At 42.0% G+C, this 286,675-nt stretch overlaps 12 protein-coding genes across 24 annotated transcripts; 2 read left to right on the forward strand and 10 right to left on the reverse strand.

Annotated features, from left to right (window-relative positions):
* Positions 1-773: 773 nt before the first annotated feature.
* Positions 774-58,346, reverse strand: stab2 (stabilin 2). 2 transcript variants are annotated; one of them, XM_061912083.1, is made up of 69 exons: positions 58,192-58,346; positions 57,932-58,056; positions 57,707-57,822; positions 55,890-55,975; positions 51,869-51,935; positions 51,694-51,789; positions 51,496-51,618; positions 51,221-51,417; positions 51,029-51,156; positions 50,825-50,958; positions 48,398-48,477; positions 48,176-48,325; positions 47,965-48,108; positions 47,838-47,900; positions 47,629-47,745; positions 45,495-45,548; positions 45,335-45,415; positions 45,028-45,180; positions 44,880-44,942; positions 44,696-44,797; positions 44,491-44,577; positions 40,778-40,889; positions 40,524-40,704; positions 40,365-40,458; positions 37,600-37,758; positions 36,116-36,211; positions 35,953-36,045; positions 35,831-35,878; positions 35,631-35,764; positions 33,698-33,800; positions 33,488-33,565; positions 33,342-33,431; positions 33,159-33,266; positions 32,895-33,026; positions 29,106-29,237; positions 28,976-29,038; positions 28,803-28,901; positions 28,551-28,746; positions 28,377-28,472; positions 28,204-28,258; positions 19,751-19,824; positions 19,536-19,661; positions 19,344-19,417; positions 19,198-19,269; positions 18,337-18,456; positions 18,220-18,264; positions 18,064-18,156; positions 17,837-17,992; positions 15,747-15,875; positions 15,613-15,672; positions 15,375-15,551; positions 12,048-12,137; positions 11,836-11,982; positions 11,713-11,772; positions 11,522-11,642; positions 11,307-11,456; positions 7,929-8,033; positions 7,760-7,867; positions 7,504-7,697; positions 7,303-7,444; positions 7,106-7,239; positions 3,407-3,572; positions 3,228-3,334; positions 3,044-3,163; positions 2,833-2,979; positions 2,653-2,763; positions 2,451-2,582; positions 1,174-1,275; positions 774-1,111 (listed from the first exon to the last, which is right to left on the reverse strand). In XM_061912083.1, exons 1-69 carry the CDS (start codon positions 58,282-58,284, stop codon positions 1,055-1,057), a joined length of 7,647 nt encoding a protein of 2,548 aa, XP_061768067.1. In that variant the 5' UTR covers positions 58,285-58,346; the 3' UTR covers positions 774-1,054. The 2 variants fall into 2 exon arrangements, with proteins under 2 accessions (XP_061768067.1, XP_061768066.1); XM_061912082.1 differs by having other exon boundaries at positions 11,522-11,645.
* A 7,197-nt stretch (positions 58,347-65,543) lies between these two features.
* Positions 65,544-76,573, reverse strand: wnt16 (wingless-type MMTV integration site family, member 16). Its single transcript, XM_061912093.1, has 4 exons — positions 76,437-76,573; positions 66,625-66,851; positions 66,259-66,548; positions 65,544-66,188 (listed from the first exon to the last, which is right to left on the reverse strand). Exons 1-4 carry the CDS (start codon positions 76,532-76,534, stop codon positions 65,727-65,729), a joined length of 1,077 nt encoding a protein of 358 aa, XP_061768077.1. The 5' UTR covers positions 76,535-76,573; the 3' UTR covers positions 65,544-65,726.
* A 68-nt stretch (positions 76,574-76,641) lies between these two features.
* cped1 (cadherin-like and PC-esterase domain containing 1) lies at positions 76,642-104,152 on the reverse strand. 4 transcript variants are annotated; one of them, XM_061912086.1, is made up of 22 exons: positions 103,690-104,148; positions 102,384-102,549; positions 101,642-101,736; positions 101,483-101,543; positions 89,260-89,335; positions 89,063-89,195; positions 88,864-88,994; positions 88,732-88,804; positions 85,338-85,466; positions 85,171-85,275; positions 85,016-85,107; positions 84,905-84,942; positions 84,648-84,834; positions 84,416-84,584; positions 81,666-81,765; positions 81,467-81,603; positions 81,181-81,401; positions 81,015-81,116; positions 80,865-80,952; positions 80,644-80,790; positions 80,407-80,572; positions 76,642-76,784 (listed from the first exon to the last, which is right to left on the reverse strand). In XM_061912086.1, exons 1-22 carry the CDS (start codon positions 103,858-103,860, stop codon positions 76,777-76,779), a joined length of 2,595 nt encoding a protein of 864 aa, XP_061768070.1. In that variant the 5' UTR covers positions 103,861-104,148; the 3' UTR covers positions 76,642-76,776. The 4 variants fall into 4 exon arrangements, with proteins under 4 accessions (XP_061768070.1, XP_061768072.1, XP_061768068.1 ...); XM_061912088.1 differs by having other exon boundaries at positions 76,647-76,787; positions 80,644-80,787; positions 103,690-104,152; XM_061912084.1 differs by having other exon boundaries at positions 76,647-76,787.
* Positions 104,153-104,282: 130 nt separating this feature from the next.
* Positions 104,283-111,938, reverse strand: ing3 (inhibitor of growth family, member 3). Of its 4 annotated transcripts, none has more exons than XM_061912091.1 (12): positions 111,778-111,938; positions 111,562-111,633; positions 109,170-109,270; positions 109,043-109,108; positions 106,463-106,559; positions 106,311-106,382; positions 106,122-106,238; positions 105,883-106,049; positions 104,965-105,170; positions 104,632-104,824; positions 104,532-104,570; positions 104,283-104,466 (listed from the first exon to the last, which is right to left on the reverse strand). In XM_061912091.1, the coding sequence occupies exons 1-12, from the start codon at positions 111,803-111,805 to the stop codon at positions 104,350-104,352; spliced, it is 1,275 nt and encodes a 424-aa protein (XP_061768075.1). In that variant the 5' UTR covers positions 111,806-111,938; the 3' UTR covers positions 104,283-104,349. The 4 variants fall into 4 exon arrangements, with proteins under 4 accessions (XP_061768075.1, XP_061768074.1, XP_061768073.1 ...); XM_061912090.1 differs by having other exon boundaries at positions 104,632-104,821; positions 104,965-105,194; XM_061912089.1 differs by having other exon boundaries at positions 104,965-105,194.
* A 3,305-nt stretch (positions 111,939-115,243) lies between these two features.
* Positions 115,244-142,126, forward strand: tspan12 (tetraspanin 12). Its single transcript, XM_061912094.1, has 7 exons — positions 115,244-115,735; positions 134,700-134,782; positions 134,887-135,022; positions 136,857-136,922; positions 138,981-139,088; positions 139,173-139,316; positions 141,455-142,126. The coding sequence occupies exons 1-7, from the start codon at positions 115,670-115,672 to the stop codon at positions 141,668-141,670; spliced, it is 819 nt and encodes a 272-aa protein (XP_061768078.1). The 5' UTR covers positions 115,244-115,669; the 3' UTR covers positions 141,671-142,126.
* Positions 142,127-147,440: 5,314 nt separating this feature from the next.
* kcnd2 (potassium voltage-gated channel, Shal-related subfamily, member 2) lies at positions 147,441-171,079 on the reverse strand. The gene is made up of 6 exons (XM_061912544.1): positions 169,977-171,079; positions 160,815-160,977; positions 160,655-160,744; positions 156,021-156,110; positions 155,757-155,950; positions 147,441-147,594 (listed from the first exon to the last, which is right to left on the reverse strand). The coding sequence occupies exons 1-6, from the start codon at positions 171,077-171,079 to the stop codon at positions 147,441-147,443; spliced, it is 1,794 nt and encodes a 597-aa protein (XP_061768528.1).
* A 10,829-nt stretch (positions 171,080-181,908) lies between these two features.
* On the reverse strand, positions 181,909-209,060 carry flncb (filamin C, gamma b (actin binding protein 280)). 4 transcript variants are annotated; one of them, XM_061912095.1, is made up of 49 exons: positions 208,536-209,060; positions 205,214-205,462; positions 205,048-205,145; positions 204,781-204,931; positions 204,584-204,702; positions 204,209-204,286; positions 203,895-204,057; positions 203,618-203,818; positions 201,481-201,591; positions 200,904-201,041; positions 200,695-200,821; positions 200,448-200,584; positions 200,176-200,369; positions 199,992-200,105; positions 199,784-199,927; positions 199,588-199,711; positions 199,356-199,516; positions 199,192-199,282; positions 198,932-199,101; positions 198,744-198,861; positions 198,406-198,668; positions 197,737-198,334; positions 197,485-197,658; positions 197,224-197,386; positions 193,091-193,251; positions 192,841-193,008; positions 192,604-192,727; positions 192,380-192,536; positions 191,951-192,067; positions 189,999-190,188; positions 189,893-189,916; positions 189,461-189,708; positions 189,071-189,170; positions 188,854-188,994; positions 188,656-188,784; positions 188,410-188,583; positions 188,181-188,342; positions 187,824-188,027; positions 187,603-187,755; positions 187,413-187,535; positions 187,088-187,327; positions 185,046-185,315; positions 183,732-183,869; positions 183,548-183,663; positions 183,334-183,466; positions 183,021-183,197; positions 182,741-182,959; positions 182,469-182,675; positions 181,909-182,399 (listed from the first exon to the last, which is right to left on the reverse strand). In XM_061912095.1, the coding sequence occupies exons 1-49, from the start codon at positions 208,897-208,899 to the stop codon at positions 182,212-182,214; spliced, it is 8,313 nt and encodes a 2,770-aa protein (XP_061768079.1). In that variant the 5' UTR covers positions 208,900-209,060; the 3' UTR covers positions 181,909-182,211. The 4 variants fall into 4 exon arrangements, with proteins under 4 accessions (XP_061768079.1, XP_061768080.1, XP_061768081.1 ...); XM_061912096.1 differs by lacking the exon at positions 201,481-201,591; XM_061912097.1 differs by lacking the exon at positions 191,951-192,067.
* A 4,515-nt stretch (positions 209,061-213,575) lies between these two features.
* Positions 213,576-235,332, reverse strand: eps8a (EGFR pathway substrate 8a, signaling adaptor). The gene is given in 23 exon segments (XM_061912099.1): positions 213,576-215,265; positions 216,922-217,054; positions 217,125-217,314; positions 217,386-217,608; positions 217,686-217,709; positions 217,887-217,922; positions 217,999-218,139; positions 218,226-218,337; positions 218,491-218,778; positions 218,837-218,985; positions 219,069-219,143; positions 219,218-219,306; positions 219,376-219,502; positions 219,569-219,642; positions 219,706-219,797; positions 219,867-219,949; positions 220,014-220,163; positions 220,226-220,387; positions 220,503-220,570; positions 220,688-220,738; positions 220,869-220,921; positions 230,246-230,322; positions 234,659-235,332. Coding segments are annotated over 22 exon segments (2,490 nt in total). The 5' UTR covers positions 230,305-230,322; positions 234,659-235,332; the 3' UTR covers positions 213,576-215,154.
* A 156-nt stretch (positions 235,333-235,488) lies between these two features.
* Positions 235,489-247,835, reverse strand: dusp16 (dual specificity phosphatase 16). Its single transcript, XM_061912103.1, has 7 exons — positions 247,644-247,835; positions 242,048-242,581; positions 241,824-241,962; positions 237,020-237,183; positions 236,799-236,958; positions 236,609-236,732; positions 235,489-236,537 (listed from the first exon to the last, which is right to left on the reverse strand). The coding sequence occupies exons 2-7, from the start codon at positions 242,273-242,275 to the stop codon at positions 235,610-235,612; spliced, it is 1,743 nt and encodes a 580-aa protein (XP_061768087.1). The 5' UTR covers positions 242,276-242,581; positions 247,644-247,835; the 3' UTR covers positions 235,489-235,609.
* A 6,249-nt stretch (positions 247,836-254,084) lies between these two features.
* On the forward strand, positions 254,085-257,937 carry crebl2 (cAMP responsive element binding protein-like 2). 2 transcript variants are annotated; one of them, XM_061912106.1, is made up of 4 exons: positions 254,085-254,227; positions 254,286-254,391; positions 254,823-255,020; positions 257,612-257,937. In XM_061912106.1, exons 2-4 carry the CDS (start codon positions 254,377-254,379, stop codon positions 257,762-257,764), a joined length of 366 nt encoding a protein of 121 aa, XP_061768090.1. In that variant the 5' UTR covers positions 254,085-254,227; positions 254,286-254,376; the 3' UTR covers positions 257,765-257,937. The 2 variants fall into 2 exon arrangements, with proteins under 2 accessions (XP_061768090.1, XP_061768089.1); XM_061912105.1 differs by having other exon boundaries at positions 254,129-254,391.
* Positions 257,633-264,714, reverse strand: gpr19 (G protein-coupled receptor 19). The gene is made up of 2 exons (XM_061912104.1): positions 264,444-264,714; positions 257,633-259,236 (listed from the first exon to the last, which is right to left on the reverse strand). The coding sequence occupies exon 2, from the start codon at positions 259,224-259,226 to the stop codon at positions 257,985-257,987; it is 1,242 nt and encodes a 413-aa protein (XP_061768088.1). The 5' UTR covers positions 259,227-259,236; positions 264,444-264,714; the 3' UTR covers positions 257,633-257,984.
* A 136-nt stretch (positions 264,715-264,850) lies between these two features.
* tbk1 (TANK-binding kinase 1) lies at positions 264,851-282,474 on the reverse strand. Of its 2 annotated transcripts, none has more exons than XM_061912101.1 (21): positions 282,344-282,474; positions 281,830-281,920; positions 281,617-281,757; positions 279,532-279,661; positions 279,271-279,452; positions 278,894-279,054; positions 277,126-277,236; positions 276,885-277,064; positions 272,098-272,294; positions 271,968-272,026; positions 271,810-271,901; positions 271,638-271,739; positions 271,421-271,499; positions 271,219-271,340; positions 271,076-271,152; positions 270,978-271,017; positions 270,793-270,894; positions 270,623-270,719; positions 270,456-270,556; positions 265,104-265,175; positions 264,851-265,013 (listed from the first exon to the last, which is right to left on the reverse strand). In XM_061912101.1, the coding sequence occupies exons 2-21, from the start codon at positions 281,914-281,916 to the stop codon at positions 264,974-264,976; spliced, it is 2,172 nt and encodes a 723-aa protein (XP_061768085.1). In that variant the 5' UTR covers positions 281,917-281,920; positions 282,344-282,474; the 3' UTR covers positions 264,851-264,973. The 2 variants fall into 2 exon arrangements, with proteins under 2 accessions (XP_061768085.1, XP_061768086.1); XM_061912102.1 differs by lacking the exon at positions 282,344-282,474 and adding an exon at positions 281,996-282,317.
* Positions 282,475-286,675: the final 4,201 nt, after the last annotated feature.

Here is a 286,675-nt window from a genome sequence, read left to right on the forward strand (position 1 = left end):
TTCCATTTACTTTCCTTCATGAATCTAAACTTTATCGCTGATTTTTTTATTGTAATATTTTCAGAATGTGTATGTTCTATTTTTGGCCAAAGAAAACACTCTTTATCTTTTAGTTTTAATGCCATGATTTTAGTAGCCCGGCCTACGTGTGCACGGACTTTCCTCCACGCGGCCCCTGAGCTAAAATGAGTTGGACACCACTGTTCTAGTATGTAAGGCAGGGGTCCCCTAACTACGCCCTGCAGGCCACAATCAGCCTACCAATGTCCACAACTTGGCTTACGGGACATCCCAAGATTTTATTTATTACTGTCCTGTCCAGCCACTCGAGCAATCACATTGATGTAGTTGCCCATGTCTGCTGTACGGATTTACTTTCCTAAAAAAGTGTGAGACTTTTATTGTTGCATTATGTGTATTTTTTTCAATGTTTGGATATATTTAGTGTTTGGCAGAGAGAGTAGAAGGAAAAAAATAAGGGAAAAATTGTGACAAAAAAAAAAAAATTCATATGTGTGGGGAAAAATCACAAGACTACTTCATCTCTACAGAACTGTTTCATGAGGGGTTCCCTCAATCATCAGGAGATTTGAGGGAACCCCTCATGAAACAGTTATGTAGAGATGGAAAGAAAAATATTCATATGTATATATGTATGTGTGGGGAAAAATCACAAGACTACTTCATCTCTACAGAACTGTTTCATGAGGGGTTCCCTCAAATCTCCTGATTGAAGGAACCCCTCATGAAACAGTTCTGTAGAGATGAAGTAGTCTTGTGATTTTTCCCCACACATACATATTGCGCTCTACCATAGTATCGAGCACTATTATCTGGATAATCCAATAAAATATATATATATATATATATATACAAATCGATTTGTGGCCCCTGAGTCCAAAAAATTGGGGATCTTTGATGTAAGGGGTGCTGTTGGGTCCTAAAAAAAATCCACCAATAAAATAGCTTGATGCTGATTTAAAAGAAAATCATGTAGATTGTTTTTCTTTCACAAAGTTCAGTTTGACATCTTGAAACATTTCATCTTCACACCTCAGCTAACCTGCAGCATGTCTTCTAGGTGTTTGGACTTGGCAGGCGCCTGGGCTTCCTACAATGCAAACGTCAAATGAGCTCATCTCGGGGTTCGAAAGTAACAAAAGTTTCACTCACTGTGACGTCAGACAGGGCAACTTCTGGAGCGTCTTCATAAACTGGGTTGGAGATACTGCGAGTGGCAGGTTCTTCCTCTTCCCCTTCCTCTTCCTCGTTTTCCTGGCAGAAAGAACCGAAGGTCAGTGGACATCATTTTTTTGGTATGGAAAACTAAAGGGCCCTCATTTATAAAATAGCGCATGGAATTAAATGTCGAATGTGCATAAGCAAAAACCTTAGAACGTATGTTAGGCAAAAAAAAATTTTAATGAATAAAAGCACAAGGAGTGAATTGTGCTCCCCCCGGGGTCCTCCCACAAATGGTCACATTAATTAGCTAAATACAATGATGAGCTTAAGTTATCATGTGTTGGACTGTCAATGATGGAAGCCCGAGATGGCAACTCCAAAGAAGAAAGCGATATTTTCAGATTGATTGTTTGTAAATAGTGTTTTTGGTGGGCTAATTAACATACTTTCTGAAACCAATTTGAATATCAATATTTGACCCTAGTGTGTGAATGTGAGTATAAATGTTGTCTGTCTATCTGTGTTGGCCCTGCGATGAGGTGGCGACTTGTCCAGGGTGTACACCGCCTTCCGCCCGATTGTAGCTGAGATAGGCACCAGCGACCCCAAAAGGGATTTAGCGGTAGAAAATGGATGGATGGAATATTTGACCAATTATAGTGTCAGCTCTACCGTGACTGAGAAATGTTGCAAAGATGATAAAAAACATGTTTGCTGTTTAGCCTCCTGTTTGCCAAGTCTGCATCCAAATAATTATCTATCATTTATATGTCTGTATTTGTCAAATAATGCAAAACAGACATTCTGTTGCAAAACACGAGTAGTCATTATAAGCAATATTTGAAGCTATTGTTCGCAATTGGCCCGCCTACAAGATCATTTCTGTATACAATAGTATTGGCACCATTTATGTTTTAATGGCATACTTGAGGGTTGCAGGTTCGATTCCCGCTTGTGCCATCCTAGTCACTGCCGTTGTGTCCTTGGGCAAGACACTTTACCCACCTGCTCCCAGTGCCACCCACACTGGTTTAAATATAACTTAGATATTGGGTGTCACTATGTAAAGCGCTTTGAGTCACTTGAGAAAAGCGCTACATGAATATAATTCACTTCACTTTGTACAGTTTATCTTGTGAAAATATTTAAGTGGTAATAATAATATAAGGCCTGCTGATGCAACCTATCTGGCACAGCAACCTTTATAGCTGAGACCCAATGCAGGACACCTAAACACACACACACACACACAAGCACACACACACCTTGAAGTAACGGAACTGGAACAATTTATCGGAGCGTCTGTAGAAATGAAAGCCCACGAAAACGACGCCAAACACCAGAATGACGAGCAGCACGGCTCCAAATCCCATCCCAGCCTTGTGCGCCGCACCAATCTGCAGAACCAAAGCAGAACAGCTCAGTCCAGATCGATTATGTCGTTGACTTGGTTGAGTTGTCGCTCACTGCTCGGTGAGGTGGCGGGGCCAGAAGAGGTTCCTGCAGAATGTGTATGACGCCGTTTGCGGCGACTATGTCGGCGGCGCAAACAAATCGGTCGTTGACGTAACGAGATGACTGAGGACGACAACATGATCATGAAAAGGACGTCAGCCATCCACAAAAACGAGGACCATAACATCTTACCAGAGCTGAAGGATCAAAAATGTCAGACAGTCCAAAAACCTTCAGGGTGCCGACACGCGTCTTCAGCTGAGTTCCGTTGGTAAGCTGAGCAAGCGCCAGAGCCTGACCTTCCGACAGGTGGAACTCCAAGTCGCGCTGGGACAACGTCTGCGGATGGGGGCCGTGAGGACACACAAGTGGGTTCAGAGGACACTGGGGGTCTGGGACTAACCTGGTTGTCCATCAGGCCATCATTGTTGGGAACAAAGAGCGTCGACTGGACAGCCGGGTTCTGAAGACGCCTGACAAATTCTTTCCCGGCTTCAGACGCCTGAGACACGTTGAGGACTTGCTGCACAAGTGAGGACGTGTTACTCAATGCTGAGGACGTGACTAGAAAATGCCGTATAACTCACAGTGAGGAAGTTGGACAAGGAAGGCGTGGTCATGAGGACCTGCAGCAGGTTTCCTGTGCAGCTGAAGCCGTCCCCAACGTAACCGGACTTGCACTCGCAGTTCACGTCTTAGAAAATAAACACCCAAAACGTTTTGGAGAGTCCAGAACTTCTTGATCCAGCTCGTCCTACTCACTCACCCTTCATCCGGAAGCAGAAGGCATCCCATGTCTCGCTCAGGTTTTTGCGGATGCCGTAGTCCACGATGCCGATGTGTCCAAAGCCACAGTTGGGGTTGGCGTACGTGGTTGGGTACGCCACCTGCGCCTGGTCCAACCAGCCGGCGGCACACATGTTCAAGCCGCCCTGTGGACGGGATGTCTTACAATCAGGACCACTGATGGCGTGGCAATCATTATTAGGCAGTAGAGATGCGCGGTTTGCGGTCTCATCCGCAGATAAACCGCAGGTCGGGCGGTTGACATGACGAAAAAATAGATTTTAATTAGATTAGGGCGGGTGGCAGTTGAACCATCCGGAAATATTTGATATACATGGTTTTGTGGTCGGTATCCTTTGCCGTTCAAAGAGCCATTTAAGACCCGTGTCATATATCGAAGAAGACAATAGGAGACGCTAATATTCTCTAGAATGACTGCTGGCAGATAACAAATATTAGGGCGTGCTATGAGGCCATTAACTTTGACACCTACTACAACATGTACGATCTGCTTGTCAGTCCAGCATCATGTTGTGTGTGACTTCCGCAGCAATAATAAGTATTAGGGCGTGCTATGAGGCCATTGACTTTGACGCCTTCTACAGCATGTGCGATCTGCTTGTCAGTCCAGCATCATGTTGTGTGTGACTTCCGCAGCAATAATAAGTATTAGGGCGTGCTATGAGGCCATTGACTTTGACGCCTTCTACAGCATGTGCGATCTGCTTGTCAGTCCAGCATCATGTTGTGTGTGGCTTCCGCAGCAACACGCACACGACTGCAAGGCATACTGGGTGACACAGAGTACACTAATGGTTGTGATATAAACAATTGTAACACTCTAAGTAATATGCGTCCCACTGTGAAGCCACACTAATTAAGAACGACAAACACATTTCGGGAGAAAATCCTCACAGTAACACAACATAAACGCAACACAACAAATACCCAGAATCCTTCGTATTCATGACAACACCGAACTATTTTATACACCCCGCTAGCACAACATGTTTCAGGACCAACAATCTGTTCTACATGTTGTTGAAAGTGTCAAAGGCAATGGCTTCACAGCACGCCCATATTCTTGTCATCAGGATGAACGCTATTGGATAGTCTCGAGAACGTTAGCGACTCCAATTGTCTTCATTACACTGTGAAACAGGTTTAAATATCTCTGTGAGTGGTAAAGGCGGCCGAACTCTGATGTATTTCAGCGGGCGGGTAAGCTCCTGATAAAATGTTGGTTCGGGTGGATGACAACTTTGGTGATGCGGTTGCGGATGATATAATTGCCTATCCGCGCATCTCTAGTAGGCAGTGATGTGCGGTGAGGTTCGAGGTAAGTGAGGTCCTTTGGAAAGTTTTTTTTTTTTACATTGAATTTCATATGTTTTCATCAGTGTTTACACGGGCTGCAGGGGTAACGTCTATGTACTTTTATGAAAATCACAAAATCAGTATTAAGTCATCTGACAGCTATGAAATTATAAAATTATATTGCTGAATAGACAACATGTCTGAGAATTGTGTTTTTGACCATTTACTGTATATATGTTGACAAGCATACGTAAAACAGAGCTGCAGCACGATCACCTCCTTTCCCACATCTTTTTCTGCACAATTGCCAGTCTAAACGAACATTTCAGACATGCTAAATATTAGAGATGTCCGATATTGGCCTTTTTTCCGTTATCCGGTATTCCAATATTGTCCAACTCTTAATTACCGATACGTACAGTCGTGGAATCAACACATTATTATGCCTAATTTGCTGCGATGCCCCGCTGGATGCCTTGAACAATGTAACAAAGTTTACCAAAATAAATCAACACAAGTTATGGGGAAAAAAATGCCAACATGGCATTGCCATATTTGTTATTGAATTCACAAAATGCATGATTTTTTTAACATGCCTCAAAACGGAAGCTTGGAATTTGGGACATGCTCTCCCTGAGAGAGCATGAGGAGGTTGAGGTGGGCGGGGTTGGGGGGGGGCGGGGTTGAGGTGGAGGTAGGGTGTAGCGGGGGGTGGTGTATATTGTAGCATACTGGAAGAGTTAGTGCTGCAAGGGTTTCTGGGTATTTGTTCTGTTGTGTTTATGTTGTGTTACGGTGCGGATGTTCTCCCGAAACATGTTTGTCATTCTTGTTTGGTGTGGGTTCAGAGTGTGGCGCATATTTGTAACAGTGTTAAAGTTGTTTATACGGCCACCCTCAGTGTGACATGTACGGCTGTTGACTAAGTATGCGATGCATGTACTTGTGTGTGTGAAAAGTCACAGATATTAAGTGACTGGGCCAGCACGCAAAGGCAGTGCCTTCAAGGTTTATTGGCGCTCCGTACTCCTCCCCACTTCCGTGTACACACCGGCATTTTAAAGTGTCATAAATTTTACGTTTTGAAACAGGTACTGATCATTTTGAAACCGATACCGATCATTTCCGATATTACATTTTAAAGCATTTATCGGCCAATAATACCGGCAGTACGATATTATCAGACATCTCTACTAAATATAATCGCCAAACACCTCCCACAGAACAATTTTAGTCTTGATAAATCACATTGTGTATGCTAATTCATTATAGTTGCATTTTCTCCATCCGGTATTGTGGACGTTCTGTGGATCAACACATATTCTGCATATTCATGAAGACAGACATGCCATGGCTTGCGCTCCTTATTTTGCTCACTTAAGAGACGCCTACTCTACACACAAGTATAGTAGATTAGCTTTGCGTGTGCTATCGAGTTCGCACGTTTTAGTACACGCAACCCTTTCGTATATCAGGCCCTAAGAGTACTACAACGCCTCTCAGTAGGGTTCCTCTTTATTCATAGTCCGATTAACAAGAATAATAATGCCACACCTACATTAAAGTCATAGTGTAAAAAACGTTTTGAACGTTATATTAGCGACAAACAGAAATAGCCTGAGCGCTAAGTTCTGACTTGTTTGCACACTAAATCTGAGAGGCAATATTCCCTTACATACTAAATGAAAAAACTAGTACTCGGCAATGACTCGACTGGTTTCGATATATCCAGTCAGTGCAAACTGCACTAAATCCGGTAAGTTTGCATATGCACTAAGCAGACATGAAGGTCGATAGCGACAGCCTTTTACAGTATAAGCTTCCTGCACTCTATTATCAGGAAACATGCCGATTTAGAAAATTTTACTGAAGAAAATGTAAGTAAATTATAATAATCATAGAGAAAATATACGTATTACACCAGGGGTTCCCAAACTTTTTGACTCAGGGGGACGCATTGGGTAAAAAAATTTGGCCGGGGGCCGGGCTATATATATATATATATATATATATATATATATATATACATATATATATGATATATATATATATACATATATATATATATATATATGTATATATATATATATATATACATATATATCTTTTTTTTTTTAAACTTGTCCCGCAGGCCGGATTTTGGACGCTGGAGGGCCGTAGTTTGGGCACCCCTATATTACACAGGTTAATGAGCATAAAAGTCATATTTATTTTTTATCAATTATTATTAATTTACAAATCTTTCATCGAAACAAGTGAGGCTTTGACTCTCCTTCCTACCCTCTTATTGAGACAAACCAGTGACATTTTCAACATGAAGCATTGTCTGACTTCCAAACACATTTGTGGTGCCTTTACGGACCTGCTGAGCGTAGGACAGCTGCGTGTAAGAAGCCAAGACTCCTCCCGTGGCAGCGCACACTGACCGAGCTGATGTGTAGTTCAGCTTGTATTGACCGTCTTCTGAACGCAGGTGGTACACGCCGAGTGTCGCGTCTGCACAAACAACACATGAGATGCACGGTGAGGAAGGGACAGCCAGCTGTGACGTGCACACACCTTCAAAATGCAGATCGGTGCACTGCGCGTCCTGGTGACATTGTCCGTTTTCTTGAAGACAACGGCTGATCGGAAGCTGTTTGACCTCACAGGTGACGCCGTCTCCGATGTAGCCCTCTTTGCACGTGCACTTCCTCTTAGCCTACAAAACAAAAACATCAGAATTTTTCCGAGCAATTAAACAAAACACCAAGACTGTACCGGCGAGGTCATGACGCATGTGGCGTGTTCATGGCAGCCGCCGTTGTCCCCGGCAACGCAGGGGTCAATAGGTTGACAGGAAAAGCCGTCCCCAGAGTGAGTTTTAGAACACGTGCAGGTCACCAGCTCGCCTCGCTGAGAACACTTGGCCTCCTTCGCACAGCCGCCATTCCACACGTAACACATGTCCATCACTGCAGACGCACTGTCTCGTTAAACACGCCCACCGCGTCACCAGGCGGACTCGGCGTCCTACCTGTGCAGGTGTAGCCGTCTCCCTCATAAAATGGCCGACACACGCACGTGTTGTTCTCCTGGCAGACGGCCTTGGCGGAACAAGACGGAGAACACTGGAAGACCTCAGCTGGAGGACATCAAACGTCAGCACAGAGACGGGCTCTATGTGGTCAAAACAAACAAGTCACCTTGTGGTGTCTCGCAGCGCTCGCCGGTCCAGCCCGCCTCACAAAAACAAGAACCGGTCCCTCTTTTGCCGTCGTCACACGTTCCGTGTTCTAAGCAGTTGCAGGCTGAGGAGTGGGAACCAAAACCGTGAGGACAAAGTCTGTGAATATTTTCATCCATCCAAGTCATTGTATGGATGGAAACTAGACTGTTCAGGTTGTCCCGGAGACATTTCAGCTCTCTTCTCCAAGCAGGCCTCATTAGTTCATGCTCACAGACTCTGTAGTCTGAGAGGATGGTGCTGGATCTAGTGTATTTATCCTCTAATTTAAAGGGGAACATTATCACCAAACCTATGCAAGCATCAATATATACTTTGATGTTGCAGAAAAAAGACCATGTATATTTTAACCGATTTCCGAACTCTAAATGGGGGAATTTTGGCAAATTAAACACCTTTCTGTTTATCGGTCTTTTAGCGATGATGTCACCGAGGTAACACACCCGCCATTTTCATTTTCAAAACATTACAAACACCGGCTCTCAGCAGTTATTTTCCGTTTTTTCGACTATTTTTTGGAACCTACGACACATCATGCCTCGTCGGTGTGTTGTCGGAGGGTGTAACAACACTAACAGGGAGGGATTCAAGTTGCACCACTGGCAAGAAATCTGCCGCCAGACCCCCATTGAATTTGCCAGAGTTTCTGCACATTTTACCGGAGGTGCTAAGACAGACATGGCACAGAGATGTATGGATAACCTGCAGATGCATTTGCAACGATTAAGTAATTGAAATCACAAAGGTGAGTTTTGTTGATGTTGTTGACTTATGTGCTACTCAGACATTTTTGGTCATGGCATGACTGCCAGCTAATCGATGCTAACATGCTACGCTAATCGATGCTAACATGCTATTTACGCTAGCTGTATGTACATTTGAAACTAGATACCCACATTTAATGCGAAACAAACACTTACCAATCGACAGATTTAAGTTGCTCAGTGTCATAAGATGCGAAAGTCCTGATCGTTTGGTCTGCACATTTTACCGGCGATGCTAATAAGGCAGCCATGCTACGGGCCACTTCATTAGGTACACCCATGCTATGGCCGAATAGCGTCAATAGCTATTCGCTCAATAGCTTCAATTTCTTTTTCAATTTCGTTTTCGCTATCTGCCTCCATACTCCGACCAACTGTTTCAATACATGCGTAATCTGTTGAATCGCTTAAACCGCTGAAATCCGAGTCTGAATCGAGCTAATGTCGCTATATCTTGCTGTGGTAACCGCCATGTTGTTTGTATTGGCAGCCCTGTATGACGTCACAGGGAAATGGACAGTCGCATAGCAAATAGCGAAAATCAAGAACTTTAAAGCTTTTTTAGGGGTATTCCGGGAGGTGTAAAATTAAAAAAAAAACTTCGAAAAATAAAACAAGCCACTGAGAACTGATTTTTATTGTTTGTAACCCTTTTGAAATTGTGATAATGTTCCCCTTTAAATACATTCCCCAACAAGGATGGTTTCAATATACTGTGGTGCAAAATGGCCATAGTAACCACCTTAAAAGATAAATACACTAAAAACAGCACCATCCTCTCAGACGACTGCTGCCCTGCCTTGTCTGTTAGCATGAACTTATTAAATCTATTCGGATGAGAGACAAAAGGTCTTCTAAGACAATCCCGGCAGTCCGGTTGTGATCGATTAAACATCTGAGAAGATGTAAGGCAGGGGTCACCAACACGGTCCCGTAAGGACCAAATGAGTCGCCTGCTGGCCTGTTCTAAAAATAGCTCAAATAGCAGCACCTACCAGTGAGCTGCCTCTATTTTTTTATTTTGTTTATTTACTAGCAAGCTGGTCTCACTTTGCTCGACATTTCTAATTCTAAGAGAGACAAAACTCAAATAGATTTTGAAAATCCAAGAAATTATTTTAAAGACATGGTCTTCACTTATTTAAAATTAAATCATTTATTTTTTTTACTTTGCTTCTTATAACTTTCAGAAAGACAATTTTAGAAAAAAAAATACAACCTTAAAAATGATTTTAGGATTTTAAACACATGCCCCTTAGCTCGGTTGGTAGAGTGGCCGTGCCAGCAACTTGAGGGTTGCAGGTTCGATTCCCGCTTGTGCCATCCTAGTTACTGCCGTTGTGTCTTTGGGCAAGACACTTTACCCACCTGCTCCCAGTGCCACCCACACTGGTTTAAATGTAACTTAGATATTGGGTTTCACTATGTAAAGTGCTTTGAGTCACTTGAGAAAAAGCGTTATATAAATATAATTCACAATTGACACATTACCTTTTAAATTCCTTCCTCTTCTTAAATCAAAGTCCAAGTATTTTTTTTTTATTATTGTAAAGAATAATAAATACATTTTAATTTAATTCTTCATCTTAGCTTCTGTTTTTTCGACAAAGAATATTTGTGAAATATTTCTTCAAATTTATGATTAAAATTCAAAATAACTATTCCGGCAAATCTAGAAAATCTGTAGAATCAAATTTAAATCTTATTTCAAAGTCTTTTGAATTTATTTTAAAATTTTTGTACTAGAAAATCTAGAAGAAATAATGATTTGTCTTTGTTAGAAATATAACCTGGTCCAATTTGTTATATATTATCATCATCATCATTTCATCATCATTTATTTTTATTCCTTTCATGAAAATGCATATTTACAAGCCACATACAATTGACACTTTCATTTTTTTTTGTTTCTTATACATTTCCATGATCAGAAAGGAGCAGATGGAAGAATAATATTCTTATATTTATCTTCCCCTGTTTTAACACAAATTACAGTATTTTAGATTACTTTATAACTGTTCCCTCCACAAACACCCAAACTCCAACATATAACAAAGTGCAGATTGGATTTTAACCAATTTAAAACATGTCATCAACATTCTAAAATTAATCTTAATAAGGAAAAACTACTAATGATGTTCCATAAATTCTATTTTTATTTTTTTCCAAAAAGATTCGAATTAGCTAGTTTTTCTATTCATTTTTTTTGGTTGAATTTTGAGTCGAAATTGAAGATAGACTATGTTTCAAAATTTTATTTTCATTTTTTTCATGTTTTCTCCTCTTTCAAACCGTTCAATTAAGTGTTTTTTCATCATTTATTCTCTACAAAAAAAACCTTCCGTAAAAGGAAAAAAAATGTACGACGGAATGACGGACTGAAATACCCATTTTTTCATAAATATATAGATTTATTTATTAAAGGTAAATTGAGCAGATTGGTTATTTCTGGCAATTTATTTAAGTGTGTATCAAACTGGTAGCCCTTGGCATTAATCAGTACGCAAGAAGTAGCTCTTGGTTTCAAAAAGGTTGGTGACCCCTGATGTAAGGTGATGTAAAAAGAGAATCACCTCTACAATTGGCGCCGTGAAACCCGTCGGCACAAAGCTCGCAAGCCACGCCCCTGAAGCCCGTCACGCAAGTACAAGTGCCGTTGCCGAGATGGCCGTCATCGCAGTCACCACGGTTACTGCAAGGGGAACCGACACCGCCCGGGCACGCTGGAAAGGAAGATGGCAGACTATGTTCATCCCTGTGTGATGACATCATCGCGGGCGGGTCTCACCTTGACAGTCTCGCCCGTAGTAACCACGGCAACACTTTGGCTTCCACAAGTTGATCGTGCACACGCTGCGGCAGCCCGAGTTCCTGCTGAAAAACACGGCGGGCAGGTCGCACTTCTCCACCTTCTGAAGGCAACATGGCGTTACGGAGCGGCGGTACTGTGTTGCTGTGGAACCGAGCGACAACACTCACCTTCTGCGTGGATCCACCCGGACACTGATTGGCCTTCATTTTGCACATACCACAAGTCATCTAGGAAAGGTCAAAAGTCAGCGTTGGTGTTTGCAGCGTGACCTTAACAGGAAGAAAACTCACTTCAAGGTCAAAGGTCGTCTGCTCATCACACCGCCCCCCAAGGCTGGGCGGGGTCAGCAGGCAGTCGATCCCGTAAGCGATGCCGCCGTTAAACACAAGATGTCTTTGGACGATCCGGCACTTTCCGTCGTTGACGAAGATCTGTCCCTGGTGGAGAACAGGTCACGTGAAAGCCGCTCTCCTTCCTCCACTCTCCTCTTCGTCACACTTACAATCTCGTCCGGGCCGCCGCAATTAAACGAGAGAGACGAGCCCTGCAGCGTCCGAGCAGAGTCCAAATGGATCAGGCCTTCAGCGTAAACCTGATCAGAGACGACACGTGAGGTTGGTAGTCGGCTAACAGCGGTGGACTTGGTACAATCAGTGTAGTGTGGCCACTAGAGATGTGCGGTTTGCGGTCTCATCCGCAAAGTCCGCGGATAAACCGCGGGTCGGGCGGTTGACATGACGAAAAAGTATTGATATATATTTTTTTTTGTCCTGTCCAGCTTCTCAGGCAAATCATGTTGTTGATGTAGATGTCCATATCAGCTGTTCAGATTTACTTTACAAAAGAGAAGTGTAGGATAATTCTCTTGTTGCCTTATTTGAATTTGACTTTATTAAATGTATTTATATTATCATTTGGTGCAGCCGGGCCGCAGCAGGAGGGGATGGAAAGAGAAAAAAAGGAAGACAGAGGGGGAAATTGTGGGGATAAGAGGCGGATTAGACAGAGAGACAAAAACAACAACAGCAAACACAACAATAACAACAAAAACAACAACAACAATAGAACAACACCAGCACATACATAATATGTACAAATATGATCTTAAAAGTGACAGCAAATAAGCAGTTAGTGAAATAAATAATATAGTAATGACAATGAGCATTTTTACACTAAAACTGGAGCAATACAAATACCAATAGAAAAAGTGCTATTGAGCATGAACAAAACCAATAGTTTACCTCAATTATCAACAATAAAGTTGTTCAAATGCAACAATACGTATACATAATGATAGCTAGAAAGATTATAAAAAAATGAATAAACAAATGAAAAAAAAAAAGAAGGAAAACTGAAAGATGAAAGGGAAGAGAGAGAGGCAACTTATATTAATCTTGTAGATTGTTATAGTAACAATGGTTTAAGCTCTGTCAATATGCCTTGTGTTACCCAGTTTACCCTAGGGCAACAACGTTGATATACGTTTGATGAAACATGATTATGTGCATATGTGTATGTACTTTTATATGAACAGAATGTGTATATGAATGTTTGTACAGTAAATCTATATGTACAATATATGTATGTTTGTTTGTACAGTGAATGTATATGTACAGTATATGTATGTTTGTTTGTACAGTGAATGTATATGTACAGTATATGTATGTTTGTACCGTGAATGTGCGCGAAAAAGTAGATTTTAATTAGATTCGGGCGGGTGGCGGTTGAACCATCCGGAAATATTTGATATACATGGTCCTGGGATCGGTATCCTTTGCCATTCAAAGAGCCATTTAAGACCCGTGTCATAAAGCGAAAAAGACAATAAGAGACGCTAATATTCTCTTGAATGACTGCCGGCAGTCACCCAGTTAATAAGTATTAGTGCGTTCTATGAAGCCATTGACTTTGTCGCCTACTACAACATGTGCGATCCACTTGTCAGTCCAGCATCATGTTGTGTGTGGCTTCCGCAGCAACACGCACACGACTGCAAGGCATACCGGGTGACGCAGAGTACACTGATGGTTGTGATATAAACAATTTTAACACTCTTAGTAATATGCGCCACGCTGTGAAGCCACACCAATTAAGAACGACAAACACATTTCGGGAGAACATGCTCACAGTAACACAACATAAACACAACACAACAAATACCCAGAATCCTTTGTATTCATGACACTTAATGTCTATTTTATACACCCCGCTAGCAGCAACCCCCCCCGTGCATCGGTAAGGTGGACGGGGTTGGTAGCGCGGGGGTGTAAAATATATCCAGCATTTGTCACGGATACAAAAGACTGGGTATTTGTTGGGTTGCGTTTATGTTGTGTTACTGTGAGGATGTTCTCCTGAAATGTGTTTGTCAATCCTGTATTGTGTGGCTTCATAGCGTGCCGCATATTAGTAAGTGTTAAAGTTGTTTATATCACAACCATCAGTGTACTCTGTATCACCCAGTATGCCTTTCAATCTCATACGTGTAATTGCGGAAGCTGCACACAACATGTTGTTGGACCAACAATCGGTTCATACATGTTGTTGAAGGTGTCAAAGGCAATGGATTCAAAGCACGCCCATATTCTTGTCATCAGGATGAACGCTATTGGATAGTCGCGAGAACGTTAGCGGCTCTAATTGTCTTCAATACTCTGTGGAACAGTTTTAACCTTCCTCTTGTGTTAGCTTTCTGTTACCGTCTCTTATGTTAACGGGTCGGTTTTGACCCATGTCTTAAATCAGCTGTAAAATACACTAAAAACAATTATCTATCATCCAATTTGTTTCTCATCTCTTGGTTACCTCGTTAGGCTTCCTTATCCTTGAAAATATTGGTTTTAATATTTTTGGTTTGGGCCATTGGGCCTTTTTTTGTCAGTATACCCCTCGATTTCAATTTTTAAAAATGATAAAACGAACCTCAAAAGAATCATATACATAAAAAAAAGGTTGTTGTGTTACCTAACTATTACTAAGGGGTATTGGAACACATCTCTTAAATAAATGTGTCTTATTTATTTTTTCATTTTAAGAATTTTAACTATAGTAACATCTATGGTGTTACGGGTCAATTTCGACCCATATATATTTACTTCAAGAAAAACGCTAAAAAGTATTTTTTTCAGCAACAGAAATCCAACATCAAACAAACAACAACCAATCAAGCGAATGAAACCAAGAGAAATAGATTACTAGTTCCAAAACTAATAAAAAACAAAATCAGAGTGGCAAAAAGTGACACTTTTAGTGTCCGTCTTTTGTTTGTTTTTGTACAGGATAACAAGGTAAAATGAGAATCCACTAAAGCTCACATGATTGGGAGAGGAGCTGGCTGTCAGTGTTCAGTTTTGGCTCTTATCATTGCTTTATCATCTTATTTTTATAACTGGGTCGAAACCGACCCTAACAACACCAAGGGCATAATTTCTACCAGAGCATTTTATAATTTAGTGAAAAAAATTTAAATGTTTTATTTTGTTGACAAAGAGGTTCCTGACAAAGTCAAAAAGCTTTGATGCAAAAAAATAAATGTATGTGGTGTTTTTATGCATTTAAAAACTAAAACGAGTCGGTGCCGACCCTAACACAAGACGAAGGTTAAATAGCTCTGTGAGTGGTAAAGGCGGCCGACCAATGATGTATTTCAGCGGGCGGGTACAGTCCTGATAAAATGTTGTGGATGACGACTTTGGTGATGCAATTGCGGATGATATAATTGCCTATCCGCGCATCTCTACTGGCCACCTCGGGTCCTTCAAGATATCAGGGTCATACTTGTCCTATCGCACGGCCGTTACATTAGCATGCAGACAAGTTGACATTTCACCTTGTGGTTCTGGACAACATGATACTTGAGGTACTCCTTCAGGTGCATGCGGTTGTTTGGGTGAAACAGGAAGTCCTTCTGCTCCTGTGGCAAGGTGGCCATGGCAGCATTTGAGGGCATGAACAGCGTCACTGGCTGGTACCTCCCCTCATGCACCATGTCCATCACACCCGTGGCCTGAAAAACCACAACATCAGCTCACAGGATTGGGTTGTCTGACGCAGATGTTGGTTCAGACCTGCAGAAGCTTGGAGAAAGTCCCGAAACCGTTACGATCGGCCACGTTTGTCAAGTTCAGCTGCAATGAGAACGACACTTTTGAACGCCTGGAATCTCTCGAGAAGAACCACACGACTTGATGATTCTGCTCACGGTCGGTTCTGACTCCATCTTGGCGTCCAAATGGGGCGGGAACAGAATCCTGTCAATCTCGTGGAAGATTCCGTTGACGCTGAGTGCGTCGCTGTACGTGACGTTGGCCTGGTTGACGAAAATGCTGCCCTGAAATTATGTCATGAAGAAGGTTGTTATTTTATCATGTCATATATCGGAATCAGAATGATAATCAGAAATATTTGATTAATCCCAAAGGGGAAATTTTTAATTTTCAGCACAATCTCATTCAAGATCAGACAAACATTACAGGGAAACAGAACAGGATCACTGGCGGGTCTGCCAACTTCCAGCGCCCCTTACAAAAAAAGGTGAGATACAGTTAAACCGTGGGGACCAAGGGAAAAACAACTCATAGCCATAGCACCCATCCCTCTTACAAACCCCGTTTCCATATGAGTTGGTAAATTGTGTTAGATGTAAATATAAATGCAATACAATGATTTGCAAATACTTTTCAACCCATATTCAGTTGAATGCACTACAAAGACAAGATACTTGATGTTCAAACTCTTCAACTTTATTTTTTTTTGCAAATAATAACTAACTTACAATTTCATGGCTGCAACACGTGCCAAAGTAGTTGGGAAAGGGCATGTTCACCACTGTGTTACATCACCTTTTCTTTGAACAACACTCAATAAACGTTTGGGAACTGAGGAAACTAATTGTTGTAGCTTTGAAAGTGGAATTCTTTCTCATTCTTGTTTTATGTAGAGCTTTAGTCGTTCAATAGTCCGGGGTCTCTGCTGTTGTATTTTACGCTTCATAATGCGCCACACATTTCCCGATGGGAGACAGGTCTGGACTGCAGGCGGGCCAGAAAAGTACACGCACTCTTTTACTACGAAGCCACGCTGTTGTAACACATGGCTTGGCATTGTCTTGCTGAAATAAGCAGGGGCGTCCATGATAACGTTGCTTGGATGACAACATATGTTGCTCCAAAACCTATATGGACCTTTCAGCATTAATGGTGCCTTCACAGACGTGTAAGTTACCCATGCCTTGGGCACTAATACACCCCCATACCATCACAGATGCGGGCTTTCGAACTTTGCGCCTATAACAATCCGGATGGTTTTTTTCCTCTTTGTTCTGGAGGACACCATGTCCTCTGTTTCCAAATATAATTTGAAATGTGGACTCGTCAGACCACAGAACACTTTTCCACTTTGCATCAGTCCATCTTAGATGATCTCGAGCCCAGCAAAGCCGGCGGTGTTTCTGGGTATTGTTAATAAATGGGTTTTGCTTTGCATAGTAGAGTTTTAACTTGCACTTACAGATGTAGCGACCAACTGTAGTTACTGACAGTGGTTTTCTGAAGTGTTCCTGAGCCCATGTGGTGATATCCTGTACACACTGATTTCGGTTTTTGATGCAGTACCACCTGAGTGATCAAAGGTCCTTAATATCATCGCTTACGTGCAGTGATTTCTCATGATTCTCTGAACCTTTTGATGATTTTACGGACCGTAGATGGTAAAATCCCTAAATTCCTTGCAATAGCTTGTTGAGAAATGTTGTTCTAAAACTGTTCGACAATTTGCTTACAAAGTGGTGACCCTCGCCCCATTCTTGTTTATGAATTACTTAGCATTTCATGGAAGCTGCTTTTATACCCAATCATGGCACCCACCTGTTACCAATCAGCCTGCATTCCTGTGGGATGTTCCAAATAAGTGTTTGATGAGCATTCCTCAACTTTATCAGTATTTATTGCCACCTTTCCCAAATTCTTTGTCACGTGTTGCTGGCATCAAATTCTAAAGTTAACGATTATTTGCAAACAAAAAAATGTTTATCAGTTTCAACATCAAATATGTTGTCTTTGTAGCATATTCAACTGAATATGGCTTGAAAATGATTTGCAAATCATTGTATTCTGTTTATATTTACATCTAACACAATTTCCCAACTCAAATGTGTGTAAGAGGGAAACATCAAAGGACTCAAAGGACAATAAAGACATTAAAAGATCAGAGCTGATGCAACCAGACATTTCTACATACAGCTATGACTAAAAAGTCAAAGAAACAGAAAAAAATGGGCTATATGTAAGTCACCTGGGAGGAGCTTGTTGCCAGGACAAGTCCGGACAAGGTGGTGAGGTTCCGAGGCGTCTGCAGGTCAGCGGGCAGCAAGGTGTGACACATGACGATGTGACCGCGCAGGACGGCACTCAAGTCTTCTTTGTGCTTGTCCAACATCAAACGTTTCATCTGCCAGGACGCCGCACGTCAGCTCAATGCTAACGTGCTAACTTGTCACAAGTTCCCAGAACATTCCTTACCCTGCCTGGCCCATTTTTGTCCGCTATGTAGGCGGAGGTGCTCGGAGCAAATACGGTGAACGGGCCGCGACCTTTTAGCGATACTTCTACCAACTGCAAGCAGAGTCGAGCGGTCACATGAACGTTAGCTGACGCGGCGGAGACACGGTCACTCACCATCAGGCCCAGGTAAAAATCTTGCAGATGTCTGCTCAGAATTTCCTGCAGAGAGTCGCCACATAAAGGAAGAAGGGGCTTTTAATTTGAAATTGAGGCCACGGGGTGACTGCTCACCTTGCCGACGGTGCCTTTGCAGGTCAAACCATCGCCGATGAAGTTATTGGCACACGTGCACACGCGGACCCCGGGGCCTGTCATGTTACAGCTGGCGTACTGGTGACAGCCGCCCTTTTTCTGCAAACACAAGCGTGCCAAATATTGTCACCACTTTCCCACATCATACTTGCCAACCTTGAGACCTCCAAATTCAGGAGATGGGTGTGGTCGGGGATGTTGGGGGTGGGGTTTGGTGGTAGGGGGGGTGTGTATTGTAGTGTCCCGGAAGAGTTTGTGCGGCAAGGGGTTCTGGGTATTTGTTCTGTTGTGTTTATGTTGTGTTACGGTGCGGATGTTCTCCCGAAATGTGTTTGTCATTTTTGTTTGGTGTGGGTTCACAGTGTGGCCCATATTTGTAACAGTGTTAAAGTTGTTTATACGGCCACCCTCAGTGTGACCTGTATAGCTGTTGACCAAGTATGCGTTGCATTCACTTATGAGTGTGTGAAAGCCGCATATATTATGTGACTGGGCTGGCACTCTGTTTGTATAGAGGAAAAGCGGACGATTGATTGATTGATACTTTTATTAGTAGAGTGCACAGTTCAGTACATATTCCGTACAATTGAACACTAAATGGTGACACCCGAATAAGTTTTTCAACTTGTTTTAGTCTGGGTCCACGTTAATCAATTCATGGTACAGGTTGTAGAGGACGCTAAAGGCAGTGCCTTTAGGGCACGCCCCCAATATTGTTGTCCGGGTGGAAATTGGGAAAAATTCGGGAGAATGGTTGCCCCGGGAGATTTTCGGGAGGAGCACTGAAATTGAGGAGTCTCGCGGGAATATCGGGAGGGTTGGCAAGTATGTCCCACGTACCTTTTGACACAAGTTGACCGCCGTGCAGCTGCGTCCGTCTCCCGCGTAGCCGTCCATGCAGCGGCAAGACGTCTGACGGGTTGACCACAGCCACAGTAAAAACACGCAAACATGAACACGCAACGCCGAATAAAAAGACACTTTACTTTGTTTGGGCCCGTGTGCACGCAATCAGCGTTGGCATGGCAACCGCCGTTTTCTTCCAGGCACGGATTTATCCCTGCAAATCACACAACTTTGTTTTTTAGACATCTAACGACACAGCAGCTCTGTGTTGCTCCGAAAAAGACAATTGAATGAATGAATGAATGAATGGAGTGGTTATTTTGTTCACTGACCTATACAAACCAGTCCATCGCCAGCGTAGCCTTGGTTACACGCACACGTACGTTGGCCGGGTCGAGTTCGTTTACAAACCGCAAACAAACTGCAGCCACCGTTATCTTGCACACACGCATCTTTTGCTACACACACACAAACGCACACATTTTTGTCAGTAAAGTATAAACATATAAAATAAATTAATTATTCAGCAGTCGTTTGTAGTGTTTACCTTGACAGAAAGTTCCATTTCCCTGAAAGCCGGCGGCACACACACATTCTGATCCGGACGGTCGGAGCACACAACTATCAGAGTGTGAGATTGTGTGTTACAGACTTAGTTACAGTATAATGTGTTTTAAAGGGGAACATTATCACCAGACCTATGTAAGCGTCAATATATACCTTGATATTGCAGAAAAAAAGACCATATATTTTTTTAACCGCTTTCCGAACTCTAAATGGGTGAATTTTGGCAAATTAAACGCCTTTCTGTTTATCCCTCTCCGAGCGACGACGTCAGAACGTGACGTCACATCGGTACTCAACGCCATTTTTCCCTACACATCAGACGCATCGAGTTAAATCAGCTCTGTTATTTTCCGTTTTTTCGACTGGTACCTTGGAGACATCATGCCTCGTCGGTGTGTTGTCGGAGGGTGTAACAACACGATCAGGGACGGATTCAAGTTGATTTACGTAGAATGTGCATCGATTAGCACGGCATGCTAATCGATGCTAACATGCTATTTAGGCTAGCTGTGTGTACATATTGCAGCATTATGCCTCATTTGTAGCTATTTTTACATCTAGCCTTTCCCTCCATCCACATTTAATGCCAAACAAACACTTAACAATCGACAGATTTAAGTTGCTCCAGTGTCAAGAGATGCAAAAGTCCCCCGTTTGTTTTTTTACCGGCGATACTACGACAGAGATGGCAGAGAGATGGCAAAAATGTCTGGATATCCTGCGACACTCAAAGCAGATGCATTTCCAACGATAAAGTCAACTAAATCACAAAGGTGAGTGTTGTTGACTTATGTGCTAATCAGACATATTTGGTCGCGGCATGACTACCAGCTAATCGATGGTAACATGCTATTTAGGCTACCTGTATGTACATTTGAAACTATATTTACATCCAGCGTTTCCTTCTACCCACATTTAATGCGAAACAAACACTTACCAATCGACGGATTTAAGTTGATCCAGTGTCAATGCGAAAGTCCTAATCGGTTGGTCTGCACATTTTACCGGCGATGCTAACGCAAAGATGGCCGTATAGCATCAATAGCTATTCGTTCAATAGCTTCAGTTTCTTCTTCAATTTCGTTTTCGCTATCTGCCTCCATACTCCAACCATCTGTTCCAATCAATGAGTAATCTGTTGAATCGCTTGAGCCGCTGAAATCCGAGTCTGAATCCGAGCTAATTTCGCTATATCTTGCTGTGCTATTCGCCATTGTTTGTATTAAAATCGCTATGTGACGTCACAGGGAAATGGACAGTGGCTTAAGCAAATAGCGAAAATCAAGCACTTTAAAGCTTTTTTTAGGGATATTCCGGGACGGGTAAAATTTAGAAAAAATTTTTGAAAAATAAAATAAGCCACTGGGAACTGATTTTTATTGTTTTTTTGAGATAATGTTCCCCTTTAAAGATATCTTACTGACAGGATGCAGTGTGTCTCCCATAACAATGTGACCTCAGACTGTTAAGGTAACGTGTGGAGTTCCCTAGGGTTCGGTCCTTGGCCCTGCACTTTTCAGCATCTACATGCTGTCGCTAGGTGACATCATACGCAAATAAGGTGTTAGCTTTCACTGTTATGCTGATGACACCCAACTCTACATGCCCCTAAAGCTGCTGATGACACCCAACTCTACATGCCCCTAAAGCTGCTGATGACACCCAACTCTACATGCCCCTAAAGCTGCTGATGACACCCAACTCTACATGCCCCTAAAGCTGACCAACACACCGGATTGTAGTCAGCTGGAGGCGTGTCTTAATGAAATCAAACAATGGATTTCCGCCAACTTTTTGCAACTCGACGCCAAAAAAACGGAAATGCTGATTATCGGTCCTGCTAGACACCAAACTCTATTTAATAATACAACTTTAACGTTTGACAACCAAACAATTAAACAAGGCGACTCGGTAAAGAATCTGGGTATTATCTTCGACCCAACTCTCTCGTTAGAGTCATACATTAAAAGCGTTACTAAAACGGCCTTCTTTCATCGCCGTAAAACCGCTAAAATTCGCTCCATTCTGTCCACTAAAGACGCTGAGATCATTATCCATGCGTTTGTTACGTCTCGTCTCGATTACTGTAACGTATTATTTTGGGGTCTCCCCATGTCTAGCATTAAAAGATTACAGTTGGTACAAAATGCGGCTGCTAGACTTTTGACAAGAACAAGAAAGTTTGATCACATTACGCCTGTACTTTATATACCTTTATATACATATATACATACATATATACTGTATATACCTTTATATACATATATACATACATATATACCTATACTGTATATACCTTTATATATATATATACATACATATATACCTATACTGTATATACCTTTATATACATATATACATACATATATACCTATACTGTATATACCTTTATATACATATATACATACATATATACCTATACTGTATATACCTTTATATACATACATATATACCTATACTGTATATACCTTTATATACATATATACATACATATATACCTATACTGGCTCACCTGAACTGGCTTCCTGTGCACTTAAGATGTGACTTTAAGGTTTTACTACTTACGTATAAAATACTACACGGTCTAGTTCCAGCCTATCTTGTACCGTATGTCCCAGCAATAAATATGCGTTCAAACGACTCTGGCTTATTAGTGATTCCCGAAGCCCAAAAAAAGTCTGCGGGATATAGAGCGTTTTCCGTTCGGGCTCCAGTACTCTGGAATGCCCTCCCGGTAACAGTTCGAGATGCCACCTCAGTAGAAGCATTTAAGTCTCATCTTAACTCATTTGTATACTCTACCCTTTAAATAGACCCCCTTTTTAGACCAGTTGATCTGCCGTTTCTTTTCTTTTTCTCCTATGTCCCCCCTTCCCTAATGGAGGGGTCCGGTCCGGTGGCCATGGATGAAGAACTGGCTGTCCAGAGTCGGGACACAGGATGGAGCGCTCGCCTGTGTATCGGTTGGGGACATCTCTGCGCTGCTGATCCGCGTCCGCTTGGGATGGTTTCCTGCTGGCTCCACTTTGGACGGGACTCTTGCTACTATATTGGATTCACTTTGGTCTGGATTCTCACGGTTGTGTTGGATCCATTATGGATTGGACTTTCACAATATCATCCACTCGACATCCATTGCTTTTGGTCCCCTGGGGCCGGGGGTTGCCCACATATGCAGTCCTCTCCAAGGTTTCTCATAGTCATCATTGTCGACGTCCCACTGGGGTGAATTTTTCCTTGCCCTTATGTGGGCTCTACCGAGGATGTCGTTGTGGTTTGTGCAGCCCTTTGAGACACTTGTGATTTAGGGCTATATAAATAAACATTGATTGATTGATTGATTACAGTGTGTGTTACTCTGTATTTGTGTGTTACAGTTTGTGTGACACAATGTGCTACAGTTTTTGTTAGTTTGCTACAATGTGTGTTAAAGAGAAAGTTACAGTGTGTCTGCGTTTGAATGTGTGACAGTGTGTGTTTCAGAGTGTCTTCATGTGTGTGTTACAGCGTGTCATTGTGTGTGTGAGACACAGTGTTACAGAGTACGTTACAGTGATGTGTCACAGTGTGACGTGTGTGTTACAGTGTTGAAGTGCATTACAGTGTGTGTGACATTGTGTTACACTGTCTTTGACAGTATGGGCTCCTGCGAGGATGTCGTTGTGGTTTGTGTTGTGGTTTGTCCAGCCCTTTGAGACACTAGTGATTTAGGGCTATATAAATAATCATTGATTGATTGATTGATTGATTGATTGATGTGTTAGAACAGTGGGTCCAAACCGTTTTTCCAACATGTTTTAAGAAAAAAATCTTGCAAGTGCAAAAATTCTGAATCATAGAGGTTGTGCACACACAACATATCTTTGGGTGAACGTCCAGCCCGTTTTCCAGGCACGTTTCTTTCCACTCCACCACACCACGTTGTGGTGAAGAAGGAGCTGAGCCGGAAGGGAAAACTCTCAATTTACCGGTCGATCTATGTTCCCATCCTTCCCTATGGTCATGAGCTTTGGGTCATGACCGAAAGGATAAGATCACGGGTACAAGCGGCCCAAATGGGTTTCCTCCGCCGTGTGGCGGGTCTCTCCCTTAGAGATAGGGTGAGAAGCTCTGTCATCCGGGAGGAACTCAAAGTAAAGCTGCTGCTCCTCCACATGGAGAGGAGCCAGATGAGGTGGTTCGGGCATCTGGTCAGGATGCCACCCGAACGCCTCCCTAGGGATGTGTTTAGGGCACATCCGACCGGTAGGAGGCCACGGGGAAGACCCAGGACACGTTGGGAAGACTATGTCTCCCGGCTGGCCTGGGAACGCCTCAGGATCCCCCGGGAAGAGCCGGACAAAGTGGCTGGGGAGAGGGAAGTCTGGGCTTCCCTGCTTAGGCTGTCACCCCCGCGACCCGACCTTGGATAAGTGGAATAAGATGGATGGATGGATGGAAGGTTTCTTTCCACCAGAATGTCCTCTGTTTTCAGGTCATTTCTGTCGTGCTGTGCATGTCGGTTTACACTGTTTTCATCTGTGCAATGTTTCCTTGTTTGCAAGTTTTCTGCCGCTTTTCCATGCAACAACACTGTCCTTATGTGTTTGGGCAATGCTTACTAAAGATGACTAAAGTGTTCTTACACTTCCACTTTCAACTATTTAGATGTATTCAGTGTTTGTTGTGTAATTCTATTATAGTGCCAAAAAGTTGTGAGCGAAAAGATCATGCAAGTGCAAACATTTTTTTGCTCGCACGGTCACATCGAGGAACCGCCTGTGGGCTTAGACCCCTGTTCTTCGAACATAGTGACTCCCCGGGAGCCCGTGTACTACTATTGGTACCCGTACTACAGTTTGAGAATAACTGTTAGAGAGCATACAGGCTTGTGTGTTACATTGTGTTACAGTATGTGTTAGAGAAGGGGTGTCAAATTCATTCTAGATGGGGGGCCACATGGAGAAAAATCCACTCCCAATTGGGAGTAGATTACGGCACGATAACTTAAAGGCCTACTGAAATTAGATTTTCTTATTTAAACAGGGATAGCAGGTCCATTCTATGTGTCATACTTGATCATTTTGCGATATTGCCATATTTTTGCTGATAGGATTTAGTAGAGAACATCCACGATAAAGTTCGCAACTTTTGGTCGCTAATAAAAAAGCCTTGCCTGTACCGGAAGTAGCAGACGATATGCGCGTGGCGTCACTGGTTGTGGAGCTCCTCACATCCTCACATTGTTTACAGTCATGGCCACCAGCAGTGAGAGCAATTCGGACCGAGAAAGCGACTATTTCCCCATTAATTTGAGCAAGGATGAAAGATTCGTGGATGAGGAAAGTGAGAGTGAAGGTCTAGGAAAAAAAAAAACTAGACGGCAGAGCGATTCAGATGTTATTAGACAAATTTACCAGGGTAATTCTCGAAAATCTCTTATCTGCTTATTGTGTTACTAGTGTTTTAGCGTTTTAATGAAAGTCGGAGGGGTCTGGCCACAGGTGTGGTGACCGCCAGTGTCTCTGAGGGAAGCCACGTTTGTCGACGAGGCGAAGCGAAGGCAGCCGTCGGGGCCGGGCTGGGATAATTTTTTTCCCCCTCCTGCTCGGTGGAAGCACGAGGAACGACGCAAGCTCTCCGCTCATGTTTACGGTAAGAGCCGACTTATTACCACCATTTTCTCACCGAAACCTGCCGGTTGACGTGTGGTAGGGAACCATGTTTGCTTGACCGCTCTGTTCCGTAGTAAAGCTTCACCGTCATCTTTCAAGAATGTAAACAAGGAAACACCGGCTGTGTTTGTGTTGCTAAAGGCGGCCGCAATACACCGCTTCCCACCTACATCTTTCTTCTTTGACATCTCCATTATTAATTGAACAAATTGCAAAAGATTCAGCAACACAGATGTCCGGAATACTGTCTAATTATGCGATTAAAGCAGACTACTTATAGCTGGGACCAGGGCTGGAACAAAATGTCTGCAACAATCCGTGACGTCACGCGCACGCGTCATCATACCGCACCGTTTTCAACAGGATACTCCGCGGGGAATTTAAAACTGCAATTTAGTAAACTAAAGCGGCCGTATTGGCATGTGTTGCAATGTTAATATTTCATCATTGATATATAAACTATCAGACTGCGTGGTCGCTAGTAGTGGGTTTCAGTAGGCCTTTAAAAGTAAAGACAAGTTCAGCTTGTCTTTGTTTAAAAATATAACAAGCTCATTTTAAAATTGTACAAATCATAATGTTGTTGTTTTTTTTTTTTTTACAAGTGCCTGTTTCGGTTAATAGTATACATACTTTATTTCTCGTTATTTATATTTTCTGAATAAATTATGTGATAATGTCAGTCAACTCATTGGTGTTAATTTTCAATCTATCAAGACAAAAAAATTATATCATGTATATTATTTATGTAGTTTGATCATTTTCTCAACATGAGTATTAGTAGCATCATCGACAAAGATACAAATAATTGCTAATGCGAACTCATCCCTTAGGCTGGATAAAACCTGTTTGGAATGATGACGTGTGTTTGTGACGTTATTGGTTGGAGGGGACATATCAGCCCAGCACCACTTGCGGCTAAAAGTCGTCTCTTTTCATCGCATAATTACACAGTAATTTGGACATCTGTGTTGCTGGATCTTTTGCAATTTGTTCAATTAATAATGGAGACTATAAAGAACAATGCTGTTGGTGGAAAGCGGTGGATTGCAGCTGCCTTTAGCACCGAAACACAGCCGGTGTTTCTTTGTTTGTTGTGACGTTTTAACACAGAGCGGTCAAACGAACATGTTTCTCTACGTCAAACAGCATGTTTTTGGATGGGAAAATTGTGACATATATCTTACCGGAGACGTCAGTGGATTATGCCTCCTCCTGTAGTAGCTGTCAAAAAAGGCTGCTGTGAGCTTGGCTCCTGGGCTTTTCTCTGAGACACTGGCGTGTTCACTGCAGCCTTTGAGGTATGTCTTTACAATCTCACTAAAACACTATTAAAACAATAAGCCAAATTATCCTAGTAAATGTGTCTAATTACATCTGAAACGCTCACACTGCTGCCGCTTTTTATTTTTTTATTTTATTTTTCTAGTCCTTCACTATCAATATCCTCATCCACGAATCTTTCATCCTCGCTCAAATTAATGGGGCAATTGTCGCTTTCTCGGTCCGAATTGCTCTTACTGCTGGTGGCTCACATTATAAACAATGGGAGGATGTGAGGAGCCCTCACACCGGTGATGTCATGCGCACATACTTCTGGTAACGGCAAGGCTTTTTATTAGCGACCAAAAGTGGCGAACTTTATCGTGGATGTTCTCTACTAAATCCTTTCAGCAAAAATATGGCAATATCGCGAAATGATCAAGTATGACACATAGAATGGACCTGCTATCCCCGTTTAACCTTCGTCTTGTGTTAGGGTCGGCACCGACCCGTTTTAGTTTTTAAATGCATAAAAACACCACATACATTTCTTTTTTTGCATCAAAGCTTTTTGACTTGGTCAGGAACCTCTTTGTCAACAAAATAAAACATTTAAATTTTTTTCACTAAATTATAAAATGCTCTGGTAGAAATTACGCCCTTGGGGTTGTTAGGGTCGGTTTCGACCCGGTTATAAAAATAAGATGATAAAGCAATGATAAGAGCCAAAACTGAACACACTGACAGCCAGCTCCTCTCCCAATCATGTGAGCTTTAGTGGATTCTCATTTTACCTTGTTATCCTGTACAAAAACAAACAAAAGACGGACACTAAAAGTGTCACTTTTTGCCACTCTGATTTTGTTTTTTTATCAGTTTTGGAACTAGTAATCTATTTCTCTTGGTTTCATTCGCTTGATTGGTTGTTTGTTTGATGTTGGATTTCTGTTGCTGAAAAAAATACTTTTTAGCCTTTTTCTTGAAGTAAATATATATGGGTCGAAATTGACCCGTAACACCATAGATGTTACTATAGTTAAAATTCTTAAAATGAAAAAATAAACAAAACACATTTATTTAAGAGATGTGTTCTAATACCCCTTAGTAATAGTTAGGTAACACAACAACCTTTTTTTATTCATATGAGGTTCGTTTTACCATTTTTAAAAATTGAAATCGAGGGGTATACTGACAAAATGAGGCCCAATGGCCCAAACCAAAAATATTAAAACCAATATTTTCAAGGATAAGGAAGCCTAACAAGGTAGAGATGAGAAACAAATTGGATGATAGATAATTGTTTTTAGTGTATTTTACAGCTGATTTAAAACATGGGTCAAAACCGACCCGTTAACATAAGAGATGGTAACAGAAAGCTAACACAAGAGGAAGGTTAAATAAGAAAATCTCATTAAAGTGTTTGTGACAGTGTCTTAGTGTTACAGAGTATATTAGAGTGTGTGTCGTTACATGAGGTCCTTCCTTGTCCTTTTTTAACACGAGAATGTGGACTCACTTGGCACTGGTGTGACACAAGACGGAACCACAAAGCTCTTCTGTGGACAAAATCTCTGAAATCATAAAACATGTTGGATTTTTTTTTTTTTTTTTTTTTACAAACATCAAGTTTTTACTTTGAAAACAGTATCATTACTTATTGCAACTTCATTTTGCAAATTGATTTCCTACCTTCGGCACAGAGAACACCCCGCCAGCCGGGGTCGCACTCACACGTCCCATCGCCCTTAGGCCCGTCGTTACAGCGGCCATTTAGACAGCGGCAGACTGCGGAAGAAAACACGTTGTCGTCACATTGTTGTCGTATGCGGTGGTTTGCGTCGTCTCCGTCCGTGTCAGAGTCACCCTGGTCGCAGTGGATGCCGTATATCCCGCTTTGGCACATCTCACAAGCCGTTCCCAAAAAGCCTTCGTTGCAGCGACACAGTCCGGTTCCGTTGATTCCGTCCGAACAAACGCCATTACCCAAGCAGGGTTGACCTTTGACTCCAGGACAGGCCTCGCAGTGCGGGCCGTAAAATCCTTCGCAACACGCGTGCTCCTGAAACACCGCAAGTCAGCAACTGCTTGCAGAACCCAACTTGAGGCAGGACTTACGATTTGCGTTTTTAAGCACGTGGCACGACAACCGATGGTGAGCAGTCGCTCGCCCTCGAAGGAGCGTGCGAACATGCACTTCTTCCTCTTGGACTTTGTCTGCAACACAACATGTTGGCAAACTTCAAAGTCCGCTTGGTGCCGTGACAAAAGTCCAAACATCCGAGGCTCACGTCTGGAGTGCTGTCAGACGGACAAACGTCCCCGCGTGGGAAGAGACAGTCCACACAGGAACCCTACACAGAACACACCAGAACATCTCAGGCCTTCATAAGACAAATGTTGTCAAAGTGACGGCTTTACCTTCACTTTGAGCTGTTGGATTTCGTCGCAGCGGTTCCGCTCGACTGTCAGAACCGCCGAGAGGATGTGAACGACTCCTTTAGTCCCGCTCAGGATGTTTGATGTGTTGATGGGAGCCTCGTTGACAAACAGCTGCAGGAAGTACATTTATTTGTCCTTCACATTAAAGGCCTACTGAAAGCCACTACTAGCGACCACGCAGTCTGATAGTTTATACATCAATGATGAAATATTAACATTGCAACACATGTCAATACAGCCTTTTTAGTTTACTAAATTGCAATTTTAAATTTCCCGGGAGTTTCTTCTTGAAAACGTTGTGTAATGATGACGTGTACGCAAGACGTCACAGGTTTTTAGGAAGTATGAGCGCTACGCACACACACACAGCTAAAAGTCGTCTGCTTCAACCGCATAATAACACAGTTTTTTGGAGATGTGTGTTGCTGAATCTTTTGCAATTTGTTGAATTAATATTGGAGAAGTCAAAGTAGAAAGATGGAGTTGGGAAGCTTTAGCCTTTAGTCACACAAACACACGGTGATTCCTTGTTTAAAATTCCTGGAGGTGAAACTTTACTATGGATCAAGCAAACATGGATCCCGATGGAATGTCAACCCGCAGGTTTCGGTGAGAAAATTGTGGTTAAAAAGTCGCTTCTTACCGGAGAAAAGCTGAGCTTGTGCCGTCCATGCAGCTGCCGTCGACTCCCCTGAGACACTGGCGTCAACACACCCGTGGACACACCCCTCCGACTATCAGGTACTGTTTAACTCACTAAAACACTAGCAACACAATAGAAAGATAAGGGATTTCCCAGAATTATCCTAGTAAATGTGTCTAAAAACATCGAAATCCGTCCCAATGCAATCGCGTTTTTTTTTTCTAGTCTGGCGCTATCAATATCCTCAAACAAAAATCTTTCATCCTCGATCAAATTAGTGGGGAAATTGTCGTTTTCTCGGTCCGAATAGCACTTTTTGTTGGAGGCTCCCATTAAAATCAATGTGAATATGTGAGGAGCCATCAACATGTGACGTCATCGTCTGCAACTTCCGGTAGAGGCAGGGCTTTTCTCTTAGCACCGAAAGTTGCGAACTTTATCGTGGATGTTCTCTACTAAATCCTTTCAGCAAAAATATGGCAATATTGCGAAATGATCAAGTATGACACATAAAATGGACCTGCTATCCCCTTTTAAATAAAAAAATATCATTTCAGTAGGCTTTTAAGACAGCACAGCAAGAAAGAACATTTGAAATGAAAAACAAAATAAAATGACCGTACTTCCTTGAATTGCCGCAGGGCATATAGTATGCGCCTGCCTTGAATTACTGCTGGGTCAAACTCGCTTCCCGAAATAATTAGCACATGCTTAGTATTACCGCCGGGTCAAACTCGTGACGTCACGAGTGACACTTCCCCTGTCATCATTTTCAAAATGGAGGAGGCTGATTTCAATTTGGGAATTTGAAATCGCATAAAGGGAAGAAGATTAAGAGCTATTCAGTAGGATTTAAGGTCCAAGCTATTGAATACCGGTATGCTAAAAAGAACTGTAAGCAGCTAAATACACAAACAGTTAAAACAGTTGACACTTTTAAATACCTGGGCGTAACTTTGGACAATAAACTTACCTTTGATCAGCACACCACGGACATTCAAAAAAGAAGTCAACAAAGTCTGTCAGCCATCGGAAAACTTAAAAGACTATACGTTGCACCTCATATCCTGTTATTACTCTGCCAAAGCATTGGTCAACCCATCCTTCTGTACTGTTCCACATATTTTTTCACCATGCTTTCTGTAACCAAACTTGCGACCAAACTCACATGCATTACAAACATAGCAGCTAAAATCATCGGCCTACCCACACACAACATTTCAGATTTAAACCACAGGTCCATCATTCGACTGGCAAACACAATAGTCCAGGATATTAGTCACCCACTACACAAATACATAATCCCACTACCATCAGGGCGCAGGTACAGAACCATCAAATTCCGGAGGCTCCGCCTCAGGAAAAGCCTTATCCCTGCAGCTATAGCCGCCCTTAACAGCAGGCCCGGCCGACCCGTCTGATAAAGCCTGTAAATGTGTTGGTCATGTATGATGTATTTTTGTTATTTTTGTTTTGTGATGTGTAATGTCTGTATGTTTAAATGTACGGCAGTGAAAATTAATTTCCCCAACGGGGACCAATAAACCTGAATCTAAATATAAAATCTATGTTTTATTGATATACCTGTGGAGCCGACGGTCTGACAGACAGGCAGGGGACACTGGAGCCCAGCCCAAGCTGGCGGCGAGGAGACGGTGAGCGAGCGGAGAGGAGGAGCGGAAGAGCGACCTGGACTGAGTTTTTTTTTTAAAAACAAAGTCAAACTGCTCGAGCCATGTCCTTTCTTGGTGGTCCTGGGAACCCACAAGACGACGGCTTAAGACCGTCACAATACCGTAGCTGCGTCTGTCGAATATGAGTAATTAATTGACTCCCACCTCCTGGTGGTAGAGGGCACTAGTAATCTTTTTTGCGACTATTCGGCTGCAGAAGAAGTGAAATGAGTGAAGTGATATGTGCTGGAGGAGGTAATAAAGGAAGATCTCCATCGAGACGGAGAGACTTTCAAAACTGAAGAAAGATAAGGAAGACTTCTATAAACAAGTTATCGATGATTTTGATCAGAAGGAGCTGGCAGGTGAAAAGAAACTTTCAAAATAAAAGCCTGCCAGATTGTTCTCTACTAGGGCTGCGAATATTTTGGTGTCCCACGACTCGATTCAATATCGATTCTTGGGGACGCGATTCGATTCGATTTTTTCGATTCAACGCGATTCTCGATTCAAAAACGGTATTTTTCCGATTCAAAACGATTCTGTATTCATTCAATACATAGGATTTCAGCAGGATCTACCCCAGTCTGCTAACATGCTAGCAGAGTAGTAGATTATTATTTTTAAAAAGATTTTATAATTGTAAAGGACAATGTTTTATCAACTGATTGCAATAATGTAAATGTGTTTTAACTATTAAACGAACCAAAAATATGATTTATTTTATCTTTGTGAAAATATTGGACACAGTGTGTTGTCAAGCTTGTGTAAGCCACTGTGACACTATTTTTATTTTTTTTTATTTTTATAAATGTCTAATTTTAATGTAGTTGAGGGATTTTTAATCACTGCTATGCTGAAATTATAACTAATATTGATACTGTTGTTGATAATATTCATTTTCGTTTGACTACTTTTGGTTTGTTCTGTGTGGTGTTTGTGTCTCCTCTCAATTGCTCTGTTTATTATAGTTCTGAGTGTTGCTGGGTCAGGTTTGGTTTTGGAATTGGGTTGCATTGTTATGGTATTGCTGTGTATTGTTTTGTTGGATTGATAAAAAAAATAAAAAATAAAATAAAAAAATCGAATAAAAAAAAAAAAAAGAGAATCGATTCTGAATCGCACAACTCCAGAATAGCGGTTCGTATTCGAATCGATTTTTTCCCATCCCGCTATTTTCTACTCTGCATCTGAGTCCCATTTTTGACCAAGCTTGACACTGGCTACTTAAGCAGCATCAGTGCTTTTGTAAAATATAGACGGTTTTGAACCACAAAGGATGTTCTGAAGATCAAAAAATTAATAATGAACAAATTTAACGTTAACAGACCTCGCTAATACAATCTCCCAAGTTAGTTGGCAAGTCATTTGACTTCAGTGGGATGTGTGAAAGGCTAAGCAGTAGCTCTGTGACACATGGCTAGCGTTGCCATGGCGATAGGTAAGACTGACCTTTCCGTCTCGAGGGAAGAAGCCCAGCTGGAAGCGGAATCCAAGCATGGTTTGTTTGTAGCCGCCAACCTGCAGGTCGGTCTTCAGCAGACGGTCCGACGCCACCAAGTGGTAACGAGTCATATTGATGTCCTGTAGACAGCGTTAGAAATAATAAACAATTTAATGGTTAAAGTGTTAAAATAAATAATACACAACACATAATTCAGAAGCATGCTTCTCGAGAACTTGGTCAAGTTTTTCATGAACAGGACTTTTACGTACCAGTGCCATGGCAGCCATTTTGCCAAGGTACTCTTTGATGGCGGCGTCGGTAGGGGCGAAGATTGTGAACTCTCCGGCCTGCTCTATCTCGTCTATCAGATTGTATTCCTGCACAGAAAAACGACAACACAACTTGAGTTGAACCCACAGCGTATCAAAGACCAAAGGCTGTCAAGTTCGTACGATTAGATAGGACGTGAAGAGCGAAAGTTCCAATCGCTGTCGTAACGTCGCCAGAAGGCCTTCGCTCAGCTTCCTGTCTGGAAGCAGAACCTGCAAGAAAAATGTCATTAAGCTGACGTTCAGTTCAGACGGAACATTAACAATACCTTGTTAAGCACGTGAATGATCCCATTGGTCGCAGCCAGGTCAGGTGTGGTGATGACAGCTCCGCCCACAGACGTCATCTGACGAAAAAAGCGTTACTTGATCAGACGAACAATCATTTCCTAAATCATCACTTCTTTCAAAGAATTCTGGTCGCACGACCAACTACATTTTTGTCGGGAAATTCGTAAACGTTAACACTTGCGACTCACCTCCTGGCTCGTTGAAACAGGAAGTGGTGTGTTGAGAAGCGTGGTGATGGAGGAAATGCTGCTGAGGCTGTTAAGTGGATGAACGCCGGCAATCATGTGATGTCTGCGAGCGACAAGTCAATCAAGTCACTAACAGAGAGGAAACCCTATGACAGTGGTTCTCAAATGAGGGGACGCGTACCCCTGGGGGTACTTGAAGGTATGCCAAGGGGTACGTGGGATTAAAAAAAACAAAATTATAAATAGCAAAAATTCAAAAATCCTTTATAAATATATTTATTGAATAATACTTCATTAAACAGTGAAAAGAAATGCAACAATGCAATATTCAGTGTTGACAGCAGTGTTAATTTTGACAGCAAAATTTGATTTAGTTTTAGTCACAGTCTTTTGACTAAAAGGTAATTTAGTTTTAGTCATAATTTTGTTATTTAAATTGTTTCAGTTTTAGTCTAGTTTTAGTTGACGAAATATCATAAGATTATAGTTGACGAAAACTACAGTAGATTTAGCCGACTAATATGTAAACTTTCCCTTCAATTTCTGAAAGTCAAAGCAAAACAGCCGGAAAATCACCGATACAAGTCGTATTTTGATGAAAATCATGTCTCAAATGTAGTATTTCAGGAGTAAGCCGTGTAATAAACGAGATAACGTGGAGTGAGTTGTATGTTGTGGAAAATGCTGACCTGGGTGTGGATTTCGGGCTGATTGGACTGTAAATGTCGCTTCAAGTTTGTTGTGTTTGTCCCTGTAATCCTCGCACTGCATTTCTTACACTGCCTCTTGTTATCTTTGACGTCAAATGTAAAATGTCCCCATATGTCCTCTCTCCTCTTCCTCCCCGGCGTTGCCATGTTGTCTTCTGCAGCACATTCCCGGGTCAGTCTCAAACGCAAACTACCTCTACGTAACTTCCTTACCACGTCGCTCTGATTGGTTCTCTTCCCAACTCCTCCCGCCTCTTCTTAACAAAATGAGTTCCGATTGGATCTCGTCTCTGTCAGACATTTTTATCTCGTTTTTATTGGTCAACGAAAATGTCAATACACCTCGTCATCGTCTTAATCCACGTAAATTATTTTTTATTTAGTTATTGTCTCGTTTTAGTCAGAAAAAAAAGGTCGTTGACGATAACTATGACGAAAATTTTTCGTCAACAAAATTATCACTGGTTGACAGCTAGAGTTTTTGTGTACATAAATATTGATGTTAAAGATTGATTTTTTTGTGAAGAAATGTTTAGAATTAAATTCATGAATCCAGATGGATCTCTATTACAATCCCCAAAGAGGGCACTTTAAATTGATGATTACTTCTATGTGTAGAAATCTTTATCAGGGACCGATGTCCCTTTGGGACTGAGGACCCCATGGAATTTCTAAGGTTTTATTATTCTTCTTCTTCTTTATTATTATTCCGCCGCCTCTTTGAGCTGTAATTTGACCCCCTTAACATGCTTCAAAACTGACCAAATTCGACACACACATCAGGACTGAAGAAAATTGCGATCTAATCAAAAAACCAAACCCTTAAACTCAAAATTGCGCTCTCGCGCCCCCTAGGAAAAAAACACAGAATAAACTGTCTCTAACTTCCAGTTGGAATGTCGTAGAAACATGAAACCTCAATGTCGGTCTCAGTTAGACCTATATTTCATACACTGACACTCCCCGGCTAAAATCAACAGGAAGTTTGCAATTCCCCCTTCAATGCAAAAGTTGGCTAAAAAAATGAGCAATATTTTGCACTGTTATATAATTTAATAAATCAGAGACTGATGACAGTGCTATATTTTACCTCTTTATCTCTTTTTTTCAACCAAAAATGCTTTGCTCTGATAAGGGGGTACTTAAATTAAAACTATTTTCACAGGGGGTACATCACTGAAAAAGGTTGAGAACCACTGAGCTAATAGACTCATCGAACAGACCTGATGAGACTTGGCAGGTTTCCCTTCGCCATCCAGAACTTTTTGTCCTCGGGAGACATTTTGGCAACCGCATCGGACGAAGGCAACAAGAGGGTAATGTTGTTCTCCGAGAGCGAAGGACTTAGACCCGCCTCCTGGCATAAAGAAAGACGTGTCAGGCTGAGTCTATCCTCAGCTTGGGAGGATTTCAAGTCACTCACGTTGATCAACTTGGAGAAGTCGGAAGCTTCCGGGAGCATCGTCAGTTCCTGGAAACAGCCGGAGATCAACAATGGGTGCAAAGGTCAAACACGCAAATCATGCTATCGTTGTAATCTGTCACCTGCTGAATGCTGCCGTAACACAAGCGACCGTTACCCGCGTAGCCCTCATCACACACGCATGTCCACTCGGATGAACTCAGCTGGCAGCTGGCCTGAGGACAAAGGCCACCTAGGTCACGTGGCACCTCTAACAAAATCAACATTGGCCCTGAGTGGACTCACCAGGAAGTGACAACCGCCGCTCTGGGTGACACACTGATTGACAACTTCACACTCACGACCGTTTCCTTGGTAACCGCCGTTGCATTTGCAGTTGTTCTGACAAATCACACCATTTAAAGGGGAACATTATTACAATTTCAGAAGGGTTGAAACCAATAAAAATCAGTTCCCAGTGGTTAATTTTATTTTTCGAAGTTTTTTTCAAAATTTTACTCATCATGGAATATCCCGAAAAAAGGCTTTAAAGTGCCTGATTTTCGCTATCTGTAAATCCACCGTCCATTTTCCTGTGACGTCACTGCGTGACGCCAATACAAACAAACATGGCGGATAGAACAGAAAGATAAAGCGACATTAGCTCGGATTCAGACTCGGATTTCAGCGGCTTAAGCGATTCAACAGATTACGCGTGTATTGAAACGGATGGTTGGAGTGTGGAGGCGGATAGCGAAAACAAAATGGAAGAAGAAACTGAAGCTATTGAGCGAACAGCTATTGAAGCTATTCGCTCAATAGCAATAGCTATAGCTATTGAAGCTTTTCGGCGATCGCCTTCTAACCAACGATTGCATCCTTTGACCACTGGAGCAACTTAAATCCGACGATTGGTATGTGTTTGTTTGGCATTAAATGTGGGTGGAGGGAAAGGCTGGATTCAAATATAGCTACAAATGTACATACAGCTAGCCTAAATAGCATGTTAGCATCGATTAGCTGGCAGTCATGCCGTGACCAAATATGTCTGATTAACACATAAGTCAATAACATCAACAAAACTCACTTCTGTGATTTCGTTGATTTTATCGTTGGAAATGCATCTGCTTTGAGTGTCGCAGGATATCCACACATCTCTGTCGTAGCATCGCTATTGTCGGTAAAATGTGCAGAACAAACAAGGGACTTTGGCATCTTTTGACACTGGTGCAACTTTTGTCGATTGGTATGTGTTTGTTTGGCATTAAATGTAGGTGGAGGGAAAGGCTGGATGCAAATATAGCTACAAACAAGGCATTACGATGCAATATGTACATACAGCTAGCCTAAATAGCATGTTAGCATCAATTAGCATGCCGTGCTAATCGATGCACACTCCACGTAAGACAACTTGAAACCGTCCCTGATCGTGTTACACCCTCCGACAACATACCGACGAGGCATGATGTCTACAAGGTACGGAAAACAGTCAAAAAAACGGAAAATAACAGAGCTGATTTGACTTGTGTGTGTAATGTGTTTGAGAAAATGGCGGATTGCTTCCCGTTGTAACGTCACGGGTGAAAGGTCATCGCTCCACAGCGAACAATTGAAAGGCGTTTAAATCGCCAAATTGACCCTTTTAGAGTTTTAGAGTTCGGAAATCGGTTAAAAAAACATATGGTCTTTTTTCTGCACCATCAAGGTATATATTGACGCTTACATAGGTCTGCTGATAATGTTCCCTTGATTTTTCCTGAACGACAACCATGATGCGTCGCCAAGGTTACCTGTCCAGGTCCCACATAGACGCAGGTGGCGTTGGGGTGACAGCCACCGTGGTCATCAGCATAACAGTTGTTGATTGGCTGACACTCGTCTTCATCTTCCTGCCATCCGGACAGACACTGGCAGGAGCGTGTGGCCGGGCCCGTCTTTACACACCTGGCCTGCAGGGGTCACAACAGCTGAGTACAACACAACAAAAAACAGGAATTTGTGTTTTTAACGAGAACCGTTAAATATGGTAAATGGGTTGTACTTGTATAGTGCTTTTCTAGCTTTTTTAAAGGCCTACTGAAATGAGATGTTCTTATTTAAACGGGGATAGCAGCTCCATTCTATGTGTCATACTTGATCATTTCGCGATATTGCCATATTTTTGCTGAAAGGATTTAGTAGAGAACATCGGCGATAAAGTTTGCAACTTTTGGTCGCTAATAAAAAAGCCTTGCCTTTACCGGAAGTAACAGACGATGACGTCACAAGTGTGAGGGCTCCTCACGTCCTCACATTGTTTTTAATGGGAGCCTCCAGCAGCAAGAGCTAATCGGACCGAGAAAACGACAATTTCCCCATTAATTTGAGCGAGGATGAAAGATTCGTGAATGATGTTATTGATAGCGAAGGACTAGAAAAAAAAAAAAAGGCGATTGCATTGGGACAGATTCAGATGTTTTTAAACACATTTACTAGGATAATTCTGGGAAATCCCTTATCTTTCTATTATGTTGCTAGTGTTTTAGTGAGATTAAATAGTACCTGATAGTCGGAGGGGTGTGTCCACGTGTGTCTTGAGGCCAGTGTCTGAGGGAAGTCACGGCAGATACAAGGACGGCGCAAACTCCACAGATCACCGGTAAGAGGCAACTTTTTACCACAATTTTCTCACCGAAACCTGCCAGTTGACAAGTGGTCGGGAACCATGTTTGCTTGACCGCTCTGATCCATAGTAAAGTTTCACCTTCGGGAATTTTAAACAAGGAATCACCGTGTGTTTGTGTGGCTTAAGCCTAAAGCTTCCCAACTCCATCTTTCTACTTTGACTTCTCCATTATCAATTGAAAAAAATTGCAAAAGATTCAGCAACACAGATGTCCAGAATACTGTCTAATTGGGCGATGAAAAGAGACGACTTTTAGCCGCAAATGGTGCTGCGCTAATATTTCCTGACAGTCCGTGACGTCATCATTCCGCGACGTTTTCAACAAGAAACTCCTCGGGAAATTTAAAATTGCAATTTAGTAAACTAAAAAGGCCGTATTGTCATGTGTTGCAATGTTAATATTTCATCATTGATATATAAACTATCAGACTGCGTGGTGGGTAGTAGTGGCTTTCAGTAGGCCTTTGAAGTTCTACTGAAATGAGATGTTCTTATTTAAACGGGGATAGCAGGTCCATTCTATGTGTCATACTTCATCATTTCGCGATATTGCCATATTTTTGCTGAATTGATGTAGTAGAGAACATCCACGATAAAGTTCGCAACTTTTGGTCGCGAACAGAAAAGCCCTGCCTTTACCGGAAGTAGCAGACGATGACGTCACATGTTGATGGCTCCTCACATATTCACATTGTTTTTAATGGGAGCCTCCAACAAAAACAGCTATTCGGACCGAGTAAACGACAATTTCCCCATTAATTTGAGCGAGGATGAAAGATTCGTGTTTGAGGATATTGATAGCGACGGACTAGAAAATTAAAAAAAATAAAAATAAAGTACAAAAAAAAAGACGGGATTGCATTGGGACGGATTAAGATGTTATTAGACACATTTACTAGGATAATTCTGGGAAATCCCTTATCTTTCTATTGTGTTGCTAGTGTTTTAGTGAGTTTAATAGTACCTGATAGTCGGAGGTGTGTGTCCACGGGTGTGTTGATGCCACACAGTGTCTCAGGGAAGTCGACGGCCGCTTTATGCACGGCACAAGCTCAGCTGATCTCCGGTAATAAGCGACTCTTTACCACAATTTTCTCACCGAAACCTGCTGGTTGACATTCGGTCGGGATCCATGTTCGCTTGACCGCTCTGATCCATAGTAAAGTTTCACCTCCGGGAATTTTAAACAAGGAATCACCGTGTGTTTGTGTGGCTAAAGGCTAAAGCTTCCCAACTCCATCTTTCTACTGTGACTTCTCCATTATTAATTGAACAAATTGCAAAATATTCAGCAACACAGATGTCCAAAATACTGTTTAATTGCGCGATGAAAAGAGACAACTTTTAGCCGCAAGTGGTGCTGCGCTAATAGCTCCTGACAGTCCGTGACGTCACGCGTACACGTCATCATTCCGCGAAGTTTTCAACAAGAAACTCCGCGGGAAATTTAAAATTGCAATTTAGTAAACTAAAGCGGCCGTATTGGCATGTGTTGCAATGTTAATATTTCATCATTGATATATAAACTATCAGACTGCGTGGTCGCTAGTAGTGGCTTTCAGTAGGCCTTTAAGGAACTCAAAGCGCTTTGACACTATTTCCACATTCACCCATTCACACACTAATGGCGGGAGCTGACATGCAAGGCTTTAACCACGAGCCATCAGGAGCAAGGGTGAAGTGTCTTGCTCATGGACACAACGGACACAACAAGGGTGAAATGTCTTGCTCATGGACACAAGGGTGAAGTGTCTTGCTCATGGACACAACGGACGTGACAAGGATGGTAGAAGGTGGGGATTGAACCAGGAACCCCCTGGTTGCTGGCCCAGCCACTCTTCCACCCACGCCACGCCGTCCCCAACAATACAAATCAAACCCCCGTCTTACATTCTCACTACAACCGCCTCGCAGTGGTGGAGCACACGGATCCGATTCCACACAAGTGATTCCATCGCCTTGGTATCCAGGTCGACAAACACACCTAAGACACAAAAGATAAGTGCTGTTGCATTGTGGGTAACGGAGAAAACTACTGGGCTCACTTACTTTGGGGTGCCCTGGCTGAAGTCGCAGTCGGCGTGGGCGTGGCAGAATTGGACCAGAGCTCCGCACGGCGCCGTCCTGCGTTCGCAGAAGCGACCCGTGAAACCCGAATGGCACGAGTCCGGCTTGCAGCGTCCGTCGGAGTCGGGTCGATTGTCGCACAGCCCGTGGATGCAAGGACACGCTGCGCAAACACACCTGAGCTGGCATCACTCCGACAACGAGCAAGAAGGATGCTGCTGAGGAACTCCACTCACTGGAGTCACAATCGGGTCCAAATTTGTTCAAGGCCGCGCAAAACTGACAACGAGAGCCTCTGAGGTTTGGCGGACAGCTGCATGTACCGTTTCCCTCCATGCCGTCGAAGCACTGAAACAATCATGTCCACGTTACTCACCTCACTTGGCAGCAGCCTTCTTTCTCAGTGCTGCTCAACAGGGCAGGTGAAAAATCAAGTTACCATGGTGACGAAAACAAACAAGGAAGTGCAGCCAGGAAACTTAAGGCAAAGGTTAGCAGAACATAATAACAAAAATAACATGACCCGGGCAGCGGATCATAACACCCACCCCTTCGCTTTAGTTTTATTTTTCTATTTGTCGCACTTTTTATTACTATGATTTTTTATTTAGCAATTTTTTTTAACTTTTTATTCAACCCCTTTTACCGTACTGCTTTTTGCACTATTTTGTTCAGCTCATTCATTGTTTATGTTCTTAGTTTGTTTCTGTTTCGGTTGCTCTATGCTTTTTTTTTTAACCTGTAAAGCATCCATCCATCCATTTCCTACCGCTTATTCCCTTTCGGGGTCGCGGGGGGCGCTGGCGCCTATCTCAGCTACAATCGGGCGGAAGGCGGGGTACACCCTGGACAAGTCGCCACCTCATCACAGGGCCAACACAGATAGACAGACAACATTCACACACTAGGGACCATTTAGTGTTGCCAATCAACCTATCCCCAGGTGCATGTCTTTGGAGGTGGGAGGGGCCTATCCCCAGGTGCATGTCTTTGGAGGTGGGAGGGGCCTATCCCCAGGTGCATGTCTTTGGAGGTGGGAGGGGCCTATCCCCAGGTGCATGTCTTTGGAGGTGGGAGGAAGCCGGAGTACCCGGAGGGAACCCACGCATTCACGGGGAGAACATGCAAACTCCACACAGAAAGATCCCGAGCCTGGATTTGAACCCAGGACTGCAGGACCTTCGTATTGTGAGGCAGACGCACTAACCCCTCTTCCACCGTGAAGCCCACCTGTAAAGCCCTTTGGTTCAATTTAAAAGTTGTTGTAAACGTGCTATATAAATAAAATTGACATGACTTGACTTGATTGCCAATCAGGGATGCCTTATATGCTTATTTTGTTTTATACCTTAACGCACCATTGCGTTCCCCGTGCTTCCTGTGTATGGTTACTTTTTGTGCACTTTCCTGCTGTACTATTCCTGTTGCATCTTCCCTAACAAAAGGGTTTTCATCTGAACTTTGCCTGGGGTCCAAAACAAAAAGAATAACCCCAAAAGGTGACAGAAAAATGTGGTATCCCCAGTACCAGCAGTGTTAGACGCCGACCTTTTACTGGCAGTTTTTCATTAACTAGATCAGTATTTTTCAACCACTGTGCCGCGGCACATTAGTGTACTGTGAGATATTGTTTGGTGTGCCGGGGGGAGATTATGTAATTTCACCTAATTGGGTTAAAAATATTTTTTGCAAACCAGTAATTATGATCCGCAAATGTGCCGTTGTTGAGTGTCTGTGCTGTCTTGAGCTTGGCAGAGTAACCATGTAATACTCTTCCATATCAGTAGGTGGCATCCGGTAGCTAATTTCTTCTTAGATGTCGGGGACGACGACAATGGTTTGCATGTAAAAAGGTATCTAATGCTTAAACCAAAAATAAACAAATGGCGAGTGCTGCTAAGGAAAGGCATAGAAGCTTAGGGATGGCTATGCAAAACTAAAACGGAACTGGCTGCAAAGTAAACAAAAAACAGAAAGCTGGAGGACAGCAAAAGACTGACAGTGTGGGGAGCAGACGGCGTCCACAAAGTACATCCATACATGACATGACAATCAACAACAAAATAGGAGCGCAAGACAAGAACTAAAACACTACACACAGGAAAACACCATAAAACTCAGCGTGATGTGACAAGTCGTGACCGTACTTTGAGACAAGAGCTATAGCGATGCATGCCCGGTTAGGGTTTAAAGCATGGGTGTCAAACTCTGGCCCGCGGGCAACATCAAATTAACATTAGAGCTGGCCCGCCGGTATTATACAGCATTCACCGCTAATACTCATACTTGCCAACCCTTCCGAATTTCACTATCCATCCCGGAAAACATTCTCCCGATTTCCACCCGGACAACAATATTGGGGGCGTGCCTTAAAGGCACTGCCTTTAGCGCCCTCTACAACCCGTCGTCACTTCCGCATTTCTTCCATACAAACAGCGTGCCGGCCCAGTCACATAATATATGCGGCTTCTACACACAGGTATGTGAATGCAATGCATACTTGGTCAACAGCCATACAGGTCACACTGAGGGAGACCGTATAAACAACTTTAACACTGTTACAAATATGCGCCAGACTGTGAACCCACACCAAAAAAGAATGACAAACACATTTCGGGAGAACATCCGCACCGTAACACAACATAAACACAACAGAACAGGTACCCAGAATCCCTTGCAGCAATAACTCTTCCGGGACGCTACAATATAAACCCCCCGCTACCAACAACCCCCCGCCCCCCAATTTATTTTCAAATTTATTAGCCTGAGGAAAAAGTTAATGTTGATTTTTACCTCAGAAGGCTGCAAATAGAAAAGAGGCATTTATTTTTTTATGAAAATTAAATAAATAAATAAATAAATGGGTTGTACTTGTATAGCGCTTTTTTACCTTTAAGGTACTCAAAGCGCTTTGACACTACTTCCACATTCACACACACATTCACACACTGATGGAGGGAGCTGCCATGCAAGGCGCCAACCAGCACCCATCAGGAGCAAGGGTGAAGTGTCTTGCTCAGGACACAACGGACGTGACGAAGTTGGTACTAGGTGGGGATTGAACCAGGGACCCTCGGGTTGCGCACGGCCACTCTCCCACTGCGCCACGCCGTATTGTATTTAATATGACTTTAATGTTTTTTTCGTTTGTTTTTTGAAGGTTGATTTTGCACTATTAAGTTATATAAGCGTTGCTTGTTCCATATTCAGTGTTAAAGCAAATCAGTGTAGCAAACTGAGAAATAATTATTGATATTTTATTATTATTATTATTATTTGAAACTGGATTTTGCATGTCACTATAAAGTTATGTAAGCCTTGCTTGTCCACCCCCCTCGCCCACATCTGAGGTCCTCTCCAAGGTTTCTCATAGTCAGCATTGTCACTGGCGTCCCACTGGATGTGAATTCTCCCTGCCCACTGGGTGTGAGTTTTCCTTGCCCTTTTGTGGGTTCTTCCGAGGATGTTGTAGTCGTAATGGTTTGTGCAGTCCTTTGAGACATTTGTGATTTGGGGCTATATAAATAAACATTGATTGATTGATTGATTGATTGAATATTCAATGCAAAAGTTGTCCGGGTTCCTTTTAAAAGGTTAATTTGTTGAACCTTGGCCCGCGGCTTTGTTCACTTTAAAATGTTGGCCCACTCTGTGTTTGAGTTCGACACCACTGGTTTGAAGTCACATCAAACAATTGCGAGAACGACTTTTTATTGTCAATATCTGCTGCTGAGTTTCATTTTTTAATGTTTTCTGCTGGTGGTCCGCCTCAGAATTTTTTCAATGAAAAAAATGTGCCTCGGCTCAGAAAAGATTGAAAAACGCTGAAGTAGCTTAAAACGCATTACAGGGAAATACTTGTGTGTTCTTGTCTTAAAGAGATTGTGAACAATGGGACAAAGTGCAGTTTTCCTTCAAGTACCTAATAATATCTTCAAAAATGTCTCACCTGACCATGTCCTGAACATGGCACCTGGTGTCCTCCGGGACACGGCTTGCAGTCCGGACCGAAGAAGCCTTTACAGCAGACGGGAGTCTGAAACAGGTTGTGTTATTCCACATACGTTCCTGCATCGTTTGTCCTCCTGTGACTACAGCAGACGGATCGTTGCTGCTACTGTGAAGACGCCACCCTAATACGAAGCTCTGTATACCGTGACAGTGACATTGCAGCGTGGCGAGCATCCGGTCACCGGGAAACCCAACGGCGAGCCATCAAAGGAGAGAGTGTAAATACAGCCGAAGACAGAGTAGCCCTGAACGAGCGCGGAGAAAAAACAAAGATGAAGAAGAAGAGCGCTACTATTAGCGGCGTGAAAGCAGGGTGAGACGTCTCACCGTGTAGACGCCGCCTGGCGAGCACTGTGACAGTTTGACTTTGGAGCAGCTCACACATTTGCCCTGAAACGACGCCGCAGAGAAAAAGGAAATATCTAACAGGAGCTTTCACAGAAGCACACAACAGAAAAGTCTTGTTGCAAGTCACCATGGTGATCTTGGTCTCCGTGACGTCACACCTTTGAGGCAGCAGGGGCTGGATGGATGCCGGCGTTAGAACCGTGTCAATCACGTACAGACGACCATTCTTCGCCTCCACATCGGCTTCCAACACGGCCGCTGTGTTCACCAACACCTGACCCTGACAATTCATCAACGCAACTCAGTCCATACGTCGATAATCAGCCATCAACAATCAGCAAGAAGTGATGCTTCCATTGAAAATGTCAAAATCAGTTGACAGTTGGATTTTTTCCCATAAGTGATCAATAATCAATACAAGCAACCAAACTCACGTTTTGGGTGACGTTGATGCTCAGCACCTGATTGGCCATCGTGACAAGTCGCGGGCCGGACACGGCGTTGAAGACATCCAACTTGCGGGACAAACACGAGTCATTGTTCATGCACGTGGTCAATTATCAAAGAGTGCAAGATTGTCAGGTGGAGTCTTACCTGCGTGGACGCCACAAAGTGATTCCTTAGAAGCTCCAACCGCTTTGTAGCGCCCTGAGAGTGAAGCAAAGATCCCTGCAGATGTCATTCTCCAAGAGTCAAAGACATTTTACCACAGCAGAACCTGTTTATGTCAAAACCCCTCAGAGTCGGTAACATAAGTGCTTGTTTACTTAACCGGAAATCAAATTAAATTGTCTACAATATTCAAGGCCTACTGAAATGAGATATTCTTATTCAAACGGGGATAGCAGGTCCATTCTATGTGTCATATTTGATCATTTCACGATATTCCCATATTTTTGCTGAAAGGATTTAGTAGAGAACATCGACGATACATTTCGCAACTTTTGGTCGCTAATAAAAAAGCCTTGCCTGTACCGGAAGTAGCAGACGATGACATCACCGGTGTGAGAGCTCCTCACATCCTCACATTGTTTATAATGTGAACCTCCAGCATCAAATCAAATCAAATCAAATCAAATCAACTTTATCTATGAAGCACATTTAAAATTTACCACAAGGCTGGGCAAAGTGCTGTACAATAGACAGGTAAAAGATAATACGAGGACCGAGCAAACAACACAACACAAACAGAATATGATAGAAAATAAATAAATAAAACATAAAAACAGGTTGACAGCAGGTTTATAATGGGCTGCCATTGCAGGATGGATATCACTTAGTGTTAAAGGCCAAGGAATAAAAGTATGTTTTTAAGAGAAATTTAAAAACAGGAAGAGAGGAGGCTTGTCTAGATTAGATTGGATTAGATAGTACTTTATTCATTCCGTCAGGAGAGTTCCTTCAGGAAAATTACAATTTTCAGCACAATCCCATTCAAGATCAGACAAACATTACAGGGAGACAGAACAGGATCGCTGACGGGTCTGCCGGCTTCCAGCGCCCCTTACAAAAAAGATGACATACAGGTAAACAAGGGGAGTCTAACACTCAGAGGTAGGTCGTTCCAGAGCTTGGGAGCAGCAGCGGCGAAAGCTGTCACCTCTAAGCTTCAGCCTTGTGTCAGGGACCGTCAGTAGCAGCTGATCACATGATCTTAGGGATCGAATGGGGCAGTAAGGCTGAAGGAGGTCGGAGAGATATGTTGGCACAAGGTTGTTTAGACCAGGGGTGCCCATTACGTCGATCGCGAGCTACCAGTCGACCGCGGGGGGTGTGTCAGTCCATCTCCAGCCAGGCTTTTAAAAAAAATAGACCTAAAAATGAGTGATCATCAATCTTCACCAAGACGTCACTTAAATGACATTCACGGTACCGGAGGGTCTTGTGAGATGACGCTGGCTGCTGCAAGATCATTATTATGAAAATATGACCGAGAGGAAGGCGAGAAACACTTTTTATTTCAACAGACTCTCGCGCCGTACCTTCCGTCAAAACTCTAAAGGCCGACTGCACATTTCCTATCTTCATAATAAAAGCCCTGCTTCATGCTGCCTGCGCTAACTAAATACAGAGTCTCGGAAAACTGGCGGGGGGGGGGGATCCTTTTTTTTTTTTTTTTTTTCTTTGTCATGAAAAAAGGAGGTTTTTGTGGTTGGTGCACTAATTTTAAGTGTATATTGTGTTTTTTATGTTGATTTAATAATGTTTTTTTTTTTATATATATATATATATATATATATATATATTTTTTTTTTTTAAATAAAAATGAATAAAAAATTCTTCTGCGGCCCGGTACCAGGCCGTGGCCCGATGGTTGGGGACCATTTATCATTTATCACTGTCTTAAGTTGTACATTAGCAAGAATGGAAAATAATTCCACCTGAAAAGCTTCAAAAATGTGTCTCCTCAGTTCCCAAACATTAACTGAGTGTTGTTAAAAGGAAAGGCCATGTAACACAGTGGTAAAAAATGCCCCTGTGCCAGCTTTTTGCAATGTGTTGCTGCCTTTAAATTCTAAGTTAATGATTATTTGCAAAAAAAAAATGGAATTTTCCCAGTTCGAACATTAAATATCTTGTCTTTGCAGTCTATTTAATTGAATATAAGTTGAAAATGATTAGCAAATAATTGCATTCTGTTTTTATTTACAAATTATACAACGTGCCAACTTCACTGGTTTAGGGTTTTGTAGATCTTAAAACAGGTCAAATGACGCCATCAGCTCACCGCAACGCTGCGCAGGTATTCCAGGTGACCATCCAACATGTCTTCAAAGGCCGAGCTGACAGGGGCAAAGACCGTCACCTGACCTGGGGCGTCCAGGATGGAAGCCAGGTCGACGGTCTGAGGTCACAAAGACAAAAAAAAACAGATGAACCCAACACTGACATTGCATCCTGCCTTGGTGTTGCATAAAACCTTGGATTCGGACTTACCTCCAGTAAAGAACTGAATGTCCCAAACTTGCCGTAGTCGGACACAATCTTGATTAAGTTCTCCTAAAGACACACAAACACAGGTTTCCGTCTCCAACTTGGACTGTGTTGACAGGAAGTGACTCACCTTAACATCGCTCTCCACTGTCGGAGCGACACTGTCCATCAGCTTGTTGAGGATGTGGATTATACCATTGGAGGCGACTAGGTCCGACTGGAGGACCACACCCCTCTTCCTGCTGCCATGGATTCGGATGGTAGTCTGCGAGTCCTGTAGAAGAAGGACGGTGAGAGACTTCCTGGCAAGTTCTTCCACTCACGGCTTGCTCAAGTCCCACCCTGTCAGATGTGTCGCTTTCCGCCGACTTCCCCGTCAGCGTATAGAAGACGTCGTTTTTTTGAAGCGTGTCAGACGTCATCACCCCGGCAACCAGGTGCATCTTACACAGGTACTTGGCTTTGGAGGAGTTGACAGTCAAAGCCCGCAGCTGCACACAACACGTACTTAAACACAAAGTCGACGTTGCCGCAAACAAAAAGGACTAAAGAGAAATCCTCACCGACATTCCTCTGAAACCTCTATTGATTGGAACGAAAAGCGTGAAAGGACCCAAGTTCTGCAGGGGCCATGACACAGAACCTGGTCAGAAGCATCAGCGTGAAACGTTAGACTTTGTCGCCAGGATGCTGTCCAACAGTGAGGATGTTCTGTTGTCACGTTAAAGGCCGACTGAAATGAGATTCGCTTACTTAAACGGGGATAACAGGTCCATTCTATGTGTCATACTTCCTCATTTCGCGATATTGCCATATTTTTGCTGAAAGGATTTCGTAGAGAACATCCACGATAAAGTTTGCAACTTTTGGTCGCTAATAGAAAAGCCCTGCCTGTACCGGAAGTAGCAGACGATGTGCGTGTGACGTCACGGGTTGTGGAGCTCCTCACATCCTCACATTGTTTATAATGGGAGCCACCAGCAGTAAGAGCAATTCGGACCGAGAAAGCGACAATTTCCCCATTAATTTGAACGAGGATGAAAGATTCGTGAATTAGGATATTGATAGTGAAGGACAAGGAAAAAAAAAGAAAAAGCGACGGCTCCGGGCGGCGGCAGTGTGAGCGTTTCAGATGTAATTGGACACATTTACTAAGATAATTCTGGAAGATTCCTTATCTGCTTATTGTTTTAATAAAGATTTAGTGAGATTTTAAAGATTGTAAAGACATACCTCGAGGTCGGATGGCTGCGGTGAACACGCAGTGTCTCAGAGAGAAGTCGAGGAGCCAAGCTCACAGCTGCCTTTTTTTGACATGACAGCTGCTGCTGTATGACGAATAATCCATTGATGTCTCCGGTAAGATATACATCACAATTTCCCCATCCAAAAACATGCTGGTTGACGTAGAGAAAACATTTTTGTTTGACCGCTCCACTTCACAACAAACAAAGAAACACCGGCTGTGTCTCGTTGCTAAAGACAGCTGCAATCCACCGCTTTCCACCCACAGCATTCTTCTTTATAGTCTCCATTATTAATTGAACAAATTGCAAAAGATCCAGCAACACAGATGTCCAGAATACTGTGTAATTATGCGATTAAAGCAGACGACTTTTAGCCGTGTGTGGTGCAGCTGCTAATATCTCCTGACAGTCCGTGATGTCACGCGTACGCGTCATCATTCCGCAACGTTTTCAACAAGAAACTCGCGGGAAATTTAAAATTGCAATTTAGTAAACTAAAGCGGCCGTATTGTCATGTGTTGCAATGTTAATATTTCATCATTGATATATAAACTATCAGACTGCGTGGTTACAAACCCACATGCCAATACGGCCTTTTAGTTTACTAAATTGCAATTTTAAATTTCGCGCGAAGTATCCTGTTGAAAACGTCGTGGTATGATGACGCGTATGATTACGCGTGCGCGTGACATCACGGATTGTTGCAGACATTTTGTTCCAGCCCTGGTCCCAGCTATAAGTCGTCTGCTTTAATCGCATAATTACACAGTATTCTGGACATCTGTGTTGCTGAATCTTTTGCAATTTGTTCAATTAATAATGGAGAAGTCAAAGAAGAAAGATGTAGGTGGGAAGCGGTGTATTGCGGCCGCCTTTAGCAACACAAACACAGCCGGTGTTTCCTTGTTTACATTCCCGAAAGATGACGGCGAAGCTTTACTATGGAACAGAGCGGTCAAGTGAACATGGTTCCCTACCACATGTCAACCGGCAGGTTTTGGTGAGAAAATGGTGGTAATAAGTCGGCTCTTGAGCGGAGAGCTTGCGTCGTTCCTCCTGCACCTGTCAAAGAGACAGCTGCGGACTCTCTTGCCTCCTCCGACCGGCCGCCCCCGAACGTGAGATGCTTCCACCGTGGAGGAGGGAAGAAAAAAAAACGCAGCCCGGCCCCAAGGGCTGCCTTCGCTTCGCCTCGTCGAGAAACGTGGCTTCCCTCAGAGACACCGGCGGTCACCACACCTGTGGCAACAGCCCTCCGACTTTCACTAAAACGCTAAAACACTAGTAACACAATAAGCAGATAAGGGATTTTCCAGAATTATCCTAGTAAATTTGTCTAATAACATCTGAATTGCACTGCCGGCTAGTTTTTTTTTTTTTTTTCCTAGTCCTTGACTCACGAATGTTTCATCCTCGCTCAAATGAATGGGGAAATCGTCGCTTTCTCGGTCCGAATCGCTCTCGCTGCTGGTGGCCATGATTGTAAACAATGTGCGGATGTGAGGAGCTCCACAACTCGTGACATCACGCGCACATCGTCTGCTACTTCCGGTACAGGCAAGGCTTTTTTTTAGCGACCAAAAGTTGCAAACTTTATCATGGATGTTCTCTACTAGATCCTTTCATCAAAAAATGGCTATGTCGCGAAATGATGAAGTATGACACACAGAATGGAGCTGCTATCCCCGTTTAAATAAGAAAGTCTCATTTCAGTAGGCCTTTAAGATCATGTCATCATCGTACCAAAGAGTGTGATGGCGTTGGTCAGCTGACCACTCCACTGGCCGCCCGGTTCCGTGTTGAGCTCGTAGAGACGTTGCATTATGTTACCGTAGCAGACTTTGCCATCGCCATGGTAACCTTGGAGACAAGTGCACCTGAAAGAAAGTTGCTCAGCATCCGGACCAACGCCAAATGAGTTAACTGTGAACCAAAAAGGCGACTGACTGGACTCGTCCTGGTTTCACCGTGGTGCAGTTGGCGTTCTTGTGGCATGAATCGGGCGTGCACGAATCCGCCAGGTGACAACCGCCATCCGCCGACTTGTCAAAGCCGGGAAGACACTCGCAGTGAGACTAAAACAAACATTCCATTTAAGAAGTCACTTCCTGTTCTTGATCATGTCCCACTTTTTCGCACCTTGCCCGGTCCATCATAGACACAGATGCTGGACACAGCCGAGCAGCCGCCCTGATTGGTCTGACACGGGTCCACAGCCATGCAGACCCGCCCGTCCCCGCTGTAACCTTGGTTACAAGCACAGATGTGCTGGTTTGGCCCAGAGTGGATACAGGTGGCGTGCACGTGACACACTTTCTTCACACATGGGTTTATGGCTGATGGAAAGACAGTCAAATGTATTTCCTTGCATTCTGTCGTCGTATCTGATGGGAGTTTTTGTACCACAGACTCACATGAACACTCGTCGCCGGACTTCCGGTATCCGAGGAGACACTGACAGACCAGGCGACCCGTCAGAGCTTCTTCCATGCAACGCGACTTAGGCGGGCACTGAAGGGAAGCACACGCTGGAAGCTCTGCAGGAACCAGGCAACAAGGAGTGACAGGGCGAAGGAGATGACAGGAGACAGAAAAGACAGGAGAAAACTCACCTTGATCGCACTTTGGGCCCGTGTAACCGGAGAAACAGGTGCATGTGCCGTCACCTTTGAGGCCGCCATCACACAAGCCGTGAACACACGAACAGACTGGACACATAACATCGCATTACAAGTCGCAACCGGAAACATACCAGAAGATCTTTAACATGTTCACCAGGTGGCTTACCTCCGCTACAGGTGGGACCGTATCGACCCACTTCACAGTCCTCACACGCCATACCTGCAAATCCCACCTGGCAGAATGACACACCCAAAAGGACAAGGGATCAACATGCAATCCACATGGAAGCTATATGTAGTCAACATGGAGGCTATGTGGTATCAACATGGAATCAACATAGTATCAATCAACATGGAATCAACTTTGGATCTGTGGAGAGACGGAGCCGAGGAGCCGACAGCGAGATAGGACAAACGCCGCTCATATCCGAGATGGCGGCCAGGAGGCGGGGCATGCGGCGGAGAGAAGAGGCGGGACGCACTCAGAACGACGCTGCAGCCAACCAAGTCAGGTGCGTAAGCGACACACCTGTGTTCAATCTCTGCATCTGCTGTTGCAGTACAAAAGGGGCGAACGAGGAACGATCGGGGCAGAAGTAGGCGAGGAAACCATGGCAACCGAAGACCACGAGCACGACGAGCGAGACCCAGACGAAGATGAGGCCCCGCAACAGAATCAGACAGCGGACACCGAAAGGTGTGCTGCAACCAGCAGGAAGAGCCCGCGTGCCAGAAAGTGGCGTGACCGAATGGCAAGAAGATGACAGGTTTATTGAAATAATAAATCAGAGTCAAACCTGCTACGATGCGTCTTGTATGGAGTGTCACAGCAACCCACACGGTGACGGCAGGAAGTTCGTCACAGGATCAATATTAAATAAGCATGGAATTAATATGAAATCAACCTAGGTCAACATGTAATCAATAAAATGGAATCAACACAGTTATAATATGAAATCAAACAATTTGTGACGCGTTGGTCACATGTTGATGCGGGTTTCGTTCTTCCAAGGATGCAGACGGGCTTTGGACACAGTGTGCAAGTAGGAAATTATTTATTTTAGAATAAAACAGACTTGGACGAAACCAAAAGAGCTAGCATGGGAGCTAGGAAACAACAAAGAGCCTTAGCATGGAAGCTCAGATAAACAGAATCTAGAACAAACGTCGTCACTTGATGCGTATGGCAAATTAGGAAGCAAGACAGACTGACGGGAGAAGGCAGACTTAAATAATGACCGTAATCACAAAACAGGTGCGCGTCAGGAGCAAGCGGCAGGTGAAAATAATGAGTTAGTATGGAAACCAACAGAAAACCCAAACAGACTCAAAAATCTAAATCATAAAATGATCCGGGCAGCGGATGATAACACAATTAGTCTACACATGGGATCTACATGGTACAACAAGGAATCCATATTGAATCAGCATGGAATCTTCATGTAATCAATATGTATTCCGCATTGATTCAATATGAAAGCAATATGTCGTCATCGTGCATTCAGCATGGAATCACTATAAATCAACATGGGAATCAGCATGAAATCAACATGGATTCAGCATGGAGGATACAAAATCCATTTGGAAAAAGCCTGTTATCCACATGGAATCTGCATGGATCCAACATGGAATGCGAATGGAATCAACAAAATGAGATCAACAATTAGTCTACATATGGGCTCTACATGGTATGACATGAAATCAATATTGAGTGAGCGCTTAATCTGCACGTAATCAACACGGATTCAGCATGGATGATATGGAATCAAAATGGACTCAGCGTGATATCGACATGGAATCTGCATGGATCCAACATGGAATGCCAATGGATTGAACATAGTAGTAATATGAGGTCAACAATTAGTCTAAATAAGGGACTTACATGGCATAACATGGAATCAATATTGAATCAGCATGGGATCGGCATGCAATCAACATGAATTCTGCATTAATTCAACATGAAATCAATGTGTCGTCATCATGCATTTAGCATGGAATCACTATAAATCAACATGGGAATCAGCATGAAATCAACATGGATTCAACATGGTGTCTATGTGGTATCAACGTGGAAACAACTTAGTATCAATATGGAATCAATATGGGATCAACATGGAATCTACATGAAATCTACATGGAAACAACATAGGACAAATATTGAATAAGCACGGAATCGATATGAAATCAAGCTAGGTCAACATGTAATCAATATGGAATCAGCATGGAATGCCAATGGAATCAACATTGTAATAATATGAGACCAACAATTAGTCTACACATGGGATCTAAATGGTATAACATGGAATCAATATTGAATCAGCGTAGAATCTGCAGGTAATCAACGTGGATTCAGCAGGGATTCAACATGAAAGCAATGTGTCGTCATCATGCATTCGGCATGGAATCACTATAAATCAACATGGGAATCAGCATGAAACCGACATGAATTCAACCTGGAGTCTATGTGGAATCAATATGGGATCAACATGGATTCTACATGTAATCAACATAGGATCAATATTGAATAAGCATGGAATCAATATGAAATCAACCTAGGTCAATATGTAATCAATATGAAATCAGCATGGAATCAACATAGTAATAATATGAACTCAACAGTGAGTCTACACATAGGATCTACATCAGTGGTTCTTAACCTTGTTGGAGATACCCAACCCCCCCATGTCCATAAAGCCGATAGGGAGAAGTTTTTATTTACACGATGAGTCGGGTGTGTCTTAGTACCATCGAACCCCTGAGGCCGACTCACCGAACCCCTAGGGTTCGATCGAACCCAGGTTAAGAACCACTGATCTACATGGTACAACAAGGAATCAATATTGAATCAGCATGGAATCAACATGGATTCTGCATTGATTCAACATGAAATCATGCATTTAGCATGGAATCACTATAAATCAACATGGGAATCAGCATGAAACCAACATGGATTCAATCTGGAGTCTATTTGGAATCAATATGGGATCGACATGGATTCGACATGGAATCAACATAGGATCAATATTGAATAAGCATGGAATCAATATGAAATCAACATAGGTCAACATGTAATAGATATGGAATCAGCATTGAATCCGCAGTGGAATTTCTGACCTGTATACCTTATTTTGTGTCTGTTTCAGTCCAAAAAGAAAGTCTATGTAAAAACCTCTGAACCACTGCTAAGCATATGTGGGGGAAAGTTCAGTTTGTGGTCACGCTAACTTTCTAAGAAATGTTATGACTGTTTGTTATGACTAAGGGATCCACGGTTGTTTTGGAGCCAGCAGTTGCAAAACAACAAGACCTTGACACTTGAGGAAAACATATAAAAAGCCAGTGGACCTATATTTGATATGATTTGCATGATTTTGTTTGATTCGGGATCCTTCGAAGGATGCTGTCTGCAATTCAATCCAACTTGTACTTTTGAATATGAGTAAATAAACCTTTTGTACTAAAACCACTTTGTTTGCAGTTTAAACTCTGGGCCTTTCCACCACAAATCAAAATGGAATCAACATATTAATAATAAGACATCAACAATTAGTCTACACATGGGATCTACATGGTATAACATCAATATTGAATCAGCATGGAATCTGCATGCATTCAACATGAAATTAATGTGTTGTCATCGTGCATTCAGCATGGAGTCACTATAAACCAACAAGGAATCGCTATAAATAACATGGGAATAAGCATGGAATCAACATGGAGGATATGGAATCAGCAAGGTATCGACATGGAATCTCCATGGATCCAACATTGAATGCCAATGGAATCAACATGGAGGATATGGAATCAGCATTGAATCAACATGGTGTCAATATGGAATCACCACTAAATCAACATCGAACAATCAATGATTATTTATATAGCCCTAAATCACTAGTGTCTCAAAGGGCTGCACAAACCACTACGACATCCCCGGTAGGCCCACATAAGGGCAAGGAAAACTCACACCCAGTGGGACGTCGGTGACAATGATGACTATGAGAACCTTGGAGAGGACCCGCATATGTGGGCAACCCCCCCAACATGGAATCTATATGGACTCAACATGGAATTGACATGTTTTAAGCATGGAAATAACATGGATTCAACGTGGAGTGGACATGAAGTCATCTGCATGGAGTCGACATGGATCCAGCTTCTAGTTAATATGGAGTCAAGAGATGTGTTACCTGACAGCTGCAGGTTCCGTTTCCTCCAAGTCCATCAGAACAAGATCCTCTGTTGCTGCAAGGTCGTTCTGCCTCTTCTGGACATTCTGACACACAAATAGGAAGTTGTGAGAAAACATGTGCGTCCTCCATTTCCACTTCCTGGTGTCAACATCACGTCACCCCCCCCAAACCACCAACAGTGGGCTCTAGGCCTGGTTCAGTAACACGGTGATGTCAGCACATTTTTGGAACTGCTGACACAGGCATGGAAGCCAGAAGGAAGTCGCACCTCTAACCGGACTGCTTCCTTTCATCACATGAGCTTTTAAACATGTAAAATATCAAGTAGTACAATAAGTCGAAGTACAAACCCTGTTTCTATATGAGTTGGGAAATTGTGTTAGATGTAAATATAAACAGAATACAATGATTTGCAAATCCTTTTCAAGCCATATTTAGTTGAATATGCTACAAAGACAACATATTTCATGTTCAAACTCATAAACTTTTTTTTGTTGTAGCAAATAATCATTAACTTTAGAATTTGATGCCAGCAACACTTGACAAAGGAGTTGGGAAAGGTGGCAATAAATACTGAGGAATGCTCATCAAACACTTATTTGGAACTTCCCACAGGTGTGCAGGCTAATTGGTAACAGGTGGGTGCCATGATTGGCTATAAAAGCAGCTTCCATGAAATGCTAAGTAATTCACAAACAAGGATGGGGTGAGGGTCACCACTTTGTAAGCAAATTGTCGAACAGTTTTAGAACAACATTTCTCTACGACCTATTGCAAGGAATTTAGGGATTTTACCAACTACGGTCCGTAAAATCATCAAAAATTCAGAGGATCTGGAGAAATCACTGCACGTAAGCGATGGTATTACGGACTTTTGATCCCTCAGGCGGTACTGCATCAAAAAACGACATCAGTGTGTAAAGGATATCACCACATGGGCTCAGGAACACTTCATAAAACCACTGTCAGTAACTACAGTTGGTCGCGACATCTGTAAGTGCAAGTTAAAACTCTACTATGCAAAGCCCAACCCATTTATCAACAATATCCGCCGGTTTGGAAAGGTAAGGTGTTCTGTGGTCCACATTTCAAATTATATTTGGAAACAGAGGACATGGTGTCCTCCAGAACAAAGAGGAAAATAACCATTCGGATTGTTATAGGCGCTAAGTTCAAAAGCCAGCATGTGTGATGGTATGGAGGTGTATTAGTGCCCAAGGCATGGGTAACTTACACATCTGTGAAGACACCATTAATGCTGAAAGGTACATACAGGTTTTGGAACAACATATGTTGTCATCCAAGCAACGTTATCATGGACGCCCCTGCTTATTTCAGCAAGAAAAGTGTTACAACAGCGTGGCTTCGTCAAAAAAGAGTGCGGGTACTTTCCTGGCCCGCCTGCAGTCCAGACCTGTCTCCCATTTAAAATGTGTGGTGCATTATGAAGCGTAAAATACGACAGCGGAGACCCCGGACTGTTGAAGGACTGAAGCTCTACATAAAACAAGAATGGGAAAGAATTCCACTTTCAAAGCTTCAACAATTAGTTTTCTCAGTTCCCAAACGTTTATTTTGTGTTTTTAAAAGAAAAGGTGATGTAACACAGTGGTGAACATGCCCTTTCCCAACTACTTTGGCACGTGTTGCAGCCATGAAATTCCAAGTTAATTATTATGAGTTTGAACATCAATTATCTTGTCTTTTTGGTGCATTCAATTGAATATGGGTTGAAAAGGATATATTTCTATTTACATCTAACACAATTTCCCAACTCCTATGGAAACGGGGTTTGTAGTAATAATAGTATTTACCAGCACAGTCAGGTCCCCAGTATCCTGGACAGCACATTTGAAGCTCTGCTTCCTTGTAGCACTCAAAGGAACAACCAGTGATTGACAGCTTTAAGGTGGCGCTACGGATGTAATACCTGCACACACACACACACACACACACACACACACACACAACAAAGTGGTTGTCTCAGAATTGAAGCAATTTAGTTTAAAAAAAAATTTTTTTTAAATCATGTGACTCACTGGCAGTCCTGTGTCGTGGCCCCAGGTGTCCTCTTGTAGCCGGAAGAACACGACAAGATGGCGGTCAGGCTGCATGAGTGACACGACGTGCGCGTCCGTAACACCGTTGAGTTGGAACACCAGTTCTAAAACACAGACTTTTACTTTGAAAGGCTACTGGACAGATCAGAGGAAAGTCCCTCGACAGAATGTCAATCGATGAGCACGTCAACATTCAGCACCTTACAGTGAATGAACCAGAAGGACACGTGACCTCTGACCTGTTTCGATGTCACTTCACTCCTCATCATCATCATCGTCGTCGTCGTCAAAACGGCGGTCCACAAAGTGACGACTGGCTGTGACGTCTGCATGGCGACGTCCTTGCTGTCTCATGTCCCCCTTGAGTGTGTGTCTCGTCTTTTTATGCTCAACCACCAGGACCCCCGCCCCCCCCCCCAGTCCCACACCCCTTGTTACCCATGCCCACCGCCAGGACCCCCTAACCTCCTGTCCCTCAAGCTTCCTGACAAGAAAAAGTGCTGACTTGCATGTTTTGTATCTTCTTCTTCATCTTGAAAATGCTCATTTACCCACAAAGTATTCCCGCACTCACACACACACACACGGAACAAATTTGTGTGTGTGTGTGTGTGTGTGTGTGTGTGTGTGCGTGTGTGTAAGCAGATAATAGCAGGACATCCTTGATTATCTTGTTTGTCTTTCCTGCAACTTTCTGCTGTGTCATCAAACAGGCTCACAGTCTTCCTGTTGATGATGAAGCATATACGATTTTGTATTTTATTTTTTACAATCTTTTTTTCATTGATTTAAAATGTTTGTTATTTTGTTTTAAAAATAAAACGATAGTGAATCCGAGTGTATTTAATAGACATCAATAAACAGGGCCGTCATGCAGGGGGCGTAGGGCGACAACAATTCAAAAGGCCCACAGCCAGCGAGGGCCCACACCTCTATGACAAAATTATGACGTACAAAGCAAATTAAAGGGGAACATTATCACAATTTCAAAAGGGTTGAAAACAATAAAAATCAGTTCCCAGTGGTTTGTTGTATTTTTTTTCAAAATTTTACCGGTCGCGGAATTTTCCTAAATAAAGCTTTAAAGTGCCTTATTTTCACTATCTTCGAAACCACTATCCATTTCCCTGTGACGTCATACAGTGCTGCCAATGTAAACAAACAATGGGAATACCACAGCAACATATAGCGACATTAGCTCGGATTCAAACTCGGATTTCAGCGACTTAAGCGATTCAACAGATTACGCATGTATTGAAACAGATGGTCGGAGTATGGAGGCAGATAGCGAAAACAAAATTGAAGAAGAAATTGAAGCTATTGAGCGAATAGCTATTGACGCTATTCGGCCATAGCGTGGGTGTACCTAATGAAGTGGCCCATAGCATGGCTGCCTTATTAGCATCGCCGGTAAAATGTGCAGACCAAACGATCAGGACTTTCGCATCTTGTGACACTGGAGCAACTTAAATCCGTCGATTGGTAAGTGTTTGTTTCGCATTAAATGTGGGTATCTAGTTTCAAATGTACATACAGCTAGCGTAAATAGCATGTTAGCATCGATTAGTGTAGCATGTTAGCATGGATTAGTTGGCAGTCATGCCACGACCAAATATGTCTGATTAGCACATAAGTCAACAACATCAACAAAACTCACCTTTGTGGTTTCGTTGACTTAATGGTTGCAAATGCATCTGCAGGTTATCCATACATCTCTGTGCCATGTCTGCTTTAGCACCGCCGGTCAAATGTGAAGACACTCTGGCACATTCAATGGGGGTCTGGCGGCAGATTTCTTGCCAGTGGTGCAACTTGAATCCCTCCCTGTTAGTGTTGTTACACCCTCCGACAACACACCCACCAGGCATGATGTCTCCAAGGTTCCAGAAAATAGTCGAAAAAACAGAAAATAACAGAGCTGAGACCTGGTGTTTGTAATGTGAAAATGAAAATGGCAGGTGTGTTACCTCGGTGACGTCATGTTCTGACGTCATCGGTAAAAGACCGATAAACAGAAAGGCGTTTAATTTGCCAAAATTCACCCATTTAGAGTTCGGAAATCGGTGAAAAAAATACATGGTCTTTTTTCTGCACCATCAAGGTATATATTGACGCTTACATAGTTTGGTGATAATGTTCCCCTTTAATATATATTCATACAAATGATTTAGAACCAAAACAAAGCCAGAAGTCATATAATATTCTAATTCTAATCATTTCAATAACCCCCTTTGCTCCACAGCAACGTTCCCTCTAAGGCAGGCGTCTCAAACCTTATTTTGCAGCCCGCACTTTGACATGACAATTTAATGTTGGTGCAGCCCGCGAGTTTAATGTGAACGGCGCTTGACAGAGTCTCAATTGCCAACGTTCCCAATTTTCCCGGGAGACCCCTGAATATCAGGGGATCCATTCTGTCAAAATCCCTGTCAATTTTTACCCATTCAACAATTTTCAGGGGGTGCCATAATGGCACTGCCTTTAGCGCCCTCTACTTCCTGTACAGACAGCGTGCAAGCCTAGTGATACGTTGCATCTGGCTGAGTTATTTACACGTGTGCTGTAGCAAGACATATTTGATCAACAGCTACACAGGTCACACTGAGGGTGGCCGTAAAAAAAAAAACTTTAAGACTGATACAAATATGTGCCTGACTGTGAACCCACACCAAACAAGAATGACAAACACATTTCGGGAGAACATCCGCACCGTAACACAACAGAACCAATACCCAGAATCCCATGCAGCCCTAACACATCAACCTCCCTACTTGCGTCGGTTGAGGTGGTGTATATCAGTGGTTCTCAACCTTTTTTCAGTGATGTACCCCCTGTGAACATTTTTTTAATTCAAGTATACCTTAATCAGGGCAAAACATTTTTGGTTGAAAAAAAGAGATAAAGAAGTAAAATACAGCACTATGTCATCAGTTTCTGATTTATTAAATTGTATAACAGTGCAAAATATTGCTCATTTGTAGTGGTCTTTCTTGAACTATTTGGAAAAAGATATACAAACAACTAAAAAATAAACAAGTGATTCAATTATAAATAAAGATTTCTCCACATAGAAGTAATCATCAACTTAAAGTGCCCTCTTTGGGGATTGTAATAGAGATCCATCTGGATTCATCAACTTAATTCTAAACATTTCTTCACAAAAAAAGAAATCTTTAACATCAATATTTATGGAACATGTCCACAAAATAATCTAGCTATCAACACTGAATATTGCATTGTTGTTGTTTTTTTATGAACTTACATTCATATTTTGTTGAAGTACAAACGTATTATTCAATAAATATATTTATAAAGGATTTTTGAATTGTTGTTATTTTAGAATATTTAAAAAACAAATATCAAGTACCCCTTGGCATACCTTCAAGTACCCCCAGGGGTACGCGTACCCCCATGTGAGAACCACTGATGTATATTGTAGTACGGGAGAGTTAGGGCTGCAAGGTGTTCTGGGTATTTGTTCTCTTGTGTTTAAGTTGTGTTAAGGTGCGGATGTTCTCCCAAAATGTGTTTGTCATTCTTGTTTGGTGTGGGTTCACAGTGTGGCGCATATTTCTAACAGTGTTAAAGTTGTTTATACGGCCACCCTCAGTGTGACCTGTATGGCTGTTGACCAAGTACGTCTTGCAACCACTTGGGTTTTTCTGCACAAGTGTAAAACAGCATGTGACAGAGGCGTCACGTTGGTTGTGTGATGTAGAGCAGTAGCTCTCTTTATGAGGGCACGCGATCCCCTAGGGTACTTGACGGTGAGAGTTATTAAAAATATTCTGAAAAATAGCAGAAATTCATAAATCCTTTATAAATATATTTATCGAATAATACTTCAACAAAATATGAATGTAAGTTCATAAACTGAAAAAAATAACACAACAATACAACATTCAGTGAGGACAGCTAGAATTTTTATGGACATGTTCCATAAATATTGATGTTAAAGATTTATTTTTTTTGTGAAGAAATGATTAGAATTAAGTTCCTGAATCCAGATGGATCTCTATTACAATCCCCAAAGAGGGCACTTTAAGTTGATGATTACTTCTATGTGGAGAAATCTTTATTTATAATTGAATCACTTGTTTATTTTTCAACAAGTTTTTTAGTTCTTTTTTTACATCTTTTTTTCCAAATAGTTTAAGAAAGACCACTACAAATGAGCAATATTTTGCACTGTTATGGCTGTCCATTTTTCAAAATAGGTAAAGTGAGAAGGAATATAAAATACAAATGTATTACAGTTTTAGGAGTTAAATGGTGGAAGACGCTCAGTGATGAGCTGAAGACATGCACTTCTTTGGTAAGGTTGAAGAAAACATTGCAACGGTTAAATAATTGAAAATGATAAAATATAATAACAATTACTTTCATCCCATTGATTCTTTTTTTTTTTTTTTAACGATGTTCCAGGCAATGTAATCTTCAGTGAAGGTATAGGACAGGCAAATATAAGCTTTGGCTTCAGACTATTCCTTTTTTGGTCATTCTTTTTCTTTTCTTTCGTGTGTAAATGTGCAATATTGTATACATATAACATGTACTGTAAAACTGATCACACAAAATGGTTGATTGATTTGATTGATTATATGACCGAAATAAACTTATTTCATTCATTCATTCATTATACAATTTAATAAATCAGAAACTGATGACATAGTGCTGTATTTTACTTCTTTATCCCTTTTTTTCAACCAAAAATGCTTTGCTGTGATTAGGGGGTACTTGAATTAAAAAGATGTTGACAGGGGGTACATCACTGAAAAAAGGTTGAGAACCACAGGTTTAGAGGACGTTTAAGGCAGTGCAATCACGGCAGCCTTAATAATGTCGGCCAGGTGAAAATGGGGACAAATTGGGGAGAATGGTTGCACCGGTAGATTGTCGGGAGGTGCACTGACATTCAGGAGTGTCTCGGGGGGGGGGGGTTCTCATTGTATTCCATTGGGTTGACTTTTTTCCTGCCCTGATGTGGGATCTGAGATGTCGTTGTGACTTGTGCAGCCCTTTGAGACACTTGTGATTAAAGGTTATATAAATAAACTTTGATTGATATGTTAAACATTTGTATAACTCTATTTAAACTTTAATGAAGATTAGATGAGGCTATGTTTTAGAACAGGGGTCGGGAACCTTTTTGGCTGAGAGAGCCATGAAAGCCAAATATTTTAAAATGTATTTCCGTGAGAGCCATATCATATTTTTTAACACTGAATACAACTAAATGCGTGCATTTTAAGTAAGACCAACATTTTTGAAGTATAATAAGTCTCTTATTCTTTTTAATAACATGGTTATTCTGAAGCTAGTAATAAACTTTGAGTCATACATTAAAAGCGTTACTAAAACGGCCTTCTTTCATCTCCGTAATATCGCTAAAATTTGCTCCATTCTGTCCACTAAAGACGCTGAGATCATTATCCATGCGTTTGTTACGTCTCGCCTCGACTACTGTAACGTATTATTTTGGGGTCTCCCCATGTCTAGCATTAAAAGATTACAGTTGGTACAAAATGCGGCTGCTAGACTTTTGACAAGAACAAGAAAGTTTGATCATATTACGCCTGTACTGTATATACCTTTATATACATATATACATACATATATACATATACTGTATATACCTTTATATACATATATACATACATATATACTGTATATACCTTTATATACATATATACATACATATATACTGTATATACCTTTATATACATATATACATACATATATACTGTATATACCTTTATATACATATATACATACATATATACCTATACTGTATATACCTTTATATACATATATACATACATATATACCTATACTGTATATACCTTTATATACATATATACCTATACTGTATATACCTTTATATACATATATACATACATATATACCTATACTGTATATACCTTTATATACATATATACATACATATATACCTATACTGTATATACCTTTATATACATATATACATACATATATACCTATACTGTATATACCTTTATATACATATATACATACATATATACCTATACTGTATATACCTTTATATACATACATATATACCTATACTGTATATACCTTTATATACATATATACATACATATATACCTATACTGTATATACCTTTATATACATATATACATACATATATACCTATACTGATGGTATCCTTACATCACACTCAAATTTATAAGCGCAGGCCTAAATTTGCCACATGCCTTTGGTAAACGCCGGAGTGAGAAGAGTTTTTAAATTAATTACCGCCCTGGCGCTAATTCAAGGAAATACGGTATATTATATAAAAATATAATGTAACATAACATTTAGGCAGCACGGTGGAAGAGGGTTTTGTGCATGTGCCTCACAATATGAAGGTCCTGAATAATCCTGAGTTCAATCCCGGGCTCGAGATCTTTCTGTGTGGAGTTTGCATGTTCTCCCCGTGACTGCGTGGGTTCCCTCCTCCCACCTCCAAAGACATGCACCTGGGGATAGGTTGATTGGCAACACTAAATGGTCCCTAGTGTGTGAATGTTGTCTGTCTATCTGTGTTGGCCCTGTGATGAGGTTGCGACTTGTCCAGGGTGTACGCCGCCTTCCGCCCGAATGCAGCTGAGATAACAGGGACAAGCAGTAGAAAATGGATTGATGGATGTATAATATATCAGTGTATATAATATACTGTGTATATAAAATGTAAATATTACATATACCGTATTTCCTTGAATTGCCGCAGGACATATAGTATGCGCCTGCCTTGAATTACTGCCGGGTCAAACTCGCTTGGCAAAATAATTAGCGCATGCTTAGTATTACCGCCTGGTCAACCTCGTGACGTCACGAGTGACACTTCCCCTGTCATCATTTTCAAAATGGAGGAGGCTGATTTCAATACCGGTAATTTAAAATAGCATAAAGGGAAGAAGATTAAGAGCTATTCAGTAGGATTTAAGGTCTGAGCTTACATCACACTCAAATTTTTACTGCATGCCTTTGGTAAGTGCCGGAATGAGAAGAGGTTTTAAATTAATTAGCGCATGCTTACTTTAACCGCATGCCTTTGGTAAGCGCAGGAGTGAGAAGAGGTTTTAAATGACTTAGCGCCCCGGCAGCAATTCAAGGCATAGCTCGGGTGGTAGAGCGGCCATGCCAGCAACTTGAGGGTTGCAGGTTCGATTCCCGCTTCCAACATCCTAGTCACTGCCGTTGTGTCCTTGGGCAAGACACTTTACCCACCTGCTCCCAGTGCCACCCACACTGGTTTAAATGTAACTTAGATATTGGGTTTCACTATGTAAAGCGCTTTGAGTCACTAGAGAAAAGCGCTATATAAATATAATTCACTTCAAAGAAATATGGTATATTTTATATTGCTACTACAGTACATGTTTAGTCTACATTATACCTGCCTTATCCTTTCCATCCTTACACTTTCCATCCTTTGTAACTGAGCTACTGTGTGGAATGATTTCCCTTGTGGATCATTAAAGTTTGTCTAAGTCTAAGTCAATAAAACGTACAAAAGGGCAAAGCTTTCCCCCCCCATGTGGCTGAAAATGGTACTGCACAAAAATAGTTGTTATTCATTAAAGCAAAATGATTTATTTTCTAAACTTCTCCATCGGCTTTTTCAATTTTTTTGGGTTGAAGATTTAGCACCCACGTGTCCGAGGGGCGAGCGAAAGAAGTCAGTTGCGGTATCCGTATTGTCCGCGTAGCGCCAACGCAGCAGGTGACCACCAGGGGGCAGCACCGGCGCTCACTTACAGGTGTGCGTGTCGCTCATGCTCTCGCAGCGCCTGCAGCGCACGTAGCAGCACCACACAAACTTGCACGCGCATCGGTGCACGTGACGCTCCACGTGCGTGTTGTAGCCACGCCCACAGCACAGCAGCTTGCAGCCGTCGGGCCCGCTGGAGGTGCGGTTGCAGCGCCGCCCCCTGGTGCCGAACACGCCCCAGCGGCGGTTCTCCAGGCAGTAGTTGGGCGACTTGTTGATAAAGACCAGCTGGTGTTTGTCCACCGGGGGGCGCCGTGGCGGCTCCTTTCTTTTGCTCTTCCTCCTGCCGCCCGTCCAGAGCTGGACGCTGTGCTCGTAGCGCTCCTTCAGGTAGACGCCCACCTGGCCGAACGGCGCCATGGTTCTCCAGCACGTCTTGACGGCGCACGAGCCCGACACGCCGTGACAGCGACAGTCGGTGGACATCGTCATGACGACAGCCTGCGGGGCGAACAAGAACACGATGAGCCAAAGACTAACCGTGGAAAAAGACGAAGAAGGGGCAGCGAACCTGGCGCCCCGCCTCGCTGTTGTGCACGTTCATGTTGAGGAGGGCGTGGCCTCTGGCGTCGGTCGACGTGTTTTTGGCGGCATGATCGATGAACCTGCGGCTAAGCCAGGTCCCGTACTGGACGTGGTCCGAGCAGCCTCCCCAGTGCCAACCCTCGGCGGGAGAACTCGCCCCCTTCAGGCGGGCGTCGCAGCCACACTCGCTCACGTTGCCGTGGCTACAAAAGCGCGTGACGGCGTGGACCAGCCCGGCCGCCATCACCGCGTAAAGGAAGGCTGTTTCCTTGGTTCCTTTGAGAGAGAGGAAGAAGCTTGAACTGCTTTCCTTCAAAATAAAAGTCAGAAATCGATAGAAGACGTTTCTCACCGCTTGTCAGCTCGTGGCCAAAGACGGACGGGTGTTGGCGGGTGGAACAGTTCCAGCGCTCGTGTCGGAACTGGTTCTGACACTCGCTGATGGCCAGCCGGGCAGCGTCCCGAATGCTGGGGATCAGAAAAGTCCTTTTTCGGCACACCTCCCTCTGCTGGGCAGTCAGCGGAAGTTCAGAGCAGCCTGCCTCCTCGCCTTGACCCGCAGAACTCAAACCCAACAACCTGGCGAGAAACAAAATTCATTTTAGACAAGCAGCATTTCTGAAAGTTCGAGTAGGTTAGATTCCTACTCGTCAAACAGCACTGTACTCGGAGGTGTGAAGTAACGACTACATTTACTCACAATTACTAAAGTAACTTGCAGAAGATACATTCTACCTGTCAGACTGGTTTTAAATGCAATATACTTTTTGCTCGTCCTTGAGTATTTTTGTCAAAAAACTCTACTTTTACTCTGAGTTTTACTTAAGGTTGTTTTTTTTTCATATAATCACATGTATCATAATGTGGTCATATGACATATATGACATATACACACATACATATTTATACATACAGTATACAGAAATATATGTACACATACATACATACATACATACATACATATATATACACACATATACATACATACATGCATATACATACACACATACATATATATATATATATATATATGTATATATACACACACACATACATACGTATACATGTGTACACACATTTACATACATATATATAAATATACACATATATGTAAATATATATATATAAATACATATACATATACACACATACATATTTATACATACAGTATACTTAAATATATGTACATATACATACATATATATACACACATATACATACATATATATACACACATATACATACATACATGTATATATACACACACATACATACGTATACATGTGTACACACGTTTACATACATATATATAAATATACACATATATGTAAATATATATATATAAATACATATACATATACACACACACATATATATATAAATATATATATATATATATGCATATATACTGTATAAATACACAAACATATATATATGTATATATACACACACACACACATATATATATATATATATATATATATATATATATATATATATATATATATATATATATATATATATATATATATATATATATATATATATATATATATATATATATATATATATATACACACGTGTATGTACAGTGGGGCAAAAAAGTATTTAGTCAGCCAGCAATTGTGCAAGTTCTCCCACTTCAAATGATGACAGAGGTCTGTCATTTTCATCATAGGTACACTTCAACTGTGAGAGACAGAATGTGGAAAAAAATCCAGGAATTCACTTTGTAAAATTTTAAAGAATTTGTTTGTAAATGATGGTGGAAAATAAGTATTTGGTCAACCATTCAAAGCTCTCACTGATGGAAGGAGGTTTTGGCTCCAAATCTCAGGATACATGGCCCCATTCATTCTTTCCTTAACACGGATCAATCGTCCTGTCCCCTTAGCAGAAAAACAGCCCCAAAGCATGATGTTTCAACCCCCATGCTTCACAGTAGGTATGGTGTTCTTGGGATGCAACTCGGTATTCTTCTTCCTCCAAACACGACGAGTTGAGTTTATACCAAAAAGTTCTATTTTGGTTTCATCTGACCACATGACATTCTCCCAATCCTCTGCTGTATCATCCATGTATCCATTTTGGTATAAACTCAACTGGTCGTGTTTGGAGGAAGAAGAATACTGAGTTGCATCCCAAGAACACCACACCTACTGTGAAGCATGGGGGTGGAAACATCATGCTTTGGGGCTGTTTTTCTGCTAAGGGGACAGGACGATTGATCCGTGTTAAGGAAAGAATGAATGGGGCCATGTATCCTGAGATTTGGAGCCAAAACCTCCTTCCATCAGTGAGAGCTTTGAATGGTTGACCAAATACTTATTTTCCACCATCATTTACAAATAGGTTCTTTAAAATTCCTACAAAGTGAATTCCTGGATTTTTTCCCACATTCTGTCTCTCACAGTTGAAGTGTACCTATGATGAAAATGACAGACCTCTGTCATCATTTGAAGTGGGAGAACTTGCACAATCGCTGGCTGACTAAATACTTTGTTGCCCCACTGTATGTACACACACACACACACACACACACACACACACACACACACACACACACACACACACACACACACACACACACACACACACACACACACACGTGGGTAAACGGAGTCTGGCAGGACGGCACTCAAACTACACACTGTAAAAAAAAGGGACATGCATTTCAAACGAAGCAGCACAACTCTTTAACGTTTACTTACAAATTAGGAAAAACTATTAAACTTCCAACTATACAAAATGCAGATGGAACAACATGATTTAATTCTCAAAAGTCAAAGTAGTACAAAAAACGGAACACAAGGCGAAGGCACAACGTGCTGATCGCACTTGGAGCTAACATTTAGCATAGACAATGGACAACAAATCTTACGTGGACAAGGCATGAAGCAAAACAATCTTATGTGGACAAGGCATGAAGCAAAACAATCTTACGTGGACAAGGCATGAAGCAAAACAATCTTACGTGGACAAGGCATGAAGCAAACAATCTTACGTGGACAAGGCATGAAGCAAAACAATCTTACGTGGACAAGGCATGAAGCAAAACAATCTTATGTGGACAAGGCATGAAGCAAAACAATCTTATGTGGACAAGGCATGAAGCAAAACAATCTTATGTGGACAAGGCATGAAGCAAAACAATCTTACGTGGACAAGGCATGAAGCAAAACAATCTTACGTGGACAAGGCTTGAAGCAAAAAAAAACTTACGTGGACAAGGCATGAAGCAAACAATCTTATGTGGACAAGGCATGAAGCAAAACAATCTTATGTGGACAAGGCATGAAGCAAAACAATCTTACGTGGACAAGGCATGAAGCAAAACAATCTTACGTGGACAAGGCTTGAAGCAAAAAAAAACTTACGTGGACAAGGCATGAAGCAAAACAATCTTATGTGGACAAGGCATGAAGCAAAACAATCTTACGTGGACAAGGCATGAAGCAAAACAATCTTACGTGGACAAGGCATGAAGCAAAACAATCTTACGTGGACGAGGCATGAAGCAAAACAATCTTACGTGGACAAGGCATGAAGCAAAACAATCTTACGTGGACAAGGCATGAAGCAAAACAATCTTACGTGGACAAGGCATGAAGCAAACAATCTTATGTGGACAAGGCATGAAGCAAAACAATCTTACGTGGACAAGGCATGAAGCAAAACAATCTTACGTGGACAAGGCATGAAGCAAAACAATCTTACGTGGACGAGGCATGAAGCAAAACAATCTTACGTGGACAAGGCATGAAGCAAAACAATCTTACGTGGACAAGGCATGAAGCAAAACAATCTTATGTGGACAAGGCATAAAGCAAAACAATCTTACGTGGACAAGGCATGAAGCAAACAATCTTACGTGGACAAGGCATGAAGCAAAACAATCTTATGTGGACAAGGCATGAAGCAAAACAATCTTATGTGGACAAGGCATGAAGCAAAACAATCTTACGTGGACAAGGCATGAAGCAAAACAATCTTACGTGGACAAGGCATGAAGCAAAACAATCTTACGTGGACAAGGCATGAAGCAAAACAATCTTACGTGGACAAGGCATGAAGCAAAACAATCTTACGTGGACAAGGCATGAAGCAAAACAATCTTACGTGGACAAGGCATGAAGCAAAACAATCTTACGTGGACAAGGCATGAAGCAAACAATCTTACGTGGACAAGGCATGAAGCAAAACAATCTTACGTGGACAAGGCATGAAGCAAAACAATCTTATGTGGACAAGGCATGAAGCAAAACAATCTTACGTGGACAAGGCATGAAGCAAAACAATCTTACGTGGACAAGGCATGAAGCAAAACAATCTTACGTGGACAAGGCATGAAGCAAAACAATCTTACGTGGACAAGGCATGAAGCAAAACAATCTTACGTGGACAAGGCATGAAGCAAAACAATCTTACGTGGACAAGGCATGAAGCAAAACAATCTTACGTGGACAAGGCATGAAGCAAAACAATCTTACGTGGACAAGGCATGAAGCAAAACAATCTTACGTGGACAAGGCATGAAGCAAAACAATCTTACGTGGACAAGGCATGAAGCAAAACAATCTTACGTGGACAAGGCATGAAGCAAACAATCTTACGTGGACAAGGCATGAAGCAAAACAATCTTACGTGGACAAGGCATGAAGCAAAACAATCTTATGTGGACAAGGCATGAAGCAAAACAATCTTACGTGGACAAGGCATGAAGCAAAACAATCTTACGTGGACAAGGCATGAAGCAAAACAATCTTACGTGGACAAGGCATGAAGCAAAACAATCTTACGTGGACAAGGCATGAAGCAAAATAATCTTACGTGGACAAGGCATGAAGCAAAACAATCTTACGTGGACAAGGCATGAAGCAAAACAATCTTACGTGGACAAGGCATGAAGCAAAACAATCTTACGTGGACAAGGCATGAAGCAAAACAATCTTACGTGGACAAGGCATGAAGCAAAACAATCTTACGTGGACAAGGCATGAAGCAAAACAATCTTACGTGGACAAGGCATGAAGCAAAACAATCTTATGTGGACAAGGCATGAAGCAAAACAATCTTACGTGGACAAGGCATGAAGCAAAACAATCTTATGTGGACAAGGCATGAAGCAAAACAATCTTACGTGGACAAGGCATGAAGCAAAACAATCTTATGTGGACAAGGCATGAAGCAAAACAATCTTACGTGGACAAGGCATGAAGCAAAACAATCTTATGTGGACAAGGCATGAAGCAAAACAATCTTACGTGGACAAGGCATGAATCAAAACAATGACGCCAGACCGAGTGTGGCGAGCAACGTGGATAAAAAGCTCTCTGATTAGTGCTCGGCAGCAAGTGAACATGCCGAACACTAATCAGAGGCAGATGGAAATAATAAGTAAACATTGTAACTTACAAGGGAACACAAAAACAGGAACTAAAGGAGGCCAAAACTAACAAAAACATGATCCGGACCACGGATCATGACAGTTATAACGTCATAAATGACTGTAAAATGTGCATATTTTGTCCTACATGCTGTGTGCCGGCTACGTCATTTAACTTTGTCCTTCACATCATTTTATCTAGTCCCTCAATTCATTTTTAAGTTGCCCGCCACTTCATTTTAGGCTTGGAATTGGGGGTTAAATCACTATAAATGATTCGCAGGCGCGGCACCGCTGCTCCCCACTGCTCCCCTCACTTCCCAGGGGGTGATCAAGGGGATGGCTCAAATGCAGAGGACACATTTCACCACACCTAGTGTGTGTGTGTGTGTGTGTGTGTGTGTGACAATCATTGGTACTTGACTTGAAGAGGCCTCATGACATGCTGGTACTTGACTTCATTTTAAACGGCCCACCACGCCATTATTTGCAGTCCACTGCATGAATTGAAATAACACACCACATCCTTTAGTTTGGCCCGTCATGTTATTTAATGTGGCCTGCAAAAGACTGTAAGTAATAAAGCACTTTCTGGCTAAAGGTATTTAATCCGTCAATTTTGACAGAAACAATTATTGCATGCGTAGTCTGCACTTTATTATAATCTGATCAAGCAACAAGATGGTACCAACATTTAATTTTTTTCGGTTATCAAAAATAATTGCAGTACTCAAATAGCTGCTTGTTTAAAATCAAGTTATCCATCAATTTCTTGGAAAAAAATGTAATTATTCAAAATAATTGTCTACGGAAAACGCGGCCATTGTATGTTAATTTTCATATTCATATTGACTATCACCCTTAATTGCAGGATGGCCCTCAATTAAAAACAGTTTAAACACCACTGCTAGTATCTGTGTTTCTTACAGGCACACACACACACACACACACACACACACACACACACACACACACACACACACACACACACACACACACACACACACACACACACACACACACACACACACACGCACACACACGCACACACACACGCACACGCACACGCACACGCACACAGAAACTACGGTTGTAGTGAAAATACCGTTAAAAAATGTCTACTAAATCAATAAAAAGTTCCTCACCAGTTACTCAGTATGTGCATGCAGTTTTTCCCCTTTTATTCCAAAAAATTATTATTTTGAGGGCTACTTGACGGCACTCTTTCTGGAATACACTTCTGTGCTGTCTCCCCACCTGTGACTGTAGTCGGTCACACTGTGAGTTAAATGACACCCTCTGTCCACACTAACACTGTTTTTTTTAAATAGTTTCATACATGCTTCTTATAACTTTCAGAAAGACAATTTTAGAGAAAAAATACAACCTTAAAAATTATTTTTGGATTTTTAAACACACACCTTTTTACCTTTTAAATTCCTTCCTCTTTTTTCCTGACAATTTAAATCAATGTTCAAGTATTTTTTTTTTTTTATTGTAAAAAAATAATAAACACATTCTAATTTAATTTTTCAATTTAGCTTCTGTTTTTTCGACGAAGAATATTTGTGCAATATTTCTTCAAACTTATTATGATTAAAATAAAAAAAATATTCTGCCAAATTCAGAAAATCTTTAGAATTAAATTTAAATCTTATTTCAAAATCTTTTGAATTTCTTTTCAAATTTTTGTTCTGGAAAATCTAGAAGAAATAATGATTTGTCTTTGTTAGAAATATAGCTTGGTCCAATTTGTTATATATTCTAACAAAGAGCAAATTGGATTTTAACATATTTAAAACATGTCACCAAAATTCTAAAATTAATCTTAATCAGGAAAAATTACTAAGGATTTTCCATAAATTTGTTAGGTTTTTTTTTCAGAAAGATTCGGATTAGTTAGTTTTTCTTTTCTTTTTTTCGGTTGAATTTTGAATTTTAAAGAGTCGAAATTGAAGATAAACTATGTTTCAAATTTAATTTTCATTTTTTTCCCTGTTTTCTCCTCTTTTAAACCGTTCAATTAAGTGTTTTGTCTTCATTTATTCTCTCAAAAAAACCTTCGGTAAAAGGAAAAAAAATGTACGACGGAATGACAGACAGAAATACCCATTTATATATATATTAGATTTATTTATTAAAGGTAAATTGAGCAAATTGGCTATTTCTGGCAATTTATTTAAGTGTGTATCAAACTGGTAGCCCTTGGCATTAATCAGTACCCAAGAAGTAGCTCTTGGTTTCACAAAGGTTGCTGACCCCTGATTTAAAATATCCAAAAGTCAAACCCACCACCCTCAAATACTAATACGTGTCATTAAATAAAAAATCAACATCACAGCCGCCATCTGCCACAAAATAAACAGTCAGAGTTACTCCAAATAAAATGGTAAAAAGTCTGTATTTATATAGCGCTTTACTTTATACGTGACATTCACCCATTCACACCCCCATGGAGGAAGCTGCCATGCAAGGCGCTAACCACGACAAGTCAGGAGCAAGGGTGAAGTGCCTTGCACAAGGACACAAAGGCCGGGACGAGGACGGCGGAAGCTGGAATCGAACCTTGAACCCTAAAGTGGCTGAAACGGTCTGCGTAGCGCAGATGGTATAGCCAAAAAAGAGTGAAAATAATCTACCGAGTGAGAGAAATGGCAGTAAAAATAAGAATGAGGCAAATTCCTTTTTCCTCTTTGGCTATCAATATGATCACAGAATTGGGGGTAAAACAGACCGACAAAAAGATCACAGAATTGGGGGTAAAACAGACCGACAAAAAGATCACAGAATTGGGGGTAAAACAGACCGACAAAAAGATCACAGAATTGGGGGTAAAACAGACCAACAAAAAGGACATTTCTAGAAGCTGAAAAACGTAATCTTTTCTTCCATGGATGAAACATTTTATTAATAACTACAATTTTAATTGTATTGTCTGGCTTAGCTTTACCATTGCAGCATACTTCGAATTAGTCACAATTATCCTAAAAGTATCAAAACTTTTTATAGTAAGTTAAGACTATTAAAAAAATGTTGTATTTTCTATATTTCACTGTTAATGATTTGAAGTCATAAAAAATTATTACTAAACGTACTAAATAATATAATGACTAAAATTATTATTGTAAGTTATTTGTCATTATTAGGAGGTATTAATAAGAATTAGAATTACTGCATGATCGGAAGTTATTAGAGTGGAAAAACATACTAACTTCTAATCACAATTCTTATCATCTTGATAACACTTTCCATATTAAAAACAAATGAAGACTTATACTAACGTCTAATAATTATAACCGTTTATTAAAATTCCATTTACCACATTACTAGCATTATTCGAATAATGATTGTAAGTTATAATTATTAGAAATAATGGTTGTAAATATGAAAACATATTAACACATAACTTCTAATGATTATAACTTCTAAATAATAATTAATATATGATATATATATATATATATATATATATATATATATATATATATATATGTATATTAGGGCTGCAACTCTTTGGGTGTCCCACGATTCAATTCAATATCGATTCTTAGGGTCGCGATTTGATTATATATCGATTTTTTTTTTCCGATTCAACGCGATTCTTGATTCAAAAACGATATTTTTCCGATTCAAAACAATTCTGTATTCATTCAATCATAGGATTCCAGCAGGATCTACCAGTCTGCTGACATGCTAGCAGAGTAGTAGGTTTTTTTTCAAAGACAATGTTTTATCAACTGATTGCAATAATGTAAATTTGTTTGAACTATTAAACGAACCAAAAATCAGACTTATTTTATCTTTGTGAAAACATTGGACACAGTGTGTTGTCCAGCTTATGAGATGCCATGCAAGTGTAAGCCACTGTGACACTATTGTTCTGTTTTATTATTTATAAATGTCTAATGATAATGTCAATGAGGGATTTCTAATCACTGCTATGCTGAAATGATAACTAATATTGATACTGTTGTTAATAATATTCATTTTTGTTTCACTACTTTTGTTTTGTTCTGTGTGGTGTTTGTGTCTCCTTTCAACTCCTCTGTTTATTGCAGTGTTGCTGGGTCAGGTTTGGTTTTGGAATCGTATTGCATTGTTATGGTATTGCTGTGTATTGTTTTGTTGGGTTGATTAAAAAATAATAATAATAATAAAATTGATTTTTTTTTAAATGACATTCGATTCTGAATCACACAAGGTGAGAATCGCAATTCGTATTCGAATCGATTTTCCCCGACGCCCCTAATATATTAGATTAGATTAGATAGTACTATTTTATTCCTTCAGGAAAATTTTAATTTTCAGCCCAATCCCATTCAAGATCACACAAACGTTGCAGGGAGACAGAACAGGATCGCTGACGGGTCTGCCGGCTTCCAGCGCCCCTCACAAAAAAGGTGAGATACAGGTAAACAAGTGGGTGGAATGGGGGGGAAAATTTAAGATTCAAATAAACTAAAACATAATTAAAAATATATATATAATTCTAATAATCATAATAATACTTAAGTAATATTCTATTTATTAGAAATAAATAGAATAGTAAGTTATTAGTTTTCCGCATTTAAAAAGTATTATTGTAATAATTAGAACTAATCAAGAAATGAGAAATAAATCTGATTATTATTTAATTATAGTCCAATTTCTAGAACAATAAATGCGCCAATTGACAACGGAAGTGATGTCAGTTTTCACACATAATTCAGTGTGATTATTATTAATTGAGGTATATTCATCTGATGCGCGGGAAAGTGCTCGTGCACGCGGGTACTCACATCCAGCTGGCACCGCAGCTCGGCGGCCACACGCACGCGCACAGCAGCAGCAGCAGCACGGTCAGCGTGCACGCGCCTCGGACCCGGCTCGTCTCCATGTCGGCCGCGCGGTATCTTCATGCCCGTGCGCGTGCCAGTGGCTGCATGGCGGCTTCCCGCGCTCTGGAGCGCCGCCGCCGTCGCTTGTGACCCGAAGACAAATCCCGGGCGAGACTGCAAGCGGCGGCAGAAGGTCCAGTCCAGGAGAGTCCTCATTGGGCCGGCCAGGTGTCCAGAGACCATGACGTCATCGGCCAGCGCTGTGACGCGGGTGGGAGTCACGTGACCTGGCTGAAAGTGTTCACGCAACTGCTGAAGATGAGAGAGAATTCTACTGGAGCTTCTTATAGAAATGCTGTGTTGATGTACAAGCACACATAGAACACAAGTTCACTCAATAATAAAATACAAATAATGCTTCATTTGTTCATCCATCACATCAACATACTGTACCGTACATGGATATAAACATATAGAAATTATATATATACAACATTAGTTCATCCATCACATCAACATACTGTACCGTACATGGATATAAACATATAGAAATTATGTATACAACATGTAATAAAAAACATGTGGGCAACCTGCTAGAAAACAACATACATAAAACAAATGTACATATCAAAAAATATGGAAGCAGAATTGTCTCACATCAACCTATATATATCAATAATATTTATTCAAATTATTTACTTATTTATATATCAAATTTGTATTTGTATATTTATTAATATATGTATAGGTATTATCATAATATTGATATATACAAGTTGATGTGAGACAATTCTATTTCCATAAGAAAACAACATATTATACATGAATATACAAGATGATGTAGAAAACTGCAGCTGAACAGTATATATATACATATATATATATATATATATATATATATATATATATATACATACATGAATTTACCATGAATTGATTAACGTGGACCCCGACTTAAACTAGTTGGAAAAACTTATTGGGGTTCAGTAGAAGCATTTAAGTCTCACCTTAAAACTCATTTGTATACTCTAGCCTTTAAATAGACCTCCTTTTTAGACCAGTTGATCTGCCGTTTCTTTTCTTTTTCTTCTATGTCCCACCCTCCCTTGTGGAGGGGGTCCGGTCCAATCCGGTGGCCATGTACTGCTCGCCTGTGTATCGGCTGGGGACATCTCTGCGCTGCTGATCCGCCTCCGCTTGGGATGGTTTCCTGCTGGCTCCGCTGTGAACGGGACTCTCGCTGCTGTGTCTTGGATCCTCTTTGGACTGGACTCTCGCGGCTGTGTTGTATCCATTGTGGATTGAACTTTCACAGTATCATGTTAGACCCGCTCGACATCCATTGCTTTCCTCCTCTCCAAGGTTCTCATAGTCATCATTGTCACCAATGTCCCACTGGGTGTGAGTTTTCCTTGTCCTTATGTGGGCCTACCGAGGATGTCGTAGTGGTTTGTGCAGCCCTTTGAGACACTAGTGATTTAGGGCTATATAAGTAAACATTGATTGATATATATATATATATATATATATATATATATATATATATATATATATATATATATATATGTATATACTGTATATATGTATATACATATGTGCTTATATACGTATATATATACACATACACTGTATATGTTTACATACATATACGCACAAACACACATATATATATATATATACACATACACATACACACCTACATATATACATGTTTATGTGTGTGTGTGTGTGTGTATATATATATATATATTCCTGAAAAGCAGCATCGTCTGCAGTGGATGTTTATTTTTGTCCTATTTCTTTTGTATGTGTTACAAAAGTCTAAGAGAAAAGTCTACTGTTTTATAGCAGTGGTTCTCAACCTTTTTCAGTGTTGTACCCCCTGTGAACATTTTTTTTAATTCAAGTACCTAATCAGAGCAAAGCATTTTTGGTTGAAAAAAAGAGACAAAGAAGTAAAATACAGCACTATGTCATCAGTTTCTGATTTATTAAATTGTATAACAGTGCAAAATATTGCTCATTTGTAGTGGTCTTTCTTGAACTATTTGGGAAAAAAAGATATAAAAATAACTAAAAGCTTGTTGAAAAATAAACAAGTGATTCAATTATAAATAAAGATTTCTACCCATAGAAGTAATCATCAACTTAAAGTGCCCTCTTTGGGGATTGTAATAGAGATCCACCTGGATTCATGAACTTCATTTTAAACATTTCTTCACAAAAAAAGAAATCTTTAACATCAATATTTATGGAACATGTCCCCAAAAAAATCTAGCTGTCAACACTGAATATTGCATTGTTGTATTTCTTTTCACAGTTTATGAACTTACATTCATATTTTGTTGAAGTATTATTCGCGCCCCCCGGGAATAAGCGGTAAAAAATGGATGGATGGATATATTTATAAAGGGATTTTTGAATTGTTGCTATTTTTAGAATATTTTAAAAAAAATCTCACGTACCCCTTGGCATACCTTCAAGTACCCCCAGGGGTACACGTACCCCCATTTGAGAACCACTGTTTTATACGATGCAAAATGTCTGCAGAGGACGTTGCTTCTCAGAAGGTTCTTAGCTTGAGTACATTTTATGTAGCTTCTTGACCTATTTGAATTTTAGGTCAATAATCCTGGTCGGAGCCCTCAATTCTAGCTGCACATTGTTGATTAATCTAGGTCCCAGTTGTAGATGTTTCTTGGACCAACTATCTGGTTGTAGCTCCATGCCAAGATTTTTCTAGAGCCATGAATCTAGCTATTTCTAGGTCCATGTTTTAGAATCCACGTTCTATATGTTTCTAGAGCCATGAATCTACATGTTTCTAGGCTCATGTTGTAGTGTTTCAAGATCCATGTGTCGGGTGATTATAGGTCCATGGTCTAGCTGTTTCTGCAGCCACGAATATATATGTTTTTAGGTTCATGTCCTTGATAAGTCTAGATTTATGTTATAAATGGCCTAGGCCCAAGTTTGTAGGCATATGTCCTAGGTGAGTGTAGATCCATGTCATTGTTGTTTTTGAGGCCATGGTTAGAGGTCAATTGTCCACAGGTTTACCTAGGTCAAAGTCCTTGATGATCGAGGTCCATGTTCTGGATGTGACTATGTCTATGATTGAAGATCCATGCTCTCGTTAATTTCAGATCCATGTTATTGATGTTCGAGGTCCGTGATTATCAATCCGTGTTGTAGGTACAGCTAGGTCCAGGTGTAGATGAATGTAAATCCATGTGCCAGATGTTCCTAGGTTCTTGATTGCAGAGAGATAATTGTAGATCCATGTTCTTGTTCATCTAGGTCTATGACTGTAGGTCATGTATAGGTTAATGTCTTGATGAATCCATCTTCTAGTGTTTCTAGATTATTGAAGGTCCATGTTGTAGTTGGGATGTTTTCCTGCTGGCTCTGCTTTGAACGGGACTCTCGCTGCTGTGTTGGATCCGCTTTGGACTGGACTCTCGCGACTGTGTTGGATCCATTATGGATTGAACTTTCACAGTATCATGTTAGACCCGCTCGACATCCATTGCTTTCCTCCTCTCCAAGGTTCTCATAGTCATCATTGTCACCGACGTCCCACTGGGTGTGAGTTTTCCTTGCCCTTATGTGGGCCTACCGAGGATGTCGTGGTGGTTTGTGCAGCCCTTTGAGACACTAGTGATTTAGGGCTATATAAGTAAACATTGATTGATAGTTATTTTAGGCCTATGATTGTAGGTCAATTTCCTAGATTATTGTAGATGCATGTACTAGTAATTCCAGGCCTATGACTGTGGGTTCATCTTCTTGTTATTTGTGGTCCACGATAGTAGGTCCATGTTAAAGGTGGTTGTAGGTCCTTTATTTTACCTAGCTCCATAATATTGAGGTCCATGGGTTCTAGGGCCATCTGATAACTGTCTTAGATGTTGTGGGTCAGTTTACGTACTCGGACACAGGCGACTCAGCAGGATGTTGGCATACACCTGGTTGACAGCTCCAATTACATGATAGGACGAGGTATTGGTCTTCGCTCTTGGGGGAGGGTTTGCAGTGTTTAATTGGCTTCCAGGTTGGGTTGTGCGGTGGGGCGACTCGGCACAGAACTTGTCCACCTGGCGACCATGAGGAGACAAGCGTTGGTGTGAGACGGTTAGAGTGACGTCGGAGCAAAGTTGCCGTTTACCTGATGGAAGTGGCACGCACAACGTCCCGGCAGGAAGTCTTGGTAGCGAGCCATCGTGATGGCCAATGTGTCGATCACCTCAAAGCCGTGATGCTTTGCAGCAGTGATAATATTCTGGTTCTCTCTGGGAAGCTTTTGGATCTCCTTCTGAAAGATCAGCGACCGCCAAGAATAAGTCCTCGCAAGTTGTCACGGTGACAAGGGCAAGAAATGCAACAAACCGGACTGCGAAATCGGATCCCGTCCACAGGAAGATGGAAGCCCATACCCAAAGACTTGACCACCACTTGGACTCCACTGAGAGACTCGCTGAGAAGAATTGGGACAGCTCAGTGACGCTACTTTTGAAGGACATCATTTGAACAGCTCACCTATCCAGAACCTCACGAACCATCCACAGGTGCTTGCTGTTGAGCCACTGAACTCCTCCCACCACCAACACGGTCATCTCAGAGTTCATCAGAGGTCCTGACCTTTACCGAGCACATGCGGCACGTCAAAAAGGCATCAGACGGGAAGAGGACAGCGTCTCCCCACCTGTGCAGAAGCTGGGTCAGCGCCTGCTTGAAGGTGGGCCTTAGCTCGTGGTCCAACCAGAACTGAGGATAATACGAGTAGCTGACCCACGTCCGACCGTGGTTCAGGTTCTTGTAGACCAGCATGTCGTGGGCTTTGTCCCAGTCCACCAAGCTGGAGTTGAGCCGCTCCATCAGGAAGTACATCATGCCCCGATTGGTCGAGTCCCCCAAGAACAACACCTGAGGGGGGGCGGAGTAAGCAGGAAGGAAGGAAGCATTCGAAGGTCATCATCTCAAAACCTCACCTTTCTACCTGTCATACACTCCTGCAGCAGGGGGCGCTTCACCACTCCATGATAGCAACTGTCGGGTTGCCAGGCAACCTTCCGCCAATCACAAGTCCTGTTGTCAGAACAACTGAGGCACGGAACCAACCAGCGACCTGACACATGGATATTTTTTTCATACGTCCACGTCATCAGCAAGTTAAGGTTGCCCACACACCTGGGGAATGTCCGGAAGTGCAGGCAGGAAGTGGATCGGTTGGTCTGGAAAACGGTTCCAGACCACAGGGGCGATTCGGAAGAACCACGAGACCACAATCCTAAAAACGACCCAAAGGACATGTTGTCAATTTGAATCCACTTGGGTTTTTTTGTTTGGTTTTTTTGCAGCGCTAAGCTAAGGTAAGTTAAGGCAAAACTTGAAGTTAAGTGAAGTGAATTATATTTATATAGCGCTTTTTCTCTAGTGACTCAAAGCGCTTTACATAGTGAAACCCAATATCTAAGTTACATTTAAAGCAGTGTGGGTGGCACTGGGAGTAGGTGGGTCAAGTGTCTTGCCCAAGGACACAACGGCAGTGACTAGGATGGCACAAGCGGGAATCGAACCTGCAACCCTCAAGTTGCTGAAGCGTTCTTCTCTAGTACGTGGAAGCAGGTGGTGTCAAGGGTCAAATAAACTCGAGCAGCTCAGCAGCGAGGCCCCATGAGAGCCGCCGCGTTTGGTCAAGACTTCAGAGCCGGCCCGCCGCCTCACACACACACCAGAACCACGCACACGCTCTGTGATCCATCCCAGCATACACTCCTCCTCTTCTTCTGCTGCGCCCGCCGCCGCTTTCAACGCGGCGGCGCCACATTCTGCACGCCGACGCCGCAGCTCGCAACAAAGTGACACAAGAAAACTTAACAGGGATTTTCTTGTTCATACCTGAGCTCAGAGAGCGCCTTCAAACGGGACACACACACACACACACACACACACACACACACACACACACACACACACACACACACACACACACACACACACACACACACACACACACACACACACACACACACACACACGCACACACGCACGCACGCACGCACGCACGCACGCACGCACGCACGCACACACACACGCACACAAAACACACAGTGATTGTTTTTCTTTACGGCACTATAGTTATCAATAATAGTAACAAAAAGAGGAAATACATGTACAAACCCCGTTTCCATATGAGTTGGGAAATTGTGTTAAATGTAAATATAAACAGAATACAATGATTTGCAAATCCTTTTCAAGCCATATTCAGTTGAATATGCTACAAAGACAACATATTTCATGTTCAAACTCATAAACAGTTTTTTTTCTGCAAATAATCATTAACTTTAGAATTTGATGCCAGCAACACATGGCAAAGTTGGGAAAGGTGGCAATAAATACTGAAATAGTTGAGGAATGCTCATCAAACACTTATATGGAACATCCCACAGGTGTGCAGGCTAATTGGGAACAGGTGGGTGCCATGATTGGCTATAAAAGCAGCTTCCATGAAATGCTAAGTAATTCACAAACAAGGATGGGGTGAGGGTCACCACTTTGTAAGCAAATTGTCAAACAGTTTTAGAACAACATTTCTCAACGAGCAATTGCAAGGAATTTAGGGATTTTACCATCTACGGTCCGTAAAATCATCAAAAGGTCCAGAAAATGTGGAGAAATCACTGCACGTAAGCGATGATATTACGGACCTTTGATCCCTCAGGCGGTACCGCATCAAAAACCGACATCAGTGTGTAAAGGATATCACCACATGGGCTCAGGAACACTTCATAAAACCACTTTCAGTAACTACAGTTGGTTGCTACATCTGTAAGTGCAAGTTAAAACTCTACTATGCCAAGCCAAACCCATTTATCAACAACACCCAGGAACGCCGCCCGAGCTCATCTAGGATGGACTGATGCAAAGTGGAAAAGTATTCTGTGGTCTGACGAGTCCACATTTCAAATTATATTTGAAAACTGTGGACGTGGTGTCCTCTGGATCAAAGAGGAAAATAACCATCTGGATTGTTAGCGACGCAAAGTTAAAAAAACAGCATCTGTGATGGTATGGGGGTGTATTAGTGCCCAAGGCATGGGTAACTTACACATCTGTGAAGGCACCATTAATGCTGAAAGGTACATACAGGTTTTGGAGCAACATATGTGGTCATCCAAGCCATGTTATCATGGACGCCCCTGCTTATTTCAGCAAGACAATGCCAAGGCACGTGTTACAACAGCGTGGCTTCGTAAAAAAAAAGAGTGCGGGTACTTTCCTGGCCCGCCTGCAGCCCAGACATGTGTCCCATCGAAAATGTGTGGCGCATTATGAAGCGTAAAATACGACTCTTGAACGACTAAAGCTCTCCATAAAACAAGAATGGGAAAGAATTCCACTTTCAAAGCTTCAACAATTAGTTTCCTCAGTTCCCAAACGTTTATTGAGTGTTGTTAAAAGAAAAGGTGATGTAACACAGTGGTGAACATGCCCTTTCCCAACTACTTTGGCACGTGTTGCAGCCATGAAATTCTAAGTTAATTATTATTTGCAAAAAAAAAAAAAAGTTTATGAGTTTGAACATCAAATATGTTGTCTTTGTAGCATATTCAACTGAATATAAATGGGTTGTACTTGTATAGCGCTTTTCTACCTTCAAGGTACTCAAAGCGCTTTGACACTACTTCCACATTCACACACACATTCACACACTGATGGAGGGAGCTGCCATGCAAGGCGCCCACCAGCACCCATCAGGAGCAAGGGTGAAGTGTCTTGCTCAGGACACAACGGACGTGACGAGGTTGGTACTAGGTGGGATTTGAACCAAGGACCCTCGGGTTGCACACGGCCACTCTTCCACTGCGCCACGCCGTCCCCGGGGTTTGTCCTTCCTGTTCCCCCTCTACTTCTTGGGGGGGGGTCCGCTGACTCACTTGAACATAGCCGCAGATCACATGGTCCCCGAACATTGGCAGGCTGGGCCGGCCTTCGCGGTGCACGTGCACGGTGTAGACGGCCACCACGGACGGCGGCGACACGGCGTCGTCCGTCACCAGGATGTTGACGCGGTTGTGTCCCAGGCCGACGGGGAAGGTGAACACTCTGAGGAGGGCGAACTACGTCAATTGCCTCAAATGTAAAGTCAGAGTTGAGCCTCGGTCTCACCTGGAAGCTCGCCGCTCGTCCAAGCGGACGCCACAGTCGGCGCTGGCGGGCTCCGCTCGGACTTTGACCATTAGCGTGTCGAAGGTCACTTCTGTGTGGTACTCCTTCAAATGGGGGCTAAAGAGGGGGCTCAGCGTGAGGGGGGGGTCGGAGTATATCTGTCGGAGGCGGCCGTCCACGCATGAACCTACAAAAAGCACAGGCGGCCAATCACAAGCCGGAACACCAACCTCGCCATCGTCAAGCCGATGCCTTACCTGTGCTCTGATTGACCGACGCATCTGATTGGTCGGCCCTGCAGGACAAAGACGGGCTTGTTAGCGCACGTGGGAAAAGGGCGTCAGGGGCGCGATGTCAAAGAGCCTCACCTGCCAACGACGCTCCCCTGATGGCGAACAACGGCGAGCAGCATGTCGGACAGACGTGAAGCGCCGCGGGACGAAGAAACGCCGGGACACACCTGCACGGTGTCACACGTTAATACGTCCCACTCATCCAAGACAAAGACTTGCATGTTTGCTACCAGCTGGAAGGACCTCGGCGCCATCATGTGACCGTGAAAGCGACGCAGAAGAAGAAAGTCGTCTGCAGACATTCGGACGCCGCTTGTCTCTGTGAAGACGGCGCGCTGACATCGGGACAAACATCCAAAAATCATTCCTAGCTCTTGGCGAGTCACATGACCCTCACCTGCTCGTCGTCCGACTGCGTCTCCAAGGACAACAGGAAGTGAAGCGTGTCCTCCAGGATCACGTCTCTGGTGACCTGTCTGTCAAAGTGACCATCACTCAGAGCCGACAGAGTCAAACCGGCGTCCACCTGGACAAAAAACCGAGCAATCACACGACAAACTGGATGACGCTCTGTATTCCAGCCGCAGTCACATGACCACCATACTTGCCAAGCTTGAGACCTCCGAATATGGGAGATGGGGGGGTTCAGGTGGAGGGGCATGGGCGGGGGTAGCGGGGTATATTGTAGCGTCCCGGAAGAGTTAGTGCTGCAAGGGGTTCTGGGTATTTGTTCTGTTGTGTTTATGTTGTGTTACGGTGCGGATGTTCTCCCGAAATATGTTTGTCTTTCTTGTTAGGTGTGGGTTCACAGTTTGGCGCATATACGTCATTTCCTGTTCATGAGAAAGAACGCAAAGAAAAAGGCTTCGCTTCTGCTACCGGAATTTTTGTTAAGTCTGAAGTTTTTTCCTCTGACTTGCGATTGTAACAGAGGTCATTTATGATCTCAATTGCTTACTGTCTTACTACTGTTTTTGTATTAATGTCATCTTATTTTAATGTCATTTTATCGAATTTATCACATTCACACATTATGTAATGTGACTCTTTATTTTGTCATTTTTATTATTCTAAGTTCAGTACTGTCATTTCCTACATTTTTGACGGTCATTGAATGTCACAGCAGACTTCCAGGCTGAGACACGTGTGTGACGTCAGTCTGTTGTCGTCCACGTGACGCTTTATAAATGTAAAGAAGGCTGATTGGAGACTCACTATGATTGTTTTCACCAGAATAAACCATGATTGAGTGGGAAGAATGACTGGGTGTCGTCTTTTGGGGACAAACACAACGCAAAGGAGTACGACATCGCTACACCTGGCATCTTTTGGGGACAAACACAACGCAAAGGAGTACGACATCGCTACACCTGGCATCTTCGACCTGATTTTGGTTGGTTGAGAAGCACTGATACACTGAAATAAGGCAAGTTGGAAGAGCCGTTAACTTCAAGCCATCGGCGCCTTACCGCAATTCAAAGCGGTTACCTAGCAACCAAAAGCTATGTGAATTATATTTATATAGCGCTTTTCTCTAGTGACTCAAAGTGCTTTACATAGTGAAACCCAGTATCTAAGTTACATTTAAACCAGTGTGGGTGGCACTGGGAGCAGGTGGGTGAAGTGTCTTGCCCAAGGACACAACGGCAGTGACTAGAATGGCGGAGGCGGGAATCGAACCTGCAACCCTCAAGTTACTGGCACGGCCACTCTACCAACCGAGCTATACCGAGTTTACAGCTGTTTTCAAGTGATTCCAACGTCGCAGAGAGATATAAGTTGACAGACTGACACCTCAAATTGATCAGTGAACAACGCAAGGTACGAATTTGTTGAAATAAACAAGTTAAAAGCGCCGCAAGTCGCTAAAGTAAGTGCCGTTTAAGACACGAGAGGCACTGACGTCATCGACCTGCTGCGATGCCAAAAGCTAAAGGGAAGACTGAAATCCCGAAACGTTCGGTGTCAGCCGACACGGGACTCGACTGGGACCAAGATTTGAGACTGGACACAGGACATGATGGGAATCAAGAAGGAATACTGCTAAAAATACTCCGTGAAATGAAAGAAGAAGTGAAAGAAATAAAAAAAGATCTGAAAAAAGCAATAACAGAACAAAATCAAGATGTGAAAAGTCTGCAGCAAATATATAAAAAGTCTGCAAACTCAAATCATCACCAGAAGAAATGAAGTGTCTGATATGTGCCAACAAATGAAGATGGTTGAAGAAGACAAAATACATGCTGTGGAATATCATGGATGAAATGGAGCAGGATAGACGAATGAATGATGTCATCGTGACAGGGCACCCAATTAAAGTCTACTTACACCCACTACTAGCCACCACGCAGTCTGATAGTTTATATATCAATGATGAAATATTAACATTGCAACACATGACAATACAGCCGCTTTAGTTTACTAAATTACAATTTTAAATTTCCCGCAGAGTTTCTTGTTGAAAATGTCGCGGAATGAGAATACATGTGTTTGTGACGTTATTGGTTGAGCGGACATTTTTGGCCCAGCACTACTTAGGCTAAAAGTCGTCTCTTTTTATCGCGTAATTACACAGTATTTTGGACATCTGTGTTGCTGAATCTTTTGCAATTGGTTCAATTAATAATGGAGACGTCAAAGAAGAATGCTGTTGGTGGAAAGCGTTGGATTGCAGCTGCCTTTAGCAACCGAAACACTGCCAGTGTTTCTTTGTTTGTTGTGAAGCTTTAGCAAACATGTTTCTCTTCCACGTCAATCAGCAAGTTTTTGGATGAGAAAATTGTGATATTAAGTTGGCTCTTACCGGAGACTTGTGCGGAGTTAGCGTCCTCCTGCAGCAGCTGTCATCTTGGCTCCTCCATTGGCTTAATTCTCTCAGAGACACTGGCAGTCACCGCACCCCTCCGACTTTCAGGTATGACTTTAGAATCTCACTAAAACACTATTAACACAATAAGCAGATAAAGGATTTTCCAGAATTAATTAAATGTGGGGCGGTATAGCTCGGTTGGTAGAGCGGCCGTGCCAGCAACTTGAGGGTTGCTGATTCGATTCGATTCCCGCTTCCGCCATCCTAGTCACTGCCGTTGTGTCCTTGGGCAAGACACTTTACCCACCTGCTCCCAGTGCCACTGGTTTAAATGTAACTTAGATATTGGGTTTCACTATGTAAAGCGCTTTGAGTAACTAGAGAAAAAGCGCTATATAAATATAATTCACAATTATCCTAGTAAATGTGTCTAATAACATTTAAAAATAACATTGCTCCCACTGCACTCGCCTTTTTTTTCTTTTTTTCTAGTGCTTCACTCTAACTTTCCTCATCCACGAATCTTTCATCCTCTCTCAAATTAATGGGGAAATTGTCGCTTTCTTGGTCCGAATCGCTCTCGCTGCTGGTGGCCATGATTGTAAACAATGTGAGGATGTGAGGAGCTCCACAACCTGTGACATCACGCGCACATCGTCTGCTACTTCCGGTACAGGCAAGGCTTTTCTATTAGCGACCAAAAGTTGCAAACTACATCGTCGATGTTCTCTACTAAATCCTTTCAGCAAAAATATGGCAATGATGAAGTATGACACCTAGAATGGAGCTGCTATCCCCGTTTGAATAAGAACATCTCATTTCAGTCGGCCTTAAAGGCACGCCAACAATATTGTTGCCCAGGTGGAAATCGGGAGATTTTCGGAAGGGGAACTGAAAGTCATGAGTTTCCCGGGCAAATCGAGAGGGTTGACAAGTATGGTGACCACAAACAATGATTTTCAAAATAATAAAAATTGCTTACCTGCGTGATGAGTGGCTTGATGGATCCGCTAAAGAGCAGCGTGAAGGTGAGCAGCTGATAACACAACACACACCTGAAACACAGCACACCTGTCAATCATCCTTCTCCACCTCTCGCCAAAAACACGTTCACCTGTTCAGGTTTTGAGCCTCTTTACTGGCAGACACTGCGGCCTCCAGCACCTGACCTATGACCTCCTTAGCTTGCCCCAAAGCTTCTTGGGAATTCTTTAGAGGAAGTCGCTGCAGCAGGAAGCCCCTGAGCTGTGAGCAGAGGACAGTGTTGACCACCAGGGGGCGGCAGTGTAGCAAGACCCACCTGACACAATTACCTGTGTGGCCTGTGACATCTGACTGTCTGTCACTACGGCAACGTCGTGCAGGAAGGCGGTCAGCGGCCTCACGGAGGTCACTACGACGTAAACATTCACCACGGCAACCAGGCCAGATTCCAGGGTGGACGCGCTGTCGGAACATCGTGTTGAACAGGTGCGTGCGAACACACGTGCTCAAACACACACATGCACACCTGTCAGCTCCGACGGGGCCGTGAGGGGAAGTCCGGTTGTGACTGCAAGCAGGAGGCATGATGGGTAATCCACGGGCTGACAGAGAAAAGAGAAAACTTATGTAGAGACATCATGTAGAGCAGGGGTAGGGAACCTATGGCTCGCGGGCCAGGTGTGGCTCTTTTGATGACTGCATCTGGCTCTCGGATAAATCTGAGCTGAGACTCTTAAAAATAATGTTCAAAATATAAAACATGCTCATGCATTTGAATCCATCCATCCTTTTTTCTACCGCACTTGTTCAAGAAGTTGCAATAAGTGAAAGAAGTGATTTATTTATTATTGGTTAGTTTAGGGTTTGCCCTCCCGGGGGTTCTTCAGACCACCAAACACCGACATGAGAGCCTGTTTCAGTGCTACAATACTTTTTTATTTTTCAATAAGTCTCTCAGTTGCTTTCCAGCAATTGTCTTTTTCCTCTTTCGTTCTCGCTCGCACTCTGGCTCCAGCTCCAACCCCGTCTCTCCTCCTGGCTGCTGCTTATAAATTAGATAAAAAGGACCAGGTGGGCCTTCTATGCACCTGTTGCTGATTTAGAGGCTGGTCCTGGCAACAACCCGCTTCGCTGCAGTCCTGCAGGCCACACCCCCTCCACAGTTAGCTTCAGAATAACAATGTTATTACAAAGAATAAGAGACCTATTATAATCTAGAAATGTTGGTCTTACTTAAAAATGCACGTGTTCTGTTGTGTTCAGTGTTGAAAAAAATATTACACGGCTCTCACGGAAATACATTTTAAAATATTTGGATTCTTGGCTCTCTCAGCCAAAAAGGTTCCCGACCCCTGCTATATAGCCTATAAATATGTAGTTTGCAGTATAAATGTATTTACTGTAGGTGATATATAAATGTAGTGTCTATAAGTATGTGTATGCAATTTAAATGTATTTCATCTATAGTAGTGCAGGGGTAGGGAACCTATGGCTCTAGAGCCAGATGTGGCTCTTTTGATGACTGCATCTGGCTCTCAGATAAATCACGGTAAGTAATAAATAATTCCGCTGGTAATCACAGCGTCAAAAATAACGTTGGAAATATAAAACATTCTCATGCATTTTCATCCATCCATCCGGTTTCTACCGCACCAGTTCAACAAGTCGCATTAATGGTAAGAAGTATTTTATTTATTGTTGGTTAGCTTCAGAATAACAATGTTATTAAAAAGAATAAGATACTTATTATACTCTAAAAGTGTTGGTCTTGCTTAAAAATGCACTCATTGTTGTATTCAGTCTTAAAAATGTTTTATATGACTCTCACGGAAATACTTTTTAAAATATTTGGCTTGTATGGCTCTCTCAGCCAAGAAGGTTCCCGACCCCTGATACAGAGTATGAATGTATATAAGTATATATATGCAACATAAGTATTTAAGCCAGGGGTGTCAAACTCATTTTAGATCGGGGGCCACATGGAGAAAAATCTACTCCCAAGTGATAACTGCACGATAACTTAAAAATAAAGACACCTTCAGACATTTTTCTGTGTTTAAAAATAGAAGAAGCACATTTTGAAAATGTACAAATCATAATGTTGTTGTTTTTTTACACTCACATGTTGCGGTTAATAGTATTCTATCTTTATTTGTCGTTATTTATATTTTCTGAATGAATGATGTGATCATGTTCATCAGTCAACTCAATGGTGTTCATTTTCAATCAATCAAGATAGAAAAATATCAAAATCAAATTACAGTATGCCATGTATGTAGCTAAAGCTAAATATTATTCAAATCTCATCCACCGTAATAAAAACGATCCTAAATTTTTGTTTAGCACGGTAGCATCGCTAACCCAACAAGGGACTCCTTCCAGTAGCTCCACCCACTCAGCTGATGACTTTATGCAATTCTTTAGTAAGAAAATTGAAGTCATTAGAAAGGAGATTAAAGACAATGCGTCCCAGCTACAACGGGGTTCTATTAACACTGACACGATTGTATATACGGCGGATACTGCCCTCCAAAATAGTTTCTCTCGTTTTGAGGAAATAACATTAGAGGAATTGTTACAACGTGTAAATGGAATAAAACAGACAACATGTTTACTTGACCCACTTCCAGGGAAACTGATCAAGGAGCTCTTTGTATTATTAGGTCCATCAGTGCTAAATATTATAAACTTATCACTTTCCTCGGGCACTGTTCCCCTAGCATTCAAAAAAGCAGTTATTCATCCTCTTCTTAAAAGACCTAACCTCGATCCTGACCTCATGGTAAACTACCGACCGGTGTCTCACCTTCCCTTTATTTCAAAAATCCTCAAAAAAATTGTTGCGGAGCAGTTAAATGAACACTTAGCGTCTAACAATCTATGTGAAACCTTTCAATCCGGTTTCAGAGCAAATCACTCGACGGAGACAGCCCTCGCAAAAATGACAAATGATCTATTGCTAACGATGGATTCTGATGCGTCATCTATGTTGCTGCTCCTCGATCTTAGCGCTGCTTTCGATACCGTCGATCATAATATTTTATTAGAACGTATCAAAACACGAATTGGTATGTCAGACTTAGCCCTGTCTTGGTTTAACTCTTATCTTACTGATAGGATGCAGTGTGTCTCCCATAACAGTGTGACCTCGGACTATGTTAAGGTAACGTGTGGAGTTCCCCAGGGTTCGGTCCTTGGCCCTGCACTCTTCAGCATCTACATGCTGCCGCTAGGTGACGTCATACGCAAATACGGTGTTAGCTTTCACTGTTATGCTGATGACACCCAACTCTACATGCCCCTAAAGCTGACCAACATGCCGGATTGTAGTCAGCTGGAGGCGTGTCTTAATGAAATTAAACAATGGATGTCCGCTAACTTTTTGCAACTCAACGCCAAAAAAACGGAAATGCTGATTATCGGTCCTGCTAGACACCGAACTCTATTTAATAATACAACTCTAACATTTGACAACCAAACAATTAAACAAGGCGACACGGTAAAGAATCTGGGTATTATCTTCGACCCAACTCTCTCCTTTGAGGCACACATTAAAAGCGTTACTAAAACGGCCTTCTTTCATCTCCGTAATATCGCTAAAATTCGCTCCATTCTGTCCACTAAAGACGCTGAGATCATTATCCATGCGTTTGTTACGTCTCGCCTCGACTACTGTAACGTATTATTTTCGGGTCTCCCCATGTCTAGCATTAAAAGATTACAGTTGGTACAAAATGCGGCTGCTAGACTTTTGACAAGAACAAGAAAGTTTGATCACATTACGCCTGTACTGTATATACCTTTATATACATATATACATACATATATACCTATACTGTATATACCTTTATATACATATATACATACATATATACCTATACTGTATATACCTTTATATACATATATACATACATATATACCTATACTGTATATACCTTTATATACATATATACATACATATATACCTATACTGGCTCACCTGCACTGGCTTCCTGTGCACTTAAGATGTGACTTTAAGGTTTTACTACTTACGTATAAAATACTACACGGTCTAGCTCCATCCTATCTTGCCGATTGTATTGTACCATATGTCCCGGCAAGAAATCTGCCTTCAAAAGACTCCGGCTTATTAGTGATTCCCAAAGCCCAAAAAAAGTCTGCGGGCTATAGAGCGTTTTCCGTTCGGGCTCCAGTACTCTGGAATGCCCTCCCGGTAACAGTTCGAGATGCCACCTCAGTAGAAGCATTTAAGTCTCATCTTAAAACTAATTTGTATACTCTAGCCTTTAAATAGACTCCCTTTTTAGACCAGTTGATCTGCCGTTTCTTTTCTTTTTCTTCTATGTCCCACTCTCCCTTGTGGAGGGGGTCCGGTCCGATCCGGTGGCCATGTACTGCTTGCCTGTGTATCGGCTGGGGACATCTCTGCGATGCTGATCCGCCTCCGCTTGGGATGGTTTCCTGCTGGCTCCGCTGTGAACGGGACTCTCGCTGCTGTGTTGGATCCGCTTTGGACTGGACTCTTGCGACTGTGTTGGATCCATTGTGGATTGAACTTTCACAGTATCATGTTAGACCCGCTCGACATCCATTGCTTTCCTCCTCTCCAAGGTTCTCATAGTCATTATTGTCACCGACGTCCCACTGGGTGTGAGTTTTCCTTGCCCTTATGTGGGCCTACCGAGGATGTCGTGGTGGTTTGTGCAGCCCTTTGAGACACTAGTGATTTAGGGCTATGTAAGTAAACATTGATTGATTGATTGATAGTTTGATAATTTTCCTGGATTGATGTACTAACATCATGTGGTTTATTTTGTACATATGTACCATCATCTACAGCAGGGGTCGCCAACCTTCACCACTCAAAGAGCCATTTTGACCTGTTTCACAATATAAAGAAAACTATGGGAGCCACAAGACTCTTTTGACATTTAAAATGAAATAAAACAGCGTACAAAGTTTGTTTTTGCTTTGTGCTATGAATTAACAAGGGGTCTCAAACACACGGCCCGCACCTTAATATGAAAATGTAATATTAGTGCGAGTTTTATTTGAATGCCGCTTGTCAACATCACATTTGCCAACCATCTCAATTTTTCCGGGAGACTACCGAGTTTCAGAACAACCTTTCTCTCGACTGTCTGCTGGTTTTCACCCAAACAACAATAATAAGGGCGTGCTATGATGACAATGTGTTTAGCGCCCTCTGCAACCGGAACAAACAGCTTACCAGCCCATTCACATGTAGTATGAGGCTTCTGCAGACACACATACAGGTTACACTGAGGGTTGTGATATAAACAACTTTAGCACTCTTACTAATATGCGCCACACTGTGAAACCACACCAAACAAAATGACAAACACATTTCGGGAGAACATCCGCAATGTAACACAACAGCAAAAAATACCCAGAATCCCATGTATCCCAAGAGACGCATGCGGCTCCGGAGCCGTGGGTTGCCGACCCCTGATCTACAGAGATGCAAATAATTGCTATTGCAACATCCAGTTGAAGAGCTGTTTCTTTCATTCAAAAATTTCAGGTTAATTTGTATAGTTAGCAAACTCATCCCGCGGGCCGGATAAAACCTGTTCGCCGCCCTGATCCGGCCCGCGGGCCGTACGTTTGACACCCCTTATTTAATTTATATAGAGGATGATGTACAGTATGTATATGTGATATATACATGTATTTAAGTTTATATATGCAGTATAATCGTATGGACGTGTGTGTACGGAATGATCATAAATTAACGTATGTATTTACTATAATGTATATGCAGTATAAATGTACAAAATCACAGACAATGTATACTGTGTAAGTATAACTAAATATAAGTACATACAGTATATGCAATACATATATATCTAAGTAAGCAGAGTATAGCTATGCATACATTGCATCCAGCAAAGTATTCACAGCACTTCACTTTTTCCACATTTTGCAAAGTTAAAGTTAAAGTACCAATGATTGTCACACACATACTAGATGTGGCGAAATGTGTTCTCTGCCTTTGACCCATCACCCTTGATCACCCCCTGGGGGGTGAGGGGAGCAGTGGGCAGCAGTGGTGGCCACGCCCGGGAATCATTTATGGTGATTTAACCCCCAATTCCAACCCTTAATGCTGAGTGGAAAGCAGGGAGGTCATGGCTCCCATTTTTATAGTCTTTGGTATGACTCGGCCGGGATTTGAACTCACAACCTACCGATCTCAGGGCGGACACTCTAACCACTAGGCCACTGAGTTACAGCCTTATTTCAAAATGGAATATATTCATTTCTGTCCTCAAAATTCTACACCCAATACCCTATAATGACAATGCGAACATCCAACCAATCATCCATTTTCTACCGTTTGTCCCTTTCGGGGTCGCTGGAGCCTATCTCAGCTGCATTTGGGCGGAAGGCGGGGTACACCCTGGATAACATTCACACTCACATTCAAACACTAGGGCCACTTTTTTTTTTGCAAATGTATTCAACATAATTTAATAATTACTACCCTGTACATAATTATTGACAGCTTTTCTCACTAATTTATTGATGCACCTTCGGCACAAATGACAGCCTCAAGTCTGTCTTTAATACAATGTCCCAAGCTTGGCATAGCTAGTTTTAGGCAGTTGGGCCCATTCCTCTTTGCTGCACCTCTCAAGCTCCATTAGGACGGATGGGAAGTGTCAGTGCGGAGACATTTTCAGAATCCTTCAGAGATCTTCAATCAGATTCAAGTCTGGGCCCAGAGTTCCCTGACTCTTGCAGACATTCCTTTGATATATTGGCCGTGTGCTTAGGGTTGTTGTTGTCCTGCTAAAAGATGAGTGCTCTGGAGCAGGTTCTAATCCAGAATGTCTCTGTACACTGCTGCGTTCATCTTTCCCTCTATCCTGACTCCTCTCAGTTCCTGCGGCTGAAAAACACCCTCCACAGCATGATGCTGCCACCACCATGCTTCTATTTAGGAATGGTATTGGCCTGGTTACCTCCAAACATGATGGCTAAAGTTTAATCTTCGTCTCATCAGACCATGAGAACTTTGTTTCTCAGGTCCGAGAGTCTTTCAAGTGCATTCTGGCAAAATATTTTATGAAAGACTTGCTTCTGCCTGGCCTGTCAACCATACAGGCCTGAATGGTGGAAGCACATATTTTTCTGTACCCTTTCCCAGATTTGCGCCTCGAGACAATCCTGTCTCAGAGGTCTACAGACAATTACTTCAACTTCATTCTTGGTTTGTGCTCTGCCATGCACTGTCAAGGGTGGGATTTTACAGTACATACAGACAGATGTGTGCCTTTCCAAATCATGTTCAAGCGACTGATTTGACCACAGGTGGACTCTAATTAAGCTGTAGCAACATCCCAAGGATGATCAGTTGCAACAGGATGCACCTGAGTTTACTTTTGGCCTTCATGGCAGAGGTTGGGAATACTTATGTACATGTGATTTACTTTGTATTTTATTTTTAATATGTTTAGAAAAAAAAATGTTTTCACTGTCACTAAGGGGTATTGCGTGTAGAATTTTGAGGCCAAAAATGTATGAAATAAGGCTGTAACACAAAAAATGTGGAAAAAGTAAAGAGCTGTAATTACTTTTGGGATGCACTCTAAGTTTGAAGCAGTGGTTCTTAATCTTGTTGGAGGTATCGAACCCCACCAGTTTTAGATGTGCATTCACCGAACCCTTCATTAGTGAAATATATATTTATTCTTTTATTTCAAGTTCAAGACAAAGTTATATGTTTTTGGTAACACTTTAGTGTAGGGAACATATTCTAAGTAACAAAGACTTAATTTTGTCATGATCAGTGGTCTGGATTAGGTTTTTGTTTTATTCTTGTTAAGTTTTTGGACTCTTTTAGTTCCTGTTTGCGCTCCCTTTTTTGTTTGGTTACCATGCTGACTTATGATTTTCACCTGCCTCTGGTGTTCGGACCGCGCACCCGTTTCTAATCAAGACCCTCATTTAAGCCTGTCTTTGCCAGTCAGTCGGCCTGGCTACAATCATTGCTTGTTTTCATGCTATACCACAGTTTCGTGTTGCTCGGTTCACGCCGTGTCCACGCAAGTCTTGTTTATTTCTTGCCAGAGTTTTGTGTTTTTTCCACGCCATAGTTTATGTTTATTTACCTCATGCCCTGCCAAGATTTATTGAGTTAATAAATATGTTCCTGCCTGCAAGCCTTATACGGAATAGTCCATTTGCATCCCGGGAGAACAAACCTCGCAGTAAGCTGCGACCCTTCCGTCATGACAGAATGATCATAAGTCGGCGTGGTAACCAAACAAAACAAGGGAGCGCAAACAGGAACTAAAAGAGTCCAAAAACTAACAAACACAATCCAGACCACAGATCATGACCAATTTAGAGTTATTTGGACACTAGGGGAACATATTCTAAGTAATAAAGACTTCATTTAGAGTTATTTGGTTAGGGTTAGAGGGTTAGGGTTATAATAAGGCCTTAATAATGACTAGTTAAGATCCAAAATGTAACTAATTTGCATGTTAAGAAGCAACTAATTAATGGTGAATATGTTCCCCATACTAAAGTGTTACCTTGTTTTTTTTACAGGTGCACAAAATGAAGCGTGCATGAACATCACCTTGTTCAAGGAACAAAACCAACACAGTGCATAAACTCACAACAAATGACACACCTGCAAATCAGTCATTTTGTTGCCGTATCCGCAATACGCCGATAGGGAGAAGTTTGTATTTACACGATGAGTCGGGTGTGTTTGGACCCACGCCGACCCCTGAGGCCGACTCACCAAACCTCTATGGTTCCATCGAACTCTGGTTAAGAACCACCGGTTTAAAGTATATATGCCGTATAAATGTATACAAGTACATACATGCAGTATACATTTAGACAAGTATGTATATGTATATGTAGTATACATGTATACAAGTGTGTATATATACAAGTAAGTTTGTCTATGTTTTTGTTTTTTACTCTGCATTTGTCTGTTTCCTGTGTTTAGTATTTCCTGTCTTTTAGTTCCTGTCAAGTGCTCTTAATTTGTCAGCTTCCTGTCTTGTTCCCTGAGTGCTGTGTTCCTCCTCAGTGTGTTTAGTATTTCCTGTCCTTAGTTCCTGTCTAGTGCACTTATTTTGTCAGCTTCCTGTCTTGTTCGCTGAGTTCCCCTTCAGCTGCGGCCAATTGGCACCTGGCCACACCTGTTGCCGATCAGCCGGCTCCTATTTGTACCTCCTTTGTCTTGTGTCAGTTGCTGGATCCTTGTATTGTCATTCAGACTTTTATTGTCGTTGCCACATTTCACTCTCGTCGTGCTACCTGTCTTTTTGTTACAGCTACTACCTGTCATGCTACATTTTGTCCTGGTCGTCGTAGCGGTAAGCTGTTTTTGTTAGCCATTATGTATTTCCAGTTTTTCTGTTTGTTACCCTCTAGCTTCCATGCTAAAGTTCTTTTTTGTTTCTTGCTAGCTTCTATGCTAAAGACCCTCAGTTTGTTATGCCGCCCATGTGCGCGCTTTTTGTTTGTACCCTTTTGGTTTTGTTTTTGTCTTAGTATTTAATTAAATCATGCTAACTTACCAAATGCCTGCCTCCTTCTCTGCATCTTGGGGTTCAACACCAAATAACTCTGACATATATAAGTGTAATATATATATATACATATATACAGTACAGGCCAAAAGTTTGGACACGCCATCTTATTCAATGTGTTTTCATGACTATTTACATTGTAGATCGTCGTCGATGAGCTTCAAGAGGTCGTCACCTGAAATGGTTTTCCCTTTACAGGTGTGCTTGAAGCTCATCGAGAGAATGCCAAGAGTGTGCAAAGCAGTAATCAGAGCAAAGGGTCGCTATTTTGGAGAAACTACAATATAAAACATGTTTTCAGTTATTTCACCTTTTTATGTGAAGTACATAAATCCACATTCATTCATAATTTTGATGCCTTCAGTGATAATCTACCATGTAAATAGTCATGAAAATAAAGAAAACGCATAGAATGAGGAGCAGTGGTGTCCAAACTTTTGGCCTATACTATATATATATATATATATATATATACACAAAAAAATCATATTTATCAAGACCTGCTAGTTAGTGTCAATGCAGTGAACGTGCACTCAGCTAATCAGTTAACTGACCCCATGTATGTATATATATATATATATATATATATATATATATAAAAAAGTGTAATATATTTAAATGTATATACCGTATTTCCTTGAATTGCCACCGGGCATATAGTATGTGCCTGCCTTGAATTACTGCCGGGTCAAACTGGCTTCGCAAAATAATTAGCACATGCTTAGTATTACCGCCGGGTCAAACTCGTGACGTCACGAGTGACACTTCCCCTGTCATCATTTTCAAAATGGAGGAGGCTGATTTCAATAATTTGAAATCGCATAAAGGGAAGAAGATTAAGAGCTATTCAGTAGGATTTAAAGTCCAAGCTATTGAAGAACAGTAAGCAGCTATGTTTTATTAATATACCTGTGGAGCCGACGGTCCGACAGACAGGTAGGGCACGCTGCAGCCCGGCCCCAGATGGCAGCGAGGAGACGCCGAGCGAGCGGAGAGGAGGAGCGGACCTGGACTGAGGTTTTATTGAAAAATAAACAAAGTGAAACTGCTCAAGCCATGTCCTTCCTTGGTGGTCCTGGGAACCCATGAGACGACGGCTTGAGACCGTCACAATACCGTAGCTGCTTCTGTCAAATATGAGTCATTAAATGACTCCCGCCTCCTGGTGGTAGAGGGCGCTAGTGATCCTTCTTGCGACTATTCGGCTGCAGAAGAAGTGAAATGAGTGACGTGATTGTGCTGGGACAGATATGATGCGGCGGGAGCTCGACGGACCTTTTAGCACCTATGCTGGCTATGTAAACAACCGGGCTGAAATAAAGCATGTTCCAGTCCAAAATACCCAGTGTATTATTTATACAATAACAACTCATTTTGGCAGCGGTGGCATAAAGAGATCACCCACGGAGCAGAACGGGAGGGGGAGTTGTCCGAGGATAATTCTGTCGTCGCCCTGATAGCAGCGGTCAGATAGTTTTCTAACCTGGACTTTTAATCGAAGCAGGAGGTAATAAAGGAAAATCTTCATTGAGACAGAGAGACTTTTAAAACTGAGGAAAGATAAGGAAGACTTCTATAAACAAGTTATCGATGCTTTTGATGAGAAGGAGCTGGCATGGACTTCATTTATAAGTAAAGGTAAGACCATAATAACGTTTTTTTATTTTTATTAAATGTGCTTTTCATGATGGCATCCTTACATCACACTCACATTTTTACTGCATGCCTTTGGTAAGTGCCGGAGTGAGAAGAGGTTTTAAATTAATTAGCGCCCCGGTGGCAATTCAAGGAAATACGTTAAGTGTAATATATATGTGTGTGTGTGTGTGTGTGTGTGTATTATGAATGTATATACTGCAGGTTTTGTATATGTAGTCAGTGCTGTCGTGTATGGGTGGAAGGGCCCACATCCCGCTACAGGGCCCACATCCCGCTACAGGGCCCACATCCCGCTACAGGGCCCACATCCCGCTACAGGGCCCACATCCCGCTACAGGGCCCACATCCCGCTACAGGGCCCACATCCCGCTACAGGGCCCACATCCCGCTACAGGGCCCACATCCCGCTACAGGGCCCACATCCCGCTACAGGGCCCACATCCCGCTACAGGGCCCACACTGCCACACACGGCCCCCACTACTCCCGTCCAAAGGCAAAACCTAGTAACTCACTTCTAGCTGATTTTGAGAAAACAAAGGAAAACCAATCTATCTTGATGCTGTCTTACAAAGATCTACAAAGTCATCAAAGGTAAAGATGTTTTCTTGAGCTTTCATTTTCTTGCCGATTGAGCCATGGATTGAATCTGCTCTCATGAACGTGTGCCCTTTCTCCAGATATTTGATCACAATCTCGGGTGGGCCCCATTCTGTGTTTGCACATTGGGCAAGAGCCGTGTACAGCGTCCAGTTTTTATTTGGACCTCCACAGTTATCTGCCCAAAAGAGTATGCAAGGTGAAGAGTCAAGAACAAAACATTTAATGAAGGTGCTTGCAACGTCCTGGGCCAATCTTCCAAATATCCCCTCCTGCCTTAATATCACATAGTCGGCCCCCATTCCTGCAAATGTCTCATTAAAGACAATAAGGCGACTGACAAAGAAGCTCCGATTGGTCCCTTGAGATACTAGGTTTTTCTGTTGTATCCACGCGGTTATGTGGTAGTTGCTAGGTCCTGCCGTGCGCGTTACAGCTTACTTACGGAACAAATTACAATATCGCATACACTAATGTAAAGCATATATCCTAGGAACTACAAAATTATTATCAGCTCAGTTTTGACCAAAATTGAGTTAATGGGTTTTGCCTTTGGACGGGAGACTAGAAGGGCACACACTGATATTCTTTCAGTGGGCCCAGAATTCCGAGCAATTGCTCTGTATGCAGTATAAATATACAGAAGTATGAACAGTATATAGATGCTTGTACCAGTATTCATCATAGCCTGTGGATACGGAAACTGCTGTGAAGATGTTCCCTGGCTGTGGTCAGATAAGAAGAAGTGGACGACGGCTGCCAATTAAAACATCAACTTTGATTCCTATGGACTTGAAGGCACCACCAAAGGTAAACAACTTTTTGAGGTGGTCTTCCATGTTTTGTTCAACCTGGACTTAGCAGGATGAAAGAACTTGATTTGAACTCCACTTGGGAGGTCCACTCACCTGTCAGCTGACACAGAGCTGAGGCAGAGAGTGCCTCCACCAGACCGGGCAGAAGATTGACCTGAGACACACACACACACACACACACACACACACACACACACACACACAGATGGGCAACATGTGACAGTCCGCTGGTCTGCGTCCATGTGAACTCACCATCTGGTGTGACCTTAGGTGCGAGAAAGCGACCTTGCTCAGACAACTTCTCTCTGAGGAGCTTGAACACAACAGCAGACTCCACCCACTTTGCCCTGTAACCATGGAAAAATACACAGGAAGTCAATATCTGTTTTAGTTTATAGATATAAAGTTAAAAAAAAAAAAATGTGACTAATGCCTTGGGAACCGATTGAAAGCCTAAAAGTCCTGATCTATCACAAAGTCTTCTAGAACATTCTGGCTGCTGGAAAAGAAAAACAGGAAGGAGCCTGTCAAAACAAAAGCGCTGAACTGAAGGTGGGGACATGTGGAAGCAATTTGGATCCATCCGGAGTGGTCAGACTTCTGTGAGAGGTTTCCATAACGACAGCGCCCCCGCGCGCACGCACACACACACACACACACACACACACACACACACACACACAGGCGCACGCACACACACACACACACACACACACACACACACACACACACACACACACACACACACACACACACACACACACACACTAAAACATTTGGACATTCTTCTGTCAGGGCAAAGATCAGACTCCTCACCCCTCTCTCCATCTGTTTACCTGTTTAGGCTGGGCAGACAGACGTCGCTGTCAATCAACAGAATGCTTTTTTAAACCAGTCACCTCCAAACAACACAACTATGGGAATCGAACCTGCAAACTTTCATTTAAAACATTCCCTGGATCAAAGAAAATGAGACTGATCGATTGATTGGTACCTTGATTGTGCTCCAAAAAGCTGCTGGTCTCAAAGTATGCGGACTTGTGGACCTCATAGTCCAAGTCGTGCAGGACTCTATGGTACAGCTGCACCTCGGTGTCGCTGCGTGGGTGTGACCCCATCACAATCAAGGCCCGGCGCCGCCCGCTGGCCCTGTGGGACATCTGACAAGGACATGACTTTATTTTATAGTTGAAATATATACAGTGGGGCAGAAAAGTATTTAGTCAGCCAGCGATTGTGCAAGTTCTCCCACTTCAAATGATGACAGAGGTCTGTCATTTTCATCATAGGTACACTTCAACTGTGAGAGACAGGATGTGGAAAACAAAATCCAGGAATTCACATTGTAGGAATTTTAAAGAACTTATTTGTAAATGATGGTGGAAAATAAGTATTTGGTCAACCATTCAAAGCTCTCACTGATGGAAGGAGGTTTTGGCTCAAAATCTCAGGATACATGGCCCCATTCATTCTTTCCTTAACACGGATCAATCGTCCTGTCCCCTTAGCAGAAAAACAGCCCCAAAGCATGATGTTTCCACCCCCATGCTTCACAGTAGGTGTGGTGTTCTTGGGATGCAACTCAGTATTCTTCTTCCTCCAAACACCAGCAGTTGAGTTTATAGCAAAAAGTTCTATTTTGGTTTCATCTGACCACATGACATTCTCCCAATCCTCTGCTGTATCATCCATGTATCCATTTTGGTATAAACTCAACTGGTCGTGTTTGGAGGAAGAAGAATACTGAGTTGCATCCCAAGAACACCACACCTACTGTGAAGCATGGGGGTGGAAACATCATGCTTTGGGGCTGTTTTTCTGCTAAGGGGACAGGACGATTAATCCGTGTTAAGGAAAGAATGAATGGGGCCATGTATCCTGAGATTTGGAGCCAAAACCTCCTTCCATCAGTGAGAGATTTGAATGGTTGACCAAATACTTATTTTCCACCATAATTTACAAATAATTTCTTTAAAATTCCTACAATGTGAATTCCTGGATGTTTTTCCCACATTCTGTCTCTCCCAGTTGAAGTGTACCTATGATGAAAATGACAGACCTCTGTCATCATTTGAAGTGGGAGAACTTGCACAATCGCTGGCTGACTAAATACTTTTTCGCCCCACTGTTATAGTGTAGCTTTTAGCATGCAGGTTAGCAAGTAAAAATAGAAGAACAAAGCCCTCCGTATAAACTTCAGCTGTTTTTAAACACTCATCCGTCACATGACCCCCTTGTTGTTGTTAAAGATCAAAAAAAAAAAAAGTGTTCTCAAAGTTCGATTGAAGACAGCAACTCACCTGCAGACCCTCCAGGGCTTTCACCAGCTTCCGGTTGTCCTCCGTCGGCTCTTTGGCGTCTTGCTGCGGGCCGGGGCGCTGTCCAATGAGGCTCTGGTAGAAGAGGCAGCCCGCCGCTCCGAGCAGCACCAGAAGCGGGCCGGAAATGCCTCGACGGCGGCGGCTCAGCATCTTCGCGGGTCAGCTCTCCTCTTTATCACCGGCCTCATCTCTTCTTGCTGCCCGGCCGTCATCGGGACCATCGGGACAGAACCAACAACTCTGCAGGGTCGGCTGGGCTCCTGTTAAGTGGAAGAAGCTCAACTGCGTGGCAGCGAACTTCAGCAGTGGTTCTGATCCAACTTTTTTTCTTAGAACGCCTCCTTTTTTTTTTTTTTCCCCCTTGACGAGAAGTTTGTACGTGCACGCGCCCCTCCCCCCAGCTATTTCTGGAAACCACGCGCGTGAGGAGCGCGTGCACACACGTTAGATAAACGTGGTTGAATTGTCAAGTCAAGGGGGCGGGGCCAAAACCTCAAACTGGCATAAAGCGCGACGGCGATGGCTTCACACAGTTTAATTGGATGAAAATAAAAGACAAATGATCTACGGCATACAAAGAAAAGGTTTATTGTGTTAAAAAGGTGGAAACAACAAGGTTGGACTTTTTTCTTTTGCGGTCTACTTGTGGCGGCTTCCTCTGCGCTTCATGGCGGCCGTGCACTGAGGACAGTACCACTTCCCTTTGGGCGCCTCACTAAGACCCACACAGCCATAGTGGAACCACTCGATGGGACACTAAAAGACACGACAGCGCAAGTTAGCATACGTCGGCACAAGCCAGAAACTTAAATGTGACTTACATCTGTGTTGTCGCAGCCGACCATTTCCCCGTACGACACCTGCAAACAAAAAAACTGTCAGCGTCGCTTGTCGCAGCAGGACAAGATGGCGGCATCGAACCTGGTTACAGATGCAGTAGCGCGGCTCATTGGGGTCATAAGTCCAGTCCACTTGGCTATTGGGCTCGGCCTCAGGCAGCACAGACACCTGCTGGGAAAGTTCCTGGGCCAACGCCGACGAGGACGAACAGGACGACAGCGAGGAGGAGGATGACGATGAAGACGACTGATGGTTGGAAGACTTGACGCTGCTTCTGGAAAACATCACTTAGGATTAACATGGCCGCTTTGCGTCCATCACCACAAGAAAGAAATCTTTAACATCAAAATGCTGTTACGCATTTTGCAAATTGCTCACTTTGGTATCGTGGCTACAACAGTGACGCGCTCTTACTTGGACTTGCGGCCTCGGGAGTCAGAGGTGGTAGCGGCCACGGCGGCGGCAGGGGTGAGCGTCTGCGTGAGCGTGGATGCCAATGCGGAAGACGGGTACGGCGAGGTCTCACGTGACAAGGAAAAGTCTCGACTGAGCTGGAAGTCGTTGTTCTTGATGGCCTCGTAGCTCGCTTTCAGACTGGACGTCCTGCGACCCTCCTTCATCTGGACACGCACACATTTTTCCACCTTTGACCTCAACATTTAGATGTTAGATGCACTACCTAAGCCAGTGGTTCTCAAATGGGGGCACTTGAAGGTATGCCAAGGGGTACGTGGGATTTTAAAAAATATTTTCAAAATAGCAATAATTCTAAAATCCTTTATAAATATATTTATTGAATAATACTTCAACAAAATATGAATGTAAGTTCATAAACTGTGAAAAGAAATGCAACAATGCAATATTTAGTGTTGACAGCTAGATTTTTTGTGGACATGTTCCATAAATATTGATGTTAGATTTCTTTTTTTGTGAAGAAATGTTTAGAATGAAGTTGATGAATCCAGATGGATCTCTATTACAATCCCCAAAGAGGGCTCTTTAAGTTGATGATTACTTCTATGTGGAGAAATCTGCATTTGTAATTGAATCAATTGTTTAATTTTTCAACAAGTTTTTTGTTATTTTTATATCTTTTTTTCCAACTAGTTCAAGAAAAAACACTACAAATGAGCAATATTTTGCACTGTTATACAATTTAGTAAATCAGAAACTGATGACATAGTGCTGTATTTTACTTCTTTATCTCTTTTTTTTCAACCAAAAATGCTTTGCTCTGATTAGGGGGTACTTGAATTCAAAAAAGGTTCCTCTGGGGGTACATCACTGAAAAAAGGTTGAGAACCACTGACCTAAGCATTCACCTGACCTCACCTGAGCAGTGGCCTGTACGGCTTGAGCGGCCGCCATGGTGATGGCACCGGCCCCCGCCCCAGGGCCGGCAGGCAGTGAGCTGAGACTGTAGGAGGTCAAAGGTTGTGAGGAGTTGACGCTGTAAATGTTGTTCGCAGAGGATGACATGCTGTTGCTGCTGCGACAACCTGCACAAGATACAAAGTACAGATGAGCAGCCAATGCAGTGGCCACCTTTTCATTTGCGCACGTGTCATCACCTGGCGTGTTCTCTTTTGAGGCGTCTGAGGTCAGCGTAGAAAGCAGAGCTTCGGACTTGAACTTCTTCTCGGGAACATGTTCTGTCGTGTGGTGTGTTGTGGCGCTGTACTTCCGCTCTGTTGCCATGGAAACAGGTTGTCAATAACCCAAGCCAAAGACTTGGATTATGTTCCAAAAGTAAGACTCACTTTCGACGGTGGCATGTGAGTGGGCATGGTGGTTGTTGACAGGCTGAGATGGACTGTCCATCTCCAAAGATCCTGAAAAACAACAGAACAAGGAGTGACGACAAAAGAAAAGGAAGTGACAAGTATGCAGCATGGCAGTCTCAGTGACTCACGTCTTTCCAGAATCTCTGTGATGCCGGCGTTGTCGGCCTCCAGCTCCATCTTGAACTTGGCCAGTTCTTGGTCTAGTTTGCGCAGGTGCCGGTCCACCTGACAAGACACAAAAGGGGCAAGAGTGACATCTAGTGGTGTCAGACAAAACTACACAACTATTCTACACGTGTTGTAAATAATGTCCCGCTATCATTTCCAGATGTGGGAAACGTGTCAGCACTAAATCGTATTTATTATTTCAGGGTTACGCAGGTATCAGCAAAACTAATTTAATTATTTTTAATGCCACTTAAAACCAATTCAATGCCCATGTCCTACTGCACATAGCTATAACATATAGTCAAAAGCTTTGTTGTGTATATTTGAGGGTCCACCACCCCCTCCATGACAGAGACAGTATCTACTTTATTGCTTTAGGTTGTGGCTTTTATTCAACTTCAAAAATGTGATTTTATTCAACTGTAAAAAATTGCTATCAGACAGAGAATATTTCATTTCTAATATTTGTTTTTAGAGAACATGGAGACTTAAAAATGTACATTCCAATCACAATGCTAAAATATACGAGAAATACAAGTTTATTGCATTTGAAAAGGGTATACTTGCCTAATTATTATTATGCACATTAAAGCAGCAGTGTCAAAACTCATTTTAGCTCAGGGCCGCATGGATAAAAATCTTTTTCCACGTGGGCCGGAGGGGTAAAATCACGCCATAATAACTTAAAAATATAACTACAACAACTCCACATTGTTTTCTTTGGCCCAAAATAGAACAAGGACATCCTGAAAATGTACATATCAAAAATAATCCTCTTGACACTACAAGTTGGTAAAAAAAATTCAGAGGAAAAAAATTGGTGCAGTTTCAAAAACACCACTAGGAACACAATGAAATTAAGACTTAATCTTAGTGTTTCTACAAACTAATTAAACTTTAGGTCACAGCCCATCTATGGTTGAACAAAAACAAAATGAGGCATAAATAAAAACATTCCCAAGTAGTCGGGGTTCAATCCCGGGCTCGGGATCTTTCTGTGTGGAGTTTGCATGTTCTCCCCGTGACTGCGTGGGTTCCCTCCGGGTACTCCGGCTTCCTCCCACCTCCAAAGACATGCACCTGGGGATAGGCCCCTCCCACCTCCAAAGACATGCACCTGGGGATAGGTTGATTGGCAACACTAAATTGGCCCTAGTGTGTGTGAATGTGAGTGTGAATGTTGTCTATCTGTGTTGGCCCTGCGACGAGGTGGCGACTTGTCCAGGGTGTACGCTGCCTTCCGCCCGATTGTAGCTGAGATAGGCGCCAGCGCCCCCCTCGAACCCAAAGGGAATAAGCGGCAGGAAATGGATGGATGGATGGAAATAAAAACGCTTATGTATCAACTACCTCATTTGTCATTTCCATTGATGACTTTCTTTAAATTTGCACAGAAGAGAATCATTTTCACAGAACTAATTCAATTGTGCAGTGTCTCATGCAGCATTTTAAGTGACGTTATCAATTGTATATTTTACCCGTTTGTTTTATATTGGGTCGAGGGGGAGGAGTCGCAGCCCCACTTTACCGTGTACCTCTTGCTTGGTATACTTACTCGTCTTAACCTGCTTGCCTAACAGAATTGCTATTGCAACATCCATTGGACACTTGTGGAACAGCAGTTTCTTTGATTTAAAAATGCAGCTCAATTTTACACTTCGCAAACTCATCTCGTGGGCCAGATTGAACCTGGGCCGCGTGTTTGACATCCCTTCATTAGAGGTTAACTTGCTCTCAAAATTCTATTGACAATAATTCGTAAGCAAATATATCGTCTAGCAAAATGTCTTACTTCCGCAGGCCTACCGTTAACTGGTACCTGTTAAGCTAAAGTTAAAGTACCAATGATTGTCACACACACACACTAGGGGTGGCGAAATTTGTCCTCTGCATTTGATCCATCCCCTTGTAAACCCCCTGGGACGTGAGGGGAGCAGTGGGCAGCAGCGGTGCCGCGGCCGGGAATTATTTCTGGTGATTTAACCCCAAATTCCATTCCTTGATGCTGAGTGCCAAGCAGGGAGGTAATGGCTCCCATTTTATAGTCTTTGGTGTGACTTGGCCGGGGTTTGAACTCGCAACCTACCGTTCTCAGGGTGGACACTAACCACTAGGCCACTGTCTTTAACCGCCCACTTGTGAATAGCTAATACCTTTTGTGAGTTCACTGAATTAAATATTTTTTCAATATTAATAATTAATGCTTAAAAGTAATGATTTCATTACTTTTAATGCTTTTCTATGACCGGTGTGGAAACCCTTTGCCTAATAATATTTAAAGTAACAATTGAATTATTTCACTAAATGTTTGTATTTAATTTGAGCATTACTAGTCCAAAGACATGCACCTGGGGATAGGTTGATTGGCAACACTAAATTGGCCCTAGTGTGAATGTTGTCTGTCAATCTGTGTTGGCCCTGCGAGGAGATGGCGACTTGTCCAGGGTGTACCCCGCCTTCTGCCCAATTGTACCTGAGATAGGCACCAGCGATCCCAAAGGGAATAAGCGGTAGAAAATGGATGGATAGTTGTTACTTACCAGATCATAAATCTGATTGGCCAACTGGACTTTCTCATCTGCGTCTTCCAGAGCTTTGTAATAATCCTACCCAAAAAACAAACATCTGAATATTTGACTTGTCAAGGCCTTCAATGAATCGCCTAACCTTTTTAATGACCTCCATCTGCTCCTCTCGCCACTCTGGCTTGTTCTTCTTGGCGTTGATGAAGAAGTCGACCACTTTCTGCTCCAGTTGGTCTGTAGCGTCTGCAAATGTTACAATTAACATAAATGCCGCAAAACAAATAAACCATACAAGCCAATGGCATTAAATTAAACACATTGGGGTCATAAATAATATCATTATTGAAGCTGAGTGATGACACGTTGATTGTGTTTAAAAACAACTGTACTTTAATTACAGCAGTGATTTTCAACCACTGTGCCGCGGCACACTAAGATATTGTCTGGTGTGCCATGGGAAATTATGAAACTTCCCCTTATTGGTCCAAAAAACATTTTTTGCAAATTTATAATCATAATAATGTGCCATTGTCTAGTGCCTGTGCTGTCTTGAGCTTGGCAGGGTAATCTTGTAATACTCCATATCAGTAGGTGGCAGCAGGTAGTTCATTGCGTTGTCAGAACGCGTCAAGGATGATTTGTCGTGATCCCAATATGCAGAGCACAGCTGGAGACAGCCTGCAGGTAAAAAGGTATGTAGTGCTTAAACCAAAAATCAACAAAAAGGCAAGTCCCGGCGAGGAAAAGGCACTGAAGCATAGGGATGGCTATGTAAAACAAAAGTACAACTGAAGTGGCTACAAAGTCAACAAAAACAGAATGCTGGACAACAGCAAAAACTTACAGCGTGTGGAGCAAAGATGGCGTCCACAAAGTACATCCGTACTTGACATGACAATCAACAATGTCCCCACAAAGAAGGATGGCCTATGCACAACTTAAATAGTTTTGATTGCGAAAACAAAGCAGGTTAGGGAAATAGCACTCAAAAGAAGGCGTAAAGCTGCTACAGGAGAACACCAACAAAACAGGAAATGTCACCAAAATAACAGCGTAAGACAGGAACTAAAGCATGAAACACCGGAAACAACAATAAACTCAAAATAAGGCCAACCTGGTGAAGTTTCATTTTTCAACCGTTTCTGCTGGTGGTGTGCCTTCTTATTTTTATTTATGAAAACAATGTGCCTTGGCTTGAAAAAGGTTGAAAAACACTAGTCTAGTGCCTGTGCTGTCTAGAGCTTGGCAGGGTAATCTTGTAATGCTCCATATCAGTAGGTGGCAGCAGGTAGGTCATTGCGTTGTCGGAACGCGTCAAGGATGATTTGTTGTGATCCCAATATGCAGAGCACAGCTGGAAACAGCCTGCAGGTAAAAAGGTACGTAGCGCTTAAACCACAAATCAACAAAAAGGTAAGTCCCGGCGAGGAAAAGGCACTGAAGCATAGGGGATGGCTATGTAAAACAAAAGCAAAACTGAAGTGGCTACAAAGTCAACAAAAACAGAATGCTGGACGACAGCAAAAACTTACAGCGTGCGGAGCAAAAACTGTGTCCACAAAGTACATCCGTACTTGACATGACAATCAACAATGTCCCCACAAAGAAGGATGGCCTACGCACAACTTAAATAGTTTTGATTGCGAAAACAAAGCAGGTTCGGGAGATAGCACTCAAAAGAAGGCGTGAAGCTGCTACAGGAGAACACCAACAAAACAGGAAATGTCACCAAAATAACACCGCAAGACAGGAACTAAAGCATGTTGTAAGCATTTCACCAATCTTGCGCACTTTGCAAATTATACGTCGTTTCCATTGTGCGCAAGAAATTTGCATATCGCAAGACGAAATTTTGTTTGAAAATAGCGCGCCCGTGCAAATGGATGGTTTGAGGATGGCTGAAGAAGAATTTGCGGAATTCTGCACAGAAAGCTACATCGAACAGAAGAACAGCAGCAAAACAGTCTCCCAACACTGTGTAGATGGCATCAAGGGTTAGGGTTAGTAGCCAGAACTTCCAACACAATAGATATATAGCTGGAAGCAATTTCCGAAATTGCCAAAAATATTGTGCATTATACAAATTTGCGCCCATTGATTTGCAAAATGTGCACCACACATTATTCAAATATATAGCTGAAAGCAACCGCATTTTGCAAATTGCTCCCATTGAAATTGTGCTTACAACAATGACACGCAGAAAACAACAATAAACTCAAAATAAGGCCAGACAACCTGGTGGAGTTTCATTGTTCTAACCTTTTCTGCTGGTGGTGTGCCGCCGTATTTTTTTTATGAAAAAAATGTGCCTTGGCTGAAAAAAGGTTGAAAGACACTGAATTACAGGATGCCTTTAGAGGAGGTGCCATGGGTGCTGATGTTTGAGTGCGATTTCCTGTCAAGTTCGGTTGACTGGTGACACAACGTGCTAGCTTGATAGTACGTAGCAATACATTTATTGGACTAGTTTCGACATGATTATGTTGGGAGTTTAGTAGCAGTGGTGTTGTCCTCGTTGTTCATGCTGCACGTACTTTGGACCTGCAGGTCCATCTCTCGCATTTCCGTGAACCTGTCGCGAAGGTCCATGGGAAGCTGCTCGATCACTGCACACCAAGAAAAAAAAACGGTTATCGTGCTAGCTCGGCTAGGCTACATGTCAGACAGACACGCGCCGGCATATCAAACACATTTAGTGCACAAAATACTTGTTTGGCACCTCGGCCGGCTCCTAACAGTCAGATACTCACTCTCGAGATAATCTTCCAGGTACAACATAGCGTCAAATTTAAGGTTTAACGTGTTTAATGATACAAAAAATGTCTTTCAAGATGGCGCCGTCAGCCGTTGTCCTGCTCAGAAAAAATAGTTGGGAATGTGAGGTCAGAGTAGTGACGCACACGCCAGTCCGCGCGGTGATTGGTCTAAAAGGAAAGAGGCGTGAACTTTTGGTGAGCGTAGCACTGGGGCATCATGGGACTTGTAGTTTAAATGTACAGTAGAGCGGCGCTTCTCAACGTTTTTTCAGTGTTGTACCCCCTGTGAACATTTTTTTAATTCAAGTACCCCCTAATCAGAGCAAAGCATTTTTGGTTGAAAAAAGGAGATAAAGAAGTAAAATACAGCACTATGTAATCAGTTTCTGATTTATTAAATTGTATAACAGTGCAAAAATATTGCTCATTTGTAGTGATCTTTCTTGAACTATTTGGAAAAAAATATATAAAAATAACTAAAAACTTGTTGAAAAATAAACAAGTGATTCAATTATAAATAAAGATTTCTACACATAGAAGTAATCATCAACTTAAAGTGTCCTCTTTGGGGATTGTAATAGAGATCCATCTGGATTCATGAACTTAACTCTAAACATTCCTTTAACATCAAGATTTATGGAACATGTCCACAAAAAATCTAGCTGTCAACACTGAATATTTTTTTCACAGTTTATGAACTTACATTCGTATTTTGTTGAAATATGAATACATTAGAGCAGTGGTTCTCAAATGGAGGTACGCACACCCCTGGGGGTACTTGAAGGTATGCCAAGGGGTACGTGAGATTTTTTTTTAAATATTCTAAAAATAACAACAATTCAAAAATTATTTATAAATATATTTATTGAATAATACTTCAACAAAATAAGCTGTGAAAAAAAATACAACAATGCAATGTTCAGTGTTGACGGCTCGATTTATTTTGTGGACATGTTCCATAAATATTGATGTGAAAGATTTATTTTTTTGTGAAGAAATGTGTAGAATTAAGTTCATGAATCCAGATGGTTCTTTATTACAATCCCCAATAAGTGTCCATGAAAGGGCATTTTATGACTTTTTTAAAATTTGAATATGTGATATGGTATGATTTTATTTTAATGATTTTATTGCATGATTTTTGTATCTCTTTAATTTAGGTAGCCAGGGACTGCAGATGGAAATTAGCTATTTAGCTATAATCTGGTAGAGCAGTGTTTTTCAACCACTGTGCCGCGGCACTTGTGTGCCGTGAGATACAGTCTGGTTTGCTGTGGGAGATTATCTAATTTCACCTATTTGGGTTACAAATATGTTTTGCAAACCAGTAATTATAGTCTGCAAATGATGTGTTGTTGTTGAGTTTCTGTACTGTCTGGAGATCGGCAGACTTACCACGTTATACTCTTCCATATCAGTAGGTGGCAGCCGGTAGCTAATTGCTTTGTAGATGTCGGAGGCAGCGTGCACGTAAAAAGGTGTCTAATGCTTAAACCAAAAATAAACAAAAGGCAAGTGCCCCTAAGAAAAGGCATTGAAGCCTATAGGGAAGGCTATGCAAAACAACACTAAAACTGAACTGGCTACAAAGTAAACAACAACAGATTGCTGGACGATAGCAAAGACTTACTGTGGGGCAAAGACGGCGTCCACAATGTACATCCGATCATGACAATCAACAATGTCCCCACAAAGAAGGATAACAACAACAGAAAAATGTTTGACTGCTAAAACAAAGTAGATGCGGGAAATATCACTCAAAGGAAGACATGAAACTACTACAGGAAAATACCAAAAAAACAGGAAAATCCACCAAAATAGGAGCGCAAGACAAGAACAAAAACACTACACACAGCAAAAAAGTGAAAATAAGTCAGGGTGTGATGTGACAGGTGGTGACAGTACACCTACTTTGAGACAAGAGCTATAGTCATGCATGCTTGGTTATGGTTTGAAGTAACATCCAACAATTGCGACAACGACTTTTTACCGTCAACTGAGTTTTGTTTTTTAAGCATTTCTGCTGGTGGTGTGCCTCCGCATTTTTTCAAAGCAAAAAATGTGCCTTGGCTCAAATAAGGTTGAAAAACCCTGTGGTACGGAACATATCTGTCTTTGAACTTAATGTTTCTGTGCATTGTCCCTTTAAATAAAGACTTAAAAAAAATAAGGGGGGGCACTTTAAGTTGATGATTACTTCTATGTGTAGAAATGTTTATTTATAATTGAATCACTTGTTTATTCTTCAACAAGTTTTTAATTATTTTTAATCTTTTTTCCCAAAAAGTTTGATTTGATTTAAAACTACCAGATCTCATCCAACTCAAGACTGCCCAAATGATTTATAAAGCAAGTCAAGATTTACTTCCAACAGGGTTACAGAGAAGATTTTTACAAAGAGAAGGGAATTATAATTTAAGAGGAGAACTACTTTTTAAGATCCAATATTGTAGAACAACACAGAAAGGAATGAGTATAACAATAGCAGGGGTTAAAATATGGAACTGTTTAAAGGATGAAATAAAACACAGCACCAACATAAACCAGTTTAAAAAGCTTTTTAAATCATTTATCATTAGTAAATATAAGAAAGAAGAGCAAACATTGTTTTAGAAAAACAATAATATATATGTATATAAATACAATTTATGATTTCATAATTATACATATAGGTTATATTAAAATGTATATATTACCACTTTATATGGAATTTAAATAAATTGCGTATATATAATATAATATATATAAGTGTACAAATGTATATGTTTGATTTAAATGTTAAACTGTGTATATGAGACGTGTGCTACATATATGTTGCTTATATATTGTTTAAAAAAAAGTAATATAAGTGAAGCATGTTTTAGATTTTATATATTTTGAACCTTGTTCTTGTTGTGATGGGCTAGGTTTATATAAGCGTTGCTTCAACCTACACCCTTTCGGCTCAATCATTGCTCAAATGAGTGTTTTTGGTTTTTTTTCTTTTCTTGTTGTTGTTCTTTGTTTTATGTGAAGATTGCCGAAATAAAATACATTGATTGATTGATTGATTGAAGTTCAAGAAAGACTATACATGAGCAATATTTTGCACTGTTATACAATTTAATAAATCATAAACTGATGACATAGTGCTGTATTTTACTTGTGTATCTCTTTTTCTCAACTAAAAATGCTTTGCTCTGATTAGTGGGTACTTGAATTAAAACAATTTCCACAGGGGGTACATGACTGAACAAAGGTTGAGAAGCACTGCAGGAGAGAATGTATGAGTTAGTGTTGACGCAGGAAGTCACGTGACGTGTTGACATTCACATTTAGTTGACTAAAGCCCAAACGTTCAACAAAGTAAGACAACAAATAAGAAAATAAAAAGTACTGGACATGTCCTGAGGTCATTGTACGTAATAGAAACAAACTTTGGGTCACTATAGTCCTCCCACCGCCCTCGATCCTCCCTCCGGGCGCAGACTTCCTCCCGAGCCCGCGGGACCGGAGCCGCAGATGACATTTGTTCGGGGTCTCCGGGACCGGAGCCGCAGATGACATTTGTTCGGGGTCTCCGGGACCGGAGCCGCAGATGACATTTGTTCGGGGTCTCCGGGACCGGAGCCGCAGATGACATTTGTTCGGGGTCTCCGGGACCGGAGCCGCAGATGACATTTGTTCGGGGTCTCCGGGACCGGAGCCGCAGATGACATTTGTTCGGGGTCTCCTCCTCTCGACTATTTTAAGCGTCAGTGCGCGTGCGCAGAAGAGGGCAAACAAGTACACACCTGTTCGCTTCCCCGACAAAGGAGGCGCGTAAAGCGGTGTGACTTAAGAGTTGGACTGCGGTACCGGCCCGGCTCAGCATGTCACCATGGTGCACCGAGCAAGATGATCCCGAATGGCGCGACAGGACGCGGTGCGCTGCGTGCGTGTGCTGCTCTACACTCTCAACCTGCTCTTCTGGGTAAAGTCATTTCTCACCTCTTTGCAACTTTCTGTAGCTTCTCAGTCATGAACTGTTTTTTTTACGCATGTTGATGAAATCCATCCATCCATCCATATTCTACCGCTTATTCCCTTTTGGGGTCGCGGGGGGCGCTGGTGCCTATCTCAGCTACAATCTTGTGGAAGGCGGGGTACACCCTGGACAAGTCGCAAAATCATTGCAGGGCCATGTTGAGAATATTTCATAAAAACCCAGAAAAAAACAATATTTGAATTGAGGTATTTTGTGTCATAATACATCCGACATGTAATACTAGTAGATCTTGCAGCTTGTCAATATTAGTTAAAGGCCTACTGAAATGAGATTTTCTTATTTAAACGGGGATAGCAGGTCCAGACCTGTCTCCCATCAAAAATGTGTGGCGCATTATCCATCCATCCATCCATCTTCTTCCGCTTATCCGAGGTCGGGTCGCGGGGGCAGCAGCCTAAGCAGGGAAGCCCAGACTTCCCTCTCCCCAGCCAACTCGTCTAGCTCTTCCCGGGGGATCCCGAGGCGTTCCCAGGCCAGCCGGGAGACATAGTCTTCCCAACGTGTCCTGGGTCTTCCCCGTGGCCTCCTACCGGTTGGACGTGCCCTAAACACCTCCCTAGGGAGGCGTTCGGGTGGCATCCTGACCAGATGCCCGAACCACCTCATCTGGCTCCTCTCCATGTGGAGGAGCAGTGGCTTTACTTTGAGTTCCTCTCGGATGGCAGAGCTTCTCACCCTATCTCTAAGGGAGAGGAAACTCATTTGGGCCGCTTGTACCCGTGATCTTATCCTTTCGGTCATGACCCAAAGCTCATGACCATAGGTGAGGATGGGAACGTAGATCGACCGGTAAATTGAGAGCTTTGCCTTCCGGCTCAGCTCCTTCTTCACCACAACGGATCGATACAACGTCCGCATTACTGAAGACGCCGCACCGATCCGCCTGTCGATCTCACCATCCACTCTTCCCCCACTCGTGAACAAGACTCCTAGGTACTTGAACTCCTCCACTTGGGGCAGGGTCTCCTCCCCGACCCGGAGATGGCACTCCACCCTTTTCCGGGCGAGAACCATGGACTCGGACTTGGAGGTGCTGATTCTCATTCCGGTCGCTTCACACTCGGCTGCGAACCGATCCAGTGAGAGCTGAAGATCCCAGCCAGATGAAGCCATCAGGACCACATCATCTGCAAAAAGCAGAGATCTAATCCCGTGGCCACCAAACCAAATCCCCTCAACGCCTTGACTGCGCCTAGAAATTCTGTCCATAAAAGTTCTGAACAGAATGGGTGACAAAGGACAGCTTTGGAAGAGTCCAACCCTCACTGGAAACGTGTCCGACTTACTGCCAGCAATGCGGACCAAGCTCTGACACTGATCATACAGGGAGTGGACTATGTTCTGACACTGATCGTACAGGGAGTGGACTATGTTCTGACACTGATCATACAGGGAGTGGACTATGTTCTGACACTGATCGTACAGGGAGTGGACTATGTTCTGACACTGATCATACAGGGAGCGGACTATGTTCTGACACTGATCGTACAGGGAGTGGACTATGTTCTGACACTGATCATACAGGGAGTGGACCGCCACAATAAGACAGTCCCATACCCCATACTCTCTGAGCACTCCCCACAGGACTTCCCGAGGGACACGGTCCAATGCCTTCTCCAAGTCCACAAAGCACATGTAGACTGGTTGGGCAAACTCCCATGCACCCTCAAGAACCCTGCCCAGAGTATAGAGCTGGTCCACAGTTCCACCACCAGGACGAAAACCACACTGTTCCTCCTGAATCTGAGGTTGGACTATCCTGCGTAGCCTCCTCTCCAGTACACCTGGATAAACCTTACCGGGAAGGCTGAGGAGCAGCACTGTGGCGCATTATGAAGTGTAAAATACAACAGCGGAGACCCCGGACTGTTGATTTCATTTCATTTTTATTTATCTCATTCATTCATGTGCATTTAGAATGATACATAATTATATCACAATTATACAATTTAAATTCACACAATTCCTGAGAAGGAGCAGGATGAAAAAAATCTTATAATTTCCTGCCCCCTTTGACATAGTACATTATCTTACTTCATGAATATCATTCAAGCCGACACATGTATCCAAATGTGATGAAACAATCAAAAACAAAAAACACAAGAAAAACACAACAAGTGCAAAACTTCATAACGTATAAACCCATCCATCCATCCATTTTCTACCGCTTATTCCCTTTGTGGGGTCGCGGGGGGGCGCTGGCGCCTATCTCAGCTACAATCGGGCGGAAGGCGGGGTACACCCTGGACAAGTCACCACCTCATCACAGGGCCAACACAGATAGACAGACAACATTCACACACTAGGGACCATTTAGTGTTGCCAATCAACCTATCCCAAGGTGCATGTCTTTGGAGGTGGGAGGGGCCTATCCCCAGGTGCATGTCTTTGGAGGTGGGAGGAAGCCGGAGTACCCGGAGGGAACCCACGCAGTCACGGGGAGAACATGCAAACTCCACACAGAAAGATCCCGAGCCTGGATTTGAACCCAGGACTGCAGGACCTTCGTATTGTGAGGCAGACGCACTAACCCCTCTGCCACCGTGCAGCCTAAAGTATAAACCAAACCTAGAAAATAATAGTAATAATATACACCTCTCGGAATGATACACAGCAAATACAAAACCAGACAAAAAATAAGTAAAATAATAAATACAAAACAAAATGTAAACACTTATGGCTACACTTATCCATATGATATTATTGTTCTATATTTATATATATTTTTTCAATTGGAATATATTTTTACAGTTTTTTTATCTCGTTGTAAAGAGAATTCCACAATTTTCCCCCCACCACTGATGTACACATTTGCTTTAAAGTTGTCCTTGAATATTGTTGTTTGAAATGACCTTTTCTTCTATGCTCTGTATTCTCACAAGTGATGACAAAAATGTTTGTAATTTTGCTGGTAATGTTTTACTTCTAGCCTTAAACATGACACACAATGTCTGTAGCTTTACGAGCTCCTGTAGTTTCAATAGTCCAGAGTTAATAAATAATATGTTAGTGTGTTCTAAGTAATCTACTTTATGAATAATCCTTATAGCTCTTTTCTGTAATTGATACAATGCCTTTATGTTCCTCTTCTAAGTGTTCCCCCACACTTCCACACAATATAAGTGCACAATACAATATGCGCATTGCCCTATAATCCAACACATATTTTACCTTGTTTAATATAAAAATACTCTTAGACATCTTTTTTCGTACATGTGCAATATGAGATTTCCATGTCAGACCATCATCCAGTATCACTCCTAAAAATCTAAGTTCAGAAACCCTTTCAATATCAATTCCATCTATTGACAGTTTGATGGTGTCCTCTCTTTTCCTCTTACCAAAAATCATAAACTTTGTATCGACTGAAGCTCTACATAAAACAAGAATGGGAAAGAATTCCACTTTCAAAGCTTCAACAATTAGTTTCCTCAGTTCCCAAACGTTTATTGAGTGTTGTTAAAAGGTGATGTAACACAGTGGTGAACATGCCCTTTCCCAACTACTTTGGCACGTATTGCAGCCATGAAATTCTATGTTAATTATTATTTGCAAAAAAATGAAGTTTATGAGTTTGAAAATCAAATATTTTGTCTTTGTAGCATATTCAATTGATTATGGGTTGAAAATGATTTGCAAATCATTGTATTCTGTTTATATTTACATCTAACACAATTTCCCAACTCATATGGAAACGGGGTTTGTAGATTGTCATTGAAGGCATCAAAACTATGACACCTGTGAAGTGAAAACCCTTTCAGGTGACTACCTCTTGAAGCTCATCGAGAGAATGCCAAGAGTGTGCAAAACAGTAATCAGAGCAAAGGGAGGCTATTTTGAAGAAACTAGAATATTAAACATGTTTTCAGTTATTTTGCCTTTTTTTGTTAAGTACATAACTCCACTTGTGCTCATTCATATTTTTGATGCCTACAGTGACTATCTACAATGAAAATATGAAAACCCATTGAATGAGAAGGTGTGTCCAAACTTTTGGCCTGTACTTTGTGTTCACAAGTTAAAGAATAACAAACAGCCGAGAGACAGTTTCTATCTCAAAATACTCGTAAGTTGGAGTACTTGTAAGTTGAGGTACCACTGTATTTTATATATTTTTTCATCGTGTCTGATGCTTCCTAATGGGGTCAGACATAGCCTGAACATTTTCACAAAGAGGGATTTCTTGGGGCATCCTGATTCGATGCCCGAGCCAACTCTGAGTCCCTCCTAAATGACGGAGCTGCTCACCCTGTCTCTAAAGGAGAGTCCCGCCACCATGCACTGTTAAAAGTAATGTTGGCTTTTCATCAGGACTATTTGAACAAATTGCCCATCACAACTATATGTAAGAAGAGCTGTGACAACTTCAACTATAGAAAAAAGCAGGAGAATTCTTAAACCCATAAAAATAAGTTCAGCTAACTTCACAAAGTAAGTCAAGGTGAGCTTTTCAAGCAACACGCATGCGGCAGCAATGTGACATCACACGCTGTTATTTGATCAAATGAGGTCAACCAACATATTTTTCACTTCTCTTAAAGTTCTACTGAAATGAGATGTTCTTATTTAAACGGGGATAGCAGCTCCATTCTATGTGTCATACTTCATCATTTCGCGATATTGCCATATTTTTGCTGAAAGGATTTAGTAGAGAACATCGGCGATAAAGTTCACAACTTTTGGTGCAGATAAAAAAGCCTTGCCTTTACCGGAAGTAGCAGACGATGACATCACAAGTGTGAGGGCTCCTCACATATTCACAGTGATTTTAATGGGAGGCTCCAACAAAAACAGTTATTCAGACCGAGAAAACGACAATTTCCCCATTAATTTGAGCGAGGATGAAAGATTCGTGTATGATGTTATTGATAGCGAAGGACTAGAAAAAAAAAAAGGCGATTGCATTGGGACGGATTCAGATGTTTTAGTTTACAAGTTTACAAGTTTATTCACAATGCCATATAACAATTACAATAATGGTGAATATCCTCATTTAAAGATGTTGGTACGTGAAAGGGTCCCCCAAATAAGCTAGAAGAAGCTTTTAGCAGGGGGTCCAAAGGACAATATATACATGGAAAGATTAAACATGGTAGCAAGCACAAAAACAAAAACAAAAACAAAACAACAACAACAACGCTATTTGATAAACACAAGATAATAGTACTAAAGCAAGCATACACATACATACATACATACATACATACATACATACATACATGCATACATACATACACACATACATTCATTCAACCATGCAAAAGCCAACAGTAGTCTACCCCACATGAGGCATTAAAGATATGTGGTTAATAAGTAAGTTGTCAGTTTCTTTTTGAAGTTGGAGAATGGATACAGCATCTTGAGGCTCTCATTAAGCTGGTTCCAAATCTTTGGTCCCCTGCATACGACACTGTGAGCGGTACAAGCCAGTAAACCATGTTTACCTGTTATTAGATCTAAGTTAGGAGTGTAGTGGGCATGCTGGGGATGGTAGATAGCAACCAAGCTACAGAGCCTAAGATTCAGCCTGTAAATGACTTGATAGGTTAAGCAAGCATTTTAATAAATATTGCACTCTGTCAGTCTTACGAGATGATATTTATGAAATAGATGACGAGTGGGGGCATTAAACTTGGACCATGACAGGGCCCGTATCATTTTCTTTTGCATGGATTCTAATTAGACACATTCTTAGGGATAATTCTGGGAAATCCCTTATCTTTCTATTGTGTTGCTAGTGTTTTAGTGAGTTAAATAGTACCTGATAGTCGGAGGGGTGTGTCCACGGGTGTGTTGACACCAGTGTCTGAGGGAAGTCACGGCAGATACAAGGACGACGCAAACTCCACAGATCTCCGGTAAGAGGCGACTTTTTACCACAATCTTCTCACCGAAACCTGCCGATTGACAAGTGGTCGGGATCCATGTTGGCTTGACCGCTCTGATCCATAGTAAAGCTTCACCTCCGGGAATTTTAAACAAGGAATCACCGTGTGTTTGTGTGGCTAAAGGCTAAAGCTTCCCAACTCCATCTTTCTACTTTGACTTCTCCATTATTAATTGAACAAGTTGCAAAAGATTCAGCAACACAGATGTCCAGAATACTGTGTAATTGGGCGATGAAAAGAGACGACTTTTAGACGCAAATGGTGCTGCGCTAATATCTCCTGACAGTCCGTGACGTCACGCGTACACGTCATCATTCCGCGACGTTTTCAACAAGAAACTCCGCGGGGAATTTAAAATTGCAATTTATTAAACTAAAGCGGCCGTATTGTCACGTGTTGCAATGTTAATATTTCATCATTGATATATAAACTATCAGACTGCGTGGTCGCTAGTAGTGGGTCTCAGTAGGACTTTAAGTCATGTTTTCCAGAGAACATTACATGATACAGATACAAATTACAAGTAGTCTCAATTGCCTCTATATGGGTGGCATGGCTCAGTGGGTAGAGTAGCAGTCTTCTAGAAGGATAAACAAAGGGTTATTGTGGATGTTTCCTGTTCCTGTAAGCTGGTGGTTAGTGCGATGTCTGTAAATATCGGTGACTGTGATAATGTTGAAATGTTTAAACTGAATATTCGTACATATATACTCGTCAGTTGTAGAAACTTAAAAACTACAGTGTACCAACTTATTTCAAAGATATCTCAACTAATATTTTCAAGTTCATCTTACATCTGACTGAATATCAACTCATGTTTTGAAGTGTAATATACTTGAAACTATAAGTTGACTCAACTTAACTCAGTCAAGCAACAAGTTGACCTGAATGAGTTAAGTTGAGCCCACATTTTTTTTAAAGTGGGCTCACTAGCCAAGAGCAGACTTTATCGCTCAGCTGGCCTGAGAATGTCTCAGGATCCCCCGGGAGAAACTCGACGAAGTAGCCGGAAGAAGGATGTAGGTTCTCAGATCAGCAGAAGAAGAAGATTTATGGATATATTTTTTCCATGCTTCAGCTTGTGTACAAACCCCGTTTCCATATGAGTTGGGAAATGGTGTTAGATGTAAATATAAACAGAATACAATGATTTGCAAATCCTTTTCAAGCCATATTCAGTTGAATATGCTACAAAGACAACATATTTCATGTTCAAACTCATAAACATTTCTTTTTTTTTGCAAATAATCATTAACTTTAGAATTTGATGCCAGCAACACGTGACAAAGAAGTTGGGAAAGGTGGCAATAAATACTGATAAAGTTGAGGAATGCTCATCAAACACTTATTTGGAACATCCCACAGGTGTGCAGGCTAATTGGGAACAGGTGGGTGCCATGATTGGCTATAAAAAAAGCTCCCCCAAAAAATGCTGTCTTTCACAAGAAAAGATGGGGCGAGGTACACCCCTTTGTCCACAACTGCGTGAGCAAATAGTCAAACAGTTTAAGAACAACATTTCTCAAAGTGCAATTGCAAGAAATGTAGGGATTTCAACATCTACGCTCCATAATATCATCAAAAGGTTCAAAGAATCTGGACAAATCACCCCACGTAAGCGGCATGGCCGGAAACCAACATTGAATGACCGTGACCTTCGACCCCTCAGACGGCAATGTATCAAAAACCGACATCAATCTCTAAAGGATATCACCACATGGGTTCAGGAACATTTCAGAAAACTACTGTCACTAAATACAGTTTGTCGCTACATCTGTAAGTGCAAGTTAAAGCTCTACTATGCAAAGCGAAAGCCATTTGTCAACAACATCCAGAAACACCGCCGACTTCTCTGGGCCCGAGATCATCTAAGATGGACTGATGCAAAGTGGAAAAGTGTTCTGTGGTCTGACGAGTCTACATTACAAAATTTTTGGGGAAATATTTGACATCGTGTCATCCGGACCAAAGGGGAAGCAAACCATCCAGACTGTTATCCACGCAAAGTGTAAAAGCCAGCATGTGTGATGGTATGGGGGTGCATTAGTGCCCAAGGCATGGGTAACTTACACATGTGTGATGGTATGGGGGTGTATTAGTGCCCAAGACATGGGTAACTTACACATGTGTGATGGTATGGGGGTGTATTAGTGCCCAAGGCATGGGTAACTTACACATGTGTGATGGTATGGGGGTGTATTAGTGAACAAGACATGGGTAACTTACACATGTGTGATGGTATGGGGGTGTATTAGTGAACAAGACATGGGTAACTTACACATGTGTGATGGTATGGGGGTGTATTAGTGAACAAGACATGGGTAACTTACACATGTGTGATGGTATGGGGGTGTATTAGTGAACAAGACATGGGTAACTTACACATGTGTGATGGTATGGGGGTGTATTAGTGAACAAGACATGGGTAACTTACACATGTGTGATGGTATGGGGGTGTATTAGTGCCCAAGGCATGGGTAACTTACACATGTGTGATGGTATGGGGGTGTATTAGTGAACAAGACATGACTAACTTACACATGTGTGATGGTATGGGGGTGTATTAGTGAACAAGACATGGGTAACTTACACATGTGTGATGGTATGGGGGTGTATTAGTGCCCAAGACATGGGTAACTTACACATGTGTGATGGTATGGGGGTGTATTAGTGGCCAAGGCATGGGTAACTTACACATGTGTGATGGTATGGGGGGGTATTAGTGAACAAGACATGACTAACTTGCACATGTGTGATGGTATGGGGGTGTATTAGTGAACAAGACATGGGTAACTTACACATGTGTGATGGTATGGGGGTGCATTAGTGCCCAAGGCATGGGTAACTTACACATGTGTGATGGTATGGGGGTGTATTAGTGCCCAAGGCATTGGTAACTTACACATGTGTGATGGTATGGGGGTGTATTAGTGAACAAGACATGGGTAACTTACACATGTGTGATGGTATGGGGGTGCATTAGTGCCCAAGACATGGGTAACTTACACATGTGTGATGGTATGGGGGTGTATTAGTGAACAAGACATGGGTAACTTACACATGTGTGATGGTATGGGGGTGCATTAGTGCCCAAGGCATGGGTAACTTACACATGTGTGATGGTATGGGGGTGTATTAGTGCCCAAGGCATTGGTAACTTACACATGTGTGATGGTATGGGGGTGCATTAGTGCCCAAGACATGGGTAACTTACACATGTGTGATGGTATGGGGGTGTATTAGTGCCCAAGACATGGGTAACTTACACATGTGTGATGGTATGGGGGTGTATTAGTGCCCAAGACATGGGTAACTTACACATGTGTGATGGTATGGGGGTGTATTAGTGCCCAAGGCATGGGTAACTTACACATGTGTGATGGTATGGGGGTGCATTAGTGCCCAAGGCATGGGTAACTTACACATGTGTGATGGTATGGGGGTGCATTAGTGCCCAAGACATGGGTAACTTACACATGTGTGATGGTATGGGGGTGCATTAGTGCCCAAGACATGGGTAACTTACACATGTGTGATGGTATGGGGGTGTATTAGTGCCCAAGGCATGGGTAACTTACACATGTGTGATGGTATGGGGGTGCATTAGTGCCCAAGACATGGGTAACTTACACATGTGTGATGGTATGGGGGTGCATTAGTGCCCAAGACATGGGTAACTTACACATGTGTGATGGTATGGGGGTGCATTAGTGCCCAAGACATGGGTAACTTACACATGTGTGATGGTATGGGGGTGCATTAGTGCCCAAGACATGGGTAACTTACACATGTGTGATGGTATGGGGGTGTATTAGTGCCCAAGGCATGGGTAACTTACACATGTGTGATAGTATGGGGGTGTATTAGTGAACAAGACATGGGTAACTTACACATGTGTGATGGTATGGGGGTGTATTAGTGAACAAGACATGGGTAACTTACACATGTGTGATGGTATGGGGGTGTATTAGTGCCCAAGACATGGGTAACTTACACATGTGTGATGGTATGGGGGTGTATTAGTGAACAAGGCATGGGTAACTTATACATGTGTGATGGTATGGGGGTGTATTAGTGCCCAAGGCATGGGTAACTTACACATGTGTGATAGTATGGGGGTGTATTAGTGAACAAGACATGGGTAACTTACACATGTGTGATGGTATGGGGGTGTATTAGTGAACAAGACATGGGTAACTTACACATGTGTGATGGTATGGGGGTGTATTAGTGAACAAGACATGGGTAACTTACACATGTGTGATGGTATGGGGGTGTATTAGTGCCCAAGACATGGGTAACTTACACATGTGTGATGGTATGGGGGTGTATTAGTGAACAAGGCATGGGTAACTTATACATGTGTGATGGTATGGGGGTGTATTAGTGCCCAAGGCATGGGTAACTTACACATGTGTGATAGTATGGGGGTGTATTAGTGAACAAGACATGGGTAACTTACACATGTGTGATGGTATGGGGGTGTATTAGTGAACAAGACATGGGTAACTTACACATGTGTGATGGTATGGGGGTGTATTAGTGAACAAGACATGACTAACTTACACATGTGTGATGGTATGGGGGTGTATTAGTGAACAAGACAGGGGTAACTTACACATGTGTGATGGTATGGGGGTGTATTAGTGAACAAGACATGGGTAACTTACACATGTGTGATGGTATGGGGGTGTATTAGTGAACAAGACATGGGTAACTTACACATGTGTGATGGTATGGGGGTGTATTAGTGCCCAAGACATGGGTAACTTACACATGTGTGATGGTATGGGGGTGTATTAGTGAACAAGGCATGGGTAACTTACAGATGTGTGATGGTATGGGGGTGTATTAGTGCCCAAGGCATGGGTAACTTACACATCTGTGAAGGCACCATTAATGCTGAAAGGTACATACAGGTTTTGGAACAACATATGCTGCCATCTAAGCGCCGTCTTTTTCATGGACGCCCCTGCTTATTTCAGCAAGACAATGCCAAGCCACATTCAGCAAGTGTTACAACAGAGTGGCTTTGTAAAAAAAAGAGTGCGGGTACTTTCCTGGCCCGCCAGCAGTCCAGACCTGTCTCCCATCGGGAAATGTGTGGTGCATTATGAAGCGTAAAATATGACAGCGGAGACCCCGGACTGTTGAAGGACTGAAGCTCTACATAAAACAAGAATGGGAAAGAATTCCACTTTCAAAACTGTAACAATTAGTTTCCTCAGTTCTCAAACGTTAATTGAATGTTGTTAAAAGAAAAGGTGATGTAACACAGTGGTGAACATGCCCTTTCCCAACTACTTTGGCATGTGTTGCAGCCATGAAATTCTAAGTTAGTTATTATTTGCAAAAAAAAATAAAGTTTATGAGTTTGAACATCAAGTATCTTGTCTTTGTAGCATATTCAACTGAATATGGCTTGAAAGGGATTTGCAAATCATTGTATTCTGTTTATATTTACATCTAACACCATTTCCTAACTCATATGGAAACGGGGTTTGTAATTCTCTCTTTAAATGGGGGCTCGTACTCTTCTTAGCAATCCTCACTGTCGTCTACTCCCTTGCCAGTGTGGTCAAGTTCTCGGTATTTAAGCAGGTCATTTGCCGGATGCAGTTGGCAGTCCAGGAAGCGTTCAATGTTCTTTGGTTCAACGCTCTGCTATCTGACTTGCAGTGCATTTAGGAGTTAGTGACGGCAACATATAAGCAATCACAGACAAGGTTCATTTTTTGGTTTTGCTTGTCATGCAATAGAGTCCCAGCATGCGGTCACAGAGTATTCTTCCTCCTCCAAACACGATGATTTGAGTTTATACCAAAATGGATACATGGATGATACAGCAGAGGATTGGGAGAATGTCATGTGGTCAGATGAAACCAAAATAGAACTTTTGGTATAAACTCAACTGGTGGTGTTTGGAGGAAGAAGAATACTGAGTTGCATCCCAAGAACACCACACCTACTGTGAAGCATGGGGGTGGAAACATCATGCTTTGGGGCTGTTTTTCTGCTAAGGGGACAGGACGATTGATCCGTGTTAAGGAAAGAATGAATGGGGCCATGTATCCTGAGATTTGGAGCCAAAACCTCCTTCCATCAGTGAGAGCTTTGAATGGTTGACCAAATACTTATTTTCCACCATCATTTACAAATAAATTCTTTAAAATTCCTACAATGTGAATTCCTGGATTTTTTTTCACATTCTGTCTATCCCAGTTGAAGTGTACCTATGATGAAAATGACAGACCTCTGTCATCATTTGAAGTGGGAGAACTTGCACAATCGCTGGCTGACTAAATACTTTTGGCCCCACTGTATTTAACCCAAGTCCTGTTTCGGCCACACTAAACCATCTTTTAAGGTCCCCCTCCTCGGACAAATTTTTACACGGCTAAATGCGCCGTGTATTTCTTTAATCTCCAGTACTTAGCTTTGTATGGACTCATTGATCGTTTACAAACTGAGTTCGGAGAGGAAGTGACGGCAGAAAGACCGCGCCCACACAGCCAGTGACGTTAGAAAGAACGATTGCAGCTATTTCCGATTCAATACTTCTCAGATGGCAAGAGAAATTTCGAATGCCCTGGTCAGTTGTGATTCTACTTAGCAAAAAACTTTGTCCATTTGTAGAAGGAGAGTCAACGAGAATGCAAGCTCCCGTGAATGCGATAAAAAAGGTAGCATGTGCTTTATATTTCTTGGCCATCGAGAGAAGACTACGGAAAACATTGAATGTATTTGGACTGGCAAAGCAGACTTTATCAGTTATTGTCTGCCATGTATATTGCGGACTCAACTTATAGGTCCAGAGTAGATAAAGTCAGCAAAAACGAATGGACAATGAAGGTGAAAGAAAAAGATTGAGGAGTGGTCTGACCTGATATCTAGATCCCTAGATTGATTGTTGCAAAATGTTCGTTATCACATTGTTTACGTGCCTTTATAAAGATTTGATTAATTTGTGATGGCTCAGGTGTAATTGACAACATTAGGGCCCCACAGTACTCTGGATTCCAATTAATTGAAATAACACAACACTATATATTAGGGCTACCAATCTTTGGGTGTCCCACGATTCAATTCAATATCGATCCTTGGGGTCGCGATTCGATAATATATCGATTTTTTTTTGATTCAACGCGATTCCCGATTCAAAAACGATATTTTTCTGATTCAAAAGGATTCTGTATTCATTCAATACATAGATTTCAGCAGGATCTACCCCAGTCTGCTGACATGCTAGCAGAGTAGTAGATTATTTAAAACAAGCTTTTATAATTGTAAAGGACAATGTTTTATCAACTGATTGCAATAATGTAAATTTATTTTAACTATTAAACGAACCAAAAATCAGACTTATTTTATCTTTGTGAAAACATTGGACACAGTGTGTTGTCCAGCTTATGAGATGCCATGCAAGTGTAAGCCACTGTTCTTTTTTTATTATTTTTATAAATGTCTAATGATAATGTCAATGAGGGATTTTTAATCACTTCTATGCTGAAATTATGACTAATATTGATACTGTTGTTGATAATATTCATTTTCGTTTGACTACTTTTGTTTTGTTCTGTGTGGTGTTTGTGTCTTCTCTCAATTGTTCTGTTTATTGCAGTTCTGAGTGTTGCTGGCTCAGCTTTGGTTTTGGAATTGGATTGCATTGTTATGGTATTGCTGTGTATTGTTTTGTTGGATTGATTTAAAAAAAATAATAAATAAAATTTATTTTTTTTTTAAATGAGAATCGATTCTAAATCGCACAACGTATTTGATTCGGTTCGTATTGGAATCGATTTTTTCCCACACTCCTACTATATATACTGTTCAGATCATTTAATTCCAATTTAAGAACTTGCACACAAAGCAACACCGGGTGCGACTATGACGTGCGCATGCGTTCTAGGTCGCGTTGCGCCGGCAGACAGAGGGGAGCAGGGGGTCTTAAACGGTGGCATTGTTGTGTGTGGACACGGATAAGGTTAGGTGGGATTTACCTTGGATAACCTTATCCGGCTTACTGTAAACGAGGCTTAAAACTAAAGCTTGTTTTTGTGATCACATGACTATTAGGAATGAGTTCTCTTTTCAAATTTTGGCATGGCTGTGAGACCTTATTGTTGTTATGGTTGTAGTTGTGTAAGGACATTAGCCAACAATTAATTTTGGCATGGCTGTGAGACCTTATTGTTGTTATGGTTGTAGTTGTGTAAGGACATTAGCCAACAATTAATTTTGGCATGGCTGTGAGACCTTATTGTTGTTATGGTTGTAGTTGTGTAAGGACATTAGCCAACAATTAATTTTGGCATGGCTGTGAGACCTTATTGTTGTTATGGTTGTAGTTGTGTAAGGACATTAGCCAACAATTAATTTTGGCATGGCTGTGAGACCTTATTGTTGTTATGGTTGTAGTTGTGTAAGGACATTAGCCAACAATTAATTTTGGCATGGCTGTGAGACCTTATTGTTGTTATGGTTGTAGTTGTGTAAGGACATTAGCCAACAATTAATCCATGAGCTTAATTGATGTGAAATAGTGGTCAAAGTACATGAAACCTCTTGTGGGAACAGTTTCATGGCGAATGTATCCTTCCCTCTATTTTACTTCAAAGTTCAGCATCCGACAATCTAGAGCAGTGTTTTTCAACCACTGTGCCGCGGCACACTAGTGTGCCGTGAGATACAGTCTGGTGTGCCGTGGGAGAATGTCTAATTTCACCTATTTGGGTTAAAAATATTTTTTGCAAACCAGTAATTATAGTCTGCAAATGATGTGTTGTTGTTGAGTGTCGGTGCTGTCTAGAACTCGGTAGCTAATTGCTTTGTAGATGTCGGAAACAGCGGGAGGCAGCATGCAGGTAAAAAGATTTCTAATGCTTAAACCAAAAATAAACAAAAGGTGGGTGCTGTCAGGCCAAATTTCTTCCGTCTACAAAAACCTTCCCCCCGGAAGAAATTTGGCGTGACAGCCCCTCTAATGGGTGAAGGACCCCAATGAGGGTGGAAGGACCTTAAAGCAGCCCACACAGCTGCCTGTTTTAAAAGCATTATAATTGGCTGATTGTCATTGGTGAAAAATAACGGTGGGGAAAAAATATTAGCATTCCAGCATGCTAACCTTTCAAGCTATTTTTGCTTTGCTAATTTTGCAGCTGTAACCCTTAATGGTGAGGAAAAAATATTAGCATTTCAGCATGCTAACATTTCAAGGTTTATTTGCTTTGCTAATTTTCCAGCTGTAACCCTTAAAGGTGAGGAAACAATATTAGCATTCCAGCATGCTAACCTTTCAAGCTATTTTTGCTCCGCTAATTTTGCAGCTGTAACCCTTAAGAGTCATATAACTTGGTATTGTCACGCCCTCATTGGGGTCCTTCAGGCATTAGAGGGGCTGTCACACCAAATTTCTTCCGGTGGGAAGGTTTTTGTAGGGGTGAAGAAATTTGGCGTGACAGCCCCTTTAATGGGTGAAGGACCCCGATGAGGGTGGAAGGACCTTAAAGCAGCCCACACAGCTGCCTGTTTTAAAAGCATTATAATTGGCTGATTGTCATTGGTGAAAAATAACGGTGAGGAAAAAATATTAGCATTCCAGCATGCTAACCTTTCAAGCTATTTTTGCTTCGCTAATTTTGCAGCTGTAACCCTTAACGGTGAGGAAAAAAATATTAGCATTCCAGCATGCTAACCTTTCAAGCTATTTTTGCTTCGCTAATTTTGCAGCTGTAACCCTTAAGAGTCATATAACTTGGTATTGTCACGCCCTCATTGGGGTCCTTCAGGCATTAGAGGGGCTGTCACGCCAAATTTCTTCTGGGGGGAAGGTTTTTGTAGGGGGGAAGAAATTTGGTGTGACAGTTCCCCTAAGAAAAGGCATTGAAGCTTAGAGAAAGCTATGCAGAACCAAACTAAAACTGAATGGTCTACAAAAGTAAACAAATACAGAATGCTGGACGACAGCAAAGACTTACTGTGGAGCAAAGACGGCGTCCACAATGTACAACCGAACATGACATGACAAGCAACAATGTCTTCACAAAGAAGGATGAAAACAACTGAAATATTCTTGATTGCTAAAACCAAGTAGATGCGGGAAATGTCGCTTAAAAGAAGACATGAAACTGTTAAAGTGAAATACCAACAAAAAAAAGAGAAAAAGCAACCAAAATAAGAGTGCAAGACAAGAAGTAAAACACTACACACAGGAAAACAGCAAAAGAGTGAAAATAAGTCAAGATGTGATGTGACAGGTGGTGACAGTACACCTACTTTGAGACAAGAGCTATAGTGATGCATGCTTACTTATGCTTTAAGGTCATATCCAACAATTGCGACAACCACATTTTACTGTTAAGTGAGTTTCAATTTTAAATAATTTCTGTTGGTGGTGTGCCTGGGCTCAAACAAGGTTGAAAAACACTGATCTAGAGAAGCAACAACGAACACCTTCTAGCCTTCAGGAATCTTGCTTTACTGGAACAAATGTTCTGATGGGACAGTGACCATCAAAGGGTTAATTTGCTCAATGCAGACCTTTCCTGTTTTGGACCGTCTTGCCTTACTTTGTCCAGAAGTGTCCTGACTCTCCGAAGAATGTCTTTCTCCATTGTTATTGATCATCTAAGGGAGTTCAAAAACCAGTTTTCTCCTTTTCTGGCTCATTATTATTGGTCACTTGGGTTTTCTGACCCAAAATATGTTGATTCTAGAAAGGCAATATGCATAAGATCAAGCCCTCATCTGATTTGAAAGCCGCCAAGTCTTCAAAGACCTTGTCGTCAATGTAATGTGAGAAGGACCGCATAGGATTCCAGTTTCTAGAAATGATGGTGTTATCTTGACAGTCGCGAGGTCTGGGAAGCACAGGTGGGTTTGATTGATTGATTGAAACTTTTATTAGTAGATTACAAAGTTCAGTACATATTCCGTACAATTGACCACTAAATGGTCCATCCATCCGTCCATTTCCAACCGCTTATTCCCTTCTGGGGTGGTGGGGGGCGCTGGCGCCTATCTCAGCTACAATCGGGCGGAAGGCGGTGTACACCCTGGACAAGTCACCACCTCAACACCCGAATAAGTTTTTCAACTTGTTTAAGTCGGGGTCCACGTTAATCAGTGGGAATCAGTGATGTGGAAAAAAAACCCTCATAAAAAATCCAAAAACATCTTACCTGTTTTAGTGATTTATCATCTTGCTGGTCCTGTTTGTCAGAACTTCTGATAAGTATTCGGCCTCTTCTGAGCTTCTTCTACAGCCGAGGAATAAATGATTGATTTTATACATGCATTCCGTGACATCGAAAATACATACTAATTGTTTATCACCCAGCAAAGAAATGTGTTTTGGGGCAGAAATTTGAACGTAAGCCACAAACTGGCAGGCTTGTAAGTTAGGTGCTATTTGCTAAATCAGGGGTCCCCAAATTCTTTGACTCGGGCGCCGCATTGGGTTAAAGGCCTACTGAAATGAGATGTTCTTATTTAAACGGGGATAGCAGCTCCATTCTATGTGTCATACTTCATCATTTCGCGATATTGCCATATTTTTGCTGAAAGGATTTAGTAGAGAACATCCACGATAAAGTTCGCAACTTTTGGTCGCTAATAAAAAAGCCTTGCCTTTACCGGAAGTAGCAGACGATGACATCACCGGTGTGAGGGCTCCTCACATCCTCACATTGTTTACAATGTGAGCCTCCAGCAAGAGCTATTTGGACCGAGAAAACGACAATTTACCCATTAATTTGAGCGAGGATGAACGATTCGTGGATGAGGATATTGATAGCAAAAGACTATAAAAAATAAAAAAATAAAAATTTAAGTAAAAAAAATAAAAAAGCGATTGCATTGTGAGTGATTCAGATGTTTTTAGACACATTTACTAGGTTAATTCTGGGAAATCCCTTATCTTTCTATTGTGTTGCTAGTGTTTTAGTGAGTTAAATAGTACCTGATAGTCGGAGGGGTGTGTTGACGCCAGTGTCTCAGGGAAGTCGACGGCAGCTGCATGGACGGCGCAAGCTCTGCAGATCTTCGGTAATAGGCGACTTTTTATCACAATTTTCTCACTGAAACCTGGCGGTTGACAAGTGGTCGGGATCCATGTTCACTTGACCGCTCTGATCCATAGTAAAGCTTCACCTCCGGGAATTTTAAACAAGGAATCACCGTGTGTTTGTGTGGCTAAAGGCTAAAGCTTCCCACCTCCATCTTTCTACTTTGACTTCTCCAATATTAATTGAACAACTTGCAAAAGATTCAGCAACACAGATGTCCAAAATACTGTGTAATTATGCGATGAAAAGAGACGACTTTTAGCCACAAGTGGTGCTGGACTAAAATGTCACCGACAACCAATGATGTCACAAACACGTCATCATTCCGCGACGTTTTCAACAGGAAACTCCGCGGGGAATTTAAAATTGTAATTTAGTAAACTAAAGAGGCCGTATTGTCATGTGTTGCAAAGTTAATATTTCATCATTGATATATAAACTATCAGACTGTGTGGTCGCTAGTAGTGGGTCTCAGTAGGACTTTAAGATCATTTGGATGATGTTACGTTAAAAAAGGTAAAATGCATTTTTAGACAATATGGTTTGCCTGTGCGACACAGAGAGTAAGAAGCGGTAGAAAATGGATTAGAAAAGACATATTTTAAAAAAGAATAAATGAACAAAAACAAAAATAACACTTTTTTTTTTTTTAACTTGGGAGTTTTCTCGGGCCGGATTTTGGACGCTGGAAGGGCAGATGCGGCCCTTGGGCCGTAGTTTGTGCACCCCTGAGCTAAATGATACTGTCTGTTTATGTTTCCTTACTTTGAACTCTGGCAAAAGATATTTATAACTCATCAACATAACAAACTTGTTTTAACGTGTGTATGTGTGCACTGGCCACTTTCAAATTCTCAGAACTTATTTGTAGCAGAAACTGATCTGTGTGCGTGTGTGTGTGCTCGTGCACATGTGTGTATGTGTGTGTGTTTCTAGCTGATGTCAGCGTGCATTCTGGGAGTGGCGGCGTGGATCCGAGATTCCTTGAACGCTGTCCTGACCCTGACGGCTCACACCAGGTCAGTGTGGAGCAACATCAACAAACAAAACCCGATCATGTCCTAGTGAAACATGTACTCTGTGTGTGTGTGTGTGTGTGTGTGTGTGTGTGTGTGTGTGTCAGGCTGGAGGAGGCGGCCGTGCTGACGTTCTCTCCGCTCGTTCACCCGGTGCTGGTGCTGGTGTGCTGCTTCCTGCTGATGGTCGCCATGTTGGGCGTGTGTGGCACGCTGCGCTGCGACCTGCTGCTGCTGTCATGGGTACTACAATAGAGTACAAATTACTGCCACAACTCCACAAACGCACATGTTTGGTTTTTTTATCTGCGCCCAACAATTCGCAAGTAAAATAATAAATACAATGAAATCTAGGTCTAAGTCAGCCCTACATAGAGGTTTTTGTTTCATGTCTCTACGACATTGCTAACGGAAGTTACAAGCAGTCTGTTTTTTTTTTCCTAGGGGGCGCTAGAGCGCATTGTTGATTTTTGGGGTTTGGTTTTTTTATTAGACAGCAATTTTCGCCAGTTCTGATGAGTGTGTGAAATATGGTGAGTTTTGAAGCATGTTCAGGGGGTCAAATTACAGTTCAAAGAGGAGGCGGAATAATAATAATAATAATAATTAAAGCTGAAAGCAGCGTTGTTCGGGTCCGCCTTTGGCTGCTGCCAAGCCCTGGTCTAAGTCAGACCTACATAGAGGTCTTTGTTTCATGTCTCCACGACATTCCTAACAGAAGTTACAAGCAGTTTTGTCTGGGTTTTTTCCTAGGGGGCGCTGGAGAGCAATTTTGACTTTCGGGGTTTGGTTTTTTATTAGATGGCAATTTTCGCCAGTCCTGATGTGTGTGTAAAATTTGGTGAGTTTTAAAGCATGTTAAGGGGGTCAAATTACAGATCAGCGTTTCTGGATGTTGTTGATAAATGGCTTTCGCTTTGCATAGTAGAGCTTTAACTTGCACTTTGAAGCATTTTAAGGGGGTCAAATTACAGTTTAAAGAGGCAAAAAGGACATTTTTTAGGAAACTTTGCGCAGGGGTTCTTTGAAGGCGCGTAAAATCCAAACCGAAGCAGTAATCAAAAGTTTGTTGGATAGTTTTAATCAAAAGGGTTCAATCTCTCTCCTGTGCGAGTTTGAAGCCGAAACGACAAATGCACTAGGAGGAGTTTACGTTTGAAAAAGGTGACGGGATTTTACAAAACTTTTATTTTGAAGGGGTAATTTTTAACTTCCTGTTGATTTTTGCCGAAGGATGTCAATTATTTAAATGTAGGTCTAAGTGAGACCTACATAGAAGTTTTTGTTTCATGTCTTTCCGGCATTCCTACTGGAAGTTACAAGCAATTTTGTTTGTGTTTTCTTCCCAGGAGCAGTTTTTGCTGTTTTATTCAAAAATTGCGCTAGAGCGAAATTTTGAGTATTGGGATTTGTTTTTTTCATTAGATAGCAATTTTTGCCAGTCCTGATGTGTGTGCCAAGTTTGGTGAGTTTTGAAGCATTTTAAGGGGGTCAAATTTCAGCTCAAAGAGGCAAAAATAGTATTTTTTGCGAAAATTTAGCTTTGAAGGGGTTTTTTCAAAATGTTTGTTGATTTTTGCCCTAGAAGGTAAAATTATGAAATCTAGGTCTAGGTTAGACCTACGTGACGGTTTTTGTTTCATGTCTGTACGACATTCCTAACGGAAGTTACAAGCAGTCTGTTTTTCTTTCCTCCTAGGGGACGCTAGCGCGCAATTTAGATTTTTCTGGTTTGGCTGCCTAATAAGTTGGGAAGGCATGCCAGACCGATGTGTGTGTCAAATTTGGTGAGTTTTGAAGCATGTCAAAGGGGTCAAATTACAGCGAATAGGTGCGGAATAATAATAAAACGCACCAGTTTCAATAGGGTCCTTGGCCCATTGCAAAGGACTCCTGTGGAGTCCTTTGCAATGGGCCTGGTGGACCCTAATAAAGAAAGAATAAAACCTTACAGTTTCAATAGGGTCCTTGGCCCATTGCAAAAGGACTCCCCCCCCCCCCCTCATTCTTACGGCGCCCCCTATACAATGGCGCCCATCTACTGTAGAATTGACACTGCTGAATATTTGTGTTTTAGTACTTTTGCTGTCTGATGGTCATCTTGTGTGTGGAGCTGGCCAGCGCTGTTTGGACTTACGAGCAGGTGACCCACACACCTGCCCTTATGTGCATGTTTGTGTTATCAGCAGAGAGGTGACACACCTGTGTGTGTGTGTGTGTGTGTGTGTGTGTGTTCTGGTAATGCTTACTTAATGGGGACATCGCTTTGTTTACACCAGGGGTGTCCAAACTTTTTCCACTGAGGGCCGCACTCTGAAAAATCAACGCGAGCAGGGGCCGTTTTGATATTTTTTTTCATTTCAAAAACCCATACAATATATGTGTAAAAATGTACATTTAGGCCTCCACTCAGGCTTGGTCCCAGGGACCCCACAAGAGTTAGGTCAAAAAAATATTCAAAATGTGTCATTATTTTGTATTATTGTTATTCAAGGTTTAAATCTCAGTCTAGATGAACATTAAGTCTATCTGTCAATATAACGTTTTTAAAGATTTAAGTTGTATGCCCTTTTTGTCAAATAAAACCCTGTTTTGTTATGGAAAAAAAACACAAAATATGCAATAGTTTCCCCCAATAAGATTTTAAAGTGGAATATTTGAGATTATAAAATAATTGGAGCCTTAAAAATGTCAACACATAACACCATTAATTTCAATTTATTGTTATTTTTTTTAGCAATGACACACACAAAAAAATCGCACTAAAAATATTAGGGATCCAAAAGGGTCCTACTCATTAAAAATAAAAAACTTTTTTCCCCACTGTTTATTTTAAACACAATCGTCTTGAGATCAACTTCAGATCCATCCGTCAATTATAACTTATTGTTGTTTATGTTTTTTGTTTTTGTTCTTATCAGGTCCTTCTTTAGAAAAAATACAACTTTGTTTTTGGCAAACACAAAATATGCAACATTTCCCCAAAAAATATCTCAAAGTGGAATATTTAATGTGACATTGATTTGGATTAATTATTATTTTTTTAAAGAAAATAACAGCCTGCATGGCAGCTTTGTATTATTAGAGTAAACATTGTAGCATTGTATTGTCACATTTCACCTGTTTGCGCTTTTATACCACTTTTGTTGAAAAACTTATTGGGGTGTTACCATTTAGTGGTCAATTGTACGGAATATGTACTGTACTGTGCAATCTACTAATAAAAGTTTCAATCAATCAATCAAAAAGTCAGTGTTGTCTAGAGCTTCCATATGAGTAGGTGGCGGCAGGTAGCTAATTGCTTTGTAGATGTCGGAAACAGCGGGAGGCAGAGTGCAGGTAAAAAGGTGTCTATTGCCTATACCAAAAATAAACAAAAGGTGGGTGCCCCTAAGAAAATGCATTGAAACTTAGGGAAGGCTATGCAGAACCAAACTAAAACTGAACTGGCTGCAAAGTAAACAAAAACAGAATGCTGGACGACAGCAAAGACTTACTGTGGAGCAAAGATGGCGTCCACAAAGTACGTCCGAACATGACATGACAATCGAAAACGTCCACACAACAACTGAAATAGTCTTGATTGCTAAAACAAAGTAGATGCGGGAAATATGGCTCAAAAATTAATTGACTAAGTTAAAAAACTTATGTGGGTGTTACCATTTTGTGGTCAATTGTACGGAATATGTACTGTACTGTGCAATCTACTAATAAAAGTATCAATCAATCAATTGCTCAAAGGAAGACATGAAACTGCTACAGGGAAATACCAAAAAAAGAGAAAGGCCACCAAAATAGGAGCGCAAGACAAGAAGTTAAACACTACACACAGGAAAAGAGCCAAAAAGTTCCAATAAGTCAGGATGTGATGTGACAGTACACCTACTTTGAGACAAGAGCTATAGTGATGCATGCTCGGTTATCCTTACATATCCAAAAGCAATTTTTTACTGTGAACAGAGTTTCTGCTGGTGGTGTGCCTTTGCATTTTTTCGACGCAAAAAATTGTGCCTTGGCTCAAAAAAGGTTGAAAAACGCTGCTGTAGAAAGGGTGGTCCCCGCAAGTGATGATCAAAAACTTGCTCCCCATATCAAATAATAACCTGTGTGTGTGTGTGTGTGTGTGTGTGTGTGTGTGTGTGTGTGTGTGTGTCTGTGTGTCTGTGTGTGTGTGTGTGTCTGTGTGTGTGTGTCTGTTCAGCCTCCCGTGCATCGCTCTGACATGATCAGCCTGAAGTTCCGGATGTCAAACTTTGGCCATCATCACCATCAGTGGCTAACACACACCTGGGACACCTTTCAGACGGAGGTCAGAAGTTTCCCACACACACGCACACACACGCACACACACACACACACGCACACAGGTGATGGAAGGTGTATTTGTCCGCAGTTTAAGTGCTGCGGCGTGATCTACTTCACCGACTGGCTGGAGATGACCGAGATGGAGTGGCCGCCTGACTCCTGCTGCTCCAATCAGTATCCAGGATGTGCTGGCCACGCCCACCAACATGACCTCAGCGATCTCCACCAAGAGGTGAGACAGCGCCCTCTTTAAAGGGGAACATTATCACAATTTCAGAAGGGTTAAAATCAATAAAAATCAGTTCCCAGTGGCTTATATTATTTTTAGAAGTTTTTTTTTCAAAATGTTACCCATCATGGAATATCCCGAAAAAAGGCTTTAAAGTGCCTGATTTTCGCTATCTGTAAATCCACCGTCCATTTTCCTGTGACGTCACATAGTGATGTCAATACAGACAAACATGGCGGATAGTACAGCTAGATATAGCAACATTAGCTCGGATTCAGAATCGGATTTCAGCGGCTTAAGCGATTCAACAGATTACGCATGTATTGAAACGGATGGTTGAAGTGTGGAGGCAGGTAGCGAAAACGAAATTGAAGAAGAAACTGAAGCTATTGAGCGAATAGCTATTGAAGCTATTGAGCAGCGATCGCCTTCTAACCAACGATTGCATCTGTTGACCACTGGAGCAACTTAAATCCGTCGATTGGTGTTTGTTAGGAATTAAATGTGGGTGGAGGGAAAGGCTAGATGCAAATATAGCTACAAATGTAACAGCTAGCCTAAATAGCATGTTAGCATCGATTAGCTGGCAGTCATGCCATTAGCCAATATGTCTGATCAGCACATAAGTCAATATATCAACAAAACTCACCTTTGTGATTGCGTTGACTTTATCGTTGGAAATGCATCTGCTTTGAGTGTCGCAGGATATCCACACATCTCTGTGCCATCGCTATTATCGATAAAATGTGCAGAACAAACAAGGGACTTTCGCATCTTTTGACCACGGGTGCAACTTGAATCCGTCGATTGGTATGTGTTTGTTTGGCATTAAATGTGGGTGGAGGGAAAGGCTGGATGCAAATATAGCTATAAATGAGGCAAATTATGGCTTATTTTATTTTTTTGAAGTTTTTTTCAAAATTTTACCCATCATGGAATATCCCGGAAAAAGGCTTTAAAGTGCCTGATTTTTGCTATCTGTAAATCCATTGTCCATTTTCCTGTGACGTCACATAGTGATTCCAATACAAACAAACATGGCAGATAGTACAGCAAGATATAGCGACATTAGCTCGGATTCAGACTCGGATTTCAGCGGCTTAAGCGATTCAACAGGTTACACATGTATTGAAACGGATGGTTGGAGTATGGAGGCAGGTAGCGAAAACGAAATTGAAGAAAAAACTGAAGCTATTGAGCGGCGATCGCCTTCTAACCAACGATTGCATCTTTTGACCACTGGAGCAACTTAAATCCGTCGATTGGTATGTGTTTGTTTGGCATAAATGTGGGTGGAGGGAAAGGCTGGATACAAATATAGCTACAAATGTACATACAGCTAGCCTAAATAGCATGTTAGCATCGATAAGCTTGCAGTCATGCCATTAGCCAATATGTCTGATTAGCACATAAGTCAATAACATCAACAAAACTCATTTTTGTGATTTCGTTGACTTTATCGTTGGAAATGCATCTGCTTTGAGTGTCGCAGGATATCCACACATCTCTGTGCCATCGCTATCGTCGGTAAAATGTGCAGAACAAACAAGGGACTTTCGCATCTTTTGACACTGGTGCAACTTGAATCTGTTGATTGGTATGTGTTTGTTTGGAATTAAATGTAGGTGGAGGGAAAGGCTGGATGCAAATATAGCTACAGATGAGGCGTGACGATGCAATATGTACATACAGCTAGCCTAAATAGCATGTTAGCATCTAATAGCATTCCGTGCTAATCGATGCACACTCCACATAAGTCAACTTGAAACCGTCTCTGTTCGTGTTGTTACACCTCCGACAACATACCGACGAGGCATGATGTCTCCAAAGTACGGAAAACAGTCGAAAAAACGGAAAACAACAGAGCTAATTTGACTTGTGTGTGTAATGTGTTTGAGAAAATGGTGGATTGCTTCCCATTGTGACGTCACGGGTGAAAGGTCATCGCTCCGACAGCGAACAATTGAAGGGCGTTTCAATCGGCAAATTCACCCATTTAGAGTTCGGAAATCGGTTAAAAAAATATATGGTCTTTTTTCTGCAACATCAAAGTATATATTGACGCTTACATAGGTCTGGTGATAATGTTCCCCTTTAATGTACCATCAGCGCGGTCTAGTGATGTTCTGTCTTTCCTTTAGGGTTGCGGTCCAAAGATTTTGTCTTTCATTCGCGGCAGCACGCTGCTACAGCTGTTGCGTTTCCTGGGCGTGGCCATGGGCGTGGCCCAGATCCTGGCCATGGCGCTCACTCTGATGCTGCTGTGGGCGCTTTATTATGGCCGTAAACTACACACAGACCCGACGTTGGTGCATGGTGGCACCGTGGCCGTGACTCATGACGCCTCGCAACTGTAGGGCATACTTGCCAACTGTAGGGCATACTTGCCAACTGTAGGGCATACTTGCCAACTGTAGGGCATACTTGCCAACCCTCCCGGATTTTCCGGGAGACTCCCGAAATTCAGCGCCTCTCCCGAAAACCTCCAGGAAAAAATGTTCTCCCGAAAATCTCCCGAAATTCAGCCGGAGCTGGAGGCCACGCCCAATCACGTTACAACATCTATGGATTTGAATAAAAAAACTTCACACACAAGGAGACGAAGCAGAAGAACGAGGAAGTTACAGCCATGGCAACACTGTCTGTAATAGAGTGATTCTATGTTGTCTGTTGCCATCTCCTGGTGAATGTTGGCTACAGCGTTATGGGGTTGCTTTTAATTGGCCAATGATTTACGTGGTGTTGCGCACCTGACGGTAAGTAAGGGAGTTTGTTCTGATTCCTGAAGCCCACAGTAAAGAGACGTAAGTTCATCACCTCGCCTGGTTATTGACTCCAACCCAATATATTACACCGTCGACGAGCAAAATGAAGAAATAAATGGCAGAACAAAGGTTACTCAAATAGTGAAAACTAAGTGTTGTTGTTTTTTTAGTAACCAGCAAGCACAGTACAGTTAGTAGAACAACTGTCTTTTTATTACTGTGTATTTGATAGGTCTCCCGTCCAAAGGCAAAACCCAGTAACTCAATTTTGGTCATAACTGAGCTGATATTAATTTTGGAGTTCCTAGGTGATATGCTTTACATTAGTGTATGCGATATTGTAATTTGTTCCGTAAGTAAGCTGTTACGCGCACGGCAGGACCTAGCAACTACCACATAACCGCATAGATACAACAGAAAAACCTAGTATCTCAAGGGACCAATCGAAGCTTCTTTGTCAGTCGCCTTATTGTCTTTAATGAGACATTTGCACGAATGGGGGCCGACGGTCAACCTGATGATGTGATATTACGGCACGAGGGGATATTTGGAAGATTGGCCAGGACGTTGCAAGCACCTTCATTAAATGTTTTGTTCTTGATTCTTCCCCTTGCATACTCTTTTGGGCAGATAACTGTGGAGGTCCAAATAAAAACTGGACGCTGTACACGGCTCTTGCCCAATGTGCAAACGCAGAATGGGGCCCACCCGAGATTGTGATAAAATATCTGGAGGAAGGGCACACGTTCATGAGAGCAGATTCAATCCATGGCTCAATCGGCAAGAAAATGAAAGCTCAAGAAAACATCTTACGTTTGATGACTTTGTAGATCTTTGTAAGACAGCATCAAGATAGATTGGTTTTCCTTTGTTTTCTCAAAATCAGCTAGAAGTGAGTTACTAGGTTTTGCCTGTGGACGGGAGAGGTGCCGTCTGAAATTCAACTATTTCTTTTAATTTATATATATAATAAAATATAAATACCGTAGATAGAATTCACAAAAAGTTAAGTATTTCATACATATATATATATATATGAAATACCCCACATCCCCCCCACCTCCCGAAATCGGAGGTCTCAAGGTTGGCAAGTATGCTGTAGGGCCCGCCTCTGGACCGTCAGTACAGAACCACCTTGAGATGGAAGGTCAGTGAAATAGATTAGCGCCTCACCGGACACGTTGACACACGAATCCCAGTGATCTTGTCGTGAGATGTTCTCGTGGAAAACGAGTGACAATCCTTTTCATTTTTAGAAAGGGTCAGAGTTCATACAGGAAGTGGGAACGTTTCCTTTAGTGTGCAGATGTCCAGGAAATAGGACAAGCCCCGCCTCCAGTTCATTGCTATTTCCTGCAGCACACTTCACAACAAATCATAGGATTTATTGAAGGACTTTCATAGAGAACTAAATATTTTTGTTCCTTCCTGCATGCACACTGACAACCATAAATGTAACATACCAGGTATTGATAACATTTTGAAGTGCTCGATTGTTTCCATTGAACAAACATTCACAGATTGATGTGTCTGCTTAAATGTTTCTTTGCATACCGTATTTCCTTGAATTGCCGCAGGACATATAGTATGTGCCTGCCTTGAATTACTGCCTGGTCAAACTCGCTTGGCAAAATAATTAGTGCATGCTTAGTATTACCGCCTGGTCAACCTCGTGACACTACCCTGTCATCATTTTCAAAATGGAGGAGTCTGATTTCAATACCGGTCATTTGAAATCGCATAAAGGGAAGAAGATTAAAGGCCTACTGAAATGAGATGTTCTTATTTAAACGGGGATAGCAGCTCCATTCTATGTGTCATACTTCATCATTTCGCCATATTGCCATATTTTTGCTGAAAGTAGAGAACATCGAAGATAAAGTTCGCAACTTTTGGTCGCTAATAAAAAAGCCTTGCCTTTACCGGAAGTAGCAGACGATGACATCACAAGTGTGAGGGCTCCTCACATCCTCACATTGTTTATAATGGGAGCCTCCAGCAGCGAGAGCTATTCGGAGCGAGAAAGCAACAATTTCTCCATTAATTTGAGCGAGGATGAAAGATTCGTGGATGAGGATATTGATTGTGAAGGACTAGAAAAATAAAAATAAAATAAAGTTTTTAGACACATTTACTGGGATAATTCTGGGAAATCCCTTATCTTTCTATTGTGTTGCTAGTGTTTTAGTGAGTTAAATAGTACCTGATAGTCGGAGGGGTGTGTCCACGGGTGTGTTGACACCAGTCTCTGAGGGGAGTCAACGGCAGCTTTATGGACGGCGAAAGCTCCGCTGATCTCCGGTAAGAGGCGACTTTTTACCACAATTCTCTCACCAAAACCTGCCGGTTGACATGTAGTCGTGAACCATGTTCGCTTGACCGCTCTGATCCATAGTAAAGCTTCACGTCCGGGAATTTTAAACAAGGAATCACCGTGTGTTTGTGTGGCTAAAGGCTAAAGCTTCCCAACTCCATCTTTCTACTTTGACTTCTCCAATATTAATTGAACAAATTGCAAAAGATTCAGCAACACAGATGTCCAGAATACTGTGTAATTATTCGATGAAAAGAGATGACTTTTAGCCGCAAGTGGTGCTGGCTAGTATGTCCCCTCCAACCAATAACGTCACAAACACACGTCATCATTCCGCGACGTTTTCAACAGGAAACTCCGCGGGAAATTTTAAATTGCAATTTAGTAAACTAAAGCGGCCGTATTGTCATGTGTTGCAATGTTAATATTTCATCATTGATATATAAACTATCAGACTGCGTGGTCACTAGTAGTGGCTTTCAGTAGGCCTTTAAGAGCTATTCAGAAGGATTTAAGGTCCAAGCTTACATCACACTCAAATTTTTACTGCATGCCTTTGGTAAGTGCCGGGGTGAGAAGAGGTTTTAAAATAATTAGCGCATGCTTACTTTTACCGCATGTCTTTGGTAAGCGCAGGAGTGAGAAGAGGTTTTAAATTAATTAGCGCCCCGGCGGAAATTCATGGAAATACGGTATTTAAAAAAAAAATCTGTTCTTTTCTCGTCAAAGAAAGGGAAATAAAATAATTTCAAAAGTGCACTCTCCAACACGCAACAATCAGCCATCTTTGAACGCGCCACGGTCAAAATGACAGATTTTTTTTTACACCTTACTGACTCCTTACACAATTGGTTTGCAGCTATGTTAGCGTTAGCATATTGCACACATGAATGCATCCGCATTAGCTCCTTTATTGGCGCTAATGAGTGCCGACAGCTACATTAGCATCAACACCGTCTTTGGAGAAAATAAATGCTAGCAGATACATTAGCTTAAGCACCTTCATTAACATAAATGAGGGCTAGCAGCCACATTAGCTTTACAGCCTTCATTAGCACGAATGAGGATCAGCAGCTACATTAACCTTAGCACAAATAAAGGTTCGCAGATAGCTTTAAAACCTTCATGAGACTAAACGAGGGTTAGCAGCTACATTAGCAATAGCCTCTTCCTTTACGTCACATGCTTCTAACGTTGAAGAGTTTGAGCTCAAATCTGCTGTCTCGTTTTAGAATGTGACTATATGTACAAACCCTGTTTCCATATGAGTTGGGAAATTGTGTTCGATGTAAATATAAACAGAATACAATGATTTGCAAATCCTTTTCAAGCCATATTCAGTTGAATATGCTACAAAGACAACATATTTCATGTTCAAACTCATAAACATATATTTTTTTGTTGCAAATAATCATCAACTTTAGAATTTGATGCCAGCAACACGTGACAAAGTTGGGAAAGGTGGCAATAAATACTGATAAGGTCGAGGAATGCTCATCAAACACTTATTTGGAACATCCCACAGGTGTGCAGGCTAATTGGGAACAGGTGGGTGCCATGATTGGCTATAAAAGCAGCTTCCATGAAATGCTAAGTAATTCACAAACAAGAATGGGGCGAGGGTCACCACTTTGTAAGCAAATCGTCAAACAGTTTTAGAACAACATTTCTCAACGAGCTATTGCCAGGAATTTAGGGATTTTACCATCTACGGTCTGTAAAATCATCAAAAATTCAGAGGATCTGGAGAAATCACTGCACGTAAGCGATGATATTACGGACCTTTGATCCCTCAGGCGGTACTGCATCAAAAACCGACATCAGTGTGTAAAGGATATCACCACATGGGCTCAGGAACACTTCAGAAAACCACCGTCAGTAACTACAGTTGGTCGCTACATCTGTAAGTGCAAGTTAAAACTCTACTATGCAAAGCGAAAGCCATTTATCAACAACACCCAGGAACGCCGCCGGCTTCGCTGGGCCCGAGATCATCTAAGATGGACTGATGCAAAGTGGTAAAGTGTTCTGTGGTCTGACGAGTCCACATTTCAAACTATATTTGGAAACTGTGGACATGGCGTCCTCCGGAACAAAGAAGAAAATAACCATCCGGATTGTTATAGGCGCAAAGTTCAAAAGCCAGCATCTGTGATGGTATTGGGGTGTATTAGTGCCCAAGGCATGGGTAACTTACACATCTGTGAAGGCATCATTAATGCTGAAAGGTACATACAGGTTTTGGAGCAATATATGTTGTCATCCAAGCAACGTTATCATGGACGCCCCTGCTTATTTCAGCTAAACAATGCCAAGCCACATGTTAAAACAGCGTGGCTTCGTAGTAAAAGTGTGCGGGTACTTTCCTGGCCCGCCTGCAGTCCAGACCTGTCTCCCATGGAAAATGTGTGGCGCATTATGAAGCGTAAAATAGGACAGCGGAGACCCCGGACTGTTGAAGGACTGAAGCTCTACATAAAACAAGAATGGGAAAGAATTCCACTTTCAAAGCTTCAACAATTAGTTTCCTCAGTTCCCAAACGTTTATTGAGTGTTGTTAAAAGAAAAGGTGATGTAACACAGTGGTGAACATGCCCTTTCCCAACTACTTTGGCACATGTTGCAGCCATGAAATTTTAAGTTAATTATTATTTTTTTTAAAATAAAGTTTATGAGTTTGAACATCAAATATGTTGTCTTTGTAGCATATTCAACTGAATATGGCTTGAAAAGGATTTGCAAATCATTGTATTCCGTTTATATTTACATCTAACACAATTTCCCAACTCATATGGAAACGGGGTTTGTATACAATATACAGTGTGTATAAAATATATGTATATGTAACACTGGCTAGCTGGCTTGACTGTCAATCCTAGAGATGTAGCGTGGTCGTGGGATCAAGCGCAGGCCAGATTATAAAATGTCTCTGACAGAGTTGACAACCTATACTGTAAATGCTAAGCTAATTAGCATTTTGAAGAATGCCATTAGCTAAACTAGCAATTGAGTCCAAACCTTACGGTGCGTGCATTCGTCCTTGAACGTTCAAAGCGCAGAAACGTGCACCGCGTCCGTCCGGTTAAGGTCTGCGTCAGAGTTGCTTTCGCGTGTACTGCTGAGCGGAGTCAGGCTGTTGATGGACGGCCTCTCGCATTTTAGCGGCAGGGCTTCCTGGAATTTGGCGTTCAATCTGGAACGACTGCAGAGAAAAAGATAACAAACTTGTGACATTTAAGCCACACTCGGACGAACGTGAAAACAGTAGTGCTCAAAACATCAACATGAACTATAATTATATAATAATTATTATGATGATAAAATACTGTATTTGTGGGTTTAACTTTCATGCAGTATTAACAATAATCATATCAAACACATGACTTATATAATAAATCAATAATAAGAATTATGATCAAACATTTTGATATTAAATGACAAAACACAAATATTTAAAAAAACATGATGAAATGATGAAAATCAAACATAACCGCTAACATTTCAACTTCAGTGGTATTATTAAAAATAACAGAATAAGGTAACACTTTAGTATCGGGAACATATTTACCGTTAATTAGTTGCTTATTAAAGTAACAAATACTTAGTTTCCCCTGGGGGGGGGGGGGGGGGGGGGGGTGTTGCCCACATATCAATCAATCAATCAATGAATGTTTACTTATATAGCCCTAAATCACCAGTGTCTCAAAGGGCTGCACAAACCACTAGGACATCCTCGGTAGGCCCACATAAGGGCAAGGAAAACTCACACCCAGTGGGACGTCGGTGACAATGATGACTATGAGAACCTTGGAGAGGAGGAAAGCAATGGATGTCGAGCGGGTCTAACATGATACTGTGAAAGTTCAATCCATAATGGATCCAACACAGTCGCGAGAGTCCAGTCCAAAGCGGATCCAACACAGCAGCGAGAGTCCCGTTCACAGCGGAGCCAGCAGTCCTCTCCAAGGTTCTCATAGTCATCATTGTCACCGACGTCCCACTGGGTGTGAGTTTTCCTTGCCCTTATGTGGGCCTACCGAGGATGTCGTAGTGGTTTGTGCAGCCCTTTGAGACACTAGTGATTTAGGGCTATATAAATAATCATTGATCGATTGATTGATAGTTTAGAATTTTTTGGACACTAGGGGAACACCTCCAAAGACATGCACCTGGGGATAGGCCCCTCCCACCTCCAAAGACATGCACCTGGGGATAGGTAGATTGGCAACACTAAATGGTCCCTAGTGTGTGAATGTTGTCTGTCTATCTGTGTTGGCCCTGTGATGAGGTGGCGACTTGTCCAGGGTGTACCCCACCTTCCGCCCGATTGTAGCTGAGATAGACGCCAGCGCCCCCCGCAACCCTAAAAGGGAATAAGCGGTAGAAATTGGATGGATGGATGGATGTATTCCGTTTATATTTACATCTAACACAATTTCCCAACTCATATGGAAACGGGGTCTGTAAGTAAAACAATATACTAACTTTTTGCAGTTTAATTGGTTGTTCAAACACAAAATGTTCACAAAGTATAAAGAAGAGGAATAATGGTAATTATTGAAAATAAGTTATGATTTATCTCTTTATGGGAATCGTAACTGAGTTAATAACTATCTATGAAGAGAACTGTTTTATTTTGAAATCATTTATATAATTGTTTTACAAGTTGGAAACAAGAAGTGAACATACACTATATTGCCAAAAGTATTTGGCCACGCATCCAAATGATGAGAATCAGGTGTCCTAATCACTTGGCCCGGTGTATCAAATCAAGCACTTCGGCATGGAGTCTGCTTCTACAAAACATTTCCAGCGTGGAACGGTCAGAGGACGCCACTTGTGCAACAAATCCAGTCGTGAAATGTCTTCACTCCTAAATATACCATTCTTTGTTATAAGAAAATGGGAGAGTTTGGGAACAACAGCAACCCAGCCACCAAGTGGTCGGCCAAGTAAGCTGACAGAGAGGAGTCAGCGGATGCTGAAGCGCATAGTGCAAAGACTTTCTGCACAGTCACTTGCTACAGAGCTCCAAACTTCATGTGACCTTCCAATTAGCCCACGTACAGTACGCAGAGAGCGTCATGGAATGGGTTTTCATGGCCGACCAGCTGCATCTAAGCCAGACATCACCAAGTCCAGTGCAAAGTGTGGGATGCAGTGGTGTAAAGCACGTCGCCACTGGACTCTAGAGCAGTGGAGACGCCTTCTCTGGAATGATGAATCATGCTATAACCTATATTATTTTAATCATATCCAGGAGAGCTCATTGGTCAACACTCTTTAGCATTAATTTTTTTTCTCCTATTCCCACCCACCTCAGGAATTACACTCACACACACACTCATTCACACAAACACACACTCTCACCTTGAGGTCTCATCACTGACTAATTGACAATGTATTTTTGATGATTATTATTATCCATAGCAGGGGTCAGCAACCTTTTTGAAACCAAGAGCTGCTTCTTGGGTACTGATTATTGGGAAGGGCTACCAGTTTGATACACACTTCAATAAATAAATTGCCAGAAATAGCCAATTTGCTCAATTCACCTTTAATATATATATATATATATATATATATATATATAAATGGGTATTTTTGTCTGTAATTCCGTCGTACTTTTTTTTAAAAAAGGTTTTTTGTAGAGAATAAATGATGAAAAAAAAACACGTAATTGAACGGTTTGAAAGAGGAGAAAACAGGAAAAAAATGAAAATTTAATTGACACATAGTTAATCTTCAATTTCTACTCTTAAAATTCAAAATTCAACTGAAAAACAGGAGAGAAAAACTAGCTAATTCGAATTTTTTTGAAAAAAATTAAAAAAACAATTTATGGAACATCATCAGTACTTTTTCCTGATTAAGATTAATTTTAGAATTTTGATGACATGTTTTAAATATGTTAAAATCCAATCTGCACTTTGTTAGAATATATAACAAATTGGACCAAGCTATATTTCTAACAAAGACAAATCATTATTTCTTCTAGATTTTCCAGAACAACATTTTTAAAAGAAATTCAAAAGACTTTGAAATAAGATTTAAATTTGATTCTAAAAAATTTTCAGATTTGGTATTAACAGTTTTTTTGAATTTTAATATTAATATGTTTGAAGAAATATTTCACAAATATTCTTCGTCGAAAAAACAGAAGCTAAAATGTATAATTAAATTAAAATGTATTTATCATTATTTACAATAAAAAAATACATTTACTTGAAGATTGATTTAAATTGTCAGAAAAGAAGAGGAAGGAATTTAAAAGGTAAAAAAGGTATATGTGTTTAAAAATCCTAGAATCATTTTTAAGGTTGTATTTTTCTCTAAAATTGTCTTTCTGAAAGTTATAAGAAGCAAAGTAAAAAAATAAATGAATTATTTGAACAAGTGAAGACCAAGTCTTTAAAATATTTTCTTGGATTTTCAAATTCTATTTGAGTTTTGTCTCTCTTAGAATTAAAAATGTCGAGCAAATCGAGACCAGCTTGCTAGTAAATAAATAAAATGTAAAAAATAGAGGCAGCTCACTGGTAAGTGCTGCTATTTGAGCTATTTTTAGAACAGGCCAGCGGGCGACTCATCTGGTCCTTACGGGCTACCTGGTGCCCGCGTTGGTGACACCTGATCTATAGCATTTACTTAATTTTTCAACTATATGTTAATCAAGCAGCGAGCACATAATATTACTCTGTGTAGGGGAGATGAAACACCCTGCAATGTATGTCGTCTTGACGCCATACAGCCAAATGACTGATTACCCGTATGGGGTTTGAACCCAGTACCCCCGTATAAGGAGATGAAACACCCTGCAATGTATGTCGTCTTGACGCCATACAGCCAAATGACTGATTACCCGTATGGGGTTTGAACCCAGTACCCCTGTATAAGGAGATGAAACACCCCGCAATGTATGTCGTCTTGACCTCATACAGCCAAATGACTGATTACCCGTATGGGGTTTGAACCCAGTACCCCTGTATAAGGAGATGAAACACCCTGCAATGTATGTCCTCTTGACCTCATACAGCCAAATGACTGATTACCCGTATGGGGTTTGAACCCAGTACCCCTGTATAAGGAGATGAAACACCCCGCAATGTATGTCGTCTTGACCTCATACAGCCAAATGACTGATTACCCGTATGGGGTTTGAACCCAGTACCCCTGTATAAGGAGATGAAACACCCCGCAATGTATGTCGTCTTGACCTCATACAGCCAAATGACTGATTACCCGTATGGGGTTTGAACCCAGTACCCCTGTATTAGGAGCCCACAGTGTTGACCATTGAGCTATCCTGGGTCCCCTCAAAAGCTTGATGTTCGCTCATACACAAATGTAGTCAGTGAACTATGATAGAAGTGAAAGAAAAAACATTATCTTACAAGTCAGGGATTTGAACCCAGTAGTACTGAGTGAGAGGCAGCATTTTAACCATCAAGCTATCCAAGGTGTTGTTGGGCAACTATTTTGTCAGATAAAGTGCAGTTTTCTTTTAAGGTCAGGACTGAGACGGAGATTTACGATCCATATAGAAGGTGGTCATGTGTTTAGAGCAGGGGTCTCAAACATGTTATTTTGCGGCCCGCACCTTGATATGACAATTTAATGCTAGTGCGGCCCGCAATATTATTATGAACGGTGCTTGACAACGTCATACTTGCCAACGCTCCCAATTTTCCTGGGAAATCCTTGAAATTCAGGTGACCCATCCTCTAGAATTCCTGTCGATTTTCTCCCACCAACAATATTCAGGGGGTGCCATGATGACACTGTCTTTAGCGCCACCTACATCCTGCACTAACCAGGTTCATGTCGTACCTCGCTATGTAAGACGCACGTGAGTTATTGCAAGACATATTTGATCAACAGCTACACAGGTCACACTGAGGGTAGCCATGAAAAAAACTTTAACACTGTTACAAATATGTGCCACACTGTGAACCCACACCAAACAAGAATGACAACCCCATTTTGGGAGAACATCCGCACCGTAACACAACATAAACACAACAGGACAAATACCCAGAACCCCATGCAGCCCTGACTCCTCCGGGCTACAATATACACCCCCGCGGCCCAGACTCACCCAGTTTCTGCATCCAGTGGCCCCCAGGTAAATGGATTTTGAGACCCCTGCTTTAGAGTCATACAACTACTAACTGTTAGCATGCCAACGTTTGAAACTTTTATTAGTAGATTACACAGTACAGTGCATATTCTTTACAGTTGACCACTAAACGGTAACACCCCAATAAGTTTTTCAACTTGTTTAAGTCGGGGTCCACGTTAAGCATGCCAACGTTAGCACACATGCTACCTGTTAGCATTTTATTGTTGAGATGCTAATGTTTTAGGGTAGCTTTGTAGCTTATTTTGTACAGTTATACTTAAAACTCACGGATTGGGTCACTTGGCACCATTCTAAAAGTACGCCGGCTTCCAGCGACCCCCGGCCAGAGGTCCAGGTCCAGGGCACAGATAGCAGGCCCAGCAAATATCCGCGGGAATTGTATAGTCATGTTTTTAGGCTGACATTGAATGGCTGTTCTGTGAAGTTCCAGGAAAAATGAGGGGGTTTTCTAAAATGTGTAAAAGAGATTCATCTAAAATGTAACCCCATAGATAATTGAGGCTTTTGTCTGTGTTTGTGTATCGCTGCACCGTGTTGGAGACATTCATGGCTTCATGTTCATCCTGTACTTGTTCATGGCTTCATGTTCATCCTGTACATCCTATGCTTTTTTCTTCATGGCTTCATGTTCATCCTGTACATCCTATGCTTTTTTCTTCATGGCTTCATGTTCATCCTGTACATCCTATGCTTTTTTCTTCATGGCTTCATGTTCATCCTGTACATCCTATGCTTTTTTGTTCATGGCTTCATGTTCATCCTGTACATCCTATGCTTTTTTCTTCATGGCTTCATGTTCATCCTGTACATCCTATGCTTTTTTGTTCATGGCTTCATGTTCATCCTGTACATCCTATGCTTTTTTGTTCATGGCTTCATGTTCATCCTGTACATCCTATGCTTTTTTGTTCATGGCTTCATGTTCATCCTGTACATCCTATGCTTTTTTGTTCATGGCTTCATGTTCATCCTGTACATCCTATGCTTTTTTCTTCATGGCTTCATGTTCATCCTGTACATCCTATGCTTTTTCTTGTCCTTCTTTTTCTAGGTGATTTGTTTGGGGCGGGGGGAACATTTGACATGTTTGTTGTATCACCGTTATTTGTACATGTCGAAAAAAACTCAATAAACAAATGTTGAAAAAAAAACAATAATATAAATTACGATCAAACATCTTATTTAGTTAATATACAGCATAACAAAAAATAGCTTAAACAAACATGGAGCAAAATATATAAATTATATTAAACAATTATTACATGATTATAAAACAATAATAATAAAAAAAATTATGACTGAACATAACAATCCATCCATCCATCCATTTTCTACCGCTTATTCCCTTTCGGGGTCGCGGGGGGCGCTGGCGCCTATCTCAGCTACAATTGGGCGGAAGGCGGGGTACACCCTGGACAAGTCGCCACCACATCGCAGGGCCAACACAGATAGACAGACAACATTCACACTCACATTCACACACTAGGGACCATTTAGTGTTGCCAATCAACCTGTCCCCAGGTGCATGTCTTTGGAGGTGGGAGGGGCCTATCCCCAGGTGCATGTCTTTGGAGGTGGGAGGAAGCCGGAGTACCCGGAGGGAACCCACGCATTCACGGGGAGAACATGTAAACTCCACACAGAAAGATCCCGAGCCTGGATTTGAACCCAGGACTGCAGGACCTTCGTATTGTGAGGCAGACGCACTAACCCCTCTGCCACCGTGAAGCCCAACGTAACAATCCAAAAATGTAAAATAAATCATTAACTAAAACAATATTAAAACATGATGATACATGATACTTAAACAATTCACAAGCGATGATAAAACATGATAGTAACTAATTAGTCAGTAACACTTATGATCAAACATAATAAATACATAATATTTCATTAAATAATAACACAACCAAAATGAAACATAATAATTAAATAAAACTGTAAATATAATGATAATAATAATAATTTTTAAAAAATACAAATGTTAATGTCAGAGTTAGTTGGTGAGATCCCCAAGATGCAGAGAAGGAGGCAGGCATGGAGTAAGAAAACATGTGTTGGGATCCGTGACTCGGATCTTCACCTTTATTTTTCCATCTTTGTTTCATTATCTTTCTGACCAGCTTACTTCCTGTTTAGTCCGTTACCATGGTTACACATTGATTTCACCTGCTCCTCGTTTTCTACACACACCTGGTTCTCCTTGATTACTCCCTACATAAGCCTTCCTCTTTTCCTTGTTCAGTCTGGGTCCATCAGAATTTGCCTTTGAGCAACAGTATCGACTGACTTCACGTAGGTATATTCTTGCTAGCTTTTCACTCCAAGCCTTTGTTTTATTCCAGCTCTCACGCTGATGAATTGTTTTTCCTTATTGTGTGCCTTCGTGCAAGTCTTGGTTTTTCTGTTTTCTATTCCTAGCTTTTATGCTGGCGCCCTTGGTTTATTTTGTCTGCTAGCTCCAGTATTTTTGTTCGTAGCCTACTTTTGTTAAGTTTAATAAAACATTTAAACTTACCATTGCTGTGTTCTTGTCGACGCGTCCACGGAGGGACAAACCCGACATTACTATGCCATTCAGTCATTACAACATGATTTAATAAAAATAATAGAACTAGAACAAACAAAAGGGTACTAACACAAAGCGTGCACGAGGCGGATAACAAACTAAGAGAGCTAGCACGGGAGTTAGAAAACAAAAAGGAGACTTAGCATGGAAGCTAGCAAAAGCAAAAAGGGGCCTAGCGTGGAAGCTAACGGGTAGCGAGCAGTAAAACAAAGGTCGTACTTGTAAAATGAAAGAACAAACTGGAAGCAGGGAACAAAAAACAGTAAGCTACAAACATCAAACGAATATAGCTTACCGCTATGCTGCAAAGACACAACAAGGTACGACACGACAGGAGCGATAATACATCGACAATTCAATAATCCAGCACTGACTGGAAGACAAAGCAGGAACAAATAGGAATGGGCTGATTGACACCAGGTGCGGCCAGGTGCCAATCAGCCGCATCTGAGGGGAAACAAAGCACTCAGGGAGACAAACAGGAAGCTGAGCCAAATTAAGAGTGCTGACAGGAACCAAGGACAGGAAATACTAAACACAGAGGAAAAACTAAAACACAAACAAACTGTCAGTGGCAAGCCTGACAGCTAAATCACGATAATAATAAAGAATTCAATAAATAATGATTACTACCCATGACACGTTTACCCACCTGTAGGTCAAATTCGGCTCTACGCGGACGTCCAGCAGATGGCTGCTGGTGGAGCTGCGGAGGTCAAAGGTCTTGCGGGCCCAGCAGGAAGTGAAGGTGTTAGGCGAGGAGGAGGAGGACAAAGACACCTTCCTCAGCGGCTTCCCCTCAGAGCGGCTCGACTCCATCGTCTTCGGGTCCACAAAGTCGTGGTTCTAAAGGCCGAGAACAGAAAGACCTTTGAAGATACCGCAAGCGTGCACGTGGGCATTCAGGTGAACTAACCGTGGTCTTCTCCAGGCAGTGCAGGAGGTGATGGCGCTGCACCTCCATGTTGGACTTGCACACCAGCGCCTCCCTCGCCTGCTTGGACGCCTCCGATAGAAAAAAGAAGCCGTAGATCAACCTTCACATGGTCTTCTTATGGACGGTCCACACAGAAGAAGAACCACAAACACTGTTGTTGGTTGTAATGACAGCGTGCCGATAAAAAGACCAGAAAAAAAAAGGCCACATTCCTTTGGTCCCAAATTAGTTATGACCTCCATGATCTACTTCATCCAGTCAGGCCCCTTAAAACAGTGGTGTCCAAATTAGTCATGACCTCCATGATCTACTTCATCCAGTCAGGCCCCTTAGAACAGTGGTGTCCAAATTAGTCATGACCTCCATGATCTACTTCATCCAGTCAGGCCCCTTAGAACAGTGGTGCCCAAATTAGTCATGACCTCCATGATCTACTTCATCCAGTCAGGCCCCTTAGAACAGTGGTGCCCAAATTAGTCATGACCTCCATGATCTACTTCATCCAGTCAGGCCCCTTAGAACAGTGGTGTCCAAATTAGTCATGACCTCCATGATCTACTTCATCCAGTCAGGCCCCTTAGAACAGTGGTGTCCAAATTAGTCATGACCTCCATGATCTACTTCATCCAGTCAGGCCCCTTAGAACAGTGGTGTCCAAATTAGTCATGACCTCCATGATCTACTTCATCCAGTCAGGCCCCTTAGAACAGTGGTGCCCAAATTAGTCATGACCTCCATGATCTACTTCATCCAGTCAGGCCCCTTAGAACAGTGGTGTCCAAATTAGTCATGACCTCCATGATCTACTTCATCCAGTCAGGCCCCTTAGAACAGTGGTGTCCAAACTAGTTATGACCTCCATGATCTACTTCATCCAGTCAGGCCCCTTAGAACAGTGGTGTCCAAATTAGTCATGACCTCCATGATCTACTTCATCCAGTCAGGCCCCTTAGAACAGTGGTGTCCAAACTAGTTATGACCTCCATGATCTACTTCATCCAGTCAGGCCCCTTAGAACAGTGGTGTCCAAATTAGTCATGACCTCCATGATCTACTTCATCCAGTCAGGCCCCTTAGAACAGTGGTGTCCAAACTAGTTATGACCTCCATGATCTACTTCATCCAGTCAGGCCCCTTAGAACAGTGGTGTCCAAATTAGTCATGACCTCCATGATCTACTTCATCCAGTCAGGCCCCTTAGAACAGTGGTGTCCAAATTAGTTATGACCTCCATGATCTACTTCATCCAGTCAGGCCCCTTAGAACAGTGGTGTCCAAATTAGTCATGACCTCCATGATCTACTTCATCCAGTCAGGCCCCTTAGAACAGTGGTGTCCAAATTAGTTATGACCTCCATGATCTACTTCATCCAGTCAGGCCCCTTAGAACAGTGGTGTCCAAACTACAGCAACGACTCAGCAGTGTCATCACTTTGGCCCGCTGGACAGCATGAGGCCAAAGAAACATTTTATCTGAGGACCATTTCATTTACAAATTAGCAATGTAGACAGCGTGGCGCAGTGGTAGAGTGGCCGTGCGCAACCCTAAGGTCCCTGGTTCAAATCCCACCTAGTACCAACTTCGTCATGTACGTTGTGTCCTGAGCAAGACACTTCACCCTTGCTCCTGATGGGTGCTGGTTGGCGCCTTGCATGGCAGCTCCCTCCATCAGTGTGTAAATGTGGAAGTAGTGTCAAAGCGCTTTGAGTACCTTGAAGGTAGAAAAGTGCTATACAAGTACAACCCATTTATTTATTTATCATTTATTTTGTATTTTGTTATTAGTCAATCTTCCCTCTCACGTCTGCAACTGGCCTAAAATGCAGCTCCCCGACTTTTAACCAACACAAGAAAACTAGAGCACATGAGTCCTGTTTTAGCCTCCCTCCACTGACTGCCTGTGTCTTTTACAGTCCATTTTAAAATGATGTTACTCATTTTTAAATCCTTATATGGTCTTGCCCCACCTTACCTCTCTGAGCTGCTCCACCTCTATGCCCCCACCCGGTCCCTCAGGTCAGCTGATCCTGGAGGTCCACAAATCAAAGCGCAAGCTCAGAGGGGACGGAGCCTTCTCTGTTGCGGGTCCCAAACTCTGGAACCATCTCCCTCTCCATGTGAGACAAACTCTGGAACCATCTCCCTCTCCATGTGAGACAAACTCTGGAACCATCTCCCTCTCCATGTGAGACAAACTCTGGAACCATCTCCCTCTCCATGTGAGACAAACTCTGGAACCATCTCCCTCTCCATGTGAGACAAACTCTGGAACCATCTCCCTCTCCATGTGAGACAAACTCTGGAACCATCTCCCTCTCCATGTGAGACACACTCTGGAACCATTTCCCTCTCCATGTGAGACAAACTCTGGAACCATCTCCCTCTCCATGTGAGACAAACTCTGGAACCATCTCCCTCTCCATGTGAGACACACTCTGGAACCATCTCCCTCTCCATGTGAGACACACTCTGGAACCATCTCCCTCTCCATGTGAGACAAACTCTGGAACCATCTCCCTCTCCATGTGAGACAAACTCTGGAACCATCTCCCTCTCCATGTGAGACAAACTCTGGAACCATCTCCCTCTCCATGTGAGACAGGCCCCTTCTTTGGCTATTTTTGAGACCCTTCTTAAAACCCTTTTTTAAAACTGTTTTTAACTGTTTTAAATTTTTTTAATTTTTTAACTGTTTTTTAATCTAACAAATTGTTCTTAGCGTAATTTGTATTTGCTATTTCAATGTTATTTTTTAGTTTGTCCTTTGCCTTTATTTCTTTGTGGTGTACAGCCCTTTGTTCTTCAACTGTGGTTGTTTTTAAAGGGTTATAAATAAAGTTGCCCTGCGATGAGGTGGCGACTTGTCCAGGGTGTACCCCGCCTTCCGCCCAATTGTAGCAGAAATAGGCAACCAGCGCCCCACGCAACCCCAAAGGGAAAAAGCGGTAGGAAATGGATGGATGGATGTAAATAAAGTTGGTTTGGTATGGCCTGTCAGCTGCAGTTGAAGGTATGGCAACTCAAATCAGTGACCATTAATTGTCCAGCCACAAAATTGCATTGCACATAATTTACCTATATGACCCAATCCAAACACCCTTCACCACTCATGGTGCATAAAAAAAAAATCCACCAGCATAAAAATTCAACAAACAAGGTCCCACATAACACAACCTGCTCATTTAAATTTGTGGATATTATTAAAAAAAAGTCCAATCAGCATTAAAACAATCCAAACTACACCCATTTAAATCCATTATGGGAAAAATGCAGGACACTCTCTCCGCACTTAACTCCAGACTGCTTGATATTTCTGGTTGATTAAAAAAAACTTTAAAGGCCTACAGAAATGAGATGTTCTTATTTAAACAGTGATAGCAGCTCCATTCTATGTGTCATACTTCATCATTTCGCGATATTGCCATATGTTTGCTGAAAGGATTTAGTAGCGAACATCCACGATAAAGTTTGCAACTTTTGGTCGCCAATAAAAAAGCCTTGCCTGTACCGGAAGTAGCAGACGATGACGTCACCGGTGTGAGGGCTCCTCACATCCTCACATTGTTTATAACGTGAGCCTCCAGCAAGAGCTATTTGGACCAAGAAAGCGACAATTTCCCCATTAATTTGAGCGAGGATGAAAAATTTGTGGATGAGGAAAGTTAGAGTGACGCGCACAAAAAAACAAACAAAAAATAAGCAACGGCTCCAGGCGGCAGCAGTGGGACCGTTTCAGATGTAATTAGACACATTTACTAGGATAATTCTGGAAGATCCCTTATCTGCTTATTGTTTTAATAGTGTTATAGCGAGATGGCTGCGGTGAACGGCAGTGTCTCTCAGAGAAGCCGATGAGCTAAGATCCCAGTTGCCTTTTTGAGCTGCAGGATGAGGTCGCGTAATCCACTGAAGTCTCTGGTAAGAGCCGATTTAATATCACAATATTCCCATCCAAAAGCTTGCTGGTTGACGTAGAGAAACATGTTTGCTTGACTGCTCTGTGTTAAAGCTTCACAACAAACAAAGAAACACCGGCTGGGTTTCGGTGCTAAAGGCAGCTGCAATCCGCCGCTTTCCACCAACAGCATTCTTCTTTGACGTCTCCATTATTAATTGAACAAATTGCAAAAGATTCAGCAACACAGATGCCCAAATTACTGTGTAATTATGCGATGAAAAGAGACGACTTTTAGCCGTGAGTGGTGCTGGGCTAATATGTCCCCTCCAACCCGAGACGTCATCATTCCGTGACGTTTTCAACAAGAAACTCTGCGGGAAATGTAAAATTGCAATTTATTAAACTAAAGCGGCCGTATTGTCATGTGTTGCAATGTTAATATTTCATCATTGATATATAAACTATCAGACTGCGTGGTCGGTAGTAATGGGTGTAAGTAGGACTTTAAGGAGGTCGTCATGAAAGTAGACAAGGAATTGGGGCAAATTTTCACATACTCGTACTTCCAATCAACCAATCCCAGTTAAAAAGTTTGGACACCCCTGCCTTGGAACATTTCTACAAGCAAGATGGCCGCCTTTGCTACTTGTCTCAGTGGAAGTAAACATAAGAGCCAATCAGCATCCAGCACCAGAAAGAACTAACGAGTGTTACCTCTGGGTCGGCGTCGGTCAGCCGTTTGTAGCGGAAGTAAGCGTTGGCTCCGGCGTTCTTTCCCGCAGAAATTCTGGCCAGACGAGTTTTCTGCGGGCGAACAGGTGCACACGTTCTAGGGGGCGCTCTCACGTGGAAGCTAAGCTAAGCTAGCACTCACCTTCTGCGCCCGCCTCTTCTCAGCACGCTGGCTTTGGAGGTAGATGCGGCTAAAGTTGGACACGATGACGGGCACGGGCAGCGCGATGACCAGGACGCCGCTCAGCGAGCAGATAGAGCCCACGATTTTACCCATGATGGTGTTTGGAACCATGTCGCCGTACCTGAGGCGGAGGTGAGAGGTCAGTGAGGACGTCTAGAACAGTGTTTTTCAACCTTTTTGGAGCCAAGGCACATTTTTTGCCTTGAAAATATCCAGAGGCACACCACCAGCAGAAATCATAAAGAAAGACAACGAAACTCAGTTGACATAAAAAGTCGTTGTCGCAATTGTTGGATGTGACTTTAAAGCATAAGCAAGCATGCATCACTATAGCTCTTATCTCAAAGTAGGTGTACTATCACCACCTGTCACCATACTTGCCAACCTTGAGACCTCTGATTTCAGGAGGTGGGGGGGCGTGGTTAAGAGAGGTGGCGTATATTTCACCAACTTGAGTATTTCATATATATTTCATATATATATATATATATATATATATATATATATATATATATATATATATATGTATGTATGAAATACTTGACTTTAAGAGAATTCAAGCTATATATATTTATTTTATTATATATCTAAATAAAATAAATAGTTAAATTTCCGACGGCACCTATCAAATACACAGTAATAAAAACACAGTTGTTCTACTAACTGTACTGTGCTTGCTGGTTACTAAAAAAAACAACAACAACACTTACCTTTCACTGTTTGAATAACATTTGTTCTGCCATTAGCGTATTGGCGAGCGAGCTCCGAATCCAGGAACATCCTTCACGGATTTGTTGTAGATATCCGCGAATGAGAAGGGGATGTTGCTTCCAGCTATCAGCATAGCCATCTTTATCTCAGCATAAGTTACACCATCGGGTCTCCATTTTGCGAGGTGGGCCATAATACTGGGTTGTGAACGATGCTGCGCTGCGGACGCTTTGTGCTTCGCTGACCCTTCATGAGTATATCCCTTCACCGTGTTCAATGGAGAAGTCTGTTCTACAAAATTTTCAGGCCACATACTCCTTCCCCTTCGAACTCTCCTGGATAAACTTAAATTCTTGTTTCCAATCGTTCTGGAACTTGCAAGCGCATTTCTTCATTTTTGCTCGTGGACGGTGTAATATATTGGGTTGGAGTCAATAACGAGGCGACGTGATGAAGTTACGTCGTCTTTACTGTGGGCTTCAGAACAGACTCCCTAATGCATGTTCCTTGACTGCACTTAAATGTAGAATATATTTACATTCTATTCTATGTACAGTAGATGGCAGTATTGTCCTGTTTAAGAGGGTCACAACATTGAGTCAGGTCTGCATGGAGCTGGATGGGGCGTGGCCTCCAGCTCCGCTTGAATTTCGGGAGATTTTCGGGAGAAAATTTGTCCCAGGAGGGTTTTCGGGAGAGGCGCTGAATTTTGTGAGTCTCTCGGAAAATCCGGGAGGGTTGGCAAGTATGTCTGTCACATCACAACATTTTTTGCTGTTTTCCTGTGTGTGGTTTTTTGGTTCTTGTCTTGCGCTCCTATTTTGGTGGCTTTTTCTCTTTTTTTGGTATTTTCCTGTAGCAGTTTCAGGTCTTGCTTTGAGCGATATTTCCCACATTTACTATGTTTTAGCATTTGAGAATATTTCAGTTGTTTTTATCCTTCTTTGTGGGGACTGTCATATGTTTGGATGTACTTTGTGGACGCCGTCTTTGCTCCACAGTAAGTCTTTGCTGTTGTCCAGCATTCTGTTTTTGTTTACTTTGTAGCTTGTTCAGTTTTAGTTTTGTTCTGCATAGCTTTCCCTAAGCTTCAATGCCTTTTCTTTGGGGCACCCACCTTTTTTCTATTTTTGGTTTAAGCGTTAGACACCTTTTTACCTGCATGCTGCCTCCCGCTGTTTCCGACATCTACAAAGCAATTAGCAACCTACTGATATGGAAGAGTCTTACAGCAGTTAGTCTGCCCAGCCCTAGACAGCACCGACACTCAACAACAACACATCATTTGCAGACTATAATTACTGGTTTGAAAAAAATATTTTTTTTACCCCAAATAGGTGAAATTAGATCATCTCCCACGGCACACTACTGTGCCGCGGCACAGTGGTTGAAAAAGACTGGTCTAGAGTCGTTTGACAGCAAAGCTTGCGCTTCTTTTTTGCGTCCACATGGCGGCGCCAAAGCTCTTCTCCTCCTTTCAAGTTCTCCAGCAGCTGAAGACAGAATGTCCAGCAAGCAGCTTGATGACGCTTAACTTTAGTGCTGATGGAACGTTTCCATGTGACATAAATAACTAACGATGTATTTCTACTACATCTCGCAGCATGTGTGTGTGTGTGAGAGGTTTGAAAACAGATATGACCTTTGACCCCAAGAGCATTTACTTGAACACAACAGCAAAATGAGGCCATATCACTGAGGTTGTGAACGTTTAAGCATCTGTGCACCTTTTACTCGCTTATTGTGTATCACACCTGTGCAAAATCCTGTCACCATAATTAAAGGCCTACTGAAATGAGATGTTCTTATTTAAACGGGGACAGCAGCTCCATTCTATGTGTCATACTTCATCATTTCACGATATTGCCATATTTTTGCTGAAAGGATTTAGTAGAGAACATCCACGATAAAGTTCGCAACTTTTGGTGCAAATAAAAAAAAGCCTTGCCTTTACCGGAAGTAGCAGACGATGACATCACAAGTGTGAGGGCTCCTCACGTCCTCACATTGTTTATAATGGGAGCCTCCAGCAGCAAGAGCTATTCGGACCGAAAAAACGACAATTTCCCCATTAATTTGAGCGAGGATGAACGATTCGTGGCTGAGGATATTGATAGTGAAGGACTAGAAAAATAAATAAATAAAGTAAAAAAAAAAAAGGCAATTGCATTATGAGCGATTCAAATGTTTTTAGACACATTCTGGGAAATCCCTAATCTTTCTATTGTGTTGCTAGTGTTTTAGTGAGTTAAATAGTACCTGATAGTCGGAGGGGTGTGTCTACAGGTGTGTTGACGCCAGTCTCTGAGGGAATTAGTCACGGCAGCAGCAGCACGACATAAGCTCCACTGATTTCCAGTAAGAGGCGACTTATTTCCACAATTTTCGCACCGAAAACTGCCGGTTGACATGGAGTCGTGATCCATGTTCGCTTGACCGCTCTGATCCATAGTAAAGCTTCATCTCCGGGAATTTTAAACAAGGCTAAAGGCTAAAGTTTCCCACCTCCATCTTTCTACTTTGACGTCTCCAATATTAATTGAACAAATTGCAAAAGATTCAGAGACACAGAAGTCCAGAATACTGTGTAATTATGCGATGAAAAGAAACGACTTTTAGCCGCAAGTGGTTCTGCGCTAACATGTCCCCTCCAACTCAAGACGTCACGCGCACGCCTCATCATACGCATCATCATTCTGCGACGTTTTCAACAAGAAACTCTGCGGGAAATTTAAAATTGCAATTTATTAAACTAAAGCAGCCGTATTGTCATGTGTTGCAATGTTAATATTTCATCATTGATATATAAACTATCAGACTGCGTGGTCGCTAGTAGTGGGTGTAAGTAGGACTTTAAGTCCTATTCAACAAAGGATGTGCTTTTACTTTGAAGACAGGATGTCAAAGCAAAAATGTTAGATAAGTGTTTTAAAAGACAAGCTTCACTGTTTCCTCCTCTTTGTTGTGATAAACATTTCTTTAAGATGGCTCAAAAGGTCATGTGATCGACCAATGAGAAAGCGTGTTTACCGTCGCATGATGTCAGGACGCCTGAGGGCCGAGATGCGCGTCCTTTGTCGTGTTCTTTTAGAATATGGAAACGTGCAAACGGGCCTAGATGAGTGTTTGCGACATATACACATACTGTACATATACATTCACTGTACAAACATACATATACACATACTGTACATATACATTCACTGTACAAACATACATATACACATACTGTACATATACATTCACTGTACAAACATACATATACACATACTGTACATATACATTCACTGTACAAATATACATATACACATACTGTACATATACATTCACTGTACAAACATACATATACTGTACATATACATTCACTGTACAAACATACATATACACATACTGTACATATACATTCACTGTACAAACATACATATACTGTACATATACATTCACTGTACAAACATACATATACACATACTGTACATATGCAAGCATATACACATACATACACTAATGCATATAATCACGTTTCATCAAACATTGTTGCCCCAGGTCAGGGGTCAGCAACCTTTGTGAAACCAAGAGCTACTTCTTGGGTACTGATTAATGCCAAGGGCTACCAGTTTGATACACACTTAAATAAATTACCAGAAATAGCCAATTTGCTCAATTTACCTTTAATAAATAAATCTATATATATTTTAAAAATGGGTGTTTCTGTCTGTCATTCCGTCGTACATTTTTTTTCCCTTTCATGGAAGGTTTTTTGTAGAGAATAAATGATGAAAAAAACACTTAATTGAACGGTTTGAAAGAGGAGAAAACCCGAAAAAAAATTAAATTAAATATTAAAACATAGTATATCTTCAATTTCAACTCTTTTAAATTCAATATTCAACCCCCCAAAAAAATGAAGAGAAAAACTAGCTAATTCGAATTTTTTTGAAAAAAATTAAAAAAAGAATTTATGGAACATCATCAGTCATTTTTCCTGATTAATATTATTTTAGAATTTTAATGACATGTTTTAAATATGTTAAAATCCAATCTGCATTTTGTTAGAATATATAACAAATTGGACCAAGCTATATTTCTAACAAAGACAATTCATTGTTTCTTCTAGATTTTCCAGAACAAAAATTTTAAAAGAAATTCCAAAGACTTTGAAATAAGATTTAAATTTCATTCTACTGATTTTCTAGATTTGCCAGAATAATTTTTTTGAATTTTAATCATGATAAATTTGAAGAAATATTTCACAAATATTCTTCGTCAAAAAAACAGAAGCCAAATTGAAGAATTGAATTAAAATGTGTTTATTATTCTTTACATTAATAAAAAAAAATACTTGAACATTGATTTAAATTGTCAGGAAATAAAAGGAAAGAATTTAAAAGGTAAAAAGGTATATGTGTTTAAAAATCCTAAAATCATTTTTAAGGTTGTATTTTTTTCTCTAAAATTGTCTTTCTGAAAGTTATAAGAAGCAAAGTAAAAAAATAAATGAATTTATTTAAACAAGTGAAGACCAAGTCTTTAAAATATTTTCTTGGATTTTCAAATTCTATTTGAGTTTTGTCTCTCTTAGAATTAAAAATGTCGAGCAAAGCGAGACCAGCTTGCTAGTAAATAAATATAATTGAATAAATAGAGGCAGGTAAATGCTGCTTTTTGTGCTATTTTTAGAACAGACCAGCGGGCGACTCATCTGGTCCTTACGGGCGACCTGGTGCCCGCGTTGGTGACCCCTGCCCTTGGGGAAAGTGGGTAACACATGGCACACATAACTTAACCCAGTGGTTCTCAAATGGGGGTACGCATAACCCTGGGGGTACTTGAAGGTATGCCAAGGGGTACGTGAGATTTTTTAAAAATATTCTGAAAACAGCAACAATTCAAAAATCCTTTATAAATATATTTATTGAATAATACTTCAACAAAATATGAATGTAAGTTCATAAAGTGTGAAAAGAAATACAACAATGCAATATTCAGTGTTGACAGCTAGATTTTTTTGTGGACATGTTCCATAAATATTGATGTTAAAGATTTCTTTTTTTGTGAAGAAATGTTTAGAATGAAGTTGATGAATCCAGATGGATCTCTATTACAATCCCCAAAGAGGGCTCTTTAAGTTGATGATTACTTCTATGGGTAGAAATCTTTATCTATAATTGAATCACTTGGTTTTTTTTTTTCAACAAGTTTTTAGTTATTTTTATATCTTTTTTTCCAAATAGTTCAAGAAAGACCAATACAAATGAGCAATATTTTGCACTGTTATACAATTTAATAAATCAGAAACTGATGACATAGTGCTGTATTTTACTTTATCTTTTTTTTCCAACCAAAAATGCTTTGCTGTGATTAGGGGGTACTTGAATTAAAAAAAGGTTCCTCTGGGGGTACATCACTGAAAAAAGGTTGAGAACCACTGGCTTAACCTATTGTTACTACAACAATCTACAAGGTTAATACAGTTTGTTTCTTTTTTCTTCCCCTCCATTTATCTGCCTTCTTTTGTTTTTTAAGTTATTGTTACATATATGTGTTGTTGCATTTGAAACAATTGTATTGTTGATAATAGAGGTAATTATTGTTATTATTCATTATCAATAGTGCTATTTCTATTGGTATTGTTTTGCACCATGTGTAGTGTAATAATGCTGATGGTCATTTCTGTCTTATTAATATTTATTTCATTAACTTCTTCTTTGCTATCACTTTTAACCATCATATTTGTACATATCCTATTCGCTGATGCTGTTCTGTTGTTGTTATTGTTATTGTTGTGTTTGTTGTCTCTTGGTCCTATCCCCCTCTTTTCCCCCACAATTGTCCTCTCCCTCTCCCCTCCTGCACCAAATAATAATATAAATCCATTTAAAGGAGTCAAATACAAAAAAGGCAACAAGAGAAGTATCCCACACTTCTCTTTTGTCAAGTAAATCTGTAAAGTCGATACAGGCATCAACAATATGATTTGCCTGAGTGGCTGGACAGGAAGAAAAAAAAAAGAAAAGATGAGTGTTTGCAGCAAGATACGGCCAAGCATCTTTGACCATCCCACAAGTCATGTGACACCCAGGTCACACTGTGATGTAATGACAGCGTGCGGAGACAAGCGCTCACACCTTAGCGTGTCAGTTGAGGCCTGGCCAGATGACACCTGAGCACACCTGACATCACGCCGTACTTACCCATAAGTTTGTGCGGCGGAGTGCTGACCACGTCGCCATGGAAACAAAGTCAACCTTCTGTCAGGCTTGCCACTGACAGTTTGTGTGTTTTACTTTTTCCTCTGTGTGTGTTTAGTATTTCCTGTTTTTAGTTCCTGTCAGCGCTCTTATTTTGTCTGTTTCCTGTTTTTTTCCCCCCTGTCAGCTGTTTTCCCCTCAGATGCGGCTGATTGGCGCCTGGCCACACCTGGTGTCAATCAGCCCGCTTCTATTTGAGTCTGTTTTTGTCCCCCAGTCAGTTGTTGGATTATTGTCATGCCGATGTCGCCCTTGGCGTTGCTACCTGTCGTGTCGTGTCATATCTTGTCTTGCGGTAAGCTATGTTTGATTGCGGTTTTTAGCTTACTACCTTTTGTTCCCTGCTTCCAAGTTTGTTTTTATATTACCTGTACAATTTCTGTATCCTGTTCGATTCTTGCTAGCTTCCATGCTAAGTTCCTTTTTGTTTTCTAGCTCCCAGGCTTGCTCCCTTAGTTTGTTATCGGCCTCGTGCGCGCTTTGAGTTAGTACCCTTTTGTTTGTTCTTGTTTTATTATTTAAATTATGTCATGTTTTCCTGCAAAATGCCTCCTCCTTCTCTGCATCTTGGGGTTCGTCACAAACTAACTCAGACACGATAATCCAGCAACTGACTGGAGGACAAAAAGAGACTCAAATTGAAGCGGGCTGATTTACACCAGGTGTGGCCAGGTGACAATCAACCGCAGCTGAGGGGAAAACAGCACTCAAGGGAAAAAACAGGAAACAGACAAAACAAGAGCGCTGACAGGAACTAAAAACAGGAAATACTAAACACACACAGAGGAAAAACTAAAACACACAAACTGTCGGTGGCAAGCCTGTTGGCGATGTCACAAAAGTCTTTATTATCATCAAAAATCCAATTAAAGTCCTACTGAAAGCCACTACTAGCGGCCACGCAGTCTGATAGTTTATATATCAATGATGAAATATTAACATTGCAACACATGACAATACGGCCGCTTTAGTTTACTAAATTGCAATTTTAAATTTCGCGCAAAGTATCCTGTTGAAAACGTCGCAGTATGATGACGCTTATGATGACGTGTGCGCGGGACGTCACGAATTGTAGCGGACATTTTTTTCCAGCCCGATCCAAGCTACAAGTAGTCTGCTTTAATCACATAATTACACAGTATTCTGGACATCTGTGTTGCTGAATCTTTTGAAATGTGTTCAATTAATAATGGAGACGTCAAAGAAGAAAGATGGAGGTGGGAAGCGGTGTATTGCGGCCGCCTTTAGCAACACAAACACAGCCTGTCTTTCCTTGTTTACTATCCCGAAGGGTGAAGCTTTACTACGGAACAGAGCGGTCAAGCGAACATGTTTCTCTACCACATGTCAACCGGCAGGTTTCGGTGAGAAAATAATGCTAATAAGTCGAGTCTTACCAGAGACATCAGCGGAGCTTGTGTCCTGCTGCAGCTGCGTCTCTCCCTCAGAGACACTGGCGGTCAACACACCCATGGCCACAGCCCTCCGACTTTAAGGAACTATATAATCTCACTAAAACACTAGCAACACAATAGACAGATATGGGATTTTCCAGAATTATCCTATTAAATGTGTCTAATAACATCTGAATCGCTCTCACTGCCCTCGCCTTTTTTTTCTTTCTAGTCCTTCACTCTCACTATCCTCATCCACGAATCTTTCATCCTTGTTCAAATTAATGGGGAAATTGTCGCTTCCTCGTTCTGAATCGCTCTAGCTGCTGGTGGCAATGATTATAAACAATGTGAGGATGAGAGGAGCCCTACAACCGGTGACATCACGCGTACATCGTCTGCTACTTCCAGCACAGGCAATGCTTTTTTATTAGCGACCAAATGTTGGGAACTTTATCGTGGATGTTCTCTACTAAATCCTTTCAGCAAAAATATGGCAATATCGCCAAATGATGAAGTATGACACATAGAATGGACCTGCTATCCCCGTTTAAATAAGAACATCTCATTTCAGTAGGCCTTTAATACCGCCGCTAACCGCCATTTTAATGAGCCCATCAGCATAGTGTGTGTGTTCACGGAGATTGTGTCTTAGCAGCACGTGTCATGTGACTAAATAATAAATGCATGTGGATGCCTGTCTGCAGGTGTGTCACAGAAACACGATACACACACGCATGCTTGATGATGGGATGAGAATCACGTACCCCAGCGTAGTCATGGTGACGATGGTGTACCAGAAGGCCGCAGGTATGGAGGTGAAGGTGGAAGCTTTGGAGGTTTTCTCGGCGTAGAACATGACGGTGGCGAAGATGATGATGGCCATGGTGAGCGTGAAGAGGAGGAAGCCCAACTCGGAGGCGCAGCTCTTCAACGTGTATCCCAGGATGCGCAGGCCCGCCGAGTGGCGCGAAAACTTGAAGATTCGGAAGACGCGGAAGACGCGCAGCGTGACAAAGGCGCCGCTCACGTTCTCGTTGTCGGGCATGACGAGGCCGATGTAGTAGGGCATGATGGCCACCACGTCGATGAGCGACATGACGCTCTTGACAAACTTAAAGCGGCAGGGGGCGGCCACTAGGCGTAGCACGTACTCCACCGTGAAGATCATCACACAAGCCGTGTCCAGGCAGAAGAAGGCCAAAGCAAAGCGTTCCCCGCACGGCAAGGCCTTGACGCTGGTGCCACACGGTACCGTCTCCACCACGTTGGCGAGCACGGACACGGCAATGAAGAAGCCTGTGACGTAGTACAAGACCAGCGCCGTGGTGGACGAGTGCGGGTTCTCGAAGGCGCGCCACATGGACTCCTGGAAATTCATGTCCGGCAAGACCTGCTCTTGGCTCGTGTCCCTTTCCTCGTCATCCTGAATCTGCTCCTGGTTCTCCCTGCGCCGGTCCTTGTAGTCCTCGTAGCAGCAGTCCCCGATCACTTCCGGAATGATGCCGAAGAAGGTGAGCTCCTCGTCAAAGGCCGAGATGCACTCCTGGCGAGGGAAGTGCATCCTCCCCGTCCGGTAGAAGTTGAGGATGTGTCGGAACAAGTCCGGGTCTCGGTCGAAAAAGAACTCGTCGCGCTCCTCCTGGAAGAAGAAGTCCCTCTCAGAGCTGCCCAGCAGGGTGTCAGGGTAACGCTCCAATGTGTCTCGCCAAGTCTGGAATCTGATCCCACTCACATTGATCACAACTATGCCGCCTTTTCCGCGCTGCAGTTTTTGCGGGGCTTCCGGCATTGGCGTAGTGGCCACCGGAATCCATCCCACAGCAGCTGCGCGGGCCAGCGGCAGCCACGCAGCCGCAACTGCGGCCATCCCAGGCACTCCAGACCAGACGGACCGCCTGGAGGTTGGACAGTGGAGGGTTACCGCTGAGGAGAAACCTGCGCTCTTCAGGAGACTGAGGAAGCTTTCATGCACAAGCTTGGTGCATGTCAAAGGTCGTCTTTCTTCTTTCTGATGAGGCGCTACTCTGATGGCGGGAAGTCAAGCAGCTGGTTTGTTGTGTCAAACAGGTGATGCCCCACGGACCTCCCCCATAGCCTCTAACTCCTCCCTCAGACCGCTCTCCTCCTCTGCGTGTGTTTGCGTGGGTATGTGTGTTCAACACATTGACTTGCCTGCGTGTGCGTGTGTGTGTGTGTGTGTGTGTGTGTGTGTGTGTGTGTGTGTGTGTGTGTGTGTGTGTGTGTGTGTGTGTGTGTGTGTGTGTGTGTGTGCTCATCTTTATTACAAAACAGGAGTCGTCAGGTCAGTCTGTTTGTATATTAGTGAACAAAAAGAAGCAGTGACAACAGATTATTACTCCCTCTCCACACACACACACACACACACACACACACACACACACACACACACACACACATCAATCAATCAATCGTTTATTTATATAGCCCTAAATCACAAATGTCTCAAAGGACTGCACACACACACACACACACACACACACACACACACACACACACACACACGGACACACCAGCATGGATATTGACGGAGATAGATATCTACATATATCCATATTTTAGAGTTATTTCTTTATATTCATAGTCATATTTTAAAACAGCTAGTGTTCTTCCATTTGTTCGCTTTCTGTTTGCCCGCAAGTAAACTGTGTGTTAGCCTTGAAGCTATGGAATGTAGGAAGTTGGAGTACTCTCTAAATATCTTATCTTTAGTTGAACAAAGAACCTGTATGTCCCATCTGGGGAGGGTGGGGGCTGGTTGCGTATTGAAGAAGTAGTGTCTTCCCCTTTGAATGTTAGATCAATTTGGGTAATGCGATCGAAAGGTTGTTGTATCTAGATTGGTCACCCAAAGCTTTGGTAATGAAATATCAAAATAAGCAACTCTGCCTGGGATTCATTTATAACCAGCTTATGTGTCATCAAAAGAACTTGGGAGAGACCGATAGTTTAAATTCCCAGCAGAGGAACGCCTGGTCCAACGCAACAATCTCTACAATAAGTTAACATAGCTAAGACAGGTGTTGAGGTCAAAGGTTAATTTCAAGCTGATAAGGTCAAAAGTCAATTTATACTTATTTAAGTACTTTTAAAAGGTGTCACTTAGCATGTTGGTATGCTAACGTGGTTTAAGGTGACTTGAATTAATATGCACGACATTGTTGCCCATGTGAGCATGCACATGTTGCACACGTGCTGAGCGTGCACCTTGAAGTGCTGTTGGATCAGTTGTCACACTCTGCCGTGTGCGGGGTCATGTGACCAAAATGTTGTCATCAATATTGATTGATCCCCAGTCAATCTTTTTTTCTTTTTGGTTCTCAGTGTAACACGGTTTGAGTCACAAAAAATAATTGCTAAATAAATATAACTTGTTATTATTATTAATACGGTCATTATTTTTCTGCTGATGTGATGACATGACCTAGCATCCCCCATTGACCCCACCTCCCAGAGGAGACCACTTTTATTCCGCTTCTATTCTTAGTCACATGAACGCCTCAAGCCCAAGAAGAAAAGAAGCAACACAAAACAAACGAGCCCTAAGAGTGGACCAAGTGGACTGGAAGAGGACTAGCAGGACTATAGGACGAAGAGTGGACAAGGGAGACTAGGAGAGGACAAGGACTAAGAGTGTACTGACTAGACTAAAAGATGGACTATCAGGGCTAGGACTACTGTAAGATTGGACCAGGGGGACTAGGAGAGGACAATGACAACGAGTGGACCAAGTAGACTAAGAGGACTATCAGGGTTAGGCCTAAGTGTGGATCAGGGGCACTAGGAGAGGACAAGGATTAAGAGTGGATCAAGTAGACTGAGAGGACTATCAGGGCTATAGGACTAAGTGTGGATCAGGGGGACTGGAAGAGGATTAGCAGGACTAAGACGAAGTGTGGACCAGGGGAACTAGGAGAGGAATAGGACGACCTAAAAGTGGAACAAGTAGACTATGAGACAACTAGCAGGTCTAGGACTATGAGTGGACCAAGTAGACTAAGAGGACTGTCAGGGCTAAGACTAAGTGTCGGTCAGGGGTACTAGAAGAGGACTAGCAGGACTAAGACGAAGAGTGGACCAGGGGCACAAGTAGAGGAATAGGACGGACTAAAGGTGGACCAAGTACACTAGAAGAGGACTAGCAGGCCTAAGACTAGGAGTGGACCAGGGGAACAAGGAAAGGAATAGGGATAAGAGCGGACCAAGTAGACTAAAAGAGAACTAGCAGGACTGGGACTAAGAGTGGACTCCAGAGATTAGATGAGGACAAGCAGAACTTGGACTAAGAATGGACTTGGGGAACTAGAAGAAGAGTAGCAGGACTGAGACAAAGAGTGGACCAGGGGAACTAGGACAGGAATAGGACTAAGAGTGCACTGAGTAGACTGGAAGAAGACTAGCAGGACTATGACTAAAAGTGGTCCAGGGGAACATAAGAGGAGTAGCAGAACTAATACAATTAAGACAAAAAGTGGTCCAGGGGGACTAGAAGAGAGCTAAGACTAAGAGTAGAACAAGTAAGCTCGAAGCGGACTAGCGAGACTAGGACTAAGAATGGACCCAGGAGACTAGAAAGAGAACTAGCAGGACTAGGACTAAGAATGGACCCAGGAGACTAGAAAGAGAACTAGCAGGACTAGGACTAAGAATGGACCTGGAGAACTACAAACCCCATTTCCATATGAATTGGGAAATGGTGTTAGATGTAAATATAAACAGAATACAATGATTTGCAAATCCTTTTCAAGCCATATTCAGTTGAATATGCTACAAAGACAACATATTTCATGTTCAAACTCATAAACATTTCTTTTTTTTTGCAAATAATCATTAACTTTAGAATTTGATGCCAGCAACACGTGACAAAGAAGTTGGGAAAGGTGGCAATAAATACTGATAAAGTTGAGGAATGCTCATCAAACACTTATTTGGAACATTTCACAGGTGTGCAGGCTAATTGGGAACAGGTGGGTGCCATGATTGGCTATAAAAACAGCTTCCATGAAATGCTAAGTAATTCACAAACAAGGATGGGGTGAGGGTCACCACTTTGTCCACAACTGCGTGAGCAAATAGTCAAACAGTTTAAGAACAACGTTTCTCAAAGTGACATTGCAAGAAATTTAGGGATTTCAACATCTACGCTCCATAATATCATCAAAAGGTTCAGAGAATCTGGAGAAGTAACTCCACGTAAGCGGCATGGCCGGAAACCAACATTGAATGACCGTGACCTTCAATCCGGCACTGTATCAAAAACTGACATCAATCTCTAAAGGATATCACCACATGGGCTCAGGAACACTTCAGAAAACCACTGTCACTAAATACAGTTCGTCGCTACATCTGTAAGTGCAAGTTAAAGCTCTACTATGCAAAGCGAAAGCCATTTGTCAACAACATCCAGAAACGCCACTGGCTTTTCTGGGCCCGAGATCATCTAAGATGGACTGATGCAAAGTGGAAAAGTGTTCTGTGGTCTGACGAGTCCACATTTCAAATTGTTTTTGGAAATATTCGACATCGTGTCCTCCGAACCAAAGGGGAAACGAACCATCCAGACTGTTATTGACGCAAAGTTCAAAAGCCAGCATGTATGATGGTATGGGGGTGTATTAGTGCCCAAGGCATAGGTAACTTACACATGTGTGATGGTATGGGGGTGTATTAGTGAACAAGACATGGGTAACTTACACATGTGTGATGGTATGGGGGTGTATTAGTGCCCAAGGCATGGGTAACTTACACATGTGTGATGGTATGGGGGTGCATTAGTGCCCAAGGCATGGGTAACTTACACATGTGTGATGGTATGGGGGTGTATTAGTGCCCAAGACATGGGTAACTTACACATGTGTGATGGTATGGGGGTGTATTAGTGCCCAAGGCATGGGTAACTTACACATGTGTGATGGTATGGGGGTGTATTAGTGCCCAAGGCATGGGTAACTTACACATGTGTGATGGTATGGGGGTGTATTAGTGCCCAAGGCATGGGTAACTTACACATGTGTGATGGTATGGGGGTGTATTAGTGCCCAAGGCATGGGTAACTTACACATGTGTGATGGTATGGGGGTGTATTAGTGCCCAAGGCATGGGTAACTTACACATGTGTGATGGTATGGGGGTGTATTAGTGAACAAGGCATGGGTAACTTACACATGTGTGATGGTATGGGGGTGTATTAGTGAACAAGGCATGGGTAACTTACACATCTGTGAAGGCACCATTAATGCTGAAAGGTACATACAGCTTTTGGAACAACATATGCTGCCATCTAAGTGCCGTCTATTTCATGGACGCCCCTGCTTATTTCAGCAAGACAATGCCAAGCCACATTCAGCACGTGTTACAACAGCGTGGCTTCGTAAAAAAGAGTGCGGGTAGTTTACCGGCCCGCCTGCAGTCCAGACCTGTCTCCCAAGGAAAATGTGTGGCGCATTATGAAGCGTAAAATACGACAGCGGAGACCCCAGACTGTTGAACGACTGAAGCTCTACATAAAACAAGAATGGGAAAGAATTCCACTTTCAAATATTCAATAATTAGTTTCCTCAGTTCCCAAACGTTAATTGAGTGTTGTTAAAAGAAAAGGTGATGTAACACAGTGGTGAATATGCCCTTTCCCAACTACTTTGGCACGTGTTGCAGCCATGAAATTCTAAGTTATTATTTGCAACAACAAAAAAATTAAGTTTATGCATGTTTGCATGTTCTCCCCGTGAATGTGTGGGTTCCCTCCGGGTACTCCGGCTTCCTCCCACCTCCAAAGACATGCACCTGGGGATAGGTTGATTGGCAACACTAAATCAATCAATCAATCAATGTTTACTTATATAGCCCTAAATCACTAGTGTCTCAAAGGGCTGCACAAACCACCACGACATCCTAGTGTGTGAATGTGAGTGTGAATGTTGTCTGTCTATCTGTGTTGGCCCTGCGATGAGGTGGCGACTTGTCCAGGGTGTACCCCGCCATCCGCCCGATTGTAGCTGAGATAGGCACCAGCGCCCCCCGCCACCCCAAAAGGGAATAAGCGGTAGAAAATGGATGGATGGATGGAATTTGAACATGCAATATGTCTTTGTAATCCATTCAACTGAATATGGGTTGAAAAGGATTTGCAAATCATTGTATTCTGTTTATATTTACATCTAACACAATTTCCCAACTCATGTGGAAACGGGGTTTGTACAAGAAGAGTAGCAGGACCAAGATGAAAAGTGGACCAGGGGGACTAGGAGAGGAATAGGGTTAAAGTGGACCAAGTAGACTGGAAGAGGACTAGCAGGACTAGGAGTGGACCAGGAACACGAGGAAAGGACAAGGGCTATGAGTGGACCTGGGGGACTAGAAGAGGTCAAGCAGGACTAGGATGAAGAGTAGACCAGGGGAATGAGGCGAAGACTACGTAGAGGTGTTGTACGGTGATTAACGTTCCAGGTGAGGTCATCAGTCGATAAAGGTTAAAGGTCAGGGTATTAAGGTGGGGATGTTGAAGGAGAAGTTTGACCCCGACCACCAACACAAATGACAGCATGAATAAAAGAATAGTGATTGTCTTGGCAACCAACATCTTCTCCATGACCATTTCCTTTTTTGTCATTTCAAACCACCACAAAAAATAAGGTTAATATTTAGCATGTTTACTTTTTATAAATAACATCCATACTTTTTCTATACCACTTGTTTTCGTTAGGGTCAAAAGTGAGCTGGAGCCAATCGCAGCTGACTTTGGGCGAGAGGTGACTGAGATACAGTAGAAATACGAAATTGTGATGTATAGACCAGCGGTTCTCAACCTTTTTTCAGTCATGTACCCCCTGTGAACATTTTTTTAATTCAAGTACCCCCTAATCAGAGCAAAGCATTTTTGGTTGAAAAAAAGAGATAAAGAAGTAAAATACAGCACTATGTCATCAGTTTCTGATTCATTGAATTGTATAACAGTGCAAAATATTGCTCATTTGTAGTGGTCCTTCTTGAACTATTTGGGGAAAAAATATATAAAAATAACTAAAAACTTGTTGAAAAATAAACAACTATTTCAATTATAGATAAAGATTTCTCCACATAGAAGTAATCATCAACTTAAAGTGCCCTCTTTGTGGATTGTAATAAAGATCTATCTGGATTCATGAACTTAATTCTAAACATTTCCCCACAAAAAAAAAATGTTTTAACATAAATATTTATGGAACATGTCCACAAAAAAATCTATCCGTCAACATTGAATATTGCATTGCTGTATTTCACCCCCACAGTTTATGAACTTACATTCATATAAAAAAAAAACATCTTTTAAAAAAAGCCTTTCTATAGACATGCATGCTGGTTGTAGCTTTTGGGCTGTTTCTAGTTTTATATTTTATTTATTTTTATTATTACTATTTTTTGACACTGTGGCACTTTGAGGTTGTTTGCTCAACGTAAAGTGCTTTTTACAAATAAAATGTATTATTATTATTATATGTTATTGAAGTATTATTCAATAAATATATTTATAAAGGATTTTTGACTTGTTGCTATTTTTAGAATGTTGTTTTTTAAAAATCTCACGTACCCCACTGGATTAGAGCAATAGCAAAGTAATATTCCCTCCGGGTACTCCGGCTTCCTCCCACTTCCAAAGACATGCACCTGGGGATAGGTTGATTGGCAACACTAAATTGGCCCTAGTGTGTGAATGTGAGTGTGAATGTTGTCTTTCAATCTGTGTTGGCCCTGCGATGAGGTGGCGACTTGTCCAGGGTGTACCCCGCCTTCCGCCCGATTGTAGCTGAGATGGGCGCCAGCGCCCCCCGCGACCCCGAAAGGGAATAAGCGGTAGGAAATGGATGGATGGATGGATGGATACGATGTTGTTCATGTTTTCCTAACACCATCAGTTATTAGAGACTCTGTATTGACTAGAGGGCTCCAGCAGGGGGCGCCCTTTCAGCTAAATTGTTAAAAGTCGGTAATAATTCGATGGATGGACACCGCTAAAAGTTAAACGCCTTTCAACAGCTTTCAGGTAAAAGTAACTTCATATAAATAGTTTATGCTCATGAGTGTGTTATTTACAGGTATAAACATGCTTATGGAATTATGTTATTCACCGTATGTGTGTGTAGCTCCAGTTAATTACGGTAAGTTTGATTGATGGCAAAAACAGCTAATGCTAATGCTAACTGCCATCTCTGGAGTAGTACTGAGAGAAATGATGTTGTAGTTTCCTGATTGAGTTTTCTGAAATAGCTTTGACTAATTAGGTGTATTCTGTATAAAATTGATGAGTGAGTAATTATCAGTACAATAGAAATGGGCTGAATTCACTGCAATTTTTTGTGAATTGTGTTTAATGCAGGGGTGTCAAACTCAAACACAGAGCGGGCCAACATTTAAAACTGAACAAAGCCGTGGGCCAAAGTTGAACAAATTCACCTTTAATAGGGACGCAAATGAGTTTTGCATTGAATATTGGGCAAGCAAGGCTTATGTAACTTTATAGTGACATGCAAAATCCAGTTTCAAATAATAATAATAAAAGTGGCATATCAAATACAATTTTAATAAAAATGGAATGCCTCTTTTCTATTTGCAGCGTTCTGAGGTAAACATCAAAATATTTTTTTTCCCATAGGCTAATAATTAATTTTAAAATAAAATAATAATAATGAATGAATCAAACACTGAAGCCTTGAAGTAGCAAGAGAATGTGCATGGATAAAAAGTTTATTACTGCTCAGTTTGCTACACTAATTTGCTATGACACATAACTTAATAGTGCAAAATCAACTTTCAAAAAACAAACAAAAAAATCATCAATGTGTATATTAAATACAATTTGTTCTCCCGAAATGTGTTTGTCATTCTTGTTTGGTGTGGGTGCACAGTGTGGCCCATATTTGTAACAGTGTTAAAGTTGTTTTTATACGGCCACCTTCAGTGTGACATGTATGGCTGTTGACCAAGTATGCTTTGCATTCACTTGTGTGTGTGTAAAAGCTGCAAATATTAATGTGACTGGGTTCGGCACGCTGTTTGTACGGAGAAAAAGCAGACGTGATGACAGGTTGTAGGGAACGCTAAAGGGAGTGCCTTAAAGGCACGCCCCCAATATTGTTGTCTGGGTGGAATTTGGTAGAAATTCGGGAGAATGGTTGATTTTCGGGAGGGGCACTGAACTTTGGGAGTCTCCCGGGAAAATTGGGAGGGTTGGCAAGTATGAGTATTAGCGGTGAATGCGGTGTTACAGTGGCACCGTCGCTGTATGATATCGGCGGGCCAGCTCTAATGTTAAATTGATATTGCCTCAAGGGCCAAATAAAATCACACGGCGGGCCAGAGTTTGACACCCATGGATTAATGTATGATATAATTAGTGGTACTTCATGTTAAAAACTGCGAGCAAGATGACATCTTCTCACTTGTTATTTTGACATATACTTTATGATCAGTGACGCGCAGTCAGGGTAGCCATCATGGAGAGAAAAAAAAATAAAAAAAAAAAATTGTTGTATGTATCCAGTGATTATACTATAAAGTTCTTTTCCATTTAACTTCACCAGTTTTAGATTATTTTTATTCAAAATCGCTGAATTTTCACATTTGCTGTTGAAATACTGAGCAGAGACTTGCGGTGACTCACATTCAGGTGAGTCTCCCCGTCACCATGGATTGCGCAATGACTCGGCTAACTGCTGGCCTGCTGTGCAGTGAGACCGTATTGTTATATGAATTATATTGTAAATTTCCATAGTTTAGTTAGCTGAGGTATATAATGTACAGTGTATTTTGTCAAAAACTGTATGTGTGTAACGTATTTCTTGTGCTGGCCAATCATAAAACGGCTCCGAAGACCCACTATGTGAGGAACCTGTTCTCCAGCCTCCTGGTGGAAGTGGGCGCTAGTGATCCCAGAGATCATTCTTGCACTACTCGGCTAGGCTTGGGACATCTGAAACCGGTATGTTTTAAAGTTGTCGTTTGTCTGCATATCGTAAAAACAACCGTCCAACATTGTACAACTAATTGTAATCTTATAGGTGCCGACCATCAGGGCCGAGTCGCGACGAAAGAGTGTGTCGAGTTGGTAAGTGAATTTGTTTGCTACTAGTAGCTACTAGCCGTACCCATGTATTTTCTATGGGCGGTTAGCATCGGGTTTTAATCCCGTTTCCTACAATGTTTCTGAGCCGATTGAATTTATATTTATGTCTTTATTTTGGGTACTTAAATATGGTGACTGAGAATTGTGGCGTTTTAAGGCCATCTGCATTTTTATGCTACAATACAACCTGCCCATAAACGGAACTTTCACTACAAACTGTCATATCCACAACGCCAACCCATGTGGCTGTATGAACTGCGAATGCACATATGGACTGCGATCAGTCTCATATGGCGCCTATAAATTTGAAGAAATTTTGATATTACTTTTTATGAATTACCTGAACTAATCCAACATTGTTTGTTGAGATTCCTTTCTGTTTTCTTCTTTTGTTTTGAATGGCTATTCCTATTAATGTCTGTCCACTAGTTGTTGCACTGTACATGTTTCAGTAACACCATTATCATTTAAAGTATTTAATTGTGTCTGTCCTACTCTCTCTGAGTACTAATCTAGACTTCTGATTAGCCCAAATATTGAGAACTTCTACTATACTAGCTAAAATACCTGCTACATTAAGTTAAAGTACCAATGATTGTCACACACACACTAGGTGTGGTGAAATTTGTCCTCTGCATTTGACCCATCCCCTTGTTCACCCCCTGGGAGGTGAGGGGAGCAGTGAGCAGTAGCGGCAGGGAATCATTTTTGGTGATTTAACCCCCAATTCCAACCCTTGATGCTGAGTGGCAAGCAGGGAAGAATGCTGGTATGAGCTGTTAAACATAACCCGTTAACTTCTGCCAATCAAATGGTGAATAAGATACTCTAAAGGGTTCATATGTTTATAAATCTGACTGTGATGAAGTCAGTGCCTCACCAGCCATGAACCTCACCGCACGTCACTGTTTTTGATGTAGTAATAGTGTATAAATGTTTGTGGCAGTACTGTAAACATGTGGATGCAGTTATTGAGGCATTACCTGAAAAAAAGTTGTCACTGTGCATATTTTCATCAGTATTCTTCTTTCAGGACTTTTACAAAATCATTCACACCTTCATTACATACATGTAATATTAACATAAATACAATATTCTTGTGTGCAGACCATTTTTTTATGATCACATTTTATATGACCAAGTCGCAATATAACATCCATCCGGCCATCCATCCATCCATTTTCTACTGCTTATTCCCTTAGGGGTCGCGAGGGGCGCTGGAGCCTATCTCAGCTACAATTGGGTGGGAGGCGAGGTACACCCTGGACAAGTCGCCACCTCATCGCAGGGCCAACACAGATAGACAGACAACATTCACACTCACATTCACACACTAGGGACCATTTAGTGTTGCCAATCAACCTATCCCCAGGTGCATTTATATTTTTATTCTTTTCTCGATTAACATTTGCCAGTGTTGCTGCCTAATCTCCAGAAGGAATTGTGCAGCTGGTGTTTGCATAGGATTTCATAAGAATGAATTAAAAAAAATTATTGTATTGCAAGAATATTTGTATGTGCGCCACAAAAATGGAACATTTGCGCCACTCACAGGATAAACTACAAAACAACACCAAAGATGCAATCCAGCTTTTATTATTAGAAGGGTTTTTTTCTTAAAAATGCATCACGCCTGCAACTCGCAAACGTGTCAAATGACTTGTTTTTGGTTCGAGTCATCAAGTCTTTTTTCTTTGAGTGAGCATAAACACATTTAACTCCCTCTTTGTCAAATCGTCTACTGAAAAAAAGATAGAAAAATCACAGTTCCATCATCTCGTCAGAAAGTTCTATAAGAAGTCCTTAACACCAAACGACGACATGAGAGGCTTTTGAGGAGAAAAAAAGCCAGAAATGGGGAGGGGCGCAGCAAGGCTCCCCCTTCAAGGCACAGTGACGTGAAAGGGACTCCCGGGCACGTGGTCATCGCCCCATTTTACGATAAGAATATAGTTTCCCACCTCTTTAACCGTGTATGTGACATTATACAACTTGTGGCCCGCGTGCTTGACATAGACCTCCTCGCAGGGCGCCTTAGGCCCGTGCACGCCCACCATCAACATGTTGGTTCCTGCAAGCAGGACCAATCAGGACCAAGACACTCATTTGGACAGACACACCACAATTATATTTTACATACCCGCTTTGCAGCAGTCCACTGTGAACGAGTTCTTCTGGCCCACAAAGGCCTTTGATAGGCCGGCGCCCATTGAGACTACCTTACTGGCATCTGAGGAGAATTTGGGCAATGAGGCAAAGGCACTTCCCGCCGCAGACGACTTGGTTACGGTTTCTACGAGAACGGATGACGTCTCGTGAAGACTGGTACCCCCGGACAGGCGTGAACCTGAAGACATGCACACCAATATGAAGATTCAGAACCCTCTCTTTAAAATGCTAAAGCAAACCTACCTGAGACTTTGGCCTTGAAGGGGCTACCGACAATGTGCTGGGCTCCTCCATATTTGATGGAAATCATATAGTTTCCGGGAGCCAGTGGGGTATAAGAGATCCGGTAGCCGTCACTGTAATCCTGACAGTTCATTTGGACTTTTGATGGACCGTCAATGGTCACCGACAGAGCGCCACTACCAGCATTACACGTGTTCACACTGAACTCTGAGGCCACGCCTACAAAACAGGAGTCCATGAAATCCAACGTATGACACATATGTCTTTCTCTTTAACGAACCTGTAGTGCCACCCTCAAGGCCCGGCCCAGAGGCCAACACCTTGCTGGGGTCACCCACTTGACTAGGTTCTCCCACTCGGATCTTGAAAGGGCTTCCGGGTACGTGGCTGCCGTTGAAGCGGACATTGATGGAATGAACACCGTTCTCTTTGGGGATAAACCTGATAGCGTGCTGATCTGCAGTCCAAAAACATTTTTTTCTTAATAATTTTAGACTGGCCACGGCAGGCTTGGATTTTCACCACTTCATCTGCATACTGGTTTACTTTGGCTTATATTCCAATATATACAGAAGTGAATTCAGACATCTCACCACCATCCACTTGGGTAATGAAACAGTCCTCCGTGGCTCCAGAAGGTGCGTGAATCTTGGCGTCGATCAGGCCTCGAGCTCCATTTAGTTGTACGGCAAAGCATGCTTCCTGGTTCACCTTTAGTCCAGCTTCCTGAGATGACAACAACATCAACAAAAAAGTGACCTTCCGGTAGATGTTGAACAGAGTGTAAATGTGATGGTAATGGGTCACCTGAAGGCTGGTAATGGTAAGACGGCGGGCGTCGTCAGACAAGGTGGCCACAGGGACACTGAAGGGCGAGTCTGGAATGTGCTCATCGTTGAATTTTATTGAGACCTCATAATCACCTGGCAGGAGCAAGGAATAAGAGGCTTGACAGGTCTGGGAAGTGTTGTACTTTAGACAGTCATCTCACCAGGCTCCTGGACCAAATAGGAGACCCCACAGGAACCATCCTTGCGGTCCTCAAAGGTGATCTCGGCCTTGCTGGGCCCCTCCACTGCGATTGACAGCCCACCCGCCCCCGCCTCTCTCGTCCAGATGCTGAACTCAGCTGGAAGATAAAATTTGACTTGAGCTGCAATATCCTCAGCATAAACCAGTGCGTTAAAGGCCTACTGAAAGCCACTACTAGCCACCACGCAGTCTGATAGTTTATACATCAATGATGAAATATTAACATTGCAACACATGCCAATACGGCCTTTTTAGTTCACTAAATTACAATTTTGAATTTCCAGGGAGTTTCGTCTTCGAAATGTCGTGTAATGATGACGTGTACGCAAGACGTCACGGGTTTTTAGGAAGTATGAGCGCTGCGCACACACACAGCTAAAAGTCGTCTGCTTTAACGGTATAATTATACAGTTTTTTGGACATCTGTTTTGCTGAATCTTTTGCAATTTGTTCAAATAATATTGGAGAAGTCACAGTAGAAAGATGGAGTTGGGAAGCTTTAGCCTTTAGCCACACAAACACACGGTGATTCCTTGTTTAAAATTCCTGGAGGTGAAACTTTCCTATGGATCAGAGCGTGGTCAAGAGAACATGGATCCCGACCACGTGTCAACCAACAGCTTTCAGTGAGAAAATTGTGGTTAAAAAGTCGCTTCTTACAGGAGAAAAGCTGAGCTTGGGCCATCCATGAAGCTGCCGTCGACTTCCCTGAGACACTGGCGTCCACACACCCGTGGAGACACCCTTCCAACTATCAGGTAATATTAAACTCACTAAAACACTAGCAACACAATAGAAAGATAAGGGATTTCCCAGAATTAACCTAGTAAATGTGTCTAAAAACATCGGAATCCGTCCCAATGCAATCTCGTTTTTTTTTTTCTAGTCCGTCGCTATCAATATCGTCAAACACGAATCTTTCATCCTCGCTCAAATTAATGGGGAAATTGTCGTTTTCTCGGTCCGAATAGCACTTTTTGTTGGAGGCTCCCATTAAAAACAATGTGAATATCTGAGTAGCCATCAAACATGTGACATCATCGTCTGCGACTTCCGGTAGAGGCAGGGCTTTTCTCTTAGCACCGAAAGTTGCAAACTTTATTGTGGATGTTCTCTACTAAACCCTTTCAGCGAAAATATGGCAATATCGCGAAATGATCAAGTATGACACATAGAATGGACCTGCTATCCCCGTTTAAATAAGAAAATATAATTTCAGTAGACCTTTAAGGCGACCTTGTCCATGACCTTAAATTTCAGTTGTTGAACCCACCCGGAATGCCAGCAACACCTCGCTCCAGACCTGTGCCGCCTGCTCGCACCTTATGGGCCCCTCCCTCTCCCAAGGGTCCTACGGTGAACTGGAAGGGGCTTCCAGGGACGTGTTGTCCTCGATACTTGACATTGACCACGTGTGCTCCCATCTCCTGGGGAACGAATCGCACGCTGTACGTGCTGTCCTCGCCTCGGATGAGCTCGGCGTCCTCACACTTGCCACCAGGACTTGTCACCTGTGCTGTCATTTCTTGGGTGGCGGCTTCCCCTGTGGGAGTGGACACAGCTATGAGCTGAGGAGATGCAGTAAAATGTGAAGGTCATTTGACTTTGACATCAATCAACCGCAATTTTTAGAATAATTTTAATGGACACGCAGAAACACACGCACAGTGAGCAGATGAATGATGAACTAGGATTTTTCAGGGCCGATACTGATTATTAGTAGTCAAGAAGGCCAATAACCAATATTTGGTGCCAATATAGATTTTCGGTAAAAGTTATTTAAACATGAATAGTGTATGTCAGTAACCATGCAGGACAAGGCTTTAAGTTGTATTTTTAACATTATTTTTAGTAAACATTGGACTAATGGCAACTTAATGTTTTATAAGGCGCTAATGTTGTGGTTAATTCAGCACCGAACAGCATAAGGGGATTTCACACACACCATTATGATGTGGTTCAGAAGAGCATCAACATTTGCAATTTAAAATATGGGAACTCTTCTGGGAAAATTTGTAGGGCAGGGCAGGGCAAACGGGCTGGTGAGCAGTGGTTATAACTTATCTACTTCACTAATTATTATTTTATATACTAAATAGTAGGGTTCGACTGGTTATCGGTGCCGATATTTGGCATTTAGGCGTATATCATTACCGGCCTTCTTAAATTAGTATTGGCCGATATTCTATTTTTTTTTTTTTCAACTACAACAGAAATACATTAGCAGATACAATATAACATATACTAATACGATACCTGTATTTACTATTAAAAATAGTTATAAGTAGGAAGTAAGTGAGTTTTAACAGCCTGTGCTCCTTTCTGCTAGGCTGCGCTCAGATGCACACACCCTCCCTTTCTTTCTCTTCTCAGAGTGCTGATTGCTGAGCACATCTAATCTGTTTACAAGAACTTGTGAGAACTTCCATTTATGATTGGAATTCCAATTTTTGTACTTCTTTCCTGGAGTTATTTTCTTTCTTCCTTCTTTCACCTGTTTAGTTTCACTTGTAGCATGCATGGCTCATTAAAGGGTAACTGCACATTTTCGGAATTTTGCCTGTCATTCACAATCATTATGAAAGACATGACGACGGATGTATTTTTAAAATGCATTCTCAATAGAAAACAAATGCGATCAAAAGTTTGCTTATAGTGGAGCCTAAGGGAGTTTCTTCCTGGCTTAAAAAACCCTCGAAAAACATTCAAACACCTCCATTGAGGTTTTATATACATGATGTAAGTATATATGCAACGTAGTAATGGGCATAATAATAACATTTTATATTTATCTATTTTGATCATTTAAAAAAAATTGTGGCGCTTTAATTTAAAAAAACATCACAATGTTCGTTTTTTTTAACAACATCACTGATTACTGTTCACTGCAGACTTCATGAGAGCCAAGAAACATCCCTTACTGTGCAATGTCTGCTGTCATTAGAATGCAGACTGATTGAATCTTGTCATTTTCCCGTTTGGATGAAGAATGATTCATAATCCTTGCAAAGAAAGGGGGTGGAACCAGCTGTTATCCAGCTGTTTACTGACGTATACCAGTCATGTTTGGATACATTTTACTGCAAATTAATATCTCGAATATAGGTTATTGGCCTCCTTGACTAATAATCGGTATCAGGCCTGAAAAAAACATTATCTGCTGATGTAGTGCTGCTGCAGTTGTAAAAAACAAAAAAAAACAAAAGAAAACTATACAAATAAAAAGAGGCCTATACCGATATGTCAACATGCCAAATATCAGCGCCGATAATTGGCCCGGCCAATCATCAGTCAATCTCTAGAAAGAACACGCACCCTGCTGTGATGGCGACTTCCCACCAAAGCTGTTAAGACTGTCCCGTTCTAGGAAGTCCTCAAAGACATCTCGGAACGGCTCTCCAACCTGCGTGCTCTCTTCCACACGCACTTCCCGCTTGGTCTCGCCGCCGCGTGATTTGCTGATCTCTGTTCGCTCAGTGCGTGTGTATGTGTGGCTGCTGCGCGTGAAGGTGCGTGTGACGCGTTCCTGCGCTGAGACCATCTGAAACCAGTTTCCTGTGGCCAGAAAAAAAAGGGCTTTAAGGATGCAGAAGGCGGGCAGAGCAGGCACAGTGATCTTACAACGACCCGTTAAGCTTACCTGGGATCTTGAGGTTTAGGTCACAGGTGCTACCCACGCTGGCTATGGCGGGTGCCTGGCGCTTCCTGGTGATGCTCTCCTTCATCCTGCCCTCGCCAAATACTTTTACAGTGAAGGGACTTCCTGTGGCCACAGTGGAAGAGGTCACATGACACATTCCGCTGTCCTGTTGAGGGTGTGGGTGGAGTACCTGGGACGTGCTGGTCTGCAAACTTGATGTTGATGATGTAGTTTCCTGGCTCAGTGGGACAGTAGGTAACACGACATGTGCCGTCCTCCACATCCTCGCAGTTAATGTCCACTTTGCTGGGACCCTCGATAGACAGACCGAGACCGCCGTAACCTGCCAAAACAGACTTTACTTAGGCTTTACAACAGCTGTAAGCAGGCCAAAGAGGATCAAGCACGTACCGGCAGTCCGGGTATCGACGATGAAGTGGGCAACCTCAAAAGTGCGTCCCTCTACCAGACCCGGTCCAAACACTTTTACCTTGCTGGCGTCACCGATCTCTGACTGGGCCACCATGATCTTAAACGGGCTGTTGGTCACATGTTTGCCGCCCTTCATCACGCTCACAACATGCTCACCCACTTCCTTTGGCGTGAATGAGATTCCTGACACAACAAACACTAAAGTCTCGCTCTGGTTCTATGTCAATGATATAGTCAAAAAAACGGAAGAAAATAAAATTTTTCTAAAAAGCCAGTGGGTAAACAGCTCAAGTGTCAGGTTACGGGGTAACAATTTGGGGTGACGAGTAAACATACCAATATGTCTGTTAAGAAGTCTCTTCAGGATACACGCCTCCTCGCTTCCGGATGGAGCTTGAATAGTCGCCGTCAGACTGCTCAGGTCGGTCTCGGTGATCCTCAAGCAGACGTCGGTTTCCGTACCAACGTTGAGCTGAGATGAAGTGATAGGGCCGTCGCCTGAAGACACACACAGGGGCTGCAGCACATGTACCAATTGACAAGTGGCCATTGACCGTTTAAGTACCGGTTATCCTGGCGGTGAAAGGGCTGCCGGCGATGTGCTTGTCATCAAATTTGACGATGATGTTATAATCCCCAGCCACCGCGGGCAAGTAGGACACAGTGCAGGTGCCATTTTTGTTGTCTTTGCAGCTGATCTCGGCTTTGGACGGTCCTTCCACTGCCAGAGACAAACCGCCTGCACCCACTCGGATCATAAGAACAGTCCAAAGATGTCCACAAGAACAGACATACTTTTAGGAAGCAGTACCTTCTCCAGCGTCCTTGGTAGCGATCATAAAGGTCGCCGGTTCATTAGCGACACCGTGGCTCAAACCGGGGCCGTATGCGGTCACATGAACGCTATTTATGGCATCTACAAAAAACTGTAGAGGACTTCCTGGATGGATGGTAAATTCAAAATTCAGATCATGTTCTGATGATGGAAAAGTCAGACAGCACAATGTACCTGGGATGTGATGGCCGTCGTACTTAATGTCCATCTCATGCAAGCCACGTTCGGTCGGCGAGTACCTAACAGTGACGGTGCCATCCTTGTTGTCTGCGATGTGCGGACGGGCTGCACGCCCGGAAGGCATTCGCACTTCACCTGCACGGCGCACAATGATGACGTCATTCCAGGTTAGCCCACCAGAGATCTGTGCATCCAATAAAATAAGTCTCACCAGTGATTTCTCCTGTCTGCACGGTGAAAGGAATGACCAGACTGAATGGACGCAGCACGGCCTCCATCCCATTGACGGGCACCATGGGGTCGTTTGTCGCCTAGTTAAACAGAAATAGAGACGACTTAGGATGACATCATTATGGCAGCAGAAACGCCACCTTCACAAAGACGCAGCCGGGTGTGGGCGTGGCTTTAGTAGATTATCATGCAGATGAGTCATGCGGCGTGTACCTGCTGCAAGGGGGGGGGTCACATGATCCCTGGTCACCTCAACAACACTTCATACACGAACAGAAATGTTAGAAATGAAACAAGCTTAATTGGGTCCACTGGACATAGTTAGATTGTTAATGACGACGTTGATACCGACGGTGTGCATGGGACTCACCAGCACATGGAAGGGACTGTTGGGGATGTGCTCCCCTCCAAAGCGGATGGTGATGACATACTTCCCGGGCTCAGGCGCCGTGTAATAAATATCAAATGTCCCATCAGCATTTTCCACCACATCCACGTCAAGCTCGGCGCCATCAGGGGTCGAAACCTTGCAGGTAACCTTGCCTTTCCCAGCAGCCTTTGCGTCAACAGTAATTATGGTTTCTTCTCCGATCTGGATGGCCGGACCGACGCCGGATCCTAACAAGATAAATGTCACATAATGACTGACTGTCATAATGCTTTGTTGATTAAAAATCAATTATTGAGCAATGACGGCAAGAAACTATCTGCATAGATTGTCATTCCTGTCGAACTGTCAATAAAAAAATTTGGAGCCAAGTTTAGCAAACAGGTCAACAATGTATTAAGTGAAATGTCGTACCTGATCCATGTCCCCCAATGGATACTGTAGGACGAGAGGACAATATTGACAAATTATGAATGATACGAAAAGGACAAATTGTGAGGGTGAGAAGGCGGGGCCTGACCTGTCACTAGACATTTGCTGGCGTCCCCCGTTGGATTGGCATGGATGCGGTAGGGCGAGTATGGGATCTCGTCACCACCATATTTGATGGTGATGGTGTAACGCCCAGTCATGTCCGGTACATAGGACACAGTGTAGGTCCCATCCCGATTGTCTCGGATGTTCGCCTTCTTGGGCTTCCCCTCAGGATCCTAGAAACATGTGTACAGTTGGACTAAGTGTACGAACAAGACAGCATGACGCAAGATGTGCTTCCCACCAGAGGTCTGCAAACAGCTAACTCAAAATTTTCAACCTGAAGAAGAGGACCTGTTCCCTCCCTAAGTTTGTTTCCTGTTCAAAGTACATCGCATTTTCAGACCGTCGAGGAATTTGTGATGTTGCGATAGCGCCAATTAACACAAATTCAACTGATCTTCGTGAATTAGGCACTGCCCTCCAATTTGTTCCAGTTTTGGCGTGAAACATACATGAAAAATGTTTGCAACTTGTAGACGCTAGAGCAGACAGCGGACAATGAAGAAGCCTTTGGTAGTTTTTCTTTTTATAATAACTTTTCATTTAAATCATCTTTTTTTAAATCATAATTAATTACTATCTTTATTAGTTATAATTGCTGGAATAGGCTCCAGCGCCCCCACTACCCCAAGAGGGACAAGCAGTAGAAAATGGATGAATGGATGATTGAAATAGTATAGTCATTTGACAATGAGCTTGGAGAATGTGCTTTTAATAACATCTAGTGTCTACTTGTAAGTTATGGTTCATACTCTGTGGGGTGTACGAAAGAAGTGAAAGCATCAATACACTATTCGTTTTCCAAACTAAGCACACATTTGTGTGCAAATAAAGTGTAGATTGTTTAGATTTGTTGAAATGTCTGGCTTTTTGTCGTGAAGGTTATAAAAATACTAAAAACATCAACAACAGATTCATATAGTCACAAGGTGATTCAACGTTATTGACAAAAAAAAGGCCTGCAAAATCCTGGAGGGACTGCATTGTGCTGACTCACAGCAAAGAAAGTCACTTGAAAGAGTTCCTTCTCGTGAACTCTGACTACATTCACGTACCACAAGCTTAACCTAATGAATGTGACGCCACGTATTACTGACTGTTCGCAAATAAACGCTGTGTGAAGAAATGTCAACATATCCTCTTGTTTCATGTAATGACGAGGCTACATGCCCACATTCATTCAATCACTATCCGCGACATATCGACCACAACCATGCTTATGATGGCCGTCGTAAAAGTGTTTTCAAATGCGTTTCAAGTTGAATGCTTTGAAGTCAGACCTCAAGTCATGGTCCAAGCTGGATATTGTCTGTTTCTTAGCATTCTCAAATGCAGCATGAGACCAGTGGTGGCAGCAACGATCTACATGACATCCCATCACACCACTTCTGGACATGTCTGGAGTCATGACCCCAGAATTTGTTCGGTCATCGCTCAAAGATTTGAGTTATGATTTAACAGTCTTGAGAAGAAACTCAGAAAAAGTGTTGTTGTGATTCTGTAGTCTTTGAGTAGTGACTCAAAAGACTGAAGTCATGACTCAGAAGTCTGAAGCCATGCATCAAAAGTCTTTGAGTCATGATTTTAAAGTCTTGTATTGTGTCTCAAAAGTCTTAAGTCGTAACTCAAAACACTTTCTTTTAAGACTTAAAAGTCTCAAGTCATGGCTCAAGATCTTGTGTCATGACTCCAGTCACTGCAGAAATTCATAAAAATGAAGATGGATGTTATTCGCTGTGAATAGTAGTGAGTATTTACCAATGAAAATTAAAGTTTATGAATAATTTTGTTATTTTTTTCATTATACTTTGATGACTTGAGCTAATCTTAATAAACAAAGCAGGCAGGTGGAGAAGGGTATGAGTATTGGTTGGTGAGGTGGGGTTAGGAAGTTGATTGCGGACAGGGCAAGGTAAGATAAGGTGGGGGCCTTACGCGGCCTCTCTTAAGAATGGAGAACGGGATGGTTTTCTTGACTATATGAGACTCCCACACCCGGGTGGCCCAGTCCTGCACAAACACTGAGGCCTGGCGCTCGCACTCGTCTGGACCCTGCAGCGACAGCGACACACACCCCGGCAATACAGTAGGTCACATCGACAATGTCAGGGGTTAAAAAGTAACATTTAGACACACAATTGATTATTGCACTAAGTCTTACAAAAACTGAAATGTTTGATTTGCTAATGCTGGGTGGTTGGCATGTGTTACTCAGTGTCAACAAGCTCAGCACACTACCTTAAGTCACCCCCAGCTAGATAGCTTCAAATCAGAACGTCAATTCTAAAAATATATTTTTTAATGACAGAGAAAATCTCTTCTGGCTCAAAACAGACTCTGTCTCATTGTGTTTCTTGGACTTACCAAAATCTGAACAGTGAGCAATCCTTCACCAGCATCTCTGGCGTCGATGGTGAACTCCACTGGCAGACTGGCGGGAACACCGGATGTATTCAGACCAGGACCATTGGCACGGACCTTGCTGGCATCATGAACAGGCAGGGTCTTGATCTTGAATGGACTAAAAGGGTATGCAGACATGAGACCAGGGAAAAATAATCTGAATTACCTTTTTGACTATTCCTTACCTTCGAGGGACTTCCTGCTTGGCATACTTGACACTCACTGTGTACAGACCCTCAATGGCAGGGGTGTAGTTGACCGTGTAATACCCACCACCATTGTCTTTAACACTGACAGGCTCAGTGAAACCTAGAGAACCAACAGAAGTTCATCTTCTGTTTAGTGACTAGTTTGTGACACAATTGGACACTTGACAAAAACATTTTTAAACAGACTGACAGGCCCGTGTTCCAGATTGTCACCTGTAGGGCCAAATATCTGGACTTCTAAAGGAGCTACACCAGTTTTGCTGCTGTCCACTGTGAAGGTCTGACAGACGTGAGCACGAACTCCACTTCCAAGACCAGGCCCAGAACACCTCACCTTAGTGGGATCAATCAGCTCTCGCACTGTGACCCGAAATGGACTTCCTGCAAATATGAGTGCAGTTGTTTAAGCCAGTGAACTCTGTACGTCCCCATGCTGAACTTCAGTCGACTCTAGAACGAGCACCTTGAATTGGAAGTCCTCCAAAGGTGACGTTGACATCATATTCTCCAGGACTAAAGGGAATGTACTCCACGCTACAGCTGCCATCTTTGTTGTCCTTACAGGACATCTTTGCCTCAGAGGGGCCCTCGATGGCAAGGCCAAGACCACCTGTGCCAGCACCCCTGAGGAGTGCAGAACAGGAAGGAGGTGAGGATCCTTAAGTACCAGTATAACGGAAAAAACAAGTTGCCTCTTTATTGAAGCTATTATCATATGTATCTGGTGTATAATGCCAAAACACTTACAAAGTTTGCGAGTACATAGATATCATCAAAATAGTGTAACTCTCATAGAAATTCCCAAACCATTTTGAGAGATAATGAGCAAGCCAGTCTGTGACGTACCCGGGGGTCCAACCATTCTCTTGGATGGTTGGTTGAAGTTTATTTCGAATATGTATGTGGTTTCAACATGATACATTACTATTTTTTCACAACATGTCCGAAAAGGAGTAGGAAGAAGCTAAACTTATTTAATCCTACCCCCCCTTCCAATTCATAGCAGGGTTGTTTGTTCTCTAAAACCAATGTTATGTATTATTCTGACCTCTTTTGTAACTCGGTTCATGAATGAAGTGTGCTTTTGTAGTTATTGCTCCATATTTTTACACAATAACTCAGTTATGGTAACACTAGGGAGTAGTATAGAATATGGGGGGATTATTGGTCGAGAACAGTGGTTCTCAAATGGGGGTACGCGTACCCCTGGGGGTACTTGAAGGTATGCCAAGGGGTATGTGAGATTTTTCAAAAATATTCGAAAAATAGCAACAGTTCAAAAATCCTTCATAAATATATTTGAATAATACTTCAACAAAATATGAATGTAAGTTAAGAAACTGTGAAAAGAAATGCAACAATGCAATACTCAGTGTTGACAGCTAGATTATTTTTGTGGACATTTTCCATAAATATTGATGTTAAAGATTTATTTTTTTGTGAAGAAATGTTTAGAATTAAGCTCATGAATCCAAATGGATCTCTATTACAATCCCCGAAGAGGGCACTTCCATCTGTAGAAATATTTATTTATAATTGAATCACTTGTTTATTTTTCAACAAGTTTTTAGTTATTTTTATATCTTTTTTTCCCAAATAGTTCAAGAGCACTACAAATGAGCAATATTTTGCACTGTTACGCAATTGAATAAATCAGAAACTGATGACATAGTGCTGTATTTTACTTCTTTATCTCTGTTTTTCAACCAAAAATGCTTTGCTCTGATTAGGGGGTACTTGAATGAAAAAAATGTTCACAGGGGGTACATCACTGAAAAAAGGTTGAGAACCACTGGGCTAGAACATACAGTATTTTCCTTTGTACATTATAGAAATATTTATTGCCACTTTATGTTGTATATTTTTATATGAGCTTTCCAGCTCATTTTATCATCTGTTTTTGCACCCAAACATTTGATTTAATTCCCCCTTTCAATATCTACTCCGTCTATTTGAATTTGTGTCTGACTTTCTCTTCTACTATTACCGAGTAGCATTAATTTAGTTTTGATAACTGTCAAAGATAGTCTGTTTTTGTCAAACCATCTCTTTCATTTGTTCACGTCTACACTTATTATTTGTATTAGCTTCTGTGTGTTCTCTGCTGAACATAACTTAGTCGTGTTGTCTGCAAATAACACAATCTTCAAATTCCTATTAACTTAACAAATGTCGTTTGCATAAATCCATCCATCCATCCATCTTCCTCCGCTAATCCGAGGTCGGGTCGCGGGGGCAGCAGCCTAAGCAGGGAAGCCCAGACTTCCCTCTCCCCAGCCACTTCGTCTAGCTCTTCCCGGGGGATCCCGAGGCGTTCCCAGGCCAGTTGGCAGACATAGTCTTCCCAACGTGTCCTGGGTCTTCCCCGTGGCCTCCTACCGGTTGGACGTTCCCTAAACACCTCCCTCAGGAGGCGTTCGGGTGGCATCCTGACCAGATGCCCGAACCACCTCATCTGGCTCCTCTCGATTTGAAAGAGCAGCGGCTTTACTTTGAGTTCCTCCCGGATGGCAGAGCTTCTCACCCTATCTCTAAGGGAGAGACCCGCCACACGGCGGAGGAAACTCATTTCGGCCGCTTGTACCTGTGATATTATCCTTTCCGTCATGACCATTTGCATAAATATTAAACCACTGTGGTTCAATTATGATCGCAGGGATACGCCACAAGATAACTCCAGCATTGTTGACATATTTTCACTTATTTCCATGTATTGCTTCCTGTTGGTTAAGTAGCTTCTTATGTAGTTCAAGACGAACTCTCTAAATCCATGCCATTCTAATTTGTTGATTAAGATATTTTGGTTAATTGACTAATGTCAAATGCTTTAGTTAGCTCCATAAACACTTGTTTACCATCGATTGTATTAATAATCTCCTCTTTTACTTTGATCAATGCCATTGATGATGAACTGTATTTGTCTCCTCCGTGGTTCTATGCAAGTCTTCCACTTTTATTTATGAATTTGTCAAATTTTTTATTGAATAATTTTTGGAAGTTTTAGAAAATTGTGGAAGTAAGGAAACAGGTCTAGAGTGTGTAAATTGGTACAACTTTTTCCATTTTCATTTTGTTTGGTATTTGAAATGATAGGTTACTAATATATGTTAAAGGCTCTGAAACTTGTTCTATAACTTTTTTTATTGCTTTCATATCTATTTCGTAACAGTCAGGTCAGGTCTTGAATTTGCATCTCTTTATAATTTTGATTAGTTCCACTTTTTTTTACATTATTGAGGAACATTGAGTTGAGATTTCTGTCTATGATGTCATTTAAGTCCTTAACTGACCCGAAATCTGGGATATTTCCCCCTATATTTGGTCCAATATTTACAAAGTACATATTGAAACTTTTAGCTACTTTGTTAATTTTGTCACATTTTACCTTTTCATCTAAGGAAACAGACGTTTCCCTTTGCCAACAACAACACAGCTATTCATGTTGCTATTATTAGGGCCAACAATTACTTTGGGTAAAATTGTGATCATGAACCTTATACTTTTGAGCCTGAATATAAGGAGGTTGAGCTACAAGTTTTAGAAGCCATGTGCTAAACAGATGCAGCTTTGGTGAAACACTAAGCATCGTGTAGCAGTATTGCTATGTGCTGAACAAGAAATACAAACTACTAACATAATTAAACAATCATTCACTGTACAATGTCTGCTCTCACTGGGATGCCGACTGATAGGTTGTTCTTATTTCCTGTTTAGATGAAGAATAAATCATAATCCTCACTAAGGATTAAAAAGAAAAGTTACAGCAAGCTCTCGTCTTCAGTATTATTGTCTTTCTTTCCGTCTGTAGGTTCAAATGTAATGTCACAGATGAACAACTTGTTTTCCGGGTGAGAGGCATGATTTATAATCTAGGATTAACTTTAACCAGCGGCTACATTCTGCAGCACCAAAAGTAGCAGGACACCAGCCTGCTCAATATAGCAGCATAAACTAGTTACCTCTCTGTCATCAATGGGTTTCCTCGCTAACAGTTGGCCTGTGTTAGCGCTTATAACAAAAATATTTGGTTAATATTCAGGTCACGAGATGTAAATGTAGTATTTTTGGCTGGTTTTAGATGATTATTTGGAGCGCTTTGTGGGCAAAATAGAGGAGCCCCCATTGGCTCAATTGTTAGTAGACTATTTAAAATTATTATTATTTATGATTTGAATGCAGAAAAAAAAGAAAAACATATTGGATTAGATTAGATTAGATAGTACTTTATTTATTCCTTCAGGAAAATTTAAATTTTCAGCACAATCCCATTCAAGATCAGACAAACGTTACAGGGAGACAGAACAGTGTGTGTTCTCTTTCTAAGTTCTGCGTACTTCCGGTATTACTAATCTGCTAATAATGGGCAGAATGCAGAAAGGCCCCCTTTGTTCAGTTATCCACCCCTGAATCTACGGAAATTGCCAAAGATATTGGGAGCGGAATATTTAAAATGGCCATCTTAAACTGTTGCATTTTGTGGATATTTACACAGTATTTTCACAGACTTTGCGGATTGGAAATACAATTGGATATGGTTTCCCGGATACAGTGAAACACAATTCCGCATATAAAGTCAACATGTTGATGTGAAATCACCTGGTCTCCACTGTAAACTGGTTGGGTTTACTGACCAGACCTTCCTCCAGGCCTGGCCCGTAGGCTCGCACTCGACTTGGATCACAACCTTCATTAACGGACACCCTGAACGGACTCTTGGGAACAATATCATCATTGTACAAAACTTTGATGAGATGCAGCCCTGCAAAAATAGATACACTCAATACATGCTTAGCAGATTTGATGATAACTTGTAGAGTTAAACAAGTCCAGTAAAAAAATCCAAGTCAAGAGACTGACCGTCCTCAAAAGGCGTGTACTCCACATGGCACGTGCCATCAGCCTTGTCTGTGATGAAGGCGTCCGTGTTGGAGCCTGATGGATTTGAAATGACCACTTTAACATGGCCGCCGGAGCTGTTATTAACACTTCTGGCATCCACGATAAAATGTGTGGTGACTTCCCTCAACACTCCTGGTAAGGACCAACACCAAGGCAGGATTCAGAAACGAAGTTGAACAAGCTTGCAGGCCTATCTCTTTACATGCTTACCTCTGGGTTCCACTCCAGGTCCGTAGACGTCAACCCCGCTGATATCCAGAGTCGGTTCCACTCGCAGGTTGGCGGGAAACCGTGGCACTAGATGTCCTCCATACTTGACAGTGATTGTATACATGCCGTGGAACTGTGGGATATAGGTGATGGAGTAGGTTCCGTCACCATTGTTCTCCACATGAACCTCAGCTTTGGATCCCGACTCAGAAATAATTTCGATCGTAAGCTCCGCCTCTCCAGCTTTGGAGCAGTCCACCAGGAAAGATGCAGCCTCATTGACTTTTCCCTGCTCCAGTCCAGGCCCGCTGGCGGTTACCTTGCTGGGGTCAAACACAGACTGGACTGACGCCTTGAAAGGGGATCCGGGGATGTGCTGGTCCGCAAATAGGATGTTGATGGCGTACTCGCCAAACTCAGTGGGCAGGTAAGACACGGAGCATGAACCATCACCGTTGTCCTGGCATTCAATTTTAGCCTCACAGGGCCCCTCCACTGTCAGACCTAACCCACCGGTCCCAGCTCCCTTTGTGTCAATTGCAAAAGGGGCCAGTATTCCTACTACGCCACCCTGAAGACCTGGACCATAAGCTCGCACCTGTGAGGTGAACAAAGATGTAGTAAATATAACTTAAACCACCCCTCATTTTCTGAATATAAGGAAGTCACCTTAGAGGGATCGGGGGGCAGGATGCCCTCCACTGCCAATGGACTTTCTGGGATGGGGTTCCCGTCATAACTGATCTCCACAGTGTAAGGTCCTTCCTCTGGTGGAATGTACCTCACGGAATGCCTTTCATTGGCTGCACCCGACTCCACCTTGCACGGGATTGGTCGATGAGACGGAGAAATTATCTTCACATCTAGATGGCCTTGACCACCAGCGCCCAAAGTGCCAATGTGGAACTCCTGGTCCTTTCCGACATCCACCTCTGATAGAAACAAACACCACTGAACTCAAAGGTCGCTGGCATCATGTCTTACAATCTTAAAATTTTTTTACTAACTGTTGGCAAGGCCATGAACTTGGATCTTCTTAAGGTCAAGAGGCGGAGCCACTATGATGTGAAACGGACTTTTCGGGATGGGGTCACCCCCATGAAGCACAGTGATGGACAAACTTCCCTAAAGACCCAAAACAATGATGTACGGCGGTTGACACTATCTCTGTCACAAGGTCAAGGGTAAAACTCACCTGTTGGGCTGAGGTGTAGCGGACCGTGTAGGAGTAATTATGGTTGTCGATAATCTCAAAGTCGCGTACGGCATTGTCCTTTGTGGCGCCGTTAAAGTGGACTTGTGGTTGGGCTTTTCCTGCTCCTTTAGTGTAAATGGTGAAGTGAGTCGGCTTTCCCGCTTCCACACCTACCAGGGAAAAAAAGCAAATAAATCAGAATTCTAAAGGTTTAATTCAGGATTAACAGAATATTCTTATAAATTTGTAAAGCACCTGACCCGACTTGTTGAGTCCAGGTCCTTCCGCTTTCACTTTAGCAGCATCGTGAGAAGGATCCACTTTTATCCTGAAGGGGCTAATTGGAATTTCCTGTTTCAACAACAAAAGAGGAGATTTCACATCTTTTATCCTGTTTCTCTCTTTGTGGAACTAATTGTCTCACCTGGTCAGCGAACACAACCATGATGGTGTACTGACCCGATCCCGGGGGAGTGTACTTCACCGTGAACGTGTCGTTGTCATTCTTAATAATGTCAAAATCGATGTCGGCCTCAGCTGGTCCGACCACGCCTGGCGCACACTTGATACCGATACTGACATCTCCTGGTGTCACAACCAACCTGGTTTCATGCTATGGTTATCGGGACAACAAAGAGAAAGGAGTAGCTCCTCACCCTGTCCAGCCTCACTGCAATCCACTGTAAAGTAGGTCGGCTCATTGGCCTTCAGTCCAGTTCTTTCCACTCCAGGACCATACACCTTCACATTTTCCGGATGGCTGCCCTCTCCGATGGTCACCTGCTCGCAAACCCCCACTTGTCACTTTCAGTAATCACTTCCATCTTGCAGTCGTTTGTGACCTTGTCGTACCCTATAGGGGCTGTTGGGGATGTTGATCTCTTCCCACGTTACAATGATGGTGTGCTTAATGGGCTTTGTAGGGACATAAACACACAGGAAGGTCTCATCACCATTGTCCCTCATATCCACATCAATGGGGCATCCTTCAGCATCCTGTGGGGGACAGTAGCATAAAATAGTAAAGGAAGAAGATACTCAAGGAGCAAGTTGTCCTCACTTGAGCGTAGAGCTTCAGCTCGCCTCTGCCAGTCCCTCGGGCGTCAATGGTGAAATCGGCTGGTTTGTTGACGATGCAGCCTACAGGGTCGAGACCTGGCCCGTAACATCTCACCTGAGAAACAGATGACAGGCTGTCTTAAACCTAGGTCAGGACAAACATAGCTGATCTTCATTGGTGAGACCTTCTCTGGGTGAAGGTCAGTGGCGGCAGGCAGGATGTGCGCCATAAAGGGGCTGTCCTTAACATCCTCATCATCACATATGACGTGAACAGCGTAGTCGCCGGGCTCCGTGGGCCAGTACCTCACATCACATGACCCATCTCCTTTATCATCACACTCAATTTTGGCCTGAGAAGGACCCTCGATGGAGAATCCTGAACATGACCAACACATTTCAGTTAACAAAATAATTTACTTTCTGATTGGCTACATTTGAAGTTGAAAGGACGTACCCAACGTTCCCACCTCTGTTCCAATTGCCTCCACCACAAAGTCGGCACTCTTTCCCACCATTCCTGTCTCCAGACCAGGACCCCAGGCCCGCACCTTCTGAGGCCCTGTCTCCTCGCTCACATGAACATCAAACGGGCTAAAACATGCAGACACAAACACGGAACATTACAAAAAAGATTTCCGTTATGTAATACTATTATTATTACGCATCAGTTAAGTCAAGAGATCAGCAGGTTGGATGATCACCTGCGTGGGATGCTGTGACCCCCCCAGGTAATGATGATAATATAATTTCCTGTCACAATAGGGTAATAGTTACAACTGTAGAGTCCACCATCCACCTCGACCATCTTCACCGGCTCCTCTCCGCCGTCTGCAGTAAACATGTTCATGAGCACAACCTTAGAACTGGGTGTGGGTCACATTCAAATATATTGAGGGGCAAAATCGCTCACTTGGCCCCTTCACTGCAACTTGAAGCTCGCCGCTGCCGCCTCCTTTTGTGTAAACTTTAAAATCCGCCACTTCCTTTACCCTCAAACCTTTGGGCTGTAAGCCTCGGCCGTGTGCCCTGCAGGCGTGTGGGTTGCAGGCTGTGTGGACCAATCAGAGGGTGGCGCTGGTTAGATTGTGTTCAGTAACAGAGGGATGCTGTTAGCCATGAAAAAAGAACAGAACAGCTGAAAGGACTGCAACATTTGAAGAGAAAGAGAAAGCAGATATAAGCTGATTTGTAACGTTGATTAGTTTTCAAAATTAATAAACAAGAAAAGCCAACCGCCTCGTCAATTAGCTCTCGCCTTTGTGACAATTTCATAGCAATAAAGGCTGTGGTCACCATTGTTGAAGGTCAGTCAAGAGGTCACTCGACCTCTGTAGTGACCAAGCAAGGACTCGTTGCACAGGCATTCACACGCTCATGAAGTAGAAGAAGGATAATATGGGTGGAGCCATGCTGTGAAGCTAGATCACTACGAGCCCAGGATTCGGTCGACAGGCACGAGTCACAATTCTGACCCCGCCTCCACTAACTTGGTCGCCTGGGTTTGAGCAGCTTTGCAGGGGGCGTTCTCCGTGGGGGTGTGCATAGCAACTGAGGTACAATCTGCACCGAAGATGCTGGCGGAGGGGTGCTCTGTGAAACTGAAGGAGTGAAGAGCAGTGGTAAAGCATGTGGCCCAGATAATACACCCCCAGTCCAGTCCACCAAGAGGAGATGTCCGTCTATAATTCAATTAATTCAGATCCAAGTACCTCAGTGTCCTTTGGGTTTTATGGTTGACCATGAAGACCTAAGCTCTAGAACAGGGGTGTCCAAACCATGGACCGTGGGCCAAATGCGGCCCGCAGCCATCTTCAGTTTGTCCCGCGAGTCAACAGCAAAAATTCAATTTCAATAGGCAATCTGGCCGTGGGAGGTGTTTTCATATTAAATCTAAATATCCGGGTATCTGACACGTGGCAACCTGTCACCATCTTGTGGACAAAGTAAATAACTCAGGTCAGTGACCATGATGTGTACTTTCTAGACATCACAAGCACAGCATTTACTTCAATGACCAATCCAAACAACCTTTCCTAGTCAGAAAAAAAACTCCACTAGCACAAAAACTCAACACACATGGTGACACACAACACAACCTGCTCCCTGAACTTTGTGGTTATAATAAAAAAAAGTTGAATCACCATATATAATTCAAAATCAGACCCATTTAAATCCATTGCAAAGCGTGATGGGGAAAATTCAAAACACTCTCTCCACACTTATCCATGTTTGACTTTTAACTGTTTGATATTTCTGATTGATCCCAAAGCTTTAAAGAGGTTGTTGCGGAAGTAAACAAGGTAGGATTTGAACTTTTACATACTCTTTATATTCAATTATAATAACTATTAATTACGTATCTATCAGAGTTTCGCGCAGCGCTTTTTCCTTAGGGCAGCCGCCTTAACAACAAAGAGCCAACACCTAAACTAAAGTCTTAACAAGCTGCTCTGCTTAGTTCTGCCTCTGCCTCTGCCTCTGCCTCTGCCTCTGTCAGTACATCTCTGCAGCACCCAGCATTGTCCCACCCACAGAACCATCTGATGGGTTACACACAGAGCGGTAACAGCCAATCAGCAGTGCGTATTCAGAGCCCCTGTAACAGCCAATCAGCAGTGCGTATTCAGAGCCCCTGTAACAGCCAATCAGCAGTGCGTATTCAGAGCCCCTGTAACAGCCAATCAGCAGTGCGTATTCAGAGCCCCTGTAACAGCCAATCAGCAGTGCGTATTCAGAGCCCCTGTAACAGCCAATCAGCAGTGCGTATTCAGAGCCCCTGTAACAGCCAATCAGCAGTGCGTATTCAGAGCCCCTGTAACAGCCAATCAGCAGTGCGTATTCAGAGCGCATGGAATCAGTGCTCAGGCAGGCAGAGAGGAGAGACAGTGGGGTGATCAAAAAGATGTTTAGCAGGTGAGCATAAGGCAGCGGACTCCCCCAAAATTATAATAAACACCTCCCAGTCATCTCCTAGTAACATCACTATGAGCCTGTTGACGTTCTAGAAACATAAGCGGCAGCTCAGGTCGCCCGCATTCCTTTTAGTGTAACGTTAGCTCATTGTGCGGTGTGTGTGCGTGTTACACAAGACTAACTCAAAATGCTGGACATTTGAAACATTTAAGAAACCCCGCCTGGACATCCCCGCAAAAGACAACGTATGGTCAGTCTAGCTAAATAGCTTTCTGCTCACCACACCGTAGGAGCAATGACTCCATCCGCTCTGAATACGCACTGCTGATTGGCTGATACATGCGCTCTAAATATGCACTGCTGATTGGCTGTTACATGCGCTCAGAATACTCACTGCTGATTGGCAGATGCCGCTCTGAATGCAACAAATCAGATATTTCTGTGGGTGGGACAATGCTGGGTGCTGTAGACACTTACTGACAGAGGCAAAGGCACAAGTAAGCGTAGCAGCTTGTTAAGACTTTAGGCGGTGGCTCTTTGTTGTTAAGGCGGCAAATTTTTTAGCCCAATACGGCCCCCCAAGTCATAAAGTTTGGACACCCCTGGTCTAGAATCTAGACTCAGGTGTCCAAGTCACACGGTTGAGAATCATCTCAACTAACGTGTGCTAATGGTTAAAACTATCACTAGCAGAAAGAGGGAAAGATTTACCTTCTGCAATGTGGACCGGAAAGGGGCTTCTGGGAATCTGCTGGCTGGCAAAGGTCACATAGACCGTGTGCAGCCCCTCCAGGACGGGAACGTAGGTGCATCGAAAGACGCTGTCGCCTTTGTTCTCTAGGACTACCTCCACTGTATCCCTCCGGCCGTTTGAATCCACGATGACCACGCCCACGTCTCCGGCGCCAGCACCTAGTGGTCAACAGATGAGATCATTAGGGGACAGGGTGCAGAGACACTTGGAGTGCTTTGGGGCTTGGCTGCTTACCTGCTGTATAAATGTCAAAGTAGGTGGGCTTGGTGGCCATGTTTCCAAAATGCTGCAGTCCCAAACCATGAGCCTGAACTCGGGTTGGGTCACCCATGGCTTTGGAGACATTGACCATGAAGGGACTCCTGTCAATGTCTTGGCCCGCAAACAAGACCTTTACCTGTGAAAGCATAAACATAGTCAAAAGTCTGTTATGGTTTCTAGGAGGTGACTTAGCATGCTAGAACACAAAATAGCAAGTTAGTCACTAAGTTGCTATAACCAGAGGTTAAGGCTAAGGTTCTGATAAGTGTGGAAAGCAAAATACTTACTTTATGAAGACCCTCCACTTTGGGCAGGTAGAACACAGAGTAGGTTCTGTTCTTGTCATTATTTGGGATCACTCGGGCCTAAAACAATCAATTAATCAATCAAAGTTCATTTATATAGCCCTTAATCACTAGTGTCTCAAAGGGCTGCAAAATCCACAACGACATGCTCGGCTCATATTCCACATCAGGGCAAAAAAAAACTAATCCTATTGGGCGTGATGAAAAACCTTGGAGGGGACCACAGATTTGGGGACTAACCCCATGGGCAACCGGTGCAATGGATGCCGAGTGGGTACGATTAATAATGAGAGAACAAAGCACATGTGTCCGTACCAAGCTCATTTGGATCAAAATTTATGTGTTTAATGTCCCCACCTCCTCTGTATGACCCTCCATATCCTCCACATAAACAAGAACCTCGCCGAGTCCAGCCTCGACTGTCTCCACCAGAAACTCTGCTGGCTTCAGAACCACATTCCCTCGAGGTTCAATGCCTTAAAAACAAATAATTTATGAGTTCATGAAACCAACCCAGTTAGTTTTAACTAGGATTCTGGTGTTGTTTGTCCCACCTGGTCCAAAGGCTTTGGCTCTCTTTGGATGTAGTGTTTTTGCCCTCAAAGGGGCCCCAGGTTTCAGTTTAGCTTTGGGGAACTGAGACAGGTATGTCATAACCGAGTGCTCATCCACATTGGGGTCAACAATCTCCTCCGGTGCGATGACCTGCAGACAAATGGGACATTCCTGAATTTTTCCAAGACGCTTGACACGACAGCAAGATTACCTCTGAGCAAAGGCCAAAGGAAAAGGACAGAAAATGTGGAGACAGGTAAAGTGACCTGAGGTACGCCCAGCCAGTCGTCTGCCTGCTGCATAGCCTCTCTGGCATTTTCCACTGGCTGTCTTGGATCCCAAGTCTCCCAGTCCGGACAGAGACCTAAAGACAGCAGCATACCTTTCAGCACCAGCAGGCCCAAGTGGACCGATGACGTCTGCAGGTCCTACCGGGGGCACAATTGTCTACCAGGGCTCCTAGGGCCTTGCCATCCCTCCAGTCCCGGTGGAAGTTGGTAATGGGCATTTGCGGCACCTTGTTCTGGATCCAGCCCAGAAGACGCTGCTTGGGGGTCAGTTTCTTGGCATCCTCATCGTCCTCGTCCTCCCACATAGGCATGGAAATGGAGTAATGCAGGATCAGGGTCCAGATAAGACCAAGGATCAGCTTTAGATTCCCGTCCACAATGGCTTTGGAGTCTGGAGTTAAAGGAATTTTTATCAAATGATTCTCATTAGCGTAGGCAACGCCCCTTGCTTGCCACATGACCAAAGAACTAGAACATAAAAGGGCCAGTAAAAACACACACAAAGATAGCATGACCTTTGACCTTGAAACACGTCACAATGCAGGAAACTCTGACTGATGCAGACACACACAAGTCCCCACAAATCAGACGGGAAAAAGGGGCGGTGTGTAAGTGTGTTAGTCAGGGATGTGTCTAGGGGGTGGCCAGTGCCACCCTTACAACCTGACAGGTGTCGCCCCACTCAGAGGCGGAACCATTTGAAGCAGTGTTTTTCAAACTGTGATACGTGTACCAATCGAGCTCCATCTAATGGTAGCCAAAGATATGCTTAGTTTAGGGTTCCCCAAAGAAAGCCCGAGGATTTACCCAAATTTACTTTTAAAACATGAATTTAGAATTTACAATGTGTACTGATCGGTGAGGTCCACAATAAATAGTGCTGACCACATCTCCACACAAGTGAAAAAAGTCCAGACTGACTATATAGGTAGCAATTGGACAACCAATTCAAACTTGTGGTCCAATTATTCAAAAACCAACACAGAACATTAAAATATGCGGTACAAAATCACAATTTGCCCACTGAACTACGTGGACATATAAAAAATGTCTAATTGTGCCACACAATTCAAAAATACACCCATTTAATCCATTTAGTAGACCTGATGGATAATACATGCGAAACACTCTTCACACTTTAAGTTTCGCAATTTTAGTTGCTTGAGGACATCGATAGAAAATGGATAGATGAAAGTCAGGGAAGTAAACATGTAGTCTGGCAGATACTACAGAAGCTGTGTAGCGTTACAGCAGAGGTTCTATGGTATAAAAATAAAAAAGTTGTATATATGTTTAAAATGTTTGCAAAATACCTGTCTAGAGTCTAGTCTGAATATTCTATTATTGTTAATCCCACAGTGAATATTAAAATATGACAATTGATTTGCACTGTATAAATAGCTGCATGTATGAAGTTTGCATTAAAAAACATGTGAAAATCAGTTAAAGGTGCCATATGTAGAAAATGTATGTCAACTTATCATTAAATGGCCCTGATATTTCAAAAGACATTATTAAATCATGCTTTTTTCAAATACCTTTATAACTGATAACGGTAGTTCAGACGGGATATGCTCTTTTCAAATACCTTTATAACTGATAACGGTAGTTCTAATGGGATATGCTCATTTCAAAATTAGATTTACATCCCCAAAATATTATTGCTTTCATTTCGATGCCCCATTCTACTATTGGACCAATTAGAAAGTCTGTGAGTGTGTCACATCCAGGTTTCCAGCTACGCACTCCCTCTTTGTCGAGCTACAGCCACTGGTAAAGTTACTAAACATGTCAGACCTAAGTAAATCTAAAAGGTGTTGTTACAATTCTGAACTTATTCATGATAAAACTAGAAACAAAACAAAGATTTGTATGGGGGATGCCCTTGAAAGATGGAGATGATTGAAGGCCAAGAAGATTTTTTATTCTGACGCCAAACTTGCTAATTTTCTCCTTGATAGTTTTAATAAATGGAAATGGAAATTTGTATGTAAACTATATTGTCCAATACAGTCTATTATCTTGTCTAGCACAGCTAGTATGTTTGTGCAACGAATGCTTAGCATGCTAGCCCGGTCAATGACACATCGACGTACATGCTAACGGGGGAAATATATGCCCGATGGCCTCTATGTTTAAGTGTCATCCAACTGACAGGGAAATGTATATTGTAGACAAATAAAACCTATGTGTATATGCGTAGTGTCAGTGCATATTTTGTTCTCAATATGCTGATATGCTTAGGAAATGGTTTCCAAAATGAGCACGGCTAATTGCAGTTTCTGGTACTGTATGTGCATCAGGCACATTGGGGGGGGTATTTTCCTGGCACATTACATACAATGTAATGATTGTCTACTTTGTGTATAGACATGGTAGTAGGCCATATGATTTATGCGTAACGTGGTTTTTGCTCATAGAACTACAGCTGCTCCTGGGGTAGACTAACTGTTTTATGGGTGCCACCCCTGGAAAAAAAAGTCTGGACACGCCACTGGTGTGAGTTGTGCTTGCAGTTGTTTTAGGTCAACAAGTGAACAGCTAAAGAGGAACTCTTACCCCTCTTTGTTTTGTGGCGCAAACAAATATTAATGTTCAGACTTAAACTGACCTTTATTTATACTCAGTGGCCTTGTGGTTAGAGTGTCCGCCCTGAGATCAGTAGGTCGGGAGTTCATACCAAAGACTATAAAAATGGGACCCATTCCCTCCCTGCTTGGCACTCAGCATCAAGGATTGGAATTGCGGGTTGAATCACCAAAAATGATTCTAGGGCGCGGCCACCGCTGCTGCTCACTGCTCCCCTCACCTTCCAGGGGGTGATCAAGGGTGATGGGTCAAATGCAGAGAATAATTTCCCCACACCAAGAGTGTGTGTGACAATCATGGGTACTTTAACTTCATACACATCCTGTCACATGACCTTAACTTTGTCAGCAGTCTCGGCGATTACTGTTCTATCGGCGGAAAAAACATTCATGCATTATGGGATGGCACATCAGAGTGTAATGTACATACGTGTGTAAACACATCTACATTCATGATCATATTAATACATAATCTACTGTCATACAGGATCATGTCAATGGGCTCCATGTGGAAAGCTTGTTTCTATTTTGAGGGGGGAGGGACAAGAGTTCAGCTGTCGCCCCATCAATCAAAACAGCCCTTCTTCCCCTGTTTTGGTCCCCCCTGCGCGTGCACGTACACAACAATGCTCCGCCCCAAGCTTTTTTTTTTGTACATCTTTGTAAGCGCCTCCACGTGCTTTCAATTAATGTGGACATGCCCCTGTGTCAAAAGTTTGCCTTTTATCTGTCAAGTGACACTTGAATATGGGATTATAGAGGTCAATGTTGGAGGTAGCTGACGGTAACAACTGCTTAAAAGCCCCCCCACCACCCCCTCACGTGACCATTCATCAGGCTTGCCTATTGGCTCTGCCCACACTTGAAAGGACTCACCTATGGAAACGAGGCGGATGTGTTCACGCTCCAGGAACTCCAGTGCCACCGACACGTTCTCCAGCTTCATCTGGCGGAAGTTGGGTCTGCCGTGGTACTTGCGGTACATGTTCTTCTGGCTCAAAACCTCCAAAAGTCCAATCAGCTTGAGGCCGTCACCCAAGTCCTTCTGCAGGTCCATAATACGCTTGTGGAGACATTTGAGGTGCTCATTGCACCACCTGGTGAACGTATTCTGTTGGATCTTCTTCCATGGAGCGTCCTCGGCCAGGTCCTTCTCGGTGGCGGGCATCTCCTCTTCTTGCCCCACCTCCTGGACCCCAAAGTTATGGAGTTGCTGCTGCTCCATGTAGCCGCTCGCCATGCTTTGTCCACGCTCACTCGCAGGAGCGTCCGCAGAGGCTCATGGGAAGCTTAAAAGTGGCACAAGACGCCTGGACGGCAGCGGCGAGTACGATGAAGACAAGCGTCCACAAAGCTAGTGAGCGTCAGTGTGTAGGACTCCCTGGAATGTTCTTGCCAGACCATAATAACACTCTGCCTGATAGCCAGCCAGAAGCTCATTGGGCAAGGGGGGGAGGGGCTGGACGGGGCCGGACCCCCCCCCCCCGGCCATGTCTATTTTTAAGGTTCACACAGCGGAGGAACACTTGGGCTTACCAGGGTGGCGCTTGCCATCTTCTTTGAATGATTTGCTTACATTTGCTGAATGTGTAACCATGGCAACCAAGTTGTACTTTTTTACATGTGTCGTTACTCTGTCACATCAGTTTTGTGCTAATCTAAACTAAAGCTAAAAGGCTGTACTAATAATAATTTTCATTTACAGTCACAAAAGAAGAAAAAACAGAGGCAGATGAGATCAACAATCAACAGGCAGCCATGATGGCATCACACACACTTCATCAATCAACTATTGATGACAGTTACTACCATTACTATATTTAGACATCATACCTGATCCATGACCAGCTGCCTGTGGTTTACAGAAGCACCACGATGGATGAGTGACTCCGCAAGAGGGCTATGAAGTCACTTCCTGTTAAGTCAAGGTGACAGCGATGACCAATATAAAATTGGCAGCCTCAACGTTCTGAGTGATGAAAAGGGAAGTCATAATTTTCTGCAGTAGAAAAAGTTAAGATCATCCTCAGGTGAGTGCAAGCAGGTCAACAAAAAGAGCGTGGCTATACCTGCTCTACACCAGCACCCAATCAAAACTCCTACGAGGGTGTGGAGAAGAACATGACACGTGTCACTTCTTGTCAGCCAATCAGGCGGGTCATTAAAAAGCATTAAAAGTCTTTAAATGGATTTTGGAAAAACTAGGCCTGAAATGAGATGTTCTTTTTTAAACGGGGATAGCAGCTCCATTCTATGTGTCATACTTCATCATTTCGCCATATTGCCATATTTTTGCTGAAAGGATTTAGTAGAGAACATTGTTGATAAAGTTAGCAACTCTTGGTTGGTAATAAAAAAAAACTTGCCTGTACCGGAAGTAGCAGACGATGTGCACGTGATGTCACGGGTTGTAGGGCTCCTCACATCTGAACATTGTTTATAATCAGAGCCACCAGCAGCAAGAACAATTCGGGCCGAGAAAGGGACAATTTCCCTATTGATTTGAGCGAGGATGAAATATTTGTGAATGAGGAAAGTTAGAAGCACTAAAAAAAAGAAAAGGCGACTGCTCCAGGCGACGGTAGTGTGAGCGATTCAGATGTTATTAGACACATTTACTAGGATAATTCTGGAAAATCCCTTATCTGCTTATTGGGTTAATAGTGTTTTAGTGAGATTGTAAAGTCATACCTGAAAGTGGGAGGGCTGCGGTGAACGCCAGTGTCTCTGAGAGAAGCCAATATCACAGCTGCCTTTTTGAGCTGCAGGAGGAGGTCGCATAATCCACTCAAGTCTCCAGTAAGAGATGACTTAATATCACGATTTTCCCATCCAAAAACTTGCTGGTTGACGTAGAGAAACATGTTCGCTTGACCGCTCTGTGTTAAAGCTTCACAACAAACAAAGAAACACCGGCTGTGTTTCGGTTGCTAAAGGCAGCTGCAATCCACCGCTTTCCACCAACAGCATTCTTCTTTGACGTCTCCATTATTAATTGAACAAATTGCAAAAGATTCAGCAACACACACGTCCAAAATACTGTGTAATTATGCGATGAAAAGAGACGACTTGGTGCTGGGCTGAAATGTCCGCTCCAACCAATAACGTCACAAACACGCGTCAACATAAGCGTCATCATTCTGCGATGTTTTCAACAGGATACCTCGCGGGAAATTTAAAATTGCAATTTATTAAACTAAAGCGGCCGTATTGTCATGTGTTGCAATGTTAATATTTCATCATTGATATATAAACTATCAGACTGCGTGGTCGCTAGTAGTGGGTCTCAGTAGGTCTTTAAATGGCATTAAAAAGCATTAAATTCAATGTCCAGAGGTTGTTTTGGACAAACAACAAAATTAAGACACCAGCACTTCTTAGATCATCACAATTTGAATTAAGTCCCAAAAGGAGTAGGAAGGGCGGCACGGTGGCGCAGTTGTTAGTGTTTGTGCCTCGCAATAAGATTGTGGGCTTGATTCCTGGGCTCAGGGTCTTTCTGTATGGAGTATGCACGTGACTGCGTTGGTTCCGTACGAGTACTCCGGCTTCCTCCCACCTCCAAAGACATGCACCTGGGGCTAAATTGATTGGCAACATTAAATTGGCCTTACTGTGTGAATGTAAGTCTGAATGTCTGTTTATTTGTGTTGGCCCTGCAATGAGGTGGCGACTTGTCCAGCGTGTGCCCCTACCTAAATGCCTGGGTGCAGCTGGGATAGGCTCCAGCACTCCACAAAAGACAAGCGGTAAAATGAATGGATGGACAGGAGTAGAAAGAGGCAGAAGCTTTTCCAGTTGCACCACATTTACAATTACAATAATACTATCACTCATTAGCCCCACACCGCTCATTCATTCACTCACACTCCACTCATTCTCTAGGCAATTTTAACTTCCATCCATCCATTTTCTACAGCTTATTCCCTTTGGGGTCGCTACAATCTTGTCTTAATCTCTAAAATATATTTTTTTAAATACCCCCCACCCCAAAAAAAAAAAAAGAATTATATTTAAAAGTTTGATAAAATTGTAGGCCTGGGCTAACAGTCAATAAGTCAGTCAATCAAATGACAAATGAAAATGAACTCAATAACTTTGCAATCTTCGATAAATTGCTATGTCTTTGTCTTCACTCTCTAGCTTTCAAACGGGGTACAAGAGGTCACCTGAGAGCACATTTCTTTGACCGTAGAATTACACGAATGGAGTAAGCCTCTTCATCCACAATCTTTGTCTCAGTATGTGCAGGCGGCACCTACTTGCAATTCTCTTACACACCTTTTCCTGTAGACTTGGACAAACTTTATTGATCCACAAGGGAAATTGTATATATGTATATATATATATATATATATATATATATATATATATATATATGTATGGAAGCAACACTCACTTTAATGTTGGAGCAACGACTAATGATTTTGAAACAACGGTCACTTTTAAAGTACACATTGCTTCGAAACCGTATGAAGAGATGTTCGCAAAGGTGGGCTCTGTGATTCCGGAAATTATGTTGTAACAAGCTGACCAGTCAGAGCTCTTTTTTTGTCATTTCATTGCAACGACAATATGACATAAAATGTGTCTTTTGAATTTTTTTTTTAAATATGTACCTGTATTTTTTGGACCATAGGGCACACCGGATTATAAAGCGCACTGCCGATGAGCAGGACCATTCAGGTCTTTTGTCATTCGAAAGGTGCACCGAATTATAAGGCGCATGAAAGGGGTCCTATTTTCATTTTTTCCTAAATTTAAAACACTTCTTTGTGATCTACATAACATGTAATGGTGGTTATTTGGTCAAAATGTTGCATAGATGATGTTTTACAGACCATCTTTAAGTCACAGTTGTATCATGATGGGCCGTTTTGTGCTTTTGCCGTCATCTTTGTTGTAGCGGTGTAGTGTGCAAGGACGGAAGTGGAAAAAGTGTCAAAAGATGGAGCTCACTGTTATGACATTTAGACTTTGCCTAAATCAATAACAACAAGTGAGCCTCATCCGTGGCTCACTAGTGATATGTGTCCCGTGAAAAAAACGTTCGACCGGGGTTGTTCCAAAATGTGTTTCCCTGCCAAAAATGTATTTAACTGGATGAATAATGTAAACCCACTCCACCGGTAGTTTTTAACACTTTTGTATCAAGTCTACTGACAGATATAAGTTAGAATTTTATGCTAATTTATTTTAGAAATGGCAACAGCGGAGGATGAATGCCCCATAACAAGAAGACGGAGAAAAAGAAGAAGCTTATCAACTACGCTGTCGGCACGGACTACAAAGGCGGAGACGGGCAAACATTCAGGACTCAAGCAGATTTTAAATACACATCAGAAGGTAAGAATAGTTGGGTTTGCATAATATTGCAAAACAAAAGCCCAGATAGTATGTCTGCCAATAGGTGTAATTTTCCTGTCCTTATGCACACACCATAATAATACTTGTATGTTGAGGCACAGCCATAATGCTCCGACCATTAATCCAGCGATGCGGCTTCATAGCTTACCAAAATCGTACTAAAACATTTTGACAGATTTTTGAGCACCGTGTGTAATGTGCTATATTCTCAGCGGAAAATGTAAAGTTTTGGTGTTATTTACTGACGTTATAGTGCATGTGTGACTGCCATCTACTGGTCACACATATCATTACACCACAAACCGAATAAAATAGCTTTGAGGTCGGTAAGCATTATCCCGTACATTAAGTGTAAGGCGCAGTGTCGATTTTTGAGAAAATGAAAAGATTTTAAGTGCCCCTAATTGTCTGAAAAATACGAAACATATAAATAATTCTCTATCATTTTCAAACAGTAATTAAGAAATTGACACACATCTACAGTAGGGAAATAATAAACATTAGAAGCATGCAAGGGATAACAACAGAAAACATAAATAAATAAGAGCATCATATTACAATGTAATTTATTTTGTCTTTAATGGTCATCTTTTTATCATAATGACTGTTAGGATAAGGGAAGGTTTCATGAATCTTGTCATTAAACGCTGATGCAAAAATAGATTTTTTTGCATGTGTACGTAAAGATCTACAGGAGGTTAAGTACGTGTTGCATACCCAAACAAATAATCATAAGTCTGCTTCTTCTTCGTCTTCTGCCGCAACAAAACACACATTTTCTTTTGAATAGTAACCATAATGAGAACTATTCTGAAGCTATTTAACAATTTAGAACTATTTGAATTGATAAACAATACAATCCTGCTTACTAGTACAGAGCTGGAATGTTACCAGAGGGTGTTACTAAGTGGCAGCCGTCTTAGTGGGGGAAACTTACCCATTTAAGGCAATGCAATACGTTGTGGATTGAAAATAAATCATAACTTGCTTATTTATCCATTTATTTTTAACATTTTTCCTTACACAACGTAAATCATATGCTTTTAATACACATTTTATTTTAGAAAAAAATGGTTTATATTACTGTGAAAGATTGCCAGTGTCCTTGTTGGCATTCTTATCTTCGTTTCCGTGCCACCTACAATAATGAAATACCGTAACCCTTTGCCCCTACTACTTTCAGCTCACTGTATGCTCGTAGCTAAAAAGGAGTCTGATGTATCTCTTAGGATTTTGGGGTGAAATGCAAGATTTTGTCACATGGCAAGCATTTTACAGTGTAAGCAAATCACCGCGCACACACACCTCCATTGAAACACTGCAGCAGCTTTTCATTGTGATATATTTCGGGATTTATAGGAATACACATATATTAACTTCCTTTTTTAAATGCAAAAGGTTTGGATATCAAGAAACAAAATAATGCAGCAGTGTTGGTGAGAACGAGAATAACTAATCTGTAATCTCATTAACATGACTTGTATCTATAAACAAAATGTTTTTTTATTGCAGAATGAGCAGGTTGCTATTGAAAAGGCACCATGAAAACGTACATTCATTGTATGAGCATGTTTTTAGTCATAATATACATTTATTATCAAGGATCACAGCTGGCACCTTCACTTGATGACCTCCGACCTAATCTCCAGAAAGCAGCAGCTTGTTTATGAAAACCATCCGAATGGTGTAGAAATTCTATTTTAATATTTATATTAAATCAGCTCTTTAGTAGTGAATATGAATGTAGTTTAAATATGCAGATGTCTTTCATGTCACCTTTGAAGGCATTCCCAAAGAGACGCTGTGTTCTTCCCATTATAATGTAAACTGTTAGCATCAGCAGCTAAAGCAGCAACAATACGACTTCTATGCTAACACAAATACTAACGTTGGCGTTTGATCATCAAACATCCACATCAGATGCTGGAAAGCAGGGAGCTTGTTTTGTTTCTACGGCGACGAGCTGAGAAGCTCCTGCCGACGGCGCATGATCTCCACAAAGTAGGCGTGGTCAGCCTCGGCCTGGAAAGGAAGTGCGAGAATATGTAGGCTGCGGTTTGAAGGAAGGAGAGTCAAGAAGATAAAAAAGGAAGGGGGGGGGGGCAGAAGAAAAGACGCCATGTAAAGTTCAGTGAGTGCTGCCTTCGTCAAAAGACTCCACCCCGGAATCACATGTGGTGGCTGCCAGGAGCTCCTGCCGCCTCCTCATGATCTCTTGGAGCTCCGAACCAGAACTCCTCTGAAGAAGAGGAAGAAGACCGTTAGAGGAACGTCCAGCGCAAACACGGCACAAAGCTAGCGAGTTGCCATCACATGGGCATTGCCCACCTGTCCGTCATTCTCAAACACACTAAAGCTAACTACAGTGGGGCAAAAAAGTATTTAGTCAGCCAGCGATTGTGCAAGTTCTCCCACTTCAAATGATGACAGAGGTCTGTCATTTTCATCATAGGTACACTTCAACTGGGAGAGACAGAATGTGAAAAAAAATCCAGGAATTCACATTGTAGGAATTTTTAAGAATTTATTTGTAAATTTTGGTGGAAAATAAGTATTTGGTCAACCATTCAAAGCTCTCACTGATGGAAGGAGGTTTTGGCTCCAAATCTCAGGATACATGGCCCCATTCATTCTTTCCTTAACACGGATCAATCGTCCTGTCCCCTTAGCAGAAAAACAGCCCCAAAGCATGATGTTTCCACCCCCATGCTTCACAGTAGGTGTGGTGTTCTTGGGATGCAACTCAGTATTCTTTTTCCTCCAAACACGACAAGTTGAGTTTATACCAAAATGGATACATGGATGATACAGCAGAGGATTGGGAGAATGTCATGTGGTCAGATGAAACCAAAATAGAACATTTTGGTATAAACTCAACTTGTCGTGTTTGGAGGAAGAAGAATACTGAGTTGCATCCCAAGAACACCACACCTACTGTGAAGCATGGGGGTGGAAACATCATGCTTTGGGGCTGTTTTTCTGCTAAGGGGACAGGACGATTGATCCGTGTTAAGGAAAGAATGAATGGGGCCATGTATCCTGAGATTTGGAGCCAAAACCTCCTTCCATCAGTGAGAGCTTTGAATGGTTGACCAAATACTTATTTTCCACCATAATTTATAAATAGATTCTTTAAAATTCCTAACAATGTGAATTCCTGGAATTCTGTCTCTCACAGTTGAAGTGTACCTATGATGAAAATGACAGACCTCTGTCATCATTTGAAGTGGGAGAACTTGCACAATCGCTGGCTGACTAAATACTTTTTTGCCCCACTGTATATCAGTGATGCAATCACTGGTACACATATGAAGACAGGGATCATGTGAACCATCTAGCGGTGTCCCTGGGTCCAGGAAGCGTTAGTGTCTGCTGCTGCAAGCTGGATACAAAAAAGGGCGAGGTAACTCTGCTAACAGGGTGCATGCTGGGTAAAGGACACCCCCAAAGATCTATCAATCAAGTGAGACTTTTGCGTGTCATGACATTTTTGTTGGAGTTTTATAAGCGGATCCATACTGAGAAGTTTTACATGATCTTTCCTCTCAATTTGGACCAGCTCATTGAAGCTAAACTACCTAGCCTAGCAAACAGGAAAAGGAAGCACAAGGTGTGGACATTTTAGGGCAGGTGCACTGGGGGTGATTTCCTGTATCTATCTAGCAACAATGCCACACTATAACATCATAAGCCTAGCCGTCGGTACCTTATTGAGATCAAGGAGAAGATCATAGGAGGCTTAGAAGAACACCTGCGGGTGGGAACACATGACACACACCTGGCCACAGTCACCACAAAACAGATGCCCCATACAAGCTGTGATGGGAGGCGTCAGGCGCAGCAAAGGCTGCTGAGTAATGTGTCATTTAGGTGAGAGACATGTGGCCACACCCACCTCAAGTGCCGCTTTCTGCACGGTGACTTGGCTGTAGACCCGGGCGCCGTCATCAGGACACACGGTCTTCAGCTCGTCCTTGTTGAGGGAGAAGAGCTGCGCCCCTGTCAGCACACCAAGGCTGGTGATAGTGCTGCAGAGGAGACAGCGCCATCATCAGGCTGATCTTAGAGCTGCCGTGATGTCACAGTTGTCACACTCACACTGTACTGAAGCCTTTGGCCTCCAGCCACCCGCGGACGTCATCAGGCGACGACTCGTACGTGATGCTTACGGCAGGAAGGTCACCGCCACCTCGGCGGAAGGGGACTGGAAGTTTCTTCTGAGCGCTGCGGCCGAGTGTCAGTCTATGCAAGAGCTCGTCCTGGACTTCCTCCATGTTGGACTTCCTTCCTGCAGAGAACGCACAGGTTTGTTCGTCATTGTCTCATTGACCGACGCCAGTGTCAATCAACTCTTCTTACTGTTGGCGAGGACACTTTTGTTGCGGTGGTCTCTCACAGCCACGCTGCCATCCTCACTGGATGTCGTGCTGTCAATGGCGGGCTTGGCGGCCTCGATGGCAGGCGGGGGCGGCAGCGGAGGCGTGGGGAGCATGGCAAGGTCCGCTGGCGGAGGCGTGGCTGCTGGGGGCATCGGCGTGGCAGCAGGTTTGCTGGATAGGTGGTCTGTCTTGGTGGTCTGCTTCTGTGGGTGGTAAATAGCTCGCTAGTAGTGACCACAGAAGAAATAGTCCAAGGAGTGACCATAAAGTCATCGTTTACCTCGTTAAGTTCGCCCAGCAATTGCTGCCCACAGGAAACAAAACAAAACAACAAAGTATGTTGGACAGCCGTTAGCGTCTTTGCTACCAAACACGTCGGAGGCTAACGCACACACGCACACACACAAAAACTGCCTAGCTTAGCTTAGCTTAGTGTTTAGCACAGCATAGCCTGGCCAAAGCCCCGCCCCAGCCGCCCTACCTTGAACATCTCAAACTCCTTCCTCGGCATCATGAGCTTGACATTAGGAATAAAAAGCGAAGTTGAGCTGAGGTGTGACGCGTGAGGTCACGTGACGGAAAGTGACACATACCTGGATGGTGTGATTGTAGACGGGCTCGCCTCGCCCGGTCATGTCCACCGCCTTGGTCACCTCCACAATGTTGTTTGGCACGTAGCCCACTGAGCCGTCACCATTCCGCACCTTCCACCACTGCTTGGTGTCGTCCAGGACCTGTTGCCCAGTCGGACACGATCAGACGTCACGCAACCACGCAGGGTGGCTACATGTGGAGGGCGGGGAGGGGCGGGGCTGTGTACCTCAACAACCTCGTCCTTAAGCACCGACAGTTCTGTGTTGTTTCTCGCCACAAAGTCGTACTTGGATTTGGCAAATAGTTTGCTTTGGTTCCTGTCGTCGGCGCCAAACCCTCTGAAAGACACCGGCCAATCACGTCAAGGCTGTTCTACATGGACAGAAGGACTTTGCGGCCGAGGAGAAGCGTCCCGAAAGAGCAAAGATGGAAAAGAAGCAGCCAATTGTTGGGGCAGGGGGCGGTTCTCCTGGGCGTGACCTCACAGTTACCGGTCAGCGTGGCGGCCTAGTGCTTGTTGGAGCGCGGCTACGGCCGGGTCCTGCTCCAGGAGCTGCGTGCGCTGGTGGGCGGGGTTAGTGAGGGCGTACCTGTCTGCAGCTGACTGGAAGACAAAATGGCTGCTAAGCTGCAAGAAGTCACATCACTTTCCCATGTCACCTCTCACCTCCTCAACCGGTGGCTCGCCGTTCAGAGCCTCTGCCAGCGCGGGAGGCTGCCAGCCGTCACCAAAGCTCAGCGTGCATGGCGGGAAGTAGTGATCCTTGGGCCACTCCAACCTTTCACATAAGTACGTTATTTCCTACGTCGCTCCACATCCGACACTCAAACCCTCACCTGCACTTGGTCCAGCCATCTCCCAGTGTCACCCATAGGTGGCGCTCTTCCGCCGTCCCCGAGGTGTGTAGGAAGTCGATGGCATCTCTGCTGAGCAGCGGAACCACGACGCTGCGGGCTAGATCCACGCCGCCAGACGCCTGGATCGCCTGTAAGACAAAGGGGCGGAGCCACCTTATTTAACACCTTTACTTCATTAAATATCTTCATCACATCACAAAAGAAGGCGCACCATCCTGAGAGGCGTAAACAGGAAGTGAAGGAGCTCGTCAGCGCTCGGGTTCTGGATGTGAACTCTGAGTTTTCCCTACGTAGGAGAGCCATGCAGCTGTCAAGCATCGTTGCTTGATGTCATTGTCTCCATGACGACGGCACCCTCACCAGTTGGTTGAATGCATGCTTGAACTTCTGCAGACAGTCTACAAAGTCTTCCTCACCAGGCGGCCTGGAGCGCAGCGTCAGGACACCCTCTAGTGGACAGCCACAGTAACAACACATTTATCTGATTGGATCGTCACGAAGATGCCGCAAATGTTTACCTCCTGGACTTTTCTTCTTTCCTTTCTTGGCTTTTTTCCTCTTGGACAGCTCGCTCAATGCCTCAGCAGCTTTTTGGAGTTTGGTGATGAACGACTCAATGTCGTCCAGGATGTGGTTGAGGATTTGCTGACAACAAATTCAGGAAATGAAAAAAACATAAAATAGATGGAATATTTTTAACGATCCCCTCACCACGTCTCGGTCCACAATGGCCGCCGTCACGTCAACAGGTTTGTTGTCGTCTGCCGACATTATCCGTCGGTCACCTGTTAGCGCAGATGCGTGCTGGGGTCACTTTTTGCTAAGCAGGTCACAGGTCAGTCACTTACCGTCTTGCGGCCAATCAGACTGGTCTGCTGGAGGTTCTGGGGCGGGAGCGGCGGGAGGCGGCGGGATGTCTCCATCACTCTTCAGGATCATCCTGCTCACAGATGTCATACCGTCAGCCAATCAGATGAGAGCAGCCTTTTGATTGTCAGTTGTCCTTTACTTAAGCACATCGGGTCGTTTCTTGACTTTCCCTCCTTTGGCGTCCATCACAGCGCTCTCGATGTCGGCTTGGATCAGGTTGGCCTGAGCAAACCGACATGCATCAAACCTTCCATCTGCCATTGACACGTCGTTGGCGTGCGCTCACCTTGATGTGATCACATTGGAACAGGTGCAGGTCGGCCTTGTTCTGACCGGAGTCCTTACACACAAGCGCCAGGATAGAGTCGTAGCTGCACGCGTTGACGACGGCCTGGCAGTGCTGCACCGAGCCCAAGGGGAAGTTCTCCAGCTCGCTCTGATACAGAAAGGTGGTGTACACTTCCTGTACCCAGCGAACAAGAATTTGTTCGGCATCACCTTGCTCTCGTGGTCCACCAGGGTGATGCTCTTCTCGTCCACCTGCAGCATCATCTCCTGCGTCCAGATCTTTCCTTTGGCGTCCAGCAGACGTAGACGGCGCACGCCGTCCTCGACCGTGATTATTCCGTCTTTGCGGTCTAACACAAAGGTGCTCAGGTGCTGCACACACACACACACACACACACACACACACACACACACACACACACACACACACACACACGCACATATGAACATCATGTTGTTGATAGACAGCAATGACGTCATAACAGACCTCCACATGGTACTGAGACGTGTCCGTCAGACTGTTGATGCTGGTTGTGGTCCAGACATGTCTTGGTTCTAAAAGAACACCAACATCTGGATTAGAACATTTGCAAGCTGATATAAACAGAAATGTGCACACAATTATATAAAACTGTGCGGATGCACACACAAACACACACAAGGTGAGCTCACTTTGGCTTTTCTTTTTCTGTTTGGAAGACGAGTGCAGGAAATAGACTTCATCTGTTCAGGACAACATACAAAGCGGCCAATCAGGTAAGAGTGTCACCATGAAGTTGCTAGCTAAGAATTCAGCCAACAGCTAAGTGTCAACTATCATTAATAAATAATATTGATAATACCAACAACTCACCATACACCGCTTTGGCACTGGACTTAGCTTTAGCATCAGGAACGTCATGGCCGCTGTGATACACAAACATGATCATCTTTAACATAACACTACAGTACATACACATATACACACATATATACACAATACACAATAAAATCCCCTGAAGAGCAGGGAAACTTGCAAAACAGGCTTTTAGGGATAAAAAAGCCTATGTGTTTTTCCCTGATTTAACGTATGTATTTACCCACACACACACACACACACACACACACATACTGTATATACAAAACCCAAAACCAGTGAAGTTGGCCGGTTGTGTAAATCGTAAATAAAAAGAATAAAATAACTTGCAAATCCTTATCAACTTATTTTCAATTGAATAGACCGCAAAGACGAGATACTTAAAGTTCGAACTGGAAAACGTTATTTTTGCAAATTTTTGCTCATTTGGAATTTGATGCTTGAAACATGTTTTAAAAAAGATGGCACTATTGGCAAAAAAGACTGAGAAAGTTGAGGAATGCTTATCAAACACTAATTTGGAACATCCCACAGGTGAACAGGTTATTTAAGAACAGGTGGGTGCCATGGTTGGGTATAAAAGCAGCTTTCATAAAATGCTCAGTCATTCACAATCAAGGATGGGGCAAGTGTCACCATTTTGTGAACAAATATGTGAGCAAATTGTCCAGCAGTTTAAAAACCACATTTCTCAACAAGCTATTGCAAAGAATTTAGGGATTTCAAGATCTGTGGTCCGTAATATCATCGAAAGGGTCAGAGAATCTGGAGAAATCACTGCACGCAAGCGATGATATTACGGACCTTCAATCCTTCAGGCGGTACTGCATCAAAAAGCAACATCATTGTGTAAAGGATATCCCCATATGGGCTCAGGAAAACTTCATAAAACCACTGTCAGTAGCTACATCTGTAAGTGCAAGATAAAACTCTATTATGCAAAGCCATTTATCAACCACACCCAGAAATGGCGCCGGCTTCGCTGGGCCTGAGCTCATCCAAGATTGACTGATGCAAAGTAGAAAAAGTGTTCTGTGGTCTGACGAGTCCACATTGTTTTTGGAATCTGTGGATGTTGTGTCCTCCAGAACAAAGAGGAAAAGAATAGTCCGGATTGTTATAGGCGCAAAGTTCAAAAGCCAGCAACTGTGGTGGTATGGGGAAATATTATTGCCCAAGGCATGGGTAACTTACACATCTGTGAAGGCACCATTAATGCTGAAAAGGTACATACACGTTTTGGAGCAACATATGTTGCCATCAAAGCAACGTTATCATGGACGCCCCTGCTTATTTCAGCAAGACAATGCCAAGCCACATTTTACTATGACTTCATAGTAAAAGAGTGCGTGTACTAAACTGGCCTGCCTGTCGTCCAGACCTGTCTCCCATTGAAGATGTGTGGCGCAATATGAAGCCTCAAATACCACAATGGAGACTCCGGACTGTTGAACAACTTAAGTTGTAGATCAAGCAAGAACGGAAAAGAATTCCATAAAAAGCTTCAACAATTGGTCACCTCAGTTCCCAAACGTTTACAGAGTGTCGTTAAAAGGAAAGGCCATGTAACACAGTGGTAAAAATGCCCTTGTGCCAACTTTTTTGCAATGTGTTGCTGCCACATTGCAAAAGCTAATGATTAATTGCAAAAAAAATATATGTTTTTCAGTTCGAACATTAAAAATCTTGTCTTTGCAGTTTATTCAATTGAATACACTAAGTTGAAAAGGATTTGCGAATCATTTTATTCTGTTTTTATTTACGAATAACACAACCTGCCAACTTCACTGGTTTTGGGTTTTGTATTTGATTTAGTTTTCTGAGTGTAAAAGTATTGTTCTCTGGAAAAGATGTTTCGTGTTCACAATCCTGGGGTCTAGAACTAATTACATTAGATTTGCATTATTTTTTTATTGGAAAAATTGTCATACGATTTGATTTTCAACAAACCCTTTGGAACGGATTAACAATAAAAACCGAGGTACCACTGTAATATAATGTAATACTTATAATGATATGATACAAGAGTTGTGCTGGTTGTTCAGGTTTAAATAGCTATGGTCTACTGCTAGATGAGGTATTTCTGGTGGTGGTCTGGTTGCAGATTGAGGTCCTGCAAGTTGAAGTCTCCTCGGGTTTAGGTCCTGTAGTTGATTGAAGTCGAGCTGCTTGTTGAGTTCCGGATAGTTGAGGTCATGGTATTGGTTGACTTCTTGCTAGTGGTTAAGGCTTTGTTGCTGTTGTTTGAGGTCTGTCTGGTGGTTGAGGTCTTGCTATTTGAGCACTTTCTGGTGTTTGGGATCTTTCTGCTGGTTGAAATTATTGCTGATGCTAGAGGTCTTGCTGGTGGTTGAGATCATTCTGATGGCTGAGGTTGTTCTGGTGGTTGAAGTCTTGCTAATGGATAGTTCAGACTGTTCTAATGGTTGAAGTCCTGCTAATTGGGGAAATATTTCAGATGGTTGAGGTCTTGCTGGTGGTTGAGTTCTTTCTGAAAGGTGACATGTAGCTTCTGGATGAGATATTGCTCTTAGTTCAGGTAATGCTACCAGTTGAGGTCTTAATGGTGGTGGTTCAGTTGCAAATTGAGGTATATGTGTTGGTTGAAGTCTAGTCCCTAGTTAAGGTTTAACCACTACTTATAGTCTAGTTGCTGTTTAAAGTCCAGCTGCTGGTTGAGGTCCTGCTAAGTGATGTCATGTTATTGGTTGACTTCTTTCTGGTAATTAACGGTTTTCTGGTGGTTTCAGTCTTGCTATTGGTTGAGGTATTTCTGGTGTTTGAGGTCCTACTGATGGTTAAGGGCTTGATGGTGTTTGAGGTCATTCTAATGGTTGAGGTTGTTGCTATTGGTTGAGGTCTTGCTGGTGTTTGAGGTATTTCTGGTATCTAGTCTAGTAGCTCTATACAGGTGTGATTGTGTGCTCCAGTATGAGCCATCACATTATCTTGGCAGACCAATTAGCAGCAAATCAGCTTAGCTTTTTTAGGTCAACACAAAGCATCAGCCGACCATAAAAATGTTAGCACAACAAAGAACATAAATATGAACTGATTGTTATCTTGCTTACAGATTGGTTTGGTGTGTCAGTAAGTAAAGCAGCAGAAGTATCCCAAGCTAACTTTGCTAACACTAATGCAGGGGTCACCAACCTTTTTGAAACCAAGAGCTACTTCTTGAGTACTGATTAATGCCAAGGGCTACCAGGTTGATACACACTTAAATACATTGCCAAAAATAACCAATTTGCTCAATTTACCCAACTGTATTTCATTATTAATAATTAATTATATTTATCTTTTTGAAAACACTGATTATCTTAATGATTTCTCACAATAAATATAAATAGAAACAGATAAATATCAATATGCAACACTTTATTTTTATATTTTCTCTAAGTGCACATTTTTCAAATTGAACATTTTCAAATGATTACTTCTAAAGACAGTCTTGTGAAATCACAATATTCCATTTTAACTAGCTAGCCACTAACATTTTTTAACAAATCATGAATTACTTTGCACCATGTTTGTACAAATAATAACTCATGTAAAATACAAAAGTCAACTCTCAAATTTTTAAATAAATCATGTCACACTTTGAACTGGACACCAAATCTGTTATTTGCTTCTTTGTCAGTTAGTGGGAAGCCTGGCATTGCTTGCTGTTAACTAGTGTGTTGTACTCTGCTGTTAACTAGTGTGTTGTTGTACTCTGCTGTTAACTAGTGTGTTGTTGTACTCTGCTGTTAACTAGTGTGTTGTTGTACTCTGCTGTTAACTAGTGTGTTGTTGTCCTCTGCTGTTAACTAGTGTGTTGTTGTACTCTGGTGTTTAACTAGTGTGTTGTTGTACTCTGCTGTTAACTAGTGTGTTGTTGTACTCTGCTGTTAACTAGTGTGTTGTTGTCCTCTGCTGTTAACTAGTGTGTTGTTGTACTCTGGTGTTTAACTAGTGTGTTGTTGTACTCTGCTGTTAACTAGTGTGTTGTTGTACTCTGCTGTTAACTAGTGTGTTGTTGTACTCTGCTGTTAACTAGTGTGTTGTTGTCCTCTGCTGTTAACTAGTGTGTTGTTGTACTCTGCTGTTAACTAGTGTGTTGTTGTACTCTGCTGTTAACTAGTGTGTTGTTGTACTCTGGTGTTTAACTAGTGTGTTGTTGTACTCTGCTGTTAACTAGTGTGTTGTTGTACTCTGCTGTTAACTAGTGTGTTGTTGTACTCTGGTGTTTAACTAGTGTGTTGTTGTCCTCTGCTGTTAACTAGTGTGTTGTTGTACTCTGGTGTTTAACTAGTGTGTTGTACTCTGCTGTTAACTAGTGTGTTGTTGTACTCTGCTGTTAACTAGTGTGTTGTTGTCCTCTGCTGTTAACTAGTGTGTTGTTGTACTCTGGTGTTTAACTAGTGTGTTGTTGTACTCTGCTGTTAACTAGTGTGTTGTTGTACTCTGCTGTTAACTAGTGTGTTGTTGTACTCTGCTGTTAACTAGTGTGTTGTTGTCCTCTGCTGTTAACTAGTGTGTTGTTGTACTCTGCTGTTAACTAGTGTGTTGTTGTACTCTGCTGTTAACTAGTGTGTTGTTGTACTCTGCTGTTAACTAGTGTGTTGTTGTCCTCTGCTGTTAACTAGTGTGTTGTTGTACTCTGCTGTTAACTAGTGTGTTGTTGTACTCTGCTGTTAACTAGTGTGTTGTTGTACTCTGCTGTTAACTAGTGTGTTGTTGTCCTCTGCTGTTAACTAGTGTGTTGTTGTACTCTGGTGTTTAACTAGTGTGTTGTTGTACTCTGCTGTTAACTAGTGTGTTGTTGTACTCTGCTGTTAACTAGTGTGTTGTTGTCCTCTGCTGTTAACTAGTGTGTTGTTGTACTCTGGTGTTTAACTAGTGTGTTGTTGTACTCTGCTGTTAACTAGTGTGTTGTTGTACTCTGCTGTTAACTAGTGTGTTGTTGTACTCTGCTGTTAACTAGTGTGTTGTTGTCCTCTGCTGTTAACTAGTGTGTTGTTGTACTCTGCTGTTAACTAGTGTGTTGTTGTACTCTGCTGTTAACTAGTGTGTTGTTGTACTCTGGTGTTTAACTAGTGTGTTGTTGTACTCTGCTGTTAACTAGTGTGTTGTTGTACTCTGCTGTTAACTAGTGTGTTGTTGTACTCTGGTGTTTAACTAGTGTGTTGTTGTCCTCTGCTGTTAACTAGTGTGTTGTTGTACTCTGGTGTTTAACTAGTGTGTTGTACTCTGCTGTTAACTAGTGTGTTGTTGTACTCTGCTGTTAACTAGTGTGTTGTTGTCCTCTGCTGTTAACTAGTGTGTTGTTGTACTCTGGTGTTTAACTAGTGTGTTGTTGTACTCTGCTGTTAACTAGTGTGTTGTTGTACTCTGCTGTTAACTAGTGTGTTGTTGTACTCTGCTGTTAACTAGTGTGTTGTTGTCCTCTGCTGTTAACTAGTGTGTTGTTGTACTCTGCTGTTAACTAGTGTGTTGTTGTACTCTGCTGTTAACTAGTGTGTTGTTGTACTCTGCTGTTAACTAGTGTGTTGTTGTCCTCTGCTGTTAACTAGTGCGTTGTTGTACTCTGGTGTTTAACTAGTGTGTTGTACTCTGCTGTTAACTAGTGTGTTGTTGTACTCTGCTGTTAACTAGTGTGTTGTTGTCCTCTGCTGTTAACTAGTGTGTTGTTGTACTCTGGTGTTTAACTAGTGTGTTGTTGTACTCTGCTGTTAACTAGTGTGTTGTTGTACTCTGCTGTTAACTAGTGTGTTGTTGTACTCTGCTGTTAACTAGTGTGTTGTTGTCCTCTGCTGTTAACTAGTGTGTTGTTGTCCTCTGCTGTTAACTAGTGTGTTGTTGTACTCTGCTGTTAACTAGTGTGTTGTTGTACTCTGGTGTTTAACTAGTGTGTTGTTGTACTCTGCTGTTAACTAGTGTGTTGTTGTACTCTGCTGTTAACTAGTGTGTTGTTGTACTCTGCTGTTAACTAGTGTGTTGTTGTCCTCTGCTGTTAACTAGTGTGTTGTTGTACTCTGCTGTTAACTAGTGTGTTGTTGTACTCTGCTGTTAACTAGTGTGTTGTTGTACTCTGCTGTTAACTAGTGTGTTGTTGTACTCTGCTGTTAACTAGTGTGTTGTTGTACTCTGGTGTTTAACTAGTGTGTTGTTGTACTCTGCTGTTAACTAGTGTGTTGTTGTACTCTGCTGTTAACTAGTGTGTTGTTGTACTCTGCTGTTAACTAGTGTGTTGTTGTCCTCTGCTGTTAACTAGTGTGTTGTTGTACTCTGCTGTTAACTAGTGTGTTGTTGTACTCTGCTGTTAACTAGTGTGTTGTTGTACTCTGCTGTTAACTAGTGTGTTGTTGTCCTCTGCTGTTAACTAGTGTGTTGTTGTACTCTGGTGTTTAACTAGTGTGTTGTACTCTGCTGTTAACTAGTGTGTTGTTGTACTCTGCTGTTAACTAGTGTGTTGTTGTCCTCTGCTGTTAACTAGTGTGTTGTTGTACTCTGGTGTTTAACTAGTGTGTTGTTGTACTCTGCTGTTAACTAGTGTGTTGTTGTACTCTGCTGTTAACTAGTGTGTTGTTGTACTCTGCTGTTAACTAGTGTGTTGTTGTCCTCTGCTGTTAACTAGTGTGTTGTTGTCCTCTGCTGTTAACTAGTGTGTTGTTGTACTCTGCTGTTAACTAGTGTGTTGTTGTACTCTGCTGTTAACTAGTGTGTTGTTGTACTCTGGTGTTTAACTAGTGTGTTGTTGTACTCTGCTGTTAACTAGTGTGTTGTTGTACTCTGCTGTTAACTAGTGTGTTGTTGTACTCTGCTGTTAACTAGTGTGTTGTTGTCCTCTGCTGTTAACTAGTGTGTTGTTGTACTCTGCTGTTAACTAGTGTGTTGTTGTACTCTGCTGTTAACTAGTGTGTTGTTGTACTCTGCTGTTAACTAGTGTGTTGTTGTACTCTGCTGTTAACTAGTGTGTTGTTGTACTCTGCTGTTAACTAGTGTGTTGTTGTACTCTGCTGTTAACTAGTGTGTTGTTGTACTCTGCTGTTAACTAGTGTGTTGTTGTACTCTGGTGTTTAACTAGTGTGTTGTTGTACTCTGCTGTTAACTAGTGTGTTGTTGTAATCTGCTGTTAACTAGTGTGTTGTTGTACTCTGCTGTTAACTAGTGTGTTGTTGTACTCTGCTGTTAACTAGTGTGTTGTTGTACTCTGCTGTTAACTAGTGTGTTGTTGTACTCTGGTGTTTAACTAGTGTGTTGTTGTAATCTGCTGTTAACTAGTGTGTTGTTGTACTCTGCTGTTAACTAGTGTGTTGTTGTACTCTGCTGTTAACTAGTGTGTTGTTGTACTCTGCTGTTAACTAGTGTGTTGTTGTACTCTGCTGTTAACTAGTGTGTTGTTGTACTCTGCTGTTAACTAGTGTGTTGTTGTACTCTGCTGTTAACTAGTGTGTTGTTGTACTCTGCTGTTAACTAGTGTGTTGTTGTAATCTGCTGTTAACTAGTGTGTTGTTGTACTCTGCTGTTAACTAGTGTGTTGTTGTACTCTGCTGTTAACTAGTGTGTTGTTGTAATCTGCTGTTAACTAGTGTGTTGTTGTACTCTGCTGTTAACTAGTGTGTTGTTGTACTCTGCTGTTAACTAGTGTGTTGTACTCTGCTGTTAACTAGTGTGTTGTTGTACTCTGGTGTTTAACTAGTGCGTTGTTGTAATCTGCTGTTAACTAGTGTGTTGTTGTACTCTGCTGTTAACTAGTGTGTTGTACTCTGCTGTTAACTAGTGTGTTGTTGTACTCTGCTGTTAACTAGTGTGTTGTTGTACTCTGGTGTTTAACTAGTGTGTTGTTGTAATCTGCTGTTAACTAGTGTGTTGTTGTACTCTGCTGTTAACTAGTGTGTTGTTGTACTCTGCTGTTAACTAGTGTGTTGTTGTACTCTGCTGTTAACTAGTGTGTTGTACTCTGCTGTTAACTAGTGTGTTGTTGTACTCTGGTGTTTAACTAGTGTGTTGTTGTACTCTGCTGTTAACTAGTGTGTTGTTGTACTCTGCTGTTAACTAGTGTGTTGTTGTAATCTGCTGTTAACTAGTGTGTTGTTGTACTCTGCTGTTAACTAGTGTGTTGTTGTACTCTGCTGTTAACTAGTGTGTTGTACTCTGCTGTTAACTAGTGTGTTGTTGTACTCTGGTGTTTAACTAGTGTGTTGTTGTAATCTGCTGTTAACTAGTGTGTTGTTGTACTCTGCTGTTAACTAGTGTGTTGTACTCTGCTGTTAACTAGTGTGTTGTTGTACTCTGCTGTTAACTAGTGTGTTGTTGTACTCTGCTGTTAACTAGTGTGTTGTTGTACTCTGCTGTTAACTAGTGTGTTGTTGTACTCTGGTGTTTAACTAGTGTGTTGTTGTAATCTGCTGTTAACTAGTGTGTTGTTGTACTCTGCTGTTAACTAGTGTGTTGTACTCTGCTGTTAACTAGTGTGTTGTTGTACTCTGCTGTTAACTAGTGTGTTGTTGTACTCTGCTGTTAACTAGTGTGTTGTTGTACTCTGCTGTTAACTAGTGTGTTGTTGTACTCTGCTGTTAACTAGTGTGTTGTTGTACTCTGGTGTTTAACTAGTGTGTTGTTGTAATCTGCTGTTAACTAGTGTGTTGTTGTACTCTGCTGTTAACTAGTGTGTTGTTGTACTCTGCTGTTAACTAGTGTGTTGTTGTACTCTGCTGTTAACTAGTGTGTTGTTGTACTCTGCTGTGTAACTTCACACTGCAACTCTGAGGGAGTCTTGCAGGTGTGCATCAGTGAGGCGTGTTTTGTGTTTGTTCTTGATGAAGTTCATGTCAGAAAAGGCTGATTCACAAAGATAAGTGGAACCAAACAGGATTGCAACCTTCATAGCTGCTGCACATACACCACCGTACTTTTCTGTGTCAACAAGGCACCAAAAGTTTGGTGCAGGCTGGTGAGCTTTACATTTTAAATTGTCAGGAAAGAAGAGGAAGGAATTTAAAAGTTATATGTGTTTAAAAATCCCTAAAATCATTTTTAAGGTTGTATTTTTTCTCTAAAACTGTCTTTCTGAAAGTTATAAGAAGCAAAGTAAAAAAATAAATGAATTTATCTAAACAAGTGAAAACCAAGTCTTTAAAATATTTTCTTAGATTTTCAAATCCTATTTGAGTTTTGTCTCTCTTAGAATTAAAAATGTCAGGCAAAGCGGGACCAGCTTGCTAGTAAATAAATACAATTTAAAAAATAGAGGCAGCTCACTGGTAAGTGCTGCTATTTGAGCTATTTTTAGAACAGGCCAGCGGGCGACTCATCTGGTCCTTACGGGCTACCTGATGCCCGCGGGCACCGTGTTGGTGACCCCTGCACTAATGTGTATGAAGACTGACTTGCTGTTGGAGGAGCCGAAGATGGCGGAGGCAAAGGCTGGCGTTTCGAAGTCGTTCATCTTCTTCTTGATGACGTGCTGAGAAAAGACAGACAAGAGAGATGGTCAAAAGTGTAGCGCACGCTAGCGTCCTTGTGGACCAAACCAAAGAAAGTAAGTCCTCTGATGACTTTTCCCACAGCATCTTTCATTCAGTATCCATGGCGACACAATGAAGAGCCTGCAAGACTATGATCAGGGAAAATCTAGCCCACGGTGTTGCTCACAACGCCAACACACTTCCGACTACTTCAATTTAGACAACACATCATACAAAAAGTGAAGGACAGTATGTACATGTCTGAACTTTAACCTCTCCACCTACGATCACACACCGTTGCCACGGCGACGCCTCACAGCTCAACAAAACACAGCCTTGGAAATGTCGCCATGGCAACCGACACCTCAGCGTGAAATAAATCATGGATGACGCACACACACACTCTTTCACAATAAAAGTACAGTGTGAGTGTCCTGTGATTGACAGGCCATCTGTCCCTCTCCCACTGTGGACAAGACAAACAGCGAAGAAGATGACGGAAGTTTCCTTCATCATCTCCTTCAAGCCCCTCCCATACCTGCACACACACTAAAGTAAAGCGGATAAGAAGATTTGCAGCACACACACATAAACACATAGTCCTTTGAATAAAAGACATAGAATAGGAAGTGAAGAGTTTGACGTTCCTGTTCCAACTTGTTAGCATGTGAAGCTAAGTTGATGTTTCATATCAGGATCACCAGCATGTTACATACAGTATAGCATTGAGGTATCGCCATGACATCGGCTCACCTTCTGACCTTCCGACCCAGTGAAGGCTTCAGGATGTCAGCTGATGTTGGCGGTGGGAGGGGTCGCCAAAGGTCATGTGGAGCGCGTGAACGTTGTCAGGTCAGGTGAAACTAAGAGAAATCGTTCATGGAGATGAAGCTCCCGGATTTACTGCTTAATCTCCTAATTACTGACTACTCCCAATCTGCGGGGGAGGGGCCAGGGGCGGGGCCTGTGCTAGTTTGTAGCGGCTAAAAATCTCCATGACAAACTTAGCAATAATTAGCTACGCTGCTAGCGCTACGCTATCTGAATCCTGCTTTGTTCAAGCGGATTTGGAGTTTCGGTTAATGATTAACATAAATGACATGAACTTTACACAAGGAAACATTCAAAACAAACATCAGCAACCTTCACGGCTCTGCAAAAATTGCAAACACAAAGGGAGCTAAACTCTGCTGGATTTACTAATCACGTTACCCACAATGCACTCCCATGTTAGCAGAGGAGCTGCTAGCCTCCAATGCTTACATCAGGGGTCACCAACACGGTGCCCGCGGGCACCAGGTCGCCCATAAGGACCAGATGAGTCGCCCGCTGGCTCCTTCTAGAAATAGCTCAAATAGCAGCACTTGCACTGCCTCTATTTTTTAAATGTTATTTATTTACTAGCAAGCTGGTCTCGCTTTGCTCGACATTTTTAATTCTAAAAGAGACAAAACTCAAATAGAATTTGAAAATCCAAGAAAATACTTTAAAGACTTGGTCTTCACTTGTTTAAATAAATTCATTCAGTTTTTTTTTACTTTGCTTCTTATAACTTTCAGAAAGACAATTTTAGAGAAAAAATACAACCTTAAAAAAGATTTTAGGATTTTTAAACACATATAACTTTTAAATTCCTTCCTCTTCTTTCCTGACAATTTAAATCAATGTTCAAGTATTTTTTTTTATTGTAAAGAATAATAAATACATTTTAATTCAATTCTTTATTTTAGCTTCTGTTTTCTCGACAAAGAATATTTGTGAAATATTTCTTCAAACTTATTATGATTAAAATTTGTAAAAAATATTCTGGCAAATCTAGAAAATCTGTAGAATCAAATTTAAATCCTGTTTTAAGGTCTTTTGAATTTATTTAAAAAAAAATTGTTCTGGAAAATCTAGAAGAAATAATGATTTGTCTTTGTTAGAAATATAGCTTGGTCCAATTTGTTATATATTCTAACAAAGTGCAGATTGGATTTTAACATATTTAAAACATGTCATCAAAATTCTAAAATTAATCTTAGTCAGGAAAAATTACTAATGATGTTCCATAAATTCTTTTTTTAATTTTTTCAAAAAGATTCGAATTAGCTAGTTTTTCTCTTCATTTTTTTCTGATGAATTTTGAACTTTAAAGAGTCCAAATTGAAGATAAACTATGTTTCAAAATTTAATTTTCATTTTTTTCCCTGTTTTCTTTTCTTTTAAACCGTTCAATTAAGGGTTTTTTTTCCGATCATTTATTCTCTACAAAAAACGTTTCGTAAAAGGAAAAAAAATGTACGACGGAATGACAGACAGAAATACCCCTTTTTTTTATATAGGTAGATTTATTTATTAAAGGTAAATTGAGCAAATTGGCTATTTCTGGCAATTTATTTAAAGTCCTACTGAGACCCACTACTAGCGACCACACAGTCTGATAGTTTATATATCAATGATGAAATATTAACATTGCAACACATGACAATACGGCCGCTTTACTTTACTAAATTACAATTTTAAATTTCCTGCGGTGTGTTGTGTTGAAAACGTCGCGGTATGATGACTCGTATGATGACGTGTGCGTTTGATGTCTCAGGTTGTAGCGGACATTATTTTCCAGCCCCATCCAAGCTATAAGTAGTCTGCTTTAATCGCATAATTACACAGTATTCTGGACATCTGTGTTGCTGAATATTTTGCAATTTGTTCAATTAATAATGGAGAAGTCCAAGTAGAAAGATGGCGTTGGGAAGCTTTTAGCCTTTAGCCACACAAACACACGGTGATTCCTTGTTTAAAATTCCCGGATGTGAAAATTTACTATGGATCAGAGCGGTCAAGCCAACATGGATCCCGACTACATGTCAACCGGCAGTTTTCGGTGAGAAAATGGTGGTAATAAGTCGCCTCTTACCGGAGACATCAGCAGAGCTTCCACCCTGCTGCAGCTGCCGTGACTTCCCTCAGAAACTCTGGCGTCAACACACCCGTGGACACACCCCTCCGACTTTCAGGTATTATTTAATCTCACTAAAACACTAGCAACACAATATGCAAATAAGGGATTTTTCCAGAATTATCTTAGTAAATGTGTCTAATAACATCTGAATCGCACCTACTGCAATCGCCTTTTTTTTTCTAGTCCTTCACTCTAAATTTCCTCATCCACAAATCTTTCATTCTCGCTCAAATTAATGGGGAAATTGTCGCTTTCTCGGTCCGAATAGCTCTAGCTGCTGCTGGCTATGATTGTAAACAATGTGAAGGATCCCTACAACCCGTGACGTCACGCGCACATTGTCTGCTACTTCCGGTAAAGGCAAGGCTTTTTTATTAGCGACCAAAAGTTGCAAACTTTATCATCGATGTTCTCTACTAAATCCTTTCAGCAAAAATATGGCAATATTGCGAGATTATCAAGTATGACCTGCTATCCCCGTTTGAATAAGAAAATCTCATTTCAGTAGGCCTTTAAGTGTGTATCAAACTGGTAGCCCTTGGCATTAATCAGTACCCAAGAAGTAGCTCTTGGTTTCAAAAAGGTTGCGCCCCCTTTGGTTACATCACTGCATTACAGCCTGACACTGAAACCCGAACTCTCCTTCAGGTTTCCTCTTTCCATCCCATAATTTAAAGCAGCAGCACTTGGCAAGTGGATTTACGTCACCTGTGGTCGCCATGGTAACCACTCTTGCCAAGACTACAACAACAAGCTACCCTGCTATCATACAGCTAGCAAAAGTTCGACACCCTTTGACCCCACCTGCCAACCGTGGGCCCAAACAGGAAGTGACTCGGCAAAAAAATACATTAAACAACTTCTAGAAACTTCTGCGACGACCACGTGTGATCATCGCTCATACGTGACGTCACGCGGTTCATATTTCCTTGAGTGCTAATCAAGCGGTAAGTGATCATTGAACAATAAGAATGAAATTTGGAACAATTCGTGTGGCGATGAAACAATGAAAGCGCTAATTGAAGAATAAGAGTGTAATTTAGTGTTCTAATCTAAGACCGGGCAGTCACACACCTGCAAGAGGAGATAAGCAGCCTTTTATTGTTATTCCAAAGTAGCAAAGTCCGGATGAGGAAACACAAATGTCAAAATAAAATCACAAATGTAAATAAGTCTTATTACAATGAATCCAGGCTGGGCAATTGACGTCCCTTAAAAGGTAATTATTTGATTTGTTCAAATGACAACGTAGTTGTTACAATTTAGTATTTTAGCCTCTTGACATTTAAAAAAAACTGTATGATATCAATTTCAATGAAGTGAATAAGCTCTAACACTCCTGGGTGTCCGGCGGGGCTCCAGCAAGGCTGAAGCCGCTCAAAGACACTCACCTGCGGCTGCAGCTTCACGCGAGGAGCCGCTGCTCAGACATGGCACAAATACGCCGCCTTCTCTCCTTACGTACATTCGACAAACGAGCCTCTTTTCCGCTGCCCGACGAGGCTTAGCCGCTCGTTTTTTGTTTTTTTTACCAGAAACACCGAGCGACTGAACTTAAGGAATCAACCGATTGCAGGATTGTGTTCCTGATCGTTGACTGCCAGGGAGCTGAAGCCCTCAAGTGGTCGTGATGGGGATTTATTCCTGAGTGCGGACTGACAGGCGCTGTCAGACACCGGTTAAAATGTGTATTTTTAACAAACTTTTTCTTTTTGACAAAAAATACATTTTTGCGTTTTTATACAGGGATTCACGGTGGGAGAGGGGTTAGTTAGTGCGTCTGCCTCACAATACAAAGGTCCTGAGTAGTCAGGGTTCAATCCCAGGCTCGGGATCTTTCTGTGTGGAGTTTGCATGTCCTCCCCGTGAATGCGTGGGCTTCCTCCCACTTCCAAAGAGATGCACTGGGCATAGGTTGATTGGCAACACTACATTGAATGTGAGTGTGAATGTTGTCTATCTGTGTTGGCCCTGTGATGAGGTGGCAGCTTGTCCAGGGTGTACACCGCCTTCCGCTCAATTGTAGTTGAGATAGGCACCAGCGCCCTCAGCGACCCCAAAGGGAATAAGTGGTAGAAAATGGATAGATGGATTGTTTTAAACAAAACCCAGTAGAGACGACAAGGTTGTGTTGAATGCGTGCAGCCTTGTTGATTGAGCTAAGTTCTTCACAACATTCTAGAACACTAAAACTGATCACATTCATGGTCATTGCAACATGTTGTAACACACATGTGATCACATGTTTAATCAAAGTCAACATCATCATCATGCAGCAAGGAGGCAGAGCTACAGAACATAGTGACAACCTAAAAGCAGGGCAGGGGGCGGCAGAACACTAGTCATGACACCTGGATGAGTTCCAAACTTCCAGAAAAACTGGAGCAAGTTCCGAGCTGTGTCACGTCGTCACGGGAACGTCTGTCCGTCACGCCGTCTCCGAAGTCCATCTGACAGCTTCGTCTCTTCAGTTGCTTCTCGAAGCTGCTCTCTTCGTGCCAGCTCCTGCGAGAGTCGCCGTGGTCTCGCGTCTGTGGCCGCCCACGCCGCCGCACCGCCTCGAGCCCATGCCCACAGCTGTACCCTGCTAGGCTGCCGCCACTCAAGATGGCCGAGGTGGAGTAGAAACGGGTGTTGTCCGAGGAGAGGTACCAGGAGGACAAAGCTGACGTGGTGACGGGCCCCAGCAGGATGTCTGAGTGCCACCCTTTGAGGGCACCGCCGGGGTCCGCCCTGGCTAGGTGCTGCTGGCTCTGTGACTGTCCGAACAGGAAGTTGGCGGTTTTCTCCACCCTCTGAGGCGCGGTACCAGGTGGGGGTGAAGCTTGCTGGGTGGCGTGCACGTCATCCTTGTCTGGACTTTGCTCCGAGACCTCCTCCACAGGAGAGAAGTTACACGCTTTAGCCGTGGCATCTCCTGGCCCGCCATGAGGAACAAAGCCCCTGTGGGCGGCGCCCCCGCCTGGCTCGCCGTAAGCCTTGATATCCAGAGAGAAGGAGCGTTTTAAGCGAGCGCCGTCATCGCCGGCAAGCTGGAGGCCACCGAGGGCCTGAGCTAGCAGACGTTCCTCAGGTGCGCGCTCTACCAGGCAGGGTAGCATGAGGGGCTCCAACACCGCCCCCCTGCTGACATCACGATCTGGAGGCAGATCCACAAAGACGGGCTTCTCTTGCGTGACGCGAGGACACTTGATCTTCTTCTCAAAGTCCAGCAGCTGACCCAGGAAGTTAAAGTTAGGGGAAATGGTCGGCCTCTTCTCCTTGACAAACCTGCAGATGACACAAGGCGGGTCAGAAAAGCGAGACAGCAAGAGTCACGGCGCCGCATGCAAAATAGCGACCTGTACGCCTCATCCAGAGACATGTCCATCCTCTTCATGATGTACGCGATGGCGATGGTGGCGGAGCGGGAGATCCCCGCCAGGCAGTGAACGAGAACGCAGGCGTTGGAGGTCTTGGCCTTCTCTGCAACAGACAAACGCCACATGTCACATGACACCTTCTCCAACGGGTACGAGGCGAGCGGCTGACCTATGAACTCCACGGATCTGTCCAACCACGGCAGGATCTTCTCACAGAAACTGTCATTGACAGGAACTCGCAGGAAGTGAGACTCTGGAATGAAGTCGGGTTTGGGACACGTGTTGCTGGCGTTGAGCACATAGGCGATGGCGTTCTGCTGCATGACATCCTAGGACGACATCGTTGTCATCAGCGCTGCCTAGAGAGGACATGTTCCTGTGTGTGTGTACCTTGTTGAGGACGTCCCGCTGGCAGCCCAGGTACAGGTGAGGCAGGATGCGTGTCGGGCCCGTGTTGGCCACAGGTAAGCACGGTTGTGACATGCACGCGGGAACCAGCACCGACTTGCCCTCACACAGGCCAGGAAACAGGCGGGAAAACTCAGAGAAACCACCTGACACACAGGTAACTAATTACAACCCTTTTATTTTGAAACATGCGGTGTGAGGAAGTTATTGTAAGCCAACAAGCCTACACAAGTGACGACATAAAAACGAAAACATCTACCCATCCATTTTCTACCACATGTCCCTTTCAGGGTCTCGGGGGGTGCGGGAGCCTATCTCAGCTGCATTCGGGCGGAAGGCGGCGTACACCCTGGACAAGTTGCCATCTCATCACAGGGCCAAATACGGATATTGCTTTAGTGCGCTTCAATAAGTACTTAATGAATCACAATAAAATACCTCACAAAGGTAGGTTAAATATTTGAGGATCTTTTTAAGGGGAAAAAAATGAAAAATTAAACCTTCAGTTCTTCTAGCTTAGAACATCTTCCAAACCCCGTTTATTGCAGAAATGGTTGTGTCGAGGAACAGTAAATGTACACAGTTTTATAAGCTGTACACTGACTACTCTTAAGTTAAGTTAAAGTAACTATGATTGTCACACACACACTAGGTGTGGTGAAATGTGTCCTCTGCATTTGACCCATCCTCTTGATCACCCCCTGGGAAGTGAGGGGAGCAGCGGGCAGCAGTGGTACCGCGCCCCGGAATCATTTTTGGTGATTTAACCCCCAGCTCCAAACCTTGATGCTGAGTGCCAAGCAGGGAGGTAATGGCTCCCATTTTTTTTTTTTTTATAGTCTTTGGTATTACTCGGCCGGGGTTTGAACTTCCAACCTACCGATCTCAGGGCGGACACTCTAACCACTAGACCACTGAGTGGGAGAGTAGTAGTACTTCATTGTATCAAGGTGTGGCTGTCATCAAATATTTGCACAAATGTGAGATACAGTATGTACTTACTTTTGTAAGGTCCTGTATGTACCGCTTTTTCTTCTAGGCTTTTTATTGGTGAATTGCAATCACTCCAGTTAGCCACGCCCCTTCTGCTGCATACCCCAGATGGTGACTACTGAGAGTGGTAAGTGTCTATCACTGCACACTAAGCGTCGTGAGTATAACATCTGGGTATTGAAAGTCTATACATTTTGATGTACCATATTTTACGGACTGTAAGGCGCACTTAAAATATTTTCATTTTCTCAAAACTCGACAGTGTGCCTTATAACCCGTTGCACCTAATGTACGGAATAATTTTGGTTGTGCTTACCGACCTCGAAGCTCTTTAATTTGGTACATGGTGAAATGATAAGTGTGACCAATAGATGGCAGTCTACTGACATACAAGAGATTTGTGTAGACTGCAATATGACTCAAGTAAACACCAAAACTGTATACTGTATGTTCCATTGACTAAGAGAAAGTAGCCAAGTTTTTTGCACTTACCTGTATGTACTCAGAAGACTAAGGGGAAGCATGTAAGCGCCACAAAGAATAACTGTACGTACTGAAAGTATACACTAAAAATACTTAAGTGTAAGTACGCAAGCGAAAGGGACTTATGCACTCAAAAACCGAGTGTGAATACGCAAGTGTAATGCACTTCTGTACTTCGAATACTAAGCACACAAGTGTAACACACTTCTGTACTTCGAACACTAAGTACGCAAGTGTAACACACTGACACTGAGAAGACTAACAAGGGTAGCGCACATACTCACTAAAAAGACTTAAGTGTACTGTAAGTATTTAAGCATAACACACTTATGCACTCAAAAGACGAAGGGCCTGATTTACTAAGATACAAACACCAGGCATTGAACAGCGTGTGCAATCTATAAAATAGCGTGTAATATTAGTGGGCGTGTTGCATGTGATTTACTGAGACTGCATGTGCAATTGAAAAGAGCCACAGATCGTCTTAATTAAATGAGGATTTTGCATGTACTGTATGTGGCATCACCACGACGACGCTCATTTACTCAGGGTCTCAACAATTCAAATTTAAGACTTTTTAAAACCATAATGAATATGATTTAAGATCATTTTATATCCATATAAAAGTACAAGTAAGAATATTAATTAATTCACTCCTCTTTCTCATTGGAAAACAAATTGGTTGAAACAACTAAATACACCAGAAGCCTATCTATTGTGACCTAATTTTAAAAATGTTGCAAACATAGCAGTCATCTTTCAGATTTGCCACAGAAGTGTTTTCTTGCAAATGATGCAGTGTGCTTCATATCAGGTGTTTTCAAGTAACACCAACCAGAACGTCAGCAATGGTAGAGGGAAGCACAACAATACACTGACTGTGAAAGTTACAGCTAAAGCTAAATGGTTAACTTTTGCGGCTGTTAGAAATAAACAAACCGATAAAACCAAATACAGTACTACATCCTTATCTGCCATTTTGTATCTGGTGTGTACATTTGTACCTGTTTTTGGTGACTTCTTTGAAAACATTTTGCTAATAAAAGAAGGACTAGTTTTTATTTAGGCATGACAAGATGACATTCGCAAATCTTCCTTGCTTTCCTCACCCCTCCATAAACGGAGTGTAAACACTACACAGCCAACCTTTATAGCTGTTAATGTCAGTTGCTGTATGAATTTGGAGAACAGATTAGGCATGAGAAGCTGACCTGAAATAATATTAGAAGTATATATTTTTGGGGGTTAACTGCTGTGAGTACACTACTACCACATATATATTAGCGTGTACCTGTTTTATTTAATAGTATGATTTCACTAGTAAACATCTCACATAACACTCGAGTGAATCCTTGTATAGTTGTGCAAGTGTTTGTGGCGTTTCAGCATCTTTTGACACCAACTTCTCTCACATTGGTCACTTTTACATTATCATTCCATTCACTTTCACTGCCATGTTTACAAACGCTTCCTTTCTTGATGGCTCCACATTTGGGTCCTAAACACTTTGTTTCCATCCACTGGCTTCAAGCATGCATTAAATTGATCTTTCTGGAGTCATAAAATCATTGAACTTGCACTTACCCATTTTATGCAAGTCATTTGGCTTTGCTGTGGGCTTTTGTTAAGTTTTCTCTGCTGCTTTGCTAAACTGTAACAACACACTAACTCGTGGTGCGTGATTAATTCTGACCGGGCAGCACAGGTAGTCCCCTTTTTAGTTACGTTATCGCGTCCTCAAAAATCGAAACATTTAAAAGTGAGACTGAAGTGTGTGCATGTTTTAGATAAAAGTAAAGTAAACAGATTTTTAAGGCCTTTTGTAATTGTATTTAAGACCTTTGAGATTTTAGGAGAATTTTCGACATTGTGAGGCTTTAAATACAACTTGTAGGCTTTTAAAGACCCCGCAGATACCCCGTTTAATGCACATACATGGCATGCTCCTATTTTGGGTGTTTTACTATGTATTCAAGTATGCAGGAGACATGTACCACATTTTAGACGCAGTTGTGCAGTGTATCTACAATGAAACTGGGGGTGGGGGAAGTCATCGATTTTTACATGCATCGCAATTGGGACATGGCCGATTATAGAATCAATTAGTAAACATCAATAATCCATTTATTAATTGAAAATAAAGTAACGTAGACAGTTCTAAAAATGTGGCTGACTGCAGCGAGCGACCTCACCGAAACATCTGACCAGCTCCTTTATCATAGGGTACTTATGGTCCAGTTTTGCCCACATTTTCATTAATTTAATACAATGTGAGAATTAATTTATCCGTTTATTATTCCACATGAATAGTTTTTTTAAAGTTGCAAATGATAAATGAAACGAAATATAAAACTGCATCAATATACATGAATTAAAAATGCATCAATAATAATTTTATCAAATTGTAGCTCCTGAATCATAATCAAATTGTGAGGTGCCCAAAAATTCCCACTTCTAAATGAAACCCACTTTTTTTCCTTACTTCCGAAGGCGCGTTTAATTGGCTCTTTAACTCCATAAAACACACAACAATGCACACTTACTTTTTTTCTACATTAGATATTTTAATAACATATATTCTGTGACATGATAAAATAATGTTGCTGAATAGACAATATGTAATTTAATTTTTTTTTTTCTGACTATCAAAATGTTGAGACATAGGACAGAGGACTCTCGTCAGTCCATTGTCTGTCTTTGCAGCGTTAGTCCTGATCCTTTGCATGACCTGACAAGTGCCAAATTAAACGCTGAAAAGTCCTCGCGAAACAGTGATCACATTGCACTTGCTAAATAATTATGTTTGCATCGTCTCCTAAAATTTTGCATATTGATGAAGACAGAGACGAAAAATGGCTTGCACGCCTTATTTTGTGTCTTTACAGACGTAATCCTCTTTGCACGCGTTTAGTAGATCAGCTTTCTGTGTGCTATCAGATTTGCACGTGTTTTAGTACATGCACACCTTTAGTAAATCAAGCCCTAAGTATAAATACACATAAGTAACGCACTTCTGTACTTAAAGGACTAACTGTAAGTACGCCAGGGTAACACACTTATGTACTCAAAAGACTAAGTTTAAGTACGCAAGTGTATTGCACTCCTGTACTGAGAAGACTAAAAGTATAACAAGTAAGCAAGCATAGCTCACTTATTCACAAAAAAGCCTTCAGTGTAAAAGTACGCAAGCATAACGCACTCATGCACTCAAAAACTAAATGTAAATACACAAGTGCACTAATCCACACCCTCTGTGTGTTGGTGCGCTGCACGGCAAACTCCGCCCCCAAAACATTGCACGTGCACTCACCCGCCAGCAGGTGCACGGACGGAAAGTTGTGCTCCAGTTTGAGCAACAAGGTGCTGACGAAGCCATCGGCGCTGAGAGAGGACGGGTCCGAAGAACTCTGATCATACACAACTACTTCATGGTCGGCCTGCAACTCCAACTGAACACACACACATATACACACACACACATTAGGCCCAGCAGGTGTTGAGGTGTGTGTAGCAGGAAGTGCAGGAGGTTCTGACCTTGTTGCTGGCCGAGTGCTGGAGCAGTTCTGTGATGTGGACTTTGTCCTGCAGAAGTCTCCTCTTCATCAGTTTGGAACAGTTGACGTTGACGGCGTCCAGGATGTGGGAGGTGTTGTAGTCCACAAAGGGTCTGCTGTCAATCAGAACCACGCGGTCCAGACCGCCCTCCAGCAGCGCCACCAGACCCTCCGCCCTGATGGGCCGCACACTGCCGGGCCTCAGCATGCCCGCTTGTGTCCCCGGTCCCAGGCACGACTCACAGTACTGCAGACCCTTCACTACTCATTACCGCCCTGTCTACTTGTAGCTCCACCCACCAATCGTCGCTTCCGCCTTGCTGTGTCAATGCAGCCAAGTGGTGAAGGTTTCACAAGAAGACATGTTGGCGTCTGGACCTCAGCCCTCCCCCTTCCCCCCCGACAGGCGCCGCTGTCCTCAGAACTGCCCAGTGCGTGTCGGAGGGGGAGGAGTCAAAAGTCAAGTGGTGATGACATCATCATGGGACTTGCTGGCGGCACGGACGCTTTCTCACTGTGGGAGTAAAAAAAGAAGGAAGTGAGAGTGGCGGTCTGCGGCGCCTCCGTGTCATCAACCCTTTTCAAAGTGGAGAGCACACTTTAAAAAGGGTTGACGCCATTAGACCGTCGCAATCATCAATAATCAACATCATGCCCATCTCAGACTCCTCCCATGGCCAGGTGAGCGCTACCATTAGTGATGGGTCTGGCAACACCGATGCATCGGCGCATGCGTCGAGCTCGTGGAGCAAAACCCTGTGTCGGTGCGCGTACCATCCATCCATCCATTTTCTACCGCTTATTCCCTTTCGGGGTCGCGGGGGGCGCTGGCGCCTATCTCAGCTACAATCGGGCGGAAGGCGGGGTACACCCTGGACAAGTCGCCACCTCATCGCAGGGCCAACACAGATAGACAGACAACATTCACACTCACACACTAGGGCCAATTTTAGTGTTGCCAATCAACCTATCCCCAGGTGCATGTCTTTGGAGGTGGGAGGAAGCCGGAGTACCCGGAGGGAACCCACGCATTCACGGGGAGAACATGCAAACTCCACACAGAAAGATCCCGAGCCTGGATTTGAACCCAGGACTGCAGGACCTTCGTATTGTGAGGCAGACGCACTAACCCCTCTGCCACCGTGAAGCCCGCTTTTCGAAAGTCACGTGACCGATATGCGAACTGTGTCGCACTGACGTCCGCACGCCAAACGGTGTTTAGAAGGAAGCGCATCTGTCAACGAGATGCTGCTGCCAACAGAATCGCCGCACTTCTGTCGTTGGTCATTTGTAATTTATCGTCGTCGGAGATCATTTCCGCCGTGTGGGAATATTTTGATCATATATCGGAAAAAAAGGTATTTGTGTTCATTTCCTTGTGGTTTCATCCTGTTCTCTCAAAGTTTCCAGCATTGTCCCACCCACACAACCATCCGATTGGTTGCATTAAAAAACAGTAACGACAAATCTTTTCGACAGCTCAGTTGGTAGAGTGAAGGACTGTAGTTGTTCATGCTGAGTTCCTTAGGGCAGTGGTCCCCAACATTAGTGCCGCGCCGCAAAATAATTTTGTATTCATTTTTAATTTTAAAAATAAATAAATAAATATAAAAAATGTTTAATTTTTTTTATTAAATCAACATAAAAAACACAATTTACACTTACTATTAGTGCACCAACCACAAAAACCTCCCTTTTTCATGACAAAGTAAAAAAAAAAATTAAAAAAAAAAGATCCCCCCCCCCCGGCCGCGAGACAAATTATTAAGCGTTGACCGGTCCGCGGATACAAACAGGTTGGGGACCACTGCCTTAGGGCACTTGTTCAAATCCAGCTCGAACCCATTACCTTTTTACCATGAATTGATTAACGTGGACCCCGATTTAAAACAAGCTGAAAAACGTATTGGGGTGTTACCATTTAGTGGGCAATTGTACGGAATATGTACTGTACTGTGCAATCTACTAATAATATGTACTGTACTGTGCAATCTACTAATAATATGTACTGTACTGTGCAATCTACTAATAATATGTACTGTACTGTGCAATCTACTAATAATATGTACTGTACTGTGCAATCTACTAATAATATGTACTGTACTGTGCAATCTACTAATAATATGTACTGTACTGTGCAATCTACTAATAAACGTTTCAATCAATCAATCAACCAATCAATCAATCAACAGTGCGTATTCAGAGCGCATGTAAAAAAATAAAAAAAATTCCCAGTCTACAAGTATCCTCATTCACAACACGTTCTCTTAGATTTCCATGTTATGATGAATTATTTATTGACTGTATCTAAAAGATAAAAATATATTTTTATTCAAATTAAAATATGAAATCATCCTAAATGAAATACAATCACTTGGTTTATATTATTGCATATACTAGGTCAGGGGTCACCAACCTTTTTGAAACCAAGAGCTACTTCTTGGGTACTGATTAATGCCAAGGGCTACCAGTTTGATACACACTTAAATAAATTGCCAGAAATAGCCAATTTACTCAATTTACCTTTAATAAATAAATCTATATATAATAAAAAATGGGTATTTCTGTCTGTCATTCCGTCATACATTTTTTTTCCTTTTATGGAAGGTTTTTTTTTTGTAGAGAATAAATGATGAAAAAAAAACACTTAATTGAACGGTTTGAAAGAGGAGAAAACACGAAAAAAATGAAAATTTAATATTAAAACATAGTTTATCTTCAATTTCGACTCTTTAAAATTCAAAATTCAACCCCAAAAAAAATGAAGAGAAAAACTAGCTAATTCGAATCTTTTTGAAAAAATTTAAAAAAGAATTTACGGATCATCCTTAGTAATCTTTCCTGATTAAGATTAATTTTAGAATTTTGATGACATGTTTTAAATAGGTTAAAATCCAATCTGCACTTTGTTATAATATATAACAAATTGGACCAAGCTATATTTCTAACAAAGACAAATCATTATTTCTTCTAGATTTTCCAGAACAAAAATTTTAAAAGAAATTCAAAAGACTTTGAAATAAGATTTAAATTTGATTCTACAGATTTTCTACATTTGCCAGAATTTTTTATTTTATTTTAATCATAATAAGTTTGAAGAAATATTTCACAAATATTCTTTGTCAAAAAAACAGAAGCTAAGATGAAAAATTAAATTGAAATGTATTTATTATTCTTTACAATAATAAAAAAAATAATACTTGAACATTGAGTTAAATCATGGGTGTCAAACTCTGGCCCGCGGGCCAAATGTGGCCCGCCGTGTAATTTCATTTGGCCCTTGGGGCAACATCAAATTAACATTAGAGCTGGCCCGCCGGTACTATACAGCATTCACCGCTAATACTCATACTTGCCAACCCTTCCGAATTTCACTGTCCCTCCCGAAACATTCTCCCGATTTCCACCCGGACAACAATATTGGGGGCGTGCCTTAAAGGCACTGCCTTTAGCGCCCTCTATAACCTGGCGTCACTTCCGCATTTCTTCCATACAAACAGCGTGCCGGCCCAGTCACATAATATATGCGGCTTCTACACACAGGTATGTGAATGCAAGGCATACTTGGTCAACAGCCATACAGGTCACACAGAGGGAGGCTGTATAAACAACTTTAACACTGTTACAAATATGCGCCAAACTGTGAACCCACACCAAAAAAGAATGAAAAACACATTTCGGGAGAACATCCACACCGTAACACAACATAAACACAACAGAACAAATACCCAGAACCCCTTGCAGCAATAACTCTTCCGGGACGCTACAATATAAACCCCCCGCTACCAACAACCCCCGCCCCCCCCATTTATTTTCAAATTTATTAGCCTGTGGAAAAAGTTAATGTTGATTTTTACCCCAGAAGGCTGCAAATAGAAAAGAGGCATTTAATTTTTTTATTAAAATTGTATTTAATATGCCTTTTAATGTTTTTTCCATTTGTTTTTTGAAAGTTAATTTTGCACTATTAAGTTATATAAGCGTTGCTTGTTCCATATTCAGTGTTAAAGCAAATTCAGTGTAGCAAACTGAGCAATATTTATTGATAACTACAAAGTTATGTAAGCCTTGCTTGTTCAACATTCAATGCAAAAGTTGTCCGGGTCCCTTTTAAAAGATTCATTTGTGTAACCTTGCTTGGCCCGCGGCTTTGTTCACTTTAAAATGTTGGCCAACTCTGTGTTTGACTTCGACACCACTGGTTTAAATTGTCAGGAAAGAAAAGGAAGGAATTTAAAAGGAAAAAAGGTATATGTGTTTAAAAATTCTAAAATCATTTTTAAGGTTGTATTTTTTCTCTAAAATTGTCTTTTTGGATGTTATAAGAAGCAAAGTAAAAAAAAAAAAATGAATTTATTTAAACAAGTGAAGACCAACTCTTTAAAATATTTTCTTGGATTTTCAAATTCTATTTGAGTTTTGTCTTTCTTAGAATTAAACATGTCGAGCAAAGCGAGACCAGCTTGCTAGTAAGTAAATAAATAAAATAAAATAAATAGAGGCAGGTAAATGCTGCTTTTTGAGCTATTTTTAGAACAGGCCAGCGGGCGACTCATCTGGTCCTTACAGGCTACCTGGTGTTGGTGACACCTGTCCTAGGTCATAAAATCAGTGTCAGTTGAGTAGGTCCATGTGTTGCCTGTAGGGATGTTTAATGTCCAGCAGATGTCAGTATTTAGTGACACAGTATCAATACAGTTTTGCAATGTGTCGAAACGCTACATGACGCCTGATCAAACCATCACTAGAACTACCGTCACTAGAACTACCGTCACTAGAACTACCGTCACTAGAACTACCATCACTAGAACTACCATCACTAGAACTACCGTCACTATAACTACCATCACTAGAACTACCATCACTAGAACTACCATCACTAGAACTACCATCACTAGAACTACCGTCACTAGAACTACCGTCACTATAACTACCATCACTAGAACTACCGTCACTAGAACTACCGTCACTAGAACTACCGTCACTAGAACTACCATCACTAGAACTACCATCACTAGAACTACCATCACTAGAACTACCGTCACTATAACAACCGTCACTAGAACTACCGTCACTAGAACTACCGTCACTAGAACTACCGTCACTAGAACAACCGTCACTAGAACTACCGTCACTAGAACTACCGTCACTAGAACTACCATCACTAGAACTACCATCACTAGAACTACCATCACTAGAACTACCATCACTATAACAACCGTTCTCACCTGACAAAGGTTCAAGTGTGCCGCCAATCAGGACTTTGACCTGCTGGTTCAACCTGATCAGAGTGGGCGGGGCAGACTGCTGGCCAATCAGAGCACAAGGTTTAAACTTCTTCCAATTTTACCTACATTTCAAAGTTTGGAGGTCATTTATTACAATAGAATAAAGCTGCATTAATTCAAAGTTTGACTAATGTTCAGCTTTGACTGCTAACTATGGTTCAAGTAGGCCCACTTAAGCGGAAGAAAGAGTGCAAGTTGTGAGGTACTAGGACTAGTAGTACTACTAACTTGTTGGGACGACGAAGACTAGACAGACTTGTGACGCTGAGCACAACATTCTCAACTCACCGTTGGAAATGTCGACGTCGGAGTCAAATGGCGCGTCGACGGGTCGGATTGTGGACAAGACGAACTTTGGAGTCCGCCGGGGACCCGAATTGAGTCGAGAAGGAGAAAGTGGAAGTTTGAGAGAGTCTTTGCTCAGATGAAGTCACGGCCGTGAAAATAAAAGCATTACGTCATCCGGGGGAGCTGTAGCCTCTTAAAGGCGCAGGCACCTTATTTCCACTGAGCCGGGTTACCATAGCAACACACGTTGGCGGCTCACAAGAGGCAACAAACATGAATAACTACGTAAGTCTAGAAGTATAGGAAAATAAAACAATGAATATGTGTAGAAGTAGAATGTTTTATTAGAGTGCATGTTGACTGGTGTCAGCAGGTTGTAAATAAACCTCAACCATTGACAGCGGATATGGAAGAGGAAGTACGTCACGTCACCACCAGGCGGCCATCTTGGTAGGGGCCAGGTTTACAAACAGGCCAGGGGTGTCCTGACTTTTTCCACTGAGAGCCGCACACAGAAAAATCAAAGCAAGCTGGGGCCATTTTGATATTTTTTTATTTAAAAAAAAAACAATACAATATATGTATACAAATATACATTTAGGCCTCCACTCAGGCTTGATCCCGGTGACACCAAAGGGTTTTGGTCAAAAAAATATAAAAAAATGTCATTATTCAGGATTATTATTATTATAGGCTTAAATCTCTATTACAGTGGTTCTCAACCTTTTTTCAGTGATGTACCCCCTGTGAACATTTTTTTAGTTCAAGTACCTAATCAGAGCAAAGCATTTTTGGTTGAATAAAGAAGTAAAATACAGCACTATGTCATCAGTGTCTGATTTATTAAATTGTATAACAGTGCAAAATATTGCTTATTTGTAGTGTTTTTTTCTTGAACTCTTTGGAAAAAAGATAGAAAAATAACTAAAAACTTGTTGAAAAAAAAAACATGTGATTAATTATAAATGCAGATTTCTCCACATAGAAGTAATCATCAACTTAAAGAGCCCTCTTTGGGGATTGTAATAGAGATCCATCTGGATTCACAAACTTCATTCTAAACATTTCTTCACAAAAAAAGAAATCTTTAACATCAAAATTTATAGAACATGTCCACAAAAAATCCATCTGTCAACACTGAATATTGCATTGTTGCTTTTCTTTTCACACTTTATGGACTTACATTCATATTTTGTTGAAGTATTATTCAATAAATATATTTATAAAGTATTTTTGAATTGTTGCTATTTTTAGAACATTTTTTAAAAATCTCACGTACCCCTTGGCATACCTTCAAGTACCCCCATCTGAGAACCAGGTGGCGACTTGTCCAGGGTGTACGCCGCCTTCCGCCCCCGATTGTAGCTGAGATAGGCGCCGGCGCCACCCGCGACCCCAAAAAAAGGGAATAAACGGTAAAAAAATGGATGGATGGATGCTTTAGATCAGTGGTTCCCAACCACCGGGCCGCCGTGGCCCGATTGGTACCGGGCCGCAGAAGATTTTTTTATAAAAAAAATTAATTAATTAATTAATTTTTTTTTTTTTTTTTTTTTTTCTAATAAAATCAACATAAAAAACACAATATACACTTACAAATAGTGCACCAACCACAAAAAAACTCCCTTTTTCATGACAAAAACGTCCTTTTTTCGTGACAAAGAAGAAAAAGAAAAAAAAAGGACAAATTATTAAGCGTTGACTGGTCCGCGGATACAAAAAGGTTGGGGACCACTGCTTTAGATCAATATTAGGTCTACCTGTCAATATTTTTTTTTAAATTAGTTGTATGCTCTTTTTGTCAAAAAAAAATATTTTTTTTCTATAGAAAAAACACAAAATATGCAATATTTTCACCCAATAACATTTTTAAGTGGAATATTTTAGATTATATAATAAGTGTATCTTAAAAATGTCAATAAGTCATAACAACATTGATTTTAATTCATTTTTATTTTTTGAGCAATGATACTTAAAAAAAAATCACACTTGATTGATTGATTGAAACTTTTATTAGTAGATTGCACAGTACAGTACATATTCCGTACAATTGACCACTAAATGGTAACACCCCAATAAGTTTTTCAACTTGTTTAAGTCGGGGTCCACGTTAAAATGATTGGGGATCCAAAAGGGTCCTACTCATTAAAGTGTTAAAAAAAAAATTATAATTATTTTGTTTACTTTTAGCACAATAATCTCAAGATCGACTTCTGATATATTCGCCAATTATAAGTTTTATTGTTGTTTATGTTTTTTGTTTGTTCGTTTTAAAAAAAAACGTGTGGCAAACATAAAATATGCAACATTTTACTCAAAAAATATCTCAAAGTGGGACATAATTGGAGCCTTAAATAGGTCAATAATTCATAATGACATTGATTTTGATTCATTATTTTTTTTAAGAAAGAAACAGCCTGCATGGCAGCTTTGTGTTAGTAAGAGTCAAAATTGCAACATTGTCTTGTTAAATCTCACCTGTTTGCTGTTTTTTACCACTGTTTATGTTTGTATTTTTTTAATCGTATTTTTCGAAAAATTCCCTGCGAACCGCACATTGGACCCCCCTGATAGAGGCAATGCGTGTATATTGAAAATTAACCGTAAATTGCTATTTTTTAACTAATTATAATGCTTCATTTCAAAAACCAAAACATTTCCTGTTTAGAAACATTTGGCGGCACACTTCCGGGGGACTCAGTGAGGAACCGTATAACCACAGAAATACTCGCTGCCCTTGCTAGCTGAGGCGAGCCTTAAGTACGCAATTGAAAGGGGCGCGTCCTGGCATCCACTTATTTGTGTTACAATGTTGGCTGGATAAATGAGGGCGTGAGACTGTAGACAAGTCCGCCTTTTAATTGCAATCACAGAAATTGTGCTGTTTAGCTAACAGACACATCGCAACTGCGCCAATATACTTCCTGCTTTCTTGTTCTAGCTTGGACTGGGACAGCGTGCAAGATCGCCACTGCCCTCTGCAGCCATCCATCTTCTTCCGCTTATCCGAGGTCGGGTCGCGGGGGCAGCAGCTTAAGCACGGATGCCCAGACTTCCCTCTCCCCAGCCACTTCGTTTAGCCCAGGCCAGCCGGGAGACATAGTCTTCCCAACGTGTCCTGGGTCTTCCCCGTGGCCTCCTACCGGTTGGACGTGCCCTAAACACATCCCTAGGGAGGCGTTCGGGTGGCATCCTGACCAGATGCCCGAACCACCTCATCTGGCTCCTCTCCATGTGGAGGAGCAGCGGCTTTACTTTGAGTTCCTCCTGGATGGCAGAGCTTCTCACCCTATCTCTAAGGGAGAGACCTGGAAACTCATTTGGGCCGCTTGTACCCGTGATCTTATCCTTTCGGTCATGACCCAAAGCTCTTGACCATAGGTGAGGATGGGAATGTAGATGAATCGGTAAATTGAGAGCTTTGCCTTCCGGCTCAGCTCCTTCTTCACCACAACGGATCGGTACAACGTCCGCATTACTGAAGACGCCGCACCGATCCGCCTGTCGATCTCACCATCCACTCTTCCCCCACTCGTGAACAAGACTCCTAGGTACTTGAACTCCTCCACTTGGGGCAGGGTCTCCTCCCCAACCCGGAGATGGCATTCCACCCTTTTCCGGGTGAGAACCATGGACTCGGACTTGGAGGTGCTGATTCTCATTCTGGTCGCTTCACACTCAGCTGCGAACCGATCCAGCGAGAGCTGAAGATCCCGGCCAGATGAAGCCATCAGGACCACATCATCTGCAAAAAGCAGAGACCTAATCCTGCGGTTACCAAACCGGAACCCCTCAACGCCTTGACTGCGCCTAGAAATTCTGTCCATAAAAGTTATGAACAGAATTGGTGACAAAGGACAGCCTTGGTCACCTTTTGTCTCCCCATGTCTAGCATTAAAAGATTACAGTTGGTACAAAATGCGGCTGCTAGACTTTTGACAAGAACAAGAAAGTTTGATCACATTACGCCTGTACTGTATATACCTTTATATACATATATACATACATATATACCTATACTGTATATACCTTTATATACATATATACATACATATATACCTATACTGTATATACCTTTATATACATATATACATACATATATACCTATACTGTATATACCTTTATATACATATAAACATACATATATACCTATACTGTATATACCTTTATATACATATATACATACATATATACCTTTATATACATATATACATACATATATACCTATACTGTATATACCTTTATATACATATATACATACATATATACCTATACTGTATATACCTTTATATACACATATACATACATATATACCTATACTGTATATACCTTTATATACATATAAACATACATATATACCTATACTGTATATACCTTTATATACATATATACATACATATATACCTTTATATACATATATACATACATATATACCTATACTGTATATACCTTTATATACATATATACATACATATATACCTTTATATACATATATACATACATATATACCTATACTGTATATACCTTTATATACATATATACATACATATATACCTATACTGTATATACCTTTATATACATATATACATACATATATACCTATACTGTATATATTTTTATATACATATATACATACATATATACCTTTATATACATATATACCTTTATATACATATATACATACATATATACCTTTATATACATATATACATACATATATACCTATACTGTATATACCTTTATATACATATATACATACATATATACCTATACTGTATATACCTTTATATACATATAAACATACATATATACCTATACTGTATATACCTTTATATACATATATACATACATATATACCTTTATATACATATATACATACATATATACCTATACTGTATATACCTTTATATACATATATACATACATATATACCTATACTGTATATACCTTTATATACACATATACATACATATATACCTATACTGTATATACCTTTATATACATATAAACATACATATATACCTATACTGTATATACCTTTATATACATATATACATACATATATACCTTTATATACATATATACATACATATATACCTATACTGTATATACCTTTATATATATATATACATACATATATACCTATACTGTATATACCTTTATATACATATATACATACATATATACCTATACTGTATATACCTTTATATACATATATACATACATATATACCTATACTGTATATACCTTTATATACATATATACATACATATATACCTATACTGTATATACCTTTATATACATATATACATACATATATACCTATACTGTATATACCTTTATATACATATATACATACATATATACCTATACTGTATATACCTTTATATACATATATACATACATATATACCTTTATATACATATATACATACATATATACCTTTATATACATATATACATACATATATACCTATACTGTATATACCTTTATATACATATATACATACATATATACCTATACTGGCTTCCTGTGCACTTAAGATGTGACTTTAAGGTTTTACTACTTACGTATAAAATACTACACGGTCTAGCTCCATCCTATCTTGCCGATTGTATTGTACCATATGTCCCGGCAAGAAATCTGCGTTCAAAGGACTCCGGCTTATTAGTGATTCCTAAAGCCCCAAAAAAGTCTGCGGGATATAGAGCGTTTTCCGTTCGGGCTCCAGTACTCTGTAATGCCCTCCCGGTAACAGTTCGAGATGCCACCTCAGTAGAAGCATTTAAGTCTCACCTTAAAACTCATCTGTATACTCTAGCCTTTAAATAGACCTCCTTTTTAGACCAGTTGATCTGCCGCTTCTTTTCTTTCTCCTATGTCCCCCCCTCCCTTGTGGAGGGCGTCCGGTCCGATGACCATGGATGAAGTACTGGCTGTCCAGAGTCGAGACCCAGGATGGACCGCTCGCCTGTATCGGTTGGGGACATCTCTACGATGCTGATCCGCCTCCGCTTGGGATGGTTTCCTGTGGACGGGACTCTCGCTGCTGTCTTGGATCCGCTTTGAACTGAACTCTCGCGGCTGTGTTGGATCCACTATGGATTGAACTTTCACAGTATCATGTTAGACCCGCTCCACATCCATTGCTTTTGGTCCCCTAGAGCAGTGCTCCCCAACCACCGGACCAGAATATTTTTGTATTAAAAAACAAAATAATAATATATATATATATTTTTGAATTAAATCAACATAAAAAACACAATATACACTTACAATTAGTGCACCAAACACAAAACCCTCCCTTTTTCATGACAAAGAAAAAAAGAAAAAAATCATTTGCAGACTATAATTACTGTTTTTTAAAAATATATTTTTAACCCAAATAGGTGAAATTACATAAGCGCGGTGGTTGAAAAACACTGCATTAGTTTCCCACGTCGTTGCCAATAAAGTTCATTTTAAAAAGGGGCGTGGTCTGTGACGTAGCCGATTACGTGAGCGGAAAAGCGACGTCGTGTAAACATCGAACAGAAATGGTGTCAAGCCGCCGTCGTTTCTGCACCTCCTAACATTATTTGCAGGTGTGTCTTCCTCCTAACATTATTTGCAGCTGTGTCTTCCTCCTAACATTATTTGCAGCTGTGTCTTCCTCGCCTTCATCTCCCGGCTAAGCTGAGGGCCGAGCAGGGCCGAGGTGGGGCTTCCTGCTGCGTCGCTAGCTGACGACAAGATGGACGAACACAAGGTGAGCAGCGATCGGCACAAAATGTCACCTGCAGGCCTAAATACTGTTTTTACCTGCCGTGTTGTTGTTGTGTGAGATGTAACACTCCTCTGTTTGTTGTTAAGATGGTGGCGGGGAAAGTGAAGAAATGTCACCTGCAGCCCTAAATACTGTTTCTAGCAGCCGTGTTGTTGTTGTTGTGTGAGATGTAACACTCCTCTGTTTGTTGTTAAGATGGTGGCGGGGAAAGTGAAGAAATGTCACCTGCAGCCCTAAATACTGTTTTTACCTGCCGTGTTGTTGTTGTTGTGTGAGATGTAACACTCCTCTGTTTGTTGTTAAGATGGTGGCGGGGAAAGTGAAGAAATGTCACCTGCAGCCCTAAATACTGTTTCTACCTGCCGTGTTGTTGTTGTTGTGTGAGATGTAACACTCCTCTGTTTGTTGTTAAGATGGTGGCGGGGAAAGTGAAGAAACCTGGGAAACGTGGCCGGAAGCCCGCCAAGATCGACCTAAAAGCCAAACTGGAGCGAAGTCGCCAGAGCGCCAGAGAGTGTCGGGCCCGGAAGAAACTCCGCTACCAGTACCTGGAAGAACTGGTGTCGGGCAAGGAGAGAGCCATCTGCGCCCTGCGAGAGGAGCTGGACATGGTGAGCATGGCGCCGCTAACCAGGCTACATTGTTGGATGACGTCAGAGCAACAGGATTCCTTAAAACCTCATCGAGCTGGATGCAATCTTACTCGGAGGGGAGGGCACTGTGGCCCCCACACCCCCTCTCAGTAAGATGTGGGGTCCCCCAAGGCACTATTGCAGGGGTCACCAACGTGGTGCCCGCGGGCCCGTAAGGACCAGATGAGTCGCCCGCTGGCCTGTTCTAAAAATAGCTCAAATAGCAGCACTTACCAGTGAGCTGCCTCTATTTTTAAATTGTATTTATTTACTAGCAAGCTGGTCTCGCTTTGCTCGACATTTTTAATTCTAAAAGAGACAAAACTCAAATAGAATATGAAAATCTAAGAAAATATTTTAAAGACTTGGTCTTCACTTGTTTAAATAAATTCATTTTTTTTTTACTTTGCTTCTTATAACTTTCAGAAAGACAATTTTAGAGAAAAAATACAACGTTAAAAATGATTTTAGGATTTTTTTAAACACATATACCTTTTTACCTTTTAAATTCCTTCCTCTTCTTTCCTTACAGTTTATTTTTGTTGTTGTGAAGCAGGGTCAGGAACCTTTTTGGCTGAGAGAGCCAAATATTTTAAAAAGTACTTCCGTGAGAGCCATATCATATTTTTTTAAGACTGAACTCAACTAAATGCGTGCATTTTTAAGTAAAACCAACATTTTCAGAGTATAATAAAATAAGTCTCTTATTCTTTTTAAATAACATTGTTATTCTGAAGCGAACCAGCAATACATAAAATACTTCTTACCATTAATGCAACTTCTTGAACATGTGCGGTAGAAACCAGATGGATGGATTAAAATGCATGAGAATGTTTTATATTTTGAACGTTATTTTTAACTCTGTGACTTCCAGCAGAATTATTCATTACTTATCATGTTAAGCAATGTCTGCTCAGATTTATCAGAGATCCAGATGTAGTCATCAAAAGAGCCACATCTGGCTCTAGAGCCATAGGTTCCCTACCCCTGTTGTAAAAAATAATAAATACATTTTAATTTAATTCTTCATTTTAGCTTCAGTTTTTTCGACGAAGAATATTTGTCAAATCTTTCTTCAAATTTATGATTAAAATTCAAAAACATATTCTGGCAAAACTCGAAAATCTTTAGAATTAAATTTAAATCTTATTTCAAAGTCTTTTGAATTTCTTTTACAATTTTTGTTCTGGAAAATCTAGAAGAAACAATGAATTGTCTTTGTTAGAAATATAGCTTGGTCCAATTTGTTGTATATTCTAACTAAATGCAGATTGGAATTTTAACCTATTTAAAACATGTCATCAAAAATCTAAAATTAATCTTAATCAGGAAAAATTACTAAGGATGATCCACAAATTATTTTTTTTATTTTTTCAAAAAGATTCAAATTAGCTAGTTTTTCTCTTCTTTTTTTCGGTTGAATTTTGAATTTTAAAGAGTCGAAATTGAAGACAAACTTTGTTTCAAAATTTTGTTTTCATTTTTTTCCTGTTTTCTCTTCTTTTAAACCGTTCAATTAAGTGGGTTTTTTTTCATCATTTATTCTCTACAAAAAACCTTCCGTAAAAGGAAAAAATATGTACGACGGAAGGACAGACAGAAATACCCATTTTATATTTATATATTTATATATGGATTTATTTATTAAAGGTAAATTGAGCAAATTGGCAATTTTTTTAAGTGTGTATCAAACTGGTAGCCCTTCGCATTAACCGGAGCAGAATATCTCGGTTGGTAGAGTGGCCGTGCCAGCAACTTGAGGGTTGCAGGTTCGATTCCCGCTTCCGCCATCCTAGTCACTGCCGTTGTGTCCTTGGGCAAGACACTTGACCCACCTGCTCCCAGTGCCACCCACACTGCTTTAAATGTAACTTAGATATTGGGTTTCACTATGTAAAGCGCTATATAAATATAATTCACTTCACTTCAATTCACTTAATCAGTACCCAAGAAGTAAATAAATAAATAAATGGGTTGTACTTGTATAGCGCTTTTCTACCTTCAAGGTACTCAAAGCTTTGACATTATTTCCACATTCACACACACATTCACACACTGATGGAGGGAGCTGCCATGCAAGGCGCCAACCAGCACCCATCAGGAGCAAGGGTGAAGTGTCTTGCTCAGGACACAACGGACGTGACGAGGTTGGTACTAGGTGGGGATTGAACCAGGGACCCTCGGGTTGCACACGGCCACTCCCCCACTGCACCACGCCGTCCCATATAGTAGCTCTTGGTTTCAAAAAGGTTGGTGACCCCTGCTATATAATATGATGATTAACCTGTGGGATGACTGATAGTATATATTTGTACCATAGATTGATGAAGGTGGACCCCGACTTAAACAAGTTGAAAAACTTATTGGGGTGTTACCATTTAGTGGTCAATTGTACGGAATATGTACTGTACTGTGCAATCTACTAATAATATGTACTGTACTGTGCAATCTACTAATAATATGTACTGTACTGTGCACTCTACTAATAATATGTACTGTACTGTGCACTCTACTAATAAAAGTATCAATGACGTCACTGCCTGCCTGCTGAGTGTGTGTTTGTGTTGCAGTACAAGCAGTGGTGCTCCGCCATGGACCAGGGAAAGATCCCGTCCGAGATCAAAGCCCTGCTGACAGGCGACGACCAGAAGAGTCCACAAGGGGGCAGCAGCACCAAGACGCCCAAAAGCAACAAGAACAACAACAACAACGTTCAAGGCTGAGAGACTCCACACAAAATGTCTGATCTACTTTTAGCAAAGACACTTTTAGCAGCTTGGCGTGTTTCACATGGCGCGCCTTTCCAAAGTCACGCATTATTATTTCGTTATTACGTCTTTATTCGTATTATGCTGATGAAAGTCAATGCTTGATAAAAGAAACACGTGGAAGTCAACATGTTGAGCTTTGCTTTTCAACAGACGACAAGAAAGCGTGGGCGTGTCAGACAAACGTGTTGTGGGGGTTGCCGTTGGCGGTCCACGCCACCTTCTTGTCAAACGAGTGGTCTTTGGCCACGGTCTTGGCGGGCACGGGGACGTCGACCACGCCCACGTAGTTCTTCTTGGCCAGGCGTGAGCTGGCTGTGATCGTGTAGGCGTTGCTACGGTAACATTTCATGGAGGACATGCAGAAGGTCTCCCTCATGCCCCGCCTGAAGTTGGCGTTGTAGACCGAGTACAAGGTGGGCTTGGACGCCGCCGAGCTGAAGGAGATCCAGGCCACGGCGGCGAAAAAGAGCAGCCCCCGCCGGCTGCCGCCCTCCGTCTCGCCGGGGTGCCACAACTGCGCCACGTAGAATGGCGTCCATGTGACGAAGAAGACCCAGTTGAGCATGAGAAACATCTTGATGGTCTTCACCTTGGTCCGAGGGACCGCGTTGGTGGTCCGCCGCACCGTGTGGCCGTCGGCGCCGATCCTCCAGATGTAGCGAACCACGCGCTGGTAGAAGCACGCGATCAGGCCGGCGGGGAGCGCGAAGCCCACCAGCAGGTGCACGGCGGCGTAGGCCACCGCGCCCAAACTGTCCGGGAGGAAGAAGTGGCAGTGGCGGCTCTCGGAGGGCGTGGATCCGTAGAAGAAGAAGCACGGCGCCACAAAGGCGGCGTCAAAGACCCACGAGGCCAGGATCATCTTCTTGGCCTTCTCGCGGGACACCTTGAAGCTGAGCGGGTACACGATGGTGTAGAAGCGGTCCACAGAGATGGAGAGCAGCACGTACACCTGCACGCCGGGACACAGGTGCTGCACGTAGCGCAGCGCCTTGCACGCCGCCGCGCTCAGTGGCCAGCGGCCCCACACCACCTGCACCAGCACCAGGGGGGCGCAGCCCACGCTCATGAGCAGGTCCGCGCAGGCGATGGCCACCACGAAGTAGTTGGTGGTGGACTGCGTGCGGCGGCTGCGGTGGATCACCACGCACACCAGGGCGTTCCCCAAGATGGACACCAGCCACACCACCCCGAACACCAGCACCAACACCGCCACCTCGCCCGACGTCAGCTCTTCCTCACGTGACGGGCTCAGCGAGGATGATGATGATGATGATGATGATGGGGTCACGTTGGTGGGCGGGGTCGTGGCCCAGCTCGCCAGGACCGTGGAGTTGAAGGACACTGGGTAGGAAAAGGCTGGAGCGAAGAGTGAGCGCTCCATGGCCACCGTGTTGGTGGACGCGTACACCATCTTTGTCCAGCTGCACACACACACACACACACACACACACACACACACACACACACACACACACACACACACACACACACACACACACACACACACTAGTTAGTTCAGTGTTTTTCAACCACTGTGCCGCGGCACACTATTGTCTGGTGCGCCGTGGGAGATGATGTCATTTCACCTACCGTATTTCTTTGAATTGCCACAGGGGTCACCAACGCGGTGCCCGCGGGCACCAGGTCGCCCGTAAGGACCAGATGAGTCGCCCGCTGGCCTGTTCTAAAAATAGCTCAAATAGCAGCACTTACCAGTGAGCTGCCTCTATTTTTTACATTTTATTTATTTACTAGCAAGCTGGTCTCGCTTTGCTCGACATTTTTAATTCTAAGAGAGACAAAACTCGAATAGAATTTGAAAATCCAAGAAAATATTTTAAAGACTTGGTCTTCACTTGTTTAAATAAATTCATTTATTTTTTTACTTTGCTTCTTATAACTTTCAGAAAGACAATTTTAGAGAAAAATACAACCTTAAAAATGATTATAGGATTTTTAAACACATATACCTTTTTACCTTTTAAATTACTTCCTATTCTTTCCTGACAATTTAAATCAATGTTCAAGTATTTTTTATTGTAAAGAATAATAAATACACTTTAATTTAATTCTTCATTTTAGCTTCTGTTTTTTCGAAGAATAATATTAGTGAAATATTTCTTCAAACTTATGATTAAAATTCAAAACAATTCTTCTGGAAAATCTGTAGAATCATATTGAAATCTTATTTCAAAGTCTTTTCAATTTCTTTCAAAATTTTTGTTCTGGAAAATCTAGAAGAAATAATGGTTTGTCTTTGTTAGAAATATAACTTGGTCCAATTTGTTATATATTCTAACAAACTGCAGATTGGATTTGAACATATTTAAAACATGTCATCAAAATTATAAAATAAATTTTAATCAGGAAAAATTACTAATGATGTTCCATAAATTCTCTATTTTTCAAAAAGATTCAAAATAGCTAGTTTTTCTCTTAATTTTTTTCGCTAGAAGGTTGAAATTGAAGATAAACTATGTTTCAAAATTTAATTTTAATTTTTTTCCTGTTTTCTCCTCTTTTAAACTCTTTTAATTAAGTGTTTTTTTTCATAATTTATTCCCTACAAAAAACCTTCCATAAAGGAAAAAAATGTACAATGGAATGACAGAAAATACCATTTTCATATATATACTGTATATATAGAGAGAGATTTATTTATTAAAGGTAAATTGAGCAAATTGGCTTTTTCTGGCAATTTATTGAAGTGTGTATCAAACTGGTAGCCCTTGGCATTAATCAGTACCCAAGAAGTAGCTCTTGGTTTCAAAACGGTTGCTGACCCCTGGCATATAGTATGCGCCCGCCTTGAATTACCGCCTAGTCGAACTCGTGACGTCACGAGTGACACTTCCCCGTCATAATTTTCAAAATGGAGGAGGCTCATTTGAATACCGGTAATTTGAAATCGCATAAAAGGAAAAAGTTTAAGAGCTATTCAATAGGATTTAAGGTCCAAGCTTACATCACACTCAAATTTTTACTGCATGCCTTTGGTAAGTGCCAGAGTGAGAAGAGGTTTTAAATAATTAGCGCATGCTTACTTTTACCGCATGCCTTTGGTAAGCGCAGGAGTGAGAAGAGGTTTTAAATTAATTAGCGCACCGGCGGCAATTCAAGGAAATACGGTAATTGGTTAAAAAATATTTTTTTGCAAACCAGTAATTATAATCCGCAAAAAATGTGCCGTTGTTGAGTGTCTGTGCTGTCTAGAGCGCGGCACAGTAACCGTGTAATACTCTCCCATACCAGTAGGTGGCAGCAGGTAGCTAATTGCTTTGTAGATGTCGGATACATGGTTTATTGTCGTGATCAAAATATGCAGACGACAGCGCGCAGGTAAAAAGTCATCCAATGCTTAAACCAAAAATACAAAAAGAGACGTGTGCCCGTAAAAAAAGGCATTGAAGTTTAGCCTTCCCTAATTAGAGAAGGCTATGCTTCCAAACGAAACTAAAACTGAAATGGCTGCAAAGTAAACAAAAACAGAATGCTGGACGACAGCAAAGACTTACAGCAGCAGACGGCGTCCACAAAGTACACCCGTATATGACATGGCAATCAACACCAAAATAGGAAACACTCCACATAGGAAAACACCAAAAAACTCCAAATAAGTCAGGGCGTGATGTGACAGGTTGTGACAGTACACCTACTTCATACTTGCCAACCCTCCCGGATTTTCCGAGAGACTCCCGAAATTCAGCGCCTCTCCCGAAAACCTCCCGGAGGAAATTTTCTCCCGAAATTCAGCGGAGCTGGAGGCCACGCCCTCTCCAGCTCCATGCGGACAGCCTGTTTTCACGTCCGCTTTCCCACAATATAAATAGCATGCCTGCCCAATCACGTTACAACATCTACGGATTTTAATAAAAAAAACTGCACACACAAGGAGACGAAGCAGAAGAACGAGGAAGTTAATAGAGTCTGTAATAGAGTGATTCTATGTTGTCTGTCGCCATCTCCTGGTGAATGTTGGCTATAGCGTTATGGGGTTGCTTTTTGATTGGCCAACGATTTACGTGGTGTTGCACACCTGACGACAAGTGACTCTCGCCAGTACGCAAATGGCAGAATAAAGGTTACTCAAATAGTGAAAGGTAAGTGTTGGTTTTTTTAGTAACCAGCAAGCACAGTAAAGTTAGTAGAACTGTGTTTTTATTACTGTGTTTTTAATAGGTGCTGTCTGAAATTCAACTATTTATTTTATTTATATATACAATAAAATAAATATATATAGCTGGAATTCACTGAAAGTCAAGTATTTCGTACATATATATATATATATATATGGAATATATATATGGTGAATTGTAGATGTAAATATACTCCTCCCCTCTTAACCACACCTCCGCCCCGCCCCATAATCGGAGGTCTCGAGGTTGGCAAGTATGAGCTACTTTGAGACAAGAGCTATAGTCACGCATGCTTGCTTATGGTTTGAGTTCATATCCAACAATTGCGAGAATGACTTTTTACTCTCAATATTGGCTGCTGAGTTTCATTTTTTTAATGTTTTCTCCTCATGGTGTGCCTCGGGATTTTTCCAATGAAAAGAATGTGCCTTGGCTCAAAAAAGGTTGAAAAACACTGAGTTAGTTCATCCTTGATAGCAGGCCTGAGTCAAAGGTCAACGTTTCATAGGTCAGTGTTTTTCAACCTTCTTTGAGCCGAGGCACATTTTTTGCATTGAAAAAATGCGGAGGCATACCACCAACAGAAATGATTTGAAATTTAAACTCACTTAACAGTAAAATGTGGTTGTCGCAATTGTTGGATATGACCTTAAAGCAGGGGTCGGGAACCTTTTTGGCTGAGAGAGCCAAGAATCCAAATATTTTAAAATGTATTTCCTTAAGAGCCATATCATATTTTTTTCAACACTGAACACAACTAAACGTGTGCACTTTTAAGTAAGACCACCATTTCTACAGTATAATAGGTTTCTTATTCTTTGAAATAACATTGTTATTCTGAAGCTAACTGTGGAGGGAGCGTGGCCTGCGGGCCTGCAGCGAAGCGGGGTATGCCAGGACCGGCCTCGAAATCAGCGACAGGTGTGTAGAAGGTCCACCAGGGCCTTGTTATCTAATCACCTGTCGCTCTGTTATAAGCAGCAGCCAGGAGGAGAGACAGGGTTGGAGCTGGAGCCAGAGTACGAGCGAGAACGAAAGAGAAAAAGATAATTGCTGGAAAGTAATTGAGAGACTTATTGAAAAATAAAACAATATTGTAGCACTGAAACAGGCTCTCATGTCGGTGTTTGGTGGTCTGAAGAACCCCCAGGAGGGCAAGCCCCACACTAACTAATAATAAATAAATAAATCACTTCTTTCACTTAATGCAACTTCTTGAACAAGTGCGGTAGAAAAAGGATGGATGGATTCAAATGCATGAGCATGTTTTATATTTGGACCGTTAATTTAAAAATGAATTAGAAGTGGAAGTAGTCATTACTTATTGTGTTAAGCAGTGTCAGCTCAGATTTATCCGAGAGCCAGATGCAGTCATCAAAAGAGCCACATCTGGCTCGAGAGCCAAAGGTTCCCTACCCCTGTCTTAAAGCATAAGCAAGCATGCATCACTATAGCTCTTGTCTCAAAGTAGGTGTACTGTCACCACCTGTCACATCACATCATGACTTATTTTCCCCTTTTTGCTGTTTTCCTGTGTGTAGTGTTTAACTTCTTGTCTTGCACTCTTATTTTGGTGGCTTTTTCTCTTATTTTGTTGGTATTTCACTGTAACAGTTTCATGTCTTCTTTTAAGCGATATTTCCCGCATCTACTTGGTTTTAGCAATCAAGAATATTTCAGTTGTTTTCATTGTTGCTTGTCATGTCATGTTCGGTTGTACATTGTGGACGCCGTCTTTGCTCCACAGTAAGTCTTTGCTGTCGTCCAGCATTCTGTATTTGTTTACTTTTAGCTTGGTTCTGCATAGCCTTCCCTAAGCTTCAATGCCTCTTCTTAGGGGCACCCACCTTTTGTTTATTTTTGGTTTAAGCATTAGAAACCTCTTTACCTGCATGCTGCCTCCCGCTGTTTCCGACATCTACGAAGCAATTAGCTAGCGGCTGCCACCTACTGATATGGAAGAGTTCTAGACAGCACCGACACCCAACAACAACACATCATTTGCAGACTATAATTACTGGTTTGCAAAAAATATTTTTTACCCAAATAGGTGAAATTAGACAATCTCTCGCGGCACACCAGACTGTATCTAGTGTGCCGCGGCACAGTGGTTGAAAAACACTGCACTATTGTACTGTAAGCACAATAGCCAACTATAATGCTTTTAAAACAGGCAGCTGTGTTGGCTGCTTTAAGGTCCTTCAAGCATAAGAGGGGCTGTCACGCCAAAATTGGCGTAACAGCGCCGCTGAGCAACAGGAATTCTATTGGCTAAAGATGACGTCATTTCCAGTTGCCGCTTTGCCGTTCATAAGCTAAAAGTAACTTCTAAATCAGCGCTGACATGTTACTTAATGACAAAAGTGGCTCCAACGCCAGCTGTGTCACACCTTGGTTCTAACCCCGCCCCCTCCTATCAAGATCTGCGCGGCAATACAATGATGACGTCAATGGGAACCGTTCTTCAAACAATATTTAGGTCAACATCTTACCAGTGCACGCGTCCGACCTCGTCGATGATCTGGACCGGAACCGCCGGCCTCAGGGGGCCTTTTTCCCCGCGACTCAGCGCGGGAGACGAGGAGGACGAGGCAGCTGCGTGTCCATCTTGCGTGGGGTCTTCTGTGGAGGATGATGGCGAGGAGGATGAAGATGAAGAGGAGGATGCATGTTTTCCTCGTCACGTGTGGCTGGGGGTCCTAAGCCCCGCCCCCCAATATAAAGCACAACAGTTTTAATACAAATAACATTCAGCACGTTCGTGTGCAGCCATCTTGAAGAAGCTGTCGCAGCAAATCACCATGGCAACAGCAGCAGAGATCAGTTGTCATGGGCAACCGGGAGTGAAGAGGAGGGGCCGACACACACACACACACACACACACACGCACACACACGACTGGATGGTGACTGTTTATTAAATTGGTGTCAAATGACGCCATGCTTTCATGTCCACTGTGTGATTAAGTAAAAGCAGATTATTTACATCTAATTGTTATTTACAAAAGTCCTGCTGGCATCTTTTAACCTCGCAGTCCTCCGTCCAACGTCAGCGTCCAGAATCTAAGGGAAGACAACGTTGGTTGATATCATCGTGAGGATGTCATGTGACCCATGTGAGACCCTGGCTGCTGCGAAAAAATGTCATGTGACCTTTCCAGGAAGTGATTGCTCTCAGCAAGTTCTTTGACCACGCCTTCCATCTCCTCCTTCAGCTTCTTCATCCTGACACACACACACACACACACACAAAGACTGTGACCTAAAAATGGCATATTTAAGGCAAATTTACTTCAATAAGTATACTGTACTCTGTGTACTTAGTTGCTGAGTGTTGGAATGTTGACAGTCTACCATGAATTGATGAAGGTGGACCCCGACTTAAACAAGTTGAAAAACTTATTGGGGTGTTAGCATTTAGTGGTCAATTGTAGGGAATATGTACTGTACTGTGCAATCTACTAATAATATGTACTGTACTGTGCAATCTACTAACCCTGTTTCCATATGAGTTGGGAAATTGTGTTAGATGTAAATATAAACAGAATACAATGATTTGCAAATCCTTTTCAAGCCATATTCAGTTGAATATGCTACAAAGACAACATATTTGAGGCTCAAACTGATAAACTTTTTTTTTTTTTTTGCAAATAATCATTAACTTTAGAGTTTGATGCCAGCAACACGTGACAAAAAAGTTGGGAACGGTGGCAATAAATACTGATGTTGTTGAGGAATGCTCATCAAACACTTATTTGCACACAGGCTAATTGGGAACAGGTGGGTGCCATGATTGGGTATAAAAACAGCTTCCCAAAAAATGCTCAGTCTTTCACAAGAAAGGATGGGGTGAGGTACACCCCTTTGTCCACAACTGCGTGAGCAAATAGTCAAACAGTTTAAGAACAACCTTTCTCAAAGTGACATTGCAAGAAATTTAGTGATTTCAACATCTACGCTCCATAATATCATCAAAAGGTTCAGAGAATCTGGAGAAATCACTCCACGTAAGCGGCATGGCCGGAAACCAACATTGAATGACCGTGACCTTCGATCCCTCAGACGGCACTGTATCAAAAAACGACATCGATCTGGGCTCAGGAACACTTCAGAAAACCACTGTCACTAAATACAGTTTGTCGCTACATCTGTAAGTGCAAGTTAAAGCTCTACTATGCAAAGCGAAAGCCATTTATCAACAACATCCAGAAACCGCCGGCGGCTTCTCTGGGCCCGAGATCATCTAAGATGGACTGATGCAAAGTGGAAAAGTGTTCTGTGGTCTGACGAGTCCACATTTCAAATGTTTTTCGTGTCATCCGCACCAAAGGGTAAGCAAACCATCCAGACTGTTATCGACGCTAAGCCAGCATCTGTGATGGTATGGGGGTGCATTAGTGCCCAAGGCATGGGTAACTTACACATCTGTGAAGGCACCATTAATGCTGAAAGGTACATGCAGCTTTTGGAACAACATATGCTGCCATCTAAGCGCCGTGTTTTTCATGGACGCCCCTGCTTATTTCAGCAAGACAATGCCAAGCCACATTCAGGAAGTGTTACAACAGAGTGGCTTTGTTAAAAAAAAAAAAAAAAAAAGGAGTGTGGGTACTTTCCTGGCCCGCCTGCAGTCCAGACCTGTCTCCCATCAAAAATGTGTGGTGCATTATGAATCCTAAAATAGGACAGTGGAGACCCCAGACTGTTGAAGGACTGAAGCTCTACATAAAACAAGAATGGGAAAGAATTCCACTTTCAAATCTTCAACAATTAGTTTCCTCAGTTCCCAAACATTTATTAAATGTTGTTAAAAGAAAAGGTGATGTAACACAGTGGTGAACATGCCCTTTCCCAACTACTTTGGCACATGTTGCAGCCATGAAATTCCAAGTTAATTATTATTTGCAAAAAATAAAAAGTTTATGAGTTTGAACATCAAATATCTTGTCTTTGTAGCATATTCAACTGAATATGGGTTGAGAAGGATTTGTAAATCATTGTATTCCGTTTATATTTACATCTAACACCATTTCCCAACTCATATGGAAACAGGGTTTGTACATATATACATATACACATATATGCATATGTGTAAATATACACATATATGCATACATACATATATACACACATATGTGTATATATATATACTTATATAAATGTGTATATTTACACATATGCATATATTACATATATTTACATATACACACACACACACACATATACACATATATATATATATATATATATATATATATATATATATATATATATACTTTTTTTTCTACAACAGAAACGCATCAGCAGATACAATATACAGTGCATCCGGATAGTATTCACAGCGATTTACTTTTCCCCCATTTTTTTATGTCACAACCTTGTCCCAAAATCGAATACTTAATTTTCGTCCTCAAAAATCTACACACAATACCTCATAATGAAATTTGGAAAATGTTTTTTTGTTTGAAATTTGGGAATTCATTTAAACTTCACAACTAAAAAAATCATAAGTACGTACGTTTTCACAACCTTTGCTCAATACTTTGTTGATGCACAGTGTGGCAGCAATCAAAGCCTCAGGTCTTTTTGAACATGATGCCACAAGTTTGGCACACCAATCTTTGGCCAGTTTCGCCCATTCCTCTTTGCAGCACCTCTAAAGCTCCATCAGGTTGGATGGGAAGCATTGGTTTTCATCCTTGATGTCTCATTACATTGCTATATTCATCTTAGTCTAGTCAAGGAAGTGATCAAGAACCCAATGGTCACTCTGTCAGAGCTGCAGCATTCCTCTGTGGAGAGAGGAGAACCTACCAGAAGGACAACCATGTCTGCAGCAATCCACCAATCAGGCCTGTATGGTATATTGGCCAGACCGAAGCCATGTCTTAGTAAAAAGTTTGCCAAAATGCACCTGAAAAACTCATACCACGAAAAACCAAATTCTCTGGTCGATGAGACAACATTTAAACTTTTTGGCATGAATACCAGGCGTCCTGTTTTGAGGAACCCGGGCACCGCCCATCACCCGGCCAATACCATCATGCTGTGGGGATGTTTTTCAGCGGCAGTAACTGGGAGACTAGTCAGAATAGAGGGAAAGATGAATGCAGCAATGTACAGATACATCCTGGATGAAAACCAACACTTCACATCTAACCTGATGGAGCTCGAGAGGTGCTGCAAAGAGGAATGGACGAAACTGCCCAAGGTAGGTGTGCAAAGCATATTCAAAAAGACTTGAGGCTGTAATTGCTGCCAAATGTGAATCAACAAAGTGTTGAACAAAAACTGTGAATACTTATGTACATGTGATTTGTTATGTTTTCATTTGTAATCATTTGCAAAAAAGATGTCCCATGTTTTGAATTGGACTGCTTTTGTATGTGTGCACATGTAATAAAGGTGTTTGTAATATCCCCTGATGTTGTTTGGTGCTAAATAAAGCCCCACAATAGATCCACATAAAATATGTCACCACCGGTCCGACATAAAATACCTGATGTTTGTTTGATGCTTTGCCAACATGTGGAACCTTTGTCTCAACGAGCCCCCGATTGAATTAATTGTTGTGACGCCTGTCTCTTTAAGTGTTGGACACGCCTTTTTACTTTTTGAGAGGTAGGCGTCCGTGTGACTGTTGGCTGTCCAAAGTTGGGACCCGGGGTGGACCGCTCGTCTGTGCATCGGTTGGGGGCGTCTCTGCGCTGCTGACCTGTCTCTGGACTGGACTCTCACTGTTATGTTAGATCCACTATGGACTGGACTCTCAAAACATTATGCTAGATCCACTCAACGTCCATTGCACCGGTCGCCTGGGGAAAGGGGGCCCCATATCTGCGGTCCCCTCCAAGGTTTCTTATTGTCCCATTGGGTTGAGTTTTTCCTTGCCCTGATGTGTAAATCTGAGCCCAGGATGTCGTTGTGGCTTGTGCAGCCCTTTGAGACACTCGTGATTTAGGGTTATATCAGTAAACATTGATTGATTGATTGAAAGCAGAGATAATTACCACCCGTAACATAAGAAGTGTAGTGCACTTATGCACCTTAATGACTAAGTGTACAAGTCCACTGCAGTTAGGTAAAAGCTAAGTATGTAAGTGTAGTACACTTAAGCACCTAAGAAAGTGTAATCATGCAAGTGTAATGCACTTACTTTAAAAGCCTATGTATGCAAATGTAAGTTAAGTAAGCAAGTGTAGTACACTTAAGCACCTAAGAAAAAGTGTAAGTATGCAAGTGTTATGCATTTACTTTAAAAGCCTATGTATGCAAATGTAAGGTAAGTACGCTAGTGTAGTACACTAAAGCACCTAAGAAAAAGTGTAAGTATGCAAGTGTTATGCATTTACTTTAAAAGCCTATGTATGCAAATGTAAGGTAAGTACGCTAGTGTAGTACACTAAAGCACCTAAGAAAAAGTGTAAGTATGCAAGTGTTATGCATTTACTTTAAAAGCCTATGTATGCAAATGTAAGGTAAGTACGCTAGTGTAGTACAATTACAGTGGGGCAAAAAAGTATTTAGTCAGCCAGTGATTGTGCAAGTTCTCCCACTTCAAATGATGACAGAGGTGTGTAATTTTCATCATAGGTACACTTCAACTGTGAGAGACAGAATTGTAAAAAAAATCCAGGAATTCACATTGTAGGAATTTTAAAGAATTTATTTGTAAATGATGGTGGAAAATAAGTATTTGGTCAACCATTCAAAGCTCTCACTGATGGAAGGAGGTTTTGGCTCCAAATCTCAGGATACATGGCCCCATTCATTCTTTCCTTAACACGGATCAATCGTCCTGTCCCCTTAGCAGAAAAACAGCCCCGAAGCATGATGTTTATACCAAAATGGATACATGGATGATACAGCAGAGGATTGGGAGAATGTCATGTGGTCAGATGAAACCAAAATAGAACTTTTTGGTATAAACTCAACTCGTCGTGTTTGGAGGAAGAAGAATACTGAGTTGCATCCCAAGAACACCACACCTACTGTGAAGCATGGGGGTGGAAACATCATGCTTTGGGGCTGTTTTTCTGCTAAGGGGACAGGACGATTGATCCGTGTTAAGGAAAGAATGAATGGGGCCATGTATCCTGAGATTTTGAGTACAAACCTCCTTCCATCAGTGACAGCTTTGAATGGTTGACCAAATACTTATTTTCCACCATCATTTACAAATAAATTCTTTAAAATTCCTACAATGTTATTTACTGGATTTTTTTCTTCACATTCTGCCTCTCCCAGTTGAAGTGTACCTATGATGAAAATGACAGACCTCTGTCATCATTTGAAGTGGGAGAACTTGCACAATCGCTGGCTGACTAAATACTTTGTTGCCCCACTGTAAGCACCAGACAAAGTGCAAGTATGCAAGTGTAATGCACTAACTTAAAAGCCTATGTATGCAAGTGTAGTGCACCTCTGCACTTGAAAATGTAAGGGTGCAAATACACCATTGAGGCACGGTCAAAGACGATGAGTATGTCGTAGAAAAGTTCTCACCCGAGCGTCATCTCGACCAGCGTGTTCTGGCTCAGGTACGCCTGAGGCTTCATGCCACTCGCCAGCAGAGGAAGAACCTTGGCAGGAAGTTGTTCCTGCAGCTGGTTTAGAGGGTAAGCGTCAGAACACGGCCAAGCCAGCGTTGACGCAGGGTCACGTCAGCGTACCTTAGCGGCTCGCTCCATCAGCACGCTCATTTCCTTCTCCGTGCTGATCAGCTGAGTCGTCAGGCCGAGCAGCTGCTTCCTCACGTGGTGTACCTTCCTGTGCAAGTTCACGCAGGCACGTTAATGTGGTCGCTCGGCAACCGGGAGCATATTGAGGCGACGCCGCTCACCTCATCCACTCCTCGCTCTTTGAGATGAAGAGGCGGTACTTCATGGCGCACTCTTCGGTGAACAACGAGCGCGCTTTGCCGGCGTGGAGGACCAACTTTTGTCTGTCGTGCACACACAAACACACACACTCAGAGATGATGAGCGGAGGCTGTGTCGGTGTGTGTTTTGTCACATCCGGACTTACTTGTCAAATTTGTGAATCTGCTCCTCATTGTAAGGAAGACCTAAACGAACATGCACGTGTTAAACAAAGATTGTGTTGTGTTGTTGGTGCTGACTCACGTCTCTCAGCTTTGTCCTTCTTAAACTGTTGGTAGATGGCTGTAATGGCGTCCAGCAGAACTTTAATCTTCTCCACGCTGCACACATGACACGCTGGTCACACACTGATCTCACACACAAAACACACAGTTTGTGTGTCATACTTCCTGTCTTCAGGGTGTGTGCCCACTTGCTGCGTCCAGCTGTCAGTCAGTGGACCTCCTGACAAGAACTTTGTCTTCACTTCCTGCGTGCCTCGATCAATCGGTTCCATCGAGCTGGAGATCTACGTACGCACACACATATACAGTCACATCGCCATAGCAACCGTCACACAACCACAAGGCTTCCGAGGTGAGCGCTCACTCTGACAACTTTCTTATGCATGTCGGCGATCTCGTCGTACTCGGATGTCAGCACGTTGGCTTGCACGAGTACCTCCAACCTGCACACACACACACACACACACACACACACACACACACACACACACACGCACACGCGCACGCGCACGCGCACACGCACACGCCACGAGCTCGTGAGACGTTCTTGGAGCGTGCGCGACGTGTTCATGAACACTCACAGCTGTTCCGTCTTCTCCAAGTTCTGAGTGCAGAGGTTAGACAGCCGGAAGACCTCCGACTTCTTGTGGAGGATCTCGTTGTAGTCCTCCTTCATCAGTTCACTGTCATCGTCATCGTCATCATTATCATCAACATCCTCATCCATCTCATCAGCTTCATCAAAGAACTCACATGAGACCACGCACTCCTTTGCGGACCAGTTCTTGGTAGACCAGCAGAGACTCGGACGTCTTCCACAAGTGTCCCACGTCACCTGCGAATGTCTGGATAACAAGATGCCGTCAGTGGGCGTGGCTATGCACAAGGGTGCGAGGGTTTGGGGGCGGTACCTTGGCATAGCTGGCATCCAGGTCCAGATCGTAGCGAGGCTGGACTTTGGGAGGACTCGCTGTGGAGACACAAAAACACTCATTGAGGCGAAGCTGAGAGAATTTGGTATAAGTGAGCGGGGTCACGTACGGTCCTCAAAAATGAGTCCCACGGTGGCGACAGACTCTCGGCTGACGAGCATGATGGGATTGTCCCTGGTGGTCTTGGGGAAGGTCTTGGCTTGGCGGTTCGGGTCCAGGACGAGGCGGCGGCCCTCGTAGAGGAGCTCCTGGTTGTGTAAAGGAATACTGGTCCTGCGGGACAGCAGCTCCTGGAACAGCGCCGCCCTGTGGAAACATGTGGTCAGGTGGCAGCGTGACGCAGAGGTGGAGCGACACCAGACGCTTACGTGTTGTACTCGTGGCTTTGAATAAGTTGAAGTAATAACCCAAGTGCAATGCACTTAAAGGCCTAAGTACACGATTGTAATGCAAAGTGTAAATACGCAAGTGTAACACATTTAGTTCCCCTACGACAAAGTGTTAGTAAGCAAGTGTAACACGTTCATGCACTGTTTGGAACTTTCTAACAGTTACATTTTTTAAAGCAAATAATAAAACAACAACACCGGCTAGCTTATGTTACCATTAGTGGTTTGACGGAACAAATTTGTTTGACAATTGTCTATATTTTTCACGATTACAAACTTTATATAACAACATTTTTTACCAGCCCGAAAAAATTGATTGGTGTTCACAGCACACTCACTCATCAACACATACACTCAGGGAGGGCAGGCGCACATACAAAAGCAGTCCAAGAGAAGCAACTAACAATTTACAGTCATGTTATTTGGATAAAAAATGTATTCCATGACAACTAACGCTAGCTATCCAAATTGTTATTATTAGCTAACAACACCTAAAGTTAATAAACATGCATGTGTGACGTACGTGTGTAGTTACGTCAATATGTGCGGGAAGCTGTAAGAAGACGGGATATATAGTGTGAAATACACCCTCTAAGCCAGGGGTCACAAACCTTTTTGAAACCAAGAGCTACTTCTTGGGTACTGATGAATGCCAAGGGCTACCAGTTTGATACACACTTAAATAAATTACCAGAAATAGCCAATTTGCTCAATTTACATTTAATAAATAAATCTATATATATTTTAAAAAATGGGTATTTCTGTCTGTCATTCCGTCGTACATTTTTTTTCCTTTCACGGAAGGTTTTTTGTAGAGAATAAATGATGAAAAAAACACTTAATTGAACGGTTTAAAAGAGGAGAAAACAGGAAAAAATTTAAAATTTAATTTTGAAACATATTTTATCTTCAATTTCGACTCTTTAAAATTCCAAAATTCAACCAAAAAAAAAGAAGAGAAAAACTAGCTAATATGAATCTTTTTAAAAAAAAATTTTTAAATAATTTATGGAACATCATTAGTAATTTTTCCTGATTAAGATTAATTTTAAAATTTTGATGACATGTTTTAAATAGGTTAAAATCCAATCTGTACTTTCTTAGAATATATAACAAATTGGACCAAGCTATATTTCTAACAAAGAAAAATCATTATTTCTTCTAGATTTTCCAGAACAAAATTTTAAAAAGAAATTCAAAAGACTTTGAAATAAGATTTAAATTTGATTCTACAAATTTTCTAGATTTGCCAGAATACTTTTTTTGAATTTTAATCATGATAAATTTGAAGAGATAATTCACAAATATTCTTTGTCGAAAAAACAGAAGCTAAAATAAAGAATTAAATTAAAATGTATTTATTATTCTTTACAATAAAAAAAATAATTACTTGAACATTGATTTAAATTGTCAGGAACGATGAGGAAGGAATTTAAAAGCTAAAAAGGTATATGTGTTTAAAAATCCTATAATCATTTTTAAGGTCGTATTTTTTCTCTAAAATTGTCTTTCTGAAAGTTATAAGAAGCAAAGTAAAACAATAAATGAATTTATTTAACCCAGTCAAGACCAAGTCTTTAAAATATTTTCTTCGATTTTCAAATTCTATTTGTGTTTTGTCTCTCTTAGAATTAAAAATGTCGATCAAAGCGAGACCAGCTTGCTAGTAAATAAATACAATTTAAAAAATAGAGGCAGCTCACTGGTAAGTGCTGCTATTTGAGCTATTTTTAGAACAGGCCAGCGGGCGACTCATCTGGTCCTTACGGGCTACCTGGTGCCCGCGGGCACCGCGTTGGTCAACCCTGCTCTAGGCATCTGAGTGAATGTTGCAAACAGCCCCCTTTAATGACTAAGTACACAAGTGTAGTGCACTTGTGTACTTAAAAAACTGAGTACAAGTATGCATTTAGTTAGTATGCACAAGTAATGCATTTAGTTAAAATCCTAAATACGCAAGTATAGTGCACTTAAGACCAAATTTAAGTATTCAAGTATAGTGCACTTGCGTACCTAAAAGGCTAAGTGTAAGTATTTAAGTGTAATGCACTTAAACACCTTAATGACTAAGTGTAAGAACACAAGTGTATGCACTTAGTCAAAAGTCTGAGTACGCCTGTTTAGTGCACTAAAGACACAGTGTACTGTAAGTATGGAAGTGTAATACACTTATGCACTTAAAATAAGTGTAATTCTTGATTTCCTCAGAAGGTGTCACCGCGATGCGTGATCGCCATCAGTCGTCCGTCAATCCCAAACGCCATTCTGTTGCGGCTCTGCCGTGCAGCAAAACAGCCCGGACTTTTTACCAATTCTCGCGAATCTGCGCATAATCATGTGATAAAGTAAACACTGAAGTAAACACCGGCGGAATGTCTTGAGCTTTGCCGTCCATCAATACCTACAGGCTGGCGCGTCTTTGATGGCAGTGACATGACTTGACGAGTGAAAAAGGCAACAGATCTGCCTTGGAGAGCGACTAGTTTCTAACAACGTAACATCCTCCCTGGCGAACGCTGTAAACACACAACTCCCACAAACCACGCCCCTGCTTCCAGCTTGCATTTGACACAGCACCCCATATGTGCACATAGCTGCCTAGAATATGCCTGTACAAGATTATTTATTTTGAACCTCCAGAATCAGCATTTGGGTCATCAAAGTGAAATTGCATCCCAAAACCTTCATGGACGTTTCAAAGTGTAAAATAAAACCACCCGGAAGACGGACTATTTCTTTTTGAAAAGTAAACCGGATCATTTCTTTGTTGTTTGTGAATGACTTCCTGACCAACGCAGGCAAATTTGAACTAAATTGATCCCCCCTGTTGCGGCGACCGGCAAAAACAGAAGCTCTGCGTATATTTAGTGCATGGATCAGGAACAGAAATGCCATGGCAGTGATGTCGCGCATGCTGTGGAAACAGACACATTGACTTGAACAAAAACAAAAATAGTCCATTAGTGTGGCGGTTACACAATGCAGCAGTGACCTGTCTTGTGGAAATCAGGGGGAGGAACGCGAGTGTATTACACTTATGCACTTAAAAGACAAAAAGTAAATAAGCAAGTGTAATACACTCATGCACCTAAAGAGACAAAGTGTAAGTATACCCTTACACACTTAAAAGACAAAGTGTAAGTACTAAGTCCAATACACTTATGCGACTAAAAGACAAAGAGTAAGTGCGCAAGTGTAATACACTTACACACTTGAAAGAAAGTCTAAGTAGGCAAGTGTAATACACTGTATTGCAAGTGTAATACACTCATGCACTTAAAAGTCAAAGTGTAAGTACGGAAGTGTAATACACTTAAGCCCCTAAAACAAAGTGTAAGTATACCCTTACGCACTTAAAAGACAAAGTGTAAGTACGCACGTGTAATACACTTATGCAACTAAAAGACAAAGTGTAAGTACGCAAGTGTAATACACATATGCACTTACAAGAAAGTGTAAGTAGTCAAGTGTAATACACTGTATTGCAAGTGTAATACACTCATGCACCTAAAGAGACAAAGTGTAAGTATACCCTTACGCACTTAAAAGACAAAGTGTAAGTAGTAAGTCTAATACACTTATGCAACTAAAAGACAAAGTGTAAGTGCGCAAGTGTAATACACTTACACACTTGAAAGAAAGTCTAAGTAGGCAAGTGTAATACACTGTATTGCAAGTGTAATACACTTATGCACCTAAAAGTTAAAGTGTAAGTACGGAAGTGTAATACACTTATGCACCTAAAAGTTAAAGTGTAAGTACGCAAGTGTAATACACTTAAGCACCTAAGACAAAGTGAAAGTATACCCTTACGCACTTACAAGACAAAATGTAAGTACGCACGTGTAATACACTTATGCAACTAAAAGACAAAGTGTAAGTACGCAAGTGTAATACACTTACGCACTTACAAGAAAGTGTAAGTAGGCAAGTGTAATACACTGTTTTGCAAGTGTAATACACTTATGCACCTAAAAGACAAAGTGTAAGTACGCAAGTGTAATACACGTATGCACCTAAAAGACAAAGTGTAAGTATGCAAGTGTAATACACGTATGCACCTAAAAGACAAAGCGTAAGTACGCAAGTGTAATACACGTATGCACCTAAAAGACAAAGTGTAAGTACGCAAGTGTAATACACTTACGCACTTACAAGAAAGTGTAAGTAGGCAAGTGTAATACACTGTATTGCAAGTGTGATACACTTATGCACTTACAAGACAAAATGTAAGTAGGCAAGTGTAATACACTGTATTGCAAGTGTGATACACTTATGCACTTACAAGACAAAATGTAAGTAGGCAAGTGTAATACACTGTATTGCAAGTGTGATACACTTATGCACTTACAAGACAAAATGTAAGTACGCAAGTGTAATACACGTATGCACCTAAAAGACAAAGTGTAAGTACGCAAGTGTAATACACTTAGGCACATTAAAAAAAAGTGTAAGTCCGCGAGTGTAGTACACTGTATTGCAAGTGTGGTGCAATGGGGGCGCTCACGTGTTGTACTCGTGGATGTAGACGTGGTGCAGCGTGGCCTGTTGCAGGCTGAAGACAAAGACCACGGTGCGGTGCAGGATATCGTTGGTCTCGGCAAAGAACTGGTCAAAGCCCCAACACTTTTCTTGGTCCGCCTCCAGGATGTTGGCCAGGACAGGCGTCAGCAGGCTCTGAAGACCCCTGAAAACAAGAAGCTCATTATGAGGTCCTCAGGTACTTGTCCGTGACAAGGGATCCTCACTTGGACAAGCTGCAGGAGACGGGCATTTCGGTGCTCCACTCGATCTTCCCGTTCTCACACTTCTGGTGGCCCGAGATGGTACCGGACGGCTTTTCTGTGATGATCTTGTACCTACGAGAGTGTCCGCTTGTTAGAATAATTATGTATACATTATCATCATAACTTTATGCTTAAAGTCCTACTGAGACCCACTACTACCCACCACGCAGTCTGATAGTTTATATATCAATGATGAAATATTAACATTGCAACACATGACAATACAGACTTTTTAGTTTAATAAATTGCAATTTTAAATTTCCCGCGGTGTGTCGTGTTGAAAACGTCCCGGTATGACTCCTCGTATGATGACGCGTGCATTTGACGTCTCGGGTTGTAGCGGACATTATTTTAAACCCCGATCCAAGCTATAAGTAGTCTGCTTTAATCGCATAATTACACAGTATTCTGGACATCTGTGTTGCTGAATCTTTTGCAATTTGTTCAATTAATAATGGAGAAGTCACAGTAGAAAGATGGAGGTGGGAAGCTTTTAGCCTTTAGCCACACAAACACAGCCGGTGTTTCCTTGTTTAAAATTCCCATAGGTGAAACTTTACTGTGGAACAGAATGGTCAAGCGAACATGGATCCCGACCACACGTCAACCGGCAGTTTTTGGTGAGAAAATTGTGGTAATAAGTCGTCTCTTACCGGAGACATCAGCGGAGCTTCTGTCCTGCTGCAGCTGTGTGACTTCCCTCAGAGACACTGCGGTCAACACACCCGTGGCCACACCCCTCCGACTTTCAGGTACTATTTAATCTCACTAAAACACTAGCAACACAGTAGGCAGATAAGGGTTTTTCCAGAATTATCCTTGTAAATGTGTCTAATAACATCTGAATCGCTCCCACTGCAATCGTCTTTTTTTTTTTTCCCTAGTTCTTCACTCTAAATTTCCTCATCCACAAATCTTTCATCCTTGCTCAAATTAATGGGGAAATTATCGCTTTCTCGGTCCGAATAGCTCTTGCTGCAGGTGGCTATGATTGTAAAGAATGTGAGGATGTGAGGAGCCCTACAGCCCGTGACGTCACGCGCACATCGTCTGCTACTTCCCGTAAAGGCAAGGCTTTTTTATTAGCGACCAAATGTTGCGAACTTTATCGTGGATGTTCTCTACTAAATCCTTTCAGCCAAAATATGGCAATATCGCGAAATGATCAAGTATGACACATAGAATTGACCTGCTATCCCCGTTTAAATAAGAACATTTATTTTCAATAGGCCTTTAAGGGCCGTTGATATAAATGATTGTCAATTGTGCTGAAGTGGTATTTTTGTATTTATGCAAGCTGGCAATCCAAAAGATTGCCAGTTGTTATCAGTGTTGTGTCTAGACTCGGCCTGCTGAAGGCCTAGGTTGAACACCGCCGTGACGCAGACAGAGCAGAGACAAGGCAATATGACCTGCGTCACCTCATTTTTATTTATTCTATAATCATAAATTGTATCCAACTGGAGTTGTTGATATTACCCACTTCCCTCAGCAACAGTGATGTGAAAGGGACGTTCCTAATAAATAGAGGAGGCGCACGGGCTTGACTTTTAGAACGTAGTTTGGATCTGTAACTACAATACGGCCCAAAACACGTGTCTCCTCATGAGCTAAATTGAACTCTGTCTCTGCATGATTCCTTGCTTCTTATCTGATTATTAGATGTCATCAGTGTTTGAACCTGACACCGCTAAACAACAACGGAGGGCGTTCCCAACATCAGCCTTACATCACTTCCTGGTTCCTGCGCGGGCCCTCAAAGGGTCGGAAAGGCAAACTGCCGGTGGCGGCGTGGTAGAAGGTGACGCCGATGCTCCACAGGTCCACGGTGGCACCGTACTTCTTCTGGTGGTCCTTCCTCAGCACGGCACGCTCGTACATGTCGGGATGCTGCGGCAGACACATGCTGGCTTTACCATGGATTGATGAAGGTGGACCCCGACTTAAACAAGTTGAAAAACTTATTGGGGTGTTACCATTTAGTGGTCAATTGTACGGAATATGTACTGAACTGTGCAATCTACTAATAAAAGTATCAATCAATCAATCAAAATGGCTACAAGATCCAACATTACTACTCCATGTGTGACAAGATGGCGTCCTCACCAAGTACTCCTCTGTGCCGTACAGAGACACAAACTGCTCGTCGTCTTCTAGCTCCCGCGCCGCTCCGAAGTCAGTCAGTTTGTAGACGGAGCGTCCATCCTCGCCGATGACGCGCATGATGTTTCCCGGTTTGATGTCGCGGTGCACAATGCCATACTCCCTCAGGTGGTTCATTCCCGCCACTGCGGGCGACCAATCAGAGAGCGGCGTCATGGTACCAACGCCAGGAGCACAACATGGGACCCGATGGCCATTTCTTACCGACATCGTGCAAGACGATGAGGAACTCATCCTCAGGAAGTCCGTAGGCGTTGGACGACTCCTCCAGTACGGTGTAGAGACTCCCGCAGGGACAGTATTCCATCACCAGAACCTTGTGACGCGTGTTGGACTGCAACACAGCACATTAAAGTCCTACTGAGACCCACTACTAGCCACCACACAGTCTGATAGTTTATATATCAATGATGAAATATTAACATTGCAACACATGACAATACGGCCGCTTTAGTTTACTAAATTACAATTTTAAATTTCCCGCGGAGTTTCTTGTTAAAAATGTCGCGTTTGTGACGTTATTGGTTGGAGGGGACATATTAGCTCAGCACCACTTACGGCTAGGGTTTCACGGTGGAAGAGGGGTTAATGCGTCTGCCTCACAATACGGAGGTCAGGCAGTCTTGGGTTCAATCCCAGGCTCGGGATCTTTCTGTGTGGAGTTTGCATGTTCTCACCCTGAATGCGTGGGTTCCCTCCGGGTACTCCGGCTTCCTCCCACCTCCAAAGACATGCACCTGGGGATAGGCCCCTCCCACCTCCAAAGACATGCACCTGGGGATAGGTTGATTGGCAACACTAAATGGTCCCTAGTGTGTGTGAATGTTGTCTGTCTATCTGTGTTGGCCCTGCGATAAGATAGCGACTTGTCCAGGGTGTACACCGCCTTCCGCCCGATTGTAGCTGAGATAAGCGCCAGCGCCCCCCGCAACCACAAAAGGGAATAAGCTGTAGAAAATGGATGGATGGGGCACTTACGGCTAAAAGTAGTCTCTTTTCATCGCATAATTACACAGTAATTTGGACATCTGTGTTGCTGAATCTTTTGCAATTGGTTCAATTAATAATGGAAGTGAAGTGAAGGGAATTATATTTATATAGCGCTTTTCTCTAGTGACTCAAAGCGCTTTACATAGTGAAACCCAATATCTAAGTTACATTTAAACCAGTGTGGGTGGCACTGGGAGCAGGAATTGATTAACGTGGACCCCGACTTAAACAAGTTGAAAAACTTATTGGGGTGTTACCATTTAGTGGTCAATTGTACGGAATATGTACTGAACTGTGCAATCTACTAATAAAAGTATCAATCAATCAATCAATCAATCAATCAAAGGTGGGTAAAGTGTCTTGCCCAAGGACACAACGGCAGTGACTAGGATGGCGGAAGCGGGCATCGAACCTGCTACCCTCAAGTTGCTGGCACGGCTGCTCTACCAACCGAGCTATACCGCCCCACTACTAATGGAGACTACAGAGAACAATGCTGTTGGTGGAAAGCGGTGGATTGCAGCTGCCTTTAGCACCGAGACACAGCCGGTGTTTCTTTATTTGTTGTGAAGCTTTAACACAGAGCGGTCAAGCGAACATGTTTCTCTACGTCAACCAGCCTGTTTTTGGATGGGAAAACTGTGATATATATCTTACCGGAGACATCAGTGGATTATGCCTCCTCCTGCAGTAGCGGTCAAAAAAAGGCAGCTGTGAGCTTGGCTCCTGGGCTTCTCTCTGAGATACTTGCATGTTCACCGCAGCCATCCGACTTTGAGGTATGTCTTTACAATCTCACTAAAACACTATTAAAACAATAAGCAGATAAAGGATCTTCCAGAATTATCCTAGTAAATGTGTCTAATTACGTTTGAAACGCTCACACTGCCACCGCCCGGAGCCGTCGGTTTTTATTTTATTTTTCTAGTCCTTCACTATCAATATCCTCATCCATTAATCTTTCAACCTCGCTCAAATTAATGGGGAAATTGTCGCTTTCTCGGTCCAAATTGCTCTTACTGCTGTTGGCTCACATTATAAACAATGTGAGGATCCCTAACACCGGTGACGTCACGCGCACATACTTCCGGTAAAGCCAAGGCTTTTTTATTAGCGACCAAAAGTTGCAAACTTTATCGTGGATGTTCTCTACTAAATCCTTTCAGCAAAAATATGGCAATATCACGAAATGATGAAGTATGACACATAGAATGGAGCTGCTATCCCCGTTTAAATAAGAACATCCCATTTCAGTAACGTCACATAATGCCAACGGGATGTACAAAGAAACGGACACACCTCCTCCTCCACGGCGAACAGTTTGACGATGTTCTTGTGGTTGAGTTTCTTCAGAACCTCAAACTCTCTCATCTGCACGTCCAACGGCCGAAGGAAGCTCAGGTTGTTGAACACTTTGACTGCGTACAGGTCGCCGGTTTTCTGCAGAGACAAGAGCTCTTAGTCAAGGACGCAGGCGGGAGGCGTGACCTCTGACCTCTGCGCAGGTGTCACCTTGTGTCTGCCGCGGTACACGTTGGCCGTGGCGCCCTGACCCAGCAGGTCGGAGATGAGCCACAGGTAGTTGGTGGTGCTCTGCATGGTCCTGAAGACAACATCATTACGTTATTCAAAAAGCAGCACGCCCACAGGACCTCTTGCCTGGCTGTCAATCACCCGCCTGTCATGACGTCACTATGGGGAAAATCCCGCGACAGGCCTAGACAACAAACACCTGCTTTTCTCGTATTCAAAAGATGAAAATAAACTGGAACATTGTGGCATTAAAACCAGACGTAATACTCTTTTATCCCCAAAGTCTCGGGAGAGCCGAGAGGTGGCGGCGCCTCGACAACAAAAACACAACCGAGGCGAGAACCATTCCGACGGTTTATTTCTGCTCTTTCGACGTTTTCTGCCAAACTACATCATACACGTCAACAAAGAGACCGGCTGTCACATATTCGGTACATTCACAGAGAAAGAAAAAAGGGTTTTGTTCCTCACTTTCATTTTAGTGTATACTCACCGTTTTGCTGCCAACAGATTCCGCTTCCGCTGTTGCCGGGTCACGTGGGAAGCGAGGACCAATCACCTGATGCTCACACCAAATTACCGTAATGCAGTTTCGCGGCTGCAGAGCTTGAGAAGTTAGTTATTTTAGTATCTTTTGGACATGTAATACTAGGGGTCACCAACACGGGGCCCGCGGGCACCAGGTAGCCCGTAAGGACCAGATGAGTCGCCCGCTGGCCTGTTCTAAAAATAGCTCAAATAGCAGCACTTACCAGTGAGCTGCCTCTATTTTTTAAACTTTATTTATTTACTAGCCAGCTGGTCTCGCTTTGATCAACATTTTTAATTCTAAGAGAGACAAAACTCAAATAGAATTTGAAAAAGACTTGGTCTTGACTGGTTTAAATAAATTCATTTATTGTTTTACTTTGCTTCTTATAACTTTCAGAAAGACAATTTTAGAGAAAAAATACGACCTTAAAAATGATTTTAGGATTTTTAAACACATATACCTTTTTAGCTTTTAAATTCCTTCCTCGTCGTTCCTGACAATTTAAATCAATGTTCAAGTATTTTTTTGTATTTATTGTAAAGAATAATAAATACATTTTAATTTAATTCTTCATTTTATCTTCTGGTTTTTTTTGGATGAAGAATATTTGCGAATTATTTCTTCAAACTTATGATTAAAATAAAAAAAACAAAGTATTCTGGCAAATCTAGAAAATCTATAGAATCAAATTTAAATCTTATTTCAAAGTCTTTTGGATTTCTTTTAAAATTTTTGTTCTGGAAAATCTAGAAGAAATAATGATTTGTCTTTGTTAGAAATATAGCTTAGTCCAATTTGTTATTTATTATAACAAAGTGCAGATTGGATTTGAACCTATTTAAAACATGTCATCAAAATTATAAAATAAATTTTAATCAGGAAAAATTACTAATGATGTTCCATAAATTCTTATTTTATTTTTTTTTAAAGATTCGAATTAGCTAGTTTTTCTCTTCTTTTTTGGGGTTGAATTTTGAATTTTAAAGAGTCAAAATTGAAGATAAACTATGTTTCAAAATTAAATTTTCATTTTTCTCCTGTTTTCTCCTCTTTTAAAAAGTTCAATTAAGTGTTTTTTTCATCATTTATTCTCTACAAAAAACCTTCCATGAAAGGAAAAAAATGTACGACGGAATGACGGACAGAAATACCCATTTTTTTGCACATGTATATTTATTTATTAAATGTAAATTGAGCAAATTGGTTATTTTTGGCAATTTATTTAAGTGTGTATCAAACTGGTAGCCCTTGGCATTCATCAGTACCCAAGAAGTAGCTCTTGGTTTCAAAAAGGTTGCTGACCCCTGTGTAATTCACTCACCTGTTTTTCAAGTAGAATACAATAAGCTGACAATATGTTCACCAGACAGAGTTAAAATAGTGTTTTAGTTTGTAGCAGCAGCACAGGGGTTAGTGCGTGTAGAACTCAGGGCTGTCCAAAGTGCGGCCCGCAGCTAATTATTTACCGGCCCGCCACACATTCTGCAAAAATTGCAAAATTGATAGTATTGCAAAAATAAAAATAAAACATTTAAAAAAAAAAAGTGGAATGAGGTGAAATCTAATGAGAAAAAGTGGCAATGCAGGCAGTTTTTTTCCCTTTTGTCTTTATTTTCTTTTTTTTCCATTTCTCAAAAAAAAAAAAGAACAAATAAATCTATGTTATAAAGCAGTGGTTCTCAACCTTTTTTCAGTCATGTACCCCCTGTGAACATTTTTTTAATCCAAGTACCCCCTAATCAGAGCAAAGCATTTTTGGTTGGAAAAAAGAGATAAAGAAGTAAAATACAGCACTATGTCATCAGTTTCTGATTTATTAAATTGTATAACAGTGCAAAATATTGCTCATATGTAGTGGTCTTTCTTGAACTATTTGGAAAAAAAGATATAAAAATAACTAAAAACTTGTTGAAAACTAAACAAGGGATTCAATTTTAAAAATGTCTCCACATAGAAGTAATCATCAACTTAAAGAGCCCTCTTTGGGGATTGTAATAGAGATCCATACATCTTCACAAAGAAAGAAATCTTTAACATCAATATTTATGGAACATGTCCACAAAAAATCTAGCTGTCAACACTGAATATTGCATTGTTGTGTTTCTTTTCACAGTTTATGAACTTACATTCATATTTTGTTGAAGTATTATTCAATAAATATATTTATAAAAGATATTTGAATTGTTGCTATTTTTAGAATATTTTAAAAAATCTCACGTACCCCTTGGCATACCTTCAAGTACCCCCAGGTGTACGCGTACCCCCATTTGAGAACCACTGTTATAATTAATTATTACTGAAATATTATCACTTTAAAATGTTTTATGTGGAAAAAATATTGCATATGTTGTGTGGTTGCCTTATAAAAACATCAAAGTTTTGACAAAAGAGCATAAAACAAACAAAATAGTTCAAACTTGAAATCGACAGATATATCGGAAGTTGATCTTGAAATTTAAGTGTTGAAAGTAAAAAATAACAACAAATAAAAATGCATCACTTTATGAGTGGGGAACCTTTCGGATCTCAAGTATATTTAGTAGGATTTTATTTAACTTTTCACTGTGATTACTCAAAAATATTAAATAATTAAAATCAATGGTGTCCTGCATTATTGATCTTTGAGGGCTTTAATTGCTAAATAAAGGAACTCTCCTGAAGGAATCAATAAAGTACTTTCTATCTATCTAAATACTGCATATTTCAGTTTTACAATAAAAAAAAAAAGTTGTCTTTGACCGAAAAGGCATAAAACCTTATTTGTTTTACTTTATATCAACCTCAAGTTGATATAGAGATTTACTGTAAGCATTACATTAAAAAAAATAATAATAAATTGACTTATTTTTAACATTTTAGTGACTGAGACCCTCTCTGCTCCCCAGGAGCCCTAAGGATTAAAAAAAAAAATCATATATTTTGTTATGGTTTGAAAATGAAAAATATTAAAATGGCCCTCGCATGCCTAAATTTTTCCGTGTGCGGCCCTCTGTGGAAAAAGTTCGGACACCCCTGGTGTAGATAGATAGAAAGTACTTTTTTGATTCCTTCAGGATATGTCCCTCAGAACAATTAAAATTCCAGCAGCAGTGTACAGAATTGAGATCGAATTTAAAAAGCAAATGATAAATAATCAAGGTATAAATGGAAATAAAATGGAAAAAATAAAAATAAAAAGCAATAATAACAATAAAAAATCCATCCATCTTCTTCCGCTTATCCGAAGTCGGGTCACGGGGGCAGCAGCCTAAGCAGGGAAGCCCAGACTTCCCTCTCCCCAGCCACTTCGTCTAGCTCTTCCCGGGGGATCCCGAGGCGTTCCCAGGCCAGTCGGGAGACATAGTCTTCCCAACATGTCCTAGGTCTTCCCAGTGGCCTCCAACCGATCGGACGTGCCCGAAACACCTGCTTAAGGAGGCGTTCGGGTTGAATCCTGACGAGATGCCCGAACCACCTCATCTGGCTCCTCTCCATGTGAAGGAGCAGCGGCTTTACTTTGAGTTCCTCCCGGATGGCAGAGCTTCTCACCCTATCTCTAAGGGAGAGACCCACCACACGGCGGAGGAAACTCATGTCCGCCGCTTGTACCCGAGATTTTGTTCTTTCGGTCATGACTCAAAGCTCATGTGAGGTGAGGATGGGAACGTAGATTGACCGGTAAATTGAGAGCTTTGCCTTCTGGCTCAGCTCCTTCTTCACCACAACGGATCGATACAACGTCCGCATTACTGAAGACGCCGCACCGATCCGCCTGTCGATCTCACCATCCACTCTTCCCTCACTCGTGAACAAGACTCCTAGGTACTTGAACTCCTCCACTTGGGGCAGGGTCTCCTCCCCAACCCGGAGATGGCACTCCACCCTTTTCCGGGTAAGATCCATGGACTTGGACTTGGAGGTCCTGATTCTCATCCCGGTCACTTCACACTCGGCTGCGAACCGATCCAGTGAGAGCTGAAGATCCTGGCCTGATGAAGCCATCAGGACCACATCATCTGCAAAAAGCAGAGACCTAATCTTGCGGTCACCAAACCGGAACCCCTCAACGCCTTGACTGCGCCTAGAAATTCTGTCCATAAAAGTTATGAACAGAATCGGTGACAAAGGACAGCCTTGGCGGAGTCCAACCCTCACTGGAAACGTGTCCGACTTACTGCCAGCAATGCGGACCAAGCTCTGGCACTGATCATACAGGGAGCGGACTATGTTCTGACACTGATCATACAGGGAGTGGACTATGTTCTGACACTGATCATACAGGGAGCGGACCGCCACAATAAGACAGTCCCATAC

The sequence above is a fragment of the Nerophis ophidion genome, linkage group LG10, assembly GCF_033978795.1.
Source record: "Nerophis ophidion isolate RoL-2023_Sa linkage group LG10, RoL_Noph_v1.0, whole genome shotgun sequence".
NCBI lineage: Eukaryota > Metazoa > Chordata > Actinopteri > Syngnathiformes > Syngnathidae > Nerophis > Nerophis ophidion.

What these genes read in the sequence shown, in the direction of transcription:
- kcnd2 (XM_061912544.1), bottom strand. Translation starts at nt 171,079, where the DNA reads ATGGCCGCAGTTGCGGCTGCGTGGCTGCCGCTGGCCCGCGCAGCTGCT. An exon ending in GTCACCATGACTACGCTGGG is followed by an intron (nt 160,978 to 169,976) that starts GTACGTGATTCT and finishes CCTCCGCCTCAG; the next exon opens with GTACGGCGACATGGTTCCAA. An exon ending in AGAAGAGGCGGGCGCAGAAG is followed by an intron (nt 160,745 to 160,814) that starts GTGAGTGCTAGC and finishes GTTCGCCCGCAG; the next exon opens with AAAACTCGTCTGGCCAGAAT.
- wnt16 (XM_061912093.1), bottom strand. Translation starts at nt 76,534, where the DNA reads ATGGAGACGAGCCGGGTCCGAGGCGCGTGCACGCTGACCGTGCTGCTG. An exon ending in AGCTGCGGTGCCAGCTGGAT is followed by an intron (nt 66,852 to 76,436) that starts GTGAGTACCCGC and finishes GTTTCTCGCCAG; the next exon opens with GTTGTTGGGTTTGAGTTCTG. An exon ending in TGGCCACGAGCTGACAAGCG is followed by an intron (nt 66,549 to 66,624) that starts GTGAGAAACGTC and finishes TCTCTCTCAAAG; the next exon opens with GAACCAAGGAAACAGCCTTC.
- tspan12 (XM_061912094.1), top strand. Translation starts at nt 115,670, where the DNA reads ATGGCGCGACAGGACGCGGTGCGCTGCGTGCGTGTGCTGCTCTACACT. An exon ending in CTCTCAACCTGCTCTTCTGG is followed by an intron (nt 115,736 to 134,699) that starts GTAAAGTCATTT and finishes GTGTGTTTCTAG; the next exon opens with CTGATGTCAGCGTGCATTCT. An exon ending in ACCTGCTGCTGCTGTCATGG is followed by an intron (nt 135,023 to 136,856) that starts GTACTACAATAG and finishes TTTGTGTTTTAG; the next exon opens with TACTTTTGCTGTCTGATGGT.
- crebl2 (XM_061912106.1), top strand. An exon ending in TGCGAGAGGAGCTGGACATG is followed by an intron (nt 255,021 to 257,611) that starts GTGAGCATGGCG and finishes TTTGTGTTGCAG; the next exon opens with TACAAGCAGTGGTGCTCCGC.
- ing3 (XM_061912089.1), bottom strand. Translation starts at nt 111,805, where the DNA reads ATGTTGTACCTGGAAGATTATCTCGAGA. An exon ending in CCAATCAGATTTATGATCTG is followed by an intron (nt 106,560 to 109,042) that starts GTAAGTAACAAC and finishes GTGTCTTGTCAG; the next exon opens with GTGGACCGGCACCTGCGCAA. An exon ending in GCTACTGCATCTGTAACCAG is followed by an intron (nt 104,571 to 104,631) that starts GTTCGATGCCGC and finishes TTTTGTTTGCAG; the next exon opens with GTGTCGTACGGGGAAATGGT.
- tbk1 (XM_061912101.1), bottom strand. Translation starts at nt 281,916, where the DNA reads ATGCAGAGCACCACCAACTACCTGTGGCTCATCTCCGACCTGCTGGGT. An exon ending in AAAGGAGTGCGTGGTCTCAT is followed by an intron (nt 271,740 to 271,809) that starts GTGAGTTCTTTG and finishes TGACGATGACAG; the next exon opens with TGAACTGATGAAGGAGGACT. An exon ending in TGCATAAGAAAGTTGTCAGA is followed by an intron (nt 271,341 to 271,420) that starts GTGAGCGCTCAC and finishes GTGCGTACGTAG; the next exon opens with ATCTCCAGCTCGATGGAACC.
- cped1 (XM_061912084.1), bottom strand. Translation starts at nt 103,860, where the DNA reads ATGCTGAGCCGCCGCCGTCGAGGCATTTCCGGCCCGCTTCTGGTGCTG. An exon ending in AGATGTCACAGGCCACACAG is followed by an intron (nt 88,995 to 89,062) that starts GTAATTGTGTCA and finishes CTCTGCTCACAG; the next exon opens with CTCAGGGGCTTCCTGCTGCA. An exon ending in AGTGTATGACAGGTAGAAAG is followed by an intron (nt 81,402 to 81,466) that starts GTGAGGTTTTGA and finishes GCCCCCCCTCAG; the next exon opens with GTGTTGTTCTTGGGGGACTC.
- gpr19 (XM_061912104.1), bottom strand. Translation starts at nt 259,226, where the DNA reads ATGGTGTACGCGTCCACCAACACGGTGGCCATGGAGCGCTCACTCTTC.
- stab2 (XM_061912082.1), bottom strand. Translation starts at nt 58,284, where the DNA reads ATGCAGACGTCACAGCCAGTCGTCACTTTGTGGACCGCCGTTTTGACG. An exon ending in AAATGGCTGCCATGGCACTG is followed by an intron (nt 33,027 to 33,158) that starts GTACGTAAAAGT and finishes CGCTGTCTACAG; the next exon opens with GACATCAATATGACTCGTTA. An exon ending in AGCTGTCCTACGCTCAGCAG is followed by an intron (nt 3,573 to 7,105) that starts GTCCGTAAAGGC and finishes TCCCGTCCACAG; the next exon opens with GGCGGCTTGAACATGTGTGC.
- dusp16 (XM_061912103.1), bottom strand. Translation starts at nt 242,275, where the DNA reads ATGCTGAGGCCCGGCAGTGTGCGGCCCATCAGGGCGGAGGGTCTGGTG. An exon ending in AGCACTCGGCCAGCAACAAG is followed by an intron (nt 241,963 to 242,047) that starts GTCAGAACCTCC and finishes GTGTGTGTTCAG; the next exon opens with TTGGAGTTGCAGGCCGACCA. An exon ending in CAGATCCGTGGAGTTCATAG is followed by an intron (nt 236,733 to 236,798) that starts GTCAGCCGCTCG and finishes TGTCTGTTGCAG; the next exon opens with AGAAGGCCAAGACCTCCAAC.
- flncb (XM_061912095.1), bottom strand. Translation starts at nt 208,899, where the DNA reads ATGGCGAGCGGCTACATGGAGCAGCAGCAACTCCATAACTTTGGGGTC. An exon ending in TGCTCACTGTTCAGATTTTG is followed by an intron (nt 192,068 to 192,379) that starts GTAAGTCCAAGA and finishes CTGTCGCTGCAG; the next exon opens with GGTCCAGACGAGTGCGAGCG. An exon ending in CATTACCCAAGTGGATGGTG is followed by an intron (nt 183,198 to 183,333) that starts GTGAGATGTCTG and finishes TTTGGACTGCAG; the next exon opens with ATCAGCACGCTATCAGGTTT.